Here is a 288,358-nt window from a genome sequence, read left to right on the forward strand (position 1 = left end):
ATATTGGCCTCCGGGCCTTGATGTAAAATGCAGATTTTCAACATTTGTTAATGAGTAGAAAATCATGATTTTAATAAAGGCACGGAGGCTAATATTATCCCTCCGCTCTTCCCTCCCATGGTTTGACGGTTTGTTTGATTTTGTTGTTTTTTCTGTATAGGTTAAAGAGAAGAAGTTACTCCTTGAGAAGGTGGAGGATTGAGAAAATGGATTCCTATAAGAAGAGTTGTTTGGTTCAGAAAAAGAGACTTTGGTTATGTTCGCACCGTCCAAAAGAGGAAGATGGCTGCAGGTTCTATGAGATTATACACGTTCAGAGTTCTGGAATGTGTTTTGGATTCTAATTCTATGTTTTTATTGTTGCTGCTGCCTGGGTGGTAATAAAAGTATAGTGCATAATATTAGCCTCCGTGCCTTTATTAAAATCATGATTTTCTACTCATTAACAAATGTTGAAAATCTGCATTTTTCCTAATTAACGGTGGCAACCCTAACTGACACTTAAAAAAAAAAAAAAAATAGGTTACTCAGTGTAAAGCGCCCTCGCCCATGTCAGAGCAGGCTTAACCACTCTTAGGATGACGTACCACGTAGAGTGTGATCTCGCTCTGAGCATGCGCTGTTGAAGGTATTATCGGCATAGAGCATGCGCGGTATAAAGTTTCCTTGTGCTCAACCCTGTGACTGAGAGTGTTCTTATTGTGCGCATGCGCACTACACCTCCTTTCTCCGCCGGGTAACCACGGAAGAGGTTGGTCTCGTTACTTTTGTTTCTTGGGGAGTGTGCTCGCTGTGAGCATGCGCGGTTGGGGTTTTCTCTTAAGATGCGAATAGAGCATGCGCAATAGAGGGTTTTATCACATTGCGCATTCTCAGTGAGAGTGTTCTTATTGTGCGCATGCGTATTATATTTGTTTCCATCGTTCTCCCGGAAAAGGCTGTGTTGCCTGGTTTTCTGCAGCTCTTCTCTTTCCGGGGGTGTTTCCAGGGAGAGTGGGGAGGCTGCTGCCAGGGTACGGAACCATGGCTGCATTTCCACAAGAGGACTCGCAAGGAAGCGCAGGGAGAAAGTCTCCCTCCAGGGATCAGATAATGGGTGAGTAACGGTTTGAACAACCTTTCGCGCTCTTACAACTTTATTGGAGCGTGTTGTACACATAAGGTAGAAATATACACAAGATGCAATCATTGCAGCAAGTAAAACGAAGTGCAATTCCGGATAATAGCTGAAAATAGTGTTTGCAAGGGCATTTTACCTCTCTTCGTAGAACCAGCCGCCAAGAACATTCTCCCCGACCTCTAGGCGACACTCATTTGATTTGCTTGGTATTGATAAAATGGTTATATTCGTATTTAACAGCTGTGTTTCATATTTCGATAAGATACTAAGGGAGACTGCAGATGCCTTAGTACAACAACACCGTTTGCATATATAAAATACACTCTCCTAGTAAGGTAATCTAAAGGCACAGCTCCCAGGGCTCCATAGAATCTTCACATCACCTTCCTACTTGCTTGCTAAACCACATCCTTTGATTTGTTTAATTTAGGGGGTGGAAAATTGGTGTTTTGTGCATGGTAACAGTGCAAGTTCTGGCGTGTGTTGTGTGCTTAGTGGGCGGAGTTTTACTCTGTAGAATTCTGCTGAGTTACATGAAAACTCCATGAGATTCCATGGAGTGGGGGGAGTCGGCACGGCACGCCTGGCTGATTTTTAGCAAAGGAAGCTTGTTCCATAGTGCAGAATCAGCCGGCGTAGCACCAGAAAATCACACTAGGTGGCGCCAATTCTTACGTGCAAACTTAGGGCTCCATTACGATGGCGGGCGGACTAACTGAATGCGGGACCACCCGCAAGGAATGCGGCGGTCCCGCACCTGAAATTAGGATGCGACGGCAAACCCTATCCCCATCATTGTAGCAGGCAGTACTCACAGCACCGCACGCCAAAATACTGGGAATGCACGTCGTGCATTTGCATGCACAACATGACAGGCACCGTGCGGTGCCTGCCACCTTGGGCATGCAAATGCAGGGGCGTACCATAGGTGCACCACCTGCCCCCGCATGAGAAAAAACTGCCCCAAGTGGCGGTTGGTGGAGTTTTGCTGAAATTCTGCATTCTACTTTAACATGGAGTGGCAAGACTCTGCAAACTCTGCCGGTGGAGCAGAATTTATTGCCCAAGCCTGGCTTAGGCTTGGCCTTTTGCGTAGTCAGTGCCAGCTTGTGGAGGAACAAATATAGAAACATTTTAAAAATGAAAAAGCTGTACTTCCAGTCAGCAAGGCCGTGCAATGCTGATTAAATATATTACGGACAGACACTCATTAGCTGGCACTCCTGCTTCTTTCATTTTTGATATCTAGAAGTTTTATATGATACATGTTTGAGAGATTTTATTACACAGATTGCATTGGTATGAAAAACGCATATTTCACAGGTAACAGAATTATGAAAAATATTTCAGAGTTCTCTGTGAAATATCGCTTTTAATTATAATCACAGCATGAAATCACTCTACAGATCTTTACTTTTGTCCGCGCTACTGTGATTATGTTGCATGAAGAATCAAAATATGCAGCAAGGTTATCGAAATTCTGTGACACAGAGCAAATGCGGGACATTATTTTGCAGTATTAATTTTAGCAGTTTGAGTCTAAACCAACTTATTTTTAAATCGGAAAAATTTGTTGGCAAATCTGTTATTACGCAGTGAATGCTGCAACTACACAGTTGCATAAAACCTTGTGGCCTCAGCATTGTCCTTTGTTTTATCAATAGTTTATCCACAAAAGGTTAGCAAAACATAAACATTGTAATGTCAATAAGTATCCACTGTTAGCTGCACTTTGAAGAAAATAGTTTTTCAACCTAACCCCCTTAAAATATACGGGCAATATAAAAACTACATATTGTTGTAGTTTGGTCGGGTATTGCCATTGAGAGAATCTGGTGACATCTTGAACCAAGAAGCTAAAAAAAGATACCATCTAGCATAACCTTTTTTTGTTTTTTCATGAAAATAATAATTTTTATGCGTAAAAATATTTTAAAATTGAATTACGTATGTAGGTCAGCCCCCCCCCCCCGTGCAGAGCCAAAGAACATGCACAGTGGGTTAGGCCACCTGTGATGATTTGGGCCAGATCCTATGTCCAACTCCTGCTGCGGACAGCCTTTTATTTCCCAACATGGTACTGCCCCCACCCCCACCCCCCTGGTGACAATGGTTGAAGACCATATACAGTTGTAATGGCGATCTTTTGCAGGTTTGGCGTGGGCCCTGTGAGCAAAATGCAGCACAAAGCTGAATGCTGCAAGCAGGAGAGTTTGACTGCCCGCCGAAGCTTAGGGGCTGGTCCTGGCTAGGTTTTTCAGCCAATCCAGGTCTATTTTATACGTACACATACCATCATATTATTGGTTGAGCTGTATGTGCCTGAAAATGCTTGAATTTTCCATGTATCATATGAAAAAGATGCAGAAATTGATGAGGCATGCAGGAGGTGAGAGAGATTCAGGACCCCGTTTGCAGCTCTTATGATTGATGGGCGGTGACACCACTCTTTCATATTTCTGTTACTACAGGGGAAGAGTTCACAACAGAAATGATCTCAGGTAGCATCAAAGAAGAAGAAGGTGTCTATCCAATGGCTGATCAGAACCAAGAGGAGTCTGCAAAATGTTACTCTCCAGACGGTAAGTTATCTCTTTCTATATATCATATTGTGGGAATATGGCTTCTATTGTGAAACTCAAACTGATGATTTTGCAGAAATTATGCCACTAGGATCATTAACAGGCCAATGTTACAGTCAAGCTGGCAGACACAGGATATAAATATCTTAACCAATATGATGACACAATAGGGTCTACTGTTCACAGTAAAAGAAACCTTTTTTTGTAAAAGAAACTGCAAACTCTAACGGCTTAAGACTAGCAAATAAAAACAGCCACAGAGCCCCACAGAGAACCAGATATTGTGACAAGGCCCAACGCAACCCAGAAGCAGATAAAGTAAAGGGTTGGACGGAAAACAAAAGTAGGATGGGAGTCCAACTACACAATGGTTTAAAGAAGTTCATCAAGATCACTGACCCTACCACAGCCCATATAAACTGGGTGTTTGGTTCTATAAATACTGTTGTTCTTAAGAGGTGTGTAATACACTAATCATCACAGTTGAAAGCGAGGTGAGGCCATGGTTCCTGAAAAGCAAATTATTCACTTTTGCTTGTACTGGTCAAAACTCAGTCTAGTCCACCATTGCTAGTCTAAAGTTTAGAAGCTGGCTGAACAGATCTTTAGTGTCAAAGATGGCCTTCAACCAAAGGATACAAGTCTAAGATTGCTTACCTTACATGAACCCTATCATCAAACACTGCTTTGAATTAATAATAGGAATAGCACTAAAATGTGTCACAACATGTTACACCCAAGCTTTGTATCTATTGTTCGAATCACGATGGAATTGGGTCTGCATCTCAATGGCACATCATACATTTCAACACACAACCCCAGTCTCTCATTAGAGATGCAGCAGAAGCAGACCCGTTTCAAATTTAAGTTGATAGGGTCAGTCACTCCTTCATTCTCCAATTATTTTGTTTGAGCATAATGTTTTTGACAGTCTGTTTACAAAGAGGCACTTTTGAAGCAGAGGTTAATATTGTTGTATCTTGATTACTTTGTTAATACATCTATCTTGCTTTTTATCTTCTGATATTTTAAAGTTTTTAGCGTCATTCTATTTTCTTCGCTAAAGTGTCCTCTCATAAGGTCTCTGTGTGATTATTGAGTTACAAGTGTTTTTTTTATAAAAAAGGAATTCAACAAATCAGACAACGTTTGAACCTCAGGGTCCTTGTGGGACTTGGCCCTTTTTGGCTAAAGTTCCCTAAACCTTTTGCTTTTCCCCTAGATCTTTTTTCTGACATGCGTTGCCAACTTAGATGCTTTGGACTCTTTGCCACTGCTAAACAGGATCAAAGTGCAAGTGCTTCCTGTGTACCGTGTAATGGTAATTGGTTGTCCATAATTGGTATGTTGTATTACTAGTGAAGTCCCTAGTAAAATGCACTATGTGTGCCAGGGCTAGTAATGCAAATGTTATTGTGCCACCCACTCATGTAGCCTTGAAAAGGGAACTCAGGCCTGCAATTGCAGGGCCTGCATTCAGTTTCCTAAACTGCCATGTTGTTCTGGTAAGTGCAAGCACTCACCAGACCCTGCCCTTCCCTTTCCATGCACATCCGGCACCCCTATGGTAGGTCTAGGGAATATATGATTTTACATCGCTGTCTTCACACTGCGATTCCTTTACAATGCAGGCATTACTACCCAAGCCGTTACAGTAGGGAAGGTGTTGGAATAGTAAATCTTACTATTTCTTAGCTTAGAGCGCCATCAGCGCAAGTCATTGTAATGACTTGCGTTGTAATGCCCGCGTTGTAAAGGTATTGCGATGTGAAGACCGCAATGTAACCGATGTTTCCCAGGTCTAGGGTACCCCCTGGACAGGGTGCAGTGCATTTGAAAGGTGGGACATGTACCAAGGTGTGTACCATGTCCTGGCAGTGAAATAATCTACATTTCGTTTTCACTGCTGAAATGCCATCTTACCCATTAGAATAGAATGGGAAGGCTGTGTAATATGTTTTCCAGCCTATCTTCCCAAAGGCTTAAGTTGGAAATGTGAAATTTAGTATGCCTGAACCCCCCCTGCAATAACACATCTTTTTATGAAAATGGTTTTTGCATTATGTGTTTGTAAGACACTCTTTCAGAAGTGGCTGGGTTTTTGTGCTTTAAACATTTTTGTGTGGCTCTGCCTGGTTGTGGATTGATTGGCTGGATTTGGAAGCAATAGGATCTGGGGAATGTCTTCACCCAGGGGCGGAGATGAGACAGCACAGGCTGGCCTGCATCTGGAGTGTAGGGGAAGGAGTAGCCCTAGAGATAAAAGAGGCCTGGAGTGGTGCTATAAAACAATTGTCCCATCTCCTGCTTGAGTGATTGAGAATCCAGACCCCCCTAATCAAAAGAAGAAGGTGTCACTGGTAGGGAGGCACCCAGAACTGGTTTAAGCAGGGGTCAGTGCCCCCTGTAACACTAAGACTTCAAAGCCTTTGAGGGGTATAACTATGCGAGCTGAAGGCCCTGAACTTTGTATAACGGCTTGATCAAGATTGAACAAGAGGGGAACTACTTTGTGGTTCAAGAGGAACCTTTGCCAAGGAAGAAACAACTGAATAGACTGAAGGGAAGGACAGTCCCTTACTGTGTTTCTGGGGGCTGGTCTGTAGTTTGTTGTTTTAACCAAGGAAAGGCTGTAGGGATTTTGCTGTGTGCTGTGTCCCTCCTGCTTGAAAGTGCTTTGCTGTGCTGTGTCCTGAAGTAACTGATCCCCAAGGGCCCCAGGTGAGCTGGCTCCCTGTTTGGAAACATAGGAACACAAACGTTTCCAAAGAAGACTCGATACGCTGTGTGCGTATGCTCTGTCTAGCCTGAGACCTTCATGAGTTGTGATCTTGGGCAGCTGGAGTTCCAGACGAGACTCAGCGAAGCTGTGGGCGTGTGTTTGGTGCAGCCTGAGTCCTTCGAGAGGATCGTCCTGTGAACGTGTGCACCAGGAAGCCAAGTAAGTCTCAGCGTCGCAGTATGCATGTGCTTGGTACAACCTGAGACTTTTGTGTGGATTGGTCTGTGATCGTGCACCCCAGAAGGGCAAGTGTGTCTCAGCGACGCTGTGTGCATGTGCTGTTTTGCAGCCTGAGACCCTTGACATAGGTGCTCTGTGATCGAGGGCAACAGAAGACCAAGTGTGTCTCAAGCTACGCTGTGTGCGTGTGCTTTCTACAGACTGAGACCGGCGCAAGTTGTGCCCTGTGTTCGGGGGCACCAAAAGATAAAGTGTGTCTCAGCGACGCGGAGTGCATGTGCTTTCTAGCACCGGAGACCTGGGCAAGTTATGCCCTGTGATCGTGAGCACCAGAAGATCCAGTGTGTTTCAGCGACGTGGTGTGCGGGTGTCGTGTGCAGCCTGAGACCCTCGTGAGGAGTTATCTGGTTATCGATCACCCGGAGTTCCCGTGAATCTCATTGACTCTAAGTGCGGGTGTACTGTGCAGCCTGGGATCTTCCCATTGCCCGGAAATTCAGAGAGATTGCATCGGAGGCCCAAGTCGCTGGACGAGGAGAGGAGAGTGGGTTCGCGCTGCCCAGGTAACGTGTGTCGACTCCTGGGGTGGGGCTCAGGCTCAGAGGGAAACGCTCTCGGCCTCTTTCTCCGTCCTGCAGGGCGAGCCTCTGCTTTGGCTCGGATTTCGGCCGTGTGCCAAGGATGTGGCAGTATCGGGGCTGGAGTGCGAAGCTGCATTTACTGTGGTATATCTTACACGTGTGGTGGGGGCAACTGTGACTGGAGACTAACCGCAAGCCAGTACGAGTGGCGGAGAGACTGCCGGAGGCGCGGTGAACGTTGCTGGAGTAAATTACATATTGCATTACTACTACATAACGGAGTATCTGATGATTGTATGACGCATTGCCTTATTTCTGCATGACAAACTGCCTGTTTGTTGTATTGCCCATTGCACTAGGTTTACATAACGAACTGCCTGATAGATGTGTTACGCCTTGTCTGAGTCCGGCATCACGAACTGCCGGATTGTCGTATTACACATTGCATTAGTGTTGCCTACCGAACTGCCTGATATATGTGTTTCGCATTGCATTAGTTTAGCATAACAAACTGCCTGATAACTGTATTACACAGTGCATTATTTTTTCCTAACAGAGTACCTGAAGGGGACCAGACGCATTGCATTACGGGGGCATAACAGTTTACAACTTTGTTGCATTACACACTGCATTAAAGTTCCAGTCCAAATTGCCAGATAGCAGTATTAGGATCTGCATTATTCGTATGTTGTGAAGTACCTGATTGTCGCATAACGAACTGCATATTACAACATTAGGATTGTTTAGTTTAGCTTAAATAATAATAGGCCAGGGGGAGCATTACCCTGGTGCATATGTTGGTTTAGTATTGTGGTCGCATCGTATATCTTTTTATGAACATATACTTGTTTTTCTATGAAGCTCGTGTTGAATGTATTTGTGGTGTAATCTTCGGGTTGCTGTGAGCTTAAATGCAAATACTTTACACGTTGGCTTTTAAGATAAGCCTGGCTGCTCGTGCCAAGCTACCAAGTGGGTGAGCGGGGGCTATCTCTAGAGGCGACCTTTCTTTCCCTAACTTTGGGGCTCGCGGGTCCCTGTTTGGCCTACGGTACCTACCTCAGCCAACCAGGGATCGTGGGATTCCAACATTGTGGTGACTGCGGTGTGGGATTCTAACACAGAGTCTAACATTTTTATTTATTTCATACCCAGTCATATATTTTTTTCATTTTTATTTATTTATTTCAAATTATGTGCATTACAATGACTGTGTGCTATTATAAACCTGTAAACAATTTTTTTTCAAATTAGCGCAAAAATTAGAAATGCTCCAATCATATTTCATCACTCATCCCAAGTTCATCTACTTGTCTAACAGCAAAATTGTATTTGTTTGTTTGGATTACTATGCCAAGTTAAGTAAAGCCTCTCCATATACCTTATCATGCCTGATGTCGAAACTTCGTGATTAAGCATCCTCTCAGCAGTCGGTCCTGTATATGTGGGTCTTATATACCTTTCTTTTGCATTGTGCGAGAAGGGGTCTGTTCATGCTAGGCTATTGTTTTGCAACACAAAATAGTGGACAATATATCTTGCTTAGAATTTAGGCAGTACATGGAAGCCCGCTATTACTTTCCCGCTCCTTCTTTCTAGGATGAAATTTGCAAGGTCATCTCTCCTTGTAGCTTCAGTTCAGCTGCTGTGTTTATGAAGGAGCATTGGAGAGAGGAAAGTTTCCTTCACCAACTTCTTAATGTGAGCTCCAGGAAACATGGCAAAATGGCACACATTTATTATTGCACAGTTTCCTCAGCTGTATTAAGAAATTCACTTTTTAGGTTCTGTATTTCACATGCTCATTTCAATGCACTCAGTTAACAAAGAGTGATTATGGTGGCATACAGCCCTTCCAAGGAGAGGTAAACTTGAGAGGGAATTTTTGTTAACTCCACTTGATCTGATGTCACAGCATACCACTAACATTTTGCCAAAGAGCTGCACTTTTTTTTATATTTCCAAGAACTATTTCAGCTACTGGTTCAATGATGCCTGTCACATGCACGCTCAGGTCTACTGCTGGAGAGGCTCCATCTCCTCATGCATTTGATTTAGACCCAATGCCTTGTGTAGTAGTATAAAGGATAGCTACATACTTCCCCATGCTTGCCACGGTTGTAGATTTGGCACATCCCATTGGAAGGCACAGATTCATAATTATGGGTTTATCCTTTGTGGTTAAATAAGGATAAGCTCATCAGACTCTAACTGAGATTGAATGTAGTTTAGCGGGGCATTGTGTTTACAGTTGGTGAATTAATGGCAGAGGTTTGTGCTCCTGTGATTTCAGTGTCAAGCTGCTGTGATACAAATTGTCTAAACTGTCGGTATATTGTTATCATCTCCCTCAACATATCTCTAGTCTTAGCTATTGGTAGTCGACCCTTGTCTGGGTGAGGCATGTATATAGTTAACGCAGCCACTATCTGTCTCGGCAGTGAGAAAAGTCTTTAATGAACCTTTTGGGTTACATGTAGTAATTTTATTGAACAAGGTCATATGTTTTATGTATGTTAACAGCACTTCAATAAATCTAAATGGATCATGGTATGCTGTGGAATCTATTATAGCTTATCTTGTGATCAGCCCTGCTGCATTTGCAGCTGCGCAACCAGTGAATAATATATGTAGGCTATCTGGTTTTAGGTTTAAACCTATGATAACTGATAAAACCCCACTGAAAGGACTATAGCCTTCACCGGTTTAAACATATAAACACATTAAAACACCTTTGCAACCACAAACTAAGTGCCATTCAAAGAAAGTAAAAGATGAGTGAAAGGAAAATTTAGATTTCTTCCTGAAGGGGCCAATACAATTTCATTTTGTTATGCAAGGTAGCATCAAGAAAGACTGGGCTAACATTACTCTGCTTGAGTTTTGTTATTTAGGGATGTCACTAAAACATTGTCTCTTCTTCTTCCTTCTGATTTTCAGTTTTGTGGTCTTTGGTCTAAAGATGCAGTGTTTAAATGCATGTTTTAGGTCTTATTTAGTTGTTTTATAAACTGTAGAGAATCGTGAAATATCAAAATCATATTTGTTATTTTGGCTACATTTGATTTCACTGATAGGTAAAATGGCTGGTTTCATAAGACATTTACCCACAGACAGATAATGGGTGAAATCCTTTGATACATCAGCCCCCTTTTCTAGTGGATCAGTATTGATTGTAACTGCATTGCCAAACACCCCATGCCTTAAACATTCAATGCAAGATGTAGGGACAGGTATATGTGAAAAAGAATGTTGTCAACAGACATCTGAGATAGTGGTGGAAACATGACGCCAGGGGCTAGATGTAGGTAATCACAAATTACCGATTCTTAAATACCGAATTTTACTGATTCGGTATTTAAGAATTGGTAAATGTGATGTAGGAAATAATTCGGTAAATGTTAACCGATTTGGTAATATTCCTTATTACCGAATAGGTAATACCGATTCGGTAATAAGGAATCACCTTCCCATTCATTCCTATGGGCCTGCAGGCCCATAGGAATGAATGGGAAGGCATTCACTATTACCGATTCGGTAAATACCGAAACGGTAATAGCGTATTCAAGGGTGGCAGGGTGTCACATTGACACCCTGTTGCACCCCTGAATGGTGCATATGTGCACATGTGGCGAACATACATGCCCTAAGAGCCTGTTTGTCTGCCACATGGCACTTTTAAAAATGCACAAAATTAAATTGCTTTTGAAAAAGTATTCGGTATTTACCATCAACTTGTAGTTGGCGGTAAATAACGAATCCTTAAACCAAAAATGCACTCACTTGAGTGCTCCCTACATAGGATTTAAGGATTCGGTAATTTACCGATTCCTTAAATTAAGGAATCGGTATTTTACAGATTCCTTAAATTAAGGAATCGGTATTTTACCGATTCCTTAATTTAAGGAATCGGTAAATTACTGAATCCTTAAATCCAGCCTCCTACATCGCAAAGGGCTCAATACTGGTTGGTAACGACAAATTTACCGATTTTCGGCCGTTACCGACCGGTATTAGCCCACCTACATCTAGCCCCAGATGTTTGGTAAACATGCTGTCACATGGAATGCTGCTGAAAAAAGTTCCTACCAAGTTCAACAAAGAATGGAGTGATATTGTTTGTATTTGCCGTAATTCAGCTACGTATATGAAAAAGTTGTATGATGGCCTGTCAAAGTCGATACCTGAGCTGAAGTGCTTCCCTGAAAGATATCCTTGTCACTTGCTAGATGGTATGCTGAAAGCATCTTTACAATCTTCAGAGATAATGAAGAATGCTATTTACTTTACAGTCCATTGTGATGAAGTAAAAATGTATTTGGACCTCATATGCCCTGTGCACACGCTATCTATACACATGCACTATTAGTGCAGAAGGCAAGCAATAATTAAAATTAAATTAAAATTCCATAAACACCGGAAAAACACTGGTTATGTTGATTTTTAATGGCTCGAAAATGTGTAACCACTGATAACTAGGAATTGAAAAAACTGAAAAAACCCCACCAGAATTTACTGAAAACAGGAAAGCCTAAATATATGTCAGCACTATATATGGATCCCCTCTGACCATCAGATTAATTTCACATCCTTATAATGGGAATCCTCTTGCCGTCAGCTGGGCAGTAATGCTGGGGCACGAATGAATGAATGCATGAATGAGGGAATTTCTAAAGTGCACAGCTATGCAAGAGAGTGTCCAGCGCCTCAAACGTACAGACAAACTTGCAGACCAGTTTATCAACTGAGAGAAAAAAAGGTACGTTTTGAGAGCATTACGAAATAAAGATTCTTGAGAAAAGGCACAAAGTGATTGCGGAAGGTGAGTCCATGCTTGGCTAGCAAGTACCGAGTAGGAACGCCCTTCTGTCTTGACCAAACTAAAACTGGGTACCTCTACAAGCCAGCAGAATAAAGAACAATGCCTGGAATACTCGCTGTTTATATTCTATCTCCACTGTCGGCTCGCTATTGTTCAGAAAGACTGAGAATTGGTATTAAGGATTAAAGCAGATCCTTTATAAGTGTTAGCCCCCCAACAAACCTCAGTAGGACAAGTAATTGGAATTTTACACTATACAAGTATTTATTTTGCACATACTAATAACGAGGATCATAAAATTTCACAGATTTGAGTGTGTGACTTATTTATGGGATTCTGGGCACGCAGGAGTCTGATTGGGCACCACATCATGTTAATGTGGCTACATTTCAACTACCATCTTTTTGAAAGCGTATCAGAGATAGGAATGTTTGCTAAGCCTGCTTTCTGTGCCCTGTATTTCACACAACCCTTTCAATGTGCTTGTGCTGCGTGCACAGACAGTGAGCATGTTAGCCGACATTACCAGAGGTTAACAAGTGTTATCCCGTACGCTTCTGTTAACAAGCATTTGCAATACAGTAGGTATTGCATTTACGAGAGTTTGAGCTATAGGCATTGTAAATGACAATGCCTTTTATTTATGTGTTGTTTTTAAAACAGATAAATAAAAGCAATTGTCATTTACAGTGCCAATAGCTTAAACTCTTGTAGATGCAGGACGTATTGCATTGCAAATGCATTTGGCATCCGTGCTATAAAAATGTAAAACAAACGTTAGGGGAGAGCGTGTCTTGCCTGCTGTTGCTATTTGAGTAAATAAAGGATGACTAGGGGTTAGGAATGAAAGATTTTGGATTTTCTATTCTAAGTTTATGGTTTTGTACGCCGGTATTTCTACTTGTATTAATTCTGTATAAGGATCTTGATTAATGTTTAATAACTTTTTATCAATGTATATATATATGTGCTTTTATGGTGTTTTTTAATCACCGAATAAAGATTCTTAATTAATTGAGTAAATAGTGCTTGGAGGCTGTAATTAAAGTCTACTTAGTACCAACACATATACACGGGGTGTCACCATGGGAGGTTACAAAATGAGACAAGGTGGTACTAAGTAGGGACAACTAAGACTTTTGACCAATGAACAGCCACAGTTTACAGTAGACAATGACACAAGCCAATAGAAAATATGGGCGGAGAGAGGGGGGAGCTTCAAATCCCTACCTGACTACGGCAAGCCTCGCAGAGCAGCACATGCGCTGCCCAAGCTCGACCTAAAAAGGAGGAAATAGCATAACTGCCAATAGATGGCATTTTGATTTCCTCTGAATAGGTTGTGGTTTCCTTTTAGGGCTTTGGAAATCTATTGGGTCTTTCCCCCAATGAGGTTAGGGCAACAAGTTAATCTTTGGTCATCCCGCCAATCTAGCCCCAGCTACACCCCTTATTCTTTGCTCCCTGGATCGTTCTCTTGCAGATTCAGCATATTAGAATCCTGCTAAGGCTGCTCGCCTGGGATGCAATTTATATTTTTAGGAATTTTATTTTTTACTTTACCTTGTGTTTCATGATGAAGTGAGTCATTCATATATTTTATCATTCTGTTTCAGATTTTGATAGATTTGATCCCACTGTTAGAAATCAAAATGCCATCTTTCTAGGTTTGAACACTCAGGTCTTGGCAGCAGGTCCTTGTGGGTATCTAAGGATTATTGGGCACAATAAAACAATAGATTTTGTTGGATAGTGTAGAGAATGGTGGCGGTGTAAAAATGAGGCACCTGCTATTTTACCCAGATGGCCACGCCCCCCTGGTCTCTAAATTGATGCGTCTACTCTTTTGAATCTATGCATAACATTGATCAGCAATATGTTTTCTGAAATGTTGCATTCTGGTGCCTGGTACATTGTCCAGAATAGCGCATGAGCTTTAGTCTGTGTGTCTCCTCTGAAATGTGGTTAATTTCCATAGTAATAAAGTATTATTAAGGACACACTCTTGACTTCTCTTAAGGTAATTTATGATTTTCACACTAAGCAGGCTGTTTGCTTATTGACTTTTTCCACAATTTCACTCCAGCCGAAAGTTCTTTTCGCACCTTATGTATTACCTTGAAAAGCCTTAACTTATCCATATGGGCAGATATCTCTGTGGTAATTACTATGTTGTGTACACAGGACTATCCTCCTCCAAATAGATTCTAGCAAGATGTATGGCCTCTTGTATTATTACTGCTATGTGGAGATTTTTAGATCATTGACAGATTAACCAGTGGCACACATTACAAAGGGGAAAGTAGTCACCGCTGCTCTGGTTAGTAATGTCCCACCATAGACATTTGTAAGTGTACTAAATGGTAAATTGTTCAAACCTTTGCTGTCCATTATGGTCTGGCTTCAGACGCCAGGCCTGATGCATGAGTGTGCCAGGCCTATCTCTACAACTTGTTTGCATTGTTTTTCTTTCTGTTGTCTAGGTCACAAATTCGAGCTTGGAGTAGCTTGCTACTCTGTTCTTCAGTTTATTAATATCTGTGAATGATTTAATAAGTTGTTAATACTAAATAAACTATGCACTGAGGCAAGCTGGGAGGTGAAAGAGGCCAAAGGAGCTCCATCTTCAGCCCCTGTCACTGACTGAAATCAATCGTTGTTGTTTCTCTTATTGCAGAAGAGTTTACCACAGTGATCATATCAGACAGCATCAAAGAAGAGGCCTATCCTACAGCTGATCAAGACACAACGGAATTTAAAAACGCCCTCTGCACAGCAGGTAAGCCCTCTTTCAACCTAGAATAACAGATATATGGAGTAAATCACAATAGTCGGAGACCAATGAGATTAGGTCTCAATTTGGAGTGACTCTGATTTTACATTAATAATGAATGGCTCACTGTTCCAGATGAGCTGACATAAATATAATAGTAAGTTCCATGAGGCAGAACAGCAGGGACTAGAGTCCCTTTAGCAGGTTCCATCTACCAGAAACCGTCAGCATCCCTCACTAACCCAGCAACATAACATAATGTAACATGTATTTGTAAAGTGCACGCTCACCCAGAAGGGTATCTTGGTGCTGAATAATAGATGTTTATTGTTACCCAACTCAGTGGTACAGCAACAAATAGAGAGTGCAGTTGGCAAATCAAAAGAAAGAGCACAAGATGGATATCTGACAACATGGATGAAGGTCTCGAGATCAGAGCCTGTCACTGCTCAAAAGATTGTATGAATTTGTGTACAAGATTTACATAAAGAATCAAGGACAGTCAACAAAATACAGTATATGAGTGTTAGAAGAATGAATAAATAAAGCAGCAATTGATTCTTTTCATGTAGAATTTTAAAAAGAGGATTATAGAGGTATAAAAACATCCCCATGAATGCAATCTATCTTTGAAGTTGCATCTTTTATGAAGGTACAAACATATTATCTAGTTCTGATTCTATAATATAAACAAAACAGTTTTTCTTTGGGCACAGGCCCTTCATGTATACTACACAGCTGCATATTGAGACACACGGAAACTAGTATTAGGGGACCTCTAACTACCCTATTGCCCTTTGAAAGGTCTATTGGTTTTATTAGAGGTTTCTGTGATGGTATAGGGGTGTATTACAATACAAAATGTTTTCAAGAGTCAAATCCTTTCACTTACAACATTGTAAAAGGCTTATGGCACTGTTTCTGTTATTTAAAAAAGTGGCAACCAGAGAAGCAGGGTCCTTAGCCACATGTGCATGTACACCTTTCTTGTGCCAGTAGGAAACAATATTTTAAGAAATAGTCCATGTCCCCAGTTCGTGCTAAATTGAAGTTTTTTCATGTGTATTTTGAAGTGTTCGCCTCTTCAGTGCAGAGCATCCACAGTTTTTCTAGTTAGATGTTTTCAAAATGGCTATGTAGACAAATGCCCCTGTTTGTGTTGTCCCCCTACTTTTGCAAGATAATTGCCCTTTGTGTCTTGCTCTGTTTCCTTTTTATGTTTCACATGTGTTAAGTAGGGCACAGGCTTGTGCCCCACTGTGAGAAGTTGGCCTGATGTGCAGTGCTCACTATTCTAGTGATCACTATATATCAGTCCAAACAACCCTTATTGATGATTGGTTGTAAGTCAACCTTATAGACCAGCTATCCTAGTAGCATGGATACGAGCAGTCTAAGGCTAAGACTCTAGAGGGCGTGTTAAGCCAGCTGTTTTACCATCACATTACCCCTTGAACACCCAGTGAAAGGACACCACACAAGTGTTATGAAAATAAACAGTGTATTTATTAGAATCACAACAACCCTGTACTCTTTATGAGGACAGGGTGCTAGGCACACAACAAAACTCTTACGAAAATACTTAAGTTAGCACAGTATATACAAATGCCCAAGGGGCACGAAAAGCCATATACTCTAAAAGTGGAATGCGAAATTACTAGCAGGTAAGTACAGTACTAATAGGCTTTGGAATCGCTAGGACTTGACTATAGAATCGTTAGATTACTTCTAGGAGGCCTAGGGGACTCGGGTGCAGAGTGTGCACTCTCACGCGGGATGCGGGACAAAGTCTATGATTGCTAGCAATGGCAAAGTTAGTGTTCACGGGCGAACCCGACCTGGTAGGGAGAAAACGACAGTGGATCCTGACCCTTGGATAGTGAGGCTATGCTGGGACACCGAAGTGCCGAAGTTACCTAGCCCAGGGGCTGCAGCTGCATAGGTCTCAAAAGACGTCGGGAATCCTCGTTGCCGGACCAGGAGCCTGGAAGAAAGATGCTGGCAGGCGACCAGTGAAGATGGTTCGAGTTGATCCAAGCCTGGATCTTGAAGATGGATGACACCTGAAAGCAGAGGGGACCAAGTTCGTGACTACTAGCCAGTAGTCAGTGGGCACCAGGAGGGCACCGGATGGTAGTCACCTCGACTAGGTGAGTGGGCGACGCTGGCTCTGCAGATCTCACGGACCAGGAGGCGTTGTCGGCGACCAGGATGGAGAGGCGAGCTGTCCCACGATGGATGAAGCTGTCGGCGTCGAAGTTACCCAGGATTGGGCAACAAGCCTTGGCTAATTCAAGCCCACGCGGTGGACTCAAAATGGCGTCTTGAGTGGACCAGGAGGGTCCGGGGTGCTCCTCTTCGGGAAGGGAGCAAGGGCCAGTCTGGAGCAACCAGACCAGCAGCAGTGATGTCGTCGGGCGTCGTGCAGAAGGCCACAAGCCAGCGGGCTAGTAGCCAAACAACGCGGTGAGCAGCAGAAAGCAGAAGGGCCCCACGCCGATCGTGGAGATGCTGGGGGGCTGCTCTTCGGTGCTGGAGCTGCTCAGGGTCGGGGCTTCTCGGACCCCAAAGCACTCACCAGGAAATTACTCGGCGGGCTTGCTGTGCAGAAGTCGTGCAGTCTTGCAGATGGCCGGTCCCTCGAGGTCTCGTGGCACCCACGGTTCTCAGCTGGGCTGTAGAGGTGGGTAGAGGTCAGAGGTGCCAGGGAAGCCGGTTCTCGTCGAGCTGGGCAGTCGGATTCCGGAGGAAGGACTTGCAGCAGACCGCAGTGTTCTTGCGATGGTGCCTGCGGATGCAGGGTGACTACTCCTTAGCCACAAGGGAGAAATCTTAGGAAGAAGTCTTGAGTTCCTTTCGTAGAAAGTAGTTTCAGGATTCAAAGATGATCTAATTTGGAAGGGGGCCAGTCCCTACCTTTATCTGGGAAAAGGGGGCTGGCACGCGACTAGGTCCTGCCCTATGGGTGGGACCAGGAGGGGGGTGGTTACACCCACTTCCTTGGCGGGCTTTTCCCCAGCACAGGGTCTGGAGTGTCCCTGGAACTGGTTTCAGCCGGCCTATGCACAGTGAGCACCGGGGTGCCACGTGCAGTCACCTTCCTCTGAAGCCCTGCCTACCTACAATACACAAAATCCTGTCTGGGACGGTGCTGGCACCGCCCCTGGCAGGAAACCCTTTGTCCTTGCCTCCTGGGCTGGGAGGACTCCCAGCAGCAGGAGGGCAGACTTGTGTCTCGGTGGCAGCATCCATTTTGTGGAGCTGAGGCTCTGTTTGACTTTAACCGGGGTTAGGGGTTACATACATGTCGTGTCCCTCTAGAAGGGTGGAATGCTAACCCCGTCGCCAGAATTGGCGAGGGGTTAGTATTCCAATTCGTATGACACCTTACTCGACATGTTTTGATAAAGCGATACCAGAGTTGGCATATAACCGCGAGGATTATAATGCACTTAAGAGTATATGGTATGCGATATCATGGAAACGGCTAAGGGGTGGATCCCGAAAGCCGCAGACAGGCTCAGCTCATGCCAGAGCACCATCTCACACGATTCCAAGCACTCTGCCTTCAGGATTGTTAAGGCCTGCCATAGGAGTGACTGATAGGAGATCTGTGTGTCCATTTTAGGGTTAGGTATACTATATCTACAGCAAAGGGTGAGTACACCACCTTGCCCCAGCTGTCGTGCAGCCAGTTGTGTCAGTTTAGTTAGTCAGCCCAGGGGTGGCATAATACATGCTTCAGCCCCTGGGAGACTTCTGGGTACACCTCAGCCCTGGGTACAGGGACTTGGAGAGGGCCCAGTGCCAATTCAGTACCTGAGTACAATTTGGATAGAGAGAACAGCTAGGCTGTGGGTCTGATTAGCAGGCCCACAGCCAGGGAAAGTCGTAAACCAGTGCAGCAAAAAGCAAAAATCTGGGTGATCATAGGATTGCAGACCCTACTCTCCTACACCCACCTTGTATATTGTTTGTAAAATTTGTCCCACATTGCCAAATAAGTAAAAATCCGACCCCTGTCCGGCTGGACATGTCAAATCAATTTAGAAACGATTGCGTCTATATTAATTAATTCTATTTTCGCGCTTGTAAGGGATCATTACGCATATGCTTCATCCTTCGCTGTGCTCCTACTTGGTTCTTTTGAGCAATATAAAAAAAAGGAACAATTAGAGATTTGTATGATCTCTAGTAAAACTGATTTGTCAAGTAGATGGAACAGAAACAACTTTATTAAATATATACACGGATTAACAACAGGCTTGCCCAGTTTCTGATAATGGATGTTTACTCATGTTTGTGTCTTCTTGCTGCCCTCAGTCTTCCATTTTGTACTGGGTTGAGCATGTACAACAGAACTAGTGCATTTGTTGATGGATTGGAGACATACTGTGTGACGAAATTAACTCCCCACCTAAATAGCTTCCATTGTTCAGCCCATGGCCGTATTGAGTGTTCAGTAGTGAGACTAGCAGGAAAATGACACATCAGGAGTAGAAGGTGGTGGTGGAAGGGGCCTGGAGGACTATGAGTTTGCCCAACTGCTAGCCCCTCCACAGTGAACCTGGACGAGGGCCCGTATGCTGTGACCTCATTTGAATTCAGGCCCCGATTTGACAGGATTTTTGAAGAATGAGTGCAGCATTTCACTTCAGACCATCTCATGAGTGACCCTAGTCCTTCCCAACCGTCCCCCGCCCTCTTTTGAGTTGTTGGTCTGCTAATTTATGACATATCCCAATGTGGACTTTCAGTCTCATTGCCACTGTTTTGTCAGCATTATTTCCCTTTCTTATAATGTTTCCTTCAATTTGAGGAACACTGGCTCAGGTCGGTTAGAGCACAGCATATTCATCAATGCCTTTACCTCTGCAGTCTGCCTACTGGTGGCTTGATTTTGCTCATATTCATTTTTCCATTGAAATTTAATGTTGCTTTGTCAGGCTATCCTCAAGTGACCTCCCCTCCCTGTTGACTTGTGTCACAATGGCCATCACCATCCCGCTTGTAGGGCGCATGCACATGTCCCAGGTGCTCACGCAGTTGGTGTCACCACGCTCTTAGTGCTCAAAGTGATGTTCTCTGTGAGTTCCATCCTGTGAGATGGATTTAGTTGAGTAAAACATTATGGAGCAGCCAGTGATTCTGTCTGCTGAAAGTAAAAACATTTTTGTGTTTAAGAAAATACATTTACAGATCCAAGGTCTGAACTGGCAGCTATCAGATATTCTAAGGTTGTAAATCCTGACTGTAGATGCACCTATGATGATCAGGTTTTCAATGTGAAAGAGTTATTTTGACTTGCTGTTACATGTTATGGTTATGTATCTAAACTGTGGGGTATTAATGTATGTATGAACCTCTGATAATATCATGTAAATAATGACCAGAGGGATGCTTATATACAGAAATCAATGGAGAACTGTAAGGACCTGAATAACTTTGACTCTTTGAGTACCAAGAACAAGTATTAGAGAGAAAAAAAAGAAAGCCTATTTTATGAGTTAACATTTACTCTACGCCTACATTACGCTCTGGGAATTGTTCCCTTTTGTGGGACATTCATTTGCTCTCACCCTAAAGTAGATCCAATGCCATGCCTAGCAGGAAATATGCAATGGATAAACACTATGCCCTATCCCCACAAACCACCTTAGTTTTGACATTCTTCTGATCAATAATAATATAAAAATAATAAACTCATGTAAAAGATACCCCGTTAAAGTCCGCAAACCACATGCTTTACTCCTTCTTTTCGCTAAACGCCTAGTTGCTGTACATTGGAGTAGAAAGTGGGTGCCTTCCATTAAGGAATGGATCAGGGACATTACGTATGGACACTCCCAGTTAACCACTTTTTGGGAACTAATGCCTCCCACATCAAAACCTCGAGACATATGGGAACCATTTCTCACCTGGGCCTGGAAGAGACAGGCGACAGAAGAGAACACACCGGTTGCTTAGGGGGTGGCGGGGTGGATTGAGGGGTGGGATGGGGTTTTCTTTTCTCTAATAATTTGCTTGTTGGGCCTACTGCATTCGTTATTGTCCTGGACTTCATAAATTGGACATCATATGTCCCACTCCCGGTTGGATTCGCCAATGGTAGCTCAAACGTTTAACTATGATTTCATCAGTGAGCTGCATTCAAACTATGTGCTTTCTATAACATGTTGGGGGCACGGGGGTGTGTGGGCAGAATGTAATCTGTATGGTATTGGAGATGCAGATTTAGCTTAAATTTTACAATGCTTAACTACTGGCTGTTTGTTACTGATGTTGCTTTCTTTTGAAAATGCAAATAAAAAGAAACATTAAAAAAAAGTCTAAAAAATATTCAGAACTTAAAATAAATTCTTGAGAACGTAGTGCTGTATTAAACAATAGAATATTGTTCCATCAGTGTAAAACGTTGGGCTATTAGTTGAGGCACATGAGTTGAGGTATTGCGCCCCAACAGTGACAAAGGCTGAATACTATATGCAGTGGCATTGGAAGTCTGTTGCAAGTTTGGCACAGAGCCTGTAGCACACAGCTGAAGGCTGTAATCAGCATAGTGCACAGCCTAAGGCTCGCACGGTGCAGGGGTGGGGTATAAAGTGTGTTAGAAAACCCTACAAATTCACTAAAAACTCAAATACTCACTGAGGTTTGTGGTAACGGCCATTAATCTTAAAGTTTCCACAAGCAGGGCTCAAAAATCATAAAATGTTACTAGACCTGCAGGTCTAGTAACTTGAATAATCTACTCGACCTAACATTAACGTAATTGACCGGTGAACTGGTCTCAAATTGTGTCCTAGGCAAATATTTTGTCTTATGGAGCTGCCATTTTCTTCTTGTCACCTTCAAATATGCAAGTTCAGTATTTCTGCTGTACAAAAACACTTTATTTACTAGACTAAATGTTTGTTCCATGTATAATAAGAATCAATACCACATATAGGGTACACATGCTCCCTGGCTTGCCTCTTCAATAATATTATTGTCATCTGGGCAGGAGCTGGAACTTTCCAAGTTTGTGTTTAAAAACTCTTTTTCATAAATGTATTACTAAATTATGATGTGGTAGTGCACTGTCATTTACAGATAGCACATTTTCCATTTAAATGGCCACAAAACTTTCCCACTAACACATAGTTTTTCTGATAAACCTATATAGCGCATAAACAATTGTGGAAATTTTGTTTCAGCAAAAATATTACAAATGTGCATATCACCAAGTAAAGTGTCCTTATTTATTTTGATCCTATAAGAATCTTTATTTCACCACAGAATTTAAAAAATGTGTCCTCATAACTAGTAAAATACATTTGAAATGTTTGAACAGTTTGTTTATTAGCCATTTCAGTGTTGTGTAAGAAAACAAAAGCCCGAACTCTTACAGCTTTTCATTTCCTTAGTTTTGCACAGCATGATTGTCACACAGTTCACTTTACAAAATCCTCTAACTTCAGTCGCAGAAAGAAAAGTAAATGTAGGAAGACAAACTGACTTTTGACCTCTGTCTCTGAAATGAAAACTGAGCAAATGTGACAAGAGAACAAGATTTAAAGGCACCTTGATTGCTCATTCACTCTTTGTGAGCAAGCAGAACACCTGTTGTCAACTCGCCGGAACATGCGAGTGGGCTCTAAAAATACCTCGTTCTGAATAAATCTGGCTTGCCATTGTGAGTGGATTTTTCTTGCCTTGACAAGATACTCCTTTGGGTTCTGTTCATTACATTCAAGGGCTTACTTGGGCTTGAACCCATGATCAGCTATTTATCAGCTTTGAGTATCTGCTCAAGCTAGTTACTAAGGCACTTGGATCATTCCACCCAGTGAAGGTGAAGCGTTCTAAGAATAAAATGTTTTTATCAGAAACAATAAATAATTTACAACACTCAGTGGCTTTTGGTTCTTTCTCCTTTTGTGAAAGACACTTGTATTGTAATTAAATGATTTACCATAGAGGTTATGCAGGGGACATGCACTTCAATTTAATAATTCAGACATCTTGAAATGCTAATTGATAAGCCAATGTAAACGCACTAGCCATGATAAAGTCACAACTATAGCCATTCTCATCATTTGTCATCCCCGGCTAATGTTTCCAAAATAATGCTTTCTAGTCATATCACAAATTATAAATGCAAAATCCGAGTGATCAATATTGTCACTAGGACGCTCTATGGTAACAGGTCAGTTCTTCCCTTACAACTGCCTTTGTATTATTGCTTGAACAGCAGCAATGCTCAAAGCCTCTCAAGGATTCTGGGCAGAACAATTAACATCACTTTTTAAGCACGGACTTGCCACTTCTATCGTTCCTTTGTCATGGGAAGGCTCAATACTTTTTCCCATTCATAAAAAAGGGGACCGTACGAAACCTGAAAACTACCGGCTTGTTGCCCTATTGGACATAGAAGCGAAGGCATATGCTAGAATTCTGTTGAAAGAACTAGAAACCTGGGTAAAGGATAACAACATCCTCCCCTTCTTCCAATCCGGCTTCAGGCCTCAAAGCTTTACGATAGATAACATCTTAGCACTGGGACACCTATAACTCCGAGCGACCCAGCCATCACAATTACCCCTATTTTGCTGTTTTGTTGATTAGAGCGCAGCCTTTGATCAAGTTGACTGCGGAAAGCTGTGGGAAAAACTGGACTCCTGGGGCGTTTCTCAAAAACTGCTAAGGGCAATAATCGCCCTTCATGAGGGGACCTGGGTTCGTATCAAAACCAGTCAAACGTCTGTAACAACTAAGGTTCCAACTAATAATGGTCTCAAACAAGGATACGTTCTCGCCCCTCTTCTTTTTAATCTTTATACAGCCGACCTTGGCAAAGCCCTGGAGGGGGCAAATCTACTAACACCAAGGCTAGGGAATGAGCGACTCCAAATCCTCCAATACGCAGACCACATAGTCATAATGGATCACACCAGGACAGGCCTACAGAAAGCCTTAGAAGCTCTGTATAGGTTTAACCAAAAGAACAATCTCTTGGTGAACCAAGAGAAGACCAAGATAATTATCTTTGGGAAGTACCACCGAAAGAAGACAGCACAATGGCGCCTAGGAGACCTGCAAATTAGAACATGCAGAAGTTATAACTACTTGGGTCTCAGGTTAACGGATGGGACCAAACCCACAGCCCATCTGAAACATCTAAGGAGCAAGGGGGCCAGCATCATATACAGCCTTAGAAATCTCAATAGACGCCTACAGAGTCCGACTGCCGAACCCATCTTGAAAGTGTTAAAAGCAAAATTAGGCCCCTCTCTTAACTACGGCCACCTAGCCTTCCCCGGAGCCTTCACTAAGTTTCTCATAAACCACCAAATATCTGCCTATAAGAAGGTTCTAGAACTTCTCCGACATGCCAGGAAAGCAAGAGTAAGGTTGGAGCTGGGTCTCACCCGTCCAGACATCAGCAGCTTAGGGGTTATTCTAAAATACTACATTAGCACACTGTGTGCTCCAGTAACGTCCCTGAAAAGGCTAATTAAAACAATCTTTGAAGAAGGACGATCTCCATGGCAGGTTCAGCTGGCAGAAGCCATAGAATCGCTCGAAATAGATGCTCAAAATGTGCACAATTTAAATATTCCAGTAACCGTATGGAAAAGAACAGTGAATACACAGGTAAAGAAAATATCCTACGAAAGAGATCTGGAAAGCTTACACCATCATACCAATCTCTCAGCACTGGATACTTCCTACACAGTGGGCAAACCACAGCCATATTTTGAGCAAGCACTGACAGTCCTGGTCCGGAAATAAATCACCTATATGAGACTTCTCGCACTTGGGCCCAGAAGGACAATTCAGCTGTATGTCATCTTTGTAGTTATCATCGTGAATCCTGGCTCCATCTGCTGTGCTGCTGCCCAAAGCTGGCTAGCGAGCGGCACCGGCTGGTTCTTCCCATCTGCAGGTCCTACGGCCTTGTACGATGCAGAGAAGCCTCAGACCTGTATTTCTCTGCCAAAACAGCTCAAACAGTTGGGCGGCTAAGGAAATTTATAGAATCAATCCGGGCAGCCCTGTCACAGAAAACAGAGTCACAAAAAAGAACCAGCTGGCCATCAAGCAAGAGAGACTTTAACAATACTTCCCACAAAGTTTTATGCACTTGCACTTTATTGCCAGTTTGGATAAACTGTTTTTAATGTTTTAAACTCTCCTATAGTTCGTAGCAAGTTGTGTGGGATCTTAACTCCTTTTTTCTTTTTTTTTTAAATTATTGTAATAATACTATATTGTAACGATTTTAAGTAATTGAACAATAAAGCTTAACTCACTTATTGCTTGAACTATATGTGCCAGTGCGTGTTTGAATTTCTCCTTAGATCATATGAAATAAATGCATACATTGATGAGGCATGCAGGAGGTGAGCGAGGTTCAGGACCCTATCTGCAGCTCTTATGATTGGCTGTGACACCTCTTTTTCATATTTCTGTTACTACAGGAGAAGAGTTCACAAAGGAAATTACATCAGACAGCATCAAAGAAGAAGAAGGGGCCTATGCGATGGCTGATCAGAACCAAGCGGAGTTAAAAAACTTCTATACTCCAGACGGTAAATCATTTATTTCTTTATAGATTATACTGTAGGGATATTTTATTTATTTAAAATTTATAGTGCGCAACAGCTACCCGCAGTGGGTTTCCCGGCGCAAGGGATAGACTAAAGAAGAAAAAAGCTGACATCAATCACGGCTATAAACATACTTTAAAAGAGTAAGGTTTTCAGTTTTTTACGAAAACTGAGCATATTAGTCTCAGTCTTCATGGCAATGGGCAAGGCATTCCAGAGTTTGGGGCCAAGATGGGAGAATGATCTTCCGCCCATCTTCACTAACTTAAATCTGGGGATGACATAGTCGCAGTTCGCCGATGATCTCAAGGTACGACAGGGCCTATAGGGTTGGACCAGGTTTTGAAGGTATAAAGGGGCAGAACCCTGCTTTATTTTGAAAATGTAGCATAAAGCTTTAAATTTAATTCGACTCGAGATCTTCAACCAGTGGAGATCTCGAAGGGCCTGCGCAGCTGAAGACCTCCTCGGGATGTTGCAGAGGAGACGGGCCGAAGAATTTTGTATAACCTGTAGTTTCCCCACAATGGCAGCATCTGCACCAAGATAGAGAACATTTCCGTAGTCCAGACGAGATGTTACTAAAGCCTGGACTACTGTTCTTCGCGTGGCAAGGGGCAACATCCAGAGAACTTTTTGGAGCCATCTTAAGGTGGTAAAACAGATGGCCGCCACCTTGGTGGCTTGTTGCCTCATGGACAGTCTGTCATCGATAAGAAAACCCAGGTTACGTACCACCTGGACTGGAAGAGGAGTAGGACCCATGGTACTAGGCCAATGTTGAGGGCCCCAAAGATCCTTCTGCTTCCCCAAGATGATGATCTCGGTTTTATCACCGTTAAGCTTGAGGAGATGCTTCTGCATCCACTCAGCCACAAGTGACAAACCAGTTTTCAGACCAGACACATTGCCATCTTCGGCACTGGAGAGGGAAAAAACGATTTGAGTATCATCGGCGTACGAAAAAATACTCAGCCCGGCTTCCTCTGCGATGGTAGCAAGAGGTTTGATGTAGATATTAAAAAGCAACGGGCTGAGAATGGACCGCTGGGGGACACCATACGCCGAAGAACAAATCGTAGATGCAGCATTCTGAGAAAAAACTTGGAATGTGCGCTCACTTAAAAAGGAGGCAAACCAAGCAAGTGCAGGGCCAGCTATTCCAAGGGAGCGGAGAGAGTTTAATAAGATGGAATGGGACACGGTATCGAACGCTGCGCTCAGATCCAGAAGGATGAGAGCAGAAGTTTCACCGCGATCGATACCGTGCCGAAGTCTCTCCGTCAGCCCTAGTAGTGCGGTCTCAGTTGAATAGTTGGCCCGAAAACCGGACTGGGATGGATGTAAAAAGCCCTGATTTTCAGTAAACACAGTAAGCTGCGTGTTGACATGCCTCTCCAGTATCTTTGAGAAGATGGGCAATAAAGAAATAGGTCTGAAATTGGAGAGGTTAGAAGTATCCGCACCAGCCTTTTTTAGAAGTGGGATCACCATCGCATGCTTCCAGTCTTGCGGCACACGAGACTCACTTAAGGAAGTATTCAGGAGTCTCATAAGAGGGCGCCGGCACTCAAGATCAAACAACTTTAGAATTTTTGCAGGCACCGGATCACGCGGTGAACCAGATCTCACACTGTTCAAGCAGGCAAAAAACGAGTCATCGTCAAACAGGAGCCAATTAGTTAACAGTGTCCTTGGGGACAGAGGGGCGGTCGTAATCACACACCCCGGTTGAGACTGAGTAGCTGTATTAGAGGTACTCATGGAGTTGTTAATACGCTCAACTTTAGCTATAAAGAATTCCGCAATGGAGTTACATTGGGCTTCTTAGAAGGCTGGAGGGGTCGGTAAAGTGTCAGCACCTGTCAGTTTTTTGACCACTGCAAAAAGGGTGCGAGGGCAATTCTGGGCTTGCGACACGATTTTTGTCGTGTAAGTAGCTCTCGCCTCTTTGCACCTAGAGTGGTAACCCTTCAATGCTTCTTTGTAAACGATCTTCCGAGAAGCAGAATAGGTGCGTCTCCATTTCCTTTCCAAGACCTTACAATTGGTCCTCAAAACCTTCAAATCGGGAGAGAACCATGGGGCCGGACACCCCCTAATATGGATATGGATATGGAATCTTTTGTAGAAATCAAATGGATCAATTTGGATTGATGTTGCCATTTCAGACCTACTGGCTTTACCTGTTTATTTTCATGTTTCCCATAATCTTATTGAAACTGGTTACAGTGATTTGCCATTATGAATATTTTTGGGAAATACTAGCATACATCAACACATTTTACTAAAGGATGCTGCAAAGAAATTATACCTAAACCTTTACAGTAGTTTAGCTAAACGTTTTTACATTTGTTGTGAACGTTTTATTTTAAAACCAAAGAATCACCAATCTTGCTTTCAAGCTTCTGCAAATATTTGCAACTAATCAGAGATCTGGGAGCATTATACATAGGCTCATATTGCTAAACTTTGAAAACATGTGTACACCTTTTTATCCTGGAACCACTGTCAGTAGTTAGGTCGGAGCTTACAACATTTACTTAGAGCACTCACCATAATAATAAAGACTTTGCATTAATAAACCATGAGTACAAGTTTGAACAGCATTAACACATGGAGACAAATATTACCTTAACTGCAGGCAATGCATTTCCCTGATCCATAATGTGGTACTGTAAAATGGCAGCCAAAGGGTTTGTGCTGCAGAGGTTTAGGCCTACTTGTCCCAAGGATAAAATACACATGAAAACGTGTTGCCCTTGACCCCAAACAATATGTCCCGGGCGTCAGGCTATAGGAATTCCACACCCCTGGTTGTAACAATATAAATGATTGTAATAAGAGTTGTCCATTAAGGTAATGCTAATAATACTTTCCAATCTGTGTTCAGGATGGTCCTCCAATTCTAGACTCAGACATGATGTAAAGGGTTTATGTTTGTGACTGAAAAATGATGTTAAAAAGATGTTAAAAAAAGCAGCATCATAACACCTATGGTACTTTGGTGCTGCAGGAATCAATTAAATCTTGACCTATATTTAAAAGTGACAGACTACAGGATCATAATGAAATGTTTGACAGGTTGCCAGACCCATAACATATGATGGATGGCATGCTTCATTGTAGGCGCCCTCTCACATTGAAGTAGGACATTGCCACTTCAGTGGACTCAACCAAACAACATTGGGTGTTCTTAGATATTTTTTACAGGTTACAGGACAAATTCACCGGTCCAGATCAAAAGCCTAAAATAACTAGGGGCATACCCAAAGGAGATTCCTTTAATGATCGGTACCCCTGGTTGAGGTTAAAATCTGAGTTGCGGTTTTAGGGTAGAACATAATGGTTCACCTAACCGCTCTAGAATACCAACATGTGTCGACGTAACAATAGTGCCACAACTGTTCAAAGGTCTTTGTCAGAATCAAAAGTACTCCCTATCTATATAGCACATGCATTACATGCAGAAAAACAGAGCCTATACAGCACTCTTGTGGTTTTGCTAGTCATTTTACTGCCTGGCAAAAAATGACTAAGGACGTGTGGTTACTAAATATTGTACAGGGTGGTACAAAATCACATTTATTTTGATAGTTCCAAGGCGATTAACTCTTGAAATGTTGTATTGGATGGTTCAAGAGGTTTTGCTGAGAAAGAAACCATTCAGACCAGTTCTCTTGCATCAGAGAACAATGGATTATATTCAGGTTAAGAAGAAGGAAACAAAGCACAGTGTATTCCAGTTTTCGATGTAAAAAAAATGCAAAGCAGTCAAAGAGGAATGTTCAGAAGTGTGGCGGATCTCCAGTTTACCCACATCAGGAAAAAAGAAACTGTGCAATGGATCTTCAGTTTTTTTTTTGTGTGAATCATACAATATGGTTGTGGCTACAAAGACTTATGCAAACAACAAATTTCATACATAATGGGGAAACATAAGAAAAATTATAGAATAGTGAAACGACATGAATGAAACGACCGCATTATACAAATTACCAGACTATTCGTAGAACAGACAAAAACAAGAGAGAAAATCCAAGGTGTTACTTTAACCATGCCTCAACCGGAGCCAAGATCTTACAGGCTAATTTCCGTCTTCGCCTACCCTTTAACTTAAACACAGAAGCTTCTAATTTATAAAAAGCCAGCAACCTTGCCCTCCAGTTAATAGATTTTGACAGAGATTGGACTGAAGACAGTGATGTGGGGGATTGGAGGTTGAATTAGGTCCTTTGCAATGAGGCCTTGTCACATAGTCCGACGACTGTAATGAAAGGCAAAAAATAAAAAAAACAGGAAATATTTAAAAATAAGGTCTCGGCGGCTTCTGGCTCCTTCTCCTGGGACAGCCCTCAGTCTGGGCTAGTTAGCTCAGGGGTGGATGCTGCAACAGCCCATAATCCCCCATCTAGTCAGCCTGAGCTACTGCCTGGAGAGATAACCCTTGCCGTTATATATCAGACAATGATGGCGCATCGTGAAGAATCCCGGCAGGAGAACGCACGAACGCAGGGGGCCTGCCGCAGAGTACAAAACTATTCGCAGAGTGGCCAAAACCTGCACCGACATAGCTGTTAGAATCGGAGAGGCTGAGGAGAGGATCTCCAACCTTGAGGATGCCTTAGCATCTCAGAAAACTACAATGGACAAGATCGGCGCCCAGAAGGATGATATTTTGTGGAAACTAACTGATTTAGAAAATCGGGCAAGGAGAAACAATCTTAGGATTTTAGGGGTACCTGAAGGTTACGAAGGAGGGGATGCTAGGCAGTTTGTGGTAGAGCTTTTTACAGAGGCATTTCCCGAAATAAAGCAATGGGACTGGGAGCTTGAAGTACAACGTGCTCATCGGTTCCCCTTCAAACAGAGGCAGAACTCTGGTGAATCTGGGGATAGACCCGAGCAATTCTGATTTGCCTCAACAATTTCCTTGCAAGAGAAAAGATCTATGCTCTAGCGAGACCTGATAGAAAAAGAGCTGGTAAAGGCTGTGAGCTCTTTGTTCGCCCTGATCTCCGTCCTGCAACAGTGGAGCGGAGGTGGCAGCTGCGTCAGCTGATATCTCCGTTCCAGCTAAAAAGGGCTCAAGCCTTTCTACTGTTCCCTTCTAAATTGAAAATAATTCATCAGGGTCAGACAAGATTCTTCCTCTCCGAAATTCAGGCTAGGGAATATCTTGGCACTATATAATAGTCTGGGTATTGGCTCGTGTGTTGTTTCACTCATACATTGCATTGCTCTAGTGGGATTCTATGAGTAGAGGGGTGTTGAGTCGATTACAAGGGAGGCTGTCTCCTTTTCTTGTTTTTTCCCCCTTTTTTGTAAAATGGGGGTCTTCCCCCTCTATTAAGTCTTCAGAAAATGTTTCAATTGTCTATTCTTTCTCAGCTATAGTTAGGAAGGGGTGGGCGGTCCAGGTAAGAACCGGCTGTAGGCTCATTCCATCATAAGGACCTAGGTCCTGCTGCCGGCCAAGGGGTATGTGAAGGGTAAGGGAGGGTGGATGGGGGGTGGGTTAGGGGGAAGGGGTGGGTTCTGGGCGGAGGGGGAGAGGGGGTATGGTCACTGTGGTTTTGGAGGTTGGTGTTGGTTGTGGCTTGAATTTCGATCAAAATTGTTATAAATTAATTCTCATGTTTTGCAAAGTTAAAAATACACAGTCTTGTGTAAAAAAAGTCTGTTTTGTTTTAATGGGGCTGGGTAAACTTATCTTTTGTTCATGGAACATCTGTGGACTTAATGACCCTAAAAAGCCAGCATTATTTGCTAAGGTAGTCAATGCCATGCAATTAGACATATTATGCATTCAGGAGACCCATATTCATTGGGGTAGGCACAGCTGTTTAAAACTGCCAGGCTATGACTTAATTGCCTGTTCTAAACAATCTTCTTTGATGTTTTAATGAATCGGGGAGTGGGCACTTGTAATAAGGTTCATGAGGATAGGATGGGCAGGTGGGTTATTGTTGAAATATTAATTGCCAATAGACCATTAACAATATGTACGATCTATGGGACAAATTTAGATGATCCAGAAGTGTTTAAATATTTAAATGTTGAATTAGCCACATGGAATCCCCCTTTGGTCATTTGTGGAGATTTGAATATCAATTTGCTCTGCAGTTTTAATTTACTAGGAAACTCCAAGTATACGGGTAGGAAACCTCGAGTATTTAAAGCTTTACAAACTCTAGTGCAAGAACATGGTTTAATGGATCTGTGGTACCGGCATAATCGTACCGATGACAGCTTTACATACTATTCCGCCCCTCCATACTATTCCGCCCCTCACAATAAAATGGTCCAACTCGATTATTTTTTTTTTTGTCTGAACAGACAGCTGAAATCGCATCAATATCTGTCCCTTCCAGAATTCTATCGGATCACAATCCATTGGTGGTAGAATGTCCCTGGTCTCGTCCAATAAGTGCTCCAAGTATCTGGACGTTTGAAAGAAAGCTTTTGTATGATGAGGCCTATCGGGGTCATATGAGGAGGTGGTTAGTCGAATTCCTAAATATTAACAGGGGGACAGCATCGTGACATATGGTCTGGGATGCGTTAAAGGTCGCAGTTCGTGGCGAGACTAAGAGCTTCGCAAAATATCGGCGGAAGGCAGGTCAGGAGCTTGTAAAGAACCAGATGGAGGAGCTTAGGATCGCTGAATTAGAACTAACTATGAGAATTAAGAATAAGTCTCTTATAGAGAATTCACAGCTAAAGGTTGCCATATTAAAGTCTAAACTTCTGGAAGCCTTTTGCCAAGATCTGGCTATTAAATATTTGCAATTTCGAACAACAATGTTTGAATTCGGAGAGAATACCGGTAGGGTCCTGGCTAAAAGGCTCCAACAGGAAAACGTGCAAGGATCTGTTAATAAAATCTTAGACGAAGCTGGGGTGGTGCAGGACATGCAGGAGGGTGTGGCTGAAGTGTTTCAGAAGTTTTATTCTGCATTGTATACGGAAAATCCTAGAAGCGCTCATTGGGAGGCTGATATTGAAGCTTTTTTGTTGTGTTTGGATACCTCAAAGATCCCTCCTGAGTGTAATGAATCAGCTCCCATCTCAGTGGAGGAAATCGAATTAGCTGTACAAACATTAGCTAATGGGAAGGCCTCCGGACCTGACGCCCTTCCCTTGGAATTTTACAAAATATTCCTCCGGGAGGTTTGTCCCGATTTACTCACAACGCTAAGGGCTGCGCAGAAAAGTCCCATTCCTGACTCTTGGCGCCAAACTACAATTATCTTATTTAAAAGAAAAAGGGGAAATCTGAGCTGTCTCTGTCATCCTACCGACCTATCTCCTTGATAAATAGTGATAGCAAGATTTACTCTAAAATCTTGGCAACCAGGATGCTAGAGGTGATAGTCCCACTGGTATCTCTGCGCCAACATGGTTTTATCCCCGGAAGGGACACAGCTGACCATGTTTGGCGTGTCATTGCTCTTCTGGACTGGGTTCAGGCCACGTACACCCCACTCGGGTTGATCCTGTTGGACGCCGAAAAGGCATTCGTCAGGGTCTCCTGGGGGTTTCTATGGGCTGTGCTTCGATGGAAGGGCTTTGGCAATGGGTTTATCCAGGCAATGCAGGCGCTCTATACCTCTCCGATAGCGGCGCTGCGTATCTCTGGTCAGGAGCAGGGGTATTTTGATATTAGTAGAGGCACTAGGCAAGGGTGCCCGTGTTCACCCTTGCTTTTTGCCCTATATATAGATCCGTTTCTGAGCAGAATAGAAGGACTTTTAGCGATCCAACCTATTAGTGTCAATGGTATAGAGTATCGTGCGTCAGCGTATGCTGACGACATTGTTGTTTTGACATCAGATGTCGCATCGGCATTCCCGGCGCTTAAGGCCGTTGCGGAGCTATTTGGATCAGTTTTGGGATACAAATTAAATGTATCTAAAATACAGGTAATACAGACACCCAATATGCCATCTTCTGACGCCCCTGTAGCTAGAGAAGCAGTCTACTTGGGAGTTAAAATTGCTGCAGCAGTAGAGACCATCCCGGAACTGAACATCTTACCGGTGATGGATGCCGTGAACACGAAGCTAGAACGGTTGGAACATCTACATCATTCTCTCTATGGCCGCTGCAATGTTTTTAAAATGTTGGTGCTCCCAAAATTTCTTTATCTCTTCCGGACAATACCTTTAGAGTTATCGCAAAAACGCCTTGTTAAGGCTAACAGGATTTGTTACAGGTTTCTCTGGGGCTTCAGCAGGTCCCGAAGAGCAGCAAAATGGATGCAGCTCCCGCGCGACCGGGGCGGTTGGGCAGTACCGGATTTGGTAGTACATTATCGGTCTGTGATACTCCAGTCATTAGGGGTACCATTGTTTGGGGACCGGGTGGAGGTCCAACTGTGTGATAGGCCTATAATTTATGAGCTGGGTCTCGGTTCAGGTGCCAATGGGGTTTTAACACAAATTTTGGAGCCTAGTTACTTAAGAAAAACAGGTTCAAGGTAGCTGTTACTATGTTCACAATTTGGCCAAATATTACACGGAAGTTATCTATTCCTAATGTAAATCTTTATACCTCATTTAAATCTGCAAGACTCCTACCCGGTATCTTCAAGATCAAACCATTTTTAGATGGCAGGCACTCGGAATTCAAACTATAGGGGACTTAGTCGGTGCTGGTCAAGTACTTTCTTATATGTCTCTCAGGGATAAATTTCAGCTGAATATCCATGATTTTTTTGAGTACTTACAGCTTAGAAGCTATATACTTAAACGTCCTAGGGTATCTCCCTCCATGCTTGATAAGTATCCCATTTTTGAGCTGATTCAGAAAAAGGCAAAAATAGGGATCATTTATCAATATCTGTTATCCAGTTCCCCTGATGATCTAGAGATCGTAAATCTTAAATGGGAAGGTAAACTGGGCAAGAGCGGTGTTGATGTGAGACCAGCATTAGAATTTGCCAGTAAGGTCTCTGGAAGTCTCCAAACGCAAAGTTACATGGCGGTATTTGATTTATACTACACACCTGCAAAATTAGCAAAATTGGGTTGTAGTAAGGGAGATCGTTGCGCAAGGTGTGGTATGCATGCAGCAGACTCAGTGCATATATTCTACTCTTGCCCGAGTCTTCGCGAGTTTTTATCTGAGGTTGAGCAATTTATCAACTCTACGCTCCATGTTCTGTATTTGTTGTCCCCAGAGATGGTGGTAATGGGGGTTGAAGACTTAGCAGTGACTAGAACCTCTTGGTATACGTCTGCATTTCTGTTCATAGCCATGTCACTGATCCGTCTCTCCATTACATCGCAATGGCTTAGTCCGGAAGCTCGCACTGGATCTTCAGGGTACATGTTTTCATATACCTGTTCATGCAGCGCATTAGAACATACTTCTTTTTAAAGGGTGTAAAAGATGCATTATCAGAGTTCTTCTTTGTATTCTCAAGATAAATGTTTTTATAAAAGCATAGCCAAGGTAGTCTTTGAAGGAGAGGAAAGTTTATACACTTTTGACCATGAAAGGATTATAGAAGAGTCTTCTTTTTAAAGTCTGTTGCAAAATTTAAAAATGACATTGAACTGCCTTCACAATTTGAATCTTCTAATCACTGAAAGAAAATAAACTTTGTACCTACACAGTATGCCTTCTTGACATCTAACATGCGGAAAGGAAACCTTAGCATCATTACTGTTCCAGCATACCAGCAAGGGTGATCTGCCCGACCACCAGAGCCTAAGGAGTAATAACAAATTCTGTGCAAATATTTAAATTGTTTCTGGTGGAGATGGATGGGTATCACCAGGGTCTTAAGCACCATTCAAGCCTCAGTCCATTTGTCATAGTGCTATGGACCCATGGTGTTGCATCCATCGTTCTCTAAGATTCAGAAATGCATTAGGGGAGTTAATACTTAACGACTTATAGATTTGGTATATACCGTTCTTACCTTGTTGCTTGTGCATTCGTTTCCCTTCAACTGATACTGCAGTAAGGTCTTAAGAATGACATGCCAGCGGATGCCTTAGTTGGAAATATTAGAAAAACAAACTCTTGTGGAGTGTATACTGCTTGGGTAGCTGCCCAAAGGTTTTCATTTGACTATTCACCCAGACATCCCCTACCATAAAAATGCAAATGAGGTCTCAATCTTGGAACTGTTATAGGCCAACCATGTCCAGACATTAGTCCTGAATCGAGATGGTCTGAGTCACATTAGACCTCTCCTGAGATTTGTGATGAGTACCGGAACAGCTGCTGTAAAGACAGGCATTGAGGATTTCTGTCAGTCACATGGTCTTGAACATAAGTGTCTGTAACCTCACTTCCTTACATTGAATCTTGTGAAGTGGTCATAGGATGACTGGTACATCCCCTGCATGTAGGCAGCTGGCGCTGTATATACTATACCAAAGTGACCCATAGTTTGCACAGAGTCCAATGGAACCCCAAAGGTAGGCCGAGATAAAGTGAGATAGCACCTCACTCTCTATTTGTGGTAGTGTGGTGGATAAGGCTTTATCAGAGGACAGTATTATGCATTTGTTGCACACACTCAGCAAATTAATTCACACACTCAAAGACTGAACTTCAGACCAATTGTTTTTGTATAAAAATATTCTTTTAGTTATTTTATTTCCTAGAACCAAGCAAGCCTGGCACATGTAAGTGATAAATACTTTGCAGTAAATATACAGTTTGTAACACAGTTTGGGCTGCAATTGTAAATGCACTTTGGTTTGACTTACAGTATTGTTTTTGAGAAATGCAATGCTTTGTAAATATAGTACATATACTTTGTATAGGATTTTCAGTAAGATTACAGGTAAGTTACTTTTAAGATTACTTTTCTTACACAGTCTAGTATACCTGGATACTACACTGGGGCATTCCCTGTAAACAGGTAAGTAAAATCGTTTTTTGTTAGTTAGTACAATTTTAAAGAATTTCTTTAGGTTTTCAAACTCCACACTTAGAATTTTTTTCCAAGAAAAACAGTCAGTGTTATCCTGTGGAGGAAAATAGTGTTATCGGTTTTAGGGTAAGTATTCGGTAGTGGGAGTTGGGGTTCTGGGGTAGACTCTGGGGTCTCCCAGGGTCAGGGATGCACTTTTGTTACAGCCTCAGCGGCACTAGGGCGGCCGAATGCAGAGTGCTGTGGCCCAATATTATCCAATGGGGGGCCTCCTGTTGGTGGCTGTGGACGAGCAGGCCACTTGATTGTGGGAGCAAAGCTCCTGGACTTTAGCTCAGGGCAAATGGGGAAACAAAGTAGCACCAAAAGTGCACCCTCAGCGGCACTAGGGTGGCCGGGTGCAGGATGCTGTTTCGACGTCGGGCGCCCTCTTGTTTGCAATGGGGAACCTCCAGTTTGCAAAGGCGCTGCAGTCTTTGGGACGAAGATCTTCTGGATGCGACCACCTCTTCTAGAGGTAAGTTGGGAAGTTGGAGGTTGTTTAGGCACCGTCAGTTCAGCCATCCAAGGCCGTGGGCGTTGGGTGCAGGGGTGCCTTTTAGAGTTGTATCTTCTTACCGGCTCCTAGTCATGGTTGGGGGGACCTTCCGGATTTAGGCTGCAGGCGTTGGCTGGAGGTTTGAGGTGGGTCAGGGGTCGCCGGATCCCGGGTTAAGATTGCCAGGGAGACCTCCTCCTGGTGTTTACCCACTCGACCTTGGACTGTGGATGGCGGGTGCAGAGTGTGGCGAATTTGCGGTGTCTGGGCGGAGCCAGAGGTTGGAGGTGAACAAATCTGGTGTTCACGGGAGACACAGTCTTTGTGGTTGAAGACAGGCAGGTCCTTCGGGGTTTTCAAGGTTGCTGGCTGCAGGACACACAGGGATTTCGCAGGAGTAGGTTCGAGACGAAGACAGGCTGGTAGGCCAAGGGCCAAGTCACTGGGCGTCTTCCTCTTGTTAGCTTCGGCACGGCTGTTCAGTTCTTCTTCTTCCTTTCTTGTAGTTTCTTCTGGTCTGAGGAAGAAAGGTTCAGTGTTGCCCCTAAATACTAGATTGAGAGGTGTTACAGGTAGGTAAAAAGGTTGGGACCAATGGGTCCCTTCCCTGGGGTGAGTACACCCCCTATTATGCCACCCTCCAGAGGGACTGGGGCATAAGCCTTTCCCTGGTTGGCTGGGTCCCCCAACTGCAAGATGACAGGGACTAAGAGTTGCGCTTCACCTCGTCTCCCCCACCTGAGGGTGGGCTGGAGTTGGCAGAGGTGGGCACACCTCTTCCTCACTTGTTTTTCCCGCCAGTTCTCCCACCCAAAATGGGGGTCAGAAACAGTGGAGACCAGTTGCTAAAATCAGCAAGTGGTCTGGGGAAGCTCACAAAGGTGGCATGCCTTTGAAGCTTCCCCTTCATGAACCCTGCCAATCCTGGAGGAAGAGGTGTGGCGCCGCGGCCAGGGCGACTGACTCCGGAATCTGGGGATCACAGTTCGATCCCCAGCACCGGCGGCAGATTAGCCCAGCACCTTGTGACTCTGGGCAATAGCTTGATTAATCTTCCTGACGGCCCCCAGCGCCTAGAGACCCTTACGGGTGATTGTGCGCTTTACAAATGTGGATTTACTTTACTTTACCTCACCCAGGATGTCCATTTTGTCCGGCCCCCGAGAGCAGCAGGCACACAACCCAGAGGTTCAGAACCATATCTGGTGGTGGATCTCTCTAAGAGGCCCTCTGTGTGTTTTTTTCATTAAATCCCACACTGGCATCAGTGTGGGTTTAATGTGCTGAGAAGTTTGATACCAATCTTCTCAGTTTTCAGTGTGGCCATTATGGTACTGTGGAGTTCATAATGACAAACGTCCAGCACCATATACTCTTAGTGGCAGCACTGCACTTACAATGTCTAAGAATGGACGTAGACACTGTAGGGGTACAGGACTCATGCACCTGTACACTCACAACTGGTATTGTGCACCCAGCTAGAGGGGTGGCTGATCTATGCCAGGGCAGTGGGTTGTAGGCATGGCACACAGGGATGTGTGCCATTTCGACTCTTCACTTTGTTCTGCACCAAGACACACAGCCTGCAAAGGGAGTGTGTGTGTAAAGGTACAGGGCCTCGAAGGGTAGCACAATAAGTGCTGCAGCCCTTAGAAGTCTTCCCTGGTCACAGTTGCCTGGGTAACTGTGGTGCCATTTACCAGGAGCTGACCTGTGGCCAGAGATGCCAATTGGGTTTGGGATAGTTTTGAGGAAAGAACACAGGCCCTGGGAACCTGAATGGCAGGGACCCAGGGCACTTCAAGTCAAAAGTGCATCAGTAGTCTGGCAAACAGTGGGAGGGGGGTTACTGCAACAGAAACCCAGCTTCTCACACTGCAGGATCGCTGTCCCTGTGCTTTGGGGGGCCCCAGAGACTCCACGGGCTCTAGAGCACCGGTCGGGTCTCTGGCCTTTTTAATTGAGATTTTAATGTTCTATTACCTAGTCCAAGCCTATGGCTTTCCCATTAAAGCTGACCCTCAATCTGGCCAGGAACATGAGTTCTTAGGGTAACGCCATTGCTTTTGATTTAGTTTTGACCTACAGAAAGGAGTGGTGTTGCTGCTGGACTGCACACATGTAGTCCCAAAAAAGCATGATCTTATCATTATGTACAGTGCCTGCAGTCCGAACAACTCAGCCGCAGTTGCCATGATTATGCATACAGGCTATAATGGGTGTGGGAGGGCCACCAGGCGAGATTGAGAGGTTGAGGGAGGGAGGTTCTGCTGCAGGACCCTATGTGCATGCTCTGTGATAAAACATAGGATTAAACCATTTCCCGGAACCCAAGAGTGCAGCCAGTTTGTAAGAAAGATGTCTATTACTTGGCCCTCGTCTCTTTTGTGGAGCGAGCCCTGCCCTCTGCTTCATAAACACTGCCCTCCAGGCTCTTGAGACAGTCGCCAGTTGTGTAAAAGCTTGAGTCTTTTCCTTTAATTCTGATCAGTGCCCCTTTACCTGTCCAACCCTCTCTGTTGTATTGCAGAGGTTGTGCTGCATCAGTGTCATATAAACATCGCCTCCATTTTCCCTTTTGTGCTGACCTTGTGTCTTTGATGGCCTGCAAGAAGACGTGTTGCCCACCAATGCATCCTCTGCCTCTTGCAAAGGGGTGGCCAGGGTCTTGGTCCATGTTGGTCTGTGCAGGGTTTATCCTTAACCATTACACCACATCGCTTCTTCTGGCTTTATTGGGTGTCAAATTGCCTCTTAATGTGAATTACCCTGAGGGGTGGTGGGGTAGGGAGGTTGTATGTGGGGGGATATTATACAGTATTTCTATGTATAGGGATACAAGGTTCATTTCTGTTAGTGTAACTGAGTTTCTGGCTCCTCCATTGTAAGGTAAATTTTGAAGACTGAGTGAGATCTGGGGAGAGATTAGGCAGAGCAGAGGACTCAAACCAGTTGTGGGCAGATGCATGACTCTGGCCCCCTCAATCTCATTATGGGGGTGGGTTGATTTCTTCAAACATTAATGCATCTCTTCTCCTAAACCCCCTTAAACTCCAGAAAGTTCTCATACATAGGTCACATGGTCACATGGCACTCAGGATTACCGGGGTGGGGGGGTTCCACAATTGGCCATCGATGGTCCATCACCAGTCCCTGAATATCTGCCGGGTGGGGAGCTCACCTGCAATTCCTTCTCACAGTCCCGCGGCCATTTGATGGCTCTTCTCCCACATTGGGCTGGGCCATATCTGCAACTCTGTGTTTGATTGCTGTCCATCCCACCAGACCAAAATAGTTGTGCCAAGTCATCTTGTTCATCCAGGCCAACCCTCAGTCAGACTGCTGCTGCCATACACGCAGTCACATCCGTTGTAGCTGTAGGAGTTTGGCAAGCTGGCACCTTCTTCGCGACTGAGACCCACCTAGGGCTCGCCTCACCATTTGAACCATCGGCGCTTGAATCTAACTGATCCTGCCAACACGAGTGATCGAGTGCTTCATGCCAACACTGCAGCACATTTTAATAGGAACCCACTCCCCGCTGCAGCTCTATGCATCACTGCCACTCTCTCTGTGTCCGTTCTTCCTGGGATCAAACGCTCAAGTCTTGTCAGCAGATATTTGTGGGTATCTGGGCAGGATAAAACATCTATACACTGCACTTGCCTTTCTAGCCTATGGCACTCCCCTCTGGTCTCTCTGAATTGATGGGTCTACACTTTTGTACCTTTACATAACATTGATCAGCAACATGTATTCTGTTGCCTGGTACATTAACCAGAGTAGTGAGTTAGCTCAGTGGCGTAGCTAGGGGGAGCAGGGCAAGCGGCGAGCACACAGTAAGTTTTCTGTTGATTGTTTGCCTGTCGTCACCAATTTACCCCCTCTGCCCCCCCTGTTGTTTTCTGTCACCTCCCCCCGCTCGTCGTCATCTGATCCCACCTGCACTCTTCGCCATCGGTTGCCAACACCCCCGCTCTTCGTAGTCTGTCGCCATCAACTTACCCCCCCCCCCTCAGCTCTTACCTCCACTGGCCACCCCTGGGCAGCAGACTCTGTGATCACCCCGCGCTAGCTACGCAACTCAGTGAGCGGCAGTCTGTGTGTCTCATCCAAAATGTAATCAATTTTCCATAGTAATAAAGTATTACTAAGGACTTACCCTTAGTTTCTCATAAGGTAATTTCTGATTTTCACATTAAGCAAGCTGTTTCCTTACTGACTTTTTTCCACAACTCTACTCCTGCGGAAAGTTCTTTTTGCACCTTATGTCACTACCTAGAAAAGTTTAAAGTCAACCACGGGGCAGACATCTCTGTATGAATTATGGGGTTGTGTACACAGGACTAGCCTCCTCCAAACAGATTCTAGCTATATGTATCGTCTCTTGTATTGTTATTGCTATGTGAAGACCTTTACATCATTACCAGATTAACCAGTGGTGGCCCACTTACAAAGGAGAAAGTAGTCACTGCTGCTCTGGTTAGCAATGTCCCCATCGTAGACATTTGTAAAGATACCACATGGAGATCTGTCCAAACCTTTGCTACCCATTATTGTCGGGATTCAGTTGCCAGGGCAGATGCATGAGTGTGCCAGGCACCTTTCTATCACTTGTTTGCATTGTTCTATTTGTTGACTATGTCACACATTTGAGCATGGAGTAACTTGCTCCTCTATTCTACTGTTTATGAATATCTGCGAATGATTAAATAAGTTGTTCACCATTAAAAATGAATGAAACACTGAGGCACGCTGGGAGGTGAAAGTAGTCAAAGGAGGTCCATCTTCAGACCCTCTTGCTGACTGAAATCAATCTTTGTTGTTACTCTTATTGCAGAAGAGTTTACCACAGTGATCATATCAGACTGCATCAAAGAAGAGGCCTACCCTACAGCTGATCAAGACATGAAGGAATTTAAAAACACCCTCTGCACAGCAGGTAAGTCCTCGTTCTACCTAGGATCACAGATATATGGGCTCAATCACAATAGCCAGAGACCATTGAGATTAGATCTCATTTTGGAGTGACTGATTTTACATTAATAATAGGTCACTGGTCTAGATGAGCGGACATAAATATAATAGTAAGAATCCCAGACCAACCTAGAAACAGATAGAGTGTGGTTGGCAGAAGAAAGAGCAATGTAGCTGTCTAACAACACAGAGGAAAGTCTCCAGTAATGCCTTGAGATCACAGAGCCTGTCACTGCTCATACGATTCTGTGAATTTGTATAAAATATTTACATGAAGAATCAAGGACAGTCAACAAAAGACCTCATATGATAGTTAGAAGAATAGATGAAACCTAAATGAAGCAGTGAATGAACTTTTCATATTGAACTTTAAAAATTGGATTTTCAGAGGTTTAAAATCGTCCCATTTCCATGGCTGCAATATATCATTAAGGTTGCATGTTTTACAAAGGTACAAACATATTTTCTAGTTTATTATTCTGGAATATGTAGACACAGGCTCTTCATGTATACCACACAGCTGCACCTCTAATGTCCTAATGCCTTTTGTAGGGTCTATTGGTTTTGTCAAAGTTTCTGTGAAGGTATAGGGGTGCATGTACAATGAAAATATTTTCAGTAGGTAAATTCTTTCACTTACAACATAGTGAAGGGATTGGAGGACTGTTTTCTGTTAATTTAAAAAGTGTCAACATAGAGGTAGGGTCCTTAGCCACATTTCAATATACACCTTTCTTGTGCCAGTGGGAAACATTCTATTAACCCCTTCGCTTCTAGGCCTTTTCCCCTCCTGTGCTAAGCCTTTTTTTGGCGATTTGGGGTACTGCGCTCTTAGGCCCCTGTAACTTTTTGACCACATAAGGTATCTACGCCAAATTTGCGTCCTTTTCTTCCAACATCATGTGGATTCTAAAGGTGCCCAGGGTTTGTGGATTCCCTTGGAGGGGTTCCAGAAATTAACCAAAATATAGTGAAATTTTTGTTGTTTTCAGAAAAATGGGAAAAACGGGCTGCAAATGAAAGCCTATGTGGTTTTCCCTGCAAATGTTATCAAAAAAAGGGTTTGTGGGGCTGAAATATCCATTTTCTCAGCTTTTAGGGAATGACAGTCTTTTGTCAGAGAACCAACATTTTTCACACAGTTTTGGCATTTTTCTGGGACATAGCCTATTTTTGCTATTTTTAGAGCTTTCCACCTCCTTCCAGTTAATGGTAGAAATGAGTTTGAAAGCAATAATGGATCCTGGAGAGCTATACATTTTCGAAAAGTAGACAACATTCTGAATTCAGAAAGGGGTCATTTGTCTAAATCCATGAAGGTTTCTTTATAGAAACTAACAGTTAAATATTGGAATAATTGAAAATTTGTTGAAAAAAACAGCCTTTTGTCTCAACGTTTTCACCTATAACTTCTTGTAATTTTGACAGCTCTTGGAAAGCAATATACCGTTACATCCGTTAGACCGTCCTGGTTGTGGGGATATATAGGACTTGTAGTTTCACCAAGAACCTGATGAACCCAGATCCAAAAACTGACCAGCAACTTGCAATGGTATTTTTTTATTTACTGGGTATAGTGCACTTTTCTTGGAAAATGTATACATGGAAAAATCTGTATGAAAGACACCTATGTATTTCTGAATTGGGTACAAATTATAGAGTTTAGAAACAGTATATAATTGCACATTTTCAAAATTGGGAATACTCATGCTAGCATGAGAATTATTGGTCATTTTTTAAAAAGATTTTTTTTTTACACAATGTCTTTCATTGGGAAGGGAGAAATGCATGAAAACTCAATTGGTAATAACAGTTGATTTACAAATCTGAATTACCCTAAGTCTCCCGATAACAACGGTACCTCATTTGTGTGGGTCGGCCTTGTGCCTGCGACAGGAAACGGCGCAAAATGCAACGTGGTCACACCTCAATTTTGCAGTTAAAAATGGACCCTTTTATGGCAAAGTGCCTAGCTGTAGTTTTTGTACCCTAGCTCTGCCAGCACCTAGGGAAACCTAGCAAACCTATACATTTTTGAAAACTAGACACCCAGGGGAATTCAGGATGGGGTGACTCGACTGCCTACCACCAGGTTCTGTTACATAGAATCCCTTGCAAATTTAAGAAATTGACAAAACAAAACGCATTTTCCTCACTTTTTTGTGGTGGAAAGTTCTGGAATCTGCGTGGATCAACAAATTTCCACGCACCCAGCGTTCCCCCGGGTCTCCCGAAATAAATGATACCTCACTTGCCTGGGTCTGCCTAGTGCCTGCGACAGGAAACAGCGCAAAACGCAACGTGGTCGCACCTCAATTTCGCAGTGAAATCGTGCCCTTTTTGGGCAAAGAGACTACCTTTTGTTTTTGAACCCTAGCTCTGCCGGCACCTAGGGAAACCTAGCAAACCTATACATTTTTGAAAACTAGACACCCAGGGGAATTCAGGATGGGGTGACTCGACTGCCTACCACCAGGTTCTGTTACCCAGAATCCCTTGCAAAGCTAAGAAATTGACCAAAATAACGCATTTTCCTCACATTTCTGTGGTGCAAAGTTCTGGAATCTGCGTGGATCAACAAATTTCCACCGACCCAGCGTTCCCCCGGGTCTCCTGAAAAAAATGGTACCTCACTTGCCAGGGTCTGCCTAGTGCCTGCGACAGGAAACAGCGCAAAACGCAACGTGGTCGCACCTCAATTTCACAGTGAAATTGTGCCCTTTTTAGGTTTCGACCTGGCGAGGGTACGAAGTGCCCCTCCCAGATCGAAAACTTTTGTCAACAGTATGGATGTTCGGCACCGCCTCTGTTTGCCATTGGCTAGCTCCATAAATGGACGCTAGCCATTGGCAAACAGAGGCGTCCGTCATCCTTCGAGGCGACTCGTGGGCGTTCCTTGGATGTTTTTCTCATCCAGCCCCTTTGGACACGTAATGCGGCTGGGGGCGTGTTGTGTGTTTGTTTTTTTTGGGCCGCCTTTCATTTTATCATTTGCCCCGACCTCTGGTCAGTGCTTGCTGCTGTCCTGCCTTCCTCCGTGTCCCTCCTCCCGCCGTCCCCCCTCCCGCTCTCCCCCCTCCCGTTCTCCGTGTGGTCCTGCCTTCCTCCGTGTCCCCCCTCCCGCCGTCCCCCCTCCCGCTCTCCGTGTGCCCGTCCCCCCCTCCCGCTCTCCGTGTGCCCGTCCCCCCCCCCCCCCCCCTCCCGCTCTCCGTCTTTTCACTGTGACAGTGTATTATCTCTCCTGATAGGAACATTCCATATAATTAAAATTTTCCATTGACGCTTGGAACATTGTGAATTGAGCCTTAAAGATGAACAATTCCCTGCAGCACCCAGAAGTGACGAGACGTTGGACAGTCTTATAATCAGTGCACTGCATCCTCCCCTCACGCTGCCCCATCCCCCACGTCATCAGCCTCTTAGAAGGGTGGTGGGCTGGGAGGGGGCTCTTACGTATTAAGTAAAGTTGGAAAGTGTGTACAGAAGAAGCCACGAGCCACGCGTTCAGACTGACCCCCTCCACCTCTATTAGCATAAAGTTGCACAGAATAACCCCTCCCTCCCCCACAGGGACACAAAGGACTCAAACGGCAGCCTTTAAGCTTTTCACTGCTAGCGACACCCCAATACTCCCTCCTCCCGTCCCCCCTCCCCCCTCCCGCTCTCCGTGTGCCCATCCGCCCTCCCGCTCTCCGTGTGCCCGTCCCCCTCCCCCCTCCCGCTCTCCGTGTGCCCGTCCCCCCTCCCCCCTCCCGCTCTCCGTGAGCCTGTCCCCCCTCCCCCCTCCTGCTCTCCGTGTGCCCCTCCCCCCTCCCCCCCTCCCGCTCTCCGTGTTTTCACTGTGACAGTGTATTATCTCTCCTGATAGGAACATTCCATATAATTAAAATTTTCCATTGACGCTTGGAACATTGTGAATTGAGCCTTAAAGATGAACAACTCCCTGCAGCACCCAGAAGTGACGAGACGTTGGACAGTCTTATAATCAGTGCACTGCATCCTCCCCTCAAGCTGCCCCATCCCCCACGTCATCAGCCTCTTAGAAGGGTGGTGGGCTGGGAGGGGGCTCTTACGTATTAAGTAAAGTTGGAAAGTGTGTACAGAAGAAGCCACGAGCCACGCGTTCAGACTGACCCCCTCCACCTCTATTAGCATAAAGCTGCACAGAATAACCCCTCCCTCCCCCACAGCGACACAAAGGACTCAAACGGCAGCCTTTAAGCTTTTCACTGCTAGCGACACCCCAATACTCCCTCCTCCTCCCTAGCCCAATCTCAGACTCCAGACATCGTCCATGAATAGAATATCATAGAGCGGCTCATTCTCTGTTAGGAGGGGGGAAAGGGTCAGAGATGGCAACAGACCCCTGCAGAAAATCTAATAATCGCAGGCCCTGCTACACTGGACGATTTTAATTGTTGCATAACAGCAGCAGTATCTTTCACTACCGCCTGACTGCGAGTGAATTTTACTGCACATTTGCTAAAAATCAAGCAAAGGCTGGACCATCTCAGCCACGAATGTGAATGCAAAGGTTGTTTGGACCCATTCGCAATAATGTTTATGTTCAGGTGCAGCAAGGCAAAATAGCCTTATTGAGTCATTAAGTAATGACTGCAGCCTATTGAGGGTAGAATGTTATAAATTAAAAGGGAGAAACAGAAAGACAAGTGTTGGAATGTTGGAGCAGAAGGCTTTTACCAGCCAATGTCAAAACCACCAGCTTTTGCAAGAGGGGTTACCTGGGTTTTTGGCCCCGTGCAAATGTAAGCCTTTCGAACAGCAGCATAAGGTTCCAACCTCTGATCAACACCACCCATGTACTTATTGTAAGCTAAAATGCACACAGGTTTGCGCACTTCAGCACCCTGACCCCAAACAGGCACAGGTTCAGTACTTTCATCATGGATAGTAGTCAGCATGTACACATCTCTCTTGTCTGAAAACTTCACAGCTAGAAACTCCCCACATCGCAATGCACTAGAATGTCCCCGCACAAGCCTTTTGCAAACAAGTTCCTTTGGGAAACCTTTACGGTTATTGCGCATTGTGCCACACGCTACAGTGCCCACTTTGGCCAACTCCTTGAACAACCGCACACCAGTGTAGAAGTTATCTACATATAAATGGTGGCCTTTGTTAAATAATCCTCTACCTAGTTCCCACACAATTTTTTCAGTCACTCCAAAAGTGGAAGGACAACCAGGAGGGTTAATGCTGGACTCCTTACCAGTGTACACCCTGAAATTGTAGACATATCCAGTCTCACTGTCACACAGCATATACAGTTTGATTCCATAGTGTGCCCTCTTACTAGGAATGTATTGCCTAAAAACCAAGCGGCCCTTGAACAATAGCAAAGACTCATCCACTGCAATTTCTTTACCAGGAGCAAATATCTCAGAATAACGATCAACAAAGTGATCAAGGACAGGCCGAATTTTAAACAGACGGTCACAATCAGGGTGATCGCGTGGCAAGGCTAAACCATTATTGAATCAAAGGAGAGAGTGAGGACTAGGTAAGCTAGTCCGGATCCCCACTTTTATATGTCAAAATCAAAGAGGACTAGCTAAGTTACAAAGGAAGGGACTCAATAGAGTACGTGTGTCAAGCAAACCAGTAGGTTTTTCAGAAAGCCCTCACCCACCAACCTAGTTGGTGGCATGCTTCATCATCGGGCCCACCACAGTGACACCTAGCGTGCCCCGGGTGTGCTTCGACGCCAGATTACTGCGGAGCTGGTATACTTGCTGAGTGTGCAGTGTAGTGAGTGTGAAGGTGAAAATTAAAAAACCATACAGATGGTCCCAGTACCCGAGGGTAAAACAATATTTTAATTTACTGGGCCTCTGTTGGTGTATTAAAAGGCAGACGGACGCGTTGGAGTATGGATTATGACCTCCAGTGTCCTGTGTGGTCTACATGTTTCACCCTGGCCTTTCTTAATTTAAAACAGGCTTTCCTCAGGACCAAGTGAGTATGTGTAAAAGGTGAATTAAATAAATAAACTAAATTATAGTGAGTGTGTTTATTTTGCTATGTGTAGCACTCCCTAAGGTGCTATATGGGTGAGAGGGGGGATCCCGGGCGCCGCAGAAGGACGACAGGTCCAAGGAGGAACCAGGCCGACAATTTCGGTCTTTTTCTCTGCCAGGCGACCCAAGGAGGCTTTGTACAGAAAAATACTGTCAAAGCGAGAGGGATCCCCCCTCTCACCCATATAGCACCTTAGGGAGTGCTACACATAGCAAAATAAACACACTCACTATAATTTAGTTTATTTATTTAATTAACCTTTTACACATACTCACTTGGTCCTGAGGAAAGCCTGTTTTAAATTAAGAAAGGCCAGGCTGAAACATGTAGACCACACAGGACACTGGAGGTCATAATCCATACTCCAACGCGTCCGTCTGCCTTTTAATACACCAACAGAGGCCCAGTAAATTAAAATATTGTTTTACCCTCGGGTACTGGGACCATCTGTATGGTTTTTTAATTTTCACCTTCACACTCACTACACTGCACACTCAGCAAGTATACCAGCTCCGCAGTAATCTGGCGTCGAAGCACACCCGGGGCACGCTAGGTGTCACTGTGGTGGGCCCGATGATGAAGCATGCCACCAACTAGGTTTGTGGGTGAGGGCTTTCTGAAAAACCTACTGGTTTGCTTGACACACGTACTCTATTGAGTCCCTTCCTTTGTAACTTAGCTAGTCCTCTTTGATTTTGACAAGGCTAAACCATTATCAACGAAATATCTCATCCGAAGAAGATGCAAATACCGATCACGACTTATGACTGCTGGAAATATAGCTGTTGCCATCAAGGGACTAGTGGACCAATATGAAGACATTGAGGGCTTCCTTAGCAAGCCCATCAAAAAAGTTAATCCCAAAAACTTCTTCATCTCTTCAACATTTGTGGAAGTCCACCAGGTAGCTCTAGAATGGGGCTTAAGGCTGGCACTGTTGTCCCTCAAAAACTGTTCTGCATACAAATTAGTTTGCTCAACAATCTCTTGCAAAAACCCATCGTCAAAAAACAACTGAAAAAAATGTATTGGCAGAAAATTCTCAGTATTCACTCTGCACCCAGGAACACCAGTGAACTCTGGCAATGCCGGCTGCACCATGCCAGGGGGAACCCAGAGGCCATCCCTATCAACGGGGGGAGCAGCCACCCCAGCCTGCAGCCCAGAAGCCTCTTGCTGCTGTACACCAACGGGAAGCCTAACAGCCACAGATACTTCTGGCTGCACAACACCAACAGAAAACATAGCATCCCCAGAGGGCTCTTGCTGCACTACACCAACGGGAAGCCTAGCAGCCTGAGATGCTTCTTGCTGCACTACACCACCGGGAAACCAAGCAGGCCCAGATGCCTCTTGCCGCTCTACAACAATGGGAAGCCTAACAGCCCCAGATGCCTCTTGCTGCACTACACCAACAGGAAGACTAACAGCACCAGATGCCTCTTTGCGCACCCCAGCAATGTGAAGCCTTTTGGGTGCAGGCTGCAGCCCACCTGCCTCTTGCCGACGTAAAAAGAAAGGAAACCTTGCAGCCCTAGGCAGCAGCACAGATGCCTCTTGGCCCACTACCGGCACATCAATGTCCTCCTCTACCATAGGCACTTCATCAGCACTAGAAGAAGATTCATCATCCGATGATGATTCCATGCGAAGAGGAAACTCACTGCCTGAATCTTCTGCCCCTACCTCTGGGTCCGAATCGGACTCAGTCTCTGAACCATGGTCAGAGGAAGACTCAAAAAGCAAACCAAGAACCCGCTGAGCAGTAATCCTGCGACTAGCCATTATCCTTATAAAGCAAGAAGACTGCACACACAAGTGAACAACAACCTACACTGTGCAAAGTAAGAAGTAAACAAGGTAAGGCTTTCACACAAAGATCAATACAATCCAAAACAATTTCACTCTTACCAAATATAGCTACACTCACCAGCACCTACTCTGCTGAGTCACAGCAAAAAGAAATGATATTCCACTAGAAAGAAAAAAAAATTACAGATTAGAAAACAAAATGCACATCAAGCACTAATGCTGAAAAAAAAAACACAAACAAAAAACACAGAGCCACACAAACTGCTATAAGTACACCTTTTTTCAAAAAGACAATCATCAAGGGAAAGTAGTACAAAATACATTCACTTACCAAGCACAAGCAACTACACAAGCTGCAAAACCAGCAGTAACAGACCCGTAACCTACAACAATCCAAACAGCAAAAGCCTGTAACAAGACAAAAATAGAGAAGAAAAAAAAATTACTACCACATTTCACAAAGAATATAACAATTAAAAAAACAACACACAAATTTGCCCAACAAATTTACATTCACCCAGATGGGCCATCACATAGGGCTTAGACCAATTGGGATTAGGTGAGGTTTACCATCAAGACACTGGTTAATTTTTTGACATTTTTTTACTGCCTGACCCCTTTGGTGCCAGTCGGTCTTTTGCTCCTACCAGTACCCCATCACACAGGGGCAGTAAGGACAAAAAAAGAGCAACTGGCACCAAGGGAGGCGGCCAGTAAAAAACAACCAAAAATATAACCACCATTGGAACCAAGCCTTGCCCAAGGGCTCGCTTCGACACACTACAAAATTCAAATCCTAGGGCCTAGTGGGCCAAAAAACAGAAAAGGGCCAATTCGCACCCAGGGGGGTGGGGGTGAAGCAGAAATACATTCCTAAAACAAGTTCCCTCTAAGAAGCAAACCTTGCCCAAGGGGTAGCCGCCATAACAAAAAAAACAATCCCTGGTGCCTAGTGGCATTTTCTGCCCCCCCGGGGGCAAAACGGGCAAAAAAACTGGCCTATTTGCCTCCAGGAAGTGACCATTGCCCAAGGGGTCAATACAAATCATGCAAAAAAAAATAACCCTGGTGCTAGCGGCAATTTTCTGCCCCCCCCAGGAGGCAAAACGTCAAAAAAAGGGCCGATTTGCCCCAGGGGGGGCAGAAATTCAAAAATATAATTACTTGCCACCAGGAAGAGACCCTTGCCCAAGGGGGTCACTTCCAAAACCTATACATTGCCCCAAAACAAATCCCTGGTGCTAGTGGGGAATTTCTGCCCCCCCTGGGGGCAAACGGCTGAAAAAATGGGCCGATTTGCCCCCAGGGGGGACAGAAAATCGAAGAGTATATGTCTGCCCACCTGGAAGTGACCCTTGCCCAAGGGGTCGCTTCCTAAAAGCTAAATTCAAAATCCCTGGTGCTAGTGGGCATTTTCTTCCCCCCCCCCTGGGGGCAAAACGGCAAAAACAACGGGCCGATTTGCCCCTAGGGGGGACAGAAAATCATAAACTCAAACTTGGCCACCTGGAAGCGACCCTTACCCAAGGGGTCGCTTCCCAAAACAAACACATTGCCCCAACAAAAATCCCTGGTGCTAGTGGGGAATTTCTGCCCCCCTGGAGGCAAAACGGCCGAAAAAGCGGTCCGATTTGCCCCCAGGGGGGGCAGAAAAACGAAAAGATAATTACATGTCACCTGGAAGCGACCCTTGCCCTCAGTGACCCAGGGGTCACTTCCTGTAAACAAAATTTAAATCCCTGGTGCTAGTGGAGGGCATTTCTGCCGCACGATCGCGACGCTGTGCGCGATCGTGAGGCAGAAATGCCCTGCAAAGAGACATCAGGGGAGAGGAAAATCTCTTTCCTCTCCCCTGATGCCTCTTTGCGGCCCCAAACCGCCCCAAGCACGAGAAACCTACCTTTCCCCTCGGCGCCCAGGAAGCAAATGGCTTCCCGAGCGCCTGGGAATCCCTGATGATGTCAGCCCGCGCTGTGCGCGCTGACGTCATCAGGGATTCCCATGTGGAGGGGCGGGGGGGGGGCAGCGGAAACTCTTCCGCTGCCATCGCCGTACTTGGCAATTAGATCGCAGACCCTCGGGGGGAGCGCCAGCGCTTCCCCCGAGGGTGGGGCTCATGAAGAGCTGGGCTCGTCATCAGCACACGACTGGTGTGCACCATGACGAGCCCAGCTCGTCATCAGCCCCGAAGGGGTTAAGAAATAGTCCATGTCCCCAGTTCCTTCTGATCAGTGGTGGCCGCAGCTCATCGAGCTTCACTATGTGGAATTCTGCGGAGTTGAATAAATACTCAGTGAAATTCCGCTCCGCCCCGCACCTTCCCTTAAATGCTTTTAGCGTGTCATAATCACGTATTTTAGCTGCAGCTCTCTGTGTTAGATATGTTATTTGTCTTCAAAACAAAGAACTCATTCCTATTTTCTTTCATAACTACTAATCTCATGCTGGTTCCCCCTTTTCATACTGGTAGTTATAGTCCTCAATTTTTAATGGCTCGAATGTACAATCATCAAACTACAATTAGAAAACACAACTGCCAGAACTACTTACACCTGACACAGTTCAACTTGACGATCTATGGCGGATCCTAAGCTTTCTCTCCAAAACCATAAAAGGTTCTCTCCAGAACTGCAGCCTCCCTAAATTGCTAAATTGATAGAGAAAAAGCAATGAAGAGCAGGAATCCAGGTCTTCAGAAAAGCTCCTGCAAGAAGTCGAATGACTTTTAATTCGGCTTTCAACAGCACATCATGTCTTTACTCCTGAGAGTAGAGGGCAGTAAAAAGAGGTGGAGCAGGGATGTGGGCAATGCCCCAAACATGACTGTAATAGCAACTCTACGGCCACAGGATTAATTGGTTTTCTCAAATATAAGTGGGGCGCACTCTGTGAAAAAGACACCCCCAGCACGTGGTTTAACTTAAGCCGCAAAATCCAGATAAAGAAGGCTAAGCATAGGGGGCCATTGCTGGGCACCGGTATGGGGTGATGTGTTATTGCTGCCTGAGGCTGAGTCGAGGTGCTTGGGGATTGTAGGAAGGTAGATCCCTGACTATGGTTGCCCCCAATTTTTTGCCTGGTGTTTTGCTGGTTTTCTGACTTAGTTGACCTGGGACCCTGCTATTCAGGGCCCCAGGCCTACTGCTCTCTCTGTAAAATGGATTCCATGTACCCTAGGTACATATTCAATTGGATACTGAGTCACCTTATCGGTCCCTGTACAGTGTACCTTAGGTACCCAGGGCATAGGTGTACCCAGGGCCTACCAGGGGCTGCAGCATGTATTATGCCACCCCTGGCTGGCCATCCAAATCTGACACAACTGGCTGCTTGACAGCTGGGGCAAGGTGGTGTAATCACCCTTTGCTTTAGATATAGTATACCTATATATAACCCTAAAATGGACACACAGATCTCCTATCAGTCACTCCTATGGCAGGCCTTGACAATCCTGAAGGCAGAGTGCTTGGAATCGTGTGAGATGGTGCTCTGGCATGAGCTGAGCCTGTCTGCGGCTTTCAGGATCTATCCCTTAGCCGTTTCCATGATATCGCATACCATATACTCTTAAGTGCATTATAATCCTCGCGGTTATATGCCAACTCTGGTATCGCTTTATCAAAACATGTCGAGTAAGGTGTCATACGAATTGGAATACTAACCCCTCGCCAATTCTGGCGACGGGGTTAGCATTCCACCCTTCTAGAGGGACACGACATGTATGTAACCCCTAACCCCGGTTAAAGTCAGACAGAGCCTCAGCTCCACAAAATGGATGCTGCCACCGAGACACAAGTCTGCCCTCCTGCTGCTGGGAGTCCTCCCAGAGCAGGAGGCAAGGACAAAGGGTTTCCTGCCAGGGGCGGTGCCAGCACCGTCCCAGACAGGATTTTGTGTATCCTAGGTAGGCAGAGCTTTAGAGGAAGGTGACTGCAAGTGGCACCCCGGTGCTCACTGTGCATAGGCCGGCTGAAACCAGTTCCAGGGGCACTCCAGCCCCTGGCCTGGGGAAAGCCCGCCAAAGGAGAGGGGTGTAACCACCCCCCTCCTAGTCCCACCCATAGGGCAGGACTTAGTCGCGTGCCAGCCCCCTTTTTCAGGATAAAGGTAGGAACTGGCCCCCTTCCAAATCAGATCATCTTTGGAATCAAGACACGACTTTCTACGAAAGGACATCAAGATTTCTTCTTCAAGATTCTCCCTTGTGACTAAGGAGTAGTCACCCTGCATCCGCAGGCACCATCTTAAGAACACTGCGGTCTGCTGCAAGTCCTTCCTCCGGAATCCGACTGCCCAGCTCAACGAGAACCGGCTTCCCTGGCACCTCTGACCTCTACCCACCTCTACAGCACAGCTGAGAACCGTGGGTGCGACGAGACCTTGAGGGACCGGCCATCTTCAAGACTGCACAACTTCTTTCCAGCACGACCGCCGAGGGATCCTCTGGTGAGTGCTTTGGGGTCCGAGAAGCCCCGACCCTGAGCAGCCCCAGCACCGAAGTCCAGCCTCCCAGCATCTCCACGATCTGCGTGGGGCCCTTCTGCTTGTTGCTGCTCACCGCGTTGTTTGGCTACTAGCCCGCTGGCTTGTGGCCTTCCTAACGACGCCCGACGACATCATTGCTGCTGGTCTGGTTGCTCCAGACTGGCCCTTGCTCCCTTCCAAAAGAGGAGCACCCCGGACCCTCCTGGTCCACTCCAGACGCCATTTTAGGTCCACCGCGGGGGCTTGAATTTGCCAAGACTTGTTGCCCCAATCCTGGGTCCAGCGACGTCGACAGCATCATCCATCGTGGGACAGCTCGTACCTCCATCCTGGTCGCCGACAACGCCTCCTGGTCCGTGAGACTACAGAGCACAGCGTCGCCCACTCACCTAGTCGAGGTGACTACCAATCGGTGCCCTCCTGGTGCCACCTGACTACTGGCTAGTAGTCACGAACTTGGTCCCCTCTGCTTTCAGGTGTCATCCATCTTCGATCCAGGCTTGGATCACTCGCACAATCTTCACTGGTCGCCTGCCAGCAACTTCTTTCCTTCAGGCTCCTGGTTCGTCAACGAAGAATCCCGACGTCTTTTCAGACCTATGCAGCTGCAGCCCCTGGGCTAGGTAACTTCGGCATTTCGGTGCCCCAGCATAGCCTCACTATCCAAGGGTCCAGATCCACTTTCGTTTTTGACCTACCTAGTCGGGTTCGCCCGAGAACACTAACTTTGTGAACACTAGCTTCCATAGGCTTTTTCCCTCCTTACGCGTGAGAGTTCCCACTCTGCACGTGGTGTCCCTAGGCCTCCTGCTCCTAACCTGAGTGTTCAGTATTGTAGGCCTAGCGTTCCTAAAGCCTCTGAGAATCGTTACTTACCTGCTAGTAATTCGCATTCCACTTTTAGAGTATAGGGTTTTTCGTGCCCCTCGGGCATTTGTGTAAATTGTGCGACTTGAAGTATTTTTATAAGAGTTTTGTTGTGTGCTTAGCTCCCTGTCTCATAAAGAGCCAGGGTAGTCTTGTTATAAAGAAATACACTGTTTATTTTCATAACAACTTGTGTGGTGTCCTTTTCACTGGGTGTTCAAGGGGTAATGTGATGGTAAAACAGCTGGCTTAACACGCCCTCTAGAGTCTTAGCCTTAGACTGCTCGTATCCATGCTACTAGGATAGCTGGTCTATAAGGTTGACTTACAACCAATCATCAATAAGGGTTGTTTGGACTGATACATAGTGATCACTAGAATAGTGAGCACTGCATATCAGGCCAACTTCTCACATTGGTGAGCAGCGGTTGGGATTTGAGCTTGCTGTTGTTTTACCACACATATCCTAAGAATATCTTGTGAAAGATCACATAAGTACTAAGGTACATATAACTTAGCTTAGAATACTCTGAGTTCTACTGAACCAGCTGTAGTAGCTCATAGGGCCTAGCACACCCTAAACTACAACTCTAGCAAGGGATCAGTAGGCAAACATATAGTGTAGGTAAGTGCACCACTTACACCTCACTAGAAAAGCATGTCTACCCAGGGAGAGTCTACTGAGACTCCCCTTGTGGATCTTGACCCTCCACAGGTCAAATCAAGATATGCAGCTCTCAGTTTCCAGGAGATGAGACAAGTGTGTACCTCCAGGAAACTGAAACAGGGGTCTAACCCCACCATTCCCTTTTTAATAGGTCTCTTAGAGACTTATGATGCGAGAAAGATTTCTCAGCTAGATGGGAATATGCCAGCCTTAGAGGGTACCTCTGGGGATCCAGACCTCCCCAACACTGCCAATGCAGTTGAGGAGGAGGATCAAGAGGAACTCTCTGGGGACGAGGTAGACAAAGGTCTTGAGGTAGTCAGAAGGCTAACTAGGGCCAACATAGACTTGCTTGGGCTAGGATCTGGGGGACCCCCAGTACTGACCCTAAGTAGGCCTAACCTTGGAGTTAGGAGAGATAGATCTCTTTCTAGGGACTCCAATAGATCTCTGCACTCTAATGCCTCTTCTCAGAGGAGAAGGAACTCTCCCCAGAGGAGATTGACTTCCCCTCAGAGAATGGAGCATGAAGCTAGGATGAGACAGGCTACTCTGAGGATTGAAAGGGAAGAATTTGCCCTGGCCAAAGAGAAGCTTGCCTTTGCTAGAGAGCAGCAGATGAGTGGGTTAGCTCCCACTGGTGGCAGCAATCTCCCAAGAGATAGAGAGAAGGGTTTAGATACTAAACACCTGACAAAAATAGTGCCCCCCTTTAAGCAAGGGGATGACATCCAGAAATGGATGGCTGCTCTGGAGAGGGCCTGCACTGTGCAGGGCATTCCCCAGAGTCAGTGGGCAGCTATACTGTGGCTCTCCTTTGATGGTAAAGGTCGAGATAAGCTCCTCACTACAAGAGTGGAGCATGCTAATGATTACCAGGTCCTGAAAAATACACTGGTTGATGGGTTTGGTTTAACCACTGAACAGTACAGGTTGCTGTTCAGAGACACCCAGAAAACTCAGTCTCAGGACTGGTCTGACTTTGTGGATAGTGCCACTAAGGCTTTGGAGGGCTGGTTGCTGGGTAGCAAGGTTACTGACTTCACAGGATTGTATAATCTTATTATGAGAGAGCAAGTCTTAAATAATTGTCAGAACCAGTTATTGCACCAGCACCTGGTAGACTCTGATCTGACCTCTCCACAAGAATTGGGTAAGAGGGCAGACAAATGGGTCAGAACCAGGATTAGGCCCAAGAACCAAGGTGGTGACCAGAAAAAGGAATCAACCAAGCCTCAAGAGAAGGGTGGGAATAAATCTACAGATCAAACCACATCAGGGCCCCAAAAATCCTCTGAGGGGGGTGGGTCCCAGAATCCTTCTAATAACCAGAAGAAACCTTATTGTTATCCCTGTAAACAGGTGGGTCATTTGAAAACTGACAGCAGTTGCCCAAAGAATAACAATAAGGAAAACATACCCCCAAGTAACATTCCCAAACCTCCTGTTACTACCAGTAGTAATCCCCCAGGTGGTGGGAGTGCCCCCAAGAATTTGGGTGCATTTACTTTGGGAGTTCCTGGGGACTCTGGCCTAACCAGGTCCCCTGACTTAGATACTCTTGTCTGTGAGACTGGCATGGGGTTTGCCAACTTCACAACTTGTCCCAACACTTTGGGCAAGTACAGACAGGAGCCCCTCATCAATGGTATAAAAGTTGAGGCCTATAGAGATACAGGGGCTAGCATCACTATGGTGACTGAGAGTCTAGTCCCCTCAAGGCAACTTTTACCTGGTGCCACATACCAGGTGACCAATATTGATGGAGTACAGAGAGATCATCCCATGGCAGTGGTCAATCTCAGCTGGGGAGGTGTCACTGGCCACAAGAGAGTGGCAGTGTCACCAAACTTGCCTGTAGATTGCCTACTGGGGAATGATTTAGAGCTCTCAGCCTGGGCTGAAGTAGAGCAAGAAACCCATTCAAAAATGGTAAACCTCCCTGGTAAGGTTAGTGGGGCAGTGATAGCCCCAGCCCCAGTCCAAGATATCCTCCCTGAACAGGTCAGGAGGGCTGTGCCAGTCACAGCCCAATCTCAGACAGCTTCCTTCCCAGAAAAGGTTAGCAGGGCTGTGATGGTCACAGCCCATACCCAAACTGAGTCCCCTCCTGAAAAGGTTGGTGGAGTTGTGATGGCCACAGCTCAAACTCAGACAGATAATAGTGTTGTGAAGCCTGAAACTATGGATCACTCCACTCAGACAGAGAGCATTGAGGAGGAAGAGAAATCTCCCCCCCACCAGACTTTAGGAAAGGATCAGCCTCCTCAGGGAACTGATCTGACCCCTTGCGAAGAAACTGCCCCAGAGGTAGTCAGGCCTAGCCTGGCAGAACCCCTGATGTCAGTGGATCCTTCCAAGGTGGGACCCAGTCTGGAGCAGGTAACCTGCCCCTCTCTACCCTGCCTCAGTCAGCCCAGGGCTGTAGAGGTCAGGGAGGCCAGTGTTGGACCCCAAAGGGCCCCCTGTCCAAAAGAATTCCCCAATCAGCAGATTAAGGGCACTGAAGCTAGTAGTCCTAGCCAAGTGAAAATAAAACACACTCCTGAGGGATCCCCCTTAAAATTAGTTAGGGACCTCCCCCAGATGGACACTGCTGGGCACAGCCAAACTTGGGACCTGAGGGCCCCAGACCTGACTTGTCCCTCCAATAAGCCAAACAGAGGGACCCAACCTCCAGCTGTAGGTAGCCAGAGGTTGACCCTGAGAGCCCAAAACAACTCAGTCTTGAAAAGAAAGGCCTCTATGGTGGATAATGATTGGAGGAAGCTGAGCCCAAAATTAGTGGAGCCTCACCACAGTACTCCATTTCAGCACTAGCCTTTTACTTTGCCAAAACACACCACAGGTAGAGATTCCCTATGGTGGAGACCCTCAGACACCCTTAGGGTGAGGGATTGCTTAGTGGACCATGAGATAGGGGGTAACCATGCCAGTGCTGGTACTTCCTTATATGGCCACTCAGGCAATATAGGCTTACCTGGCAAGGATAGCCTTATCTCCTTTCGTTTGGGGGGGGGGGGGGGGGTTATGTAGGAAGGTAGATCCCTGACTATGGTTGCCCCCAACTTTTTGCCTGGTGTTTTGCTGGTTTTCTGACTTAGTTGACCTGGGACCCTGCTATTCAGGGCCCCAGGCCTACTGCTCTCTCTGTAAAATGGATTCCATGTACCCTAGGTACATATTCAATTGGATACTGAGTCACCTTATCGGTCCCTGTACAGTGTACCTTAGGTACCCAGGGCATAGGTGTACCCAGGGCCTACCAGGGGCTGCAGCATGTATTATGCCACCCCTGGCTGGCCATCCAAATCTGACGCAACTGGCTGCTTGACAGCTGGGGCAAGGTGGTGTAATCACCCTTTGCTTTAGATATAGTATACCTATATCTAACCCTAAAATGGACACACAGATCTCCTATCAGTCACTCCTATGGCAGGCCTTGACAATCCTGAAGGCAGAGTGCTTGGAATCGTGTGAGATGGTGCTCTGGCATGAGCTGAGCCTGTCTGCGGCTTTCGGGATCTATCCCTTAGCCGTTTCCATGATATCGCATACCATATACTCTTAAGTGCATTATAATCCTCGCGGTTATATGCCAACTCTGGTATCGCTTTATCAAAACATGTCGAGTAAGGTGTCATACGAATTGGAATACTAACCCCTCGCCAATTCTGGCGACGGGGTTAGCATTCCACCCTTCTAGAGGGACACGACATGTATGTAACCTGTAACCCCGGTTAAAGTCAGACAGAGCCTTAGCTCCACAAAATGGATGCTGCCACCGAGACACAAGTCTGCCCTCCTGCTGCTGGGAGTCCTCCCAGAGCAGGAGGCAAGGACAAAGGGTTTCCTGCCAGGGGCGGTGCCAGCACCGTCCCAGACAGGATTTTGTGTATCCTAGGTAGGCAGAGCTTTAGAGGAAGGTGACTGCAAGTGGCACCCCGGTGCTCACTGTGCATAGGCCGGCTGAAACCAGTTCCAGGGGCACTCCAGCCCCTGGCCTGGGGAAAGCCCGCCAAAGGAGAGGGGTGTAACCACCCCCCTCCTAGTCCCACCCATAGGGCAGGACTTAGTCGCGTGCCAGCCCCCTTTTTCAGGATAAAGGTAGGAACTGGCCCCCTTCCAAATCAGATCATCTTTGGAATCAAGACACGACTTTCTACGAAAGGACATCAAGATTTCTTCTTCAAGATTCTCCCTTGTGACTAAGGAGTAGTCACCCTGCATCCGCAGGCACCATCTTAAGAACACTGCGGTCTGCTGCAAGTCCTTCCTCCGGAATCCGACTGCCCAGCTCGACGAGAACCGGCTTCCCTGGCACCTCTGACCTCTACCCACCTCTACAGCACAGCTGAGAACCGTGGGTGCGACGAGACCTCGAGGGACCGGCCATCTTCAAGACTGCACGACTTCTTTCCAGCACGACCGCCGAGGGATCCTCTGGTGAGTGCTTTGGGGTCCGAGAAGCCCCGACCCTGAGCAGCCCCAGCACCGAAGTCCAGCCTCCCAGCATCTCCACGATCTGCGTGGGGCCTTTCTGCTTGTTGCTGCTCACCGCGTTGTTTGGCTACTAGCCCGCTGGCTTGTGGCCTTCCTAACGACGCCCGACGACATCATTGCTGCTGGTCTGGTTGCTCCAGACTGGCCCTTGCTCCCTTCCAAAAGAGGAGCACCCCGGACCCTCCTGGTCCACTCCAGACGCCATTTTAGGTCCACCGCGTGGGCTTGAATTTGCCAAGACTTGTTGCCCCAATCCTGGGTCCAGCGACGTCGACAGCATCATCCATCGTGGGACAGCTCGTACCTCCATCCTGGTCGCCGACAACGCCTCCTGGTCCGTGAGACTACAGAGCACAGCGTCGCCCACTCACCTAGTCGAGGTGACTACCATCCGGTGCCCTCCTGGTGCCACCTGACTACTGGCTAGTAGTCACGAACTTGGTCCCCTCTGCTTTCAGGTGTCATCCATCTTCGATCCAGGCTTGGATCACTCGAACAATCTTCACTGGTCGCCTGCCAGCAACTTCTTTCCTTCAGGCTCCTGGTTCGTCAACGAAGAATCCCGACGTCTTTTCAGACCTATGCAGCTGCAGCCCCTGGGCTAGGTAACTTCGGCATTTCGGTGCCCCAGCATAGCCTCACTATCCAAGGGTCCAGATCCACTTTCGTTTTTGACCTACCTAGTCGGGTTCGCCCGAGAACACTAACTTTGTGAACACTAGCTTCCATAGGCTTTTTCCCGCCTTACGCGTGAGAGTTCCCACTCTGCACGTGGTGTCCCTAGGCCTCCTGCTCCTAACCTGAGTGTTCAGTATTGTAGGCCTAGCGTTCCTAAAGCCTCTGAGAATCGTTACTTACCTGCTAGTAATTTGCATTCCACTTTTAGAGTATATGGTTTTTCGTGCCCCTCGGGCATTTGTGTAAATTGTGCGACTTGAAGTATTTTTATAAGAGTTTTGTTGTGTGCTTAGCTCCCTGTCTCATAAAGAGCCAGGGTAGTCTTGTTATAAAGAAATACACTGTTTATTTTCATAACAACTTGTGTGGTGTCCTTTTCACTGGGTGTTCAAGGGGTAATGTGATGGTAAAACAGCTGGCTTAACACGCCCTCTAGAGTCTTAGCCTTAGACTGCTCGTATCCATGCTACTAGGATAGCTGGTCTATAAGGTTGACTTACAACCAATCATCAATAAGGGTTGTTTGGACTGATACATAGTGATCACTAGAATAGTGAGCACTGCATATCAGGCCAACTTCTCACATGGATGATGTCGGGAAACTCAGCCTAGGACTTCTGTGCATCCCACCTCCTAATGGTAAGCTATCGAGCAGAGGCTAGGACAAAAACAAACATCAGCAAAAGTCATCGCAAGGGGCCCCTTGCCCCCAGCACTCGCCACCTACCTCTCAGTTTCAGGACAGTAGAGCATCTCAAAGACCTTTTCCCTGGCTGCTGCTGCACCTCCTCGAGGTCAAAAATGTTCTCCCACAGCCTCCTGCATCCAGCCTCTGGAATGGATTGCCTTGGCCTGCCTGCTCTTGGGACTCTAAGTTGGCAGTGCCGGGGCACGCCCATCCCAGACTGGCAGTTCAGAACGGAAAGTGAACCCTGCAAAGTAGTCGCTTCGACTGTGAGCTCCTGCAACAGCTCTGCGCATTCACCCTGCAACTCGGCTCCTCCATTTCCTCTTATGCTGCTGTAACAACAACAAAGGACATAACTTTACCAGTTAAGGCAGCTGTGGGTGGACCGTCCACCCCTAGTTCTGATATGAAATACTTTCTTGAGTAATTTGGAATGTTTGCCTTTTCAGTGAAAGTCCCTGTTTGTGTGGTCCTTCACTTTTCGCCTGCTTTTCGTGCGGTGTACTTGACTGTGTGCACTTTAGCTCTGCCAACCAGGCCCCACTGCATGAGGTCTGACCCCATAAAACCTGTACAAATTGGTAAAACGCCTAATTGGCATATTTAACTTACCTACACATTTCCAGTATATGGTACCTTGTGTACCATTAGCCAGCATGGGGCATGTAAGTTAAATGCCTTTGGGCTGCAGCACCCATTCTGTTAGCCACTGCAGTAAAAGTTAGAACCGGATTGCAGGCCTACCACTGTAGCTGGCTATTCCATTTTTAAAACTGCAATTTTAGCCTGTCAAAATAAACCTATTTGACAGGCCTAAACCTTCCTTTTAAATATTATTAAGTCACTGGTGGAGAAGTGTGGCTCAATGGTTAGAGCGGCAGACCCTGATGCAGAAGTCTGGCCCGGGACCAGGGTTCAATTCCCGCCTCGGTGGGTCATGGGCTCAATTTCCTCGGACCTGATAATTCTCGCCTCGTTGCCTATTCTAATCATGAGTCCCACTCTGCAACTCTGGGCAATAGCTTGCTTATTCTCCACAACGGCCCCAACAACGCTAGGATGCCTGGCTTCACCTGGGGGGTGCCCAGGAGTGGGCACCTCACAGGGAAAGGCCAGGAAGGGTTCCTCAGCTGTATTCGTACAAGCGCCGAGATGCCTTTGGGTAGTCGCGCGCTATACAAGTGCGTAAATATTTTATTATTACTTAAGTAGGCCTTACTACCAACGTTAACATATTTGCTTCTCCTTCCCCCGCCTCAACACCAGTTGGTTCTCCTCCTCTATTCATATCACGACTCTGAACTTTCGCCTCACACTGCCATCTCCAGCCTAGTGGCGACACCAACAATGGGAGGACTGCACTCCACCACTCCTGCACCACCGCCAGCTTCCGCAAACCAGCCCTCCATAATCCCAGACACTCTGCTGCTGGAAGGCACATCTTCTGTTTCTATCTCAAACAAGCTGGACAAGGTGCTGGTGGCGATAGAGCACTCCAGAGTCTCCATGGAGATCAGGTTTGAATCCTTAGCTGCAGAATTGAGCTTCCTGCACAATGCCCACCATAAGCTCTCAGACAAAGTCTCTGACGGTTACAAAACACTTGCGACCCTACAACCTCTAGTGACCAACAACCAGTCCGCAATCTGTAACTTACAAGACCGGGTTCAGCATCTCAATGACAGGGTGGAAGACCTAAGGTATTGCTACCGCAGAGGCAACATTTGCATCCTGGGGCTCCCTCACCATCAGATCTCACCCATTTCTTTTTCCTGGAGCGAGCTCATCGCATCACAGCACCCACCACCAGAGGCCACCTGCCCCATGCTGGCTAAACTCTTGCAGTTTAGAGACCGTAATGCTATACTCCACGCTGCCTAGTAGGTGAGCCCAATCCAGGTAGTGGAAAAAACCATCATACTATTTCCCGATTACACCTGAGCAGTCCAGCGCTCTTCCTTCCTGGAAGAGACGTTTCCACATAGTGGGGTACAATATTCTTGGTTGTTTCCAGCCAGCCTCAAGATAATATCCGACTGCGCCACCGTCTTTTTTCACAGACCCTAAGGAAGCTTGGGATTGGACTGACCGACACCAAGGGGAGTCATACAGCCGGAGATTCGGGAGCCACGCACGGGGGCTGTACCTCAGGTCTCTCCAACGAATTCACGCAATTTGGATAGGATCATCCAAGACCGCATGCAAGCTCTACAGGCTGCAGCTAACCTGGTAACCAATGCCACAACCATTGATGATGAGAAAGGCCTGCATATCTTCACATCAGATGATGACACTCTAGTCCGATGACTCTCAAAGGGGCTCACAGACCCCCTCCCCCCATTTGTAACTCCACAGATTGTGGACAATCTTATTTGAAAACTGCTTCTTGTGTGTTCACATAGATGACTGTTTCACACAGTTGGTTCATATTGATCAGTAGGACAATGTACTCATTACCGCTGCAGCTGAGAACGCCATCACCTGCCCTTCCCGCTCTCCTCATGACCCCACCCCCCCCTGGAGATTTTGCATCTCTGCACCCTAAACCACACACACAGGTATTTGACGCCTGAGCCGCTGGCTGGACTTGCTTGGGTCGACATTACTCAGCTGTTGTTCTTTAAGAGCACCATGGTCACTCCACTATACCCTGATACCTAACCACACCCTCACGTTACTCTAAAGCTTACTGAACATGCCTTGTTTGGGAGTACTACTGGTTGTGGTAGGCCCTCAGTATTGGACTTTTAATTTGCCCAAGTTTACACAGTAGCCCTTATTAACCATATAAGGCCCGCCTGCCAAGATGAAGCATATGTGGCAGGCGGGCCTTATATGGTTTGTACGGCGCGGGACGGTTGATGCATTAGGTTGTCAGTTATACTGGATGGTCCACTTCTCACACACTACTCACTGCACCCCCACAGCGCCATGGCCCCCATGACTGATATTTGTTTCCTCACCCTGAATGTCCAGGAAATGCACTCTCCCAGAAAAAGAGATTCACCCCACAAAAGGAGAGCTAGACTGCCTGCACTGGTGTTGGAGGGGTATTGTTTGTACCACCACTTACTCTGCATGCGCACCAGGTGCCATGGTATGGGTTCACAACAGTCTCATTTCAGGAAACAAATACCAATCCTCTTTTGCTACAGTTATATGTTTTCCTCAAGGGCTGTTTTGATGACCCAGCCCTTACTTCTTGGGAGCATCTATGCACCCAGTACGGATCCGGGAGCCTTTTGGGACACCCTCTCCACCACACTTGCCCATTGAACTACTTTACCCTGGGTGTTAGGAGGTGATTACAATTGTGTGCTTGACCTTACTTTGGACAGATCCCACCCCATGTTGCCCTACTCTCCCCCGAATAGACAGGTTGCTCACTGATGCATGGCAGGCTGAAAACAATGAGTCCCTGCTCTATTCTTTTCACTCCATACCCCACAATTTACACTTGCGTCTTGACCGCTTCCTTTGTTCCACTTCCTTGGTGTCCCTTGTTCTGCACTTGGCTTACCTGGGGCTTGTTGTCTCCAACCATGATGCACCCTTAATGGATGTTACGTGGGCACACCCACTGACACCTACATGGAAGCTACTGCAATATTGCCTGGTGGACCGGGTATTCTAGGACGAGCATGGAGACAAAATCCAACATTATTTCTCCGATAACAATAACACAACTTCCACCAGGATGGTGATGAGAGAGATTTGTATCCAAAAGATAGTGGGAGTCCATCGAGCCTTGCAAAGGGACCTAGTGACCGCTGAGGAGAAACTTACTAGATTGGGTAAAGCAGCGGATAGCAAACCTGCACTCACCACACAACCTCGCGGAGGTGAAAACCTCCTACACAGTTCTCCTAGAACGCCTGCAACGCTAACATTTTACAGCTAATGCGGCCAAAGTCCATAGGAAAGGTGACAAATCTGGTAGACTCCTGGCAATGTCTGGCCAGACCGGAGTCCTCAGTCTGCCCTTTACTGAAGTGGTCACTCTCTTGGGCGTAACCACCCATGCACAGAATGACATTTTCCATGCCTTCCATAAATACTAATTCTCCATCCACTAGTGGCCACAGGAAACCCCGGAAGGTCACTCCAACGCATTCCTTGCAGACAATGCGGGCCCGATTCACGAAGGTAAAGTGAGACTAGAGTCTAACTTTGCGACATACACAAGACCAAGTTAGGGGATGGATCCCACTAGTGGCCTGTTTCATTTTATATCTGGAGAAGGCGTTCCATATTCTGACATGACACTATCCCCCAGATTTATCAAACCCAAATTCTGCGAATTCCAAATTGTGAGAAATACCGAATCGCAATTTAGAATTCGCAGAATGGGATTCATGAACAAATGCGAGTAAAATAAGCTAATCGCAATCGGCAGCAATTGCCGATTGCGATTTTGCAAAAATCGCATAAAATCGCAGATTCGGCCGTTTTTCATGTTGAAATTGCGATCTCGCAATTACTTAAATCGCAAACTGCGATCTCGCTAATTGCGAGATCGCAAAAACAGGAAGACGCATTTCGAGCACAGTGATGACATCACAACCAGGAAGCAGGCAGTTCCCTCCCTCATTCTGCATACTGAGCCTGAAGTGGAAGCAGCACTGTCCAGAGCTCCACTCCAGACCACCTCCAGCTCAAATTCAGGAGACACCCCACAGCACAAAATGTCCCAAGAAGCAGCAGGGAGCAGTTCCTCAGGAAGGAAACGAAAAATCAAATTCTCAGAGCAAGAATTGGAATACCTAATTGAGGGAGTGAGCAAAGACCATGACCGGCTCTTTGGGAAGGACTCAAGGAGGGTGCCTGAGGTGGACAAAAGACAAATTTGGATGCGCATCCGCGCCAAAGTAAATTCCGTGGGAGTGACCCAGCGCTCCATAGAAGAATTGAAGAAGAGGTGGTATGACCTCAGAGGGCGTGCCAAGGAGAAGATTGCAGAGAGGCTGGGGGAGCATGTCGCAACAGGAGGAGGAGAGCCCACTGTACCACCCAACACCCCACTGGAGGACCTTGTGGAGGACACCCTGCATCCCGAGGCATGCGTGGGGGTAGCCCGGCTGGACTCCTCCCGACTCACCCAAGAATCCCAAGGTAAGTGCCATGCAACTGGGACCCTGTCCCCTAACAATGGCCATGACCCCAGAGCTACCCATTAGAAACCCCAGTCATGCAGCCCGTGCACACCAGAAAAGCCCTATTGCATTGTGGGACATGTAGTCTGACCACAATGTCCATCTAGCCCCATACAGCCAGACCTGTCTAGTGAGAGTCAATCCTACAGCCAGTCAGGGAATGCTAGCCTGCATGCGTGTAGCAACCTTCCATGTGCAAGATACATGTCATTAATCAACGTCCACTTTACATCACAGGTGGCGCTGAGGAACCCAGCACGGATAGTGAGGCCCTGCAAATAGATGACAATCATGAGGACACCGAGGGAGACGTCCATCATTCCCCTAAACCCGGACCATCAGGGCAAGCACCAGCACCAGCAGTAGTACCACCACCTGCCCCTGTGGACAGGGCCACCTCAGCAACAACAGGCGCGCCACAACCGCACCGTGTGACACCCACGACAGTGGCACTGGCAACAACAGCTGCAGCACAGAAACAAACACGGCGCACAGCCACTGTGAGAACACAGTCCAGCGGACTTGTGAGGGAACCGCGCGACACAACACCACGCGCCGGCAGGGGGGTGAATGTGCGGGTACCTGGCCTGTCAATTGAGCGCCGTATGCTGCGCATACACCAGAAGCAGGCACGTCATCTTGCAGCCATTCACCTGCAGCTGCACAAGACTGCAAGGAATGTGGGACAGCTCTCTGAAAGAATGGAGAGGATGACCGCTGCAGTGGAGGAAAACACCCAGGCCATGTTGACCCAGCGGGACGTCGACCGCCGCCGCCACCACCAGCTGCTGACCCGCCTGTCTGCGTACACACGCTCGAACCACATCATAGCGAATGCCACCTCCCAACTCTCACGACGCTCGTTAGCCATGCAAATACAAATGGTGCAATGCTGCCAGGATGTCGCTAGGGCACTGGAGCAAGTCACCACTGCAGTGCAGGGTCTGCAGGCGACTGGCCATGGCCAGGCAGGTGGGGGGATGATGCAAGTGAGGGCAATTCAAGCCACAGCAGCCAATCGTTGCCACTGGTGACAGCACCCCGCCGCAGCACCAGGCCCACTGCTGCCTCACGGCAAATGCTGAGGAAGAGTTGGAAAGGCGACTGGGAGTGTCTGCCCGGAGGCGCCATTGACAATTTATTTCGTACCATGCAGGGCCATGCTGATGAGACAAGCATGCCCTCCTCACATACATGGGGATGTATGACTCAATACAGCTCTTATGTAACTTTGAAAAAAAATGCCACTTTATTGTGAAAAAAACAATAATATATATTCAGTACCAGTTAATCTGACTCATGTCATTATTTCTATTGTCATGCATGAGTGAAGTGTTGGGTGAGGGGAGTGGGTGCACTAGAAACAGTTCATCGTAATTTGGTTGAAGCGCCTGTGTCCTTCAGCAGGATTCTCCCCGCGTGCATGACGCACATGTGCAGGTTGACGGTTGGCCCCTTCCGACTCACTGCCAGAGATCTCTATAGGTATCCTGCGCTTGGTAGCAATGTTGTGGAGTATTGCACACACGGCCACAATTCGGCAGCAGACCTCAGGCTCGTATTTGAGGGCCCCACCAGTCTTGTGAAGTAGGCAGAATTGGCTCTTCAACAGCCCAAATGTCCTCTCAATGCAATTTCTTGTGCGTATGTGTGCAGCATTGTAACGCCGTTGCTGTGGTGTGGCAGGGTTGAGGTATGGGTTGAGCAGGTACTCACGGAGACCATAGGCACTGTCTGAATGAAAGGAGCAGAGGGTGAGTGCCTGTTATGCAAAGCTACATGGTCACAATGTACTATTTGGTGGCATGTGTACTTACCTAGTAGGTGTCCTTCGCCAAAGTCTCCCCTGGCCAGTCGTGTGTGCATGCCGCTGTGCCGGAATATGAAGGAGTCATGTGTGCTCCCCGGGTATTGTGCCACTATGTCCGTGATGATTGTCTTAGCGTTGCACACCATCTGGATATTGAGGGAGTAGTAGGACTTGCGGTTCCGGTACATGTATTCTGTTTGTGCAGGTGGGCAGATGTGGATGTGGGTACAGTCAATGCATCCTATTACATGTGGGAATTGCGCAATGTTGTAGAAATGAAGCTTGGTTTCATTCAAGTCCTGTTGGGTGGTCGGGAATTTGATGTAATGGTGTAGCCGGGTCAGCATTGCCTCCAGGAAACTCCTTAGGCAGCGGGACATGGTGCTCTGGGAGATCCCCCCTGCAACGGCAACTATCCCCTGGAATCTTCCGTAGGCCAGGTGGTGCAGGCTGCACAAGACCTGGACATGGGTGGGCACGGCATTGGTCCTCCTTTTTGGGTGCTGCATCAGGGGGTCTAGGTCCCGGATCAGCTCAGTGATCATTGCCCCATTCAGGCGGTACTTGGAGTAGATTTGCTCCGCAGTTTGGCCCAGAAGGGTGATCCGCTGGTGGAATATTCGCTCCTGGATCCTGCGTCTGTTCCTTGCTGCAGCCTGGAGCCTTCGTCGCCTGACCACCATGTAGAGTCCTGGCATTGTGAGAGTCCTCATGCTCCTACTGTGTCTCCTTAAGTGTGTTTGTTCAGGCCTGCACCTGTGGCTAGTTAATTTTTTTTTTTCTTCATGGTTACCACCTGGTGTGGGTTCTCCTTAATTTGCGCGTCGCAATTAGCGATTTTCAGATTTTTCGCAATTTGCGAGTTTTCATGAGTTGCGTTAGCGATTATTTTGCGAGTTCGCAAAATATTTCACAGAATCCATGGATTCTCGCTAAATCCGATTCGCTACAGGGGTTCCTCCTAGATTCTGCGAATTATTTTGCGATTTTGCAAACAAAATTTGCTAATTTGCTGATTTTTGACTTTTTCTAATCATGAATTGCTTTTCTTTTGAATGCGATCGCAATAGCTAATTTGCAGCTATTGCGATCGCAATTTTGGTTGATGAATCTGGCTGTAACTTTTCACAGTTCTCGCTCGTATGGGGATCAGGCCCAGGCTCCTTGCCTGCAACCCAACTACTGTACTCCAAACCAACCTCAGGGATCCGCCTTGGTCATCTCATCTTGGCCCCCTTCCCGGTCGACCATGGCATGAGACAGGGATGCCCGCATCCCCCACTGCTATTCGTGCTCGTGATGGAACCTCCTATCATACGATTGCATGGGGAGGGCCGAGAGTGGAGCATCGCACTTGCGGAACAGGATGCCTGATGTGTTGTTATATGCGGATGACCTGCTTTTATGTCCATGAGATGTAAACAACCGACCGTACACCACTCTGTGATAACGTAGCTGATTACTCTTCTGACATCTACCCACTCTGTCGCCACCAATAGCCTCAAGAAGTGCATCTAGGAGATACCTGCCTTCACTGGCATGCTCAAGCGACTCACAACCTAGAGGTCTATCTCTAACATACTCTCCTGGACCTATATGAGGGGAACCTCTGTAAGGCCTTAGTCGGAATCAAAACCCAAGTACAATTCTGGCAGTCCCTTCCCCTGGCCCCAATAGATAAAATTGCCTTGGCGAAAATGGTTATCCTTCCCCGCCTTCTGTATTACAAAGTCAAAGTCAAAAAGGCTTTATTTCGATAAAAAATTATCATAAAAGCAGCACAAGAATCACAATAGAGCAATTTTAAAAACGAACGTAAACATACAATAAAGATTTAACCTATTTAAAAAGGATTGACAAACAAGACAAAACAGTGCATTAAGCAATCAATTTAAAAAAGTTTAAGCAAACGATACTAGCCTTTTAGTTCATTAAGTTTTTACAAATTTACAAAACAGTTCATAAGGCAGTTCATTTGAACAATGAATTTAAAATAGAATTAAACAGTCAATTTTAGCCTTTTGGCTTGAATGGACCAAGCCCATGATAAAAATTTGGCTAAGGCACAAACGTAGGTCGCACGGCTGTCAGATATTAGTATCCTGATTGCTGCCGCATGGCTCCTAGTGCCCAGCTGCCGACATAAGTTTTTGAGCCAAGCCGTCCTGGGTATTGCGTACTCTCTGCACTCAAACATAAGATGTGCCAATGACTCTGGCTTATCAAGGCATGCTGGGCAAAGCTCTGTAGTTTGCACGTGAGATTTCCAGCGTGAGGTGAAAGAATTGAGGGGAAGGGTTCCTGTTCTAAATCTGAAGTACAAAGCCCTATCAAAAGGTTTTTCAATAATGTCAAGGTACAATTCCCGTTTGGGTTGATCTTTCAACTTCAGGAAGTCCTCCGTGAGTCTACCCATGGTGGTACTAGTGTTCCTCTGAGAAAGGATCCAGTCCCAATAGAGCTTTTTAAGAACTAACTTCGGGGGTGAAGTTCTGTTCGTCCATGCTTCATTCAAGCCCAAGTTTGTTAGCAGGATCTTCATATCCCTCAACCATTTAATTTTATGCCAGCCTGGTAGTGACATGATTTCTGCTAGGCCTTGGGCATATCTGCTGAGTTCCTCCACACGCCAGATGCGTGCCCATAACAATAATGGACGGAATTTTGCAACGTCATCAATTGGGCGGCAGCCTAAATCCAACATTAGTGGGACTGTATGGGGTGCCCTGCGGAAGAGACATAATCGCTCTGCAAAATTTTTTCTCTGATCTTGGCAAAGCGTCAGTAATGGATGAGCCCCAAAGTTCGGCCCCATAGAGAGCAGAACTAACACCTTTGGCTGAATAAATCTCAAGGACTGTAGCTATTGGTCTTATTGTACAGGAGCGTTGTTCTTTCAAAAGGGCTCCTGTGATCCTCTTATGAGTTAACAACATTTTGTCCAAGTGTGGGGTCCATTCCATTTTGTGTGAAAGACGTATCCCAAGATAGTCAACGACCTCTACCCTCTCCAAGAGTTCAGCATTCAGGGTAGGAGAGCGGGCTTGTTTTTGAGGAGGATTCAGCACAAGGTATTTAGTTTTGCTTGTGTTAATTACCAGACCTTGTTTAGTGCAAAAAGATTGAAAGTTGTCCAAGAGCCTTTGGAGGCCCATGGGGGTTTTAGAAATTAAAAGCGTATCATCCGCGAAGAGGAGGGTTGGTATACGTTCGCCAGCCAGGGATGGTTCGTCTGAAGGATGTTTCCGAAGGTGCTCAACCACCCCATTGATGTAAAGAGAAAAGAGGGTGGGAGCTAGGACACATCCCTGGCGGACACCTCTCTCAACCGGGATACTATTTGTTTTTTCCCCCCCAGGGCCCCACCTAACCTGGGCAAAACTATTGTGATGTAGCCTGACAAGTAGGGATAGCAAGTAGTGGGGCAGCCCCATGTCAGCCAATACACTCCATAAAGACTCCCTGGGTACGAGGTCAAAGGCAGTCTTTAAATCGATAAACGCGAGATAAAGACTGCCCTTGCCTATGACCACAACCTTCCAGTACACCATCATGAGTCTAAAAGCTTGCTCAATTGTCCCAGTACCCACTCTAAAGCCTGCCTGATAGTCAGAAAGAATTTTGTTTTCTTCTACCCAGTTTAAAATTCTGACCAGCAGGACCTTACCGACTACTTTTTGGCTAATGTCTAACAGGCTAATGGGCCTATAATTAGATGGATCATCTCTAGAGCCTTTTTTATGGATAGGGACCACCTCAGCCCCTTTCCACGAAGAGGGGATAGGGGCGCCTTTACAAAAAGCAACAAGTAGGGAATGGATCAGTTTCCCCCACTTCAAGGTATCAGATTTTAAAAGGTCACCAGAAATGCCGTCCGGGCCAGCCGCTTTTTGGGGAATAATAGTGCTTATTGCGTATTCCACTTCCTTGATTGTAAAATCAAAGTCGGTAGGCTGAATATCGCAAATTTGAGGGAGCAATGGTGGGACCACCTCCCCCCATCAGGATCGTCATGACGGGTGTAAAGCTTTGAAAAGTGTTTGACCCACGCCTGACTTGGGATATTACAGGTTATCAGGTCGCTATCTGGCCTATTGCGAGCTCTTATAGTATCCCAAAACCATTTCGAATCTTTCTTAGAGCTAGCTTCTTTAAGAGTAGACCAATAGGCCTCTTCCCACTCCCTTTTTGCTAACCCCAGTGTTCTCTTATGTTCTTTCCTGGCTATCTGTATTAGGGGTTGGGACTTGCCCTTAACGGCCTCAATTAGCCTTGTCTTAGCTTTCCTGCATGCTGCAGTGTACCAATCATGTATCCCTTTAGATTTATTCTGGGACATTGTCTTCCCTGCGGTACCCTTTACCCAAAAAACTTCCCCTATAGCTTTTATAGCTGCTTCAAAAATGGATGTTGCCCTGTCTGCTGCCATGAGTAGATCAATAGTACTAATCTCTACTTGTGAGGCTTTTAGGACCTCTTCTATGGTAGAGAGTTTGTCAACATTGCTGGAAACTTTGTTCCATTTTAGGCGTCTTCCACAGGAGGAAACAGTAACCCCATGTGTACAATTAGGTGGTGCTAATAATACTCCATCAGACCAGGGATTCGTGGTAGTTAGGGAAAGTGAATTATGGTCGCTCTCTACGGTCGGTATAATTACCATATCTATGACCGAACTCCAGAGCCCCAAGTCCAACAGAATATAGTTAATCCTCGAGGTATGACCAGCCCTGTTGAACGTTGGAGCACCCATCCGGTCAGAAGATGTGCGGCCATTGGTGGCTCTTAGCCCAAACTCCAGAGTCAGTGCATTTAACTGCACTGCACTACGAGTCCAGCGTTTGATAGGAGGGATGGAGAGTGTGGGAATACCCCATCTGCTATCTTCTTCACCTAGATCAGGTATTCCATCCAGGGGAAGTGGCTCGTATGTGCAATTAAAATCGCCTGCTATTAAGATGTGGTCAGGTTCTTTATAATCCCTAAGTTGCACCTCAAGATCAGATATTACAGGTGAGTTGCACCCATTTTTAGTGCCTCTAGCATAGACATTGTAAAGATCTAAAGTCAAACCTCTACGGTGATTAAACAGAGAGATACCAAGAATATCTGGGTTATCTATCTGCTTAAGGGTTATTCGGCAGTTGAGGGAGATGCTTACCCAAATAATGAGCCCCCCTGAGGGGCGCCCCTTCCCTTGCCTGGGTTTTTCTGCTGGAACAAAATAGGTGACAAACCCAACTCGGTAGAGTGGCTCAGTGCTCCAGGTCTCCTGAAATACACAGATCTTATGTGCTTCAACCAAATCGCTCCACTCGGGCAAACCTAATTTCCTATTGATCCCCGCAAGATTCCAACTAAGAATTTTTATTTCATCCTTGATGGTTTCTCCTCTAGTGTCGATAGTATCTCTAGAGTTAAGGGAATCTACACAATCCCTATCTAGGGCATAAGGTATTAGTTTAGTAACCGCCACAGTTGGAAGATTAGGGCAAAAGGGATTGGATATGACTGAAGAAACCTCCTCCTCACCCCTATTAATAGCAAGATGTATGGAGGAAGCTTCGTCGGAATTAAGTCAGTCAACCTCATCCAACGCACAGAATCTGTTCCAGTGGGCAAACTGTGAAACAAAGGGGTCAAATGGGGGAGGCAATCCTTGCCATGGTTGCTGCCACTGATGAGTAATGTGTTGTGGAGCGTGTGTATACCCTCTATTAGTTGGGAAGCTAAACCTAGGGGGATTTTGTCTTGGGGGCATGGGTAAGAAGTAAGACAAGGAAAGTGGATTAATTTGAGTAGCAGGTCCACTACTGGGTGTATTACATATATAATTCACTGCCCCTGTATCCCTGAAATTAACAGTAATAACATCTCCTGCTATGGTCTTAGTGTTCCTGCCCACCCAATCTCCTCTACGTACAGAAAGAATTTCACCGCTCATATGGATGGGTAGGGGTTTGTGCAACTGAAGCCACTGGGCACATTTGTTTCTCAGTTCAACGAAGGTTTCTCTTCTTCCCTCCTTCAATGGTGGTACACCCGTCAGAACAACCACAAAGGGAGAGACTTCCGGCGGCAAGTTAATTGTCTTAAAACGAGCCTGCCTTGTCTTTGGTTCCTGAGTCTTATTTAAGGAAGAAGTTGTTGTCGAATTGGTGACCAAACCATTGGAACCCTTGGCTGGTTGGTTACTCGCTTTGTTTAGGCCAGAAGGTGTTTGTATAGTCGGGATGGAACCAATCGCACTAGGAGTGGGTGCAGATTCAGCAAATTTACCCCCTATTTGAGTCAAGTGCTGTGTTGCTGTTCCCTTACTAACTGATAAAATATTGGCCTTAGTGGGAGGATCTCTCAAGGGCTTGGTACTAGGTGCATTTTCCAGAGGCACTTCTTTTGTTGCCCCGTGCGTCTGTATAGGCACATTCCCACTTGCCTTATTAGCCCATTTCGAGTTGATTAGCGACGTCAGTCTATCAATTTTAGATATTAAGGGCTTGATTTGAGCCGCTATTGTAGCTTCAAGATCCGATTTTAGGTCTATTACCATATTTTCAACCCAGCAGGGTATGCCTGATGCAGAGTTAGGGGTAGGTGAGACAAGGTTGTGGTTCCTAATTTTAATTTTAGGCTTTTCCTTGGTCTTAAGCGCATTCTTAGTAGTACCTCTATTCCCTGGATCAGGCAATACAGGGATCGTTCCTACATTTGATGCATGGGGATGTTTGTCTACACTCAGCTCTGACTTTTCAGATGGTTGACAGGCTTCTAAGTCTGGGGTGGCCTCAAGATCAACATATGACGGGTCAGAGTCTGATTGAGTTACTGATAGATCGACAGCGTTTGGAACTGTGTATGTACCAGCAGCAATTGAAGGTAGAGGGAGGGAACAATTAGTTAAAGGTTGCTGGACAGGTGAGCTTGCAGTTGCCAAAAGGCCCAAGGACGAGCGTTTGGCATTCATAAGATCCAAGGATACTCTTTTTTCCAACAGGATGATGCTATGGTCGATTGTTTCATTAACCCGTGAAATAAAGGGGTCTATAGGCCCAGTGACTTGTGCTACGGCCATTGCTTTTTTAGTATTACTTCTGGTTCTATTGCGCATGGTGGACATTTGTTGTGTGGAGCCCTATGCACTAGATGGTAAATAGCCCTCACAGTCAATATATAATGTTTCTTATGTCCAAACACTCTGAGCTGGGGAATGGGTTGAAGTTAACAAGTCCGCCTACCTTACATGTATCAAAAACGGTGCCGGGGTTATGGGCCAGGGCCGTCCTCTGCCGTCCTCGAACGGCCTCAAACGGCCCGCTCTTAGCCCGGGCTGCGCCCCGCGCGCGTCCCGCGATGCGCGTTGTTGGCCTCGCTTAAGACTCTGTAGAGTAGGAGGGGGGCGTGGCACTGGGAGGGGGCGCGGCTCACACGGGAAGAGGAAACAGCTGGTGGTATTGAACGCTGTACCTCGCAGTCCCGGGGCCGCGCCTCTCGCCTCCTCTGCGGCCTCGCAGATGATTTTCTCCTCCCTCCGTGGCACAAAGAGCTTGGAAACTGATAAGCTACTCCTGTAGCGCTGGTCAGAGTAGAACGCTGAAAACCTCAAGGCGAGCGGCTCCCGCGAAGCGGGGGCCGCGAGAGGTTATGAACACCTTGGTGGGGGCGGGCACTGGGAGGGGGCGCGGCTCACGCGGGAAGAGGAAACAGCTGGTAGTATTGAACGCTGTACCTCGCAGTCCCGGGGCCGCACCTCTCGCCACCTCTGCGGCCTCGCAGATGATTTTCTCCTCCCTCCGTGGCACAAAGAGCTTGGAAACTGATAAGCTACTCCTGTAGCGCTGGTCAGAGTAGAACGCTGAAAACCTCAAGGCGAGCGGCTCCCGCGAAGCGGGGGCCGCGAGAGGTTATGAACACCTTGGTGGGGGCGGGCACTGGGAGGGGGCGCGGCTCACGCGGGAAGAGGAAACAGCTGGTGGTATTGAACGCTGTACCTCGCAGTCCCGGGGCCGCGCCTCTCGCCTCCTCTGCGGCCTCGCAGATGATTTTCTCCTCCCTCCGTGGCACAAAGAGCTTGGAAACTGATAAGCTACTCCTGTAGCGCTGGTCAGAGTAGAACGCTGAAAACCTCAAGGCGAGCGGCACCCCGTATTACTTTACAAACCTCCCAGTCATCCTGCCACGCTCCTTCTTCAAGGAGCTTGACATCCTTCTATGCACACTCATTTTGGGCGCTAAGCGCCACCGAGTTGCCCTTGCAAAATTGCAGTTGCTGGTGGAATGAGGAAGCCTGGTCACCCCCTCCATCGAGGCATATTTTTTAGCAGCAGCAGCACAGCTGGTTATCCCGCTGGATCGCTGGGCTCTACCTGAGCGGAGTCTGTACCGAACAGGGGCCATTGTTGGTGACTACAATTCAGGGCTTCCTCCTTCCAAGAATTTTGTCTTTCTCCCCCCTGGCCCTTGCAAGTAGCGATGGGTCAGACATATATTGTCTGGATACATCTTCTTTCCCGCGGGGGCCCCACTGTACGCCCTGAGATTACCCCTGATCAGTCTCCTCCGCACCCTGGGTTTTTATACTGCCGGTGACATGCAGGTCTAGACAGAACACTCGGTGCTTACACTGGGAGAATCCTCCCATTTGACCTACTGGCTGCAGAGCACACAGATAGCTCAGTCATACCTGTCATACCCTTTGGGACGTCTCGGAGGGGAAACTCACCATGCATCCTGTTTTTTGCAGACTATCTTCACCATGGGTGATGGCCGTCACCTTATCACCTGGCTCTGTAAAGCCATTCGGAACTGGCGATCACCCCCTAGCTACACTGCACCAAAAATGGAAAGACAACTTTGGAAGGGTGCTGCATGATTAGGAATGGGAAATGGGCGATTGAATTTCCTCACTGGTCTCCCACAATTTCCGTTTTAGGAATATACAATTCTTTCTACTCCACAGGGCATATTTAACCCTGTCTCAAAGAAACCGTTATTTTCCTGAGACACAGGTCAGATACCCACGATGCCGAGGACCTCATGCACAATAGCCATGTTGTGGTCCTGTCCTGCCCTACAGAGTTATTGGCACTCGATCCACACCACCCTGTGCAAGGTCATAGAGTTACAAGATATTTACACATGGGAAGGAAGCATGCTCCCTAAGCATTTTTACATGTAAGTAACAAGAAAAGAAAAAGTATGCACTGGCCGCTCTAATACTCCTTCTTGTCAAGTGTGTCCTCATACTCCCCAAGCGCTCACCTACAGCCCCTCCGGTGGCCGCATGGCATGTACTGGTACGCAAATGTGACGCGGTGGGCGAAGACGCCCTCCGCTATGAGGACGTAGGTCTGCTGTGTAAACAACCCATCATCCCTCCACTGGGCTACCCTACTCATGCATTTCCAACAGGAGGTGGGAAAAGATGAACTTTCCCCCATGATCACACCATGTGCTCCCCATACATGCTATAAATGCTAACCCAGTTGGGGGCCCTACCTCAGCACTCACCAGTAATATCCACTCACCCACCTTCATGTGGTAAATACAGCCACATACGCCTGGCCACCCACCTTTGCCACTATTCCTACCCTGCTCTTCACACTTTGCTACCTTCACCAAGCCCGCCCATCTGCCTCTCGTCCAGTTTCTAAGTTTGTCCCCAGTTTGCACCATTGTGACCATATGCAGCTGATTCATTTCAATGTATAATAAGGACTCTTCAAATCTCTGTACCTTTACATACCCTACGCTCGTCTTTTTTAATACACATTTTGGTATTTGCTGTCCAGAGTTATTATCATTCGTAAACTATTGTCACATGCAAATGTTGCTTATATTGTACTACCTAATACAAATATATATATATATTTTTTTAAAGGAAATAGACCTTACTAGCCCTAATGCAGTGTGCATTGTATTTGAAAGGAGGAGGAAGTACTTTGAAACATGTCCTTATAATGTTTCATTACAGGTATGCGGTACAAAAGGGGGTGGTAATGGACGGAGCATCTGAACCAATCAAACACTCAAACCCAGTCAATAGATCTGGGTTTAATCCATCACCGTTCTTTAGCCCACTCTGCCACCCCAGTTCAGACATGGCTATATGCAAATCAGTCTGACCCTGTGCCTCATGGGAACAGTCCAGCCCAAACTGCCAAGCCATGCCTTCCCTGGACCGGAAACAAGCTTCCGAGGACCGGTTTCTGGCATTACAGCCGTCTTCAGCCCGGCTTGCTTGAATCCAGTGGAAAGTGAGCACGGGACTCACGTCTGAGCATACCCTGCCACACTTATGACGGCCAAAAGCGGTACAATCAGGGAGGATGCTGTGCCGAAGAGCTACTCAGAGTTGGGTATATTTCAACCATTGTGTTGCTGACATCTGATATTCTGTTTGGAAATGGGCAAATTGAACCACCCCATTAGCGTGCCCAACTTCTACCAGGGTTGATATGTCAATTTTGTCCGACCCCCTAAAAACCCTTCAAGGCTTTTACTTTTAGGAGCCTGGACCCCTTCTACAATGGTGTTCTCTGGCTCAGTCGAGCACCCCACCATATTTCCTCAGTTAACTTCCTCCAATTCTGAACCACCATTTCCATAGCTGGACACAGTACCAGGGTCATTTGTCCCCCATACAGCCCATGTAGATAACTTTTGTTTCCCCTAGGCTGGCGATCTACCCAGAATGCTGGGTCATCCCAGGGGGTATATGCCCAGTGGTTAACCACATCATTCCTGGGCAGCCTCATAATACTTATGAATATTCTGCAGCGCTATCCCCCTTTCATACTTAGACTGCTGAAAGATACGTAGGGCCACTCTTGGGTGTCCACCCGCCTTCAGCAAGGTGCGCACCAACGCATCAATTCAAAACAAATAAAGCATCTGGGATTTTGTATGGTCAGGTCTGAAGAATGTAGGGGAAATGGGGGAGAGCCAGCATTTTAAACATTGCTGCCTTCCTAATCAATGAAATTGGCAAAGACTGCCAGTGTAGAACGTCCCGGTCAAAGCGGTGCAGCAAGTGGGTGAGTTTTGCATTGTAATATCTTTCCAGATCATTAGTGATCCATATCCCCAGGTATTCAAATTTAATCGCCTCCACTCTAAATAGTAGGCCCAACAGCTGTCCCCAGTCCCAGTTGCTAATGGGAAACAGCAAGGATTTATCCCAATTCATGGCAAATCCAGAGACCTCTCCAAAAACACAGAAAATTTATTTCAGCCTCTGAAGTGTCATAGGCACACAGATCAAATATAGCAAAATATCATCTCCATACAGGGACATTCTTTCCTCCCTGCCCAAGCCACCCGCCCACCCCCAAATCTGTGCGTCCACTCTTTTCCATTTCGCCAGGCCCTCTATTGCCAGCACAAACGGCATCAGTGACAGAGGGCAGCCCTCTGTACAGCCGAAATTCTCAGGACGGTCATCCATTTTCCTTCACCCTTGCACTGGGTCTATCATAAAGCAGTTGGACCCATCTCCAGTATTTGGAACCAAAACCCATTTTTTCTAGAACACCCATGGAGTCAAAGGCCTTATTAGCATCCAGCAAAACAGTAGCCGAAGACCAGATGAAGAAGGAGCTCACCGAGGCCAAATTATAGTAGAGTCTGCAGAGATTCAGCCCTGTCGAGTGGCCAGGTATAAAACCATTCCGATCTAAATGCACCAGCCTCATCACCACCCTCCTCAATCTGTTAGCTAAAAGCCTGGCCAGAGTCATGAGATCTGCATTTAATAAAGATATTGGGCAGTAAGATTCACGTCTGTGTCTGAGCTTACCAGATTTACGGACTAGAATTATTGTTGCTGAATGTATATCCGCCAGGGGTTCCCCTGTCTTAAATGCCTCTTCAAAGGCTGCACACAGGTGGGGGCCTGTCTTCTTAGTAAATTTATAGAAGAACTCCACTGGAAACCTGTTAGAGCACTGGGCCTTCCTTGCTTGCATTTGGCCCATAGCCAAAGAGATACCCCCTTCTGATATGGCTGCTTCTTAATCAGTTATTATGTTTGAGCCTAGTCTGTTCACAGGGCAATCTGCTATGAAGCTTAAAATTTCCTGCTCAGGAACTATCAGCCGTGATTTGCAAAAGCAAGCAAGTTGTGATGGCAACTCTTCTGATATACACACAGTATCCCGCGCCGCTCCCCTGGTAAACATGCGCTGTTCTTGAATATACATGCTATCATGTTCCCTGCTCCCTATCCATTCAAGCAGCTTTTCGCCTTTTTGCCAGCCTCATATAGGTGTCTCTGTTTCGCGAGATACAATGTCTTGACCTCAACATTAGCCACCAAGCGGTACTCCTTTTTTGAGCTGCTGCTCTTCCCCTCAAGGGTCTGGGAGATCGCGTATGTCTTTTCTACTGTTAACAGTTTGCCTTCCAGTGTAATCAGCAGCTGTTGCTGCCTTCTCCGATCCCCGACCTCCCCTGCAATGAGGAGCCTTGTAATGGTGGTCTAATATACCTCTAATAGGACCATGCAGCTTCACACCTGCTCCCCATTTTCTGCAAAGTAAAGGTGGGAGACCTATTCCAGGCCCCCAGCAGTCTCTTTATTTGTGAGGCAACACGTACCCATCCTCCATCCACTCTGGGATGCTTGTCCCCCCAGGTTCAATCTTTAAGTGGTGAGTGGTCGCTAATGCCCGAGCGAAGTACTCTGCCACCTCAAATCTGGGCAGTAGCTCAGTTGTTGTAAGGAAGTATTCCAACCGGGAATAAACTTTGGTGGGAGCCAGGACAGAATGATTATCCCCTTTCCTGCCCATGTAGACCCTTCCACACATCACACAACCCGGCAATCTACCACTCGTCATTGTCCTTTCCACGTTTGCACTGGTCCTGTCTAGGTATGTGTGTCTAATGCTAAGTTGAGGTCCCCTCCTATTAGCCCGTGTGCATGTGGTGCGTTAGCCCAGACAACAAGTACTTGCTGAAGTGTTATTCTCTGGAGGTGCGTAAACATTAAATAGTAGCAAAGGTACACCGTCCTATTCACTCAGAATCACTAGATAGCACCCATGGGTATCAGCCCACATGCAGAGCGTATGAAGCAGGAGAGATCTACAGATAAGTACTAGGACCCCCCCAGACCCAGATGTGCAATTCAATTGTACATGGTCAAAACAAATCTTTCCGCTGCCTCACCTAACCTACTAGGAGTTCCACAAGGCTCTAGCCTATCCCCCACGCTTTTCAACCTTTATGTAGAACCACTTACTGATCTACTACAGCAGGCGAACATCTTCCACATGTACGCGGACGACACCCAACTGTACATCAAGATCTCCTCTATCGAAGAGATGAAGACAATGAATCTAGCTCTTGAAAAGACCGTCCAATTGCTAACAACCAACTTCCTAAAGCTTAACTCGCAAAAAACAGAATTTCCTCAGATCTCCCCAGCTAATAACTCCACGGTGACAAATGAGTGGATCAAAATGATCACTGCTCTGAACTACCCGCCGACTCTGGTGGACTCCACCATATCACTTGGAATCACACTGGATAAGAACCTTAACATGCAAAGGCATATCAACTTGTTGGCTAAAATCGCCCGCTTCCACCTCAGCTACCTCAGAAAAATGAAGCCATTCGTCGAAAACCCAGACCTCAAAACTGCAGTTCAGTTATCTCAAGGCTGGAATACGGATGTTCCACCATCTCAGGACTTGCCAAAATATCAACTGCCCCTCTAAAAGTCTGTCTCAATGCTTCAGCAAGACTCTTAACAGGATCCAGGAAATACGACCACATATCACCACACCTGAAGGTACTCAACTGGCTACCCTATGAAGCGCAAATCCACCTAAAGATGGCCTGTATCACTCACAAGGCGCTACACCACAACACCACCCAGTACCTAGCCCAAAAATGTACCTTATCGGGAGATAACAGACACTTTAGGAGCACAGATAGTCTACTTCTGAAACCCTTATGTTTCAACAAGACCAAAACCTCCAACAGAGTTTTGCTCCGGAGCAGCGCCAAGAATATGGAACTCGCTTCCGCCACACATCAGAAAAATCTCCTCTACGCCTCCTTTCAAAAAGGAGGCAAAATCATTCTTGATGAGAAAAATCCTACCTTAAATCTGCACAATCACGACCCCAACTATACAACCTCCTAATTACCTCTACTTTCGAGTTAATGAAAGTAAGCTAAGACCTATACGAACTTGAACTTGTTTTTATTGCTCAGAACAATGCTCAATGCTGCTATCCACCGAACGCTTTTACTATATGCTGTTACTTTTATGCTTTTCTTTGTTATACAATGTGTTTTCACTAATTGTAGTCACCTTGCTCAATATGTACAGCGCTCTGATACCCTACCCTGGGTCTGGTTCGTGCTATAGAAAACACTAAAAATAAGTAAATAAAATAAATAAACATGCCCAATTAATATATATTTGCCCTTTCCCATACTTCACTAGATGGGCCTCCTGTAGGTATACTATGTCAGGGTGGTAGTGCCCTCTGGACCAACCCCCTTTTGACCTTGTTACTCAATGCATTAACATTCCATTTCACTATTGACCGCTGTTTGGGTTGTACCATTGAATAACTCCTTCCTCTAGTCTCCCCCTGCCGCTAGGCCCAGTGAACGGCTAAACCGAGTACAAACATGCAAAAAACAAAAAGGGTAACATTAACCTTAAAACAACCCCCACTGTACTGTGTCATGATTGTAGAATAAACCACCCGCCAAACATATGGTATGTATAGACCCCAAACCTACTAAACAAACCAACAGTATGAGAGTCCATCGTCATTGTGCTGTTTCTGTAGGGATTCAAGTCCCCCAGGCTTGAGTGGGCAACAAATTCACCTTCCACCTGAGGCACTTTTAGTTCAAGGTCATCTGTGGTCTATCCGTTCACATGTTGACCCTACATAGCCTAGCTGGTCCCCTGTCATAGGTGTCACGACTGAAAACTGTTCGTCATCAGAGCCTCACTCTGTCCGGTATAGTCCAATCCATTACTACCTCCCTGTGGTGCCAGGGTATGCCACTTGTTGCTGCTCAAGATGTCTCTGTGTTGCTTAATTTCTAACACTGTCTTGACATGTGCGGCTTTCATCTATTCCTGAGTCAGACCAGCCCTGTTGCGTCTTCTGTTATTTCTTCATTTACTCACCTGCTTTTCCCAGCCATCTCCCATTTAATCATCCTGCAGGCGACCCTGGCGCAGTCCCGGCTTGTCATGTCAATCCTAGGGCTCTTGGGGCGTAGCCATGAAATGCGCTTTCCCATCATTCTCTGTCCTCAGTTTCATGGGGTATAAGTGTGCATATTTAAGGTCGAGCTGACGCAGAATCTTTTTCACCGGTACATACGCCCCTCTCTGTTATTGGACTAAGGTAGTATAATCTGCCTACAAATTGACCCCTTGGACGCCTGTCATCAATGGCTCGTGTTCCCTCTCTGCCTGGAGAATCATGTCTGTTAGACCTGGGATCACCAGACTACATAAGGTAGCTTGGCGCGAAGTGGGTAGGTCTATCCCAAAGGCAATAAGTATTAAGCTTGCGTCGCACCCTTACAGTAACACAGTGTCCATCCACTCAAAAATGACACTACACCGTAATTTTATAAAAGTAGAAAAGTTTATCTTTTCCTCTACAAGTGTGCTTTCAATCACGTTTTTCTTAGTAGCTTCTCAATTTGCATTTAATACTCTGTAGTTACAATTCAGCAATAAATCATGGAATACAAGGAGATGTTACTTAGTCCTAACCTTAATCACAAGATTCGGTACAGCACAGACTGTGTTCCAATGCTAGACTTTCTTTTGATCACATGTAAACATGACTATAGATAAGCCTTATAAATATCGATTCCAAATTATGATAGCAATAATTAGGCAGTGCATAAGCCAACAATTAGCTGAAGTCAAAATTACAAAAGGAAGTGATTTATCTCCTAGAACCTTTCACTCTCATTTGTAAATGTAATTGGATACCTTCTCATGTAACTTGAACATATAAGGAATAAAGAACAGGTCTTGTTTCATGTACTTTGAACAGAGGAGTTACATTACTGCCCTCATGAATGAAATGTCTTCCATTGGTTCTTCACAGTAAGCCCCCCCCCACCAACAATCAGGGGCTAGTCAGGCGGCCACGGCAAGCTCCGCTTCACGAGCTCCGCACCTCCACCGGCCACAGGCGCTCCTACGGCTCAGATGCAGCCCGATCAGGCTAACGCAGGCAGCCCAGGGAGACTAGGGATCTACTGACGGGACGCTGGTAAGTTCCTCTTTCTACTGAACTAACCCAGGCCGTCAGTTGTGAGAATCAGGCTGTGTCCAAGGAAAAGGGTGGGGGCAAGCAGCAAGGCAATGGCACGTCGTAAAAGCCTTGGCCACAGACCGAAGGCAGGCACGGACCCTCTCACCTCACTTTCCTCAACTTCTTGGTTAGAAGTGGTCTTCGTTCGTTCCAGCTAGGGCAGGTCAATGGTAGAGGGACAATATCTTGAGCGAGGACAGCAACCCCTCGAGGCAGTCAGATCCCCTCTCAGCGCACTGATCTCCTCACTCCACAGCCTCCACTCCAGCTATAGAACACTCCTCACCAACCTCTACAAAATGGCTGCCCAACATTCCACCTTTTATATGCTGACCCTAGAATGTCCAGGGAAGTCCAGAAGGTTCTGGAAAACCTCATACTGTTCTATGGCCCTGGTTTCTGAGGTAGCCAGGCAGGTGACAGTTGTAAGCCACCATTTTGTGTATCCCGTAGTTTCAGTCAGAAAAGGCACCTAAGGCAGGGGAAAAAGACTATGAGGGCAAGGAGCACCTAACCCCTAGGTCAACACCTGAAAAGTCCAGTGGACATAAAAACAAAGGTCAGGAGACAGAAAGGGGATAAAAGTAAATAAATAATGGGAGGGACTACCCAATGGCTGACAGGTCTAACACGCGTCCCCCCCCAGCTGAAAGTGGGGCGAGCTACCCAATCCCTTGGGAGTTCTCATCACTAAGGCGGAAATACCTGGAGAGACCGTCTGCATTGGCGTGGTCCACTCCTGTTCGATGTTCCACCCGGAAGTCCATTCCCTGTAGGGAGATGGACCATCTCAACAGCTTGGGATTCTCCCCCTTCATTTCCATCAGCCAACGAAGAGGTCGATGGTCGGTCTGAACCAGGAAGTGCGAGCCAAACAGGTATGGCTGCAACTTCTTCAGAGCCCATACCACTGCAAAGGCTTCCCGCTCAATTGCACTCCACTTCTGTTCCCGGGGAAGTAGTCTCCTAGACAGGAAGACTACAGGCTGATCCAGACCCTCTTCATTGAGTTACGATAACACTGCCCCAGTGCCATGCTCTGATGCGTCTGTCTGGACAATGAATTCCTTGGAAAAATCCAGGGCCCTCAGGACCGGTGCTGCACACATTGCTTGTTTCAGCTTCTCAAAGGCTTGCTGACAAGCCTCCGTCCAGACTACCCGTCGAGGTTGTTTCTTAGATGTGAGCTCAGTGAGGGGTGCCACAATAGTGCCATACCCCTTCACAAAGCGACGGTAGTAACCGGTGAGGCCCAGGAAAGCTCGGACCTCAGTTTGGGTCTTGGGGGGCTCCCAGGCCATGATTGCCTCAATCTTTGCCTGGAGGGGCTGCACCGCTCCCCTGCCCACCAAGTGGCCTAGGTACACAAACGACCCCTGCCCGATCTGACATTTACTGGCCTTGATTGTCAAGCCAGCTTGTTTCAGGGCCTGGAGAACAGCTTGTAAGTGACACAAATGGTCCTCCCAACTGCTGCTGAAGACAGCAATGTCATCCAGATAAGCAGCGGAGAAAGCCTCCATCCCAGAGAGGACCCGGTTCACCAGCCGCTGAAAAGTGGCAGGGGCGTTCTTGAGCCCAAAGGGAATTACACAGGACTGGTAGTGGCCCTCAGGCGTGGAGAAGGCTGACCTTTCCTTTGCTCCATCTGTAAGGGCGATCTGCCAGTACCCTGAAGTAAGGTCAAAGGTACTCAAGTATTGGGCAGCTCCCAGCCGGTCAATCAGTTCATCCGCCCTAGGGATCGGATGCGCATCAGTTTTGGTCACTGAATTCAGTCCCCGGTAATCCACACAGAACCTTAGTTCTGGAGTAGTGCCCGGTGGGGCAGCTTTTGGTACCAGAACCACCGGACTGGACCAGGGGCTACTAGAAGGTTCAATTACTCCTAGCTCCAGCATCTTTGTAACTTCACTGTGGATGCTGGCCTTCACCTTGTCTGACAGCCGGTAGGTCTTAGACTTCACTGGTGGGTCCTTCCAGGGACAAGGGAGAACAACGAGGAGTACTGCTCCAAGACCTGGCGGCAGTCCTCTCGCTGCTCAGGAGTTAGGGATGGGGAGAGAATAACTCCCTCCACCGACCCATCCTTTTCCTGAGACGAAAAGAGATCAGGGAGAGGCTCGCTTTCCGCTTCCTCTGCTCCATCAGTCACCATCATCAAGATGACCTCGGGCCTCTCATGGTGTGGTTTGAGGCAATTGGCATGCAGCACCCGTAGGGGCTGTCGAGGGGTCTTAAGATCCACCAGGTAGGTGGCCTTACCCTTCTTCTCCATCACCTCAAAGGGGCCTGTCCAGCGATCCTGGAGGGCACTAAGCTCTCCAGGTTCCATCACCCACACTTTCTGGCCAGGCTCCAACTCCACGAATGAGCGTTGTGGTCATACCACTCCTTCATCACTGCTTGGCTGGCTTCCAGGTTGTCAGAAGCTTGCTTCCACAACTTAGCCATTTGGCTCCGGAAGGCCAGCATATAGCTCACCACATCCTGGGGAAGCTTCCGGGGAGACTTTTCCCATTCCGTCTTTCACCAGGCTGAGAGGTCCATGCACAGGGTGCCCATACAGAAGCTCGAAGGGGCTGAAGCCCACTCCCTTCTGGGGCACTTCCCTGTAAGAAAACAACAAACAGGGTAGGAGGACGTCCCATTTCCTCCGCAGGCTCTCAGGCAGACTTCTTATCATGCCTTTCAAGGTCTTGTTGAACTTTTCCACCAGACCATTGGTCTGTGGGTGATAAGGAGTGGTAAACCGGTAGGTAACTCCACACTCCTTCCACATAGCCCGCATGTAGGCTGACATGAAGTTGGTCCCCCTGTCGGACACAACCTCCTTGGGGAAACCCACTCGGGTAAAGATCCCCATCAGGGCTCTAGCCAATGCAGGTGCAGTAATGGTCCTCAGAGGAATTGCCTCTGGGTACCGTGTGGCGTGATCCACCAGAACCAGGATAAACCTGTGACCAGCTGTCGTTGGTGGATCCAATGGCTCTACAATGTCGGTGCCCACCCTTTCAAAGGGGGTGCTAACGACAGGAAGTGGTTCCAGGGGAGCTTTCAGCTTCACCCCTGTTTTCCCACTGGCTTGGCAAGATACACATGTCCGACAGTATGTGTCGGATGCCACCCTCATCTGAGGCCAATAAAAGTGGGGGACAAGCCGGGGAAAGGTCTTGTCCTGTCCTAAGTGTCCTGCCAAAGGTATCTCATGAGCCAGTTCTAAAAGAAAGGCTCGGTAACGTTGAGGGACAACCAAGGCCCGTGATGAACCGTGCACGGGTGCCTTAGGTTCACTGTAGTGGAGTCCTTCCTCCCAGTAAATATGGTAACTCCCAGTAACGTTCCCTGCTGCCTGGGCTTCGGCCTGTCGCCTCAGTCCCTCAAGGGTAGGGCACTCCTTCTGGCCCTTACAAAACTCCTCCCTGGTAGGCCCTCCGTCCACATGCCACTCAGCAGGGATAGGTAAATCCTCCAGGGAGACAACATCCCCCTCCACGGACTCCTGGTCCACCACCGCAGGTGGCCTATCCGTCCCATGTTCCAGGTTCCAGCCCAAGCGAACTCCCCCTCCGGGTAGTCGCGGACCTTGTGCTAGCACAGGCCCAGTCAGTTGTACCCAGCATCTCAGAATGAGTCCGGTATTCCACCTCCTTCCAAGCATTGTGCTCCATATCATTCCCCAGCAGACAATCGACTGGCACGGCAGGGCTTACGGCAACTCGAAGTGAACCTGCAACCCCTTCCCACTCAAATGGAACCTCGGCCACAGGGTAGTGGCCTAATCTGCCGTCAGCCATCGTGGCGGGGTGGAGTACATGTGGAATCACCTGCTCTGGAGACACCAGTTGAATCCTTACCATAGTCATACTGGCTCCTGTGTCTCTCAGAGCCTCCCCTCTTTGGCCATTGATGGTGACCCACTGCCCATACTTTGTAGTATTGGAGGGCACCTGGATCTTAGGAACCATCTCCCGATCTCCCAGGGACACTAAAGTGACACCCGCCCACTCTCCCCCCTTATCCGAGGGCAACTCCTCCCCGATCACTACACTAGCTACTCCTGGGGCTTTCCCTCCAGTGGGAGGGGGTGGTCTCTTCGGGCACTTTACATCCCCCTTATAGTGTCCAACGCCACCACACTCCAAGCAGTGGACAACCCTTGGCTGCTGACTTTGGCCAGGATGAGGGTTTCTGGGCGGGTTAGCCTTAGGGGTGAAACCTGTTCCCTTTCCCTGGAAACTGTTTTGGGGGCCGTTTGAGAACTCCCTCTTTTTATCTCCCCCCTCTTTCTTCTGAGGGGTGCCCTGTCCGAATCCCCACCAGTCCCCTTTGAAGACACCCGGGTACTAGCCCAGATGTCCGCCTCCTCAGCAAGCTTCCGGGGGCTGGTCAGCTTGCTGTCCACCAGGTGTTGTCGCAGCTCGGGAAAACATTTCTCGAGTAGGTGCTCCTTGAGAATAAGGTCATACAACCCCTCATAGTCCCTCACCTCGCTGCCCTGTACCAAACCCTCTAATGCCTTCTTTGCATAGTCCCGGAAATCCACCCAATTATGTGTGCCTAATTTGTGACTGCCCCTAAACTTCTGCCGATACTTCTCTGGGGTCAGTCCAAACGTTTTGATCAGCGCCACTTTCATGGTGGGGTAGTGGGTCTGCTCCCCCTGCTCTAGGGCCAAGAGTGTATCCCTTCCTGTAGGAGGCATGTATTTATACAAACCCCCCCCCCAGTGTTTCTCCAGTATCCCATGGGCTCTTAAGGAGACCTCATAGGCAGCCAGCCACTTGGCGATGTCATCCCCTGCGCTGTAGCTGGCAACTACGTCCTTTGGTAAATAGGGTCTGGGTTCCCTGGTAAAGTCCTTATGTTCGCTGCCACCATTCGGAGAACTAGTAGTCCCTACCTGCAGGGCCTTAAAGTCCAATTCTCTGAGGCTCAACTCATGAGCTAGCCTACTCTCTTCTCTTGCCTTTTCCAATTTCGCCAACTCCCATTTTAACTGTCTCTCCTCCCTCCTGTCCGCTAGTTCGGCTTCAGTCATACTTCTCACGGAAACACTGCTGCCCTCTCTTGAGAGTGTTCTGGGACCTGGCAGTAGGTTCTCCCTCTCAGGTTGGTACAACACATCTACCCCGATGACAGTGTCCCGGTCTGCCTCCTCCTCCTCCTTCCCATCTGGGTGAGCTGCCACCCACGCCCTCAAGCTGGTTTGGAGTTCCCCCTTTTTAGCACTACGCTTGAAGAACACTCCCATGTTTTGACAAAATTCTCGGAGTTGAGCCACAGTATAGGTCTCTAATTCTTCCAGAGCAAATTCCATTTTGCCAATGAGAGTTCGGGACAGCCACTTGGAAGGAATCAGTTTAGAGGGTAATTAGAAGCTACCTCCATCCACCACCAGGAGTAAATTTGGAAAAACAAAAATATAATTAGGGAGTCCGCTAGGAGAAAACTCCAGGTGTAGGTCTGTGGAGTACACTACGTTACTATTGAGTGGATGCAGGCACAGTTCTCATCCCACCGCTAGACACCAATTATGTTAGACCTGGGATCACCAGACTACATAGGGTAGCTTGGCGCGAAGTGGGTAGGTCTATCCCAAAGGCAATAAGTATTAAGCTTGCATCGCACCCTTACAGTAACACAGTGTCCATCCACTCAAAAATGACACTACACCGTAATTTTATAAAAGTAGAAAAGTTTATCTTTTCCTCTACAAGTGTGCTTTCAATCACGTTTTTCTTAGTAGCTTCTCAATTTGCATTTAATACTCTGTAGTTACAATTCAGCAATAAATCATGGAATACAAGGAGATGTTACTTAGTCCTAACCTTAATCACAAGATTCGGTACAGCACAGACTGTGTTTCAATGCTAGACTTTCTTTTGATCACATGTAAACATGACTATAGATAAGCCTTATAAATATCGATTCCAAAATATGATAGCAATAATTAGGCAGTGCATAAGCCAACAATTAGCTAAAGTCAAAATTACAAAAGGAAGTGATTTATCTCCTAGAACCTTTCACTCTCATTTGTAAATGTAATTGGACACCTTCTCATGTAACTTGAACATATAAGGAATAAAGAACAGGTCTTGTTTCATGTACTTTGAACAGAGGAGTTACATTACTGCCCTCATGAATGAACTGTCTTCCATTGGTTCTTCACAGTAAGCCTGGTTGAGTAAGGAAAGAATAAACACTGTCCTTTAGTTCTCTGAACCCTATAAGCGATTTAAGGGAAATATCTTCTATCCGGTCTCTCTTAAAGGTCTCTCCGCCCAGCCAATTGGACTTTTTATTAGGGCTGAGGGAACCCACAAGATTAATCAGGCCAAGCCGAGGGGTCTATACACCCAATTTCCTCCTTTCAGCCCCCTCGCAGTGATCTTCCCAGCTTACTTTGTTTCTTGGCGCTGCTCTGTCCACACGGCCGATGTCAGTCGGCCGGGACGTTAAGGAACCTCCCCCGCAGGTCCTAGCCGGGGTACAAAGCCTGCAGGACTACGGAGGTGGGACCCGCCTTCCGCCAAGCGAGCGGCTCTCCGTTCGTCAGTAACCTCCCTTTCGCCACAGGAAATGCCGGCTCCTCCCTCAGTGCTCCTGTCACGCCGCGCTTCCTCCCCAGGCGCTCCTCAAAGCAGCGCCGAGGCGGGGCTACGATTCAACTTCCTCCGCCTCATGCTCCAGCCACCACGCAGAGCACACCTCTTCACAGGCTCTCCCACGGGTCCCGGTACTGGATTCAGCCTGCGCCTCACTCCCGCCACTCCCCCCTGCCCCCCCCCCCCCGCTCCCCGAACCAACAATCGGGGGCTAGTCAGGCAGCCACGGCAAGCTCCGCTTCACGAGCTCCGCACCTCCACCTCCACCGGCCACAGGCGCTCCTAAGTAGTCCCTAAATAATGGGAGGGACTACCCAAAGGCTGACAGGTCTAACAATGTCCCTATCTTTGAAGGTCATCATCCGTTCTAAAATTGGACGAGGGTTCACCTCGGGCAGAGTGGGGCTGAACAGGATTCTTTGAGCATGCTCCACAAAGAAGAATTTCAAGGAGGCGCCCAGTAAAATTGTTTCGCCAACCAGTCCTCCACAAAGAGTTCCAAAGAAGGATCCTCCACTTTTTCTGGAACCCCCATAAGGTGCACATTATGGCAAAGAGATCTGCCCTCAGTATCCTCAAGTTTATTAGCCAGAGACCTCAATTTAATTTTCATGACGAGACCCTCTGGTTGATGCTTTTCACCTGCGGCACCCCAGGGTGTCTTTTATTGCCTCCAAAATCGCAGCTGTGTGCTCGGCCAAAATCCTCGATTCCTCCCCCCTTCCCTGGGGGTCCCCGTTAGGCGCCATGGCTGTGGGGCCCTCCTTGGTTGCTTGTGGCTTAGGCAAGTGTCTCACAACAACGTAGCACAATACTGCCACTGGGTCTCTCACCAACCCCTCTATGACCTCCCTACTTAGCTCAGGTTTTTGCCTTATCGCTGCCCTCAAGGTTCCACTTTGTACTCGGTTGAGTGTGTACAGCCTAACTAGCGCCATTGTTAATGCATTGGAGATATACTCTCTGAAAACACTATGGGTCAGATTTAGATATCGGCAGACGGGTTACTCCGTTATAACTGTGACAGATATCCTGTCCGCCAAAATATAAATCCCATTGTATCCTATGAGATTTATATTTTGGCAGATGGGATATCCGTCACCGTTATGACAGAGTAACCTGTCCGCAAACATCTAAATCAGGCCCTAAATTCCCACGTTTAAATAAATACCTTCTGTTGTTCCGCCCATGGCTGTAATGAGTGCCAGGAACAGGACATTCCAGCGAGAGTGGCTGGAAAATGACACATCAGGAGTACAGGTAGGTGGTGGAGAGGGCCTTGAGGACTGTGAGTCAGTCCAACTGCTAGTTGGACTGAGTCCGGGCCCAGTCCGGGACTCCACAGGGAGCCCGGACTGGGCCTGGTATACTGTGTGCTTTTTTGGATTCCGGCTTCCAATTGTACTAGAATTTGAAGATTGAGTAAAGCATTTTATTTCAGACCGTCTCATCAGTGACTGCAACCCTTCTCAACCCCTTCTCCCCCACTTTGAGTTGTCGGTCTGGTTATATATGACTTCGCACTTTGGCCTTTCAGTCTTGTTGCCAAAAGTTAATCTGTGTAACTGCCCTTTCGTAAAATGTTTGCTTCAATTTGAGCAACACTGGCTCAGTCCTGTTAAAGTACAGCACAGTCATTGATCCCTTTACCTCTGAGATCTGTCTATAGTTGGCTACGTTATGCTCTAATGTATTTGCCCTTTCAAGTTCAGTCTGTTATCCAGCGGTCTCCCCTCCCTGTTGATTTGCGCTGCCATGGCTGTCACCATCCCTCTAGTAGGGCTATTGAACATGTCCCAAGTACTCCCACAGTTTGGGTCATTACTGTCTTTGCGCTCAATGGGATTCTCTCAGTGAGTTCCATCCTTTGAGATGGATTTGATTGAATAAGACATTATGGAGCAGCCATTGATTCTGTCTGCTGAAAACAAAAACATTTGTTCGAGGCATATGAGCTGTAGATCATATACTTGTGCCATCTAGTGTTGGGTCCGGATGTTTGCACTTTGTTTTTCTTCGGAGAAGTCTTTCCAGTCACGAGGTAGGTGACTCCTCCCCTAGGTGATAGTGTGCTTGGGCATCAACTCCATTGTTAGATTGTTTTTTTTTCGCCATCAGGTTCGGATGTGAATTGTTGAGCTCCAGCTCAGCACCGTTTTTCGGGCCCCCTTTGACGCACAATCCACTACCCTCGATGGTATTGTTAATCGACCTGCGGACAGAACATTCTTGGAAGGCTGTTGGACATACCCGCACCTGTATCGGTCGTAGCTGATGGAATGGACTCCCTTCAAGTTATGTCCAAGGTGTCGCGCTAAGTTCCCACACACCGACTTGCACGAGGTGTGAAACCTTTGCCTATCCCCGTAACGCGACGAGAAAGACTGACACGTGCCAGTCGTTCCATTCGAAGAAAATCCTCTGTGATCGTCGAGCTCGGCATCACATAATGTACCAGAAAAGCAGCCCCGCGCTGAACCTCCTCGCAGAAGAGTCCGATCAAGAAGAATCGCAATCGCAGGAAGCAGAGATGGACGAGGAGCCCGTCTCCGTATCCGACACTGACTCCAATGCCAAACTTGACCCCGGCACAACGGACCGTGAGTACAGAGACTTTGTTCCCATATTATCTCCTTTGCAAGAAAAAGGCTCCGGTCCCTCGTCTGCCTCCGGGCCAAGGTCGGCACCGAGAAAAAGCTTTGAGCACTTCGCCTGTGGGCTCGACGCCGAAGCACAAACAACAGCCTTCTGATTCGTGCTCGACCCGTTCCCATGCTGGTACTGACCCAAAACCTTTGCTGTTGAACCGAAACACCTTCTGGTTTCCATTCCGCCATTGCGGAAAGCGAAATCTTCAGAGCCGAAAGCTTCAGAGCTGAAATCGACATCCAAAGAAAGTACAGAGACTAAAGAGTCTCGGACTGAATTTGCACCGGATCCGTATCTAAAAGAAATCGTAATCCAGCCGTAAACTGGACACATTTATGCCAAACTTCCGGAGAAAAGGAAAATGGGATTATCAAAGGACTACCACATTCCTTTGAAAAAGAAAACTGTGGCTCTTTACATTTCTGAAAATCCTCTTATTAAACCTACACATTCCCCTACACCAGCATCACCTGACCCACACGATAAAGCAGATGATTATGATGACTTAGATGACTAAGCACCACAACATGTCCCACAGGATCCTGATACTAGGGATCATTATAATGTCCCTCAGCATGAAAATGACCCTGATTTGTATCCATTTAGACCTTCCCCTCCAGATGATAACATCGGGTACATTGAGCCCATCAATAGAGCTGCTCAATACCATGGGGTAGAGCTTCATAAAGAGAGTTTAGAAGAGGATTTTATATTAGAAACCCTTAGTTCATCTCAAAGGGCTACACAAACCTTACCAATGTTAAAGGCCCTTCTCAAACATACTGAAGATATCTTTAAAGACCCTGTCAAAGCCAGGATCATCACTCCCAGGCTAGAGAAAACATACCGGGCTGCACCTAGTGACCCAGTGTACATTAGGGGACAGTTACCTTTAGACTCTTTGGTCGTCTCTAATGCTTGTAAGAGGACTAACTCCCAAACCACAAGGGAGGCCTGACCTCTGGATAAAGAGTCCAAATTATTGAATGCTTCTGGTAAACGGATATCATCACAAGTGGCTAATAATTGGCGCATTGCCAATGCCCAGGCATTACTGGCAAGATATAATAGGGCTCATTATGATGAACTCCAAAAGCTCATTGAGTTCCTTCCTGACAAACATAAAGCTAAAGCCAGTGACCTTATTCAAGAGAGTAAATTAATGACTTAGTGGCAGATGTATCAAGATTCCGTTTGCGAATCTCAAATTGCGAGAATTTGCGATTCGCTGTTTCAGATTCGCAAAACGGGATGTACGTAAAGAATCGCTAAAGTTTTACAATTTCTTAAATATCACAAAAAAATCGAAGAATCCTATTTTGCGATTCCTTATTTGCAAAATTCGCAATTTAAGAAATCGCAAATCTGGGAATCTGCAATACAGGTGCAGCTTGATGACATCACAAGCAGGAAGCGGGAGTGATTAACTGCACCTGTTTGCCTGAGCCACACCCGGAGTCAGTTTGGAGTGTGTTTGGAGGCTGCACAGCATTTCAAGCTCTGCAATGGAGTCACAGAGGCCACAGGAGGGTATGGAGCCGGAAAAAAGAAAAAGAAAGCATACGTTTTATGAAAAAGAACAGGAGGTACTAATTGAAGAAATGGTCTGCAGCCATGAACTCCTGTTTGGAAAAAAAGCCCTGAAGGTACCAGAGGCAAGGAAAAGAAAGATATGGCTGGAAATCCAGGAAAAGGTGAATGCTGTGGGAGTGACCAACCGTACCATTGATAAGCTGCGAAAAAGATGGTATGACATGCACGAAAGATCAAAGGAGAGGGTGGCAGCCAGGTTAAAGGAGGCACACAAGACTGGTGGACGAACTTTAACAGCAGAACAGCTAAACACCCCATGAGGAGCTGGTAGAGTCCACTCTCCTGCCTGAGAGTGTGTGTGGAGTGGCTGACATTGACACCTCCGACCCTGCATCCAGTAGTCAAGGTAAGATGCAGGGCAAATAATCTTTAAACAGCTACACAGAGCATGCACACTGTTTAGAATGAGTGAAATGAATAAAACACTTTTGACTCCGGTCCACTCCTTACAACACACGTAGAAATGCATTATGGGAGTTGTAGTTGGATGAAGGATAGTTTGTGAATGAGACTGATAAAATCATGCCTTGAATGTGGGTTGAAGTGAAGGCAAAATGACAGTGTCAGGATTGAGACAACTTGAAAGTTGAAAACTTTATTCAGTCCAAAATGCATGACAAAACACAAACTCATATGTCCCCCTTTACATCCACAGCACAATCAAGGGCAACCGGGGACATTGCAGAGGGAGAGGACTCCCAAATTAATTTGGAACACACAAATGATGGGGAAAGCAGTGATGGATCCTACCAAACACCCATTATGCGCAGGAAGCATACATATGTGCCCCCACTGGATCCTTCGGAGGACGACATAGACGGCACTGGGGATGCAAGTGACAATAGATCTCAAATTCAGGAAGTATGTGACAGTCGTGCACAACTGCAACCACAGAAAAGGTCTCAAAGAAATGCAGCACGTAGGTCCTTGTCCAGGAGCAGCAGTGGCAATGTTGAGGAGCACACTCTGTTTGCAGGATTGGAGCAGAACGTGCTTCAAGTGCAGCGCCTGAAACACAAGGCACTGCGTTCAATAAACAGGCAGCTGAACACATTAAATAAAAATCAGAGGCACATGGGTGTGGGCATAATGGCCATGGCAGGTGCCATTGGGAAGCTATGCGCTAAACTTCAGCGCACTGAAAGTGCCAGGAACAGGGCTGCAGAACGTGCCAATGCACGTATGCACAATTACACCAAGGCTGTGAATCGGCTCTACGCAACCACCAGCAACCTAACTCGTCGCAGCATCACGATGCAGATGCAGATGACACACTGCTGCCAAGACATTGCCAGAGGGCTAGAACAAGTTACAAATGCTGTTGAACAGATGCAAACTGCTAACTCTGGTGGCAGCACACTAATGGTCTCTGGGGAGAGTGAAGAGACCTCCAGTAGGAGCAGCTTCACTCCTACATTGTCACTTACACCACGTCGCAGTGGCAGACATGGTGCTGCAGCTAGCCATACAACGGAGGGCACAGAGGCAGAACAGCGCCCTGCACCAAGCCGTCATCGGAGGAGGTGAAGTAGACGATTACACTATTGTCAAAAGTGGTGAAGCAACCAACCATAACTGATTTCCTGACATTAATCATCAGTGCTATCACTGTGTTGAAACATGTGGTACTGCTAACATTATTATGAGTGAAGTGTGAATAAACACATCACATGTTACAAAAATTATTCTTGATCATTATATTTATTTTTTACCTGAAAGTAGTTGTGTGTGATCTCAGACCGTCTCTGACGTCCAGAGGCTGCCCCTACTCCTGCTGCTGCCCTGCCAGGGGGAGGTGTGCAGTCATCATCCGATGTGTCTGAGTCGCTCATTCCAATTTCGGTGCCTTTCCTCATTGCCATGTTGTGGAGCATTGCGCAGCTTGTCACTATTTTACAACATGTTTTAGGGTTGTACTACAGTGCCCCTCCACTTTTATGTAGACATCTGAAACGGCTCTTCACGATGCCAAATGTGCGTTCTATGACGCTGCGCGTTGATCTGTAGGCCCTGTTATACCTCCTCTCACTTGCATTTGTTGGATTCAGATATGGCGTTAGGATAAAGTCTCGCACTGCGTAGGCACTGTCACCTGCATGGATGAAAAGGAAAGTTAAGTCAATGTTCCCCCCCAAAATGAGAAGTGGATGTATGTATGTGTGCTATTCATTTACCTAGCAGGTATCCCTCTCCAAACTCTCCAGCACTCAGACGTCTATGTATCCCACTATGTCGGAAGATGAAAGAGTCATGTGTGCTGCCAGGGTATTTTGCCACAATGTCATTGATAATGTATTTGGCATTGCACACAATCTGTATATTCAGAGAATGGTAGTATTTTCGGTTCCTGAACACATATTCTGTTGCTGCTGGCGGTGTGAGGGCGACATGGGTCCCATCAATGCAGCCAATGACATGGGGGAAACGTGCAATTTGATAGAAGTCAAGTTTTGTGTGCTGTAATGCCTTTGGGTGCTTGGGAAGTATATATGATGTGCTAACCTGTCCAGCATTGCATTAATAAATGCATGGAAAAAGCAAGATAGAGCACTCTGTGACACCCCACCAACCTCTGCTATGACTCCTTGAAAGGTGCCTGAGGCCAGAAGGTGCAGTGAGCACAATACCTGCACATGGGTGGGAATTGGTTGTGTCCTGCTTGTTGGGTGTTCCAAAAAGGGTTTCAGCTCCTCAATCAGGTCCAAGATGATGTGTTGGTGCAGCCTTTACTTCTCATGAATGTCCTCTTCAGTCTGCTGGAACAACGTGATGCGCAGTTTGAGTATGCGCTCCTGTCTCAGTCTCCTCTGTGCAAGAGCACGGATACGCAGCCTCCTGGCTATCACATATAGTGCTGCCATTGTGGAAGTTTCAGTTGCATTGTGGGCAGCTTTTTAGGTCGAGCAGACGTACTCTCAATGCGTGAGCATTGAGAGTGTCTGCTTCAGACCTAATGTTACCCGTCTGTCGTTTTGAGGACAGCAATCTGACACGAGCGTTTCCATCGCAGTTTTCACCGCGGGAGCGCGCGTCAGACCCGCGCATGCGCAGAGTACCCGCGCATGCGCAGAGTAACTCACTCACAGCCCTTGCTGACACAGACGCAGGCAGCCCCCACCCCTCTGCATGCACGCACGCACACACAGGCGAGCGCATGCACACACATACAGGCACACAGACACTCGCTCACACACACACACCCCCCTCCCCCACAGTCACACACACGCACTCCAAGACACATACACACACGCACGCACACACACATACACAGCCCGCCCCCACTCGCACGCGCACATGCTCCCCCCCCCCCCGCCCCGCTCAGCAACCCACTCACCGGCTTCCTTCGTGTGGCGGCTCTCAGCTGCAGGGGCCAGCAGCAGGACTCTTCTTCCCTCCTTCGGCACCGGGGCGCAGGGTAGGCTCCTGCCTGCTCCGGTGCACGGCTCCAATCGCGGCTCTTCCGTGGGAGGCGGGGTAGGCTCCGCCCTCCTACTTCCTGTTTCCTGTTGTCGCGCCGGCCTGCCTGACTTCCTGGTCGCAGGCCGGCAGAGTAACGAGGATGTTTTGCGGTATTTCTTTATTTATTTAATTATGCATTTTTATATAGCGCAGACTTTACCCGAAGGCGGTATTTATTTATGTATGTATTTATGCATTTTTATATAGCGCGGACTTTACCCGAAGGCGGTATTTATTTATTCATGTATTTATGCATTTTTCCTTGACAGCCTGCTTACTTGTTTTACACATGTTACCAGATATTACACTCATACACACACATCTGTCTGCCAGCAAGTGCAATTGTACCCTAATCATCTTGCCAGTGCCACGCCTTGAATCATGCAGAATAGATCCACATTTATGCAGCATCTGCCTTAATCCCCTACACTAGTTTAAAATGCTGTTTGTTCGCTACCAATAAAGAAACCGAGACCAGCTATCGTATAACATTTTCCCTATATTGCCTAAGTCTTCAGCGCGAGACTTCGTTAAATACGGCTGATACTGGCAGTCATTGACTCTGGTGCTCCTCATGACACCCACTCTACCTGCCGCCATTCGCCAACCCCAATGTGTTTGTCGGCAGAGGCTGGCAGTCATTGACTCTGGTGCCCCTCAGAACACCCACTCTACCTGCCGCCATTCGCCCACCCCAGTGTGTTTGTCGTCAGAGGCTGGCAGTCATTGACTGTGGTGCTCCTCATGACACCCACTCTACCTGCCGCCATTCGCCCACCCCAGTGTGTTTGTCGTCAGAGGCTGGCAGTCATTGACTCTGGTGCTCTTCATGACATGCCACTACCTGCCACCATTCGCCAACCACAGTGTGCTTGTTCCGCAAGTGATTTTTGTTTCCCTCCATTTCCAGCTGTATTACGAACGGTTAAAATTAGAAGCTCCACAGGCTACCTCTGATGTGATGTGGCCTGTAGCACACAAGGACTGTGTCCATCTGCTGCTCATCTAGGGCCTGGCTGCTGCTACTGTACAATGCTGGAGGTGCGGCATATTGATCGCACTGTGCTCTGGAAGTCCGTCCAAGACAGAAGAACTTCGGAGCGGGGTGTGGTGGTCTGTCAGGGTGAGTTCCAAGTGTTTGTGCATAGGTTTAAGATCACCCCATTAGTGTATCTTTTAGTACGACCAATTTTTTTTGTTTGTAAGTTCCCCGATTAAAATTATATATATATATATTCTCTCGATCTCTCTCTAATGCGCAAGTGTCTTCCAAGCTCTAGTTAGTGACTGCATGCTTAGATTGATCAGCCGTGTGCTCTGTCGAGCACAGCCTTCTGAGTCAGTCGAGCACAGCCTTCTGAGTCAGTGGTTGGCAAAGTGCCCAACAGTGCATAACAAACTACCTCGGGGAGCCGGGCCTTGAACTGGAGGAAATCGGTTTGTCTGTGGGTTTTAGCTGCACGAATACTTATGTATTCGGGGGGGGGGGGTTATTGCTGTTTGAATCCAGTGGCTGGAAGCCGATATGACGCACCCCTGTATTTAATTGGTGTTCCGTTGCTTTATGCGAACATGAATAGTTCGTTACCTTTCAGATGTGCTGCTGGTTTCCCTTAGACTAGGTTTCACAACACTTGCAGTCGCGAGTGCAGCAGGGCAAATCATTATTTCAAGAAGGCTAGTGACCGACCCAAGGGGATAATCTCAGTTTAAGAGTAAAGCTTGGAGACTCAGAAAATCTGTGACATTGCAGCAGCAACACGACGGGTTTGGTGATGAGCTCTGGCCTAGAAACTTGTTTAGTTGTTTCTCTAGGTTCATATATTCAAAATAAAACCTACACAGAGGAGGGTTTGGGTTAACCCTCTACATCCATTAGTCTGTTGGAGCATAATTCATATTTTGCTTCCTCTCATGACCACAAACATTATTAGCAGTGGATCAGCCCACTTCAGTCATTGGTTCGATTCTGCCGTGAGTGACTGTATTTGCACTTAACCTAAAAATGAGTGCACTTGAGTGCCATGGCTTTCCATTGTTTCCTTTCCCGTGTTCCCTTTTATTTCTTTACCCTGGTACCTTTTAATTTCTTTATTGATAAGTTGTCTTTGTTTTTAAGAGATAATTGCAGTGCCACCGTCAATGCTATAAGTAAATGAAAATTCAATTGAAACCAAAACCCTTTCATTGGAAACCGTTGAAGCTTTGTCACGCGTTACGTGACAAAGCTAGCTCGTCATGCACGTAGCGTAGGTAACGCCCATGACGAGCTGGCTTTGTCATGCGCGTCGAAGGGGTTATTCACGCCCTTACCTCACAATCTGTCTTCATGTATCTTTTCTCTCTACCTCACCAATCACAACATTCATGATCATCTCTTTACCTCGCTTCTCCGTTTCCCTTTCATTCTCTCTATCTATCTATCTATCTATCTATCGCCCTCACTCTATCTATAGCCCTCCCTCCCCCTATCGCCCTCCTTCTATCTATCGCCCTCCCTCTATCTATCTATCGCCCTCCCTCTATCTATCTATCGCACTCAGTCTATCGCATCACCACAGCATCACTCAGCACCACCACAGCATCAATCTGTGCAACCATTCAACAACAACTGGTTCAAATATGCTCTCTCAATGTTTCAAGCTTTATTACAAATGTCACAAAAATATGTTAATATTTCACTTCTGTTCTTGTATTTTCGTCACAATAAAATACACTGAACATAATCTTCACAAAAGTCATTTACAAAAGTTTAAGCTATTGCCATTATAAATTACAATAACTTTCATTTAAGTATTAATTATTAAAAAAAATTAAGTCATTGTTATTTGTAATATCAATACATCTAAGTCACGTAAATACAACACATATTGCATTACAAATGCTATAGGTGTCACAGTTGCGAAAGTTAAAACTATTGACATTGTAAATGACAAAGCTATTAATTTAGCTATTTTCAAAAGAAAACACATAAATAAAAACTTTGTCATTTACAATACCAATAGCTCAAACTTTCCTAATGCGAGACCTATTGCATTGCAAATGCTTGTTATACCCTCCACCTGGTTACCACCTGCATGCACTTGGTGGTAATTGCGATCTCTTAAATTGCAATTTTCTCAAATTCGCAATTTGTGAATTTTTGTTACATGTCACTGCGATTTCTTATTTTGCGATATACAGTTTGCGAATTTCGTAAACGGAGGACTTCGCGAATTAAGAAATCTCAAAAAAGCTTGCAGATTTCATGTTCTCGCAACGTAAGAAATCGCAATATTTGCGATTTCTTATTTTGCTGTGCGATTTGTGTCATACATACCTTTTTCCGATTTTTTTTTTTTTTGTCGTAAACGCAGTTTTTTCGTGAATCGCAGCGTTTGCGACAAAAAAAAACGGTTGATACATATGCCCCTAATACCTCAATCAATCAGAAGTGCCTTAGATCAGGCAGATAACACAGACATGCTTGGTTGAGGATTTCTGGGTTTAAACCTGAGGTACAAGCTTCTATCCTTAATCAACCTTTTGAGGCACAACATTTCTTTTGCCCAGCTGTGGATACATCTTTAGAAAAGATGAAAAAAGACACAGAGGTTGCTAAATCTATGGGGATCTTGCAAGCACCTTCTGGCAGAGGTTCCTTTTGTCACTCATTTTACAGGGGCGGTTCCAAAAACATTTCTGCAAGCATACTTCCTCCTCTTACAAGGGCAAAAATCAGTTGGCCTCTTCAAGAGGCACTAGAGAAGATAGAGGAAATAACGGCAGGGGAAGAGGCAGTGGTAGTTCTACATGCAACTCCCTCGCCAACAAGGATAAACAAGGACTTATTTCCCATACCACCCATCATTCCACTCCTGTCGGGGGACGTCTCTCACTATTTCTACTCATTTAGAACAAGATTACATCCGACAAATGGGTTCTACAAATTATCTAATCTGGTTATTGCCAGGAAGTTACAAGCACTCCACCCACTAGTCCTCCAAGGTCACACCTCATGTCACAAGAACACCTTACACTTCTAAAGCAAGAAGTTCTTTCATTGTTGCAAAAAGGTGCGATAGAACCAGTCCCTTTGCAATATCAAGGAACAGGAGTGTACTCCCTATACTTCCTCATTCCCAAAAAAGATGGCTCTCTCAGACCCCTATAGGGCCTCCGAGAACTTAAGCTATACATTCAGTCAGACCATTTTCACATGGTAACACTCCAGCAAGTGCTTCCTCTCCTTCAACACGGTGATTTTCTATCCACTCTGTATCTAAAGGACGCTTATTTCCACATACCAATACATCCTGCCCACCGCAAATACCTCCAGTTTGTGGTAGCAGGCCAACATTATCAATTCAAGGTCCTATTCTTCTTAGTCACAACCGCTCTAAGGGTTTTCACAAAATTCTTAGCAGTAGTCGCAGCCCACATGAGAAGACAACAGATTCACGTTTTCCCCTACTTAGACGACTCGCTTATAAAGGCCAGTTCATACAACAGTTGCCTGCGACACACAGAGAAAACTGTGCAACTCCTTCACCAACTAGGGTTCACAATAAACCAGGCCAAATCCCATCTCAAACCTTCAGTGTCTCAAGACTATCTAGGAGCTGCCATAAACACACACACAAAGCTGTAGCATATCTAACTCCAGCCAGACTCAGAACGTTTCAGAACGTACGTCTCAGTTTTAGCCTCAACACTCCTTACCAACTCATGCAACTACTAGGAATGATGGCGTCTTGCATTCTCAAAGTACTCTACGCAAGACGTCAAATCCGTCCTCTCCAGGAATGCTTAGCACGTCAGTGGAACCAGACTCCGGGACAGTTAAAGGGTCGGCCCTTGAGCGACCCGCTTCCTCAGACAGTCCTAACTACAGACGCATCACTAACAGGTTGAGAAACACATGTCCAAAACCACACAATTCAAGGCATGTGGAGCCCCCAGTAGATACAGCTTCACATCAATCACCTAGAGCTCCTTGCGATCTTTCTGGCTCTCAAAGCGTTTCAAGTTCAGTTAGTACGCAAAACCGTACTAATTCGTACAGCCAACATGACAGCCATGTACTACATTCAAAAACATGGGGGGGGAACAACACTGTGTCCCAGCTAGCACAGGAAATCTGGATCTCCAGTCCAGGCAAGCACTCTCCCCAGCAGCTCCACCTCACCACTGCAGACTCTAGTCCTCCGCTGTGCAGGGTTCGCGCCTGCAGCCCGGCAGTCTCTAGGAGACTCAACTGCTCTCCTTGTAACTTTACTGCGTAATAAATATATTTTATTGTGTTATGTTTTGATTGTTCCTCATTTTGGTTCTCCCCATTCTTGATTGTTTCCCACTTGATTGTTTTTCTCGTCCTGTTTCCCCGCCGCTGCTGCCCTTGCGGCCCCTCCCACACCGTCACAGCCCCCGCTCCAGCCTCCCTACCTACAGTCCCACCCCCCTCCCCTACTTATGTCGACCGCGGCGCGCCTCAGGCAAGCCCGCCTGCGCCCGTCCGCGACCTGGCCGCAACCAGCGCCAGGAACCCTAGTCCTCCCAGGCCTCTCCGCTATGACTCCAGCACCCTCCACGCACTCAATCCCAGAAGACACGCCGACTGCGCAAGATCCTCAGTGAACACCACCCATGGACAGTTCTCGCGCAGACCCTGCCAGAGATCCTTCGCCATAGACATAGCTCCCACTACCACCAAAAGGCCCACCTCATGCACGCACCGCCGTAACCCTCACATGAATCCTCCTCAAAGTGCGCTCCCTGCACCAAAACGCCGTAGAAATCTGGGACCTGATCAACGCCCTCTCGCCCGCAGTCTCATTCTTCACGGAAACCTGGACCAACGCCACTTCCAGCCCGACATCGCCACTGCCATCCCCGATGGCTACAAGATCCAGAGAAAATACTGCCTGCACCGCATAGGAGGAGGACTCGCCATCGCAGGCTCTCCACTTTCAGCACGAGTGACCCCCACTCCAACACAGTACACCTCCACTTCCAGAGCACCCACAGCACCAAGACCGCCCTCCTTGCCACCACTGACAACATCCATGACCAGGGACACACTGCGGCCCTCTCCGCAGCCTTCGACACCGTTTCACATCGCACGCTCGCAGCCAGACTTCATGACGCGGGGATACAAGGAGCCCCCCTCGACTGGATCCAATCCTTCTTCTCGGGCAGGACCCAGAGGATTCGACTCCCTCCCTTCCTGTCCGAACCCACGGAAATCAACTGCAGAGTACCCCAGGGATCTTCACTCAACCCCACGCTCTTCAACATCTACAAGGCCCACCTCGCCGCCATCGTCAGACAGCATGGGCTCAGCATCATATCCTACGCCGACGACACCCAGCTCAACCTCTCCCTCACAAAGAATCCCGTTGACACCAGACTCTGCTTCCAGGAAGGTATGCAGAACGGGACAGCATGGATGAAAGTCAGCTGCTTGAAGCTCAACTCAGACAAGACCGAGGACCTCATTCTCGATGCTGAACCTCTGCCTGGAACAACACCTGGTGGCTCCCTGCCCCGGAAACCCTCCCACCCTACAGACCATGCTCGGAACCTCTGCATCATCCTTGACTCCTCGCTCTCCATGAACCGCCCGGTCAACGCCGTCGCTTCGACTAGTTTCAACTGTCTTCGCACCCTCCATAAGACCTTCAAATGGACCCCCCCTAACTGCAGAAGGCCTGTCACCTCGCACTTATAACCAGTAGACTGGACCACGGCAACGCCCTTTACACCGGAATCAACAGAACTCTTCTACACAAACTCCAAACCATCCAGAACGCCGCAACCAGACTTGTCCTCGGGACACGGCGTCGCAAACAAATGACCCAACACTTTTGAGCCCTCCACTGGCTCCCCTTCAAACTCCTCACCCACGCTTACAAATCCCTCAACAACATTGGACCCAAATACCTCAATGAAAGAGTATCACTCCACGTACCCAAGAGGAACCTCCGCATCACCGACCTCGCCCTGGCAGAGGTCCCTCGCATCTGCAGAAACAGAACTGGCTGGAGAGCTTTCTCCTATATCGCAGCCAAGACCTGAAACGATCTCCCCTTGAACATCAGACGCTCCCACAACCTGCACATGTTCAGGAAGGACCTCAAGACCTGGCTCTTCGACTGAGCCGGAGCCGCCCACACCGCGCCTTGAGACCCCCACAAGTGAGTAGCACGCTATATAAACCCCCTGATTGATTGATTGATTGATTGATATCTCCTGGTGTAACACCTCCCGAATCGTATTTTGAGAATCGCAAAACCCAATGTAGATAAAATATGACAAAAAGTTTGCGATTTAAAAAAATTCGCAGAATAATAATGCGAATACCTAATTTGTGATTCCTAAATTCCGAATTCGCTAACAAGGAATCGCAAATTAGAGAATCGGGTGCAGCATGATGACATCACAACCAGGAAGTGTGACTGCCCATGCTGCACCTGATTGCCAGAAGCTGAGTGAGAGGCTGGGAAGAGAGTGAGAGAATTGTGCACTGCATCTGAGAGAAGGAGAAATGGATCCCCAGGAGGCAGAGAAGCAGCAGGAGGAGAATGTAAGAAAGAGGAATCAGAAATTTGGTGAGACGGAGCAGGAGGTTCTCATCCAGGAAATGGCCGTCCACCAGCGCTGCTTCCGTAGGCGAAGACACTGTGTTCTCCGGGCTTGAAGGCACCATGGTCAAAGTCCAGCGCCTACAAGCAAAAGCATTAAAGTCAATCCAGCGCCAGTTTTCCGCACACAATCACAACATGACTGAGATGAGGGGTGGTGTCATGGGCATGACAGGTGCACTGGAAGGACTGTGCACAGAGATAAGGAGAGACCGGGCAGCCAGGCGCAGGGAGAGACAGCGTCTCCACAGCCGGCTAGACTTATACACCAGAGCTGTGAACCGCCTGTCGACTGCCACGTACCTGCTGGCACGTCCGTGTGTGAGTATGCAGCATGAAATGGCTCACTGCTGCCAGGAGGTGGCCAGGGGCCTGGTGCAGGTCACAAATGCCGTGGACCAGATGCAGGCAGCTGACGTAGGTGGCACAGGACCCCTGAGCTCTATGGTGACTGATCAGTCCAGCAGGAGCAGCATCACTCCACCAATTCCCCAGGACAGACGGCGGAGTGCGCAGCAGGGGTGAACAGCCGATGACTCCAGGGAGCGCAGTGGGCACCCTGAGCGAGGGGCAACAGGCCGTGTCCGCTGAAGTGGCATCAGGGGCACATGGCAATGTGTGAGGCAACACATTGCATCTTGACTCATGGATGACGGACATCTTTGCACTGTGGCACTAACACGTGCAAGCAATTGTGATTAAGTCAGGCTGTGTGACAGATATGTTCCTGCCCCAAGGAAATAAATAATACAGTTTTGCACCAATCTGTAGCATTGTGTCCTCATTTCTCACTAGTTCTGTGTGATCTCATCTCGTCTCTGGTGCCCGGCAGCTGCCCGACACCACCTGCTGGTCTGCGCCGTGGAGCTGGTCCCTCCTCATTCGATGACTCGGAATCTGTGAGCTCCAATGGGGTGCCTTTCTTGGTTGCGATGTTGTGTAGCATGGCAGAGGTGGCCACGATTTTGCAGCATGTCTCGGGCTGTACTGTAGCGCTCCTCCACTCTTATGGAGGCAGCGGAACGGCTCTTAAGGATTCCAAATATTCTCTCAATGGTACAGCGTGTGGCTCTGTGGGCGCTGTTATACCTCCGCTCCCCTGCAGTGTCTAGATTCAGGTACGGAGTCAGGATGTAGTCACGTACAGCATAGGCAGTGTCACCTGCAGGGTGACAAGAATTAGGTTAAACACTGTCCAGCCACTTCAGGCCTTTACTGATTGTGTATTTGAAAGCCATGCATTAACCTAGCAGGTAGCCCTCACCAAACTCGTGAGTCGGTGGTTTATTCCACTGTGGTGAATGAGTCGTGTGTGCTGCCCGGGTATTTCGCAGCAATATCAGTGGTGACAGGTTTGGCATTGCACACTACCTGTATGTTCAGGGAATTATAGGACGTGCGGTTCCTGAACACATACTCATTTTGTAAGGGGGGATAGTGCGACATGGGTCCCATCTATGCAGCTAATTACGTGGGGGAATTAGGCTATATGGTAGAATTCCTGCTTGGTCTGGTCTAGTGCCTGTTGTGTGCTAGGGAATTGGATGTGGTGATGCTGCCTCTGTACCATTGCATCAAGGAAAGCGTGGAAGAAGCGCAACAGTGCACTCTGAGAGAACCCTCCTGCTGTGGCTATCCCCCCCCTAAAAACGCCCTGATGCCAGTAAGTACAGTGAGCACAGGACCTGTATATGGGTGGGAATGGTGTGTGCCATGTTTGTGGGGTGTTCTAGTATGGGTTTGAGCTCCTCTATTAACTCTAGGATGCTGTCTGCGTCCAGCCTGTAGTTCACATGGATCTCCTCCACAGTCCTCTGGAACAGGGTAATGCGCGCTCTGAAGATCCTTTCCTGGCGTCTTCTTCTCTGTGCAGCAGCTCTGAATTGCAGCCTCCTGGCTATCACATACAGCCCAGCCATTGTGGAACCCCTTGTAGCATTGTGGGCCTGTTTATACCACCTACTCAGAGTTGGTGGTAATTGCAATGTGCAAAATTACGATTTGCACAAATTCGCAACTTGCGATTTTTACATGCATTTCATTTTGCGAATTCGCTATTTGCGAGCAGGTTATTGGCGAATATCGCAAATAATGTGTCGCAGATAGCGAGTTCGCATATTTATTCGCAGATTCCCTGCCTCGCAAAATTGGTAATCGCTAAATGTACGATTCCCGTTTGTGCGCACCTGATCCCCTTCCTACAAAGGGACACTCTGTTTTGCGATCGCAAACACAGTTTTTTTGCGATCGCAAACACAGTTTTTTTGCGATTCGCAGTGTTTGCAATCGCAAAACATCTTCATACATATAGCCCCCAGATCCCAGCCAGCTCAATCTAGCGATCTGGCACTGAAGTCTGGCTACCTAAATCTACCGCCAGACTGTATAAACATTATCAAAGAAGCTAGACATCCTACCACAAGAGCCTGCTAAGCAGCCAAGTGGAAGCGGTTTGTGATTTACTGTAATAACAATCACATCAACCCGATAGATTGTTCAGTACAAAACATTATATGCTATTTGTTACATTTACAACGTTCCAACTTAGCATACACTTCTATCCGCTTACATCTTTCTGCAATAGCTGCATACCTCCAAAATAGGCAGCATCTGTCTCTTTTTTGAGTGCCTGTCATTAAGGCATTTATGGAGGCACTCAAAAGAGTTATTCCACCTAGACGTCCACCTGCCCAAGTGTGGAATATTGTTCTCACTAGACTAATTGGTCCACCCTTTGACCCATTGAACTACAATTTCTTACATGGAAAGTGGCTTTTCTAGTTACTATCACATCACTCAGAAGAGTCAGTGAGAACCAAGCATTAACCATAGAGGAACCTTTGTTGTAAATGCACCAAAACAAAGTGGGTTTTCGAACCAACCCTAAATTCCTTCCTAAGGTTGTTCTGCCTTTCACATTAATCAATCGATTGACTTACCTGTTTCTTTCCCTTAATCAGATTCAGTGGTAGAACGTGCTCTACACACGCTAGATGTCAAACGAGCACTGCTGTATTACATTGGAAGGACAAAGCCTTTCCATAACACTAATCAACTTTTTGTAGCATTTGTTCCACCAAACAAGGGCAATGCCATATCAAAATCAGGTATTGTAAGGTGGATTGTTAAGTGTATTCAAATATGCTATACAAAGACTAAAAGAACAACACCAGTTCCCCCTAGAGCACATTCTACACGTAAACTGGGGGCTTCTATGGCATTCCTAGGGAACATACCCATAGACATTTGCACAACTGCAACATGGTCTACTCTTCACACATTCACAAAGCATTACTCAGTGGATGTGTTAGCAACACAACAAGCTAGAGTGGGCCAGGCAGTTTTGCGGACACTATTTCAGACTACTGCAACAGCTACAGGTAACCCACCGCTTTGGAAGATAACTGCTGTATTGTCTATGCACAAGTATATGATCTACAGCTCATATGCCTCGAACGGAAAGTGCTACTTACCAGTATGCATCTGTTCTCAGCATGTAGAGTTGTAGATTCATATACGCCCACCCGCATCCTCGGGTACCTATACATGTTGCAGTTATATCTTACTTAGAAACATACATACATGGGCATTTCCTTTTAAGTACTCTTACTGGTTCCATTATCTCCCTCTGCCGGAAAACAATCTAACAATGGAGTTGATGCCCATGCGCACTATCACCTAAGGGAGGAGTCACCTCCCTCGTGACTGGAAAGACTTCTCCGAAGAAAAACAAAGTGCAAACATGCAGACCCAACACTAGATGGCGATCTATGCAGAAGTATATGAAACTACATCTCTACATGCTGAGAACAGATGCATACAGGTAAGTATCAATTTCATTATGTTTTTTAAAAAAGGAACAGTTTTTCAGATTCTGAGTTCTGAACTGACAGCTGTCAAATATACTTAGGTTCTAAATCTGGCAGCTGCCAAATATTCAACAGTTGTACATCTGGAGCAGATATCCCTCTGTGGAGATCTATTGTTGTAGGTAAGTAACTGTTCCCGCATACTTGATATAGCAAAAGAATATGACAATAATATTCAGAGATTAGGCACACATTTTAGTAACATATAAGAGTTGGATACATTTGCTGTAAAGATAACGGGCCATAAGTATCTTGCAAATTCGCATTGGCAAAGGCCGAAATTCACAGAATTTCGGCCTTTGCGAATGCGAATTTGCTACATGGTATGTATTAAGCAAAATCTGGTGCAAAATAAGGAATCGCAAAATTTGCGATTCCTTATTTTGCAATTGCATTTAAGGAATCACAAATTTTGAGAATTTTTGCAAAATGTCCTTAAGGAATCGCAAATTACCACCAACTTCTAGTTGGTGGTAAGTTGCGAATTCCTTGAAAAATGCAAATTTTTGAAATTTTCAAAGTGCCATGTGACGCACATACATGCCCTTGGGGCATGTATGTGCACTACATGTGCACCCATGCATATTTTAGGGGTGCAAAAGGGTGTCCTTTGGACACCCCTGCACCCTTGAAATTATTCTCAATTTGCCGAATAGCAAATTGCGAATCGCAAATTGAGAATCATTTCCCATTCATTCCTATGGGCCTCCTGGCCCATAGAAATGAATGGGAAAGTATTCCTTAATTGTGATTCGCAATTTGCTAATCGCAATTAATGAATTTTAAGAAATCGCAAAAAAAATGCGATTTTGTACATACATACCCATTTGCGATTCTCAAATAGCGATTTCTTAAAAATCGCTATTTAAGAATCGCAAATGGGTATCTTGATACATATGGCCCAACGTGATTATCTATGACCAATTTCAAAGGAGGGCTATGTATCTCAATCTGTCTTTAAGGCTTACTATGAAAATATTTTGGAATGGACTGTTCATTACATCTTAATACTATGAAATCTGGTTCTATTTTTCTACTGTTTTAGTGCAAGATATGTATTGTTAGGAACAGTAAGTAAATACGTAGGTATGACTAAAGGAAATATGAAGAGAAAGGGTGTAAAGGAGGTAACAACAATACAAAAAACACTGCTTATTCACTGTGTCAGATACCTTTTGGACCAACATACTGGGGTGGGGCAGGAGTAGTGCAGGATCTATATCTAAAACATATTACATCAAAACAAAGTTAAAAAAAATTCTGAACTTAAAATATGTTCTTGAGAATGTATTTCTGTTTTAAACATGAAGCATTGCTCCATCAATGTAGAAAATAGGGGTATATGTTGAGGGGCTGGAGTACCCATCTCAAATAATAACCACAACCCTTCTCAGCGTGACCATTTAAAGTCACAAAATAACCTGAGCTCAACCCCCATGGTAGCTACAGCACAGAGCAGACAGGCAATGTGTAAAGTATTTATGCAGTACCAAAACAGTAATAGGTAAAAACACAACACAGGAAATATCTGAAACAATTTAGAAAAATAAATAAATAAATAAAATGACTCCAAAACCATAAAAATTCAATACAAGACATTTTAGATGTAAATGTGTCCCTCTGGAGCCTATCAACGGCCTTTGACACGGTGTCACGCCCACCCTCATCACACGTCTCCAGGAGACCGGCATGCAGGGACCTGCTGTCCACTAAATATGCCCTTTCCTGACGGAATTGACCCAAATAGTCATGCTCAAACCATACACCTCTGAAGCACGTAAACGTATCTGTGGATTACCTCAAAGCTGATTCCTCATCCCTAACTTTGTTCAAGAAATATTTATGACTCCTCTAACCAACATCATCTGCTCTCAAGGCATCCACAATGCATCAGAATAAAATAAGAACAAAGAAAGTCTTGAAAGTATACAAGACAAATCATACACTGAGATCAATTCACACATGTGCGCCTAATAATCAGAACACTTCTGATATAGTTCATAACAGCAACACATATTTCTGTTGAGCCAAGTTGTTGTAAAAATATTAAAGCCAATGAATATTGCCTAATGTTCACAGACTTTAAGACATGGAGTAAGAATCGTTTTCAAGCATTTTCATACAGTGAATAGAATAACATAAAGTGCACCATGCTTTGTTGCATAAAGTTATCACAGGGGTATTTGGGAAGAGATTTTAACCAAGACCCCTGGACTAGAAAGGCACATAAAAAGTGAATAGTGCAAATTCAGAACCTCGTTAAATAAAACCTAGGCTATGAAATAAAACAAGATAAGACTCCAGACCCGTGAACGTAATCAGGTTTGAATGCACTACCACTGTTTGCATCTTTAAGGCTTTAAGGGCCATATGTATCTAGGTACCCATTTGCGATTCTGAATTTGCGATTTTTTGCAAATCGCAGATTCAGAATCGCGAATTGGTATGCATGTAACAAATCGCAATTCAATAGCGATTCGGTAAAAATCGCTATTTAATTGCGAGATTCCCAAATGCGATTCCTGAACCTTAAGAAATCGCAATTTTGCGATTTCTTAACGGAAAAAATCACAATTTTGCGAATTTCGCAAATCAGCCAATCGGAAACTCAGGTGCAGCTTGATGACATCACAACCAGGAAGTGACTGACTACCCATGCTGCACCTGAGTTGCGGAGTCAGATTTAAGGAGTGCTGGAGAGTGAACTGTGCTTTTTCATCAACATGGCTGAAACTGGAGACATGCCCAGCCAGGAAATGCAGCAGCAGGAGGGAGAATGTGCAAGGAAAAGGAAACATAAATTCTCTGAGGCTGAACTGGAGGCATTAATACAGGAAATGGTGGCAAATCATGAGTTACTGTTTGGCAAGAATTATTTGAAGGTGCCAGAGACCTGCAAAAGGCACATTTGGGCTGACATACAGCAGAAAGTGAACGCAGTGGGGGTGACACACCGGAGTGTAGATGAACTACGAAAGCGCAGGTCTGACCTGCGCCAGCGCTCCAAAGAGAAGTTAGCTGCCAGGCTGGAGCAGTCCAGGCACACCGGTGGAGGGACCTCAACAGTGTCTGACTCAACACCTCTGGAGGAACTGGTGGAGGGGACCCTGCAACCAGAAAGCGTAATGGGCGTGGCTGATCTAGACCGCTCCGATCAACCAGCATCTGAACCAGGTAAGAAGCATGCCATCACACCCCTAACACCATCGAAACACCCCCCAGCAGCGACCTAGGGGCAGGAAAAAAGATTTGTAGTCCAGAGCAGGTACACAGGCAGACACAGCAATGCATTATGGGAGATGTAGTCACATGAAATTCAAAGTTGTCCATTTTCAGCCAGCCAGTCCCAAATATCATGTGCAGGTCTGGAAAGGGAAATAATTAACAAATGTAATCCCAAACGGTGAAATTTATTATTTTCAAAGTGCAAGTGAGAACAGTTAATAAATGTGTGCTTTTCTGTCCACAGCACCATCTACAACACAGTCTACAGGCAGTGTAACATTGAATGATCGTCCAAACTTAGGAGACGCAGGGCATGAGGAGCACACAGATGGGGAGGACAGCCCTGTCATCCCTCAAAAGAAACAAAGGAGACACATAGTAAGACCACTATCACTAATGGAGGGCGAGGCAGAGGACAGCGATGAAAATGTGTACTCCGAAACCACACAGCCACAGCAAGAAGTCAGTGCACAAGACCACCAAGTCCCACAAGGCACAGCCAGGTGCAGACGTCGCACAACCAGCAATAATGAAGATCGGGGTGAGGAATCAGTGTTTGCCGGCCTGGAAATGAATATGTTGCAGGTGCAGCGCCTGCAAGCAAAAAACATAAAATCATTACAAAGAGAGGTGAGGGCAGGTTTCAGGGCAATAACAGTTGAACTGAGGGGTGCCATGCAGGTGCTTTGTGAAGAACTACGCGCAGACCGTGCTGCTAGGCGCCGAGAGCTGCAGCGCCTGGATCGATATACACGGGCCATTAACCGCTTGGCCTCTGCCACAAACATCCTGTCTAGGCGCAGCATACACATGCAGCGGGAATTTCCACATGGTAGCCAGGATATAGCTACTGCACTTGTGCAGGTAACATCTGCTGTTGACGAGCTGCGGGCAGTTCGTACTACAGGGCCTGGAGTACTAACTCCCAGTGAAGAGGACGCACAGTCAGGGCGGAGCAGCAACACCCCACCACCCATCATGGAGAGGCGCCGTAGTGGCAGAAACAATAGGCCTACAATGTCCAATGAGGATAACGCTGTGCAACAACCAACAGGGGCCTCAGCTAGGCTGCGCCGCATATGAGGTGTTTACTTTGATACCACTGGGAGAGGGGAGCTACAGACTTGACTTTACACTCACTCCTGTTTTCTATATTGCACTGTGAGGAAAACATGTGCATGACACATGGAGTGTGGCTAGTTGGCATTAAGGATGTGTGACATTATTTCTCCTGCAATTAAGGAATAAAAACGCAGTCATACACATGAGATATGGCATTATGTCATTTTTTCTTACCTAGAAATAGTTGCGCGTAATCTCATCATGCACCATCTGCCATACATCCTGGTCCAGGCCCCTCCACGTCAGAGGATTCTGATTCACTCAGCTCCACTGGTGTGCCTTTCCTGGTGGCGATGTTGTGCAGCATGGCACATGCTACCACTATCTTGCAACATGTTTTTGGGCTGTATTGTAATGCACCTCCACTTTTATGGAGGCAGCGGAATCTGCTCTTCAGTATCCCGAATGTGCGTTCAATGGTGCCTCTGGTTGATATGTGTGCTCTGTTGTATCGCCGCTCCCCAATATTGGCAGGATTCAGGTAGGGCGTCAAAATGAAATCCCGGACTGCATATGCACTGTCACCTGTGGGTTGAAATGTTAATGGTTAGTCACTGAACTGCACATGGTAGTCAGTACAAATGTGCCCTATGTTTAAATGCATTTACCTAGAAGATATCCCTCGCCAAGCTCCCCTCTTGAGAGTCTACGGTATACCCCACTGTGACGGAAGATGAAAGCGTCATGTGTGCTGCCTGGATATTTTGCTACTATGTCATTGATGATGTCTTTGGCATCACACACCACCTGTATGTTTAGTGAATGGTAGCATTTGCGGTTCCTGAACACATACTCATTGTTTGAGGGGGGATATTGCAACATGTGTCCCATCTATGCATCCTATCACGTGGGGGATTAGGGCAATTTGGTAAAAGTCCTGCTTGGTCTTGTCTAGTGCCTGTGGGGTTCTTGGGTGGTGTTTCATCCTCTGTACCATGGCATCACGGAACGCATGGAAAAAGCGCAAAAGTGCACTTTGTGACACCCCTCCTGCTGTGACTATCACCCCCTGAAAACTACCTGAGGCCAATAGGTGTAGTGAACACAGGACCTGGATGTGAGTGGGGATGGCATGTGTCCTGCATGTGGGGTGTTCAAGGAAGGGTCTGAGTTCTTCAATTAAATCAAGAATACTGTCTTCATCCAGTCTGTAGTGGGTGTAGATGTCCTCCTCAGTGCGCTGGTAGATGGTGATGCTCGCACGGAATATCCTCTCCTGGCATCTCCTCCTCTGTGCAGCAGCTCTGAGTCGCATCCTCCTGGCTATCAAGTAAAGCCCCGCCATTGTGGAAAAAAGTCTGTTGCATTCTGGTACTCCTTATATAGGTTGCACCTGGTTACCACCTGCTGCTACTTGGTGGTAATTGCGATTCTGTAAATTGCGAATTTCCGAAAATCGCAATTTGCGATTGTTTCATACATTCCATTGCGATTTCTTTTTTTGCGATTTTCCGTTTGCGAATTTCGCACACTGAGAAATCACAAAAATAGGAAATCGCAGGAAATTCGCACATTTTTCAATCTTGCAAATTAATGAATCGCATTGTCACCTTAGGGGTGTACAAGAAGAAACGGAGCCCAAACTGAAGGGAAGGTCTATGGTGTTTATTACTGAAACAAAGTCTGTGAATAGTACAAGGCACAATTCAACATCAGTAGCTTGTTGGGTTGTCTTCAAAACGGGTGGAACGTCTCCCAAGAGCGACGCCGTCGTCTTCTTCCTTCTCACGCTCACAAGCCCCAAAAACAAAGGAAAACAGGCGGCTGTTAGTTCACAGCTTAAACGCTATAAGCACCTTCAGGGAGGGGAGTGAGGGCAACACGCGTGAGGACAGAACAGAATACCGACACCTGGGAAGCTGACCAAACAAAGGGTGAACGTGAAGTGCTCAGGAGTCTCCGTGCCCCTTCCGACCTCCCTCCTCCCGCTGCTGCCCCTTCCCGACTCTCTTAAAAGGAAACAGGGTACGCAAACGCTCACGTACCTGGTAAAGCCACGCGTCTTCCTGCGTGTGGCTGGGCGGTGCGTGGGAACGGTGGCCTCCTGGCTTCTCCGGCGTCCTCGCGTCGTCTTCGTCCCCTTGGTCAGGAAGCCGATTGGTGGTGTCTGCGCCGTCTTCCTCCTTCGGCGCTCCGCGGCCTCGACTTCCTTCCGCCGTCCGGGTCTCTCGGTGGGTGATTTCTCTACGGGGCTTCGGTACCAAAGAGCTCCGCACCATCCACACCTCGGCGTCTTCCGGCTCTTCCTTTTCTCGTCCTGTTCCGCGCTCTGATTGGTTTGACGGTGTCCACGTCATAGGAGGGAAGTCCTCCTCGCAGGAATCCCAGTCGGTCTTAAAGGGCCCGTGCCCTTCCTGCAAGCGAGACGTAGAGTCCGTTACGGGGCAGGAGTGGACCCCGTGACACGCATTTAATGCGATTTCTTGTTTTGAAAGCCACTTTTGCTACATACATTCCGAATAGTGAATTTTCATTCGCAAACGCTTGTTTTTGCGAATCGCAACATTTGCGAATGAAAATTTGCTTCATAGGCCCCTACTGCCCTATTTTTAGACTGGTAGTCAAGATAAATGTTTTTTACCCTTAATTTAGACAGAAAAGTAGTCACTAGAGGATAAAATAAAATAAAGTAAATAACGCTAGGCAATCTTCCAAAACTGATCTAGAGAAGGCTGCTTCTTGAGAGGACCACATTTTGACCCACAAAAGTAACAGGGCAAGTTGGGCCATATGAGATAAATATTTAGGCCCAGTTTCTCATGACCAACATGCAAGGAAAGTGAGTTTGGGTAGATAAAATATGTTTTCCAAGATCTGTGGATGTTCTACGTTTACGTAACCCCCAAACCATATAGACCACTGGAATGCATTTGTAAATAAAAAGCATTTATTTTACCTATTTCGCAGCTAGCCTAGATGAGAAACAAAACAGTGCATCTACCGTGTAATGAAATTGTTGTGCTCTAATGTTAAAAAGGTGGGCCCAGCTTAAAGAGCTATCAAAGGGTATACCCAAATAGTAGATTTTTTTAGGCCCATGGACATCTAAAATGATTTTGAGAAGTTAACCCTCAAATCTAGGTTAAGTTTGAATGAGGCGGAGGATTCCAGCAATGATTGAAGCCCATTAGCTATTTGCGCGAGAAACACAGCATTGTCCGCATGTAGGAGACATGGGACCGGACGATCATCTATGAGGAATGCCTTACCCATTTTCAATCAAATGTTGGTCCAAACCATTTATATAAAGAAGAAAAAGGAATGAGGCCAAAATGTATTCTTGCCGTACCCCTCTTGTAGATTTAATTGGAGCAGTACTTTCCCCGAGTTGTTCATATCGCATTTTAACCGTGGTATTAGATTTTAATCGTTTGAGGAGGTCCACCATAGATTCTATCCTGAGCCACAATTTGGAGCGATTAAGATTATCACGGGCTCAGGAGAGGTCCATAAAAGCCAGATGTAAAGCAACTTCCCTCGCTTTGACCTATTTCCCAACTATAAGTGAAAGGTTGAGACACTGCTCCACCGTGCCAACACCAGGGTGGAAGCCAAATTGGACTGTAGAACCCCATCCTAGTATCTTAGAACTTAAATCCAGCAAAGAGATGGGTCTGTAACAACTTGGGTCACTTTTCTCCTTTTTTTTAAAGATCAGCACAGTAACTGCTTCCTTCCAGGAGGCCAATGACAGCAGCATGCAAGACATTTATAATGAGAGGAGCCCATAAGTCTAAATTTGCCTTGAATAAGTGTATAGGGACTCCATCTGGGCCTGGCGCTTTGCGTGCCCCACTTACTTCCATATTTCCTTCCTTTTAATACAATGCACCCTGCCTTATGGGAAGTAAGCCCTACTTAGGGGTGACTTATTAGGATTAAAAAGGAAAGTTTGGGACTGTCAAAAGGGTTTATTTTTTGACAGATCAAATATGCAGTTTTAAAACTGCACAGCCAGGCCCCAATGCTAAGCCTCCAGTCATGTTTGCACTGTCATTGTAGTTGGTGGCACAATGGGTGCTGTTGACCACAGCTGACTTTTAGCTTACAGACCCTGTGTACACTCGGTACCACATACTAGGGACTTGCAGGTAAGGTGAAAAGGCCAATTAGGGGTATTCCAATTTCATTGTGTTGAAAGGGAGAGCATAACCATTTTGTCATTGGATAGCTGGGTAAAGGGCACAGAGTTCTACATCCAGCGAAAACATTTGTGTCACATATCTGTAGGTCCACCATGCAAAAGATGGTCATTTCCAATAATCATCTCCGTGTGAAAATTGGTTAACTGCTTTGATAATAATGATATTATTGATTTTAACTTCATACATATTGACTGAATTTTTATTCAGGGGACACCGGCTCAGCGAACCCCAGCCAGGCCGCCGACAACCTCACGAAGTGGATCAGCAACTGCGCGGACGAACTCGCCCCGCTGAGGACCCCGCCCAGCAGACCCGGCAGCAGAAAAGCCCCATGGTTCACCGACTAACTCAAGAGCTCCAAGAAGAACTGCCGAGCCCTCGAGAAAGGATGGAGAAGGGAACCAACAACGGACAACATGAACACCCTCAAGCTCGCCACCCGGAAACACCACCAACTGATCCGCGCCACCAAGAAAAATGCATACAAGGACCGGCTGGACAACAACGCACACAACTGCAAGGAACTCTTCAACATCGTGAAAGAGCTCTCCAACCCCAACGCCGGAAACAACGACATCACCCCGTCGCAAGACCTCTGCAACTCCCTCGCCTCCTACTTCCACAACAAGATCGCGGACATACACAACAGCTTCAGCATCCAACCGACGCACGCCACAACCGCAGCAACGCCACCCACCACCACCCTCCGCGCCTGGACTCCGATCAGCACTGAAGACACCGTTCGCACAATGAACTCCATCCACTCCGGATCTCCGACCGACCCCTGCCCTCACCACGTCTTCAACAAGGCCGACGTTGTCATCGCACCCCACCTGCGGGACATCATCAACACCTCCTTCGACACCGCCACCTTCCCGGAGAGCTGGAAACACGCAGAACTCAGCGCCCTACTCTAGAAACCTACAGCGGACCCCACCGAACTCAAGAATTACCGTCCCATCTCGCTCCTCCCGTTCCCGGCCAAAGTCATCGAAAAGACCGTCAACAAACAGCTGGCCGCCTTCCTCGAGACGAATGGATCCCTCGACCCCTCACAGTCTGGCTTCCGAGCCAACCACAGCACCGAGACCGCTCTCATCGCTGCCACCGATGACATCCGAGCCATGATGGACAACGGAGAAACAGCGGCCCTCATCCTCCTGGACCTCTCCGCGGCATTCGATACTGTCTGCCACCGCACCCTAGTGCAGCGCCTCGGCAACATCGGAATCCAGGAGAAGGCACTGGAATGGATCACCTCCTTCTTCGACGGAAGAACACAGAGAGTCCGCCTACCACCGTACAAGTCAGAGGCCACCGAAGTCATCTGCGGCGTCCCTCAAGGGTCCTCGTTGAGTCCCACCCTCTTCAACATCTACATGAGCCCTCTCGCGGCCATTGCACGCCAACACAACCTCAACATAATCTCCTACGCGGACGACACCCAGCTAATCCTCTCCCTGACCAACGACCCCGCCGCCGCCAGAGCCAACCTTCACGAAGGGATGAAAGATGTAGCCGAGTGGATGACGACCAGCCGCCTGAAACTGAACTCAGACAAAACGGAGGTCCTCATCCTGGGCTCCTTGCCCTCCGCCTGGGACGACTCCTGGTGGCCCCCCGCCCTGGGCACCGCACCCAAACCGACGGACCACGCACGCAACCTGGGCTTCATCCTGGACTCCTCCATCTCCATGACCAGACAAGTCAACGCCGTCTCCTCGTCGTGCTTCAACATCCTGCGCATGCTACGGAAGATCTTCTGGTGGATCCCCACCGAGACCAGGAAGACTGTCACGAATGGCCCTCGTCACCAGCCGACTGGACTACGGCAACGCCCTCTACGCCGGAACCACCGCCAAGCTCCAGAAGAGACTCCAGCGGATCCAGAACGCCTCAGCCAGACTCATCCTCGACATCCCACGAAACAGCCACATCTCCGGACATCTGAGAGACCTGCACTGGCTGCCCGTCAACAAAAGAATCACCTTCCGTCTCCTCACCCACGCTCACAAAGCCCTACACGACCAAGGCCCGAACTACCTCAACAACCGAATCAACTTCTACGCTCCCAAGCGCCACCTCAGATCTACCAGCCACGCCCTCGCCGCCGTCCCCCGCATCCGAAGAGCGACAACAGGAGGTAGGTCCTTCTCCTACCTGGCCGCCAAGACCTGGAACTCCCTCCCAACCGACCTGCGCCTGACCCAAGACCACCTCTCCTTCAGGAAGAAGCTCAAGACCTGGCTGTTCGAGCAGTGACGGCACCCCCCCCTCCTAGCGCCTTGAGACCCTATGGGTGAGTAGTGCGCTATACAAATGTCTTGATTGATTGATTGACAATAGAAACGCAACTTGAATAGAAATGGAAATGTGCGGTATAGCAGAATCCACATGTATACTTTCAGTCAAAGTCTTTGTTGATCTGTACGTTTCCCATTTTAGCGAGATACAGTTTTTGAGGACTTTTATTCAAGCAGCGAACATGAAATATATTAAATAGTTGGTATATAGCACATGTAGTGATGCTCACACATGTTAATGAGATAAATGTGAGGATTGTCTTTGAGGTTGACTGAGTGCTTCTAGCCCAGGCGGGTTGAGAGTCTTCGTTTTACCAGAAACATAAGTGTAAAGAGGCACCTATCATTTAGTCTTTCAGAGGGATACAGTGTCTGCATTTCTACTTCCAGTCTCATTGCATTCAGAAATTATATTAATTCTTAAAACTACCCCGTGAGCTGCTCCTCATAACACTCATCCCCTTCCAGTCCAATAACTATTAAATTTGGAGAATAAGATCTTTGCTAAAGCTTTGGCACAAAGGAGCATGATTTTGTACTTCCAGGAAGGAGCTCTTGATTATGTACATTGTAGAAGCTTGGAGAGGTATATGATGTATAAAGTAAGGTAATAGGCAGCCAGTAGTTACAAGTGAGATTGCTAAATCATTCGATTCTGGCCAGTGGATTTATATCAGGAATGTGCCAGAGCCTATAGAATTTGGCCGACTGCACATTAATGCTGATTTGGGGCCATATGTATCAAGCTCCCCTTTTGCGATTCTCAATTTTTGATTTTTCGCGAATCGCAATTTGAGCATCGCAAAACGGTATGTACATAAAAAAAATCGCAAAAAATAGCGATTCAGTAATAATCGCTATTTTCATTGCGACGCCCCAAATAGCGATTTCTTAACGGAAAAAATCGCAATTTTGCGAAATTCACAAATCTGAGAATCGGAAACTCAGGTGCAGCTGGAGAGGGAGCTCTGCAGTGCTACAAAGAATGGAAGACACTGGTGACATGGCCAGCCAGGACACACAGCAGCAGCAGCAGGGGGAAACACAGAGGAAAAGAAAACAAAAGTTCTCTGAAGCTGAGTTGGAGGTCCTGATACAAGAAATGGTGATAAGCAATGAGCACCTATTTGGGAAGAAATCACTCAGGGTGCCTGAGACACGCAAGCGGCGTATATGGTCAGAAATCCAGTGCAAAGTGAACGCTGTAGTGTCACACACAGTGAGTGTGGAAGATTTAAGAAAGCGCTGGTATGATATGCGCCAGCGCTCCAAGGAGAAGGTGGCTGCCAGGTTGAAGCAGGCCAGGACGACTGGTGGAGGGACCTCTAGTGCAACTGACTCCACACCTCTGGAGGAACTGGTTGAGGGGTCCCTGCTTCCAGAAAGTGTAATGGGCGTGGCCAACCTTGACAGCTCTGACCCCCAGTACCAGGACAAGGTAAGAAGCACGCCCTCACACCCCTGATACCCCCCAACTACCCCCACACACCCAGCAGCGACCCAGGGGCAGGACAAAACTAGAAGTCCAGTGCAGGTACACAAGCACACACAGCAATGCATTATGGGAGACGTAGTCACATGCACATTACAGTGGTGCATTTACACCCAGCCAGTCCCCAATAGCATGTGCACAGCAGGAACGGCAAATACGAGACACATGTAATCCCAAACAGTGATATTTAATACATGACAAGTGCAAGTCAGAACAGTTAATAAATGTGTGCTTTTATGTCCACAGCACCATCTGGAACACAGGCAACAGGCAGTAGAAGACTGGACGATTCCCCTAACACACAAGCAGCAGGGCAAGAGGAGGATACAGAGGAGGAGGACAGCCAGTAAACCCTCCAAAACGCTGCAGGAGGAATGTAGTGGCACCACTGCCCCCATTGGAGGACGAGGGCCAGGACACAGATGGCGATGTCAAACCTGTCCCAACACAGCCAGAGCCACGACACCGTGCACGAGCTGATGAGATCCCAACAGTTCCAACCAGGCGCAGGTCTCATGCATCCAGCAGTGCTACAGACCCAGGAGGTCACACAGTGTTCGGCGGGCTGGAGATGCACATGTTGCAACTACAGCGCCTGCAGGCCAAAAACATAAAATTACTACTGAGGGAAGTCAGGGTAGGCTTCAGGGGCATGACGGGTGCCCTGGAGGCACTCTGTGCGGAACTTCAGGCTGACCGCGCTGCTAGGCACAGGGAGATGCAGCGCCTAGATCTGTACACACGGGCGGTGAACCGTCTGTCCTCTGCTACAAATGTGCTATCAAGGCGCAGCATCTGTATGCAGCGTGAGGTGGCACACAACAGCCAGGACGTTGCAAGGGCCCTGGTCCAATTCACATCTGCTGTAGATGAGCTGCGGGCAGTTCGCACTACTGGGCCAGGAGTCCTAACTCCCACAGATGAGGACGTACAATCCGTAAGGAGCAGCAACACCCCCCGCCCACCATGGATAGGCGCTGTAGTGGCCGTACCAGTAGGCATAGTGGGCCAAGTGAGGAGGGCACTGTGCAACCCCAAACAGGGGCTTCGTCCCGACGGCGCCGCATTTGTGGTGCACTGAATAGGACCACTGGATGGGTGCAGCTACCCAATTTACATGGGCACTGATCGCACAATTGCACTGTGACAGTAACATGTGCTGGACATTAGGAGATACATTGTGTGGCACTCAGGCTGTGTGCCATCATTCATCCTGATGTTAAGGAAATTAAACACAGTCTCACAAATGATATCTAGCATTGTGTCATATTTTCTTACCTAGAAATAGTTGGGTGTAATCTCATCTCGCCTCTGGCGCCCAGCAGCTGCGCCAACTACACCGGCTGGCATGCGTCCTGGAGCTTGCCCCTTCACATCTGATGAATCCGATTCACTGAGCTCCACCGGTGTGCCTTTCCTGGTGGCGATGTTGTGCAGCATGGCACATGCTACCACTATCTTGCAATAGTTCTGGGGGCTGTATTGTAGTGCCCCTCTACTCTTATGTAGGCATCTGAATCTGCTCTTGAGTATCCCGAAGGTCCGCTCAATTGTGCCTCTGGTTGCTATGTGGGCGTTGTTGTACCGCCGCTCCCCAGCGTTGGGGTTTGAGGTAAGTATGAAGTCATGGACCGTATACGCACTGTCACCTGTGGGGTGGGAAGAATATGGTTAAACACTGTCCTGCACATGCTATCCTTAACTAGTGTGGCCTCTGTACAAAAGCATTTACCTAGTAGATATCCCTCAGCAAACTCCCCACTTGTGAGTCGACGGTGCATCCCACTGTGGCGGAAGATGAAAGCGTTGTGCGTGCTGCCTGGGTATTTTGCGACAATGTCGGTGATGATGTGCTTGGCATCACACACCACCTGTATGTTCAGGGAATGGTAGGATTTGCGATTCCTGAACACGTACTCATTCTGGGAGGGGGGCGATATTGCGACCTGGGTCCCATCTATGTAGCCAATTACGTGGGGGAATTGGGCTGTTTAATTGAAATCCTGCTTGGTCTGGTCTAGTGCCTGTGGGGTGCTCGGGAAGTGAATGTGGTGATGCAGCCTTTGTACCATGGCATCAAGGAACGCGTGGAAAAAGCGCGACAATGCACTCTGTGACACCCCTCCTGCTGAGGCTATCACCCCCTGGAAACTACCTGATGCCAAGAGGTGCAGTGAGCACAGGACCTGGATGTGGGTGGGGATGGAGTGTGTCCTGCGTGTGGGGTGTTCAAGAATGGGTTGGGGTTCCTCAATTAACTCAAGGATGCTCGCTTCATCCAGTCTGTAGTGTGTATGGATGTCCTCAACAGCTCAACAGTCCGCTGGAACAGGGTAATGCGCGCACGGTATATCCTCTCGTGGCGTCTCCTCCTCTGTGCAGCAGCTCTGAGTCGCAGCCTCCTGGCTATCACGTACAGCCCAGCCATTGTGGAAAAAGTCTGTTGCATTGTGGGACTCCTTAAATAGCTTGCATCTGGTTACCACCTGCTCATACTTGGTGTCACTTGCGATTCTCTAAATTGCTAAATCCGTGAATTTGCTATTTGAGATTTTTTCATACATTGCATAGCGATTTCTTAATTTCCGATATCCCGTTTGTGAATTTCGCAAACTGAGAAAATCGCAAAATAAGAAATTGCTAGGGAATTCGCAGAATTATGGTTCTCGCAACGTAAGGAATCGCTATATTTGCGATTTCTCATTTTGCGATGCGATTATGCATTATACATAGGAAATAGCTAATTTTTTATCGTAAATGCTGTTTTTTGCGAATCACTTGATACATATGGCTCTTGGTCAATAAAACAGAGAGCCAACCCTTGCCTCTGTTGTTTTGCTCAATTTCTAATGGTGGGCTGTTGGACATCTAACTCCAAGAGGTAGGTAACGATTTGATATATAAAAATTAACTTACTGGTAGTGTGGTGCTTTGGTCTTTAGCTGTACTAGTTATTTGGATTAATACTGATCTGACTGTCTGCACTGAGGAGTAAGTGCAGTCAAAGGCATATAAAAAAAAAATTAATGCTATAGAAAAAATGTGTTGCTTTCAGCATGCACACACTACCCATATCTGACGAGCTACTGAACAACAGAATATCAAGATAGTGGCCATCTTGTAACTGTAAAACAATTACAGGGTATCAGACTAGAATACTGTTTCAAGATGGCTGCCATGATTATAACTGAGAGAGGCAGCGGTACGGGGGAGTGAGTACTGACAAAAACATCTGAACAACAAATAGTAAAATAGAGGTGGAAGGACACACCTAAACACAATAGAAAGCGATGTGACTAAAGTGCTTCTGTTGGCAGGAGTGACAAGTAATGTCTCAAGCCAATGGCTAAAGGTTCTAGTGCAAAATACACTAATGATTCGGGGTGTAGATTTTTTTTTTTAAAGATAAAATTGTCCTGGGTCAAAATGCTACCCACATGTAAATGTACTGCAAATCATTTAATTTGCTCCACCTATTCACTAACTGAGTGTGATGGGCTGGCACAGGTACATCATTCTAAAGTAAAACATACCTTTCTAACTGCAAACATATTTCAGGAGAGTTTGAGCTTGTCTTGGGTATGATAGTGATGTCTTCACTGAGACATTGGTGCATTTTATGGGCATTTCAACATTGATTTTCATGTCCGGTTTCTAATGATGTGGAGCTGCAGTGTTCAGTACAGTAATGGGAAGGAGCTAAATTGTTAAAAGTAGAACCTACAAAAGGTAATCTACATTTAAACTATAGTAGGACGTGCATTAACCCATTGATCCAACACTTTGTTTGGTAACTGTGGCCAATACATTGCAATGAATGTGTGCAGCAGGTGTATTAACCCACTGAGCTGTTCTATGCAGCAAGTGCATTTACTGGCAGTTTTCTCACTGGATTAGAACCTGTGATCTGCAGACAAAATGTTTATGTTTGCAGGAGAATTTAAACCAACCAAACTGAACTGCATATTACACAGAACTCTGCAATAGGAACATTCTGTGCAGCATTTTTTATTTGACTCTACAAAGTAATAAAAAGGATGTTTGTTTTTGACTTTTAAATATTTTATTATTTCCTTTCCTTCTTTGCCCCTCTGGTTACACTGTGGTTTACTGTAGTGAGACTCCTCTTTCATCTATTTTACCATTTTGTTTTATTTTGGATTGGTATCTTTTTCTTTTTGTTTATTCTTCACTTGAATTTCTGTACTCTTTAAATGTGCCCTCTTTCCCACCCCTTTATATGTTTGCTTCTCCTTTCCTATTCTTGTTTTTCTTGCTTTCCCTTGTTTATAAAACGCCTGAGAGCAGTACTCAAACCTATAGATGCTTTGTGGCGAGAAAGACACACACAGATTATAAACACAGCCTCCCTAGAGGGAGATAAACTGCACAGGCACAATTGACACAACCCTTCTGTAGCGTTACATGAAAAGAGACACCCCACCTGTAGATGGCCTTTCCCTACCAAAAACACACACACTCATGCAAGATGAAGCAATGTCCAGAATGCATAGGCTTCCAGCGGCCTGGGGCTATGGAGGATAAAGTGTCTCTACATGTGGATGACCTTCTCATTTATCTAGGTAACCCATATTGTCAGGAACGAGAGCTATGAATCTTCTCAATTAATTCAGTCTGCACTCCAAACTCAAAGTAAATTAAAATGCAACTTGATTATTCCACTGCTGTCCTGGAAGTTAGTTCTTGGACATGGTCCATTCTGGCAGGCACGCAGGTGAATACACAACCTATTAAGAACCTAGATATCTTAATAATCGAGAAGCAATTGTCTGACCTAAAAATATTTACAGCTAGATTCATCAACGTGAAATCGGCTCGCAAAGGGCCGGATTCTGAGAATCTGGCCCTTTGCGAGCACAATTTTTGCATTTGGAATTCATCATCCCAAATGCAAAAATCGCTATTATAGAATTCGCATTTTTGCGAGGAATTGCATTTAAGGAATCTCTATTTGAGATTCCTTAAATGCAATTCATTAACCATTTTTAAATTGCGAATTCGCAATTTTTGACCGCTATTTACCACGAAGTTACACTTCGTGGTAAATAGCGAAAACTTAGAAAAATGCACTTCAGTGCATTTTTCTAAGTTGCATGTTACACACACACATGTCCTTTGGACATGTGTGTGCGCAACACATGTGTACATTTTCATTTCAGGGGTGCTACAGGGTGTCCTTTGGACATCCCTGCACCCTTGAAATCGCATCCTTATTTGCGATTAGCAAATTGCTAATCGCAAATAAGGAAGGTGTAGGAATTGTATTTCTTTATGCAATTTCTACATGAATCCCGTTTTGCAAGTCCTTAATAGCGATTCCTTAATAATCACTATTAAGGACTCGCAAATCAGGACTATGATGAATCTAGCTGATTGTCCCTATTGGATCTGCTAAACACGCACCCTCCATAGTTCAGCTTGACCTTTTTGTAGTTTTTTTTAGAAGCCACACTTCCCTGTGATCATTTATTTGGCAGGGCGGACTTACCAGAGTAGTAATGGCCAAATGCTGTAAACATCATCTCCTATTCCAAGGCTGCCCATCTACAGATAATAAATGTCTCAATAGATGGCTCCACCTTTGAACCCACATATAAAACTGACTGGCCCTAACAGAAGTCTATCCCTTGCATTACTGCTGCTCACAACTAGAGTAATACTGGAAACACGTCTGCCTGGCAAAGACAATAAAATCAATACAGCGCCAAATGAAGGCGGGCTTCATGGACCTGATGGGTGCCCTGGAGGCACTGTGCACAGAGATGCAGGAAGACCGTGCAGCCATGCCTAAAGCAATCAGAGCCAGTGGGTCTTGTGTGTCCTTTAGCCCTCCAACCGTGTGTGTGTGTGTGTGCAGTCTTCAAAGATTGAACTGCATTACCTTACCTGCCATAATTCCTGCTTGATCTTCACATATTAGTAGAGAGATGACTTTGAGTAGACACAGTGCCAAGATCTTCTTCAGAATTGTAACCGCCAAGAAGGACAGTTATTCTTGAGATTCTCTTTCTTATGTACTACTATTCTTATTACATGGCAAAGATCTGGGGCCACCTCGCCAGTCTCTTTCGCCTCTAAAAGCATGCCCAGATTAAGAGGACTCAGCACCAAAGACAGTAGTTTATAGAATATTGTCACAGTTGCTGCTCTTCTCAGAGCATGCAAATGCAACCACGACCAAAAGATAGTCAATCACACAATATTTGGTCTAGTCCTTTGGACTGTGTCCAGTTGGGCCAGATCTCCATGCCCTTCCCAGAAGACCGGGGACCTTGCTAGCTATACAAAAAACGTTACTAGTGTTTACTTATCTTGCTGATAGTTACCTTCTGAATCCTGTCTTCTTGGTAATCTGTCTCGCTGACAGCACGACCTGGGCCTTGGGTGATTGATTGAATCATCCTGATCCCAGCCTGTCTCCTACTTCTTGGGGAGCCCTGGTGCTTGTCCATTTCTTCATGCTGCTTCACCGCTCCTTAGAATTAACTTGGGACCAGCAAAAGAAAGTAAAAACACATTACCAACAAAGAACTGTTGTTACAAATTTGTAAGGTGGATGCATATATTTGATATATACCGTACCCTAATGGATAACTGTCTTTATAATATTCGCCTTTACATTTTCTGAATTCCATGAAAAATGTATTTGAGCGATAGAAAAATCCTTATTTTACAAAACTGTGGTCCTAAAAACCGTTTTCTGTGTTCCTGTTGCGCCCTTAACCCCGTCACCCTATACTTCTGAACCAGACAAATCTGATTTCCTACTGAACAAAGAAAAACAACTAAACTAAGCACAAAACCAAACAGTGTGAGGTTTGTGTCTCTTCCACTTCTCCCTATATACAAAAGGGACACAAAGGGAACTTTTACCATTCCGGAGTCCGCAGCAGCTGATACTCGTTCATTCCTTTTGAACTTTAGGGAATAAAAAGGATCAAAGTCAAAGTGGATGTCTGTGTTTGCTCCGTTCTAGTATGCTCCATTATCGTTTATGGTCCTCGGCTCGATTTGGGGGGTGAAGGGTTAGGCAATGAGTTCCTGGGTTAGGAGCTGGCATTATCTCCTTTATCTTAGAATTGAGGCAGGTGCACAGCTTCCCTTCGTCGTTCCTTTATCACAGATTTAGAGTTGATTTATAGGTGCTCCACAAGTGGCGTCCGAACGCCCTATGACTCCTAAAATGAATCAAATTAACGTGCTCCTAATGGGTCATTAGTTTCATCCTTGCAGGCACACAATCACCCCTCAATAACGAATGAGGGTTCTGAACGCAGTATTCCTTCAATATTTCTTCATGTTTTATTTCACAAAATATCAATGCTTATAGTTTTACTTTCATTTGTTCCATTCATTAGCTGATCTCACTGTTATACATGCGGCATATATTGCGTCAACATCCAATGCATTTCGGGCATATATGGCTGCCCTTCATCAGGGTGCAATACTAAAGAAAATTAAAAAAAATGAAAATAATCAACATATAAACTATACCTCAGCAAATTATTCGTACATACGACTTGTGTGACTTCGTGTTCAATGTTAAAGTGTGATACTAGAGTGTAAATATCCTACATGTCACCGCACGACCACTACTCATCCCGTGGAGTCCAAACAATCCTTCTAAGTATCGAGTTTATAAAGCATGCCCACTGTTAAATTATTAGTGTATTTTACGTTCGAACCCTTATATCCTTATAACCTGTGGAAGTAACTTACAAAATTCAAAAAAACTCACATGCCGGTGTCACCGCGTATAGCAAGAACTCTTCTAAGAAAAACGGGGGAAACCAAATGATAACACCTGTACTCATGCGGATTAACGCATTCAGATTTTTCAAAAAATCCAATCGCCAACAACAAACAAACTGACCTGTTCTTAACTCACACCAAAGTTTCTTCGTAGTTCCCAAAAGTTCCAGCTTGTTTGGACTATCAGTTTGCTTTCAAAAATAATCTAATTTGCCTTCTCGTTGGCCATGAGACCGATCATGTGACAAAAACGAGCTAGACAACATACTCATGCGCTAAATAGTCTCCCTCCAGGAGTCTCACACTGTCTGTTGCAAAATAAAATTCCATAAAGTATCACCTTCTAGTACCTGAAATAACGCAAAAATAAATCTGCAAATACAAAAATTACAACTGCTCCTCCCAATGCAGATAGAGGGCGCGAACCCTGAATAGCAAAAAAACTGACTCCAACATCTGATGTCCTATGTGTAGAGCTATCTAGTGTGTCTGGGTGTATGTGCCTATTAACTAAAGCTATCAACAAGTCTAACCATAACATTCAATATACAAATATATAGTTCATACGAAGTAAAATTACACAAGAGTCATGCATTTGATCAAGAAGCATTACAGTCTTTATAGGTAACATGATAGTTTTGTGCGATCATTGAGACCATTAGGTTTTTGAGTAGATAATTTCTGAATCCAATGGTTTTCTCGCTGCAACATATGTTTAGTATTGTCTCTCCCTTCTTTTTTCTCCACAATCTCCAGAATCATAAATTTCAATTGCGATATATTGTGTTTTTCCTCTATGAAATGTGTAGCAACTGAGGACTTCATATTTTTCGTACGTATATTGGATTTGTGTTCCGTGAGACTTATTCTCATACGTCTTTCGGTTTTCCCAATATACAATTTTCATCAGGGACATTTAAGAGCATAGATGACATTTGCTGTTTCACATGTGGCATTGACTTTGAGTTTTATCTCATGGCCTTTCATAGGGTGATTGATCTTGTTACCCTTGATGATGCTATTACAATTTCCACAGTTCAAGCATGCTTTTGTGCCTTTATATACCTCAGCCTTCTGTGGTTTGTTTTTCAATATTTCTCCCAAATTACGGGCTCTAGTGTAAGCAAACAAAGGTGGTTTTTCGAAAATTCCATTGAAATCTGTTTCCAAGTTCAATATTGCCCAATTCTTTATTATAATTCTCCTGAAACGATCACTATGTGTGGAAAATTTAGAAACTGCCACTATTCTTGACTCATCCGTTTTAGTTTTTGTTTGGAGTAATTCTCTTCTTTCCATTGTAATCACCCATTTCCTAGATTCATCAATGATGTGATTCGGGTAACCTCTGTTCGAAAATCTTGTGGCCATCTCATCAATTCTATGTTTTAGTGTAATTTCATTGGAAGTGATTCTTTTTACTCTCGCCATTTGAGAGAACGGAAGATGTTTTTTGAGGCTTGGCTGGTGAAAACTTAGGTAATGGAGCATATTATTCCTGTCAGTACTTTTCCTGAAAATATCAGTCTCAAAACCTTTATCTGTAATTGTTACTTTTACATCCAAAAAGGTTACTTGTGTATCTGAAATGTCCCAGGTTAATTGTATGCGGTCATCCCTTTAATTGAACTCTGTAAGTACCTCCTGCAATTTTTCTTTTTTGTTTTTCTAAACGATGAATATATCGTCAATGTACCTCACGAGTAGTTTCAGATTATCCTGCCACTCTGTTTTTTTCAATATGTGTGTCTCCTCATAATCCTGCATGAAAATATTGGCATATACCGGTGCCGCCGAATTTCCCATGGCCGTACCAACCAGTTGCTGGTACCATTCATCTTTGTAATGCACAGTTAAGAACAGGTCAGTTTGTTTGTTGTTGGAGATTAGATTTTTTTAAAAATCTGAATGCGATAATCCGCATGAGTACAGGTGTTATAATTTGGTTTCCCCCATTTTTCTTAGAAGAGTTCTCGCTATACGCGGTGACACCGGCATGTGAGTTTTTTTAATTTTGTAAGTTACTTCCACAGGTTATAAGGATATAAGGGTTCGAACGTAAAATACACTAATAATTTAACAGTGTGCATGCTTTATAAACTCGATACTTAGAAGTAATTTTTGGACTCCACAGGATCAGTAGTGGTCGTGCGGTGACATGGTGGATATTTACACTCTAGTATCACACTAACATTGAACACGAAGTCACACAAGTCGTATGTACGAATAATTTGCCGAGGTATAGTTTATATGTTGATTATTTTCATTTTTTTCAATTTTCTTCAGTATTGTACCCTGATGAAGGGCAGCCATATATGCCCGAAATGCATTGGATGTTGACGCAATATATGCCGCATGTATAACAGTGAAATCAGCTAATGAATGGAACAAATGAAAGTAAAACGTATAAGCATTGATATTTTGTGAAATAAAACATGAAGAAATATTGAAGGAATACTGCGTTCAGAACCCTCATTTGTTATTGAGGGGTGATTGCGTGCCTGCAAGGATGCAACTAATGACCCATTAGGAGCACGTTAATTTGATTTTCTCCTTTATCTCTTTTTGAGCCATTTCCAGGCACCTCATCACTGGTGTTTGGAAATGTCTGCTTCTCTCCTTCCACTTCTCCTTCTGTCTTGACATGTCTGGTGGTCTGGAGCCTCTTTCAAACCTCCCCAGGTAGAACCGCCTTATCTCTTCTGCACCTTTTGCAGACATTCCTGTACCAGGTGTCCTCCGGTGTTTCAAAGAACAGCATTTTGTTTTGAAAACTAACCCTGAACTTGATCAGGAACTTGAGGACGTATTCCAGTTGCATATCAATAAGGCTTTGCTTAACAGCCAGAAATGAGCGGCATTGTTGTTGCATCAGCCATATATATAGCCTGGAAACAAAAACATGTTACTGTTGTCAAAACTTATGGAGGATCATGTCAACGTTTGAGAGATCTCGGGGGCCAAGGATTTAGTCTGCCCTTAAGGGCTTTGTGTGCTCATTTAATGATGAAACAAGGAGAATTTTTTTCCGCTAATATGCAGGATTTCATCCATGTAAACAAGAACTGACTTTGAATTTCCCTCTACTCCCTCTGTTATTCCTATGATTCATATGGTATTCCTGCACACCCTACCCTTGGCGTCCTCCACTCTGTCTGTCAGCTACCTTGAAGTCACCCTTATTTGGTCGAGCTCTGCTCGCATGTTATGAGACTCATCCTCTATTGACGATATCTTTTTCTCTACATCGGTGACTCTTTATGTCATTCTGTGCAAAACTTGGAGAATTAGAGAGACGTCCAGTTTCCCCTTCAATGTTGTCTTGGGGTCTTTAATAGTTTGTAGGATCGCATCCTCCGAGGTAGATGTTCATTTGGAATCTGCTGCTGCTGGAGATCCACGAGGTTCCATGCAGACTCCTCTGTTGCTTTGTCTTTCACCATATTTGGACTATTCTGATCTCAAAACGGTGCGTACATTTTCAGCCCAGCCAAACTGTGCACAGATTCACTCTGTCGATCTGTTTCTTTCCCCACATCGACTATCTGAGTTATGGGCAATGATGCTTTTGCGGCAAACCAACTGTTTTGGCAAGTGGAATACCCAGCCAACCGTGCTGACCTATTGAGTGAGCCCGGGAATATCACCTGTCAGGTGGCAGATCGGTCGGTGGAAACCATGCTTACCTCATCTGGCTGAGACCAGGCCTCATTCAGTTCATTGTCAACGGTATCAGCTCCAAGAGTTTAGGGCAGCCCCCCACCGCCTATTTGAGCTAGCCCAGCTCATCAATAAGTGACGCTCTCTTAGTTGTGCATAGATGGGTGTTAAGACCCACGTCACTGTCCAGGCCAGACCCCAGACCATGGGAGATCACATACCAGCAGCCTCACTCAGGCATGTTTCCCCGGGGTGAGGTGCAGCGCATCCTGCTCTATCTCTGTGGCTCCCTTATCCCATGTGGAGTCCAGCAGAGTAATTGTCTATAGGCCCAATGCTGGGCCAGGTCACACTGTCATCTTTTCTGCCATCCTCCCGTTCTGTTTCTCTGGCTTCCCCGGTCAGCTTCAGGTCAAACTAGGAGGCTTCAGTGCTCCAGGGCCCTCAGAAACAGCCCCGCTGGCAACCGGTTCCTTCAGTGCCGTAGATCACAAGGATTGGGGGCCTACACAGCCTTCTGGCCTCATAAACCCCTCACCTGCTCCTCACCATGGCCACCATCTTGTCTGTCTTTCACATTCAGGGACAGTGCGACAGGCCTCTTCTTCTAATTGGCATCTTCCTGACCAATAAATCCTACTGATCACAGTAAATAAAGGAGACAATCCTTCCCTAAACCCTCTCAAGATGTGGGAGAGTAGGATTAGGTAAAATGGGAGAAATGCAGTGGTCACACATGCCTCATTTGCTTAAATATGTGGTGCCTAGCTACATGGATAAATGAATAAATTGATAAATAGTTCATAACTTATGAGGGGGCATTGAAGATGCACAGAGTAAACAGGTAGAAGGGAGCATTCTTGTGGGGTTTAGTGCCAACAAAGGAGGGACAGGGCAGCCAACTCATACACCTAATTGAGGAATGCACTAGTGCAGACATTTGGACTCACTCTTAAGGACTATTGTAAGATGGTCTGTGACACATGCAACCTGTCACAATAATCTTAGGTCAACTTTGAAGAGGTGGGTTCCACTCCCAGTTTGAAGACCAGAGTCCAGGGGTTATCTGCTATAACAGGAGAGGACCCGCAATTGTGGCACTGGTGAGGCTGCTTCTGTCTAGAGTTGCTGCCTGTGCCGTCCTAGAGACAGGAGACATTAAACTGGCGAACCCCTGCCTGACACAAACAGCAAGTGTCCCCTTTGTGTAGGACTGTGTGTCCCTCCTAGAAGTCTTGGGCTACCAACTTCAGGGGGGCACCTATAAGGTGCTAGAATTTTGAGTGGAAAGAGTGTGTCTGCAGCCCGAGAGTGTAATCCACCCACTCTGAGAAACATAGGAAGCCAAGAGACCTCCAGAACAAATATGTGACTCCTTATCAGCCCACCAGCTGGAAGGGAGGCCAAGCCAAGACCCAGGATTCAAGCATCCACCTATCCGTTGATGGCCAGTAGCCTGGTTCTTGACACCGGCATCTGTCAGTGCCCTCTGTTGTTTGGTTGCCTTTTTTGGCAGAGCTTGTTTTAAGTTTGGGATAGAAATCCAAGACCTAGGGTGCAACATGGGTAACATCATCTTGTTGGCCATGATGCTAGTGTTTGCTTGCTGGGATGCATCGGTAGATGGGGTAGGAATAGTCCTGTCCCAGGTGGGATCTGCAGATGAGAAGGGATCCCATGAATCCGTTGGGTGGCTGGGTCTGAGGGTGTCAGTGTAGCAGTACTGTCAGTCAGACAATGGGGGAAAGCCCAGAACTGTTGAGATGGGCCCTCTCCCTGTATGTTATTAATAATCTCCTCAAGCTCTTGTAAGGTGAAAGGATTAACCACAAATGTAATACCTTTCTCAGCGATCACTGGAATTTGAATTTGTCCTAAAAAATAACTTAATTCATTCATGTCTACTATTGGAAAAACAGTGTAAATTCTATTATATTGATCTAAAAAAAATCAAATAAATGTTTTCCTCCGAAATTCTGTGGGCCACTGTCTTAGGGCATTTTACAGAACTAATAGTTCTATTGAATATCTTATTCCGATCTTTCCATGCCGTAAATCTGCCTGCATAGTACCAATGGTCATATATCTTTCGTAAGTAGGTAAAATTGTTTAAATAATTTTTGGGGCAAACTAATGCTAATGTAAAGCAAATTTTGCAATTTCAAGAGCCTTTCCTTCTGTATTATTTGCTGACAATCTCTTAAACGCTTTACTCCCTAGTTTAACCTTTTCTCCTTTCTTAGCTTTATTTCTGATTATTGGCCTGATTTATATCTCGGCGGACAGGTTAATTAGGCACAACAGTAAAAAATTCCTGTCTGCCGAAATATAAATCTCATAGGAGATAATAGGATTTATATTTCAGCGGACGGTATATCTTTTACTGATTATTTGAGTGTGTAGGGAGGCTTTAAGTGCATCCCAGAGATCATACTTATCGAAGCTGAGCGCTGAGTCCTTGAAAGAAATCTTATGTTTACACTGTAAACCCTGCTACCTCTTTTTTGGTCTTCCAAATAGATATTATTAAAAGTCCATCTGCTGTGTTTGAAAATTCTTTCACCTCCCATTATGAGGAGCTCAAATGCTGAGTGATCAGAGTACCCATTCGGCAGCATCATTAAACATTCAAACCTCCCTGTTGAAACCAATAAATTATCAATGCGGATAGCTGTTTTAAATACATGCTTATGCGGAAAAGCAATTCTCCATGGATCTACTCTTTTTGATACTCGCAAAAGACTCACAAAAAATCATAAATGCAATGTACATCAACTTCAACCCACAACCAGACCTGACGGACCTAGCCAAATACCTCCTGATCTTACCCAAATAGCATATACTAACCACATAACCGTCATTACCTCAGAAGAAATTTCCACCACCATCAAGTCCATCTACTCAGAGGCCCCATGAGACCTATTGAAAACAAGAAATATTCAGTGTGTAACCATTTCAAACCTAGCAGATGGTCAGGTAAATTCAGTCTTTTGTGGGAAGGCAATTCTCCAAGAATCTACTAACCTAAAGCATTTTTGATACAAGAATCCTAGCTGTCTGATGTAGGATGTGTCTCTTATTAATTGTGGTGTCAATTTCTGGATCTTGTAAAAATATTACATCTCCTAAAATCACTATTTCCCCAGGAATTGTAAAAACTGATTAAAATAGTTTAATAAATAGTCCTGGGTTCATTTCTACTTGAGCATACAAATTGACCACCATTAATCATTTAGAGCCTGTTGTAAAGTTACCCAGCACCAGCGGCCTTCCGCGTCACACAGCCAAATATGAGTTTCAGCATTATGGTTTTTAGGAAAGAAAGTGGCAACCTTTCTATGCGCTGCATTTCCAGAGGAAAAGCATTTAAAGTGTGGCCATGTTCTGAACATCTTAAATTTGGACCAATCGGTAGACATTATGTGAGTTTCCTTTGAAAAAACACTGTTGGACTGTGTCCCATAACCCGAGCTTCAACCAATTTTTTTCCTTCTATTATTTAAACCATTAACTTTGAATGAGAATATCTTCAACATTTCACTAAATTAAAAAGTAATTCCTGCTACATCCTAAACAAGCGGCCTATACCACGTAACCTAAACAGCATTAGGCAAAGCACATTATCACACATATCTAGAACATCATTCAATAAAGTGTGCAGAGTGCTACCTCACACATGATATATGACATATGCCCTTGTTTTAAAACACGTATCTCTAGTACAGAATCTGCATAACAGTACAACTTATATGAGTACATTAATCCTGTGCAAAAATTAAAATACCAAATAGAGAATGCTTTATCATCCTGTCCCTCCTTTTTTTCCTGCAACCCATTCATCCAATCATCCTCGCCCTCAAATCCATCCTTGAACCTGAGTGCTCCAGCTGAAGTTGCGTCAAACCTCCTACACCTGATTCGCACACTGGATGATCTTCACCACAGCTGTTATTGGTTGCAGCTTTTGTAGCAGACTTATGGAGTTAGAAAAATGCAAAAACTCGGGCTCGGTGGTCTGGCCCTTTTGTTAACCTTTCCGGAGATTCTTTGGATAGAGCAAATATTTCGTCCGTAGAAGCTACCTCAGAAGAAAGAACCTACTTATATCACTCTGGCCTATTGTTCATTGCTACTTTCAATTCCGTTTCTGGTAAAACTGTCTGGCGCTCGCAAGGGCTGCTATCCAACTGAGCCGATGAACTTGATGTAGAGCCTGCTAAGATAGCTCATTGTGGTGAGTCTGAGATTGTAGTAGAGATAGGAGCTAAAGAGCTGTTAAATGGAATACTTTGGTGTTATGTTGAAATGTTATAAAGAAATGTAATAAAATAGATTTGAACCATTGAGGGCTGCTGGTGTAAACCCCTTCTGCCAGATTTTCTCCTAAATTTAGTAAGTCTTCTAGTGGGAGGCATGCTCGTTGGTGAATCATACCTTTTTTGTTTACAATGGTGCTAGACTCCCATTGTCATAGGATTCAGAATGAGCTTCACTGACTTTTAATGTAACAAGATGTTGTTGCTGACATCTTCGGCTGTCATCAAAGGTTCCTACTTCTCAAGTTTATGGGGACTATTTATAACTTGTTTTTATCTAATTCAAGAAAATGGTTTCCTCACCATGTACCGGTGAATTTGATTATTAAAATGTTCTGTCTTTGAGGCTAGCAACTCCACCACAACCTGTGGTATTTTTTTGGGGGGATTTGTAAATTAAGGTTTAAGGCAATCCTTCTTTTTTTATGGAAACATTTCTAGTGTTTATATAATCCCCATTAAGAAACCTTTATCAAACTCAAGATACTCATATCTTTACTACAGATATATCTGTGAAGCTTTTCAGCTATAAAATGCTCTTGTTATTTTGACTCTCTTGCCCCCCACCTTTCGGCCACCTTTAGGAATTGATTAGGTTGCTTTTCTATTTATTGTTTGAACTGAAATTTCTTTTTGTTACCTTTAACACAAATTCTCTGCAAAGAGAAGTTTCATTAAATTCGTTGACAACTACTCCACCTCACTGGTGGAGGCATCCAAAAATAATCTTAATTTCACTTGAAATATTCTATTGACTCTCAAAATGAACTGAGGGGATAATTGTCGCTGTTTTACGGAGTGGAATCGCAGATACCTTGGGGTAGTTTTATAGCGGCAGAGCAGTTTTGTTTTTGTGTGCTATGTTCTATGCATTAGTGGTAATTTTCTTTTCATATTTATCACTGTTTAAAAAGTGGGGAAAAGGAGTACTATGGGCAGTAAACCTGTTCTATGCTTCTTAGACAATTTTAATTTGCTAAAGGAGTTTTAATAATTGTCAAAGATCTAGAGTTATTAAAAGTCAAATTGGCAAAACAAATGTTGACTGTTTTCTCTTCTTTTTTACTTTTCATGCAGATTTTTTTCTATTTCAAAAGTTGTTCTTTGATCTCATGACTGAGGACTGTTAACTCTCATGAATTTAATCAAGCATATCTTTGAAAAAGAACTATGTTATAGTTAACATTTTTGTCGTCCTTTATAAGATTGTTTACCTGTAAAATGTAACAATATAACTGTGTTTTAATTTTTTTTAGAATAATGTGCAATTTATATTTTCACTTTTCTCTTCATTCTGCAGGCAGCCAATCCGAGACAAGAGAGATGAATGTGAAACAGTCCCTTTCATGCTCCCCTGAAAAAAAACAAATTATGCACAAGATTGACAGACAATTGACCTGTACTCCGAATGAAAATATATTTAATAAGAAAGCATTTCTTGTGGCATATCAAGGAATTAATTCAGAGCAGATATCTTTTCCCTGCACAGATTGTGAAAAGAGTTTTTCTGAAATGCAAAGTCTTTTAAGACACCAGAGCGTACACAAAGAAGGGAGACTTTTTCAGTGCAACATATGTGAGCAGAGCTTTATTCAAAAGCGTCAACTTTCAGTTCACAAAAGAATCCACAAAGGAGAGAGACCTTTTCGGTGCACTGTATGTGAGAAGAGCTTTATTGAAAAGCATCAGCTTTCAGTTCACCAAAGGACCCACAAAGATGTCGGGCCCTATCCCTGCTCAGAGTGTGGGAAGCGCTTTACTCGAAGAAAACCTCCTTTAAATCACCTAAGAATTCACGCAGGTGTTAGACCTTTTCAATGCTCTGAGTGCAAGAAGAGCTTTACTAGAAAGGAGCATCTTTTAAACCACCAAAGAATCCACACTAAGGCGAGGCCTTTTCACTGTACTGAGTGTCAGAAAAGCTTTAGTTGCAAGCCAACTTTACAAAAGCACCTACGAACACACAGTGGAGTGAGGCCCTATCACTGCAGTAAGTGTGAAAAAAGCTTTACTCATTTGTCAAGTCGTTTAGACCATGAAAGAACCCACACTGGAGAAAGGCCCTATCACTGTACTGTGTGTAAGAAAAACTTCACTACAAATTCAAGTCTTCGAGGCCATGAAAGAACTCACACGGATATAAGGACCTTTGACTGCACCGAGTGTGAGAAGAGCTTTACTCAAAAGTCATATCTTCAGAAGCACCTTAGAGCACACCATGGCGAGAGGTCTTATCGTTGCACGATGTGTGGGAAAAGCTTCACTAAAGAGCTACAACTTCTAACTCATCAAAGAATTCACACAGGGGAGAAGCCATTTCACTGCACTATGTGTGAGAAGAGCTTTACGCAAAAGCAGGGTCTACAAAAGCACCTACAAACACACACTGGAGAGAGGCCCTATCACTGCAGTGAGTGTGAAAAAAGCTTTACTCAATTGGCAAGTCTTCTAGACCATAAAAGAACCCACACTGGAGAGCGGCCCTACCACTGCACAATGTGTGAGAAAAAGTTCACTAAAAAGTCAACTCTAATATGCCATAAAAGAACCCACACTGGAGAGAGGCCCTACCACTGCACATTGTGTAAGAAAAATTTCACTTCAAAATCAAATCTTCTAGGCCATCAAAGAACTCACACAGATGTAAGAGCCTTTGACTGCACAGAGTGTGAGAAGAGCTTTACTCAAAAGTCATACCTTCAGAAGCATCTTAAAGCGCATCATGGCGAGGGGTCCTATCACTGCACGATGTGTGAGAAAAGCTTCACTAAAGAGTCACAACTTCTAACTCATCAAAGAATTCACAGAGGGGGAGAAGCCCTTTCACTGTACTGAGTGTGAGAGGAGCTTTACTCGCAAGCTAGCTCTACAAAATCACCTACAAACATACACTAAAAAGAGGCCCTATCACTGCACTGACTGTGAGAAGAGCGTTACTCAAAAGTCATATCTTGGGACTCACCTTAGAATAAATACAGGAGAGAGGTCCTATCATTGTATAGATGGTGAGTAAAGGTATACTACAAGGATCCGTCTTTTAAGACATCAAAGAATCCACACAGGAGAGAAGCCCTTTCCCTTCAAATGTGTAAGAAAAGGCTCCCTAATTAGTCGCACCTTTTAACTCATCAAAGTATTCACACGGAGGAGAAGCCCTGTTACTGCCCTGAGTGTGAGAAGAGCTTTACTCACAAGTTTCATCTTCAAAATAACCTGATAACGTTCCACAGATTGTGAGAAAAGCTTTTCTACAAGCTGCTGTCTTTCAACACCTCAAAGATTGCACACAGGAGAGAGACCCGCTCATTCCAGGTCATGTGAAAAAAGTTTTACTCAGAAACAACATCTCCTAAGGCAACAAACAACACATACTAGAGTGAGCTCATTTAACTGCACTGATTGTGACAAGACCTTCACAAGAATTCAAGTCTTCAGGTGCACCAGTTAAAGCAAGAGAAAGAGGCCAATCATCGCAATTGCAGTACCCACCTTCTGTTGCCCACCTAGACCTCAACAAACGGGGAGGCATTTTCCACGTCTTAGGGTTAAAGTATCAAGGTATCTTTTGCAGTCATGTAGCTACATTGTAACAAAGATCACCTGAGGTGACAAAGCATGTATACTTTATATCAGACCCAATGAAAGTGGACTTTATGGCATGTAAAAGGGATAAGTCTTTATCAATAGTATTCTTGATGTTGCGAGGGTCATAAGTGAGCCCTGAGGAAGAAGCAGCACGCTACAAAACATGTGTTGGCTCCCTGTAAAAGACTCTGGCACCTTTATCTTGGCTCTTGACTATAGATCCTAAGATCCTGGCTCCTACATTTTGGCTCTTAATTATGGAGCTTGTATTGTCACATTAGTTGAAAGAGAAAGTGTCCAAAATCTGGAACTTCCAATTGAAAACTTTGGTCAAAATGTTGTGTTCTGATAGAATGTGGAAATGAGATCTAAGTCACCATGTGGAGTACCAGAAGGACAGAAAGAAGACTAACAAACAGAGTGAACTTGAAGGATTGTTACATAGAGTTCAGACGGTGTATGGATCAATTTTGGAATCAATTGAATGGTGGTTTTCGAATTTATGTAGCTTGATCTTTGTCTGATCTGAACCATCACCGTCCGTCAGTGCTTGCTTGATTCCGGATTACTGAGCTAGCACTATTTTAGTTGATTCTTGAACATTGCTCTTTCTGTACCTACCTTTTTTTGTCAAAACTGTCTTTATTAGTTTCCAGGTAGTCATACAGCATAATAAAACTAGTAGTACAATTCCTTCACAGAATTAGACAGCTATTAAGGAGTACTGCTTTTACATTGAGTGGAATTGACCAGTTTCCAACATCATATGAATCGCCCGCACTACGAACAAAAGGAAATATAATGTCCCATTGATTCCATATACCCACCCCCTCCCCTAAACCATAACCCACAAACTTACGGTAAATGTTAACATCTTTAATAATACAGGAAGGATCTTATAAGATGTATAGGAAGGACTATTACAGTAAGGTCGGGAGCCCCATTCTCCCCACAGCTTTGTAAAATAGTAAGATTTTGCAATTGAAAGAGATGCAGATCCCACATTTGGGTAGGACAAGCACTTAGCAGTAGGCCTATAGATAGGTAATTCACCAAGGGAACCCAGACATACTCAACATTTTTAGAGGTGTCTGATAAAATGTCCACCATGCGTTCCATCGTGACTGCCCGCCACAGCCTTGTGTGCTATTGAGTCAGTGGCTGCATTTCTTTACATTTTCATGCACCCGCCACTGCCATCTTTGCAGCGCCCAAACTGAACCACATCACCGACCTAACCCCAATCATCTGGTATTTTAGTGGGTTGATTCTCAACCCAAGAAGTATAAAGGCCAGGGTCACTAGGGGCTGGATATCCCAAAATCTCCTTGAATCTGGAACCAAAAAGCCCAAATGGTCAGGCAGTCCCACATATATTTTTTTAATTGCCTAACATTCTGCACCCTTTCCAGCATAAGTCAGACAAGTGGGGGACAATCTTTTTAAGTTTGGTGGAATAAATGTACCAGTCAAATAAAAGTTTTTAATGGGCCTCTCTCATACCCACAGGGTGGTTGAACTGGGAAATATCCCCCCATAGTTTGGACCAGCTGGCCTCTGAAATGGTATCACCTAGGATCTGTTCCCAGAGCTCCATATGTCGTGTCCGGAGAGTAAGTAGAGTATTTATTAGAAGTGCATCGAGAAAATAAATACACCCCTTAGTGCCACACTCCCTCTGTGTAAATATCTCAATAGGGGTGAGTTCTCTGGTTGCTTCCTCCCTCACCTCCGGTTGGAGCACCCAGTACATTCATTGATTATGACAGAAGTATTCTGTGGGTGGGAGGTGGTAGTCTCGCTAGAAATACTCAAATATCAGAATATTCCTGTTATGGAATAAATCAGCTATAGTAAGACAACCTCCCGGCCTCCATGCCTCAGAAGGACCCAACTGCAGTGGCGGATTAAATGCCATGTTAAAATGAATAGGAATGCAGGGAGAGGGAAAAGTAGTCCATGACGCCTGCCTGTTCACTTCATCCCAGACTGTAAGAATGACCCGTGTGGGAACAATAGGTGGTTGGTCCACCTTAGGCTTCCACAACAAATCCCAAATATACTTCCCAACTACTGCTCTATCCATGTTTATCTGACTCCTTAGCAAACCACTCCAGAATCGCCCTCAACTGGGCTGCTGCATAATAAAGATTAAAGAAGGGTATGGCTAGACCCCCTGAAGATATGGATAAACGCAACATTTTGTTTGGAAGACACACCCTGCGGTTTTGCCAAATAAAGAGGATCACCAAAGATCACAGAGCAGGAAGGTACCTGTGATCTAATTCGATAGGAAACCCTTCAAATAAGTAGAGCAACTTTGGTAATAAGGTCATTTTAGCAGCATGAATTCTCCCTAACCATCTTTTAAAGTCAGTCTTCAATTGTAATAGTGGGGTGAAATTAGCTCAAAGATATAAAAGGTTGGTGTAATCATGATACCCCCATATGTGATATCTTTCTTAGCCCATTGGAAGGGAGTGTATTTCCCTCTTGATTCTATTTCCGACATTGACAAAGTTAAATTCAGTAACAAGGATTTGGTTAAGTTAGTATGGAACTCCGCCACACGTTCCAACTCAACCAGGAGACCCTCCATGGAAGCTTGAGGCGTAGTCAGAGACAATAGTACGTCATCTGCAAATAACGAGATTTTGTTTTCTGTAGAGTCAAAGCTTATTCCTGGAATTTGAGGAGTTGACCATATTTTGGCTGCCAGCAGTTCAATGCTCCAATGAAATAAGGTTGACAGAGGGTACCCTTGTCTCGTTCCTCTACCTAGTTGAAAAAAGCTCAGAACTCACTCCAGTCACCAATACCGTAGCTCTGAGCATCGCATAATTAGCTACAATCATGGTGATGAACTGATCATAAAAGCTCAATTATTGCAGTGTGAAATAAAAAAGACCAGTCCACCTAAAATGGAAAAAATTGCTTCGCTCATAGAGGGAGTGACCGCTCCTGTGTCGGCCATGTGATTGAAAAGGGTCACCAAGTGGGGGATAAGGTCAGAGCTAAATGTCTTATGAAACTAGGCTGTCAGCCCATCAGACCCAGGTGATTTATTAAGTTTCAGAGTCTTGGTCGATTCGTGAACCTCCTCCTATGTAATCGGACTACCTAGGAAATCATTTTGTGCTTCTGTTACCGGGGGTATGGTTACTTCATCCAAATAGTCCAGTTGGGCCTGCCCGTCCATCCCCCCTACGGCTTAGAGAGTCTTGTAGAAATGTCCAAAAATATGTGCTTTCTCAGTGTCTGAAGTCACAACACCTCCTGTTTCACTCCATCTCCCTCTTAATCCTCAGTTGCCATGCTAAATGAGAACCCATTTTATTAACCTGTTCGTAGGTCATGCGTTGGAGTCTTAGGAGAGTGAGTTCTGCCCGATTGGTGTAAATGGCGTTAAGCTTCTCTCTAAGAACAGTCACCTTTCTTTGGTAGGGAAGACTTGAATTCTCTTTGTATAATTGTCCAGTAAACTGAATCTCCGCTTTGAGAGTCTTTCTCTCGTGGACCCGTTGTTTAGTTAATGACGAGCACAATGCAAGGCACTACCCCCATATCATAGCCTTAAAGGCATCCAAGTTATTGGAGGGTTTTTCACCTGAAAATATTCCTTCATTGTTTTTTGTAGATCATCTCGAAGGAGTCTCAAACTAGTGAGCTAGGGAAGAACCATCAGGCGGTATTTTGGGAGGAGGGGTCCTCCTATTCAAGAATCAAAGCCACCGGTGCATGATCCGACAAAGCAATAGAGTAAAATGTGACCGACTGTGAGATATGTCATGTGTCTAGTAGCACAACTCCCTAAACGTTCGTATTAAAGCCGTAGGTAAAAATGAGGCTTGATTGGTATTGGGTGCATAAATCGATGCAGATGTACACATACTACCATGAATGTGGCCCTTCACTATAACTATTTTCTCCTCTCTATCAGTTTTGCAGCACTGCAGTCTAAATTGTAATGTTAAATGCTGCACTCCCTGGTCCCCCCCTCAAGCTGATGCTACTACCCTCTCCCCCCCTTCGACCTCCAGCCTAAAAAATGGAGCTCCATGTACCAGAAAACTAAATAGTTGAACCCCCCCCCCAAATTAGAACAGATCAAATTAAACTTTCTTTCAAATACAACATTTTAGCAAGTGTTACCTCATCTCTGGCAGAATGGTTATAACCCGCTAAGGCATAAAAAAAAGTAGCATATATTAACCCCTTGTGTGCCCGTAACGGCCGGGAGCCATCGCGCATCACGTGGGCGGAAGACGGCTGTCCGAACCCCGGCCAACTCATTATTTTCCCAGCACTGCGGCAGAATTTGCGCCGCGGGCAAGTGGTTAAGCAAGGAACATTGCAATACTGTAAAGATGAGCGAAGTCATGTCATGAGTGAGTGTATTCTCCCCGGGTGAGCCTCACTGGCCGTGTTATACAAACCGTCGGCAGAACAGCAGGCCCAGGCAGCACCCCAGTGTGAGCTGCAGTACAGCAAATATCCCTGGCCCCCTAGAGATCCCAAACCAACCATAAAGCGGGACGTCCCATGTGCCACAAAAAAAATGATCAGGAAGAGCTCACCCCAGTTTCAATGTTTCTTCTAAGATTTTGGAAGAGTTTGGGTCAGCTCCGGAGGTGAGCCAGATGAGCTCTTGGCTCCCCCCTCAGTTGTCTGCTCTGTGGAAGTTGATAAACCCAGGAGATATACTGCCTCCTGGAGATCTGTAACATGATGTGGCTTATTGTGCAGTTCAAATGCCAGCCCAAAAGTATTTAATTCGATGATGCCGTAGTCTATAAGTTCCTCGGCGGAATTTCAGGCGACGCGCTAGTGTAACCAGTGCAATATCTTGAAATATGAAACAGGACACCTCCTGAAAGGAGACCTCCTCGGATTTACGTGCAGCTTGAAGAATTGCATCTTTTACCATGAAGGAATGAAGCTTGGCTAGCACATCTCTTTGACGTCTCTACTCACCAGATAGCAACAGGCCAACCCTGTCGACTTTCACTTTTATTCGTGTGTCTCACAGCAGCTTGGAGATAAGCCCCACAATGAAGGGCTCCAGGTTGTGCCCCTCTGCTCACTCAGCCAGATTTCAAATTCTTACATTGTCTTTTAGGGACCTGTTTTCAAATTCCTCGCATTTCAGGATAGAGTCTTGAAGTTGCATACTAAGGAGGCTTGTAGTGGCACCATCCGACCCATGCGGTTCCAACTTCTGCACTTTATATCCAAGGTCTAAGGTCCTTGTACCCATCGAGTCAACATCCTGTTAAGGGTAGTTAAGCGGCTATTGATATCCGATCTGAGTGTCTTGAGGGAGGAGGTCACATCCGCTTTTAGGTTTTAGCTTCTCGCAAACCTCATGTTTAAAGTCTCTCAAGGAGGCTAGTAGATCCTCCTTCGTCAAGGCCATGGCCATGGCACCGTCTGTGTGGGACTCTGAGGGGGTGTCGTGCGCCGTAGGAAAGTAGCTAGAGACCCTATTGTTTTGGGTTTTCTTAGGTGGCATAGAAGCTTCAGGTGTGAGATGCAATATCCACTGACTTCATAAGGCCCACTGTCTTCAGGGCGAGATGCTCTTTATACCGCCCTCCAGTTAGCAGTTTCTTGAGCGTTCCTCGGCATGGACAGCTGCCACCTCCGTTTAGGCATCAGTACTAGCAAGCCTTAATAACCCCCAGGGGTCCCATTGCATGGGGGTCATAAAAGAGTGGGCATTCACCCCAGGGGGTGCCAGCTATGTCTCCCTGGCGGTATACCCCTTTGCGGGTCCTTCTATATCTTCTGGACCATGAGCGCACAATTTGCCCTGCAACGGTGGGTCCAGCCCAATGTGTCTGAGAAACTCTTTAGTTCTTCTTGGGATCAGCCAGTGGCTGGTGTTGTAGGACCCCCAACTTCAAGGGATCCTACTCTTAGCCGTTCTCCCCAAGTATTTGTCCACTGTGGGGACACCTGTTAGCACTGTCCCAGGGGCTAGTCAAAGGGGGGTTCCCACCTCTGTGGAAGGATACAGACCAACACCACTGGTCATCGTTCAAGTAGTCTTGACAATTTGGGGCCTTCAAATCGCTTCTCCCTGAGCCTTTATCCGTTGCTATGCCTGCCGCTACACCCCCAGGGCCATCCTGACTAGCCAACTGCTCAGTGCACCCCCTACGCCGGCCTCTTGAAGTCAGGGAGGGTGCGGTCGCCGGTACTTGCTGCGACGGCCAAAAACATAAAACAGCTGCCCCATCGCCTTCTTTCCTCTTACTGGGCCCTCAGCATTGGTGTGAGCTGCACCTCAGAGCTGCCGGGCTCCCTCCCCCAAACGTGATAATGCCTCGTGCTGCTTGGGGGGTCCGCCATGTGGTTCCGTAACAGGCAGGGGCCACCATCTACCCGGTCAGAAGGTTTTGCAGCAATTGCTGAATGTCCCGCAGCCTCCCCTGCACCACCTATCAGGAGAACTTCGGGGCCCAAGTGGCACTCCCATCCCCGGTCTCACCCCTCCTACAGCGGCGTAGTTCAGTTGGGCCTATGGAAGGCCTGCTATTTCCCCCCCATTGCCCCAGGGCATCCGCAGTCCTCCAGCATCTGGGGGTTTGGCTGACCCTACTGCTCCTCTAGCAGGGTTGATCGCTCACACAGTGATTATGGCATATCTTTTGCTCTGCTGTTCCCTCTGAAAACTAGCAGATCCTCGATTACATGAAGCATGTGTACTCGGCCATCTTCTTTGGCCACCCCCACACACCACATACCCCCAACCCTGTAGCAACCATTTTTGCAAGCTAAATTTGTATTTATTTTATCTTAAAGAAGGACATTTTTATTTAAAAAAAATTACTAATGTTCATATATCTGAAAAGAACTCAAATGCATAATGTTTTTACAGGAAATATTCATGAAGATAGGGGATAATATAGCCAGATATGTTGTAGATACAGAAAGTGAAAATGGAAACTGCTGTTGTAATGGAGCCCACTTCACCAGTATCCCATTATGCCCTTACCACAACCAGGACGGATCACCAACTGAAAAATAGGCTTAATGGAGCCACAGGAAACAAATGCACACACTTCCTCCAATATACTACCAAACCATGGACACTGGAGAATGCTTTTTTTAAGGATTGGTTATGAAAACTTCTCTACATCTGTCCTCCAGTGCCTCAGATCATATTGGTCAAGAGCAACGTAACATATTATTGGGCCAGGATGGTTACGAGCATTCCAGATTCTTGTAATGCCTACAAAAAGGCCTCAATATTTCATTTGGAAATTCCAGGGAGTGAACCTGTATACTCTTACCATTGTTGGGCTTCACGACATAGCTTCCGAATTAATCTACTGAGAGTATCTAACTCTGCCTTACAACTGCATGGGTATTCTAAAAGAGCCTAAACGTATTTCTTCCGTAGCAAAAAACTGCGGAAGTACTCTCCTTGCAGGAATCTTAGATCCAGCTCTCAAGGCCTCTTAGTGATCCCTCGGGTCAGATTAGTCCGAACAGGAGGCAGAGCCTTTTCATTTCTTGCCCCGAAATACTGGAACCAACTTCCTCACGCCATACGAAAAATCACAAGTTATAATGTTTTTAGGAAACAACTGAAAACTTTTTTGTTTTAGTAATTTCTGTTTGTTCTTCTGTATTTCTCCTTTAGTGACATTCTGCCTAGCTAGCGCCGTGATGCCCCAGGGTGATTTGAGCGCTTTATAAACTTTTTAACAGAACATAACAATACTTCAGTTGGAATCGATTAAACATTAGGTATAGCTAAAATAACTCTGACCCTTAAAAACGCTAGGAAGGAAGGAATGGTTTCTTACCTGTATTCCTAGTTTTCTCTCAGGGGATCTCCACTGAAAACCTAAGGATTGAATAGTCCCAATCATGTGCGGCAATCCTGGAGCGATTCTATTAGCGTTATATTTTCACAGCATCTCCGCCTTACATTGGAAAGGCCAGGAAGTAAGTGAGAGAAAAATGTAGGACTTTGTTGCCTTAAGACCAGCTATGGTGCCAATTGCATTAAATGTACTTTACAAAATGGAAGAAAAGCATAAAAGGTTTGTGTTTTAAAATGTCCCTCAAAAATTATTTTTACTTTATTTTAAAGTGATTGATAGGGACATATGAGGCAATATAGCCTTCATATGCTGCAGCATTGAAATAATGTGAATAAAACAGTACGCCTTTAAGAACCTCTGACCCCAAGTGTCCCATTATGCCATGCAAGTCGTAGTTTACTCTGTTCTCTTTAATCCAGTGAAAAGCAGAAAATGGTTTAATCGAACTATCTCTTCCCTCGGGGAGGAGGGAGGTTTGCTTATGATTTCAATGGAGAGTTCTCTGAGAGAGAAATGGGATTGCGAGGAAACACCATTCCTTTTTTCCCCGGGGTTCGCCGTTGATAATCATAATCATTGAATAGATTAGTAAGTACATTATAGAGGAAATCCACAAGGGAAGGGATAAAAATGAAAAAGCACATTGTAGGCAAATAGATTTCTTAGAGGGGCTTGCCCAACCTGTGAATTTGCCCTTGTATCTGAATCATGAAAAGAAGAGTATTTTAAAGGTGTGAACGCATTTCCAAGTCGCAGTTTTGCAAATTTCAGAAATAGGAATGTTTCTAAGTAAAGCTGCAGAATGGGCTTCTCAGGCAATGCTTGGTAGGCTTTCTGGCAACCTAGTATTATGCCGGAGACAATTCACCTAGAGAAAGATTACTTTGAAGTGGCAGATCCTGTCCTTAAAAAAAACATAGATATATGAAAAACATATTTTGATTTCCTCTGAGACTTTGTCTTATCTAAATAAATATTCAAACCCCTTCTTACAGTGAGAGTATGGAGCGATCTTTCTGCAGGAGAAGAGGGGTTTTGAAACAATGTAGATAAAGACAGTCTGATTGACATGAAAATGTGACACTATTTTAGACAGGAATTTAGGATGTTTTCTCATCACTACCCTATTACTACGAATAATTGTACAGAGGTTATAGAGACTAAGAGGGAAGCCTTCCTAGATAGTTGTCGGAGATAAGCCTTATGAATAGGCCCAAGGAGAGGACCCATAATTAGAAAAAGGACAATATTTTATTCCCAAGAAGGAGAAGGAATTCTGAGAGGAAGATAGATTTTCTTAACACCCTCTTAGGAATCCTTGACTAGGGGCATTTCGAAAATGGATGTTTGTGAAATACTTTTTTGATAGGCTGTGATTGCTGTAAGAAGAACTCTAAATGATGAAAATTGCAATCACCTCTTAGCGTTTAAAGTAAAGTAAGTTGCCATCTCCAATACTAATTTGGGTTTTATGATTTTCGCTCTTGTACCTTACACCCACCTGCTGTGGTGGTGGTACTTGTTCCCCAAGATAATTTAAGGTCCACCCCACTTTATTTACAAATGGCTAAAGGAAAGCCACAGATGACCAGGAAGGGGACACCCAAGACTCCCAAAATTCCACACTTGACAATTTCCTAACTAAGGCTGCCCCCGCTATTGACAAGGAAATTATGGCAGTCGAACATCGGTTATCTGTAGGGGGGAGCTCTTGTCACAATGAATCAAGACCAATTGGCTAGTGGGGTGCTTGAGCCAATTGATCATGGAGTTCCGGGAAGTGTGTTGACTCAAGTTACCTCTCCAACTGAGTCATTGTCAGTCCCTGAGAATTCTGTCCCCACCCATTTAGATGCTATGGATCCCAGTCCTCCAGTAAAAAACAAGGAAGAAGTTGAAACATCTGGAACCCTCAGTTGGAGCCAACACAAGGGCTAAGAAAAAGCTCCAGGACTGAACGCATGGCGATTCTATCATTTGTCCAGTCCCAGCCCTTGTGCAAGAACTGGAACTAATCACCCTGCCTTGTTCTTCAAACAAAACAGACATTTTCTTAAATCAGTTGAAAGAACCCAGCAAAATCTTACGAAGGCACAGGTAGTAACAACTAACAACAAGAGAATTAAATGGCCAAGTGTGGTTGCTGATGGTAAGCTTCTCACTGGTATTTATAATGAGGTGTTGCAATTCCCAGCGAAGTTGTCTTATGCCTCCACAAATGACGATACTATTTAAGCCAGTAACCAAGATCTTCTAAATAATATCTCACCTTTTTTTAGAAGCCAGGGAGGGCCGCCCCTATGTAAACAGAAAAATTAAGCATGGTATAACAAGGAATGCAAAACAAGAGCTGAACTTATGGTGGCAGTAAAGGTGGGGATGGGGCTTAACATACTCAACACTAGACAAAATGATTGCCGTTTATTTTGGCATCTCCTCTCCAAGGCGGTAACCTTCCAGGTTACCGAAAATGACTTTCATATACAGCCGCACATTTGGGAAGGGTATTTTCAGGCACTATACTCTGTGGAGGCTGGTGAGTCTGTGGACGGCGTAGAAGCATCCAGGGGACGAAATGAAGAGTCTGACCAGAATGAGGAAGTCGGTTTTTACCTTATGGAAGTTTTTTTTGTTTTTTTTTTGCAGAGTTTTATATAGCGCGAACTAGAACCGAACCGAATCAGTTATCAGAGCGCTTTACATAGCACCAGTTACGTTACATGAGGACGGACACACATTCATTTTAGGCACGGGGAGATTAAGTGATTTGCCCAGAATCACAGGGGGTTTTTGGCGTCGTTACCGAGACTCGAACCGAGTTCCCCAGGTCCGAGGTCGAGCGCCTTAGCCGTTAGGCCAACCCCTCCCCCTATTAAGAATGTAATCACTTCCCTCCAATCCGGCAAAGCCCCTGGGCTTGACAGACCCCACCGGAGACTTATATAAGTCAGAACCCAATATCTGGGGCCCTCTGCTACTTTCTGTATTCAATGCCATTGTACGCGGAGGCACCTTCCCGGGCAAGTGGCAGAGTGCCGAAATAATCCCAATATATTAAAAAGGTGATAAAGGGGACCCTTGCAAATTAATCAATCAATCAATCAATCAATCATGCCATTTGTATAGCGCACTACTCACCCGGGAGGGTCTCAAGGCGCTTGGGGGGAGGGGTATGCTACTGCTCGAACAGCCAGGTCTTGAGTTGTTTCCTGAAGGCGAGATGGTCCTGGGTCAGCCGAAGGTGGATGGGGAGGGAGTTCCAAGTCTTGGCAGCCAGGTAAGAGAAGGATCTTCCTCCGGCGGTGGCTCTTCGGATGCGTGGTACGGCTGCGAGGGCGAGGCTGGTGGACCGTAGCTGGCAGGTGGGCGTGTAGAAGGTCAGGCGGTCGTTGAGGTACTTGGGGCCCAGGTCGTGGAGAGACTTGTGTGCGTGGGTGAGGAGCCGGAACGTGATCCTCTTGTCGACGGGGAGCCAGTGCAGGTTCCTCAGGTGGCTGGAGATGTGGCTGCGTCGGGCGAACATCCAGGATGAGTCGGCGGAGGTGTTCTGGATGCGCTGGAGTCTTTTCTGCAGCTTGGCTGTGGTTCCGGCGTAGAGGGCGTTTCCGTAATCCAGTCCGCTGGTGACGAGTGCCTGGGTGACAGTCTTCCTGGTCTCGGTCGGGATCCAGCGGAAGATCTTGCGAAGCATACGCAGGGTGTTGACTTGTCTGGTCATCGAGAGGGAGGGGTCCAGGATGAAGCCCAGGGTGCGTGCGTGGTCGGTTGGCTTGGATGCGGTGCCCAGGGCTGGGGGCCACCAGGAGTTGTCCCAGGCGGAGGGCGAAGATCCCAGGATGAGGACTTCCGTCTTGTCCGAGTTCAGTTTCAGGCGGCTGTCCTTCATCCACTCGGCGACGTCTTTCATCCCTTCGTGTAGGCAGGTTCTGGCGGTGTCGGGGTCTCTGGTGAGGGAGAGGATTAGCTGGGTGTCGTCGGCGTAAGAGATGATGTTGAGGTTGTGCTGGCGTGCGATGGCTGCGAGAGGTTTCATGTAGATGTTGAGAGGGTGGGTGTGAGAAGTTGGCCTGATGTGCAGTGCTCACTATTCTAGTGATCACTATATATCAGTCCAAACAACCCTTATTGATGATTGGTTGTAAGTCAACCTTATAGACCAGCTATCCTAGTAGCATGGATACGAGCAGTCTAAGGCTAAGACTCTAGAGGGCGTGTTAAGCCAGCTGTTTTACCATCACATTACCCCTTGAACACCCAGTGAAAGGACACCACACAAGTTGTTATGAAAATAAACAGTGTATTTATTTATAACAAGACTACCCTGGCTCTTTATGAGACAGGGAGCTAAGCACACAACAAAACTCTTACGAAAATACTTTTAAGTTAGCACGTTACACAAATGACCGAGGGGCACGAAAAACCATATACGCTAAAAGTGGAATGCGAATTACTAGCAGGTAAGTAACAGTTCTAATAGGCTTTGGAATCGCTAGGACTGGACTAGGGAATCGTTAGATTACTACTAGGAGGCCTAGGGGACTCGGGTGCAGAGTGTGCACTCTCACGCGGGATGCGGGACAAAGTCTATGGAAGCTAGAATTCACAAAGTTAGTGTTCACGGGCGAACCCGACCTGGTAGGGAGAAAACGACAGTGGATCCTGACCCTTGGATAGTGAGGCTATGCTGGGACACCGGAGTGCCGAAGTTACCTAGCCCAGGGGCTGCAGCTGCATAGGTCTGAAAAGACGTCGGGGATCTCGTTGCCGGACCAGGAGCCTGGAAGGAAGAAGTTGCTGGCAGGCGACCAGTGAAGGAAAGTTCGATGGATCCAAGCCTGGATCAAGGAAGAAGAAAACCTGAAAGCAGAGGGGACCAAGTTCTTGAATCACTAGCCAGTGATTAAGTGGGCACCAGGATGGCACCGGGCGAAGTCACCGCAGTCAGGTGAGTGGGCGCTGCTGGGCTCTGCAGTCTCTTGGACCAGGAGGCGTTGTCGGCGACCAGGATGGAGGTGCGAGCTGTCCCACGAAGGATGAAGTCGTTGGCGTCGAAGTTACCCAGGATTGGGCAACAAGCCTTGGCTAATTCAAGCCCACGCGGTGGACTCAAAATGGCGTCTTGAGTGGACCAGGAGGGTCCAGGGTGCTCCTCTTCGGGAAGGGAGCAAGGGCCAGTCTGGAGCAACCAGACCAGCAGCAGAAATGTCGTCGGGCGTCGTCAGGAAGGCCACAAGCCAACGGGCTAGTAGCCAAACAACGCGGTGAGCAGCGGAAAGCAGAAGGGCCCCACGCAGATCGTGGAGATGCTGGGGGGCTGCACTTCGGAGCTGGAGCTGCTCAGAGTCGGGGCTTCTCGGACCCCAAAGCACTCACCAGTAGATTACTCGGCGGGCTTGCTGGAAAGAAGTCGTGCAGTCTTGCAGATGGCCGGTCCCTTGAGGTCTCGTCGCACCCACGGTTCTCAGCTGGGCTGTAGAGGTGGGTAGAGGTCAGAGGTGCCAGGGAAGCCGGTTCTCGTCGAGCTGGGCAGTCGGATTCCGGAGGAAGGACTTGCAGCAGACCGCAGTGTTCTTAGATGGTGCCTGCGGATGCAGGGTGACTACTCCTTAGTCACAAGGGAGAAATCTTAGGAAGAAGTCTTGAGTTCCTTTCGCAGAAAGTAGTTTCAGGATTCAAAGATGATCTGATTTGGAAGGGGGCCAGTCTCTACCTTTATCCTGTAAAAAGGGGCTGGCACGCGACTAAGTCCTGCCCTATGGGTGGGACTAGGAGGGGGGTGGTTACACCCACTTCCTTGGCGGGCTTTTCCCCAGCACAGGGTCTGGAGTGACCCTGGAACTGGTTCCAGCCAGCCTATGCACAGTGAGCACCGGGGTGCCACGTGCAGTCACCTTCCTCTAAAGCCCTGCCTACCTACAATACACAAAACCCTGTCTGGGACGGTGCTGGCACCGCCCCTGGCAGGAAACCCTTTGTCCTTATCTCCTGCTCTGGGAGGACTCCCAGCAGCAGGAGGGCAGACTTGTGTCTCGGTGGCAGCATCCATGTGGATGCTAAGGCTCTGTCTGACTTTTAACCGGGTTATAGGTTACAGGCATGTCGTGTCCCTCTAGAAGGGTGGAATGCTAACCCCGTCGCCAGAATTGGCGAGGGGTTAGTATTCCAATTCGTATGACACCTTACTCGACATGTTTTGATAAAGCGATACCAGAGTTGGCACATAACCGCGAGGATTATAATGCACTTAAGAGTATATGGTATGCGATATCATGGAAACGGCTAAGGGATGGATCCCGAAAGCCGCAGACAGGCTCAGCTCATGCCAGAGCACTATCTCACACGATTCCAAGCACTCTGCCTTCAGGATTGTTAAGGCCTGCCATAGGAGTGACTGATAGGAGACCTGTGTGTCCATTTTAGGGTTAGATATAGGTATACTATATCTAAAGCAAAGGGTGAGTACACCACCTTGCCCCAGCTGTCGTGCAGCCAGTTGTGTCAGTTTTAGTTAGTCAATCCAGGGGTGGCACAATACATGCTTCAGCCCCTGGGAGACTTCTGGGTGCACCTCAGCCCTGGGTACAGGGACTTGGAGAGGGCCCAGTGCCAATTCAGTACCTGAGTACAATTTGGATAGAGAGAACAGCTAGGCTGTGGGTCTGATTAGCAGGCCCACAGCCAGGGAAAGTCGTAAACCAGTGCAGCAAAAAGCAAAAATCTGGGTGATCATAGGATTGCAGACCCTACTCTCCTACATGACCCCCCCCCAAACTTTGGGACAATAAGCTAACCTTGACCAGGTGAGTCTTCTTGCTCTAAGTGGAAATACCTGGAGAGCCCATCAGCATTGCTGTGATCAGTCCCAGGTCTATGCTCCACTGTAAAATCCATCCCCTGTAGGGAAATGGACCACCTAAGCAGTTTGGGGTTTTCACCCTTCATCTGATTTAGCCACAAGAGGGGCTTATGGTCTGTCTGAATGGTGAAGTGAGTGCCAAACAAGTAGGCCCTCAGCTTCTTCAGGGCCCAGACCACAGCAAAGGCCTCCCTCTCAATAGCTGACCAATTTTTCTCTCTGGGTGTCAACCTTCTACTAATGAAAGCAATAGGCTGATCATTACCATCAAAATTCAGTTGAGACAGAACAGCTCCCACACCCAACTCAGAAGCATCTGTTTGGACAATGAATGGCTTGGAGTAATCTGGACTCTTGAGGATAGGTGCTGTGCACATGGCCTGCTTTAGGTCATTGAATGCTTTCTGACAGCTTGCTGTCCACTGAACTTTCTTTGGCATCTTTTTGCTTGTCAGGTCATTAAGGGGGGTCACTATGGACCCATAATTTCTGACAAACTTCCTATAGTACCCAGTCAGGCCCAAGAAAGCTCGAACCTGAGTCTGGGTGATTGGAGGAGTCCAGTCCTTGATGGCCTGTATCTTACTCTCCAGTGGCTGAACCTGGCCTCCACCTACAAGGTGGCCCAGGTATACAACCTGTGACTGCCCTATCTGGCACTTGGTGGCCTTGATAGTGAGGCCTGCCTTTTGCAGGGCCTCTAACACTTTCCTCAGGTGGACCAGGTGATCCTCCCAGGTGGAGCTAAAGACAGCAATATCGTCAAGATAAGCTGCACAGAAGTCATCCAGCCCAGTGAGGACTTGATTCACCAACCTTTGGAAGGTGGCAGGTGCATTTTTCAGTCCAAAGGGCATTACCACAAATTGATAATGCCCTCCAGGGGTAGAAAATGCTGTCTTAGGTTTGGCTTCCTCAGCTAACCTGATTTGCCAATACCCAGCTGTCAAATCAAATGTGCTTAAGAAGTTGGCAGAAGCCAATCTATCTATAAGCTCATCTGCTCTTGGTATTGGGTGGGCATCAGTCTTAGTGACTGCATTGAGGCCTCTGTAGTCTACGCAAAACCTCATCTCTCTCTTACCACCCTGGGTGTGAGGCTTTGGCACTAGAACTACTGGGCTAGCCCAAGGGCTATCGGAGGGCTCAATGACTCCCAGTTCCAACATTTTCTGCACTTCAGTTTTGATGCAGTCTCTAACATGATCAGGCTGCCTGTAGATTTTACTCTTGACAGGCAGACTGTCTCCAGTGTCAACATCATGGGTACACCAATCAGTTTGGCTGGGTGTCAGAGAGAACATATGTCGAAAGGATTGCAGAACTTGCCTGCAATCCTGTTGCTGATGTTCAGTGAGGCTGCCACAAAAGACAACACCATCAACTGACCCATCATCAGGATTCTGAGTGAGCAGGTCTGGGAGAGGGTCACTCTCTTCCTCCTGTCCCTCATCTGTGGCCATGAGCAAGCTCATGTCCTTCCTGTCAACATATGCCTTGAGCCTGTTAACATGGAGCACTCTGAGAGGGCTCCTGGGAGTTCCAAGGTCCACCAAGTAGGTAACCTCTCCCTTTTGCTCAATGATGGTGTGGGGCCCAGACCATTTGTCTTTCAGAGCTGCTGGGGCCACTGGCTCCAGCACCCACACCTTCTGTCCTGGCTGGTACACAGTCAGTACAGCCTTTTGGTCATGCCAAGCTTTTTGAAGTTCCTGGCTGGCCTCAAGGTTTTTAGATGCCTTCTCCATATACTCAGCCATCCTGGAGCGGAGACCAAGTACATAGTCCACTATGTTGGTTGCAGGCTTTTTGAGAGGTCTCTCCCATCCTTCCTTCACCAAACACAGGGGTCCTCTTACAGGATGCCCATACAGAAGCTCAAAAGGGCTGTAGCCAACCCCCTTCTGTGGGACCTCTCTGTAAGCAAACAAGAGGCAGGGGATCAGGACATCCCATCTTCTCCTAAGAGGTTCAGGTAGTCCATGAATCATCCCTTTCAGGGTCCTGTTGAATCTCTCAACAAGCCCATTGCATTGTGGATGATAGGGTGTGGTGAACTTGTAGTTCACACCACACTCTTTCCACATGGCAGTCAGATATCCTGACATGAAGTTTGTACCTCTGTCAGAAACGACCTCCTTAGGGAAACCCACTCTGGAGAACACTCCAACTAGGGCTCTTGCCACTACAGGGGCTGTAGTGGTCCTAAGGGGAATAGCCTCAGGATACCTGGTGGCATGGTCCACCACCACCAGTATAAACTTGTGTCCTGATGCTGTCTGGGGTTCCATTGGACCAACAATGTCAATCCCCACTCTTTCAAAGGGAACCCCCACCACAGGTAGTGGTATGAGGGGGGCCTTTGTTGTGCTACCTGACTTACCACTGGCTTGGCAAGTGACACATGAGCGACAAAACTCCTTGGTATTCTCATTCATATGGGGCCAGTGAAAGTGTGAGACAAGCCTGTCCCAAGTCTTTGTCTGACCTAAATGACCTGCAAGGGGAATCTCATGGGCCAAGGTGAGAAGGAAACCTCTCAGAGACAAGGGGATGACCAGCCTCCTGGTTGCACCAGGCTTGGGGTCTCTTGACTCAGAGTACAGGAGTCCATCTTCCCAGTATACCCTGTGGGCACCTGTGGCATTCCCTGCAGCCTCAGCAGCAGCCTGCTGTCTGAGGGGTTCAAGGGAAGGGCAGCTCAACTGTTCCTTCCCCAGGTCTGCTCTGGAGGGTCCCCCTGAGCCCAGAAACTCAACTTGATCAAGTTCAAGCTCTTTAGGCTCAGTTTCCCTCAGCTCTTCTAGATCAGCCTCCTCAGAGACTTGATCCTCAACCTGGGGCAAGGGGGAAGGCAAAGCCTTACCCTTACTGCTCTTCTTCTTGGAAGGTGTCTGGTCCATAATTTCAGGATCCAGCACCTGTTCAGTGGGGCATCTTCTGGCCTGTGACCTAGTCACAGCAAGCACATGTGCTGGCAAGCCTAACATCTCCATGTGAGTCCTCTGCTCCACTTCTGACCATAGTGATGACTCCAAATCATTGCCCAACAAACAATCAACTGGGAGGTCTGAACTGACTACAACTTTCTTTTGTCCCTTCACTCCACCCCAGGAGAAAGCTACAATTGCCACACTATGACTAGTAGTGACATTGCTGGCATTGGTCACCAGGAAATCAGTACCTGGCATGATCTGTCCAGGGTCCACAAAGTTAGGTGTCACCATGGTGACACTGGCACAAGTGTCCCTATAGGCCTGAGCCATCTTGCCATTAATCAAAGGTGTCTGCCTGTATTTGCCCAAAGTATTGGGACTTATTTCAGGGGACATATCCATATCCCCTGTACAGACAAGGACAGCCTGAGTGAGTGTGCCAACTAAGTTGTCAGACCCCTCAGTACCCAAGGTTAACCCAACTAATGCCTTGGGAGTGACACTACCACTACTGACTGTACTAGGGGGTGCAGTTGCTTTAGGAGCTGTAGTGGCAGGAGTTTGTCCTCCTCCTCTTTTGGTGCACTCACTAAACCAGTGAGATTTACTTTTGCAGTACTGGCACCACCTTTTTGACTGGCCTTCTTGAGTCTTCTTTTTCTGGGAAGCCTGACCCCCACCCTCTTTGGTTTGTTGGGGACCTGGTGAAGACTTCTGGTCATTTTGCTCATTCTTAACATTACCCTTCTGGTCTGCTTTCTTCTGACCACCCTGGTTCTGGTTCTGGTTCTGCTTGATCCTTGTCCTGACCCATTTGTCTGCCTTCTTTCCCAATTCTTGGGGAGAGGTCAGATCTGAATCAACAAGGTGCTGGTGCAGCAACTGGTTCTGACAATTGTTCAAAATTTGTTCTCTCATCATTAGATTATACAATCCTGTGTAATCTGTAACCTTGCTACCCAGCAACCAGCCCTCCAAAGCCTTAGTGGCACAATCCACAAAATCAGACCAGTCCTGAGACTGAGTTTTCTGGGTGTCTCTGAACAGCAACCTGTACTGCTCAGTGGTTAAACCAAACCCATCAACCAGTGTATTCTTCAGGACCTGGTAATTGTTAGCATCCTCCACTCTTGTAGTGAGGAGCTTATCTCTACCTTTACCATCAAAGGAGAGCCACAGTATAGCTGCCCACTGACTCTGGGGAATGTTCTGCACAGTGCAGGCCCTCTCCAGAGCAGCCATCCATTTCTGGATGTCATCCCCTTGCTTAAAGGGGGGCACTATTTTAGTCAGGTGTTTAGTATCTAAACCCTTCTCTCTATCTCTTGGGAGATTGCTGCCACCAGTGGGAGCTAGCCCACTCATCTGCTGCTCTCTTGCCAGGGCAAGCTTCTCTTTGGCCAGGGCAATTTCTTCCCTTTCAATCCTCAGTTCAGCTTGTCTCATCCTAGCCTCATGCTCCTTTCTCTGAGGGGAAGTAAATCTCCTCTGTGGAGGATTCCTTCTCCCCTGAGAAGAGGCATTAGAGTGCAGAGATCTATTGGAGTCCCTAGAAAGAGATCTATCTCTCCTAACTCCAAGGTTAGGCCCACTTCGGGTTAGTACTGGGGGGCCCCCAGATCCTAGCCCAAGTAAGTCTAAGTTGGTCCTAGTTAGCCTTCTGACTACCTCAAGACCCTTGTCTACCTCATCCCCAGAGAGTACCTCCTGATCCTCCTCCTCAACTGCTGAATCAGTGTTGTGGAGATCTGGATCCCCAGAGGTTCCCTCTAAGGCTGGCATGTTCTCATGTAACTGAGAAAGCTTTCTGGCATCATATGTCTCTAAGAGACCTATCAGAAAGGAAGTGGTGGGGTTAGACCCCTGCTTCAGTTTCCTGGAGACACAGATCTGTCTCATCTCATGGAAACTGAGAGCTGCATATCTTGAAGTGACCTCTGGAGGGTCAACACTGACCAGGGGAGTCTCAGTAGAGTCCTCCTGAGTCGACATGCTTTTCTAGTGAGGTGTAAGTGGTGCACTTACCTACACTATATGTTTGCCTACTGATCCCTTGCTAGAGTTGTAGTTTAGGGTGTGCTAGGCCCTAGGAGCTACAACAGCTGGTTCAGTAGAACTCAGAGTATTCTAAGCTAAGTTATATGTACCTTTAGTACTTATGTGATCTTTCACAAGATATTCTTAGGATATGTGTGGTAAAACAACAGCAAGCTCAAATCCCAACCGCTGCTCACCAATGTGAGAAGTTGGCCTGATGTGCAGTGCTCACTATTCTAGTGATCACTATATATCAGTCCAAACAACCCTTATTGATGATTGGTTGTAAGTCAACCTTATAGACCAGCTATCCTAGTAGCATGGATACGAGCAGTCTAAGGCTAAGACTCTAGAGGGCGTGTTAAGCCAGCTGTTTTACCATCACATTACCCCTTGAACACCCAGTGAAAGGACACCACACAAGTTGTTATGAAAATAAACAGTGTATTTATTTATAACAAGACTACCCTGGCTCTTTATGAGACAGGGAGCTAAGCACACAACAAAACTCTTACGAAAATACTTTTAAGTTAGCACGTTACACAAATGCCCGAGGGGCACGAAAAACCATATACGCTAAAAGTGGAATGCGAATTACTAGCAGGTAAGTAACAGTTCTAATAGGCTTTGGAATCGCTAGGACTGGACTAGGGAATCGTTAGATTACTACTAGGAGGCCTAGGGGACTCGGGTGCAGAGTGTGCACTCTCACGCGGGATGCGGGACAAAGTCTATGGAAGCTAGAATTCACAAAGTTAGTGTTCACGGGCGAACCCGACCTGGTAGGGAGAAAACGACAGTGGATCCTGACCCTTGGATAGTGAGGCTATGCTGGGACACCGGAGTGCCGAAGTTACCTAGCCCAGGGCCTGCAGCTGCATAGGTCTGAAAAGACGTCGGGGATCTCGTTGCCGGACCAGGAGCCTGGAAGGAAGAAGTTGCTGGCAGGCGACCAGTGAAGGAAAGTTCGATGGATCCAAGCCTGGATCAAGGAAGAAGAAAACCTGAAAGCAGAGGGGACCAAGTTCTTGAATCACTAGCCAGTGATTAAGTGGGCACCAGGATGGCACCGGGCGAAGTCACCGCAGTCAGGTGAGTGGGCGCTACTGGGCTCTGCAGTCTCTTGGACCAGGAGGCGTTGTCGGCGACCAGGATGGAGGTGCGAGCTGTCCCACGAAGGATGAAGTCGTTGGCGTCGAAGTTACCCAGGATTGGGCAACAAGCCTTGGCTAATTCAAGCCCACGCGGTGGACTCAAAATGGCGTCTTGAGTGGACCAGGAGGGTCCAGGGTGCTCCTCTTCGGGAAGGGAGCAAGGGCCAGTCTGGAGCAACCAGACCAGCAGCAGAAATGTCGTCGGGCGTCGTCAGGAAGGCCACAAGCCAACGGGCTAGTAGCCAAACAACGCGGTGAGCAGCGGAAAGCAGAAGGGCCCCACGCAGATCGTGGAGATGCTGGGGGGCTGCACTTCGGAGCTGGAGCTGCTCAGAGTCGGGGCTTCTCGGACCCCAAAGCACTCACCAGTAGATTACTCGGCGGGCTTGCTGGAAAGAAGTCGTGCAGTCTTGCAGATGGCCGGTCCCTTGAGGTCTCGTCGCACCCACGGTTCTCAGCTGGGCTGTAGAGGTGGGTAGAGGTCAGAGGTGCCAGGGAAGCCGGTTCTCGTCGAGCTGGGCAGTCGGATTCCGGAGGAAGGACTTGCAGCAGACCGCAGTGTTCTTAGATGGTGCCTGCGGATGCAGGGTGACTACTCCTTAGTCACAAGGGAGAAATCTTAGGAAGAAGTCTTGAGTTCCTTTCGCAGAAAGTAGTTTCAGGATTCAAAGATGATCTGATTTGGAAGGGGGCCAGTCTCTACCTTTATCCTGTAAAAAGGGGCTGGCACGCGACTAAGTCCTGCCCTATGGGTGGGACTAGGAGGGGGGTGGTTACACCCACTTCCTTGGCGGGCTTTTCCCCAGCACAGGGTCTGGAGTGACCCTGGAACTGGTTCCAGCCAGCCTATGCACAGTGAGCACCGGGGTGCCACGTGCAGTCACCTTCCTCTAAAGCCCTGCCTACCTACAATACACAAAACCCTGTCTGGGACGGTGCTGGCACCGCCCCTGGCAGGAAACCCTTTGTCCTTATCTCCTGCTCTGGGAGGACTCCCAGCAGCAGGAGGGCAGACTTGTGTCTCGGTGGCAGCATCCATTTTGTGGATGCTAAGGCTCTGTCTGACTTTTAACCGGGTTATAGGTTACAGGCATGTCGTGTCCCTCTAGAAGGGTGGAATGCTAACCCCGTCGCCAGAATTGGCGAGGGGTTAGTATTCCAATTCGTATGACACCTTACTCGACATGTTTTGATAAAGCGATACCAGAGTTGGCACATAACCGCGAGGATTATAATGCACTTAAGAGTATATGGTATGCGATATCATGGAAACGGCTAAGGGATGGATCCCGAAAGCCGCAGACAGGCTCAGCTCATGCCAGAGCACTATCTCACACGATTCCAAGCACTCTGCCTTCAGGATTGTTAAGGCCTGCCATAGGAGTGACTGATAGGAGACCTGTGTGTCCATTTTAGGGTTAGATATAGGTATACTATATCTAAAGCAAAGGGTGAGTACACCACCTTGCCCCAGCTGTCGTGCAGCCAGTTGTGTCAGTTTTAGTTAGTCAATCCAGGGGTGGCACAATACATGCTTCAGCCCCTGGGAGACTTCTGGGTGCACCTCAGCCCTGGGTACAGGGACTTGGAGAGGGCCCAGTGCCAATTCAGTACCTGAGTACAATTTGGATAGAGAGAACAGCTAGGCTGTGGGTCTGATTAGCAGGCCCACAGCCAGGGAAAGTCGTAAACCAGTGCAGCAAAAAGCAAAAATCTGGGTGATCATAGGATTGCAGACCCTACTCTCCTACAGTGGGGCTGAGTGAAGATCCTTGTGGGAGGCCGCAGATGACTTCGGTGGCCTCGGAGCGAAACGGGGGGAGGCGGACTCTTTGTGTTCTTCCGGCGAGGAACGAGATGATCCACTCCAGTGCCTTCTCTTGGATACCGATGTTGCTGAGGCGCTGGACTAGGGTGCGGTGGCAGACCGTGTCGAACGCAGCGGAGAGGTCCAGGAGGATGAGGGCCACTGTTTCCCCCTTGTCGAGCAGGGTCCGGATGTCGTCGGTGGCTGCGATGAGGGCGGTCTCGGTGCTGTGGTTGGCTCTGAAGCTGGACTGCGAGGGGTCGAGGGATCCGTTCGTCTCGAGGAAGGCGGTCAGCTGTCTGTTGACGATCTTCTCGATGACTTTAGCAGGAAAAGGGAGGAGCGAGATGGGGCGGAAGTTTTTGAGATCGGTGGGGTCCGCTGTAGGTTTCTTCAGGAGGGCGCTGATCTCGGCGTGCTTCCAGCTCTCCGGGAAGGTGGCGGTGTTGAAGGAGGCGTTGATGATGTTCCGGAGTTGGGGTGCGATGGTGGAGTCGGCCTTGTTGAAGACGTGGTGTGGGCAGGGGTCGGTCGGTGATCCGGAGTGGATGGTGTTCATCGTGCGGGCTGTGTCTTCGGTGGTCCCCGTGGTCCAGGTGCGAAGGGTGGCGGTGGGGGGCGTTGGTTCGACGGTTGGGTGCGTGGGTGGGGCGCCGAAGCTGTTGTGGATTTCGGCGATCTTGCGGTGGAAGAACGAGGCAAGGGAGTCGCAGAGGTCTTGTGACGGAGTGATGTCGTTGGTGCCGGTGCTGGGGTTGGAGAACTCCTTGACGATAGTGAAGAGCTCTTTGCTGTCGTGGGCGTTGTTGTCCAGTCGTTCCTTCAGGGATTTCTTCTTGGTGGTGCGGATGAGCTGGTGGTGCTTGCGGGTAGCGTGTTTGAGGGCGGTCATGTTGTCGGTGGTCCGGTCGAGGAGCCAGGCTTTCTCGAGGGTGCGGCAGGTCTTCTTGGAGTCCTTGAGGTCGGTGGTGAACCAGGATGCCTTCTTGCTTCTGGGTCTGCTGGGAGGGTTCTTTAGTGGCGCGAGGTCGTCGGCGCAGGCGGTCAGCCACTGTGTGAAGTTGCGGGCTGCTTCGTTGGGGTCCGTTGTGTTGGCGGGTGGGCTCTGGCTGAGGGAGGTGGTGAGCTGGTCTGCGGTGATCTTGCTCCAATTCCTGTGAGGTACCTGTTGCGGGTGGTGGTGGGTCGTGGATCTTTTGAAGCTGAAGTGGACGCAGCTGTGGTCGGTCCAGTGGAGTCCGGTGGCGTGGCTGAAGGTGATGTACTTGCTGGAAGAGAAGACGGGATCAAGCGTGTGGCCGGCGTAGTGGGTGGGGGTGTTGACCAGTTGCTTGAGTCCGAGGTTGGCGAGGTTTTCCAGCAGGGCAGTGGTGTTGCGGTCCTTGTTGTTCTCCAGGTGGAAGTTGAGGTCCCCGAGGAGGATGTAGTCAGTGGAGGGGAGGGCGTGCGGGCTGATGAAGTCTGTGATGTCTTCGCTGAATTGTGTGCGTGGTCCCGGGGGTCTGTAGACGAGGGTGCCTCTGAGGGTCGTCTTAGGGTCGGTGTGAATCTGGCAGTGGAGATGTTCGGCTGCGGCGAGGGAGTCGTTGGCGTCGGTCGTGATGCGGATGGTGTTCCTGTGGACGATGGCGATGCCACCTCCGGTCTGGTTGATGCGGTCCCTCCTGATGATCCTGTACCCATCCGGGATGGCGATGGCGATGTCGGGTGCAGAGGAAGCGTTCATCCAGGTTTCTGTGAGGAAGGCACGTCCGGTGTTGTAGCGTCGAGGAGGTTCCAGAGTTCCACGGCGTGTCTGTGGACGGAGCGGGTGTTGATCAGGATGCACTTGAGGTGGTTGCTGCTGGTGTTTGTCTTGGCGGGTGCGGGGCAGGTTCGGAGGCAGGTGAACTTGCAGGTGCAGCAGGTGAAGGGTCCGTGGGTGCGTCTCGGGGTGGCTCGGCAGCAGGCGTGGGTCCGGCCGGCATTGAGTGCGTTGAGAGTGGCGGTGTCGTAGGTCAGTCGGGTGCTCTTGCCTCGGCGGGGAGGGCCAGGGGTCCTGGTGCTGGGCGCGGGCCAGGCGCGGACGGGCATAGACGGCCTTACCTTTGGCACTCCTTTGGCGCTCAATCGGTGCTCCCGCTGCGCGCGTCCGCTGCGCGGTCGCTCTGGGGGCGTCATAAGTAAGGAGCCGGGAGGGAGGAGCAGCTGGGTGGCGGGAGCGGGGCGGCGAATGGAATCACAGGGGGGCGGGGCCGCAGGGAGACAGCGGCGGGAAATTCCAAGAAGCAGCGGGCAGCGGGAAATTCCCAGGAGGAGCGGGAAATTCCCAGGAGCAGCGGGAAATTCCCAGGAGCAGCGGGCAGCGAGCGAAGGAATCTGCAGGCAGGAGGCGGCAAAGGCAGGCAGGAGCGGCAGCAGTGAGTGGGGCGACCAAGCCCTGTGGAGGGCTGAGCGGTCACCACCCATCAGCCTTATAGACGTGTCCCTAAACATTTTTTGTAAATTAATTTAAACTTGTATCGAAAATTGGGCCAAGGACAACAATATAATCTCGCACTTACAGGCGGGGTTTCGAGCTGCTACTTGCACCTTAGATCAAGTGTATTGATTTTTATTGCTCTAATGGAAAGAGGTCTCACTTAAGAAAGGTCACCTCTATGTAGTATTTGTTGACCGTAAAACCGCTTTTGATTCCATCGATTGCACCCGGCTCTGGACTACTCTGAGGGACATGGGATTCCCCCCCTTGCCTTACTTCAACTTTTAATCAGGTTACACCAGGATAATTTTGCCAGAGCCAGATGGAATCAAGACGGGAGGCTGTCTGACAAAATTTTAATTAGGAAAAATGTACGCCAAGGGTGCGTGTTAGCCCTAACAATGTTTACTTTATTAATGAATGAGCTCATAAATGAGCTATATGACTGTTAAAGTGATCCACCGAAATTGGAGGGCAAACAAATACCATCGCTTTTGTTTGCCGATGATATGTTATTAATATCCAAAACCCCATTGGGCATCCAAAATGTTTTAACCAAGTTTTCAAAAGTGTGCGAATCTCGGGGTTTGAAAATCAATTGCCTAAGAACCAAGGATATGGTTTTCAACCTCTATCGACTTACCAAGGGGAAAGTGCTGTTGGATGGTCAACTCCTAGAGCAGGTTAAAGCCTTGATTACCTAGGCATTAGAATCAGTGAAAACCTAGCATGGTCCCCGCAAATTTTGAAAAGCGTCTTGACGCTACAACAAGTGGATTGCGCAATAGTTAAAAGAGCTAAACGCTCACACTTTCGCCCTGCCTCACCTGCAATTGAGATTCACAGGGCTAAAGGCCTGGGTGCAGCACTATATGGGGCAGAGCTCTGGGGCCTTGAGGACACCAAACATCTAGAAGTTGCCGAAAACAAATTCCTAAGAACTCTTTTAAATATCCCAAAGAATACCCCCTTATTGCCACTACGCATTGGCCCGTGGTTAAAATCCATCTCCCACTGTGCTGCCCTTAAGGTGCTTCTGTTTTTGGTGAGACTGTGGACCTGCAAAACCCAACAAACCATAAGAGACAGGGTGCATGGCTTGGCCGGCTGCAAAATGGCCGCACTTTAGTGGGCTCTGCCGGGCAAGCTTCAACATCCGGCATCATCCTGCAGGCTTTCCCATCCTACCTGCTCTTTAACGCTGATCTCTGACTCTCCATGACAAGGGCGATCGACTGGTGCTGCTCCTGTCCTGCTGCTTTGCCGGGCGGCTGAGAAACGTCGTGCTGAGGTGGTGCCCGGCCTCTGTTCCGGCTCATGTATGGGCTGCGGTGACTTCCTTGGAGGACACGTGATCCTTTGGCACCTCCGCCCCTGAAACCCGAGATCCTGTGCAGCGTGTCCCCGGTGAGTGGCGCAGCATCGGGGGGTGCTTGTGTTGGCATGGTTGGGGGCCCGCTGGCCGTACCCCTGGGTCCGGTGTATCGCGGCCTTGCCCCTGTATTGCTCCTCCCCCTCTGGCTGTCGTTAATGGCTGCCACCCAAGTCTGGACCCGGTGACGGGGGTCACGGTCCCCCGTACATCTCCACCTGCCTTGCCCTCCCAAGTGCTGCGCGCCCCCCCTGCCTGTCTGCTGCTGCGGCCAGGCCGCGCCTGGGACCCTCCTTTCCCTTGCTGCTGTGCTGCGGCGTCTTCCTGGTGGCCCTTCTGGATCCTGCCTGCGGCTCACCTGCCATCTGAGCCCGGGTCTCCGCTGCTTCTGTGCCCCATCGTCTGGCACCTGCGGGGGGCGTTTGTGGCCTTGGACGTCTCCTGTTTGGGGGGGACCGAACCGCGCCTTGCCCCCTGCCTGAGTGGCCCACCTGTGCGTGCCCGGGGTGCCGGGTGGCTGGCGTTGGATTCTTCTAGCTACCATTTGCTGGGCCGTCTCCTCCTGGTCCTGGTGGCGGGGGCGGCGGTCGCCTGTGCTTCCTTGCCTGCATTACCCCTGGGGAGCTGCGCGCCCCCCTGTTCGTCTCTCCCGCAGGGGCCTGGCCAGACCTGGGATTTGCTTTGCTTCCGCTGCAGGGCCGTGACTTCTCCTTGGACTCTCCTGTTGGCCTCCCTATTCCCAAGGCCCGAGCCGGTTCTACTTCTGTGCCTTGTCGCCTGGCTTCTACGACTGCACTTAAACGCGAGGGAAGAATCAGACTCCTGCTTTGAAGATTTTAGGAGGCTTTTGCAAAATAAACAGTGCGCACGTTAAGAACAAGAACAATTAATCAAGCGCGTGGGAGCCCTTTAAATGAACAATTGATATGTTTTACCTTCCGACACGCGACTGCACAGTGAAGGCTTAACTGGAAGAACATTAGGAGAGTATGACGCTGTGATAAAATCTCGTGTGAGTAGAGTCAGATCTCGGGGCTGTGATTAGTGACTGAACAGTTAAAGGAACAGTACACCAGGAGCCAACATAAAACTGTGATTATTGGTTTAATAGTTCAAAAGAACAGTACACCACATAACTGAAACCAACAATATTTAACAACTACTTGAAGGAACTGTTATTCAATAAGATAACGGTGACTACTTTAATTATTTTAATTTCTTATATTTACTTGTATTGTGTATATATTTATTTATATGTACTGACAGTGATATATATGTTAACTTATTTTGTGCAAGTAATATAAAACAATTAGAACCTCTTGCTTTAAAATTTTGGTGTGCCTGCCAGCATGGATTTGTCATCTGTGGTAGCCCCACCAACATTTTTACAAAACCCAGGGGAACCCATAATGCCCTGGGAGGATTGGATTGGGTCTTTTGAGACCTATCTAGAGGCAATAGGTGGTGAAGATTTTGTATCATCCCGCAAAGTAGCATTGTTAAAGCACAATTTGGGGATTGAGGGTAGAAACGTGTTAAAAACATTACCTGTCTGCGTTAGACTAGATTCCAATAACCAAGCAGATGAAGAATCTAATGAAGGTGAAGAAACAGGAACTAACAATTTTGATGAGTATGTAGAGATAGTAAAAGCTCTAGAAGAGAATTTTGGGGAAAAAATCAACATTGTAGTTGAAAGACACAAGTTTTTCTCGAGAGCACAACAGTCTGGAGAATCAGTCGAGCAGTATATTTCGGTACTTAAAACATTTGCATCTACATGTAAATTTAAAGATCTAACAGAAGAAATAATAAGAGACCAATTTATTAATAGAACGAATAATATCGCAATTCAGGAAAAACTCTTAGACTTAAAAGATCCCTCTTTAAAAAAATCCATGGCGGTAGCAAGACGCTTGGAAAACACATCTAAGTACGTTAAGGAACTCAATTCAAATCAAGTTAAAGATAAGGGGGATCAGACCAAAGTGTGTGCTAGTGAAAAGAAAAAGGATAGCAAGCAGGCAAGTGACAAATTTGTTAAAAGTGCGCCTCAAATTAATAAGAACTTCCAACCTAAATATAATCACGCATGTTATAGATGTGGGAGCACCAGGCATACAGCTGATTCTGATAAGTGTATAGCGGTCAAGGAAAAGTGTTCTAAGTGTAAGAAAATGGGCATTTTGCTCGTATGTGCAAAACCAGTACATCAAACAAGTGGAGGCGTACTGTACATGCCATACAAGAGGACAGTGAAGAGTTCTCTGGTGAAAGAGAAACAGTAGAAGTGTGTAAGATTTATGATGATGAAATTGATGAAATTCGTGAAGGATACAACCCATTGTGGAAAATTAGTACGGTCTGGTAAACATTATCTGCGCCATCTTGCCTTTTTTCCCCTGATGCCACACTTTTTGTCGTGCGCACCCGCCATTTTAGGTGCCTCGATCAGAACAACCCTTTTGCATGCCACTGGCCCCAGCATAGCCCTTCACCCTCACAAAAGCCCGCACACTGACAACCCCCGCTCGCACATGCCTTGGGTCATAAACCCCCCCTTCAGCACAAGCTCTGCTTCAGAACCCCATCCTGCTCCCAGCGCGACACCTCCCTTCATTTCTTTCATGGTCCCAGGCCCTTTTGATACAAATCCCCTTTTCCTGTGTGCCCGTTTGTCTTCCTCGTTCCCAGGCCGACACCTAGCTCTGCCGATACTGTTCCTTGCCCCTCCCCGTACAGTAGAAAGTTTCCCTCATCAAAGGACCCCCGAGTTGATCAAAGCCCCCACCCTATGAGATCCGATCAAACCCCCACATTCCATGAATCGGCGGAATGTCCAGCTGCGCGGTAATCATCACCTGTTGTGACCGGGGTGGGGACTTCAACTGTAAATGTGTGTGGGAACGGGCCTGAAGGGGAGATTCGGAGGATATCCCTCCGTACATCAAAGCATTGCCAAGAATGTGTTGTATGTAATAAAGCAATAAACCTGTGTATAAGAGGCCAGGCCTCAGAGATGCGGTTAGAGCACCTCATGACGATACCTGCTGTCTGAACTGATGTGTTCTCCTCCGGAGAGAATAAACCTTGTTTCCTGCCTTCCCGTCTCCAGCGCCTGCCTCTTCATTGATTAATATTTCGTGGGTCAAAGAGGCGATACCGCCGGGCAAATATCGATTGTCCCCGACTTAGTTTCAACAATTGGCGCCCAACGTGGGGCCCATCAGCGACTCGTGGATCCAGTGGGAGAGGTCCTGACGACAGAGTGAACGACTGCAACGATCGGGAGAGCTCTTGCCCAATAGACCCTCGTCTGGCAGCCGATCATCCAAACTTCACTGGTTCCGAACAGACCTCTCCCGAGTGATCTACGGTCCTGACTGGGAACCATCAGGAGTGCTGCGAGGAATACAAAGAAAAGAGGACGATCGGGCGCTGGATTCGGAAGACAAGAAACTGTCCATACGGTCCGGGTAAGGTCGTGTAGACACGACGAATCACGAAATAATTGTTTAATTGTTCAGAAAATACTAGTATTACTCTTTGTTGACCTATTTGGAGATTCACTGTCTGCACACGAAGAAACAGTAGGCTCTTTCTCTTTGCAAACAGTGAAGGATAGGTAACGCAGCCGTCGCGCCTATCTTTCTCCCCCACTGAATTAATTATTTATTAACGGCCACTGATTAACTGTTTTTGACCCCGAGCTACTGTTCGCGGATTGTTTTCTGGAGATTCTCTGTCTACAAACAGGAAAGAACAGGTTCCCCTTTGCAGATAGTGAAAGGGTAGAGGACGCAGATCTTTTGCGAATCTACTTATTCTTCCCACTGGTCCTCTTTTTGTTCATTTGATATTGGTTCATGAGGTATTCACTGCCTGCAAACAACGTAGAATAGAAATATTCTGTCTAGTCTTTGCACACAGTGATAAGATAGGCAGTGCTGACTTTTGTCCCTCGTTGTGAGCTGTCATGTCTGTCTTCTCCCCACTGGTCGATAGCTGGTTCAGCCCGGACCGTTTATTAGAGGTGGATCATCTAGCTCCGCTGGAAGGCACCCCTAATAAAGACATGTTCATAAACTATGGATTAGTTACCATAGCCTATAGTAAACTATGGCACAGGTATACCAAAGAAAATCAAGAGCAACAGTGGCCACTGATAGGATCCTTTGATCTTGATAAAATAGAAACGTTAGAAATAGCCCTTCGTGATAATAAGACAACGCCTATTATGCTCGACTGCCTCGGTATGTGGCGCAAAGAAGCAATGCAACGAAAGAAAAGAGACGAGGACAGAGCAGGTAAAGGAATATATCGACAGGACGACCCCAGGACACAACGTCCCGAAAGTAATCCCCCGACACTACGCACAGGACGGCCAGACTTAGGGCAAAACCAATGTGCTTTTTGTAGATATGCCGGGCACTGGAAAGCCCAATGCCCGACTCTACTGAACGTGAGTAGGAGCAGAGGGCCGACAGGAATAACAGGCCGGCAGAAAGGGAAAAGGCGCGAGACAAAGATGAATCAGACTGACATGGACAGGCCAGATAGAACCACCACGTTCGATTATGCCCGAAGGCACAGATTTCGCCAGGCCGATTTCAGCGACATGTTCGAGTCCTCATAGATCAAACGACGCTAAGACGGGAAACCCAGTCCAGCTCTAAATTTACGGACGACAAACACCGAATAAAGCAAAAAGAATAATGTACACACGTGATCAAGCATTCTTACGTTTAGCCAAGTAGGGAAAAGTTTAGTGTATTTCGAGGTAAGGGTTACACAAGTATCCTTCGCCGAGAGGACTAGGGATATTGCCAATGTTTGAAAACCTACTACCTCCTTTTTCCGCATCCTTATAGGCATATAACTAAAAACTGCCCCATTGCTCTAGCGATAAGTATGCGCAGCATACAGAAAGAGATAATTATGGCCAATAACTGTTTTATGTTTGTCTTGGGTCTTTGTATATAATACTTGTACTGTCTCCCCGTCTGAGTTTGTGTGTACGTGATGCATGAATCTACGTCATCCCTCTGCCTGTGTTTCCGTGTTACTTAACTTCTGTTAACAGAAGCTTTAGCATGAAACAACCTGGAAAGAAAGGAATGGGAAAACGAAATCCGTAGGCCACTGATGAACTTGAACTTTTATTTAACATAACGAACAAGAAACAAATAACAATACGTAATAATAACACCTATTAATGCCCTAACAACAGAAAACGTTAGAAACAAGAACGGTAAACTGTAGAAAATGAAAGTCAGCAGAACATTCGCCCCCCCCCCCCCCACTCTGGAACCTTCCAAGGTAGGGCAGGGTTATGGCTACGCCCAGCCGGCAGCAACCCATATAAGGCGGGTCCTGCTGCCAACAGTCGGCCAGGAAATCGTAACATAGGGTGGAGCCGGAGGAGAGACAGGGGCCAGCGGGACCCAGCCAGGGGATCACCTTGACCACACCGGAGAGTTGTAGGGGGGGAATGTCTATGTCCTCGACCCCCCTCTCTCTCTCCCCCAGTCCGGCCGCGGTGGCACGCGGGAGTTTCAGGTAGTCCCGCCACATGTCTTCCCGGTCCGGCCACCAATGGCCAGGGACTGGGGCCAACTGGATCCGGCTGCAGCCGATAAACCAAGGAACCCGTTCAGGGGGGCAGAGCCAGGGGCGTCCGGCCGACATCCACCGGAAGCCCGGCCCAGAGAAGGACGAGACACTTCTTTCTTTTCTCCTCCGTAATGGCAGCAGCAACACGCCAGGCGCCACTTGAATAATGGCTGCGACAACTCTGGGGGGGAGGAATGTCTTGTACATACCTCCGCGAAAATTAGTCCAGGTCGGGCTGGGAGGGAGAGGCGACGCGGACGAGCCTCTCCCACCTCCACGGATAGGAGGTTTCCCAGCCCCCGGCCCGGCGCCGAACTCCTCCAGCCAGGCGGTGGTGCCAATACCTGCGTAGCACCGAACATACCATGGTGGCGCCCCAGTACTTGCGCAGCACCGAACATGCGCCGCAGGTGGCCATACTTCCGCAGCACTGGGCATGGGACTTGTGGAGCACAGGGTGTGGAGAGACCATCGTGCATGCCCATGAAAGAGAGCGGCATGGAGTGCACCGGGAGAGGGAGACGGCGCGAACGAGTCTCCCTCGCCCCCCCCCCCCAGGTGGGGGGCACCACAGCTGCACCCTAGCCGAATGTCCTGCTTCCACAACACGGAGTTCTATTTCCTTTTTGTCCCCAAAAGGGTCTCTTCCACTCTTGCAGACTCGACAAGGGGGGCTGCTGCAGGGCCTCAAAATGGCGTCTGGGTCCGCTGGAAGGCGGGTCTAGGCCGCTAGAGTAACTTTGACCAGCAATGTAACTCGGGCGCTTGCCCACCGGGCCACGAGCCCCCACCTCCGACAGCACCCCCACAGCCTTGAAGATTCTACAAAAGTCCCAGGAGCCCTCGGCACCTGCAGGTTTCCGGTGAGGGACAACTGCCTTGATCGCTAACGAAATAAGCATGACATAGCCACTCCTTCTGTTAGCATGAATTCTCGAACTGCCGAAAGGACTCTGGTCCAACCGCCGGTTGTAGGAAACATTTTTTCCTTGATACTACTTCCGGACTAACCCGGCCCCGCCCAAAATGGCGCCGGTAACAATAGGAACTTACGAACGCCTCGTGGTGTTTTCTTTTGCTAAAAAGACTCGATGTTCCGAGATATGTTATGATCCTTTGTACACTTGACGGAAAAGAGGGAGGATTCACTCGACGAACATGTAAAAGGACCCCGTGAAAAATGTTTTTCAATTTACGATTCATTATGATATTATCATGTCTGACATGTAACCTCGCTTATGACACAGGTTCATTCATTCATTTGCAGGGAACTCACATATGTAATGACCTATCAATTTACATTCCGAACGACTATAAGTAGCTATGAAATGTACTCAATGCTCTCACTACAGAATCATTTTTGTCTGTTATTGCATTACTATGACTTTCCTGCAAACGAGTTTTTATCGATAGACCCGCCTCCTAAGATGAAAGATTTTAAAATGTAATGTTTATAACTCCTTCACCTGGGTACCTACTTCTTTTCCTATGACCACCACAGTAGACATGAATAGGAAATAGGCCAGCAAGATGTCTTGGATATGTTAAAGGGAGGACTGTGGAAAATTAGTACGGTCTGGTAAACATTATCTGCGCCATCTTGCCTTTTTTCCTCTGATGCCACACTTTTTGTCGTGCGCACCCGCCATTTTAGGTGCCTCGATCAGAACAACCCTTTTGCATGCCACTGGCCCCAGCATAGCCCTTCACCCTCACAAAAGCCCGCACACTGACAACCCCCGCTCGCACATGCCTTGGGTCATAAACCCCCCCTTCAGCACAAGCTCTGCTTCAGAACCCCATCCTGCTCCCAGCGCGACACCTCCCTTCATTTCTTTCATGGTCCCAGGCCCTTTTGATACAAATCCCCTTTTCCTGTGTGCCCGTTTGTCTTCCTCGTTCCCAGGCCGACACCTAGCTCTGCCGATACTGTTCCTTGCCCCTCCCCATACAGTAGAAAGCTTCCCTCATCAAAGGACCCCCGAGTTGATCAAAGCCCCCACCCTATGAGATACGATCAAACCCCCACATTCCATGAATCGGCGGAATGTCCAGCTGCGCGGTAATCATCACCTGTTGTGACCGGGGTGGGGACTTCAACTGTAAATGTGTGTGGGAACGGGCCTGAAGGGGAGATTCGGAGGATATCCCTCCGTACATCAAAGAATTGCCAAGAATGTGTTGTATGTAATAAAGCAATAAACCTGTGTATAAGAGGCCAGGCCTCAGAGATGCGGTTAGAGCACCTCATGACGATACCTGCTGTCTGAACTGATGTGTTCTCCTCCGGAGAGAATAAACCTTGTTTCCTGCCTTCCCGTCTCCAGCGCCTGCCTCTTCATTGATTAATATTTCGTGGGTCAAAGAGGCGATACCGTCGGGCAAATATCGATTGTCCCCGACTTAGTTTCAACACCATCTCCCCAAGACAAGGAACGATAATGCTCGTTTCTTGGGTTGGCAGAATTTTATTCAAAATGTGTTAACCATTTCGCTGATAAAGTATATGTCCTGAGAGTGTTAATGAAAAAAGGTAATATGTTTGCATGGACGTACGAGTGTCAGAAAGCATTTGAAACGATTAAGGAACAGATCTTGAAGGCTGTGGCTTTAAGATCCTTTATTCCATTAGAGCCAAGCATTGTTGTAGTGGATACAAGCGCGTATGGTTTGGGGGCAGTACTTATGCAGAAACACCGGGGTCAAGAGCGGGTGGTGGCATTTGCGTCACGTACATTGAAGGGTGCAGAGTCAACATATTCAGTTATTGAGAAGGAAGCCCTTGCGTGCTGGTGGGTTGTTGATCACTTCAAAAATTACGTTTGGGGGACGCATTTCGAGGTCAGATCTGACCAAAGGCTGATCATTGATATTTTCACAACCAAGGGCGCAGGGAAGGCAACACCCATGATAGCCAAGTGGTTGTATAGACTGCAAGGATATGATTTCACTTTGAATTATGTGCCGGGTATAAGTAACATTAATGATGACTGTTTGTCTAAATGTAAATGTAAATGTAAATGTACAGGAATTTATATAGCGCAAATCACCGAGCGGTTTCTAAGCGCTTGCTTAGGGAACCCGTCCTGGTATTCCCCTGTGAGATAACCCCGGTAGGGTATCCGCAAGGTGAAAGCCAGGCATCCCGCCGCGAGGGGCCGTTGTGGAGATTAAGCAAGCTATTGCCCAGAGTCGCAGAGTGTGAACCCGTGAATCGAGTAGGCACCGGAGCGAGAATTGTCGTGTCCATGGACATTTTAGGACTCAAGACCCCGCCGAGCCGGGAATTGAACCCTGGTCCCGGGCTGACCTCTGCTTCCAGGTCTGCCTCCTCTAACCAGTGAGCCACACTTCTCCATTGTCTAGGTTACCTTTACAGTGTATAGATGATGATTATGATACTGGTGACGAATATGTGGTGGCTAATGTCTCTGAATCGTGTAATGGAGCCATCACGGAAAGTGAGTGGAAGGCTGCAGTGGAGGAAGATGCCATTCTAGTGGAACTCATGCAACATCTGAGTGTACCTACTAGTTCCAGTGTGGAATTGAGAAAAAGAAATTGTGAATATTGGACGGTTTGGTCAGAGTTATCTGTTGCGGACAAAATTATCCACAGAGATGGAAGATTGGTAGTTCCAAGCGGTTTACGTTCCAGATGACTTAATTTGTTGCATGAAGGACATAGTGGAATGTCAGGGATAAAAAGAAGAGCAAGAATGACATTTTGGTGGCCGGGTTTGCACAAGGATGTAGAGGGATGCGTACGTGACTGCCTGGAGTGCATGTGTAGCGATAAGTCCTATCGAGTTGAGGAGTCTCCTATTGTTCCTACCAAATTTCCTGACAAACCGTGGAAAAGAGTAGTGATGGATATTTGTGGGCCATTTAGTTCAAAAGGCATAATGAATAAGTTGGCACTTGTGATGATAGATTATCACTCTAAATGGCATGAGGTGGCTTTTTCTGACGAGATTAAGGTGTCTAATGTCATTGAATTTTGCAATCAAATTTTCCGCAGGGAAGGATCTCCAAACATACTTGTCACTGACAATGGACCACAATTCACGGCAGAAGTGTTTGAAAGGTATTTATCCAAGATGGGCATCGTACACCACACCAGTCTACAATCCTAGGGAGAATGGTTTAGTCAAAAGGTTTAACCGAGTTTTGAATGAGTGTGTTCAGTTGTGTGTGAGCAGTGGGGGTGATTGCAAGGAAGCCGTGAAGGAGATGGTATGGAGCTATAGGTCTACACCGCATTCGGTCACCAAGGATACTCCTTTCATGTTTTTACAGGGAAGGCAGGAAGGTACCAGAGTGTCTCCAGCGTGGATGCTTAGAGGAAGTACATATTGTCTAGACAAGAAGGGATTGATGGACAGGGTTCTTGAACATCAAGACAAATACACTAAGAGACATAATGACAAATTAAAAAAGGAAAGAAGGGAGTTCGCTGTTGGTGATTGGATAGGAACTAAGTTATTCAGCACCCATGGGTCTGAAATGTCAAAATGGTCAAAACCTAAAAGCATAGTCAGGGTGAAGGGAAGTAATATATGGTTATCGGATGGAAAGGAATGGAATGTTCGTAGTGTCACATTGTGCAATCCTGCGGAGAGACATATTTTGATAGGAAAACCAGATGGCACATCAAGTGAGGAAAATGAGAAAGTACCTGCAATTAACAGAGTGCCACGCATTAAGACACGTCCAAAGTAGCAAGATGACTATGAGTGTTAGTAGCTCATTCAGTATATATATATATATATATTTATATTCGTAGATAGGTATACAAAATGTTACGTTGTTTACAATCTATATTTCATGTGTTCATTAGTTAAAATGTTTTCTTTGAAATATGTGTATAAATTTTCTATACAAAACATGTGTTAAGTTTAAGAAGGGGAGATGTGTTGTATCCAGGCAACCATGTTGTGGATGTTAACTAGTGATAGTTACCATGCTATCTCGGAATGTTGGGAGAAACTGCTGAGTGGATGAAGGCAGTTGATGCAGACATGCCTTGGGGTTGCTCCATGTAACTTTAATAAATACATTATAATCCTAATCTACAAGTCTACTTTGTAATAATGAGCACATGGCAAAGTGGCATAAAGCAGGAGGGATGTTACCTATGGCACAGCTGCCGGCTCGAAGAACAGAGTTACAGAAGGGGTCATAACGTTGTGTCACTTAGTCTGAACATGGAGTGCATGGCACAGAAAACAATGAGAGAGCTGCCTCCCCTGACCCAATTAACTCTGACGAGTCAAGTTGAAAAGAGTAGAGCCGGTTAGAGCGGCAGACCCTGATGCAGAGGTCTGGCCCGGGACTAGGGTTCAATTCCCGCCTCGGCGGCTCTTGGACTCAATTTCTCCGGACCTGATAATTCTCGCCTCGGTGCCTTGTCTAATCATGGGTCCCACTCTGTGCCTCTGGGCAATAGCTTGCTTAATCTCCACAACGGCCCCAGCAGTGCTTGGATGCCTGGCTACACCTTGGGGGTGCCCAGGAGTGGACAGGGAAAGCCAGGAAGGGTTCCACAGCGGTATACGTACAGCGCCAGGAGACCCCAAAATGGGGTGACAGCTGCGATTTACAAGTACACACACATTTACATTTACATGGGCAGCTAATAAACAGCCTCACACTCGTAGCTTTTATTTATCAACACCCACTTCTGCAGATCGGTTTGTTGTAGCACTAGGCTATGCTTTGGCAGAGGCATGAAAATGCGGGCAGTTCAAACTGTTGGAGAAGCGGGCTTCTGCTTTGCTTGGAACTCTGGGCTCCGGCTGGTTGGATGCCTTCCAGAGCAATGGTGAGGTTTCTTCCAGTGCAGTGGCCTAGGTATTTTGGAAAGAGCATTTTTTCTAACCATAGCCAGTCACAATAGTGGGAAAGGTATCAGCAAAAATTCTTAGTCCGTTTATCAGTTTTAAACCGGTTTCTAGTCTGCCTCAGCTCTGCCTCGACAGTGAGCTCAGTCTCAAGGACGCCCTGCTGCTGTATCCTGCGATTATACCTGCTTACTTCACCTGGCTCACAACTTGGGCAGGTGCTGAACAGAAGCTAAAAATGCATTTTAATGGGGTGATGCGGACCACCACATTAAAATGCGTTAGCCTAACGTCTGATGCGTGGTACTTGACAAGGCTGCAGACTAAGTAAAAAACTCTTAGGCAGAAATGTAACGTGAATTATTTCTGCAGACATCCTAGGCATCTGAATGTTGGTGATTTAAGGGACTTTTCTATTATTCCTTCTTTGTCAGCCGTTCATTAGTTGGCGTTAATATAACACCCAGTCGATTTGATAGACGGAGGGCCAACTCGAGCGGCCCTCCGCAGGGCGGCATGGTAAACAGCATGTTATACAGCTGACTCCGGCTGCCCACTTCCTTTGATCAAATGAGATGAGTCATCCCTCACCTAGGATTCAGCAGAAGACAAAGATAAACCACCTTCTGAGCTCAGTGAATCACAGGAGTTTGTAGATGCAGAGAATGAGATCAACTTGAACAATGATGCCGGAGAAAAAAGAGTCAGAAGAGTCTCAAGAGTACTTAGATGCAGAGGATGACATCAACCAGAACATCGATGCTGAAATGGAGAGTCAGTTGGAGTGTGCGGAGCCTGCAGAAAGTCCGTCTCAAGAACAATTAAGAGGGGATCCCGATGAGAAAAAAGAACAGTGAGACGCTGAAAATCAAGGACCTTTCCCAGCGAAGACAGAAACAGCACCCAGGGGTGTACATCAGGGGAAAGGGTGGGGGAATGACAGCAAGGTCCTATATTGCATCTTTCGGTACAGATTTCAATATACTTGGTACCTCATCTCAGTTGTGCTTTTGACCTTTTGACAATTTTTTCTCACTGCTTCTCTTCAAACACTAAGCCTGATTTCTTGTTGATTTTTTGTTTTTGTCTTGCCAATAATGATGCATTTTAGGGGTTCTTATAGAATTTATTATGGGCCAAAGATATTTTCAAAATAACATTGTTTAGGGATTTGCAAGAATCAAATTATTTAAAAAAAACATTAACCGTCATGGAAGTGTCAGGCTCCGCCTCTATCTCTTTGGAACTGTGCTGAAAGACCCACACCTTCCCCCGAAGAACTACCCCAATGTCCGGATTAAAACACAGACCATCAAGGCAGTTCCACCGGGGAGGGAAAGGAAGGGAACAGCGGGGAGGGAGATCTGTAATGACAAATTAACAGGCAATTAGACTAAGTCCCCCCCGTACCCACTGCTTTCTAACACTCCTCCTACTTAAATACAAAGCAGTTGTATAACCTTTCCTTCATACCTGTAGAAGAAAATAATAAGGACTAATGCGAGGAGAAGAGACTTGAGGTGATACCAGGGATTCTGTTTCACTGTATAAGAGACAAAAAGAACCTGCATGAAACCCTGAGGTTGACAAAGACCACACTATTCACTCATACAGTTCCATGTATACCATCTCCGGACTGCTCACCTAACAGCACAGGACCCCTTACATTAGATACCCCTCTCTCGGTTCTCCTGCATGTGAAAACAAAACAAAACAAGGTTGTGGAAACAAACAAAAGACAGCAAACAGGGTTAATTCCTCCTTAACGTTGTTTGCCTGTTGAATTTCTCAATGTCTCTATACTCGTGTTGCTAATCCAGTAAATCCAACCTTGACTAATGCATCTATACGACGTGCAACACTGCGCCGGTACTTATGCACATTCAGAGTCCTCACTGATCCTTTTTTCACCCCTCTCAGCCGAGAGAGATACTGGAGCACTTTCACACACGCTACCTGCGTGTTCAGAACTGAGGCACAATAAAAGTCACTGGATGTCCATAACATACGCTACCTGCGTGTTCAGAACTGTAGTCCACAAAAGAGTATTGAGGGTCTCGAGAGTACCCGTAACAGAGACCAGAAAAGCTTACCGCTACCACTGCTTACCGCACCAACTCCTCCGGACTAAGCTGAATTATCGGCGCCACCGCTGGTTTCAGATGCGTCTTTATTTCCGGGTGAGCGCCTGACCCAGCGTCTCCTGTGCGACGCGATTCTTGGCATGCCGGGAATTGTAGTTTCACCTCCGGCCGTTGCGGGACTTAATGATGTTCGGTGCTGCTCCACACACGGGCGGAGTGTTGATTTCTTGTCATTTCGGGGGGGGGGGAGGTCGAGCTCTGACAGTACATCCCCCCTCTCAAAGGCCCCCGACTTACAAGGGCTTGTCCGGACAAGCTTTGTGGAACTTAGCCACCAGCCGAGGGGGCATGCACAGCCCCAGCAGGCTCCCACGAGTTCTCCTCCGGACCGTATCCCTTCCAGGATATCAAGTAGTACAAACGCCCCCTCACCCTCCTGGAGTCCAGTACCCTTTGCACCTCATACTACCGGTCCTGATGCACCCAGATGGGCACGGGCAACCGACGTCGCGGGCAATGTGATGGCTTCAAAAGGGAAATATGAAACACCGGATGGATCCGGAAATGTGCAGGTAGGCGCAATTGCACCGCCACCGGATTAATGTGCTTCACAACCCTGTAGGGCCCTATGAACCTCGGATTGAATACGCTGTGCCTTCTGAATCTGATGTGCTTCGTGGACAACCATACCAAATCACCACACTTATACACTGGGCTCGGCCTACGATGTTTATCGGCCTGTCTCTTGTAACTAGCCTTGGCCTGTACCAGGTTCTTGCGTGTGGCAAGGAGTAATTTGCGTAAGTGCAACAACCTCTCCCTGACGTCTGGCAGTTTACTGCACGTACTAGGCAGTAACAGAGGGGGTGAATCTGGGATGATGCCCATACGTAGAAAAGAAAGGAGTATGCTGTGTGGATGAATGTTGGGTGTTGTTATAGGCGATCTCTGCCACCCACAACCAATCCACCCAAGCATCTGAGTTGTCCCATACGTAACAACGCAAATACTGCTTCAGAGTCTGGTTTAGCCTCTCAGTCTGCCCATCGGTTTGCGGATGGAAACCGGTGGACAAAGAGGATGCTATTTGTAGCTCTGCGCACCAGGTCTTCCAGAAGCGGGCAGTAAACTGTGCCCCTCTGTCGGACACTATATCTCTAGGGAGACCGTGTAGCCTTACAACGTGAACCAAAAGGAGGTGAGCCAACTGACCAGCCGTAGGGACCTGCTTACATGCCACGAAGTGACCCATTTTGGTTAGGTAATCCACAACGATGATGATGGCGGTGTTTCCCTGATCTTTGGGGAGGCCGACTATGAAGTCCACTGAAAACCTCTCCCAAGGTTGTTCTGGCGTGGGCAGAGGTTGTAGGAGTCCCTGAGGTTGTTGTCGGTTGGATTTCATCTGGGCACATGTCGTACCCTCCATCACCCACTTCTGTACATCAGGCCGCACAGAAGGCCACCAAAATTGCCTCAACACCTTCTCCAACGTTTTTACGTATCCCATGTGTCCCGCACAAGGGGTGTCATGACACCAAGAGTACACGACAACATGATGGTCTAGGTATTCTCGTAAAACTTCATTTATGAAGAATTGAAATGCGGCCGGGGCATTACACAATCTAAAGGGCATCACAAGATACTCATAAAGCCCATACCGTGTCTTAAACGCTGTTTTCCACTCGTCACCGTGTCGTATTCGGACAAGGTGATATGCCCCTCTCAGGTCTAGCTTGGTGTACACGGTGGCTGATCGTACTTGCTCCAACAGGACCGGTATCAATGGTAACGGGTATTGGTTTTTTACCGTGATGGTATTCAAGGCTCTATAGTCAATACAGCATCTTTTCTCACCATTGGCTTTAGGAATAAAAAACAGTGGCGATGCCGCTGGGGACCTAGAAGGCCTGATATATCCAAGGGCCAAGTATTTATCTAGGTAGGCTCGTAGGATCTCATTTTCTGGTAGCGTGAGTGCGTATATCCTGCCATTGGGTACCACAGATCCTGGAATTAGGTCAATCCGGCAGTCATACGAGCGATGGGGAGGAAGCGTTTCAGCCGTCACGTCGCTGAACACCTCCTCGTATGCTTTATAACAAAGAGGAAGAGAGACCTCTTTTTCCGCGGCAGTGGCTACTTGTAGTACCGAAGCCAATGCCCCTGAAGGGTTAATCCTTTCGTGACTGCAGTGTTCTTTGCAGAATACGGATTGGAAAAGCACCTCGCCGGAGGTCCAATGAATTTGGGGTTCATGTTTCTTCAACCACGGGAGTCCCAAGATGACTCCATATTGAGGCGCCTCTATGATATTGAAGGATAAATCCTCATGGTGTATTCCTTTATAGGACAGAACATATTCCGGAGTGTGATACAGGATGGGTCCCGCATTCAATTCTTTACCATCTACTGCATAAACCGTTTCTGGATGTTCTTTGGTGATTAACAGTACCCCTAGACGCTCTGCTTCCGTAAAATACATGAAACACCCGGTAGCACCCGAGTCGACCATAGCTCTGATGTTCCTTTCCTTAGATGCGATTACTATAGACATGTGTAAAAACAAGTGAGTCTTTTCGGTGTCTTTTTCTGGGGTGATAGAAGGGATGGTTATTCTGCTTAATGGGTCCCCTCCGCTCACCTTCAAGCTTTGTAGTTTTCTTGTTCCGTTGCAGTGGTTCCTGCTGCTATTGGTCCGATCCTGCCCCTGCCCGGCTTGGGTTTTACCGGACATTCTCTCAGGAAATGTCCCTTCTTCCCACAAAATAAACAAAGACCTTGTTTCCAACGATAGTTCTTTTAGCTAAGCGTCAACGAGGCGCAAACCGCTCCGATATCCATCGCTTCCGGCACCCAGGCAGTTTTTTCCCCGTGCCCCGAGTGTTCATATGGTAAAACCGGCTTTTCCTTCGTCCGATGATCCTCTTTTCGTTCTTTCATCCTGTGATCCAGGCGCAAAGCGAGTTCAATGAGTGCGGAGCAGGTACGAGGCTGTGGATCGATTTGAGCCAGTACATCTTTTAAGTCATCATTCAGGCCTTGATAAAAAAGGGCGGATTGTTTGTCTTCAGGCCAATCCGTTTCAGCCATCAAATGGTGGAAGTTATTCAGATATGTCACCAAATCTGAACCGCCTTGTCTTAATTTCAGCAGGTCCCTATCAGCCGAAAAAGTTTCAGCCCTCCTGTCAAAGGTTTTCTCGAAAGCAGCACGAAAGTCATCCCATGCATATAGTAAAGGGTCATCTCTCCTTACAACAGGAACAGCCCATTGGGCAGCCTCACCCCCTAAATGTAAAATCAGAAAGGCTACTCTCGCTTGATTTGTGGCAAACATCTTTGGTTTGCACATAAAGTGCAATAACACCTGTGTTATGAACACTTGTACTTTACTGTTGTCACCGTAAAAGCATTCTGGTGGGGCTAAGGGAATTTGAGCGGGCTTCTCCACTGTAATTGTGGTAGAAGGAACCTGGCTCCCCCCTCCCAGGGCCTGGGGCGTTTAGGTTCTGTCCATTCTGGCTTTCAATTGGGCATTCTCTGCTCTGGCAGCCGCCACTTCTCTATTGGAGGCTGCAAGTTCGACTTGAACCTGCGCCAGAGCAGCCATTACATCGTCTAGCGTGGTCATGGTGTTTTCCAGCACAGCCGAGAAGAGAGAATATACTTGGGCCGATAATTCTGTCAGGCTCCGCCTCTATCTCTTCGGAACTGTGCTGAAAGACCCACACCTTCTCCCAAAGAACTACCCCAATGTCCGGATTAAAACACAGACCATCGAGGCAGTTCCACCGGGGAGGGAAAGGAGGGGAGGGAAAGGAAGGGAACAGCGGGGAGGGAGATCTGGAATGACAAATGAACAGGCAATTAGACTAAGTCCCCCCCGCCTTTTAGGCCTTTTAGAACGCCTCTATCTCTTCGGAACTGTGCTGAAAGACCCACACCTTCCCCCAAAGAACTACCCCAATGTCCGGATTAAAACACAGACCATCGAGGCAGTTCCACCGGGGAGGGAAAGGAGGGGAGGGAAAGGAAGGGAACAGCGGGAAGGGAGATCTGGAATGACAAATGAACAGGCAATTAGACTAAGTCCCCCCCGCCTTTTAGGCCTTTTAGAACGTAGCACTCCTTGCAATCCTGAATGGATTTCACTCTACTAAATCATTAAGGGGATACTGTGGAGGGAGTGTGCGGGAGTGTGCGGGTGTACTGTGGAGGGAGAAAACTTCTGGTTAGCAAGGTTAGGTGGCCAGAAAGCACCAACTATTACGGACAATTGAAGTAAATATACTATATGTATTGCTCCTGCTCCCTTTATCCACGAATACTAGACGTGAGAAGCAGATATTTGTCTCTGCAATCTGCCAGTAGTTGGGAAACAAAGAATCATTTTAAACCAGTTTTTCTCTTTGTTGCCTTTGGCTTTAATGGGTTCATTTGCACCCCTTCCCACACTGTTCTGATTGTCTACTCTATACGCATGATTTTAATTTGTTTTATTTAGCAGGCATTTGGTTACCGAAGATGTTTTCATATGCCCTTTATTATTTTACAGATGTTTTCATACTAACAGTTGTTGTTGTTTTCTCGACAAGGCATTGTATTGTAAACTATTGTAAATTGATATAGTATACAAAAGATGGAATTGTACAGCTGTTGTCAAAGGATGATGTTCTGTTAAACATTCCATATGAATGCTATTGAAAATTAACAATGGTTAATTTTACTGACTGCATTACTACTTGCACATCCATGTTCAATAAGAAGTATATTAATGCCCTCCCTCCTAAGACTTCCTATAGACTGTGATTGTCATGCAAACAGAATGGGAGCACTGTTCTTGAAATGTAAATGATACGTATGCTCCATAGTGACATGCCTTGCATTTCATGTTCTGACTTGTGTCTGCATTGTATTCAATTCTGTTTAGAATAAATATTGCGTTACATAGCTAAAAAAAAATATATATATATAACACCCAGTCATAAATTCCAAGTGAATAGGATGAAAGTGTACTACATTTTATACCACAGCTATGAGAAAGAGAACAAGTACACATGGGGAAACTTACACTTTGAGAAGTTGATTGCAGGGGTTAATGGAACCTTGACTGACTCGCTGGTCCGGTTATTCTGCAACTGAGAGAGTCTTCTGGCATAGGACGCCACTTCTCCAAAGTTCAGGAACAGGTTGGGAACAGACTGAAAGTGTGCTCTACACCTAAAGTAACCCAATGCGGCCTGGGTAAGGAGGGAGGTTGTGGCTTCACAGCCAGAGCTGCCGACTTTGGAGCTGGGGCACCAGGTTTGAGTCTCCGCGTCGGTTCAGCATCCTGTGATTCTGGGCAAACCACATAATCTCCCCGTGCTTGCCACATAATGAATGTGTCCCTGTGTAACTTAACTGGTGCTCATGTAAAGCGCTCCAATACCTTCAAGGCTAGTTTGTGCTATATAAATTTGCAAAATAAAAAAAACAAGCATTTGCAATGCAATAAGTCTCGCATTAGGAAAGTTTGAGCTAATGGTATTGTAAATGACAAATTTTTTATTTATGTGTTAGTTTTGAAAATAGCTTATATCAATAGCTTTATCATTTCCAATGCCAATAATTTTAACTTTCGCCAATGTGACACCTATAGCATTTGCAATGCAATGTGTGTTGTATTTACGTGACTTAGATGTATTGATATTACAAATAACAATCTTTTTTAATAATTAATACTTAAATAAAAGTTATTGTAATTTATAATGGCAATAGCTTAAACTTTTGTGAAGATTATGTTCAGTGTATTTTATTGTGACGAAATACAAGAACAGAAGTGAAATATTAACATCTTTTTGTGACATTTGTAATAAAGCTTGAAACATTGAGAGAACATATTTGAACCAGTTGTCGTTGAATGGTTGCACAGATTGATGTTGCGGTGGCGCTGAGAGATGTTGTGGTGGCGACGAGTGATGCTGTGGCGTTCAGTGATGCTGTGGTAGCATATAGTGATGTGGTGCCCCTGAGTGATGCTGTGGTGGTGCTGAGTGATGCTGTGGTGTTGCGATAGATAGATAGAGTGGGTGCAATAGATAGATAGAGTGAGGGCGATAGATAGATAAAGGGAGGGCGATAGAGAGATAGAGGGAGGGCGTTAGATAGATAGAGTGAGATAGATAGATAGATAGATAGATAGAGTGAGGGCGATCGATAGATACATAGATAGAGTGATGGCGAGAGATAGAGTGAGTGCAATAGATAGACAGATAGAGTGAGGGCGATAGATAGACAAATTGATAGAGTGAGGGCGATAGATAGAGGGCGATAGATAAATAGATAGATAGAGTGAGGGTGATAGATAGATAAATAGATAGATAGAGTGAGGGTGATAGATAGATAGATAGAGTGAGGGCGATAGATAGATAGAGTGAGGCGAGTGTGATAGATAGACAGATAGAGTGAGGGCGATAGATAGACAAATTGATAGAGTGAGGGCAATAGAGTAAGGGCGATAGAGGGCGATAGATAAATAGATAGATAGAGTGAGGGTGATAGATAGATAGATAAATAGATAGAGTAAGGGTGATGGATAGATAGATAGATAAATAGATAGAGTGAGGTCGATCTTTTTTGTTCTATCCTATGCTTCGCCACAGATTGAGTTTGAATCTATTTATGACCCCTACGTGTGATATGGCTTGTGATGTTGGTTTTTAAATTCGTAATAAAGAAACAAACTGACATAACAAAACATGTCTGTAACGGAACACAATCTCACCATTCTACTAACACAAAACATCAAAAAGATGTAACACACACCTTATGCCACATAAACCACGTGAACAATTGTCACTATGTTCAGAGACCAAGAACACACTGCCATGTGAGTGTTTTGGTCAATGTGTTTACATAGCACAAAGGAAGGAAAATGAAGAGAAGTCTGAAGGAACACAATAAGAGTGAACATTATTAAAAACCCTCACTCATGTCCCTGTTGGCTTAAGGTCACAGTTTTCAGACCTGGTTAGGTGCTTCTGGACACAACATACCAAGGTGGAGGTTGTATGAATGATCGGGGTCTGGCACTCTGTGGAGTTTATAGTGCAAATATGAACCAGGACTTACACCAATGGGGGAGGCGGGGGGGGGAGGGAGGGGTGAACCCCTCACATGAAAACAAACATTGGGAGTTAGACAAAGCCTCCAGTCCACGCTGATGCTAGCAGGAGGTCAGAATCATGAAAATGACTCTTGAAGATTAAACAAGACAAAGGGAAGTGGGATAAGGGAGGGGGTGACAAATGGTGAGCACTTTCGCGGCCGCTTTGATGTTCTCAGTGGCCACGCGGCTCACTGAGAAAATAAAGGGGGCCGCGAAAGTGCTCCCAAAGGCTGCAGCCTGACAAATTGTGCACGCGCCCGGCGCACATGCACTGTACCTCATCCGCCTGCAGCCTTTGGGAGCACTTTTGAAAGCCCCTTACTTAACTCTCGCAGAACAACGCATGCGCGTTGGCTCAGCGAGACCTAAAAATTACAGTTTTGCCAATGAGATTAGTCCTGTAGTGTGCACTGGGATTGACTGATGGCTTTCTGTCATTCCTAGGTAGCTTTATAGGCTCATCACACAACGACCTGGGCGACCATTGGAGGTTAAAACACACCCCTTCAATGGCTGTCACACGAAACAATGAAAATTACGGATAAACAGCGTCCGTTAACGGAATTTACGGAAGGTTGGTCACCGACCGTCACCCTAGTGCAGACTAGCCTTTCGAATCGCGCGCCAAATGGAATGAAGGCGCCATTTCGCTTTGCGCATGCGTAATTGTGAGTTTTAATTTCGGTAGGAATGAGCATGCGCCCGGGGAGATGTCTTGCCCAGCGCGCATGCTCAAAAGAGAGTGCCTGTTGTGCGCATGCGCATTGAACCCGAGTCCTTTTCCGCGTGGTTGCCCCGGAAGCAGTCGGTGCTCTTGTTTCCAGCGGTTCTTTTCGTCCTGGGCCTTTCCTGGGAGAGGGTCGCGGCTGTTGCCCGGGGACGGAGCCGTCGCTGCGCTCACACACGAGGAGTCCCAAGGAAGCGAAGGGTGGGGGTGGACCACCAGGGACCGGAAAAGGGCGAGTAATGTTTGAAACAGACTCTTGTCCTTTACAGTGTTATTGGAGCGCCTGGTAGACATAAGGGGGGAAAAACATACCTAAGGTTCAATTAATGCAGTACAAAGGTGAATAATTGCTAATAAAAAAAATAGCGGTATAAAAGAGTGTTTTACCGGTATTCGCAGAAACCCACCCTCATCGATTCTGCTCAAAACGGCGGCACGTACCTGATTTCCTTGTTGTTGACAAAATGGCTGTGTTGAACAGCGGCGTTCCATATTGAGATAACATACCAAAGGAGGCCGCAGGTAACTTTGTACAACAAACACGTTTACTCACACAAGAAGACAGCCTCCTAGTCAGGAAATCTGATGGCACAGGTTTCCATTGGTTCTACACACTACCTTCCTACCTGCTGAACCACATCCTTTGGCCATACTGTGGGGGTTGGCAAATTGGTGTTCAGATCATACGTTAAGGTGTGTGTTGCCTTAGTCCAAACCTTCTGTGGAGTCAGTGCCAGCCTGTTGGGAATCAACAGTCCCCAGACAAATGCAGAAATATTCCACAATTCCAAAAATGGAAGAATCTGTACTTCGAGCCTACAAGGTCCGTGCAATGCTGATGAAATACATTGCATACAAACACTCGCGTACAATGCTTCTTTTATTCTTCAATTATAGAAGTTTTATGTAATACTTGTCTGAGGGCTTTTATTACACACAGTGCATGGGCGATTAACAACCTATATTCACTGGTAACTGAAAAATCGAAAATATTTCACAGTTCTTTGTGAAATATTGCTTTCATTATTATAATCCAAGCATGAAATCACTCTACAAACCTTTGCAGACATTTACTATTGTCAGAACTACTGTGGTTATGGTGCATAAAGAACAAAATTATGCAGCGAGGTTATCGAAATTCTGTGACCAAGGGAGGAAATGTTGGACATTATTTGGCAGTATGATTTTCATCAACTTGAGTCTGAACCATCTTATTTTTAAATCTGCGAATTTTGTTGCCAATCAGTTAATAAGCAGTAAATGCTGCAGCTACACCGTTGCGTAAATGACTGGGCCCTCTAATAAGCAGTAAATGCTGCAGCTACACTGTTGCGTAAATGCCTGGGCCCTCACCATTGTCCTTTGTTTTATCAACAGTTTATTCATGAAAGGTAAATAAAACGTAACTATTATAATGCCAATCAGTACCCACTGTTAGCTCTTTGAAGAAAATATTTTTTCATCATAGCTCCCCTAAAGTACACGTGTAATATAAAAACTACATAACTTTGCAGTTTGGTCCAGTATTGCCATTGAGGGATTCTGTTGATATCATAAGCCAAGTATCTAAAAATACACTTTTGGGGGTAGAACATTGTGATTTCATGAAAATAATAGTTTTTACATAAAAAAAATTGAATTAAGAAAGTAACCCCACTGCGCATACCCAAAGAACGTGCACAGTGGGGTAGGCCACCTGTGTAGGGTGGTGTGAGGCTCGTGTCCAACCCATGCTACGCACAGCCTTTGGCTTGCCCAACATGGTAGTGCCCTCCAGTATTGACAAAGGCAGAAGACCATGTTCAGTTGTGTTGGCGATCTCCTACAGGTTTGCTGCAGCAGGCAATGTGGACAGAACTGCAGCACGCAGCTGAAGGCTGTAAGCAGTGGATGTTGACTGCCCGCTGAAGGTCAGGAGCTGGTCCTGGGTAGGCCTTTCAGCCTACCCCTATTGTGCAAGGCGTGAGGCATTACACGGTGGGGGTAGGAAATAAAGTGTGTCACTTACCCTAGAAAAATAAATGTGGTTGCGCACACCTCTCTGAAATCCTGTATTCCGGTAAATAGAACAGACTTAACTTGTATGCAGGCACTCTAGGGAGAGGTTGTCTGCCCCTTAAATTGCAGAATGTGAATGAGTGACAGGTAGCGTTGATTTTTGGGTGTCAAATAATTTTGTAATCAAGAATATTGTTTTGTTTATGTTGTATACATTTTTGTAACAGATTGTTAAAAGAGTCTACGACGATTTAATTTCAATTTTTGATTGGTCAAATAAATGTCTGAGGACATGCAATAATGAGTAATTTACAATAGCATAAATGTGATTCATTGTTTATTTTGATGTATGACTGATAATGTGATGAGTTAAATTTACGCTGAACTTACCCTAGATAGTCACTGAAAAAGCAAATACACTCAGTGAGGTTTATGGTAACAGCTGTTGATCTTAAAGTTTTAACAAGGCAATCCTTTGGATTTATTCATTACATGCCAGTGCCCGCTTGGGCCATGATCAGTTATTTATCAACAAGAGTTACCCCGGGGGTTATACAGGGGCCATGTACTTAAATGTAATAATTCAGACAACTTAACATACTAATTGATAAGCCACACTAACCATGATTAAATCACAACTGTAGCCCATTCTCACCATTTGTTCTCTCCAGGGAATGTGCCTGATAAACAAATTCTAGTCATGTCACAAATTATGAACGTGCAACATAAGTGATCAAAACTGTCATCAAGATACTAGATGGAAACAGGTCTGTTTTCCAATTACAACCACAATCATATTATTGCTTGAAATGTATGTGCTTGTGAATGCGTGAATTTATTTCCCATATATCATATTAAAAAAAAGTGCAGAAATTGATAATGCATGTGGTAGGTGACGGAGGTTCAGGGTCCCATCTGCAGCTCTTCTGACTGGCTGTGACACCACCCTTTCATATTTCTGTTACTGCAGGAGAAGAGCTCACAACAGAAATGTTCTCAGGCAGCATCAAAGAAGAGGAAGGGGCCTATACGATTGCTGATCAGACCCAAGAGGAGTTTACAAACTTTTACACTCCAGCCAGTAAGTCCTCTAATTCTATATATCATATTGTGGGAATATAGAACCTATTATGAAACTCAAATGGATCAATTTGGAGTGATGATGCAATTATGATTATTGAAAGGTCACTTCTACAGTCAAGCTGGCAGATACAGGATGTCAATATGTTAACCAAAATTATGACACAGTAGCGCCTAAAGTTCACAGTAAGAGAAACCTTTTTGCAGTAAAAGAAACTGCAATCTTTAGCTGTGTAAGACTAGCAAATATAAATGGTCGGAGTGCCACAGTTATCTAGCTATTGAGACCAGGCCCAATGCAACCTAGGAAAAGATAAAGTAAGGAGTTGGCAGGAAAATATTAATCCTTAGTACCAGCTCCAGGATGTTGTGCTGGCTTGCAGTTTCAACAATTCAGCAGCTCTTTAAGCAATTATAAAAGTAACAGTAACCCAAGGGCGACCCATATTGCCAGAGCTCCCAAGCAGATTTCATTGTTTATCACAACATTAACTTCCAAGATAAAACGCCATTGTGCTTCTGTGACCTCAGTTTATCAGCAATATGCCGGGAAGCTGGAATGTGCAACAAGAGCAAAATGGCAGCCTTTGCTATGTGTCCTTCGTTTCATAGCTGACTTTTGTTTTGTTTACACTCCTAAAAATCCGCAAGGACGCTGTTGCGGGCACTCTCATACACCCACAGTGACTGCTTTCCCTTTCCGCGTACATTATTTGGCTTAACTGCTAGAAGTGCAATATATCATAAAGAGTCGGTGCGGGAGCACACTGCTTCACCTCCCAGCAGAGTCGCCCCTGAGCATCATGGTAGATGCAGTTCAGATCGACAAGCGAGTACACTTGGAAAGTCTTGAGTGTTTCACCAGGTGGGTGCAGATTAGTGCTGGCCATCTCTGGACACGTGTTTCTGAATTATTATTCGTCATCAGCAGAGATTAGGCAAAATTAATCGGGGTTGCTGAGCAGGCTGCCGTATCCTTGGAACGTAGTATCTCTCCAGGCGCGCAGGTGCCTCTCCACGAGCTCGTCAGCCCACAGCGGCTCGAGGGAGCCTTTAAGTAAAGAGTCGGTGTGGGAGCACACTGCTTCACCTCCCAGCAGAGTCGCCCCTGAGCATCATGGTAGATGCAGTTCAGATTGACAAGCGAGTACACTTGGAAAGTCTTGAGTGTTTCACCAGGTGGGTGCAGATTAGTGCTGGCCATCTCTGGACACGTGTTTCTGAATTATTATTCGTCATCAGCAGAGATTAGGCAAAATTAATCGGGGTTGCTGAGCAGGCTGCCGTATCCTTGGAACGTAGTATCTCTCCAGGCGCGCAGGTGCCTCTCCACGAGCTCGTCAGCCCACAGCGGCTCGAGGGAGCCTTTAAGTAAAGAGTCGGTGCGGGAGCACACTGCTTCACCTCCCAGCAGAGTCGCCCCTGAGCATCATGGTAGATGCAGTTCAGATTGACAAGCGAGTACACTTGGAAAGTCTTGAGTGTTTCACCAGGTGGGTGCAGATTAGTGCTGGCCATCTCTGGACACGTGTTTCTGAATTATTATTCGTCATCAGCAGAGATTAGGCAAAATTAATCGGGGTTGCTGAGCAGGCTGCCGTATCCTTGGAACGTAGTATCTCTCCAGGCGCGCAGGTGCCTCTCCACGAGCTCGTCAGCCCACAGCGGCTCGAGGGAGCCTTTAAGTAAAGAGTCGGTGCGGGAGCACACTGCTTCACCTCCCAGCAGAGTCGCCCCTGAGCATCATGGTAGATGCAGTTCAGATCGACAAGCGAGTACACTTGGAAAGTCTTGAGTGTTTCACCAGGTGGGTGCAGATTAGTGCTGGCCATCTCTGGACACGTGTTTCTGAATTATTATTCGTCATCAGCAGAGATTAGGCAAAATTAATCGGGGTTGCTGAGCAGGCTGCCGTATCCTTGGAACGTAGTATCTCTCCAGGCGCGCAGGTGCCTCTCCACGAGCTCGTCAGCCCACAGCGGCTCGAGGGAGCCTTTAAGTAAAGAGTCGGTGCGGGAGCACACTGCTTCACCTCCCAGCAGAGTCGCCCCTGAGCATCATGGTAGATGCAGTTCAGATCGACAAGCGAGTACACTTGGAAAGTCTTGAGTGTTTCACCAGGTGGGTGCAGATTAGTGCTGGCCACTCTGCTGACGAGGAACAACTATTCCGAAACACCGGTGTCCAGAGTTGGTGCTGCAACCTTGCTACAAACACACTTTTCATCGATATAGCGCACACGCTATCTAAAGACTGCATCTACCATGATGCTCCTGGGGCACACCTGCTGGTGGGTGGAGTCGGAGTGCGACCCATTCTGTACATGCAATATATCATGATACATTTATATTACACCTCAAATTCAAGCAATTGGTCAGATCACAAGGACTTGGAGACACACACAATGGTCTCCCAGATAAAAAACAATGGTGGGGAGGAGCAGCCATTTTTGCTCGGCTGATCTCTGTAAGACAGCGAAGAGGGACACTGGAGGATAGCAAAGTGATGAACAAAACTATCCACTCTGGCCAGCTATACTGGAGTCCTTGATACAATGTCTAACACTGATAAATATTGTCCCGAAAAGAGGGGAAAGAGTAACTTCTGAAAGCTCTTTTTCTGTTGGTCACATAAGGTTTTGCAACCGTTGTGCTGATAAGCCAGACCTAACAAGCATTGGCAAAGCCAATAGATCTCACCGCTGGGACCTTATAAGTGCTTAGCCATGCAACAGTTGATGTTGTTGCACCAATGATATTGTGCTTGATAACCAAACACCCATTGTCCCAAAGGCGAGACCTACTGGCTATGCCAATGCTAGTTGGTATTTGCCACGAAGCATGGAACCACTATCACTGTGTGCCATTTCTCAAGAATCATTCCCACCGTTCATAGAATGGCCTGCGAATTTGCCTGTACACGTCTAGCGCTGGGACACACTTTTGAGTAGCTGTGTTCTTTAGACATTTCCTCATTCCCTCTTTCATGTGCGCCCCAGTTTTATTGCCCTTCTGACGGCAAGAGGATTTTCTTAAGGAGGTGAATTTACTCTGGTGATGAGAACCGATCTATACATGGTGCTGAAATATATTATTTCATTCATTGCTATAGATGTTGCAGATGCAGCAGGGCTGTTCGCAAGGTAAGCCATAATAGATTCTCCGACATACTATGATCCATTAGATTAATTAAAGTGCTGTTAACATACATAAAAGTAATGATCTTGTTTTTTACACAGTTTTATATAGCGTGAACTTGACCCGAAGGTATGTGTCACAGCACTTTACGTGAGCACCAGTTGCGTTACACAAAGACACATTAATTTTTGTTAGGCAGAGGGAGATTAAATGATTTGCCCAGAATCACAGGATGGTTCCTCCGATTTGAGATCGACCTCACTTGCCACATCCTCTCCCAATTAAGGACTCTTCTCATTTTCGCAACAGACAGTGCGTGCGTTAACTGCGTACGTGCCTCACCTAGACAGGAGTTGATTACCAATACCAAAGACTAGGGAGATGTTGTCGGAGGGAATAACCATATACAGATAGCGGAGACAGTTTGTATTACAGCAGCTTGGCACTGAAGTCACAGGTGCACAAATCTCCACTATTAACACAGAAATTGTAAACGCAATAATAGGGCATTACCCAGCTAAGCTAAATGAGATCTTATCTAGAGGCTGATGGGATGCTCCATACTCAACCCCACAGGATGAACCCAGAATTAGGATTCTGTAGTAGGGGATCTCTGTGTATAGTCATAATCTAGTGAATAGTCCCGCCCATGTGCGTGGACCCCGGAGCAATCAAAAATAATCTCTTACAGTGTCAAAAAATGCAGAAATGCATAGACACTTAAGAGAGAATTTAAAGACAGATAATGCAGCCTAAAAAGGCTACACTGTCCAGTACTTCAACTAGAAATTCCACCATAAAATCCACAAAACAGCAAAGCCTGTACAGATTTCCCTTGCCTTACCAGCAAAATCCCTCAGGAATGATAGAGAGAAGAACCTGGACAGACAAGCCCCATAGGCTGCCATTATGTGGCTCAAATAGGATACTGTGCCTTTAAGGAACCTTCCAGAACCTTCTCCAAGTATCCCAGAATGCACAGCAGGTCCAACTTAGTTTCAGTTCTTTTTTCCGGCTCCTGCAAGCAGGTCCCTGGAGCATTGAGCTCTCCCTTTTCAAGGGTTTTTGTTGGTGTTTTTTCACTAAATTCGATTTTTTTGTACTGTTAAAGTACTTTGGTGACTTTCTTCTTGGGTTTCTGCACTCTTTGGTTGTCCATAATGCCAGCATTATTTGACAAGTGCCCGGAGTGCTCCAGGAAGAAGGCCAAGTCAGACCCCCATGAGGTCTGTATCCTCTGCCTTCCCTCTTCCCACATCCCTGAGGATTGTGTGATCTGTAGAGGCTTCTCTGGCAGGACCCTGAAGGACAGGAGGAAGTTCAGACTTCAGGGACTTGAAGAAAAAAGATTGAAGCCTCGAGGTGGGTCTGGAAGGGCTTCTGCTGCCCATGCTGAGGCCTCTGGGGGGCTCCCCAGGGGCAGGAAGTCCAGCTCACGTCCGAGATCTCCGTCTGGGTCAGTTGCTATGACCACGACGTCGAGAGGAAGGTCCACGGCCAGTTCCCGGTCTCCCCAGGGCTCTGGGTTGAGAAAACGTCGCCCGTCGACGTCGAGGGACGTTTTCAGGCCGCCGTCGAAGCCGGTGTCGATTTCCTCGTCGTCGGCATCGAGTGGACGACATCGGAGGTCCCGGCGTCGGCGCTCGCCGTCGAGGCGACACCGCCGTTCGCCGTCGAAGACGTCGTCGTCGAGGGGATCCTCGTCGTCATGGTCGCCGTCGAGACGGGAGAGGTCTCCGGCGCCGAAGAAGTCGACGTCGAGGCGATCAAAGAGGTCGACGTCGAGAAGGACGAAGAGGTCGAGGTCGCCGTCGAGGCGCCATCGCCCGTCTTCGAGGTTCATCCATCTGGTCGGGGTCGACGTTGAGGCATAGACACCGCTCGACGTCGAGGAGTGTGAAACGGTCGACGCCCAAGGGCCGATCGACGTCGAAGGACCCACGGTCGACGTCTGAGCACCGTTCTTCAGCGTCAGGAGGTCGTAAGGACAGGCCCAGGACTGTGGGGGGCTCCCCACAGTCTGGACAGGGTGATGGCTCGCCGGGAACGGCGTATTCCGAGGTGTATACCCCGAAGAAGCCTACTGTTCCTTCTCCTCTGCCTCCTTTACCTAGGGGTCCACCTCCGAGGGCTCCGACCCCTCCTCCATTGCCGGCTCCGCAGGCCCCGGTTCCGGTTACCCCTCCTCCCCCGGTTCCACCGAGGTCGGTGTCGATGCCCAAGTACCCGACGCCTCCGAAGAAGACTCCTAAGTCGAAGGTTCTTCCGAAGCCTAGGGCGTCCGAACCAAGGAGGCCGACGGAGCGTCCCAGACCCAAGAGATCGAGGTCTCGCTCTGGGAGAAGAGACAGATCTAGGAGCGGACACGGATCTTCCTCGAGATCCAGGCATCGCCATAGGAGACATAGGTCCAGGTCCCGTTCTGCCTTCGGGACCCGTTCCTACTCACCTACGTTGTCAGATTCACCGGAGACTAGGGTGTCCCCGATAGATGACATTGACACGTTCCAGGAGGTTCTCCTGCGTGGGGCGGCGAAGTTGGGGATCAAGGTTACTGCCCCTACGCCTTCGACTTCTGTGATCTTTGAGACATTGCATAAGAAACACCTGTCTCGCCCCCTACTGCCTTTGGTGCCAGGACTCCTTGAGCCGGCTGAACAGCTCTTCCTTACGCCGGCGGTGGTGAAGTCTGCACCTTCCAGGCTCGTCAAGAAATACAGAGCTCCTGAGTCGGACCCGGCTTTCTTGAGAAAGGACCCGGCACCGGATTCGGTGATTGTGACGGCGGCTCGGAAGCTCCATGCCACCTCCCCTGCATCCACCGTGCCTCCGGATAAGGAGTGCCGCTGGATTGACTCTGCTGGACGGAAGGCGTGTGGGACGTCCTCCACAACGATGAAGGCCTCCAGTGACTCGGCGTTGTTGGGTCGATACGACCGGGCACTGTGGGACTCCATGGAACAGTTTGCGGACCTCGTTCCGCACGACCGCAGAGAGGACTTCATGGAGATCGTCCAGGAAGGGATGCTGGTCTCTAACCAGGCCATCAGTGCCGCGGCAGATATCTCCCTGCTGGCCGCGCATGGATACTGCCACGGTATTAACCAGAGACGCCATGCTTGGCTCCGGTTGACGTCGCTTAAGCCTGAAGCGCAACAACGTGTGGCGAATCTGCCGTTTTCCGGAGACACTCTCTTCGGGAAACACGCGGATGACGAAATGGCCAGGATGAAGGCCGAGGCTGAGATCCTGACGGCGGTGGGCTTGGAGAAGCCCAAGGAGAAGAAACCCTACCGCCAGTTCCAGCGACGGTTCGGGTCGCAGGGTCGAGGAAGGGGACAGACTTCTGGGCAACATCAGCAGCAGCCACAACAGCAGCAGCAGTACAGAAGGCCCTTCCAGAAACGCCAGGGGGGTAGAGGTAGACAGCAGTCCTCTACCGCGACCAAGGGCCCGGCCGGGTCTCGACCCTGAGCGGTTACTTCCCCTTCGTCCGTTACCCGCTCCGGTGGGGGGAAGCGTTCAATTTTTTCTGGCAGAGTGGAGAAAAATTACTCAGGACAAGTGGGTGCTGAATATTGTTTGCAATGGATACAGTCTTCGGTTCATCAGCCCGCCTCCATCGATCCCTCCGGTCAGCTCACAGTACCAACTGCGCGAGCTCCAGGCGGAGGCAGACATCCTGCTAAGGAAAATGGCGATAGAAGACGTACCTCTGTCTCAAAGAGGAAGAGGTCTGTACTCCCGGTTCTTTCTGGTCCGCAAGAAGGACAAGAACGAGTTCAGGCCCATTCTGGACTTGCGACAGGCAAACAAGTGGATTCGCAGAGAAAAGTTTCGCATGCTGTCGTTGCATCAGATCTATCCTCAGCTGCAACGAGGAGATTGGATGTGTGCCATAGATCTACAGGACGCATACTTCCATGTGCCAATTGCATGCAAACACAGGAAGTTTCTGCGCTTTCAAGTTGGCACCAATCACTATCAGTACACGGTGCTTCCCTTCGGGCTGAAGTCTGCACCCAGGACATTCTCGAAATGCATGGCAGTGGTAGCGGCACACCTGAGGAAGAACAAGGTGTTTGTCTACCCGTACCTGGACGATTGGTTGATCAAGGCCTCCTCCTTCTCGGAAGCTCAAGCACACTTCCAGAAGACGTGCGTTCTCTTGAACAAGCTGGGGTTGCACATCAACATGTCCAAGTCTGTCCCGACTCCGGTCCAGTGCATCCAGTACTTGGGAGCCTCCATCGATACGCTGTCAGCAAGCGTGTCTCCTTCGGAAGAGCGACGTTTATCACTCCTTCGGAAGGCTCAGGCTCTCATGTCCACTCCATCCACGACAGTGAGGACGGTGTCTTCTCTGCTGGGATCGATGGCCTCGTGTATCTTCCTGACGCCACATGCGCGGCTGCACATGAGGCCGCTACAGGAGTGTTTGGAGGATCAATGGGACCAGAGGAGAGGATCTTGGGACGACAAGATACGGCTGTCTCTACATGCTCTTCAGTCTCTGAAGTGGTGGTGCTCGAAGGAGAATCTCCTCAGAGGGGTTCCCTTCCACAAGGACATTCCCACACAGACTATCGTGACGGATGCGTCTCTCCAGGGCTGGGGAGCGCACTCCGGAGACCTGCAGATTCAAGGGACGTGGTCCCCGACGGAGTCCACGTACCACATCAATTTCCTGGAACTCAGAGCTGTTCACTTGGCACTGAAGGCCTTTCACCCGTCCTTTCAGACCAACTCTCTGCTTGTTCAGACGGACAACACAACAACGATGTATTACCTCAACAAGCAGGGGGGCTCGAGATCGCGCACTCTGTCGCAGGAGGCGCAAGCGATCTGGCACTGGCTTCTGGCTCGAGGACTGTCGATTACGGCCACCCATCTGCCAGGTGTGCAGAATGTTCAGGCAGACGAACTGAGCAGACTGATTCAGGAAAACCACGAATGGGTCATAAATGACGAAGTACTAGGAGAAGTCTTCGCAAGGTGGGGGACTCCAGACGTAGATCTGTTCGCCACTGCCGAAAACAGCAGAGACTTCGCCTCCAGGTACTACCAGCCAGGGACGCTGGGGAACGCGTTATGGATCAACTGGTCGAACAGCTTTCTGTACGCTTTTCCACCCATTCCCCTGATTCCGACGGTTCTCATCAAGCTGTCCCAGTCCAGGGCACGGATGATACTGATTGCCCCGGAATGGCCCAGACAGTGGTGGTTCACGGACCTTCTTCACCGGTCTCTCCTTCCTCACGTGAAGCTGCCGTGCAGGCCGGACCTTCTCACGAAGTTCGGGGGGCGGATGGTGCACCCCAACCTCTCGTCTTTGAGTTTGGCGGCATGGCTCCTGAAGTAGTGCAATATGGCCATCTGAATCTCCCTGAGGATTGTATGGACATACTGAAGGAGGCTAAGCGACCTTCCACTAGGACTTCTTATGCTTACAAGTGGAAGAGGTTTTGCATCTGGTGCACGTCTAAGAACCATGACCCTACTACATGCAAGGAGGATGTCATCCTTCCATATCTACTGCATCTGGCACAGTCTGGCCTTAATGTTCATTCCATTAAAGTTCATCTGGCTGCTTTGACTGCCTACAGGAAATGCCCTTCACAGACTTCCTTCTTCCAGATCCCTGTGATCAAAGATTTTCTGGAAGGCTTGAAGAAAGTATTCCCTCCTGTCAGGCTTCCTTCGCCTTCGTGGGACTTGAATGTGGTGCTGTCCAGATTGATGAAGGAGCCTTTTGAACCCATTCATAAGGCTTCGTTGCAGCACTTGTCCTGGAAGGCGGCGTTCCTCGTGGCCATTACATCGGCCCGCAGGGTGAGTGAAATTCAGGCATTGTGTTGCCAAGAACCTTATACTGTATTTCATGCTGCTAAGGTTGTTATGCGTACTCACCCTAAGTTTCTTCCCAAGGTTGTTTCTGATTTTCATATCAATCAGACTATCACTTTACCTACGTTTTTTCAGGACCCTTCATCTCCAGCGGAAAGATCTTTGCATTCCCTGGATGTTAGGAGGGTACTGAAATTTTATCTGGATAAAACCAAAGATATGTGGAGAAGTGTGGCTCACTGGTTAGAGGAGGCAGACCTGGAAGCAGAGGTCAGTCTGGGACTAGGGTTCAATTCCCGGCTCGGCGGGGTCTTGAGTCCTAAAATGTCCATGGACTCGACAATTCTCGCTCTGGTGCCTACTTGATTCACGGGTTCACACTCTGCGACTCTGGGCAATAGCTTGCTTAATCTCCACAACGGCCCCTCGCGGCGGGATGCCTGGCTTTCACCTTGTGGATACCCTGTTGGGGTTATCTCACAGGGGAATACCAGGACGGGTTTCCTAAGCAAGCGCTTAGAAACCGCTTGGTGATTTGCGCTATATAAATTCCTGTACATTTACATTTACATATTCGTAGGTCAGACCAATTGTTCATCAACTATGGATCGGTCAGGACAGGTCTTGCTACCTCTAAACAGTCCATCTCTAGGTGGATTGTGTCCTGCATACAATTGTGTTACTGCAAAGCTAATAAGACCATAGGGGGCAAACCTAAGGCTCATTCCACCAGGGGCAAGGCTGCCACGACAGCGTTGCTCCGTAATGTTCCCATTGCAGAAATCTGCAAGGCGGCCACTTGGAAGTCGGTCCATACCTTTGCTAAGCATTACTGCCTGGACTCTGATGCCAGGGCAGACGCTCAGGTTGGGCAGGCTTCGCTGCGGAATCTGTTCGCACAATAGTGGCGTAATTTTTTGTTCTCCACCGCCGCTTGGTGTGGGGATGGGCTTGCCATTCTATTCACTAGATTATGACTATACACAGAGATCCCCTACTACAGAAGGAGTAGTTTCTGTCCTGTAACTCCAGTTCTGTAGTAGGGGTATCTCTGTTATAGTCATAAGCGCCCTCCCGCCTCCCCGGTGGAGACTCTTTTATGTACGTAATGCTACAGGTCTGGCGTTTTTACGCCTTCAAAAAGAACTGAAACTAAGTTGGACCTGCTGTGCATTCTGGGATACTTGGAGAAGGTTCTGGAAGGTTCCTTAAAGGCACAGTATCCTATTTGAGCCACATAATGGCAGCCTATGGGGCTTGTCTGTCCAGGTTCTTCTCTCTATCATTCCTGAGGGATTTTGCTGGTAAAGCAAGGGAAATCTGTACAGGCTTTGCTGTTTTGTGGATTTTATGGTGGAATTTCTAGTTGAAGTACTGGACAGTGTAGCCTTTTTAGGCTGCATTATCTGTCTTTAAATTCTCTCTTAATTGTCTATGCATTTCTGCATTCTTTGACAGTGTAAGAGATTATTTTTGATTGCTCCGGGTCCACGCACATGGGCGGGACTATTCACTAGATTATGACTATAACAGAGATACCCCTACTACAGAACTGGAGTTACAGGACAGAAACTACTCCATCTGTGCCTTCCAATGGGATGTTGCCAAATCCACAACAGTGACAATCTCTGGAAACTATTTTGCAATCCTGTATACTGCTTCACTCGTTCGTTCGTTCGTTCGTTCGCTCACATAGTATTCCATATACAGCAGGGTCTAAATATAATACAGGAGGAGCATGGATCTTCTCCAGAAGTAGACCTAAGTATGCATGTGATGGGCATCATTGAGTCAGTAGCTAAAACTGTTCTTGGAAATATCAAGAATGGTGCAGCTCTTTTGGTCATACGTCAGTGGTATTTAGACCGGGGCCAGGCAGGGTTGCGTACTAACTCCAGCTCCATGTAAAATCTACTTCAACAGCCCGAACTCAAGGCAAGGTTCCTACAAACTCTGATGGCTGCTCCTTACATGGTATAAAAAGAGGGGTCCCAGTTGGAACAAGATAAAACACACAAATTCAAAAATACAAAATTTGAACAATGACAAAACACCTCATCAAAATAAACTCAAGGGAATGTTATTTAATATACATCCTCATTTGAAAATTAATTACCATGTCTTTGAAGACATGGTAATTAATTTTCAAATTTTCAAATTTATTTAATATACATCCTCATTTGAAAATTAATTACCATGTCTTTGAAGACATGGTAATTAATTTTCAAATGAGGATGTATATTAAATAACATTCCCTTGAGTTTGTTTTGATGAGGTGTTTTGTCATTGTTCAAATTTTGTATTTTTGAATTTGTGTGTTTTATCTTGTTCCAACTGGGACCCCTCTTCATATACCATTGACTACCCAGGTCCCAGTACCAGTGGGTTGACCCATATATTGTAACATGCTCCTTACATGTACACACGGCCCATGTCGGGCTGGGGTAATAAATAAGCCTGTGCACCAAAACAAAACTGCATCATCTGCAAACATTAAGAATGGGGATGCTTTTTCCCCAGCTTGGGTACATTGAGGCTAAGATCAGTCCGAGATTTCACTGTGCTGTTGATGTAGATAATAAGTAGAGCTGGGGATACAAGGATTCACCCTGCTGCGCTACAAGGATTATTCATTCAACCTGCTGTCATCCTGCAATATGTTTAACCCCTTGCGTGCTCGTGACGGAACCATTCCGTCACGAGCTACGGTGGGGCTGTGCTGGTGACGGAATGGTTCCGTCATGGCCCTGCCGCCGCGCCTGCGCGGCGCTGATTCCGTGCCTGCGCTGGGCGTTCCATTGAGCGGGTGGGGTCGTGACGGAACCATTCCGTCACAAGCACAGCGCCACCGCGGCTTGTGACGGAGTGGTTCCGTCACGAGCATGGCGGTGCCGCGCGGCCCCTCCTCCCCCCTAGCGCCGCGGCGTAATTACCGCCGCGGCCAAGGGGCTAAACACTTATTCTCTTTCATTGTTTATTTATTTAGTTCTCTGTTTATTTTTCTTGCGATGTCCTGAGCAATCTGTATGTACATGACTGCAAGTTTCTCTTACAATCTGTTGTTATTTCTGGGGAACCTTTCTTTACGTAATTGTATTGCTCTGGTAGTTTCTATCCTCTGCTTTTGCTGCGTATTGTACTGGGTGGTGCCTGCCCACACCATTCCTGGGTTTGGAGTAGTTTTACAGTTCTTATTAGTACTGTGTGGTTATTTCCCCGCCTCCACTTGCAAAGTTTTGCTGTACGTTGTGCCGTGTAGCGTGCTCCACACCTAGTTTTACAGTACCATCATTTTACATTATTACAAGTGGAATTTTATACCATACCATGTGTTTTTACCAGCCGCGGCCGGCAGTGGGAGTAAATGCAGGGCAGTGACGTGGGGAGGGGCAGGGTGGGGGGTAGTAATGTATGGATTACGGAGTTTTACAGGTAAGTAAACATTTAACTAAAGAAAACAAATTTCGTTGCGCACACTGCATCGCATTTTGGGATGCAGTGTACTCCACGAAATTCGTTTGTTATTTAAATGTTTACTTACCTTTAAAAACACTGTAATCCATACATTACTACCCCCCCACCCTGCCCCTCCCCCTCCCCATGTAACCGCACTGCATTTACTCCCACTGCCGGCCGCGGCTGGTTTTTATTGTATGAGCATTTTACACCATACCATGTGTTAATGTGATATTTTACGTCACACTAATATTACGTTTCTGTATGGCAATGTACTGTGTGGTTTTTCCCGCACCTATTTCTGTTTTTTGCATTTACATTTTGCATGGCTCACATCCTTTAACACTGGATCCTCAGAGGAAACGCAAAACTTGATGAGGGCAGAGTGCCCTAGACCCTTCCAAGATAATAAAGCTTGGATGACGCTGAATTTTTGGATCTGGAACTGATGACCTTTTTATTTAAGAATGGCAAGGACCCTAGGAAAGGCATCGAGCGTTGCCTCAAACAATGCCAAGAGAAGGTCTTGGATATTTTGGGACCCCTCGCAAGAATTATTGATCTGGCAGAAGAAGATTCTCTAAAGGGCACACATGTAGATGTTGACCTACTATGTGGCTGGAGCAACAAGCACTATGTCTCTTGGGCAACGCTAACACTGGCCTTTTGGCTGAGCATACTTATGAGGATTAACCCTTAAATGTCAGACTTGGCCAATAAAGACCCTAAGGGCAACTCCAGTGGTTTACTCTTCCAAGAAGACTTTATGAAAACCCTATGAAAGTATGTTTCAACTTTCTCAACCTTCAGCAGGGCTCAATCTAATACGAGGCGCATGTTTAGAGGTAGAGTTTTCAGCAGGGCTGGCAGGATGGGACTGGCTGCCAGCCACGGACAACAGAGGTCCCAATTTTACCAAAATAACACGAGGCTTCGAAAGACAATACTGTGGCAATAATAGCTTCTTCCCCCAAAGAGGCCGAGGTACATGAACCTGTGGTGGCAGAGGCAGATTCCAGGGAGGTGGAGTCCCAATCCCTCTTGGTTCTTCCCCTGTAAAGGTAAGGAGAAGATTATGACAGTTTCAGGAAAAACTGGCATTTAATAACAAACGAACCATGGATACTCAATACTGTAAGAGGTTTCAAGATAGATTTTACCCACACACCCACCAAGAGAGTTGATCCTAGAACAAGATCAGTTAAAGTAGGTAGAACTGGAAGTCATCCCAATGTTACAGAAAGATGCCATACGCAAAGTCAGAAACTCAAGGGATGGTTTCACGAGTACAATCTTTTTAGTACAGAAAAAGGACAAGGGGTGGAGGCCAGTTATAAACTGCTGTATTAAAACTTCTCAGGCTCCCATAGACTATCCTCCCTTCTCTTCACCACTCAGTTTTGTGGCCTCTTACATGCATACATCTAAATATGTTTACGAATCAAAAGACCTCAGAAAAAAGAGGCCCCAGGCCCGTCAGGCATTGCAGTGCCGGCTTGACAAGGAGCACCTTATGATGAAGCATGGCACCCTACTGGGTGTGTGAGGGCTCTATGATCTGACCACTAGGATCCCTCGAGATCCTGACGATCAGACCACTTATTCCACACTGTATATGGTCGAATGAGTCCCATACGAGGAACCCCATTTGATTGTTCTGTTATAGTATCCCGGGAGGTGTGTGGGTGTAGGACCTCATTGAATATCTTTCCTCGTCCCTCCATTGTTTTTCATTTGAAATAAATGCAGAAATTGATGAGGCATGCTGGGGCGATGGAGGTTCAGGACCCTTTCCGCTGCTTTTATGACTCGCTGTGACACCACTCTTTCATATTCCCGTTACCACAGGACAAGAATTCTCAATAGAAATGTCAAACAGCATCAAAGAAGAGGAAGGGGCCTATCCGATTTCTGATCAGAACCAAGAGGGATTTAAAAAAGTCTATACTCCAGACGGTAAGTCAACTATTTCTATACATATTGTACTGTAGGAATATGGAATCTATTGTGTGAATCAAATGGATCAATATGAAGTGATATTGTCATTGGGCCTGTTTTCCTGTCCCCTGTTCCCTCGTGCTTGCTTTCCTGCCACCTGTTCACTCGTTGTGCTTGCTTTCCTGCCCCGTTTCCTCGTTGTGCTTGCTTTCCTGCCCCCTGTTCCCTCGTTGTGCTTGCTTTTCTGTTCCCTCGTTGTGCTTGCTTTTCTGTTCCCTCGTTGTGCTTGCTTTCCTGCCCCCTCGTTGTGCTTGCTTTACTGCCCCCTGTTGCATCGTTGTGCTTGCTTTCCTGCCCCCTGTTCCCTCGTTGTGCTTGCTTTCCTGCCCTCTGTTCCCTCGTTGTGCTTGCTTTCCTGCCCTCTGTTCCCTCGTTGTGCTTGCTATCCTGCCCCCTGTTTCCTCGTTGTGCTTGCTTTCCTGCCCCCTGTTCCCTCGTTGTGCTTGCTTTTCTGTTCCCTTGTTGTGCTTGCTTTCCTGCCCCCTGTTCCATCGTTGTGCTTGCTTTCCTGCCCCTGTGTTCCCTCGTTGTGCTTGCTTTCCTGCCCCCTCGTTGTGCTTGCTTTCCTGCCCCCTCGTTGTGCTTGCTTTCCTGCCCCCTGTTCCATTGTTGTGCTTGCTTTCCTGCCCCCTGATCCCTCTTTGTGAGCGTTTTTTCTGGCCTCTGTTCCCTGTGTGTGTGGCTCTGTGTGTGTGTGTGTGTGTGTGTGTGTGTGGCTCTCTGTGTTTGTGCGTGGGGCTCTCTGTGTTTGTGCGTGGGGCTCTCTGTGTGCGTGGGGCTCTCTGTGTGTGCGTGGGGCTCTCTGTGTGTGCGTGGGGCTCTCTGTGTGTGCGTGGGGCTCTGTGTGTGCGTGGGGCTCTCTGTGTATGCGTGGGCTCTCTGTGTGTGCGTGGGGCTCTGTGTGTGCGCGGGGCTCTGTGTGTGCGCGGGGCTCTGTGTATGCGTGGGGGCTCTGTGTGTGCGTGGGGCTCTCTGTGTGTGCGTGGGGCTCTCTGTGTGTGCGTGGGGCTCTCTGTGTGTGCGTGGGGCTCTCTGTGTGTGCGTGGGGCTCTCTGTGTGTGCGTGGGGCTCTCTGTGTGTGCGTGGGGCTCTCTGTGTGTGCGTGGGGCTCTGTGTGTGTGTGGCTGGCTCTTTGTGTGCGTGGGGCTCTGTGTGTGTGTGGCTGGCTCTTTGTGTGCGTGGGGCTCTGTGTGTGTGTGGCTGGCTCTTTGTGTGCGTGGGGCTCTGTGTGTGTGTGGCTGGCTCTTTGTGTGTGTGGGGCTGTGTGTGTGTGTGTGTGTGGAGCTATGTGTGTGTGTGCGGGGGGGGCTCTGTGTGTGTGTGGGGGGCTCTGTGTGTGTGTGGGGGGCTCTGTGTGTGTGTGGGGGGGCTCTGTGTGTGAGTGGGGCTCTGTGTGTGAGGCTCTGTGTGGGGCTCTGTGTGTGTGTGTGGCTCTGTGTGTGTGTGGGGGGCTCTGTGTGTGAGTGGGGCTCTGTGTGTGAGGCTCTGTGTGGGGCTCTGTGTGTGTGTGGGGCTCTGTGTGTGTGTGTGTGGGGCTCTGTGTGTGTGGGGCTGTGTGTGGGGTTCTGTGTGTGTAGGGGGGCTCTGTGTGTGTGTGTAGGGGGGCTCTGTGTGTGTGTGGGGCTCTGTCTGTGTGGGTGTGTGTGGCTCTGTCTGTGTGGGTGCGTGTGGCTCAGTCTGGCTCTGTGTGTGGGTGCGTATGGCTCTGTGTGGGGCTGTGTGTGGCGCTGTGTGTGGCGCTGTGTGTGTGGGTGCAAATGCAATAGGTCTCCCATTTGCGAGAGATTAAGCTATTGACATTGAAAGTAACAATGCCATTTATTTCTATTTTTTTAAAGCTAAAATAATGTCATGAGCAATACCAATAGCTCTAACTTTAACAAGGAGGAGACCATTGCATTGTAAATGCTTGTTAATAAAGCAGCTTTTTTTTCAATGTAGCCCGTTTTCCTTAAAGGAAAACGGGATGCATTTAAAAAAGAAAAATTAAACTTTTCAGTTTCCTTTTTTTAAGCGCAGGCAGTGCTCACTGGGACCACTGCCTCCTCTTAAGAATATTTTCCAACATACTCACCTTTACCTAACTTGAAGTAGGTGGTAAACTGCAAGTGTTTTGCAGCCGCAAATGCGGTCGCAAAACTCTAGTACATAGCATGTTCACTCGCTATTAGGAAGGGACGCCCCTTCCTGATAGCGAGAGTCGCAAATGCTATTTTGCGAGTCAGGGACTTGCAAAATAGCAATAGGTTTTGCTATGGTTCTCCCATTTGCGGCCGCAAAAAGGGTCATACATCTGGCCCTATATGTTCTGTGTTATAAGTATAGTTAAAGGATGTATTTGCTTTTCTTTTTTTTCTTTTTCTACATCTCTTTGATGTATTTATCTTAATTTATTAGTTTGTGACATTTGAAAGAAGGTTTTCTTCCTGTAAATCATCAATATTGTTTGTTAAGAAGTCCAAGAATGAAGGAAGGTGTCGAATAATATGTTAATATCTTTTCCAACAAAATGAACAATCCAGAAACAAATTAATTACGTTGGTCGGCAGGATCAAACATAATTCCTTCACAAGCATTGGTATGGTTTTGATAGGAATGAGATGTATGTACATGTAGAAGGTAGTGAGTGTAAAAACAGAGAACCAATTTGGATCCAAATGTCCATTGGCAGTCAGATGTTTAAGTGTTAGCTGTGCATTTATTGGGCTTAAGAAAGTGAAATAAAAGAGGGAGACTCTTCAACACTCTTGAAAAAAGGAATACTAATTTGGTATTGAATGAAGAATCTTGTATTGAAAGAGCACATTATTCTAGAATGCCATAAGTATGTGCATATGTTTTCCACTTTCTTCTCCTCTTACCTAACATGCTTGGTAATTATGTTCCATAGTAAACTCCCTTCATAGTAGAGAGTTGTATGGTGGATGAACCCAGCAAATGTGTGCTATTAAAGAACAGAATATTAAGAAACTTATAATTCATAGTTATGCTCACAGTAGAATCATTTCTGAATTGTTCTTGGAAATGTATAGCATTCTCCGGAGAGCTTGTGTATTTCTGGCTAATCATTGTTTAATCGAGAAAGCAGTTCTACCTATCACCCCTTTTTGATTCTCATACAATAATGGATTACTGTCCTGTCACCTCTGATCATGTTTAGTGTTTCATGTGTTAGGTTTAAACTTATAAACAACAACCTTGCACACACACAAAATGCAAATTACCTTTATGAGTGTAATCAGCTTTTTTATTTTATATTCTAAGAGCCTTTTACAATTCAGGGTTATAAAACACTGCAGCAGCAAAGAATACTGATGTAAGATCAGCTTGCTTGCATTTTAATATTTAGGTGTGTTGCAAAAAAAAGTTTAATGTTTCCTTTTGTTTCTCTTAGTGTGTTTGTTTGCTAGGGATTAAAAGCAAGTTTGCGCATTTATTTCCAAATGTGTTTTCTTCGTAGCATATTAGGGTGAATAAAAACCACAATGAACTGTTGGCAGTGCTTTTAGTCTATCAGTAATAGGCAAAATGGCCAGATCACCAATAATCCTCGTTCCAAACTCCTGTCTGTAGCAGGTCCCATGACAAGAATCCCATGTTTCAGTGAGAGGTGCTTAAGAGAGAGGTGAAAGTCCAACAGAAGAGTTGCCGCTCACTAGAACTTCTCAATATTGATATTCACAGCTGCCATGTGTGACCTCATTGGCTCTGGCTTTTTAATTTGTATTTTTTTTTAAACCATGCCTCCAATGCTAAAAGCAAAACTACAAGTCTCCAAATGCAATTTGTTGGTTAAATGACAGAACTGCTAGAACATTTGGCATGGAACCACTTGGCAGTATATACACACTTTAGCTGTACAACCTCCATGTAGGAATGCAAAGACTTCCGAAATGTATACAAGTAAAGATGCCAATGGGCTCCAAATGGGTGCAGGCAATGGTTTCATATTCAATATTTGAAATATAACGAAGTCTTGAGACATTAATAGTCCTTTAATCCGACTAGATTCATGAGTGTCAGAGGCAGCAAGGATATTGAGAAAGCGGCCTGAGCAAAAGAGTGGGAGCAATGAGCGTGAGGGAGGAGTAGTTTGACTCCATAAGATATATAGATCCATGCTAAACACAGAACAACAGTACTAATGTCAGTTACACATACTGCCAATGGGTAGAACACTGCAGCATTCCTCCTTTACATTTTAATATGCATTTTCTAAATTGCATTAAAATAAAAGCTACATGTTTTGCACACATAAGAACACCACCAGGGGCCCAGCTGGGTAAACATTGATGCCCAGACATCAGGACACCTGCAAAGAACAGCATCAGAATCTCCACTAAGTAAACACTGATGACAGGAAACCCTTAGTGCATAGGAAAGTCACTTAAATAGAGTAGCTCATAACGTTCCTGGTAGAGCACTTTCTGGTGTCATGTGCAATAGATTAAAAAAAATCGAGAACAGAGTATTCTCATTGACTTCCTTGATTTTTAAGCCAGCAATTATTAAGATTGAAATAAAGTGGACATGCACCACTCATTCATTGTGCCAGATAGCTTTTAAGGTAAAATACTTGGTTTGGGCAGGAGCAGTGTATTACCTGGATCTGAAACATATTAAACCAAATCAAAGTTTAAAAAAAATATTCAGAACGTAAAGTAAGTTCTTGACTATGCAGTGCTACATAAGATAAAATAAAAAATAGGGTATTAGTTGAAAGATGTGAGGTGAGGTATTTCCCCCCACCACCCACAAGTGGCAAAGGTTGAAGACCATATGCAGCATTATTGGCGATCTTCTGCAGGTTTGGTGCAAACCCTGTGGACAAAACTGCAGAACACAACCAAAGGAGGGGGTTGACTACCAGGGGCAGGTTGGAGATTTATTCCCCACTGCTGGTTAGGCCCTGCAGCCAACCACCACAGTGCACAGCCTAAGGCCGGGCACAGTGTGGGGGTGTGGTATTTATTTATTTATTCAAAGTTTTATATAGCGCGAACAGGATCCTTACAGATATCAGAGCGCTTCACAAAGACAGGGTAGGGGCAGTAGGAGTCAACAGAGATAATGGGAACAGTATAATAGTCAATAACATGGTAATAACATGGATAATAAAAACATACATAAAACCAATCCATATACAATCAAGTAAGGAAGTAATATAGGACAGCACAAGTCATTGATCCCACTACAGAGGTGTTCAGGTGGATCAATAAACCAACGTGTATCATATCTTGGTCGGTGGTAAGAGAGTAGCGTAGTAGTGCCCCCAACAAGTAGAGAATAGTGTCAAGGGATAGGGTGAGCAGTGATACAAAGCAATGCAGAGTCTCTGAACCAACATCTATAACGATCAGGAGATCTTGGCCAGAAGGATTGTTTTCACCTCTTTCTTGAAGAGTGCAGTGGAGGAGATCAGCCTGGTTTCAGGAGGGAGCGCATTCCAGATCCTGGGTGCCATTCCTGAGAAGGAGCGCTTGTAAGTTTTCACTTTCCGGAATCTACGAGGTTTCAGGAGTAGATTTTTTGTACTCCTATTGGATCTCGAACCTCCTGATATAGACAGCTTTTGAGCGAGGTAGTTGGGTGCCTTGTGGTGCACGGCCGCGTGTGTCATAACTGCAATTTTTAGCTGTATTCTGGCTTCAAAAGGCAGCCATTTTAGAGACTTTAAGTCTGGGGATATGTGCGAATGCTTTCTAGAGCCAGTAATGAGTCTCGCGGCAGCGTTCAGGGAGGCTCTTAAGGGTGCTGTTGTGGATAGCGGGAGACCGCTGAGGGCCGCAATTCCGTAGTCTATTCGAGGGATGACTAAAGCTTGTACAGCAGTTTGGAAGTCTTTGGCCGGGAGGAAGGGTTTAATTTTCCTCAGCGTGTTAATTTGGAAATTAGCTGCTTTTGTGGCTTTGCTGACGTGCTGCTGCATGTTGAGCTTGGCGTCGAGTGTGATGCCTAGGGATTTCGCCGAGTCCACGATGGTAGGTTGGACATTGAGTGCTGTTAGGTTGTTGAGCCAGGTTTGGGTGGTGGAGATTTTCGCCGGGGGTGTGATGAGTAGGAACTCAGTTTTCAGGGCATTTAGTTTGAGGTGATTATCGGCCAGCCAAGATTGGGTGTTGATAAGCGTGGAATTCAGATGTTTGATATCTTCCGGGGATTGTAACTTTATATAGAGTTGTGTGTCATCGGCGTACATATGGAATTGAACATTGGATGCTTGAAGCAAGGTGGCGAGCGGTTCCATAACGAGGTTGAACAGTGTAGGGGAGAGGGTGGATCCTTGTGGGACACCTAGATCTGCAGGCACAGGTGTAGATAGCACATTGTCGATCTTGAACCTCTGAGACCGATTGTGAAGGAAGGACGAAAACCACTTGAGAACAGTTCCCGATAGCCCCATTCTAGTGCTTAGCAGCTCCAGCAAGTTCTCATGTTTGACCGTGTCAAATGCTGACGAGAGGTCAAGAAGGATGAGGAGGCAGGACTCATTGCGATCCAGAATTTGGAGGGCATCATCAATTATGTGTGTCATAGCTGTTTCCGTGCTATGTTTCGCTCTGAAGCCTGATTGATGAGGGTTGAGGAGGTCAAATTGATCAATGTGTTTTGTTAGTTGGAGTTGGACACATTTCTCCAGCAGTTTGGCCAGGGTGGGGATATTGGTGATGGGCCGATAGTTGTTTAGGTCAGACGGATCAGCTGTAGGTTTCTTGAGTATAGGCGTGACTTGCCCCACCTTAAGGGAGTCTGGAATGTGGCCTTGTTGCAAAGAGCTGTTGATGATCTTGGTCCAGAGAGGGAGGAGCAAGGGGATAAAGTCCTTTACAGCAGTGGTTCCCAAACTTTTGACTCCTGAGGACCCCCACTGAATCACTACTGGAAGCCGGGGACCCCCAAGCAATTTGTCCAATTTAAATTTCAAAAATTTAAAACAGTAATCACCACACTAAAATGCATAGACATACATTAGCACCCCTTCCACATGACCAGCTTGCTGCCTGATGGAGCCAGCCGGGAGGCTCGATGGACGATACTGAGTGAAAGCCAGTGAAAATAGCAGCGCAGTGACTGTGGGCTTAATCTAATGGCCTGGCGACTAATAAAAAGCAGCCTGTAAATGACAGCTACTGGCTCTATTCTAATAAACTGGAAAGGGGTTTTTAGGAAATTCAGATCTCTCGGGCGCACTGCCTCAGTTTTTACGTTACAGTGTGTGATGTGGATGGTTGGTGTGTAGTGCGTGAAGAGCAGGCGGAAAAACACCCTTAACCGTCTAAAATAGTCAGGAGACTAAACATATATACACAGCTATGCTCTCGCAACTACAATAAGGTATCACATATACAGTACAATGACTGATGAGTATCAAAGAAACAGAAGCAGATTCTTTAGTGTGTTCCTTGTCACAGCAAGAAGATGGTTTATTTTCTCCAGACTTGAGGAATGTCAAACAGAGCCAACAGAGCCTGTTTTTTATATTTTTTTTTTTTTTTTTTTTAATTTAATTTATTTACAATCAATAACATTGGGTGAGGTCAAGCGCATTGAGAAAAGTTTTGAGACTATTCACCACGGTGTCTTTCTGATCGTTCCAGTGGAGATTGAAGTCACCCAGGTAGACTTGAGTGGTCTGCCGACCGGCATTGGAAGTGATCAGGTCCATGAATTGTTGGGTGAATATGAGATTGTCACCAGGCGGGTGATAGATGAGATGTAAAGCACAGACTTGTTTGCCCTCACTGGTGATGTCGAGGCAGAGGAGTTCACAGGAGGAAAGGGAGGGGGAGGTGACTTGAGTAACGGAGAGGTTGCTCCTAAAAATGCATGCAATTCCCCCGCCCGTCTTGCCAGGAGACCTGTCCAGCCTAATGATGTGATAATTGGGGGAGACTAGTATGTCCATAATCGGGGTAGAGGCTTCAGTGAGCCACGTTTCCGTTAGAATGGCTAGGTCCAGATCCCTCTCTGAGACGAGATCCGCGATGTCGGAAGAATGTCTCTGGGCCGATCTGCAGTTTAGTAGGATGCATTTGAGTTTGGGAGAGAGAAGGGTGGTCGAGCTTTCTAGTGTGAGGGGAACTTTTCTGAGGTTGTTAGGGACGGAACCTCTGTTGTTGAGTGTTGGGGGCCTTAGAGGGTTTGTAAGAATTGTGGGTATGGGGATGTGTGAGTTGGAAAAGTCTTTTACCGGACCTGGGCCATAAGAGCGTAGGAGAGAGCATAGGTCGCGGTCCGACAAGGGGTTGAGAACACGACGGGGGCGGTGGGAATTATTGCGAACGGGGATAGTAGGCCATTGCTGGTGTCGTCGGGGGCGAGGGTATGCAGGGAGGGTGCGTCGTTTGTAGGGTAGTGGGATGGTGGGAGGTAGACTGGGCTGTGAGGAGAGAAGGTCTTTGATTGCGTGGATGTCTTTTTTGATTTGTAAGATTTCCTCTTTGACTTGTTGGAGGGTGGATAAAGTCAGGTCAGGAGGGTCATTAGGGAAGGTGTTGGTGGAGAGAGCCGTTGGTGAGTGGTTGAGTAGTGAGCTGGAGAGCAGGCAGGGTATCGGGGGGGTATACTAGCGTTGTTGAGGGGTTCCGCGGTGCTAATGAGTGGGATGGTATTCAAGGTGTGGACGTTTTTGTGGGCGAGGGGTGTGGGTGATGTAGGGGAGACAGGCGGTGGGTGGGAAGCATATGTAGTGACTTCAGTGGGAGACGGTGCCGGTGAGTAGAATAGTGAGTGAAGGCTGAGGACAGTGGGGGAGACAGGAGGGTAGTGAGGGCTGAGAATAGGAGGTGGGAGAGAGGGGGATGCTAAGGTAAGGGAGGAGGTATGTTCTGTATCTTTTGTTGGGAGGGAGATAGAGTTGTGAGTGGGAGTGGGGAGGGAGCAGGGAAGGGAGAGGTGTCTGCCGTGGGGGGGATGGGGGGATGGGTGGATAAACTCCGAGTGATGGTGTGTGCAGATGTAGGCGTGTTGTGGTATAAAGCGTGCCACAAAACCCAGAGGTTTGTGGTAACAGCCATTGATCTCAAAGTTTCCACAAGACAGATCTTTGGGTTCTGTTCATTACATTCAAGTGCTTACTTGTGCTTGAGCCCATGATCAGCTACTTATCAGCCACGAGTATCTGTACAAGCGGGTTACTAAGGCATTTCTAACATTCCACCCAAGGAAGGTGAAGCATTCTAAGAATAAAATGCTTTCAGGAACATCAAATAATTTACAACACGCAGGCTTTTGGTTCTTATCTTTTGTGGAGCATACCTGTATTGTAATTTAATGAGTTACTGCAGGAGTTGTACAGGGGACATACACTTCATTTTAGTTATTCACACAGCTTGACATGCTAATTAATGAGGTAATGTGAATTCAATAGCCATGATAATATTCCAACAATAATCCATTCTCACCGTGTGCCATCTCTGGGGAATGTTTCTGATAGAGATTATTCTGGTTGTGTCACAAATTATAAATGCAAAATCTGAGTGATCAGTGTTTTCATCAGGACGCTGGATGGAAACAGGTCTGTTTTCCACTTACAACTGCCTGAACATGCTTGAATTTTCCATTCATCATATGAAATAGATGCAGAAAATAAGGCATGCGGGAGGGGATGGAGGTTCAGGACCTGTTCTGCAGCTCTAATGACTCCCTGTGACACCACTCTTTCATATTCCTCTTACCACAGGACAAGAGTTCACAATAGAAATGATCTCTGGCAGTATCAAAGATGAGGGAGGGGCCTATCCGATGGCTGAACAGACCCAAGAGGAATCTAAAAATGTCTGCACTCCAGCCGGTAAGTCATCTGTTTCTATATATTTATATTATATTGTAGGAATATTTTATCTATTGTGGGAACCAAACTGATCAATTTAGAGCACCGATACTCAAAGTACTTCCTTGGGGCCATATGCAGCCCTCCTGACCTTTACATGCGGCCCCCTGGTCAACAGCAGCACTGGGCTTCTATTTACCCAACTCAGCACTAAGATTAAAATTATGTTAAATATACATATAAGCATGTAGTTAATGGTTCATTGAAGTTAAAGAAAGGAAATAACTGGTGTCTTGCACCACTTAGCTTAAGAAACACCTTCATTTTTAAGACATCTTGCTGCAAAAGTGTAAAGATATTACATCTGAACAAAATTCATCAAGTATAGTTTGTTATAGTATATTAAACAAGCACAGGAGAAGGTTTTGTAAACACACATCCTAAAGTCATGTATTTTGAGGTCCTCATATGTGGTAAGGAAGAAATAGGAGGGAAAGTAAAATAAAATAATTGCCTAGGATCTCAAGGTTTGTTTAACTGGAGAAGCCAGGATTAATCCCAAGTTTTTGGTTTCACATTGTGCAGTTTAGACACTAGATGAATATGGTTTACTTCCAATACATCCAACTTACCACCTGACCCACCTGCCTGCTGGCATCAATGCAGCCCTCGTTCACATCACTGACCAAACTTTGTGGCCCTTGGCAAAATATTTGTGAGTACTCCTGGTTTAGATTGATTATGCCATTAGGGTTATTAACGGAACACTGGTACAGTCAAAGTGGCAGACACAGGAAATAAATATATTTGCTCATATTATGACGCAGTAGGTCCTACTGGAAATAAATATATTTGCTCATATTATGACGCAGTAGGTCCTACTGTTCATGGTAAAAGAAGCCTATTCTCAGTAAAACAAACTGGGCACTTAAATAAGCTTAAGACTAGCAAATATAAATGGTCATGGATCCCCAAGGCCCAATGCAACCCAAGAGCGGATAAAGACGGAAGTTGGCAGGAAAAGAAAGGTCAGGTGGGAGTCCGACAACATGGATGGTTTCCACCAGTACATCAAGATTACTACGCTTGCCTCAGCTCCTATAAACTGGGTGCTTCATTCTATAAATTCTATTGACCATTGGAGGTGTGTAATGCGTTCGTCATCCCCTTTTAAGGTGAGGAACGTTCATGGTTCATGAAAAGCAAATAATTCTCTTTTGCGTGTACTGATCAAGTGCGAGTCCAGGCCTCCAGTTCTAGTCGACGGTCTAGAAGCTGGTCGAAACCTCTTTAGTATCAAAGATGGCTTTCAGCCAAGGTTCCCAGTCATCAAACGCTCACCTTACAGGAACCCTATCATCTGCTTTGAAGTACTAAAAGGGATAGCACTAAAAAGTATCACTGCATGATGAAGCCAAGATTGGTACCTATTCTACAAATCATGTAGGCACATTAAGTTAGTCACTAATAAACTCAGCCACTCCTTCATTCTCCCAAAATTCTTGTTTTGGGCATCCTTTCTTAGACAATCTGTTTACAGAGAGGCTCTTTTAGAACGGGGGATGATTTATGGGTAAGGTTATTACCCATGGAAATTGCAGTATCTTTTTTATCACATTTATCTTGATTTGTATCTTTTGATATTTTATAGTTTTAAGTGTCATTTTGTTTTCTTCTCTAAAGTGTCTACTCATTATGTCACTGTGTGGTTACTGATTTAAATATATCTTCATGAAAAATTTATTTAAAAGCTCTAACACCTGTTTGAACCTCAATGATCTCCAGAACCCGTTCCATTTTATGCAGTTTTAATATTTCATACAATGCAGGCTAATATGCTTGCTGTTTGTGCCTTCAGGATGTTGAATGGGTTGTGTGGAATATAGGGCCTTGAAAGCAGCCTTGCTTGTTTCTTTATACAGTGGACATAATTGAAGAACTAATAAATGTTTGCTCTATTACTATGTTTGTTGTTGCTCTTTAAAGTAGACGATTAAATATCCCTGTTTCCCATTTTCTTTCATAAAGACGACAGCCAAAATTTAGATTTATAAACATGACATGGTGCCCCATCGGACACCCGCGGGCCGATCAGAACCACATAAATAAGGGGCACACTCAAATCTGTCCATGACGTTCTGTGAAATCTTTTGATCCATCTCAGTATTAGTATAATAAATACTCACATAGTGTATAGTTCTAATGACTTCTCCTGCTAAGGTTTGTTGGGGGCTTGACACTTACAAAGGGTCCGCTTTAATCCTTAATACAAATACTCAGTCTTTCTAAACAACATAGAGCAGACAGAGGGGATAGAAGCCTACACAGTGGGTATTCCAGACAATTTACTCTGTGGCGCTGCTTGTAGAGGTACCCAGATTTCGTTTGGCCAGGACCGACTGGAATTAATTCTCGGTACTTGCCAGCCTAGCATAGAACCAGGCCCGCTAGCAATTTGTGCCATTTCTCAAGAATCGTTATTTAGGAATGCTCTCAAACATTCCCCCTTTCTCTCAGTTCATAGGCGTGTTTGCCTTACATGTGTAGTTCTGGGACACTCTATTGAGTAGCTGTAGGAATTAGAAATTCCCTCCATTAATAAATACATTAATTAATAAATTAAGTAATTCATGTATGTGCACCCTAGCTTTACTGCCCAGCTGACAGCAAGGGGATTCCCATTAGAAGGGCGTGACATTACTCTTGAGGTCAGCGGGGATCAATATAAAGCTCTGAAATATATTGCTCATAAATTGATATAGAAGCTGCAGCGTCAGCAAGCCTGTTCACAAGATAAGCTACAATAGATTCTCCAGCGCACTGTGATCCATTTAGATTAATTGAAGTGCCTTTAACATACATCAAACATAAGACCTTGTTCATGAGAGTTACTACTTGCAACAGAAAATTTGCATTAAGAACTCTTCTCATTGCAAGGACAGACATGGCCTGTGTTAACTATGTACATGTCTCACCCAGACAGGGGCGACTACCAATAGCTAAGACTAGAGATATGTAAAGGGAGATGATAACAATATCAAGTAAAGAAGAATGTTTTCCCTGTGGGAGATCCAAATAATCTCAAATCCAAACGGAATTCAGAGACCTATCTTACTCAATTCACAACACTCATTCAACAGTCAACATTAAGCTCGGGGAACACTCACCAGAAGGAAGAAACAATATTCATATAAAAATATACATTTTATTTAAGAAATAAAAAACATGAATTCCTATGCAGTACTAATTAAAAACACATTCAATTTACAATAAAAAAACACCTAATGTGGGACTGGAGAAAAAGGGGGAAAGACATTGGTATTTGTCTTAATCTTGTCAATTTGGACCCTTGTTTGACAACACTGGGAAGGAACTTCTTTCCTTATAACCAATACATTTGTTGACAACACCAAATTTGACACTTTCTGATTGCGTCAAATTTGGGTTCTCTGAAAAGGTTGCACTTTTCTTTTAGGGCTGGCTTTGGAAATCTGTTGGGTCTGACCCCAAATAATATTGGGGCAACAAGTTAATTTTTGGGCATCACACCAATCTAACTCCAGCTACACCCTTGATTCTATTCTCCTTGGGTCTTACTGTTGCAGATATTGCATATAATATTTTTGGGAATTGTATTTTCACAGTATCTGGTGTTTCCTGATGAAATGTGTTGTTCACGTTTTCATCATTGTTTCAGAATTTGATAGATTAGATGATCCCTCTGTAAAGAAATAAAATCACCATCTATAGGCAGTATTGTTATTTTCTCCTTTTTAACAGAAGTGTACGGGTTAACGCTTGTTAACCTCTGGTAAAAGGGATAATGAGTTAAACCTAATTTCGAGTACACTGAACATGGTATTACTCCTGAATAGTTATAGAATTTCCTATTCCCGGATTTCCTTTTCTCACATCTTACCCTGGAGTGAATTTTCATGATCGCTTTGAAGTTGTGGAGCAGTAATGCTGTGTTGTCCTGCTTCTGATTTCATCTTTAATAACCAACTAGGTGTTTGAAATTGACTTTTTTTGTTAAACATCCTTTAATCTGTTTTATGTAAAACGTAACATTAAACAGGCACAGTTGACATTTAGCAATCAATATAGTGAGCAGATCAATACAATTGTCCTCTACATTTGCAGTAGTCTGCAGACTTATACTTCCCAAAACAAGGAGTTTATTTCACCATATTCCATCTTCTTCTCAGGCCCATATCCTATTTTCACCGTAGCCGAATTCTCTTGGTGCATGTCCTCCCTTCATAAATATGTTTTGCCACCACCATGCAGCATCCTAGCTTCTTTTCAGAAGTTGATAAAACTCGAGCAGTACTTGCTCCCCAGCGTGGTGCAATATATATTGTCTCGCAATCATAAGGGCTAACTAGCCAAAAATGTGTGAATGTTTTGGGTGCATTTCTTCATCCCTAATATCCACTAATGATACTTTTTGCACAGGGCTGCATAGAGAAGACCCCGAGAGGTTGTGTCACGCGCACTACCTTCAGAGGGTGCCCGGTAGAGGGCACAACCATATAAGTTGTAGAAGAGGGCCTGACTCTCCATATCCTGTGCTACATTGGTCTGACCCCTCCCTCCTATCGTAGCTAGGTGCTGTCTTCCATAATTGGATCAATGAAGGATCTTCAGTTGTACTAGCCTCAGTCCGGACCCGGTTGAGACTTACCTTGAGGCCTGGAGCGACTTCTAAGTTCTTGTAGTTCACCCAGGTGTGCAGTCCACTGCTCTCTGTTTACTGAGGAGGGTTGAAATGGACATTTTTTTTTAAAATATATTTTTATTAATTATAACACAAGAGGAAAAATATACATATCGGGCATCATTCGGAGGAACATATCGTAATGGTGGACGGGCAAATCAATTAAGAAAATACACAACAATTACAGGCATTTGAAAGACGTCAATAGCGGTGTGGGGCAGAGGTAAAACAATACGTTACCGTGAACTTAAGCAAACATCGCCGAATCCCGCCCACCCAGAATACAGGATATGAAGACCAGACATTCGATACCCGAATACGATGAAGAAAGGTCAGGAGAATACGCCACAGTATCTCCCCCGAGTATCCTTCCCTGCACTTGGTCTGATCACTTTCTCATCTTCTTTACTATTAATCTTGGTTCCCCTCACAAATCCTCTCGCCCCAAGAATATCTTTGCACGCAGCTGGAACCATGTGGACCTTCCTTCTCTCTCCCTTTCTTTGGCCTCTTCCCTTCCTGACCTCAACGGCCTCTCTCTTGATCTTCAGGCCGACGCAGTCAGCAATTGGCTATCTCTTGGGTGTGATCTTGTTGCGCCTCTTAAAATAGTTAAGTCTGTTCGCCCACATGAGGCCCATAGGTGGTTCAATTCTGAACTCAAGGCCCTCAAACTGGAACTTAGACGCTCTGAGCGTCTGTGGCGCCGCAGCTATTGCCCTGATCTTAAGGCTAAATATAAATGCCTCCTTAAGGATTATAAGAAAGCTATCCTTGCGTCCAAGACCAAGTATTTCTCTGAGCAGGTAGTTCTCTGAGCAGGTAGTTCTATCTGCTAATAAATCTAAAGAGATTTTTTCCTTGGTCACCAATTTGGCCACCTCTGACCGTGTCTGCCCCAAGCTCATCCCTTCCCAGGCCCTCTGCTCTTCTTTAAACGACTTCTTTATCGAGAAGATCGTTAAAATTAAATCCAATATCCCTCCCACTCCCTCCGCTTCCCTTCATTCTGTCCCTCCTGTACCTAATTCTTTTTTCACTTCCTTCCCGCCCATTTCCTTGGATTCTTTTTTAGCTCTACTTATCAAAGTTAAGTCTGGCTCTCCTGCCGACTGTGCCCCTGCTCATGTGCTCAGAACTCTTTTCACTTCTTGCCCTACCACTCCTCTTTCTCTTCTTAATGCTTCCCTTTCAACCGGTTTGGTCCCCTCTTTATTTAAATCTGCGATTGTTTTTCCCATCCTCAAAAAACCTGGCCTTGACTCTTCCCTCCCTTCTAATTTCAGACCCATTTCTCTTCTCCCCTATCTTGCCAAAATTCTTGAAAGCTATGTCACTTCCTGTCTTTCCTCTTATATTGAGCAGAACAACCTCCTCGCTTCCCACCAAGCTGGCTTCCGCTCGGGCCACTCGACCGAGTCAGTGGTGCTCGCGGTCCTTGACGAGCTGAAGGCCAAGGCTGATACCAACTCCCCTCAAGCCTTGGTTCTTCTGGATCTGTCTGCTGCGTTTGACACGGTCGATCATTCAATCCTCCTTGACCGCGTCAGCGCAGCGGGCATTCGGGGCCCTGCTCTTTCTTGGATCACGTCCTTTCTTCTTGGACGCTCACAAGCTGTTCACCTCTCTGGTTTTTCTGCTTCTCCCTTCCCGGTGTCATGTGGGGTTCCCCAAGGTTCCTCTCTTTCCCCTCTTCTCTTTAATCTTTACATCCGTCCCCTTATTGTTTCTCTCCTCGATCTGGGGGTCTCTGTGTACAATTACGCCGATGACCTCCAGCTCGTTTTTGATCTTTCTTCCCCCCACTCCCTATCTTTCTTTCGTTCCACTCTGGTTTTTATTTCCGGGTGGATGGGCGCCAATCATCTCAAGCTCAACCCAGACAAGACTGAGCTTGTTTTGACTGGTGGCTCATCCAGCCCTTGGTCCTCTGCTTTTTGGCCCCCTATCTTTGGTCCCCCCCCTATTCCTGTTCCCTCTGTCAAAACGCTGGGCATTAGGGTCAGTCACGACCTTTCAATGCACGGCCAGGTTAGTTCTGTAGTGTCTTCCTGTTTTCTTTCCCTCCGTTTGATTCGTAAGATCTCCCGTTTTTTTCCCCTTGACTCCCTTAAAATTATCATTTCGGCCCTCATTACCTCCCGCCTCGATTATGGAAACAGCTTGTTCATGGGCATTCCTGCCTACGAAACCCGTCGCCTTCAAGCAATCCAAAACCAGGCTGCCCGACTCATTTTTCACTTTCCCAAATCCCATCATATCACCCCTGTTCTCAAATCTCTCCACTGGCTCCCCGTTTTACAGAGATCCCTGTTCAAACTTGGATGCCTAGTCTTCCGGGCTGTTGATCACTTTGCTCCAGCGTTCATCAATTCCTTGATCTCTACTCACACCCCTGTCCGTACCCTCCGTTCATCTTCCTCTGCCCTCCTCACTATTCCTCGTTTTCGTAAATCCCGCACTGGTGGTACCAGATTCTCTGTCCTTGCCCCCCGGTTTTGGAATTCTCTCCCTCTTTCCATGCGTTCTATCCCTATTTTTTCACACTTCCGCAAAGCTCTTAAAACATTCTTGTTTGCCCAGGCCTACCCCTGCTAGATTCCTTGGCCCGTCTGTTCTGTTCAGTAGAGCTCTCAGCGCCAGGAAGCCGCTTGGCCACCGTGCGCTCTATAAATACTTTATTTCATTTCATTTCATTTCATTTCACATCTCTAGTGAAGAAGGGAAAAGGGAAAAAGAAGGTCATAGAACAAAAGAAAGGAAATATAACAAACCCCCCCTCAACCCCCCACCCTGCACCCCTGCGGATGGCTACGACCTAACCCACTAGCAGCGTGCCCGTCGCCCACTAAACTAACCTAAGGAAGGGAAAGGATGGAGGAGGAAATGTCGTAGAAGCAAACACCCCTCCCATACCCCCCGCCAGCAGTGACCACCCCGAGACATAATCGAACCAACATTTAGCAAAATATACAAACCAATCGGGGGAGGTATAACCAAGCACCACCCCACTCCCAGCACATAACATGTGACAATCCCGGCATTAAGTCAAGCCATATTATCAAGTCCAAGCCCTCCAGTTCAACCCTGACCAGTACGGAATATCGGAAGAGTCTCTTTCACTCGAACCACCATCACAAAGAAAAAGGCAGAATGTTCATTAAAGTCCACAGCAGTGTTGCAGGATCGACAAAAGGATGGAAGGTCACGATAGCCACAAAACGAGTGAGGTAACGTGTCCAGAAATAGCAAATCTCCCCGACAGTCACTTTGGAACTTGTTACAGCACAGAAGACTGTCCATATCTGTACGAGGCGGCAGCTTGATCGAGCAGGGAACGATAGCGACAATCACGGGCGCGCGGAGTGTGAATTGGGGGCCAACAAAGCACATTGATTCCAGGTTCTGCCCGGGGACCTCGATCTCAGGCGTACGTTGCACCGCTGGCACCACAGTTGTATTAGAAATAAACGGAGAGTCATGTGTCTGTCCCAAAATACCGTCTTGCACGATCAGTGTCCGGTATACAGCGGTGGATTGGGAGTGGAGCGCCTCAATGGCGGCCATGACGGCCTGCAGTGATGGCGTACTTTCCGTCCGCTCCATCTCCTCTCACGAAGAGGCAGAGCAGGATTTGAACCCCGGAGGCCGGCTTCTCCGGGGTAACAGGCGACGCAAATCCGATGACAATAAAGGGCGCTCGCCGTCGTGCCAGATCGATACCTTCGCCAGCAGCGAGGGCCCCAGCCCGTCAACCCCGGGAAGGGCAGGGTCTCCGGGCGTCGGACCCCCGAACACGGCAATCGGTGCGGTACGCTGTTGTCTCCACGGTGTAGACCACTCACAATGTCCGCATCAAACAAGCAGTTTACGATGCACTCCGGGGGACTGGGCTCAGTCCAGGTCCAGCGGCCGTTGTTGATCAACTCCAACCCGGATAGGCTAGAAATCGAGGCCCCGGCTTCCACACGATGTTAGGCCGAGAATGGGAACACGGCGTAACTTCGGCATCCGACAAGACAAAAAGCTCGGGATTGCACCTTTAGAAGCAGGAATACTTCACGAACCCGGGAGACTGAAAAATTGCCATGGGCTCTGCATAGCCTCCTGATGAATAAAAGTGCATTGAAAAATAACCATGGGCTCTGCAGAGCCTCTTGAGCCACCTTTTAGTCAACCAAATTACCTCCTGCCCTAAGTATTTTAGGGTAGTGCAAGAAATCTGACCCCAATAATGCTGCTCCCTCTACTGAACTATTCAGAAAAGGGGGTGGTGATGGACAGAGTATCTGAATTAAGCAGAACACTCCTACCCAGTCAAAAGATCAGGGCTTGATCCATCACCGTTTTTTTTAGCTCACTGCACCATCCCAGTTCAGAACCTGGCTACATGCAAATTAGTCTGGCCCTGGCCCAGTGCATCATGGGAACAGGGCAGACCAAACTACCAAGCCAATTCTTTACTGGAAAGGAAACAAGCTTCCGGGGACCGGTTTCTGGCCTCTACTGAACTGTCCCACTGTCAGTCTGAATAAGTCATGCTTTTCTTTGTTAAAAAAATGGAGGACATTCAACTTTCCCTAAAAGTGGACGAGCCTTGCGCTAACTTGATGCCTTTGATCACAGAGGCCCTCACCATCCCAGACATAATTACCACTCACATGTTGAATCTACTGCTATTCATTAGGTCAATCCATACAATCTATTTCCAGCACAGATCTTCTTTACCAGCATAGCTTAATTCCCTGGACCCTTACATTTTGAGGTTGCTGGTGGGCCTTCTCAATTCCTCCTTACAGGCAGGGTACATTCCTCAGCCTTGGAAACATGTCATGGTCTTGTCCCTTCTGAAGAAACCCAATCTGGATCCCTTGACTTGGCCCAGCTACTGACCGATATCCATGCTTCCCATTATGGCCAAAATCATGTAAAAGCATGTTAACAGACATCTCTCTTTTTTGGAGACTCATAGTCTGCTTCACCCCTCTCAATCTAGGTTTAGAGCGGATCACAGGACTGAAGCTGGCCATCTAGGAGTCACAGAATATCTTAGATGGCTCCTGGATGATGGTGAGACATCAGCACTGATTCTACTCTTCCTCCTTGCCGCTTCCGATTCGTGGTCACACGCCGTGCTTTTGGGGAGACTGGTCAGCCGAGTTATACATGAAATGTCCTTATCCTCAATGACATTTTACCTGAGTGACCAACATTTCCAGGTCTCCTCAGCGGATGCCTCCTCCACATGACATGCCCTTACATCAGGGGTTCCTAAAGACTCAACCTTAAGTCCGGCCTTATTTAATATCAACGTTCGACCTCTGGCTGACCTGGTCGAACGCTTCAGCCTGGTCTTGTTTCCCTTCACAGATGACACTTAAATCATCTTCTCTTTGTCTGATGTCCTGAATCCCTGTCTGGCTGGGGTTGCCTCATGGATGAACATGAATTCTTTGAAACTTAACGGGGTAAAGATTGAGGTGCTAGAAAAGACCCCGTCCCTATGGGGCCCACAGCACTGGCCTTCAAACCTGGATGCTCTTCCCGTGCCGGCCCAAAAGGCTTTTTGCTAGACAATAAAATGGCCATGAAGCCCAGGTTATGAAGGTGGCTGCTACCTGTTTGCTGTCCTGAAATGGCTGCAGAAAAATCCTTTGGATTATTCCATCTACAGCCCAAAGGACAGGCACTCATCCTGTCTAGATTAGAGCAATGCCCTCCATTTGGGAGTGGATAAGGATAAGTTACTTACCTGTAATCCTAGTTCTCTTCCAGGGGATACTCATCAAAGTCATAAGCACTGAATTATCTCCGCCCATAAGGGGGAACCCGAACACATAGCCTAATACAGATATATGTGTAAAATATATAAAAAGAGTACATAGTACTAAAAAATTATACACATATACATGTATAACCAATCATATGCAGCCCTATACATATCCAATAGGCTAAGCAAGCCACAATTACATGTCTTTCTGTAGTATGAAAATAACTCATAAAATATACAGTAAGAAAAAGACATGAACATTAGTTACATTCTGCAGAAAACACCTTTTATTTTCATCAAAGAAAGTAGGTAATGAAAGGCAATTAACTTATCAGGCTGCATAAGCAAATAACATCCCTGTACACAAAAGGGAACTGGCACCTCGCCTTTAAGGCCTCAGAGAATCTGAACACTTTGCCTTTAAGGCCTCTAGGAGAACCCCCCAGGTGACAGTTAGGTCAGTTCTTTTGTACGGTATAAGAAACTTGTAGGTACCTGCATATCTGCATATCAAATGCAACAGCAACTCATCCAACAACTGCTACTGCTCGACCGGGGAGGTGGGCGGGTGCTTATGACTTTGATGAGTATACCACTGGAAGAGAACTAGGATTACAGGTAAGTAACTTACCCTTCTCTTCCAGGGGATACTCATCAATAGACCTAAGCACTGAATAGAGTAGCAAGCTCATACCCACTTCCAAGCGGCCGAGCAGAAAACAGAAAACCACTTTGAAACATACCTATCAGCTAGTATTAGCAAACAAGTTTCTCAAGGAGGCTTGCCCAACCTGAGCATCAGCCTGTGTCCGAATCAAGACCGTAATGGCGAGTAAAAGTATGAACTGAACGCCATGTAGCTGCTTTACAAATTTCCGCCATGGGAACATTCCTTAGGAGAGCTGTGGTAGAAGCTTTACCCCTAGTAGAATGGCCTTTGGCCTCCCTGACAAAGATCTGTTGGCTAACTGGTAGGCCAGTAGAATACAAGAAACAATCCATCTAGAAATTGATCTTTTGGAAGCTGCAGACCCCGTATTAATAGGACCATAGTTAACAAACAAACGGTCTGACTTCCTCAATGTCTTTGTTCTGTCCAAATAAAACTTGAGAACCCTCTTAAGATCTAAAGAATGGAGAGATCTTTCTGGAGGATTCGCAGTATTGGGAAAGAAAGTTGGTAAAGTTATAGTCTGATTAATGTGAAAATCCGATATTACTTTAGGCAGAAAACTAAGCATGGGCGGATTTTGCGGATTCGCAATCCGCGAATTTGCGGATTGCGAAAATCCGCAAATTTTGCGGATTTTTTGGGGGGTTTGTGTTCGCACGGGTTTCTGCAAGTTCGCGAGGGTTTTGTACAATTTCGCAAATTGCGAACTTACTTGTCGGGTCGCCAGTTTTGCGAACTTGTTGTTTCTACGTGCCCAGCCTGTTTGCAAGGCTTTCTTCATCACTGCCACCCTCTGTCACCACTAGCACTCTCTTTGTTTACCCATGCCACCCTCTGGCTCACCCATGTCACCCTCTGTGTCATCACAGCACCCTCTGCTGTAATTACCATATTGTAATTTGTCACTGGGCCAGCACTGGATCGACCTGCGATCCAGGGGGGGGGCAATCGCGCCCTCTCTTGCCCCTCCCTGCGGACGCCCATGAAACTGGCCTGAATAGTTTCTTTTGTACTGCGCTGGCTAGTTGCTAGTTGTACTGTGACACAACTTCCTGCTGAATCATTTTGTGTTAATCATATTCTTAAAGAGCATTGGTTACAGATGATGTCTTTCTTTCTTCATATAGTTGGTCATACTAAAACAACAAAACCAACAAGGAGTATGCAGGCTGTACTGGCCCGGCAACGGAGGCTGGATGCAACTGTTGCCCAATATCGGCGGCTGGTGGAACTGGAGGGGGACGACACGCAGTCCAATACATCGAATGTGACATCTGCATCCTCCTCCGTGACCCCACGTTCTGCCGGTCAGCGCAGTGCTCCGGCGAAACGGAGCCGTGCTGGCAGACGCCACCGCCGAGCAGCAAAGGCTGCACCTCACAGTACTGTAAAGGCTCGCTTGCGCCGTGCAATCCGCAGAGTGTCGGACCTGGAGACGGAGGTCCGGAAATGGAAAGAATATCAGAATTTGTTGGAGGGCCTCCGTTTAGATCACGCCACCCTCCGGGAGCAGTATGATGCCCTGGCCCTAAGGCATGATGCCCTGGAGGCCAAAGTCAACACCATGCATCCCTAGAGTGTCCCTTGCCCCTTTTTTAGAGACTTTTGGGGGGTGGGAATTGGGAGTTGGGTTTTTTGGGGACTTTTGAGGGACTATTTATTTGTTGGGGTTAGGGAGGGTCTTGCGGGAGATTATTTTGTTAGGGATATAAAAATGTACTTTTTCAAACTTTATCTGAGCATACCTGTTTTTTTACTACTTTTGAGCCTGGTGGGTGGTGGTTTTGCAGTAAGTTCGTTTTACTGAACACTGTCATCGTGTTGGTTCACGTGTAATTGGCCAAATGTTTTCCAAAGTAAATGCCTGTCACAGAGTTTGTTAATTGAAGAGTCCTAGGACTTTACTACTAGTACCACTGTCACTCTCTCGCCTCTCCTAATACTCCATTATACTACCTCCCATCTAAACGCTTATCTTACCTGTAATTTGTGTTTGAGGGCTGGCTCCACCTGGAATTCACAGTGTCCTAAAGCGTTCTGCAGCAGGGCCCCAACTGGAGTTTCCCGGCGTGGATTTTCTGCAAAACAAAAGCAATCAACATTAGAAATGTGGCAGCGGTGCTCACAGACCCCAAAAACCTAGAAGCCCCACAGACAGCACCCCTAAGACAGGCAAGCAAGCAATAATAACGCCTAAACGTTCACTTGTAATTGGCCAAATGTTTTCCAAAGTAAATGCCTGTCACAGAGTTTGTTAATTGAAGAGTCCTAGGACTTTACTACTAGTACCACTGTCACTCTCTCGCCTCTCCTAATACTCCATTATACTACCTCCCATCCAAACGCTTATCTTACCTGTAATTTGTGTTTGAGGGCTGGCTCCACCTGGAATTCACAGTGTCCTAAAGCGTTCTGCAGCAGGGCCCCAACTGGAGTTTCCCGGCGTGGATTTTCTGCAAAACAAAAGCAATCAACATTAGAAATGTGGCAGCGGTGCTCACAGACCCCAAAATCCTAGAAGCCCCACAGACAGCACCCCTAAGACAGGCAAGCGAGCAATAATAACGCCTAAACGTTCACTTGTAATTGGCCAAATGTTTTCCAAAGTAAATGCCTAACCAATTTCATCCCTTAATAGACCTTGCCAGCAAATGGCCCAGCCAAGACCCGTAAACCCAAACGCAAAAAAGTCACACTTAGCAAAATGTATTTAAATGAGGACTCACTACTTCCAGACAGTCCCTCTTTAGGGGACTCGTCAACGTAAGTTTCTTCATTGTGCAGAATCCAGGCATCAGCATTATGGGAAATGGATAGGGTGAGTCTGGAGGAGGAGGATAGACGACCAGGACTGAGTTCTTGTCAACTAACTGTTGTGAACCTGAGGAATGCTGCGGCATCAAAATCAAGACAGTTCTGTAGATGGGCTTGTTGTTTGATTGGGTGATTACAGTTTTGTTGTGAATGTGATGAAGCACTTGCTAAACAAAGAAAGACAGACACACAGGAATAAAAGTGAATAAGGACTAAAATTAATGTTAATGAATCATTGACTCATTTTCAGAACTCGCTGTCAGGGAAGCAGAGCTCGTCCTCAAACTCTGCAAATTGAGTCGGTAGTACTTCTGGTAACTGAGGAGAACTTTCCTCAGGTAGGTCGGTGTCCTCTTTTTCCTGCGTGCATTCTCGTACTTTGTAATCTGGTGGTATGAAGTGCTGGTTCATCTTTATCATGGTGAGCCGCTCCACATTTGCGGGCAAGAGGCGGGACCTTTTGCAAGTCACAATGCCACTAGCAGAACTAAAAACACGTTCTGAAGACACGCTTGCGAGTGGGCAAGACAAGTAATTGATAGCCAGGTTGGTGAGCTCTCGCCATATGTTTCTTTTCCCATGCCAATACGCCAATGGGTCCTCAGTAATATTGACCGCTGTTGAGTCATCCAGATAGGCCTGCACCATTGAAAGAATGTCCTCCCGGATTCCTGTACTTTGCACTTCTGTGTCCTTTCTGGGACAAGGAAACCCTAGCTCACTTAGCCAATCCGCTTCAGACATATCGCCTGGGCCTGGTGCAGATGATACGGTTGCTGGTGTGGTTAACGGCTCAGAGGAAAAGTCACTCACTTCTGCCACAGGCACAGATGCAGAAGTGTTTTTTGGGACGCCTGATGGCCTGCTGATTCACTAGTAGTACTGTCTTCTCCTACAGTTTCCTTCCGCTCTCTTTCAAAACGAATGGCCGACTGAGCTAGCCAACCTTTGTACTCTGTAACATCTGATGTTTCAAAAGGAATTATTACTTTGCCAAACAATGGCTTTTTGTAATGTGGATCCAGAATAGTAGCACAAATGTAGTGCTGTTGTTTCTTGATATTTACAAGCCGTTTATTGCTAACTAGGCGTTGTAATAATCTCTGCGCCAACTCATATGCTTCATTCTTTCCAGCATCTTTTAATTCTGAAGATACCACCTTGACTTGGTGCTCGAGCTTCAGCAACAATGGGATAGCTTTGCTCAAAGAACAGTCCTCCCTGCTGACGTCACGCGTGAAGACCTCAAAAGGACGAAGCATGTCTGTCAGGCTTTTAACTAGCTGCCATTGCTCCACCGCTAGCATCATTTCTGTCGTATCACCACCCAGGTTGTAGAAATACTCATTGACTACTGGAAACAGCTCATGCAGATGCTCAAGCATGTAGAAGGTTGAGTTCCAACGTGTTGCCACCTCCTGGATAAGTGCTTTCACTGGCATTCTACGTACATTTTGGTGGCGCCTCAGCTCCTTCCGGGCCTTAAAAGAATGGTTGAAATGTGTGCATATTCTTCTGCAGATGGTCAGTATTTTGTCGACTGCAAGTTCTTTTTTCAAGAACTTTTGCACGACAAGGTTCATACAGTGCGCCAAACACGGCACTCTGAAATAGTAACCGTTCTCCATGGCCTCAACTACATTGCTGCCATTATCAGTAGAAACATAACCAACCTTGCAATTTCTTGGGGGCAGTTATTGCGAGACCTTTTTGTTAAAGTCATCCAAAATGTTGGCTGCAGTATGACTTTTCTCCATGCCAAACATGGCTAATGTTGCATGTTTACGAGCACCCTCAAAAATCTCGACCAAGTCACCACCTGCATTTATCTGTTTTGCAACCCCTGAAAAGGAGACCCAGTGTGCAGTGATGCACATGTAATCAAGGGCTTGGCAACTGGTCCACATGTCTGTTGTCAGGTGTATAGTGTGAACAGCACTCTTCTGCAAAGCTGCCCCAACCAACTCAAGCACCTCTTTATGTAGTGCCGGAACAGCAACCCTGGCAAAATAGAACCGGCTAGGAACATTCCATTTTGGGGCCAGTGTTGCCACGAGTTCAAGAAAACCCACACCTTCGACAAACGAAAAAGGGAGAAGGTCCACCGCTAGCATTTTAGCCAGCTTAGTGTTATACAGGCGTACAATTGGGTGGTTGCGTTGAAATTGCGCATCTGAGGATAACATGTTTGTAATGGTGCGCTGGACAAATTTACTGGATAATGCGGATGCCTTCTTCGACCCACTTCTGCTCTGTGTTCCAAACTGGGGACTGGAAACTTCTGGTTTTGCTGCACGAGATGATACTGCCAATGCCAGATGAAGCAGTGGTGGATGAGCCTTGCAGACATCTACTGGGTTGTGCAATTATTGCAGCAACCCTACTTGGGAGTCGAGCTGGATGGAGTCCCCCTCTGGGGAGAAAATATGGAAGCTGTAGGTTTTGTTGAACTTGTTGTACTACTTGACTGCGTTGGTGGTGCTACCAGTGCCACGTCGCCAGGGTCACGCTCAGCATGACGTCGGGATAGGGTATAAATGTCTGTCTGCTGCATGGCCGGTGTGGCTGGAATGACGTGTGTGATGACTAGGTCATTGCGGTCATCCTGTTCAACAACATCAGAATGCACCACTTCATCAAGTCCGACGTTCGAATCCATAAATATGAGCTTTCCGGGGCCCTTCCTTTTAACATTTGATACCTTTCGCAGCTCATGGTGTGCCTCCCTCTCAGGCGTCGGAGATGGTTGCCAATCTAGATCCAGATCATCATCTGATGTAGCGCGGGCTTGAAGAGGAACTTCTACACACACTCCTTGATCTTTTCCTTGGTGGGGAGCTGGGAGAAAATGAATCATCAGGAGGAGTGCCTTCGTCTTCCTGACATGATACCCCGGCTCCAAAGTCAATTTCCTCCTGTGCCCCTACTTCTGGAAGAACAACCATTGTGGGCACTTGCACCGCTCCATGCGCCGCTACATGGGCCTCTTCACTGACCTCTACTTGCAACTCTCCATGGACCTCTCCTTCTCGGCCTTCTCCTTCTCTGCCAGCTCCTTCTCGGCCAGCTCCTTCTCGGCCAGCTCCTTGCGCATGTACTTGTGCTTGTACTAGTAGCCCATGCAGTTGTTGTTGCGGCTTTGGTTGTTGAATAGTACTTGTGAGAGGAGTTACAACCTGTGTTGATGGTGTGCTGCTACTTTCTTGCGATGAGCCAACATCACTGGTCGTTGGTGATTGAACCACTAAACAGGCTACCTGTGCAGCACTCATGGTGGGCCTTTCTTTTTTCCACAAAAATTTAGTGGTCGAGCCACCAGTCTCCTTGGTAAGTGGTGCCACTTGCTTCTTCTTCTCCTTAGTAGAGACATCGTTCTCGCAAGAGGAGCTACGGGCACCTCTTTTTGGAGCCATCTTCTTCAGATGTCGGAACAACAGGCCGCAGCAGGACTTCTTCCTAGCACTGATGCTCAACGATGATGCGGAGTTATTGACTTTGTGCACCTAAAAGCAAACGAAGACAGAGGAACATCAGTAAATATATCTTGCATATGTAGCGCTTCAATAAATAGGTTGCAAGTAGGCATTTATGAATACACACGTGCACACCACACAATATGGAAATTTCAAAATTAAGAATTGCTAAATTTTTGGGAAACAGGAATTTAACATTGATCCAAGAGAGCACACACAGAGAGGGTTATAGTTTCATGTACCACTGACTCCCCCTGGGCACAATGGGTGAAAGCAAGGCAAAATGGGTGCAGGCCTACGGCACAAAGCTCACTGCCTGCCTTCAAAATGGCTGCTTGACCCCCATCCACATGGCCAGGACCATGCCTCAAAATGGCCCCCACCAACATAGCCAGCCCCCAACCCCTACTCCAAAAAGTCAAAAAACACAACACCAATCAAATCACCACAATCCAATGCCATCCATCAAGTTTCAGAAGGTTTAGGCTGCCTGCCGGTGGTTTTCTGGTGCAGAATTGCAATTTTTGCAATTTCGCGAGTGCGAGATTGTTGCTTCACGACGCGAACGTGGCGAAAAACCAGCAAAATCCGCGAACAGACCGATTCTGGGCCCCCTGGGCATGATAAAATCACAGCACACTGGGTGCAGGCCTATGGCACAAAGCACACAAACTGGCTTAAAAATGGCGCCTAGACCCCCACCCACACGGGACCAGGCAATAAAATGGCCCCCACCCACATAGCAAGCCCCCAACACCACCCCAAAAATTCGTAAAACACACAAAAATCACAACAATCCAATGCCATCCATGCTCTGGCCAGAATAATGTTAAAATTAAAGAAAACAGTTGTATCATGCATGCACCCATAACTGAGCCTGGTAGTTTTCAATTCATGTGCAGAATTGTAATTTTTACAATTTCGCGAGTGCGAGATTGTTGCTGCGCGGGCGAGCAGTGCGAACACAGGCAAAAACATTTTTTACAAATCCGATTTTCGGGTAATCCGCGGGAGTTCTAGGCCCCCTGGGCATAATGAAAGCAATCAGAGCAGACTGGGTGGGCCTAGGGCACAAAGCACACTGCCTGACTTCAAAATGGCCGATTGACCCCATCCACATGGCCAGGACCTGCAGGACCTTGCCTCAAAATGGCCTCCCACCAACATAGCCAGCCCCCAAACCCACCCCAAAAAGTCAAAAAACACACACAAAAATCACCACAAACAAACAACATCAACTTATCAACTTACTTGTGAAATTAAATTTCGAATCAAAAAGTAATCCAAAAGGCCTCAAAGCCAAATCTCCAGCAGCATCCACAAAAAGTAATCCTTCCCAGTCAAGATCGAATTCAAAGTGGCCAGGAAATGGACTAAGCAATGGGAGGAGCTTGCTGGACAGGAACAGGAAGTTGGAGACTGGGTCACTTCCTTCACCCCTCCCCAATTGTAATTTTTGTAATTTCACGAGTGCGAGATTGTTGCTGCCCGCGCCGCGGACCGCGAGCAGTGCGAACACAAGCAAAAAATCCGCTGCGCGCGGATTTGGGTATTTTCGCCACATCCGCGAGAGTTCGCGGATTGCGTATTTACCGAAAATCCGAAAAATCCGCGAGCGGAACGGATTTTACGCCCATGCTTACAGAAAACCAGGATGCGTTCTGAGAACCACCCTGTTAGCATGGAACACAGTGAAAGGTTCCTTACAACAAAGAGCCTGGATTTCACTCCCCCTGCGAGCGGAGGTAATGGCCACCAGGAATGCAACCTTCCAAGTTAAATGTTGTAAGGCAGCTTTATGAATAGGCTCAAAAGGAGCTCCCATTAATTTAGTCAACACAATGTTAAGCTCCCATGGAGGAAAAGGAGTTCTGATTGGAGGGTACACCTTTCTTAAGCCTTCCAGAAAGTCTTTCACTACCGGAATTCTAAAGAAAGAAGTCTGGTTAGGTGACTTTCTAGAGGCGGTGATAGCTGCAAGATGAACTTTAATAGAATTAAACTGAAGGCCAGACTTCGCCAAATGCAACAAATAGGGTAAAATCACCTGCTCTTGACCTTGGATGGGATCATGTCCATTGTCCACACACCATATGAAGAATTGCTTCCACTTGAAAGCATATGACTTCCTTGTGGAAGGACGTTTAGCCTCTTTAAGAATATCCATACAGTCTGAATTCAATTGTAAGTGACCATATTCGATGACTTCAGGTGCCATGCTGCCACCCGAAGGGAGGACAAGTTGGGGTGGAATACTTTCCCCGCCTGCTTGAACAGAAGATCCGGGCGACATGGCAATCTCCTGTGTGGCACTTCCGATAACTGAAGGAGGTCCGGAAACCACCATTGGCCGGGGCTATTAAAATCATCCTGGAGTTGGCCCTGTACATCTTGTTGATCACTGCTGGTATTAATGGGATCGGTGGAAAAGCGTACAGTAAGTTCTGACACCATTCTATCAAAAAGGCATTCCCTTGAGATCCTTTCTGGGGAAACCTGGATGCGAAGACGGGGCATTTTGTGTTTCCCGCGTCTGCAAACAGGTCGATGTCTGGAGTTCCCCATGCCTGAAAGATGTTGCCTGCGACCTCGTCATTGAGAACCCAATCGTGGGCTTCGATGAAGTCTCTGCAGAGAAAATCCACCTGAGAATTGAGAGAGCCCAGCAGATGTACAGCTACTATTGACAAGTCCCATGCCAGAAGCCAGTTCCATATGGCTTGGGCCTCAATGGAGAGAGTCCTTCACCGGGTACCTCCCTGTTTGTTTAAATAATACATTGTTGTCGTATTGTCTGTCTGAATCAGGAGGGATCTAGACTTGAACGACGGAAACGGGGACTTGAGAGCCAGGTGTACAACTCTTAACTCTAGCAGATTGATGTGGTAACCCCTCTCGGAGTCGGACCAATGACCTTGTACTTGCAAAGGGCCCATATGAGCACCCCAACCCTGGAGAGAGGCGTCTGTGACCAGAGTCTGTTTTGGAGGATCCCGATGAAACGGCACTCCTTTCATTAGGTACGATCTCTTTATCCACCATTGGATGGAATCCTTGGCTGCCTGATGAAGACTTATCTGATCCTCCCAGCACCCTGATATCGGCATCCATTGATCTTCTAGACATTGTTGCAGAGGACGCATGTGCAATCTTGCGTTTGGTACTATAAAGATGCACGAAGCCATGGACCCCAGCAGAGATGACACTTGACGAACTGTCGGGAATTTTGCATGAAGAAGTATCTGGCATTTTGTTTGGATTGATAACCACCTCTCCTCCGAAGGACACACGTTTACTTTTTCTGTGTCTAGGAAGGAACCCAGATAATGAATCCTTTGCGTAGGGTTTAGTATGGACTTTTTGAAATTGACCTGAGGTCCCAGTTTGTGTAGCAGTTGAAGCCATCTTGAGAGATGATCCTGCAGTAGAGATGGAGACAAGCTCTTCAGGAGCCAGTCGTCTAAGTAAGGGTAAATGAAAATCCTCTGCTTCCGAAGGAAGGCGGCTACCACCGCCATACACTTGGAGAATGTTCGGGGAGCTGACTTCAGCCCGAAAGGAAGAACTGCATATTGGTAATGCTGAACAGACACTCGAAACCTCAGAAACTTGCGATGTCTCTTTGAAATTGGCACATGAAAGTATGCGTCTTTCAGATCGATGGAACACTGCCAATCCCCTTGGTGAAGTTGAGGGAAGATTTGATGAAGTGCCAACATTCAAAATTATTCTCTTAAAATTAATCAACACCAGTATAGGTCTGTACTCTGCAGTGGGACCTTTCTTTCGTATAAGGAAAAAACGAGAATAAAACCCCTGATTTCTTTGTGGCTTTGGAACTCTCTCTATGGCTTTTTTGCTCAATAAGGTATTCACTTCTTTTTGCAGCAAACTTTTGTTCTGGGGACAAACAATTTTTGGAACTATGGAAGGAGAAGTTTTCTTGAATTTGAGAAGATATCCGTTCTGAACGATGTCGATGACCCACCTGTCCTTTGTTAAATGCCTCCACTCGTCCAGATATAATGTAAATGTAAATTGTAAAATCTAAATTGATAACTGTATAGCGCACTACTCACCCGCAAGGGACTCAAGGCGCTTGTACGAATACAGCTGTAAAACCCATCCTGGCTTTCCCTGTGAGGTGTCCACTCCTGGGCACCCCCAAGGTGGAGGCCAGGCATCCTTAGCGTTGTGGAGGCCATTGTGGAGATTAAGCAAGCTATTGCCCAGAGTTGCAGAGTGGGACTCCATGATTGGAATAGGCACCGAGAATTATCAGGTCCGTAGAATTTTTTAGCCCAAGACCCGCCGAGGCGGGGAATTGAACCCTGGTCCCGGGCTAGACCTCTGCATCAGGGTCTGCCGCTCCAACCATTGAGAAAAGGGGGTTCAGAAAAGGGGGGTGGTGATGAACAGAGTGTCTGAATTGAGCAGACCACTCTTACCCAGTCCAAAGATCAGGGCTTGATCCATCACCGTTATTTAGCTCACTGCCCCATTCCCAGCTCAGAACCTGGCTATATGCAAATTAGTCTGTCCCTGGCCCAGTGCATCATGGGAACAGGGCAGACCAAACTACCAAGCCAATTCTTCACCAGAAAGGAGACAGGCTTCCATCACCACCCCCTTTTATGAATCGTTTTGGCCACCATAAGTGTGGTAGGGTATACTCAGATGTGAGTCCCTTGCTCACTGCACCATCAGGATTCAAGCAAGCCGGGCCGAAGACGGCTGCAATGCCAGAAACCGGTCCCCGGAAGCTTGTTTCCTTTCCAGTAAAGAATTGGCTTGGTAGTTTGGTCTGCCCTGTTCCCATGATGCACTGGGCCAGGGCCAGACTAATTTGCATGTAGCCAGGTTCTGAACTGGGATGGTGCAGTGAGCTAAAAAACGGTGATGGATCAAGCCCTGATCTTTTGACTGGGTAGGAGTGTTCTGCTTAATTCAGATACTCTGTCCATCACCACCCCCTTTTATGAATCGCTCCAACCATTGAGCCACACTTCTCCATTGCAATGCTTCCTCCTACCGGAGTGGACAAGGGTTTTGGAGGAAGGCACATCTCATGGTTTTTGTGGCTGTTTTGAAGCTGTCGACTGCTGTCTGTTTCCGCCTCTGCCATGTCCAAGTCTGCGTTGCTGAAACTGCGACCTCTGTTGAGATTGTCCCTGGTTTTGTAAGGACCAGTTCGATGTTTGTCCTCGCTGTTGAAAAGACCGCTTGTCATAGGAACAAAAGCGATAACAAAACTTTCTTTTCCTCCGGGCCAACAGCCTTAAGAGTATCTAGTTCAGTTTTCATTTTAGCAATCTCGTCGTCTGCATGCGATCCAAACAGCGTTGATCGATTAAAAGGCAAATTAACAATTTTCGTCTGAGCATCAGGCTTGAGGCCCGTGAGGCGGAGCCAGGCTGATTCTGGAACAGATGCCATGGGCATATCCATGCGCTGTTAGATCAGCAGAGTCAGCCGCCGTACCAATAGTCTGATTGGCCACCAAACCTCCTCCTTGTACAATTTCCAAGAAATCTTTTTGATCCTCTATGGGTAATTTTTCAACAAATCTTGTTAAGGAATCCCATAACAGTCGGTCGTAACGCCCCAGTAAAGCAGCTGCACTTGCCACTCTCATTATGGAGCCTGCCGTATTACACATTCTCCGCCCCAAGGAGTCCATGTTCTTGCTATCCTTTTCTGGTGGGGCAGATGAGATGGACGTAGCAGAATGTGTCTTCCTAGCAGCGGCAACTATAAGAGAATCCGGTGGTGGATCTGTACATAAAAATAAAGGATCCTGATCTGGGGCCTTATATTTCTTTGCAATCCTCAAGGGCCCCGAGCCCACTGTGGCAGGTGTTAAGAAAGTCTTCATTGCCGGTTCCAGTAATCCTGGCACTAAAGGCAATAGAGGTCTCGCCAAAGACTTTTGATGTAATGTCTCAAAAATAACCGATGATTTAACTTGAGGTACAGTCATAGTTATGTTAAACGTGCTGGCACCCCGACATAACACCACTGAAAGTCCCCAGATCATCCACAGGCGATACCCTGGAAGGTGGTGTTGAAGGAATCGTAGGAGAATAGTCCCTATAGGATGACCTCGTAGATGTGGTCGCTGTAGGAGTCCTCTGCCTTCTCCTTGGAGTAGGAGACCGATGCGATCTGGTACGTTCTCTTGAGCGTGAACGTTGCTTCAGTGGAGATCTGGAACGTCTTGGGGACCTACTAGCAGGAGGTCTTGAGCATTCCAAGGCAAGAGGCCTTTCGCCCGCTCTGGCTGCGTCTTCCAATGGCGAACGCTTTCCAGCCATCTAGGGGACACATTGGCAGGAGGTGACTTGTGTACCGGAGAGCCCTCCGGTGTAACCTGAATAATCTGTATCCCCATTGAAGATGAAGAAGAACTCCTTGACCTCGATCGTGTAGATCTAGACGCAGGTCTATTCACATCTTCCACAGGTATCAATTGCCTGTCCATCGCCGTCGTACGCTTCGACGTCGAACCAGAATTAGCCACCATCGACGACGACTGAAGAGGAGAGGCTCAGGTAGATGGAGATCTATGTGAAGACGCCCACGACGTCGGACCCTTTGACATCGACCGCTGATGGCCAGTCGGTGTCCTCGATGTCGGCTCTGACCTCGACAAAGACCTATGACGGGTCCGAGAGGTAGATCTCGAGTGCCTCGACGCCGACCTCGAAACAGGTGGCGGAGATCTCGACGTCGACTTTCTGGATGTCGGTAACTTCTTCGACGTCGATCGAGATTTCTCATGCCTCGAGCCCGAAGCCTCGACGGCGATCTTGCTCTTGCCCTCTTACGCTTCTCTGGTCGCGACGTCGATCCACTCCTCACCTTCGACGTTGATCTACTTCTCACCGTCGATGTCGATTCTACTGCCGTTTACGTCACTGGTCTCGACGACGATATCGTTCTCGACGTCGACTTACTTCTTAAAGGTGTTGTCTTCGGCGAGGATTTTCCTTTTTCTACTGGCCTTGACATCGACAGCGCCGACGGTGATCTAGACTCCGACGTCGATCTTACACTTTCGACTGGTCTCGACGTCGAGGGTACATCATGACGTTTTTTCTTACTCCTACCATCAGGAGAAGCAGATCTTCGACGTTTTCTGGGAGAGGAAGGCCTTCCAGATGAAAGATGACTTCCTGGGCCCTTTTTATGATGTTTCTCTCTCTCCATAAGACCAAGAAGTCGGATCTTCTCGCTCTCCTTCAAAGTCCTTCTGGAAAGTTGAAGGCAGTGGTAACATGTCTCTGTGTCGTGAGAAGAAGGTAAACACACCACACAAACCGAATGAGGATCGGTTGTAGACATTTTCTTCCCACAGGAAGGACAATTGTAGAATAAAGGTGGCATATCTGACTAAAAAATAGCAACCAATTAGTTAGAAAAGATGTAAAAAGTACCACCAAATATCAGAAATATCGAAAAAAAGTAGGTAATAACCAAATTCTGACTGAAAGGAGTCAAATTCCAGGTTCCTCTCAGAAAGAGCCGGAAAAAAGAACTGACCTAACTGTCACCTGTGGGGCATGATGGTTATACATGTATATGTGTATAATTTTTTAGTACTATGTACTCTTTTTATATATTTTACACATATATATGTATTAGGCTATATGTTCCGGGGTCCCGCTTATGGGCGGAGGTAATTCAGTGCTTTTGACTATTGATCAGTATCCCCTGGAAGAGAAAGTGTCTATAAGAAGGATGCAAGTAGTCCAAAACTCAGTGGTCTGGCTGCTCTTAAGACTCACAAAAAATGCATCTGCCTCCTCTCTTCTGAGGGAGTTGCACTGGCTTAAGGTGTAGAAAAGCCCATTACCTCCACAGGATGGTGAGACCTTACCTACTGGCTTGCGGCCTATGCTCCAGTGTTCTCTCCTTATGCACGGTTCTGAGAGTCAAACGGACTCACATGGGAGGCCCGGCTTTTGCCTACCAGAACTCTAAGCAATGGAACTACCTTCCGCAAACCTTGAGAAGTTGTACATCGCTGACTTCTTTTAGGAAACAGTTGAAGACCTGGATGTTTTCAGTTAGTGGGCTCTGATTGCTCCCTAACTGTCTCCAAGCACTGGGAACCCCCGTGAGGGTAGCTGCTCGTGCTATACAAGCTAAAAAAAATAGATGAATTTGCAATACATTTAATGCTAAATTGTTCTACAGAATCAACACATTTGATCAAGAGATTTGTTACTTTACCATGAGTATCCATTTTGGGCAGTAGGAGAAAAACAGTTGTGACCCATGTGGCCTGTTATATTGAAACATACATGATAAGATATCAAAGGTAAATGCTAATAATGTCTTGTATCCATACAATTAATAATTTAGATTTATGACCAGTGGAAGAATATGTATTGTGTCTCTACTACTGGTGGTTTATTGCAGCTGATAACTAATCTTGGGCTTCAGGCCTTTTTACTTAAGCTCTAGGTTTTGTCTTGATGTGTGCAGGCCTTTACTCTAGTAAATCGATTTTGAGTACCACTAATGTTGCCAGTTACTTCCTCGCATGTGCTGGATGTATTCCTCTTGCGTGAATATGGTGTACATTGGAGGATGTCAACCACTGAGTGAAGACAAGGTCTAATAATTGGCCTTCTTAATTCCCCAAAGAAAGGGTGACTTACTTCTTAGTTGTCCTGTGCCACCCTGCACAGAATTCCATGCATGAAAGGTGTCATGTGACTCCTTAAAAGAGTCACAATTAGGAGAAGAAACAAACAAAGCTCAAAACCCCTCCATGGCAATCTAATAGCTCTTGATTGAAGATGGGGATAGCATTGCTTGGTCTGTAAAATTAACAAATTGCCCTTGACATTGCCTGAAGGCACAGAGTATTGTGCACATAGTCTTTTTCTGCAAATTCTTTAGCAACTTGAGAAAACGCTACATTTTACCTATTTTAAGACAACTTCATTTGACACAATGTGGTCCTGCTTATCTTTATTTACTGTCATCTACCATGAAGATTTGTTGTATTTCAAGTATTCTGTGGGCTGTTTTTGACACTAGAAAGAAAAGTTTACATTGTTCTTGCATAGCTGACAGAGACTAAGGAAAAGAATACCCAGTGCCCGGAGTTGAAGTGGTGCCCCGATACAGCAGAGCGACTGTGCCGGCTCTCCTGGACCACAGTAGCAGAGGAGGTATGCCGCATGGTCGGTGCCACTGAGGCAAAACACACAAGATGATGGACGGAATGTTGTACAATGGCAAAACATTCACCCCCATTCACAGATCTGGGTTTAATCCATCGTTATTTTGCTCACCAAGCCACCCCAGTTCAGACATGGCCATATGCAAATCAGTCTTGACCCTGTGCCTCATGGGAACAGGCCAGACCGAACTGCCAAGCCATGTCTTCCCTGGACCGGAATCAAGCATCCTAGGACCGGTCTCTGGCCACAGAGGCAGCCAGTGAGAGGGAAGTGTGCCCAGAGCTGGGGAGATAGTGATAGTTAACCATATCACCAATGGCGCTGCAGATAAAAAGTAGAAACACACAGTAATAGTGCTAGGTTGGGGATTTCCCTTCAGAATCTTTGGAGCCGAGTGTGGCTCAATAATAGAGAGAGAACAATGATAATCCTTTGATTCCTGGAGGCGCAGTAGGTGTCCCCCTGCTGGTTGTGCCTTCTGCTGTCCGTCATTTCACGTGTACCTCGGTCCAGATATAAGTCACACACCTAACTCTGGTGCGGCTCACATCTAGGGGCGGCCTTCCCTTGATGTGGTGGATGTTGACAAATAGGAGAAGCCGACATCTGTACTTGCCAGCATTAGTATACAGCCGTTTGCTGATGACCTGTGACATGGTGCAGCCAGACGAAACAGCAGCCAACTGCAAAAATGGGCAAAAACCGGAAATAGGCAGTCCAAGTTAACTTTCAGTCCAATAAAATTCCCCAAAATGAGGACACAAGTCACACACATGAGAAAGATGATGGGAACGTATCAGACTCTAGCACTGACAAAAGTGTAAACAAATTGCAAAAAAGCTTGAAATCCATTGACCCTAAAATTGATTCCTTTGTGATGTGTGTTGACCAAGCGGGAGACCACCTAATAAACAAGCCACCAGAATAGCTATGGCAGAATGTTGTATGTAAAATTGGGAAGACCAGGGCTCAAAGAACCTGGATAAGCTGTGCAAATGAGAACAATTCTGGATATTAAATAAATACAAGGACGTAGAGGCACCCTTCAGGCATAACATTTTTAGGTCGAGCCTAGCGCAGTGAGTATGTGCTGCTCTATAGGAGGCTTCTTGTGAGCACGCCAAACTTCCCCGAGACTTCTCTGTGTGGGTCTGGCAACTCCCACACATTCCATTGGCCTTTTCGTGTGGCTTCTAATAATGAAAGCGCGCATTTACCAAAGACGGGTGCATGTCCTGCCTTTTCTCTAAATGTTTACTCCCACGACGTTTGGGTCTCGGGAGCGAGCAGCGGCACACAGTCTGGCAGCTGCATTCCTCCCTTGTTGTTGTGTATCATGTTACTAATTAAACACAGCACGGTCGCATTCTGTTTTTTATGGTATCCTGCCCGTCAACATTCTGTATTCATTATTCTACATACATTTAATTTATCGTTCTGAGATTTGTTCCTGAGCCCGTTTGGGATTAGATTGCATGATGCTGCTGTGAGTGCTGTGTTGAAGCTTGTTATATGTGTTGCCACCAAGCTTATTATGAGTCTGTTTGATCAGAAATTGGCAATAGCCTTCATTTTATTCATAATAGCACTTCATTAATTTCTATTTGTTTAACGCTGTTCCGCGTGCCTCCTCTTCCACGTCCTGATTCTTGGGCTTCTCCTCTCTCCATACTGTGGACCAGTATGGGTACTGTTTGGTTACAGCTTACTTCCACCGTAACAATTAAAAATGGGTTCGCCCTGTCACACTGTGAGTGGTGGGGCGACATGCAGCAGCCAGGTGACCTGTAGTGACCAAAACGTTCCACAGCGAGGAGTGCAGAAAAGCCCATGGTGATGACGTCATTGATGTCGCATAACGTTCCCTTTCCAGTATCTAGGGAACATCCAGTGTGCAGTGCCACTGGGATCAGGTTTGTCACCGGGGTCTGGAGTTGGAAACAAAGCCCTTTTCACACAAGCTAGGGGCAGAGGCATTGTTGCCCTTTAGAGTTTACTCCTCTGAATACAGCTCGGTGTCAGCTCCTCAGTGGCACAATTGGCTGGAGTGTCCGGCTCCTTGTCTCTGAGAACGCCCCACAGCCCTTTAGATAACAAACAGGCTCCACATTCAGCAGGCTTCACCTTTGACCCTCCGCCTGCTTAAAATGTCAGAGTGACAGGGGGCGATGAAATCAACATTGTGACTCAAGTGGCGAGTAGCCGCTCAGCTGCTCCGAGGCAGGGAAAGTCTTTGTTAGCCCGTGAGGGCGGCAAGCGTTCAGAGGCAGGCCACAGTTTTGACTCTTTCTCTCCCCCTAACAATGCTATGTGTGTGCATTAGCAGCTACACCCCTTGTGGGGGTGAGCCTTTTCAGAGGTTCACCGGTGCAGGGATTCACCAATTTGTGCATTGGTCCTTTAGACTGACATGGTAGAGATTGGCATGGAAGCTGTAATATTAAAGAAATAGTTTATTAGCACTCTTGAGTAGAACTACATTGTAGGAAGGTAGATCCCTGACTATGGTTGCCCCCAACTTTTTGCCTGGTGTTTTGCTGGTTTTCTGACTTAGTTGACCTGGGGCCCTGCTATTCAGGACCCCAGGCCTCCTGCTCTCCCTGTAAAATGGATTCCATGTACCTTAGGTACATATCTAATTGGATACTGAGTCACCTTATCAGTCCCTGTACAGTGTACCTTAGGTACCCAGGGCATAGGTGTACCCAGGGCCTACCAGGGGCTGCAGCATGTATTATGCCACCCCTGGATGGCCATCCAAATCTGACACAACTGGCTGCACGACAGCTGGGGCAAGGTGGTGTAATCACCCTTTGCTTTAGATATAGTATACCTATATCTAAACCTAAATGGACACACAGATCTCCTATCAGTCACTCCTATGGCAGGCCTTAACAATCCTGAAGGCAGAGTGCTTGGAATCGTGTGAGATGGTGCTCTGGCATGAGCTGAGCCTGTCTGCGGCTTTCGGGATCTATCCCTTAGCCGTTTCCATGATATCGCATACCATATACTCTTAAGTGCATTATAATCCTCGCGGTTATATGCCAACTCTGGTATCGCTTTATCAAAACATGTCGAGTAAGGTGTCATACGAATTGGAATACTAACCCCTCGCCAATTCTGGCGACGGGGTTAGCATTCCACCCTTCTAGAGGGACACGACATGTATGTAACCTATAACCCCGGGTAAAGTCAGACAGAGCCTTAGCATCCACAAAATGGATGCTGCCACCGAGACACAAGTCTGCCCTCCTGCTGCTGGGAGTCCTCCCAGAGCAGAAGGCAAGGACAAAGGGTTTCCTGCCAGGGGCGGTGCCAGCACCGTCCCAGACAGGGTTTTGTGTATTCCAGGTAGGCAGGGCTACAGAGGAAGGTGACTGCAAGTGGCACCCCGGTGCTCACTGTGCATAGGCCGGCCTGAACCAGTTCCAGGGGCACACCAGCCCCTGAGCTGGGGAAAGCCCGCCAAAGGAGAGGGGTGTAACCACCCCCCTCCTGGTCCCACCCATAGGGCAGGACTTAGTCGCGTGCCAGCCCCCTTTTGCAGGATAAAGGTAGGAGCAGGCCCCCTTCCAAATTAGATCATCTTTGGAATCAAGACACGACTTTCTACGAAAGGACTTCAAGATTTCTTCTTCAAGATTCTCCCTTGTGACTAAGGAGTAGTCCCCCTGCATCCGCAGGCACCATCTTAAGAACACTGCGGTCTGCTGCAAGTCCTTCCTCAGGAATCCGACTGCCCAGCTCGACGAGAACCGGCTTCCCTGGCACCTCTGACCTCTACCCCCCTCTGCAGCTAAGCTGAGAACCGTGGGTGCGACGAGACCTCGAGGGACCGGCCATCTTCAAGACTGCACGACTTCTTTCCAGCACGACCGCCGAGGGATCCTCTGGTGAGTGCTTTGGGGTCCGAGAAGCCCCGACCCTGAGCAGCCCCAGCACCGAAGTTCAGCCTCCCAGCATCTCCACGATCTGCGTGGGGCCCTTCTGCTTTTTGCTGCTCACCGCGTTGTTTGGCTACTAGCCCGCTGGCTTGTGGCCTTCTTAACGACGCCCGACGACATCACTGCTGCTGGTCTGGTTGCTCCAGACTGGCCCTTGCTCCCTTCCAAGAGAGGAGCACCCCGGACCCTCCTGGTCCACTCCAGACGCCATTTTAGGTCCACCGCGTGGGCTTAAATTTGCCAAGACTTGTTGCCCCAATCCTGGGTCCAGCGACGTCGACAGCATCATCCATCGTGGGACAGCTCGCACCTCCATCCTGGTCGCCGACAACGCCTCCTGGTCCGTGAGACTGCAGAGCCCAGCGTCGCCCACTCACCTAGTCGAGGTGACTACCATCCGGTGCCCTCCTGGTGCCACCTGACTACTGGCTAGTAGTCACGAACTTGGTCCCCTCTGCTTTCAGGTGTCATCCATCTTCGATCCAGGCTTGGATCACCCGAACAATCTTCACTGGTCGCCTGCCAGCAACTCCTTTTCTTCAGGCTCCTGGTTCGTCAACGAAGAATCCCGACGTCTTTTCAGACCTATGCAGCCGCAGCCCCTGGGCTAGGTAACTTCGGCATTTCGGTGCCCCAGCATAGCATCACTATCCAAGGGTCCAGATCCACTGTCGTTTTTGACCTACCTAGTCGGGTTCGCCCGAGAACACTAACTTTGCCTTTACTAGCCTCCATAGACTTTGTCCCGCTTCCCGCGTGAGAGTGCACACTCTGCACCCGAGTCCCCTAGGCCTCCTATTCGTAATCTAAGGGTTCAGTAGTCAAGTCCTAGCGATTCCAAAGCCTATTAGTCCAGTACTTACCTGCTAGTAATTTCGAATTCCACTTTTAGAGTATATGGTTTTTCGTGCCCCTCGGGCATTTGTGTAAATTGTGCAACTTAAAGTATTTTCGTAAGAGTTTTGTTGTGTGCTTAGCTCCCTGTCTCATAAAGAGCCAGGGTAGTCTTGTTATAAATAAATACACTGTTTATTTTCATAACAACTTGTGTGGTGTCCTTTCACTTGGTGTTCAAGGGGTAATGTGATGGTAAAACAGCCGGCTTAACACGCCCTCTAGAGTCTTAGCCTTAGACTGCTCGTATCCATGCTACTAGGATAGCTGGTCTATAAGGTTGACTTACAACCAATCATCAATAAGGGTTGTTTGGACTGATATATAGTGATCACTAGAATAGTGAGCACTGCACATCAGGCCAACTTCTCACATACATCAATACATAACCCTCAGGCAATGTATGAGGCAGCACATGGAGTACAGAAACCATGGTGCTTATATACACATTTTACTGCAGAGTAACCATGGAGGTTCAAAAAGAAGCAGTACAAGTGTGCACACAAATAGGCTTTTACATACAAGGGTATATGAGAATCACTTAGTTAACAGTGTGGGAGGAGTTACAATATTGCTGACATTAGTTAAAATAGCCTGACAGCAAAGTGTGTAACAGGTGCATCCCAGCAACTAAGGCCTCTGAGCATGCGCAGTGCTCAGGCTCAGTGCTAAATATAGATGATGACTCAGGCGTGACTTCAGCTCATGCAAGCAGTGATCTCTGCCAAGTTTCCACCCCCCACTAATGCACTTGGCATGGCATCTGCAGTAGTGTTCCACTTGTGTGTTTTAATGTCACCATTAGAAACGTCTTGTAACGTCACACCTACCCTGCCTGTAGCGCTGAGTACTTTTGATTTACAGGTTGAGGGTAGCTGGTACTGTGTTCTCCGGCGGCCGCCATGGGCTCAGACCCGGTTCGGTAGTAATCGGAGCTGCCAGGTCAGTGCCTCCATATTGCCCACACAGTTGTCACTTCTCGCTGATCAAGAACACACGCCAATCGCTTGGATGTTTCCCCACAAGTAAGACGCCTTCATGATTATCCAGGCACTCCTCTATTCCTGGTCCAAGGGAGTTGTCACTTTCACCATGCAAACCCGCTGACCTCCACTTTTATTTACAATTTCCTTTCCGACTGCTTTGCCCATGTGCTATTCCTTGCAATTTCTGCTGAGCTGCAGGCTTCAGAACTGAGCCGTGCGAACTGCTGTTAGATATCCGTGATGGTTTGCTTCTAAGCGCTGGCCAGTTTATGACGGGTGTACCTAAGCGCACTGTTTGTTTCCTAATTTCCTGTTGTTTTACTTTGCTCCTGCCCCCTTCCCGCCGTGTTCATTATGCTCACGCCCCCTTCCCGCCGTGTTCACCATGCTCCCACCCCCTCCCATTGTCTGCATTTCCCTTGCTCCACACCGTGACTGATCGCTATTTCTGCAGAGCGCCAGAGCACCCAGGATAATGTGCTGCATGACCAACCACTTATAAGGTCCCAAAGGCGAGACCAATGCTTGTTTTAAATGTGGGTTTTCCCGAGTCAACATAAACTTGCCACATTTAACTTTTGTAGAAAAACTACTTGCATATTTCTTTGAGAAATAGAGTAAGGGCAAGGCAAGGAGGGACCAAAACAGCTTTAGTGCAGCAGAGTACAGCAAGGAAGTAACTAAAGTAGACTTTGCCTGTTGTGTTTCTATCTAGGACCCTAATTCGATATTTCCAATTTATGCCCTTATATGGTTATAACAAACAATATCCTTATAAAGGCATAAGAATCATATCCATATTTAGTAATAGCCCATGCAGTCCAAATACGGCAAGGCTACTCCCATAGACTCCTAGAAAGTACAACGCATTCTTTAAACAAACCAAGCCTCCAGCAGCCCGGGAATTCCCCCTGCTTTTGTTTTGATTTGAACAAGAACTCCTGGAGTCCCGAAAGAACTGTTAGTTCTTAGTGACGTCTTATGTCCAACCTTACGTCAAACCCGGCACCTTCCAGGTATAAATATACCAATATTGCCTTAAGCAAACACACGGTGGTTTGGAGCAGAGCTGCTATCTACTTGCCCGACGCCCAGCTGATGCGAGAGCCGAAGGAAGCCGACCCTCCCATTTGACGCACTGAGAGAGACGCTGTCTTTTCTCCTGCCGAGAAATCCAGCTCTGGTGTTTCCAGTCACCCTTGCGGGTTGCTGGGAGATCGAGTCCTGAGAGAGAGATACAAGACCTCCATTCTAGAACTGTGAGAAGTTGGCCTGATATGCAGTGCTCACTATTCTAGTGATCACTATGTATCAGTCCAAACAACCCTTATTGATGATTGGTTGTAAGTCAACCTTATAGACCAGCTATCCTAGTAGCATGGAGACGAGCAGTCTAAGGCTAAGACTCTAGAGGGCGTGTTAAGCCAGCTGTTTTACCATCACATTACCCCTTGAACACCATGTGAAAGGACACCACACAAGTTGTTATGAAAATAAACATATATTTATTTCTAACAAGACTACCCTGGCTCTTTATGAGACAGGGAGCTAAGCACACAACAAAACTCTTACGAAAATACTTTAAGTCGCACAATTTACACGAATGCCCGAGGGGCACGAAAAACCATATACACAAGAAGTGGAATGCGAACTAGCTAGCAGGTAAGTAATACTTTTCTAGACTGTAGAAACGCTAGGCCTACAATGCTGAACCCTTAGATTAGAAGCAGGAGGCCTAGGGACGCCACGTGCAGAGTGGGAACTCTCACGCGTAATGCGGGAACAAGTCTATGGATGCGTAGCAGTTGCAAAGTTACTGTTCTCGGGCGAACCCGACTAGGTGGGTCGAAAATGGGAGTGGATCCGAACACTTAGGGTGTTGGACTATGCTGGAGCACCGGAGTACTCAGTTTACCTAGCCCAGGGGCTGCGGCTGCATAGGGCTGAAGTTGCGTCGGAAACCCACGTTGAAGAACCAGGAGCCTGAAGAGAGAAGTTGCTGGCATGCGGCCAGTGAAGAAAGTTCGGGTGGATCCAAGCCTGGATCAGGGAAGAAGAAGACCTGAAAGCAGAGGGGACCAAGTTCTGAATCACTAGCCAGTGATTTGGGTGGGCACCAGAGTGGCACCGGACGAAGTCACCTCGACCAGGTGAGTGGGCGCTGCTGGGCTCTGCAGTCTCTCGGACCAGGAGGCGTTGTCGGCGACCAGGATGGAGGTGCGAGCTGTCCCACGAAGGTACCTGCTTCGGACGTCGCTGGACCCAGGATTGGGCAACAAGTCTTGGCAAATGCAAGGCCCACGCGGTGGACCTAAAATGGCGTCTTGAGTGGACCAGGAGGGTCCAGGGTGCTTCTCTGATGGAGGGAAGCAAGGGCCAGTCTGGAGCAACCAGACCAGCGGTGTTTGTCGTCAAAGTTCGTCGTCAGAGGGCCACTAGCCAACGGGCAAGTGACCGGGACAACGCGGTGAGCAGCAAAGAGCAGAAGGGCCCCACGCAGATCTCGTGGATGCAAGGGGGCTGTACTTAGGTGCTGGAGCTGCTCAGGGTCGGGGCTTCTCTTACCCCAAAGCACTCGGTCGAGGGTCACTCGGTGGTCGTGCTGGACAAGCGTCGTGCAGTTCTGAAGATGGCCGGTCCCTCGAGGTCTCGTCGCACCCACGGATCACAGCTGGGCTGATGATGTAGGTTGAGGTCAGAGGTGCCAGGGAAGCCGGTTCTCGTCGTGCTGAAGCAGTCTTGATCCGAAGGAGAGACTGGCAACAAACCGCGAAGCTTGGTTGGTGCCTGCTGCTGCAGGGTGACTACTCCTTAGTCACAAGGGAGAAAATCTTGAGAAGAGTCTTGAGTTCTTCGGGTAGAAGGTCGGTTCAGGATTCAAAGATTGATCTAATTTGGAAGGGGGCCAGTTCCTACCTTTATCCTGAAAAAGGGGGCTGGCACGCGACTAAGTCCTGCCCTATGGGTGGGACTAGGAGGGGGGTGGTTACACCCCTCTCCTTTGGCGGGCTTTCCCCAGCTCAGGGTCTGGCGTGCCCCTGGAACTGGTTCAAGCCGGCCTATGCACAGTGAGCACCGGGGTGCCACTTGCAGTCACCTTCCTCTAAAGCCCTGCCTACCTAGGATACACAAAATCCTGTCTGGGACGGTGCTGGCACCGCCCCTGACAGGAAACCCTTTGTCCTTATCTCCTGCGCTGGGAGGACTCCCAGCAACAGGAGGGCAGACTTGTGTCTCGGTGGCAGCATCCATTTTGTGGATGCCAAGGCTCTGTCTGACTTTAACCGGGGTTATAGGTTACCAACATGTCGTGTCCCTCTAGAAGGGTGGAATGCTAACCCCGTCGCCAGAATTGGCGAGGGGTTAGTATTCCAATTCGTATGACACCTTACTCGACCTGTTTTGATAAAGCGATACCAGAGTTGGCATATAACCGCGAGGATTATAATGCACTTAAGAGTATATGGTATGCGATATCATGGAAACGGCTACGGGATGGATCCCGAAAGCCGCAGACAGGCTCAGCTCATGCCAGAGCACCATCTCACACGATTCCAAGCACTCTGCCTTCAGGATTGTTAAGGCCTGCCATAGGAGTGACTGATAGGAGATCTGTGTGTCCATATAGGTTTAGATATAGGTATACTATATCTAAAGCAAAGGGTGAATACACCACCTTGCCCCAGCTGTCGTGCAGCCAGTTGTGTCAGATTTGGATGGCCAGCCAGGGGTGGCATAATGCATGCTGCAGCCCCTGGTAGGCCCTGGGTACACCTATGCCGTGGGTACCTAAGGTACACTGTACAGGGACTGATAAGGTGACTCAGTATCCAATTTAGATATGCACCTAAGGTACATGGAATCCATTTTACAGAGAGAGCAGTAGGCCTGGGGTCCTGAATAGCAGGGCCCCAGGTCAACTAAGTCAGAAAACCAGCAAAACACCAGGCAAAAAGTTGGGGGCAACCATAGTCAGGGATCTACCTTCCTACAAGAACCAAGGTACGGAGCTGACTAAACCCTTGAAAGAATTCTTGAATCAGATTCTTGGCAAAAACCAACTTAACTTAAACTGCAACTTATTTGCTCCGTCCCACGAATTAGGCTTAGGTCAGGTACACCGGGATAGGCGTATCTTAGAAGCACCAGTTGAGTACGTTAGTCAATGTTTTTATGTATGTATATATTTTATACGTTTAAAAGTATCATATGGCTAAGAAACCATATCAATGCTTTTACAGTATTATTTCATAATACTACTTTTACTGTACGCACTTTTCTTCATGATAAGTATTGCAATTGTGGCAACTCATTTCTCTTGCATGAGAAAGAAGACTGCTCAATAAATAACAAACTTTTATTGAAAACGCCCGTCTCACTGCACTCTGGTGAAATTAAGCATGCACGATTGACTGAGTGAAATAGCTGTCTATTGTTTTCACACGACTCTAGAGATACACTCTTTATTCTGAGGGAGCAAAGTTGTCATGTTTATGCGGTTGTCAGAAACGAATCCCTTCTTGTCTAAATCAGGACGGTTAACTCTTTCCTGAACATTCAAGAAAGTTTCTAGTGACCTCTGAGCTAGCTGGCAAAACTAATTAAGTTTAACATAGTCAGTAGAGACCTAGATGACCTCAGTCCTACGTCTACACTGCTGTTTATGTTATTCCAATGCGCAGAGCCTATTGGGAATATAGGAACTACACTACAGTCCATAACAGAAGTACATTTATTAGACATTTGCATACGCTATGTCACAAACATGTGCACCAAAAAATAACAGAATTTTTTAAAATCATAGATGCAGCTGCACAGGAGAGTGACATGGCTGACATCCACGAGTCAGAGGGACCAGTGAAACAGTCTGAGGAGGAACCAGCATCCTCACCCATACTTGCTCCCACTCGACCCAGGCGAAAAGTCCCACCACTGCCTTCTTCGGACAGTGATGAAGAGAGTCACAGAGGAACTCACACACATCAGGTGGGCAATAAACCACCAACAGAGGTACCAGCGCGGCGCAGGTCCATCCCTTTCCGCAGGCAAAGGCCCTGGGCAATCCTGACGTCTGAAGAGGACAGTGAGACAGATGCCTGGTGTGAGCTGGAGGGCAGAATTCTGAGGGTTCAGCGCCAGCAAGGAAGGAACATAAGGATTATGCAGGGCCAACTGGGGACAATGCCAGCACACACGAGTGACATACGTGACTGCCTGCGAGAGCTCACCACTGCTGTAGTTGAAGGGCACAGGGCAAATACGGAAAACCTAGCCAGTGTCGCAACAGCTATGCACGACTTGTGCAGGGTCATCCAGGGTGAGCATGCCTCCCATGGTAGGAGGCATCGCAATTTGATGCGGCGCCTGGGCAGTTACACCAGGACAATCAATCGGCTGAACACAACTGCAGCTCAGCTTTCCGATCGTGCTGTCAGCATGCAAGTGGAGATGAGCCACTGCTGCCGGGATGTGGCTAGGCGCCTCATGCAGGTCACTACTGCAGTGGAACAACTCCAGACTGCTGCAGCTGGAGGCAGCAATGTACTTGCAGTGGTGGATAATGAGGAGGCCTCCAGCCTCAGTAGCCTACTGGCACCTGTCACAAATCCCAGGAGGCGCAGTACCAGGAGCAACACTGGCACGGAAGGCTCAAACAGGGATGAGGCTGATCCTACTGAGAGGCCCACGGGAGTGCGTGGTAGGAAAAAATAGTGACCTGGACAGGTTCTAATCTGGTGAGGTAACCAGCAGCATGTACATTGTTCATACTGATGTGTAAGTGCCAAGGCAATGTCATTTCATTGTCTGTATTCACACTACACTTTTCTGCACCTGGTATGTGTGCATTAACACTACCAAAATCTTGTTATAGTAAACCAGTGAGCCCCTGCTGTGTTATCTCAGGATTACCCACCTTGGAAATAATGTTGAGTGATTTCTGCAGGTCTCCGTCTACCCTCTGCTGCATTTGGACCACCTGCCGCTTGTGGTGGTTGTCTTGGCTGGATGTCTACCCCTGGCTCGCTGTCAGTCTTCCAGGGGATGCCTCTATTAGTGGCTATGTTGTACAACATGGCACATGTGGCGACTATTTTGCAGCAAGTCGCCGGCCTATACTGTAATGCACCCCCAGTTTTGTGGAGGCAGCGAAACCGAGATTTTAGTAACCCAAATGTCCTCTCAAACATGTTGCGTGTGGAGATGTGTGCCTCATTGTATCGCTGCTCACTTGGTGTAGTAGGATTTAGATATGGAGTCCTGATGAATGAGTGCACTGCGTATGCGCGATCAACTACAGGATGTAAAAAAGAAAATACATTAGTCACTGCAATGTGTCACCGTGACAGACAGGTGTGCAAGTCAGTATAACATCTGTTTACCAATCAAATATCCTTCTCCAAATTCACCTGCAAGTAGACGTCTGTGTATGCCACTGTCTCTGAAGATATGAGTCATGAGCACTGCCAGGGTAACTAGCCACAATGTCTGTGATTATGTTTTTAGAATTGCAGATGACTTTAATGTTCAATGAATGGTAAGATTTGCAGTTTCGGTAAATATACTCCTCTCCTGAGGGGGGACAAATGGCTGCATGCGTCCCATCAATGCAACCTTTGCAGTGGAAAATGGGCTACATGATAAAAATCCAATTTAGTTTGCAGCAATTCCTGTGGTGTTGTGGGGAACCTAATGTGGTGGTGCATCCTCTGCAACATGGCATCAAGGAATGCATTAAAAAAATCTTGAAAGGGCACTTTGGGAGACACCTCCAGCAGCAGCAATTACTTCCTGTAAGCTACTTGACGCTAGGAGGTGCAGAGAACAGAGAACGTGCACATTAGTGAGGTTGGCATGTGTCCTGCAAGTCTGACGCTGCAGTATTGGATCCAGTTCAGCTATGAGCTCATAGATTGTGTCAGCATTCAGCCTATATTTATCATAAATCTCTTGCTCCGTCTGCCCTAGCAAAGTAACGCGCAGTCTGAATATGCGCTCCTGTATTCTCCTTCTTGTCTGTGTTGCTGCTCTTAGCCTCATCCTCCTCGCCATGACGTTGAGCCCTGCCATTGTGAAACATTCTGATGCCTCCTGGGACTGTTTGCTGGTGATTTGCACCTGATTTGTTCAATTTGAAATTGTTACCACCTGATAGAACTTGTTCTTATTTAAGAAATGCTAATTGTGATTTTTTTGTGGATTCACAATTTGCGATTTTTTTTCATGCATAGGTTTTGTGAATCTGTAATTGCGATTACCTATTACATAATCGCTAATTCCGAGTCGGTATTTAGGTAATTGCAATTTTTAGCGAATTTGCTTCATGCATTGCATTACGCTATTTTGCAATCGCAAACAACCTTTTTTTCGTGAGTCGCAACGTTTGCGATCGCAAAATAGCTTGATCTATGTGCCCCTAAGTGTTTTAAGGAATTCTCAATGCTAGCTTTTTAGAGGAGTAGACCTCACAGTAGTAAACAATTAATTTAGCTGCCTGCACTACCAGAACATATAAAACTTAAAGGTACATGCCCTACCTTTTAGTTATACAGCACCCTGCCCTTATGGCTTGCCTTAGGGGTTACCTATGCGTAATAAAAGGGAGGTTTAAGGCTTGGCAAGTAATTTTAAATGCCAGGTCGAAGTGGCAGCAAACACTCACACATGCCCTGCAATGGCAGGCCTGAGACCGGTTTGAAAGTCTACTTGTGTGGGTAGCACAATCAATGCTGCTGGCCCAGTAGTAGCATTTAATTTACAGGCCCTGGGTATATAGTATACCAGTTCACAAGGGGCTTACAAGTAAAGTAAATATGCCAATTGAGTATACACCAATGCCTCCATGTTTATGGAAGAGAGCAGGCCCTGGGTATAAAGTATATCACTTTACACGGGGCTTACAAGTAAAGTAAATGTGATTTGAGTATACACCAATGTAACCATGATTAGAGAAGCGAGCCCATGCGCTTTAGTACTGATCAGTAGTGGTAAAGTACTCAGTGTCCTAATACCAGCAAAAAGAAGGTCAGAAAAAGAGGAGGAGGAAGGCAGAAAGTTTGGGATGACCCTTCAGAGAGGGCCATTTTCCAACAGATCCCTTTTCCCCTTTCAGAGGATGCCTTCAGGGGTAGCCCAATGACTGTTATGTTATGTTATTTATTGTTTTGTATAGCGCAACGGTTACTCAAAAAGAGTGTCCCGGCGCTTTAGGTAAGGGGAAGTAATACAGAATAACACAACACAGTTTAAAAGAAATGAACAATACGCAGACCATAAAAGAGGAACTACCTAGAGGCCTACTGGGAGAACAACCAGGTTTTGAGCCCTTTCCTAAACTCAAGAAGAGTAGTAGCCCCCCGAAGTGGGAGCGGCAACGAATTCCACATCTGTGGGGCCAATAGACTAAAAGAACGGCCACCCAGGCGGGCCCTCTGGATCATGTCTTTGAGACGTACAGTCGGTGCACTTCCAGAAGGTCAATCAGTTGTGCGCTTGCTTTCATAATATGGTGTGGGCTAGTGACAAAGGGTCTGGTTTAGAGTTTAGCGGATGGGTACTCTGTTACAAACTTGATGGATATCCCAACTGTCTAATTAAGAGTGCATGGCATCCTGTGTCATTTGTCACAAGGTGGACGGGGTATGCGTAACATTTGTGACGAAGTAACTTGCCCACAAACCTCTCGATGAAGCCCAAAGTGTTCCCTCTGTTGCATAGGGTCATGCCACAGGGTAAATGAGGAAATGCTGCCATAATATAGAGCTTGTGCAATAGGTGCCCTGATAGTATATGTATTACAGAGGGGGCAGAAAAAACACTTTCTGTAATACGAAAATGCGCAGGGGGTACAGATTCTATCTTTTTGCCTACAATGAACAGCATCCCTGGAGTGTCAACTCCTTCAGATATCTTGCTGTTGCGGTGATGGTCTCTGAAGCTAGGGAGTTGGAGGTAAATCCCCAGACGCTACTAACAGACATAAATGTTAATTATTGGCCGAAATTCCCACCATCAATGGGAGGCAGGATAGCAAATACAAATATGTTGATACTCTTGCGATGTATGCTCCTCTTTCAGTGCAGCATGTATCCTGTCTTAAGCGCCCTCCTAAAAACAATGGTGATAATTATTTGAGTCCAGAAAAGAAGTAGAGGAAGCATGGAAGCTCTGCAATGCGCATATGAACTGGGTTGTTTGAGGGTGACAGGATTGAAGTTGTATTGCCAAGCAGCCCAACTACTATTAGCAGCAGCATGATATAATGTAGCAAATAGTATTGATTGGGGCATTAGAAGGCTCTGCGGTGCACAGTGAAGGGCAATTTTTACAATACAGTACGAAGGATACCAAGAATAATGAGGCCTACAATAGCAGAGAGGATCCCCTCCTCCGTACGTGCTGGATTTGATATTGCATAGAGATCAGTGTAGGTGAGTCATAATGAGGCTCTACGTAGAACAGATATTCACAAGCCACTATTGAAAGTAAGAGGAAAATGGGACGCAGACTGCGGAGTTGAACTCACGAATAATCAATGTAAAGAGGCACTCAGACTTACGGACACCAGAAATGCTAGGTTCCGGTTGATACAAGTTCACTCTGCACTGAACCTACGTCAAACCTGAAATTTTACAACCAATAGATCCAGACTTCTCTAAATGTCACTATTTGGGTCTCACATATCTACAGCTAATTTGGATTGCCTGAAAATATGCACATACTAGAAACAAGTGTTAGATATACAATTTCGCTCACAGACATGCCTTCTGCGAACTGTTGCTAGGAGATCCAAGCATAAACTAAAAGGAAATCCATACAATAAACATTGTTGATGCCACATAGGTGTCTAGCAATCCACTGGCTAAGTCCTAACTCCTCAAGTGTGAATTACTGGAGGAAGGGTGTTGGTGAATGTTGTGTAGTTGAAGCAATCAGCATGAAAATGATTACAAGGGATGAGAAACTACCCAAGAATCTCAAACTGTGGCAATGTATGACATGGACCCTTCAATTTCCGCCAGACGAATGTCCTTCTTGAGCATTTTTGTCCGAGAGCAGATGCATAGTGGGTTCAATTTCCCCTGGAATTGAAGTACAGAATTAAGCGATGTTTGTAACAATATAAATGATAGTGAGTAACGTTGTGCATTGTTGTAATGTTAATGTCCTCTGAGTCTAGACTATGATGACGTAAGTGTTTTATGTTTGTAACTTAGAAAATGTAATAAAAATGTTTTTAAAGCAACAATATAACACTTAATGTACTAGGGTGCTGTGGGAAGCAAGTCAATCTAGTCCTATATTTAAAAGTACTATGAAAATATGTCTCTGCACCCGCACAATTTTTATTTAGTTAGTAAGAGCAGTAATTGGACAGCAAGATGCACAGACTCCCAGAATCTTTTTTTCTTGATAAAGAGAAATTCCTTATTCTTCAACTGTTTCATTTAAAACATTTAATTTTCTTCTTGAATTATTGCTGTGGCCAACGTGTTTCATCCAATAGGACTTCTTCAGAGCTTATTTTATGTATATCCTTGAAATATTAACTGATAGTTCTCCATTCAGAAGTCAAGAGTGCTGAATAATGCAGTGTTTAAACAATCTGTATGTATAAGGTTCCTAGAAATCGATCCAAGAGTGGAAGAAACTGGATGACCAGAGATTAACCAGACATCAACTTCTAAGTTCCCAAATCAACTTTTAAACAAATCCATTCAAGATATCTAGTGGTTTTTATTTTTCACGCACTATGTTATTCATGAGTGCTGCACTGTGTGCGTTTTGTGCTGCAAATGTGCGAACAGCTGTGTTTAAGTGTCTGTACTCTAATACTAGAGGATATGAATGGTCTGGTTTCAACACAGGAATCCTGAGATTATTAATTGAAGAGGTGCAACTCTCTATTACACCCTGGTTTTCAAGCTGTGTGAGCAACCACAACTTAATCCTTTACAAAGATTAATTTACTCACCCTGCTTCATGTTTATCATGGCGTCCTCTGCTAATCAGTTGGTAACTGACATGCCATCTTCCAAAAGTCATAAAGACCAATTGATGGACAGAATGCAGAACAATGTAATAAGAGTTTTCAATTGTATTATCTTGCTGACAAGCAGTTCCTCTGGGAGACTGTCCAGCAGAACACCGGGAACGCCGTGCAGTTTGAAAAGTCTTGCATGTTCAAGACTCATTTTGTATGAGGATATTTTAAAGATGGCGAAGCAAAGGAAACATAATTGATGTACGGAATGTAGAACAAATCAAAACATTCACCCGCAGTCAAGAGATTTGGGTTAAATCCATCGGTTTTTTGCTCCCAATGCCATTCCAGTTTGAACCCGGCCATATGCAAATCAGTCTTGACCCTGCGCAGTACAGGAACAGTCCAGCCCGAACTGCCAGGCCAGGGCCTGCCTGGACTGGAAACGAGCATCTTTGGGAGAAACAGACGGTTGCATTGGTATTTGTCAAACCCCAACATTCGCAACAGGCTCATAAGAAAAAAGTAAAGGAACACAAATTCAGTGTTATTAGACCAGTCTTATTTGTAGCAACCAAGCCACCGCCTGCACTACTATAGTAAAGTCAGGCACACACCCGCCAACCTTTTTGAAAGGTTTTTAATTGACACAAACCGCACACCTCACCATCCCAGCCTTGGTACTGCAACTTCTTTAACTTTCCAGGGACACATTTGCATATAATCATTCTCAATGACTCATTTACATAATGAATGGCTGTCAGGATCCAGCCATGAACCAGCCCTGCTTCAAACCCTGTGAAGCAGGCACGCTCAGTAATGCTTAGTTACATGTGCACCTGTCCCTATACCATAACCTTATGCACGGAGGGGGCGGGCGCAGAGCACCACAGTGGTCGAGTGGAGGGGGGAGTTTCTGCGCTCTGATTGGAGGCCAGGTTGGGCTCGAGGTGGAGTCCGTGTGACTGTCCATCTGCCCACAGCGCTCTTTCTCTGAAGCTCCGACCCCTCCCTGTGCCCCGGACGAAGCCCACCAGCCCTGAACATCTGGATAGGAGGGAGACCACCGAAGAAGGCCCACATGAAGGTATGGTTGTGGTACCTCTCGGCCTCTGACTCTGTTCAGGTGACCGGGTGTCACCACGCGCAAGAAAAAGTAGCATTGGTTATCCAGTATTAGGGTATCTTTCATAGATTCACATGCCTGAATCATTCCCCGTCGTCGAGGCGGGAGTCCCACGGTAAATAAAATATATATAATAGCAGTGCCTAAAATTTCTTGTAGTAGGCTGGAAAAGCCTAAAGGCCTAACTAGGCCTCAAAACTTAGCAGCCTATCTACATCATTATGTAAAAAGACCTGAAATAGTAGCCTCAGCCAATCAGCTGTCCTCACCCTCTAGAACCTTCCCAGCTCAGGCAGTTCTCCTCAGATTTTCACCGCACTTCGTGTGTAAGGGAGTCTCCCTGAGTGCCTACTCAGTTTTTTGGATTTTCAAGCTTATAATGTCTGAAAGGAAAGCTCTTTTCAAACCTTGTGGAACCTGCTTCAAGAAGAGAGTCCATGTGGATGACAAGCACTCGGATTGTATTTATTGCCTGCACCCTTCACATGTGGTGAAGGACTGTAGAATTTGCCGTACCTTCCCCCAGAAAACCATCAGGGATAGGGAGGCAAGGGTTCTTTTGTGGCTAAAGTCTTCATCCACTGATGAGGAGGACAAAGCCTCAACTTCTAGCAAGAGAGCTAGATCCACGGACAATGCTTCTCCTGAGAGAAAGAAAATGTTGAAAACCTCTCAGAAAGCTTCAGAACCCTCTAAGAGTGCATCGGCTTCTTCACATGTGAGTACTACCCAGGCCAAAACTATATCTCTGGTGTCTGTACCTACTACTACTTGGACTTCTACCTCCTCTTCTACTTCTGTGGTTACCACTTCAGCTATCACGTCACCTTTGATGTCTGTACCACCTTTGATATCAAAAACCAAGTCACAGTCTTTGAAATCCTTCTCTACGAAGGCTCCATCGACTAAACCGTCTGCTCCGTCGACGACCGCAAGGCCGTCGTCGACGAAGACATTGTCTCCAAAGGACTCGTCGTCAAAGCCGCCATCGACGGCCTCCTCGTCAACGAAGACATCATCGACGACCTCGTCGACGAAAATTCGTCGACGAAGACACCAACATCGGACACGTCGACGAAGGCATCGTCGACGAAAGCACCATCGACGACCCCGACGACGAAGGGCTCGTCGACGAAGACACCATCGACGGTCCCGTCGACGAAGGACTCGTCGACGAAGACACCATCGACGGTCCCGTCGACGAGGGACTCGTCGACGAAGACGCCGGCGACGGTCTCGACGACGAGGGACCCGCCGAGGACGGCCTCGTCGACGACTGCATTATCGACGGTCTCAACGCCGAAGGACTCGTCAACGACAATACCTTTGACGACCTCGTCGACGGCAAGATCTTTAGCATTGGCAGCGCCGTCGACGGAGAATCCGTTTACTGGGACTTCTGCTCATCGGCTGCACGGTTCCCCGCCAGCAAAGATACAATTCACTCATTTTCAAATGAAAACTTATAAAAGGCAGGATTATTCACATATTTCTCCGCTTTTGCCATCGCACATTTTGGAGACATACATGCAAGGAGAGTCAGATGAAGGGGAAGAGGATGATGACCCCTTTGGGATTGCCTGTCACCCTTCTCAATTGCATATTAAACTTCAAGAGGATGATGAAGAGGAGGTTCAGGAGCAATATACGCATGACGTCTATTCCACACCATATCAGTCACCTCATTCTAGACTTCCTCGGTCTGAGGACACAGCACATTTACCAACTTCCTTAATACAGGATTTGCAAGCTATGCCGGCGTCCATTTCCAATTCAAAGTCCTCCCGTTCGGCCTCAAATCGGCCCCCAGAATCTTCACGAAATGCCTGGCTCCAGTGGCTGCAATGTTGAGGTCCCTGGGACTCCAGGTGTTCCCATACCTCGACGACTGGCTGTTAAAGGGTCCAACCAGTCACTCGACCATGGAGGCAGTCAACAGAACACTTTCACTGTTCTCGAATCTAGGACTGACCCTCAATTCTCAAAAATCTCAGCTCCAACCTCGTCAACGATTGACTTTTCTGGGTGCAGTCTTGGACACATGCCAGTGCAAGGCATACTTGACACAGGAGCGCCAAATCAAGCTCGTCAAACTGGCAAAACAAATATCCGCAAAAAAGTCACTTTCAGTTCGGATATATGCTTCCCTTCTGGGGATGTGTTCATCTGCGATCAATCTCATTCCTATGGCAAGACTCAGAATGAGACCGTTGCAGGAGGAGTTGCTTCGTCAGTGGAAGCAGGTCGAGGGATCATTCGACGACCGCATCAAAGTCACTGTCAAAATGAAACAGGCTCTTCTCTGGTGGTCGAAGGCGCACAACTTATCGCTGGGCCTCACCTTCCTCCAGGAGATTCCGGACTTCACTCTGACTACGGATGCGTCCATGGAAGGTTGGGGAGGTCACCTTCAGGACCTTCAGATCCAGGGAAGATGGTCTCATCAGTACCAACAGATGCACATCAACATATTGGAACTCAGGGCCATTTTTCTTTCCCTGCAAGCTTTTCTACCAAGGATCGTGAATTCGTCCGTCCTGGTGCGCACGGACAATACCACCAGCATGTTCTACATAAACAAACAGGGAGGAACGAAATCTCTTACCCTGTCACTGCAAGCTCAGGAGATGTGGGAATGGGCCTTAAGTCACAGCATATCCCTCAAAGCAGAGCATGTTCAAGGAGTTCGAAACTCTCTAGCAGACAGTCTCAGCAGAACTTTTGTGGACTGTCACGAATGGGAACTCGAACAACATCAAGTAGACACAATTTTTCGACTTTGGGGGAGACCTACGCTGGATTTGTTTGCCACGCAGCAAAACAGCAAGTGCCTGTTTTATGCCAGCAGGTTCCCAGGACGGGGGTCAAGAGGAAACGCCCTCCTCATGAGATGGACCGGAATGTTTGCGTACGCTTATCCTCCGATTCCGCTCATTCCGAAAGTCCTGCAAAAGATGAAGAGGGAACACTGCACTCTCATCCTCATTGCTCCACGTTGGCCAAGACAATATTGGTTTCAAGAACTTCTACTGCTGTCTCAACAGCCTCCGTTTCGGCTCAAACCGACAATGTCGATGCTGACAAGAGAGGGCGGTCAGATCCAACATCCAGATCCTCAATCGCTGCACTTGCACGCTTGGCTCCTGATTTCCTAGAGTTCAAAGACTTAAACATCCCCTCGGAATGCAGGAAGATATTGTCGCAAGCACGTGCGCAAAGTACCATCAAAACATATCGTTTCAAGTGGAAGAGGTTTTGTTCATGGTGTGGAGATAATGACGTTCATCCACTGCAGGCTCCTCCTGAAGCCATCCTTCCATACCTGCTTTCTCTGGCTAAATCAGGTCTAGCCTTTTCTTCTATTAAAGTACATCTGGCAGCAATATCCAGATTCAGGAAGAACTCCAGCAAACCATCCTTATGTTCTTCCTCCTTGATCAAACAATTCCTTAAAGGATTATTCAGAGCTTTTCCTCCAGTTCGTCCCCCTCCTCCGGAATGGGATCTTAACGTAGTCCTTTCCCAACTTCTTAAAAGGCCCTTTGAACCAATCCATAAAGCGGAACTTAAGTTTCTGACTTGGAAAGTTGCAATCCTGTTGGCTCTTACTTCTGCTCGCAGAGTTAGTGAAATACAGGCGTTCACTATTACTCCCCCTTTTCTGCAAGGACTTTGTTACACTTAGGACCAACCCTAAATTCATTCCTAAAGTGCCAACTCAATTCTACATTAATCAACCGGTCAAACTCAGAACCTTTTTCCCGGATCCAAAAACTCCTGCAGAGAGGGTTTTACATTCTCTAGATGTCAAAAGGTGTCTGAAATTCTATCTGCAAAAAACGAAAGACATACGTAAATCTACACAACTGTTTGTTGCCTATGGAAGACCCACCTTCGGTCAAGCTGTCACAAAAGCAACTATTGCCAGGTGGTTGTCTTTCACAATTACCTTCTGTCATGACAAGGCCAATAGACCTTTATCAAAGAAGGTCAAAGCTCATTCCACAAGAACAGTGTCGACATCTACGGCCCTTTTTGCTGGAGTGACTCTAGAGAACATTTGCCGAGCTGCTACTTGGAAAAGTGTGCACACTTTTACCGAACATTACTGTCTGCAGTCGGCAGTTCAAGATGACACAGCTGTTGGTGATGCAGTGCTGCAGCATCTTCTTCACTAAGGTTGGAAAGATTATATATTTTAAACTTTACATATTTATAATTCTGTCCTATCTGCTATATTTGAAGGTTTTGATGCATATGTTATGTTAACATGTTTTGTACTCTATTACCTTCCTGGTTGTGTGGGGATTGATTTATGTTTTCTTTGTCTCCCACCTTCCTCTATCGACAGACATGATGTTACTGCTTGCTATTCTGATTCAGGCATGTGAATCTATGAAAGATACCCTAATACTGGATAAGAAAACGAGTTACTTACCTGTAACTACGGTTATCCAGTATTGGTATCTTTCATAGATTCACATGCACCCACCCTCCTCCCCGGTAGGGCAGTTCTGGCTATGGATACTAATTCTCACTTGTGCTGGGAAAATCTGAGGAGAACTGCCTGAGCTGGGAAGGTTCTAGAGGGTGAGGACAGCTGATTGGCTGAGGCTACTATTTCAGGTCTTTTTACATAATGATGTAGATAGGCTGCTAAGTTTTGAGGCCTAGTTAGGCCTTTAGGCTTTTCCAGCCTACTACAAGAAATTTTAGGCACTGCTATTATATATATTTTATTTACCGTGGGACTCCCGCCTCGACGACGGGGAATGATTCAGGCATGTGAATCTATGAAAGATACCAATACTGGATAACCGTAGTTACAGGTAAGTAACTCGTTTTCTTATTTTTTTATTACTTACTGCGGTCAGTTACTGCTTGTGGCACTACCTTTATTAAGAGGCCTGCTGCGCTGCTGCTACAAAGTGCCATCCTCGATGTCGTGCTAACTGGTGCTACTCGCCCAAGTGCAGTGTGTTTGCGGGGTGTGGTCCACAGTCTGTGGAAGGAAAACGTTTATACACCGCACACGCTGCCCCCTACTCTCCTAGAACTAAATGCAGCCCAATTAGTGGCCTGCCCAATGGCAACACTGAAACTGAAAGCAAATTGATGTGCATACTTCATATGGATTTATCATCTGGCTCGCTATGCTCTCTTCTGCACTGCAAATAATAATAATAATAATCCACATTTGTAAAGCGCACAATCACCCGTAAGGGTCTCTAGGCGCTGGGGGCCGTTGGGAAGATTAAGCGAGCTATTGCCCAGAGTCACATGGTGCTGGGCTAATCTACCGCCGGAGCCGGGGATCGAACCGTGATCCCCAGATTCCGGAGTCAGTCGCCCTGGCCGCGGCGCCACACCTCTTCTTCACCGAATGACTCTGGAGACTGTCTGAGGCTGAAACGGAGTGTGAACAACACTGCAGTAAGCCAGCAATTATATTTAATTTACTATGACCCATGATGTGTGTTATAATCCATAAGTATTTATATGCATATTATAGGTTGTTAAATGTGTTATAATCCTTATGTATTTATATGCATATTATAGGTGGCTAAAAATCCTATTAAGGTTTGGCTATGCGCCAGCTCTACACAGGTTAAGATATGTGTTTTAGACAATGTTATCTAGTACTTGGTATCTTCCTCCACCCCTCCCTCTCTTTCCCCTTTGAAACGTTCCTTTCCCCTGGAGGCTGCTTTAGAATGTTGAGAGTGAGTAGACTGATCTTGAAGAGAGTGATGTACTGAAGTGTCTTGTTCCCTGGTGGCACTGTGGGGGCTGTGAATAAAGAAGAAGTTTACTCCGATCTTGTCTGGTATACTTTTTAACAATGTGCAATGATGTAAGTTGGCAGTGTAGACCCGGCCCTGATAAAAAGGTGCCGGTGCTAAGCACCGGAAACCATAGGCACAAATTAATCACTGGTTCAATGAAAACGAGAGCAACAGAAAAATATGAAAAAAAACGGAATGACTTGAATTTGAGATGTTTTTAAGTCAGATTTCATGTGATGAATCTATTCAAACCGATAAGCCTGATTAATCCATTTGATAATTGCTAGTGATTTAACACAAAATAAACAACCCTAGCACAGCCATCTCTTTATGGTTTACATATGTTCCGTCTGTTCAATAATGAGACACAAAAATACATTTCAAGGAATGTGTTAGCTAAATATTCAATTATGGAATGTGAGGGACTAGTGTAAAACCTAAAAAAAAAACCCCTGCAAAACATCTTATAAATTCTTGTATGGATTCCGTTTGTCAATACTCTTGATGAATCTCTTAATTACATAAATTCATTAAACTTAACTCCACTCAACACCACTCTGCTTTACTCCACGCCACTCTGCTTTACTCTACTCCACTTTACTCCACTCTGCTCAACGTGCTTTACTCCCCTCAATGCCAATTTGCTTTACTCTACTCTGCTTTAGTCCACTCCACTATGTATTACTCCACTCAACACCACTCTGCTTTACTCCACTCAGCTCTGATCTGCTTTACTCCACTCAACACCACTCTGCTTTTCTCCACTCTGTTTTACTCTTCTCAACTCCACACCACTCTGCTTTACTCCGCCCCACTCTGCTTTACTCCACTCCATGCCTCTGCTTTACTCCACTCCATGCCTCTGCTTTACTCCACTCCATGCCTCTGCTTTACTCCACTCCATGCCTCTGCTTTACTCCACTCCATGCCTCTGCTTTACTCCACACCACTCTGCTTTAATCCACTCCATGCCTCTGCTTTACTCCACACCACTCTGCTTTACTCCACTCCATGCCTCTCTGCTTTACTCCACTCCATGCCTCTCTGCTTTACTCCACTCAACGACACTCTGCTTTCCTCTACTCAACTCCGCTTTACTCCACTCCACTTTAATGCACTCCTCTTTATTCCACTCCACTTTACTCCACTCCACTCCACTCCGCTTTACTCCACTCCGCTTTACTCCAATCTGCTTTACTCCAATCTGCCTTACTCCACTCAGCTTTACTTCATGCCATTCTACTTTACTGCGCTCCGCTTAAGCTCAACGCCACTCTGCTTTACCCCACTCTACTCTGCTTTACTCCATGCCACTCTGCTTTACTCCACCCCACACCTACCTATTTCTTCTTTTTCGTCACCAAAACAGGTAAAGCTGTGAACACAGTTCCGCACCACACAGTTCAACTCCACACATTTGCAATCCACACCACATAATTCGACACCAAACCACATAATACAATTCAACAACACAATTACATACTACATACGTCTAATCACACCCCACAATACCACATTGTGCGACAAAATTCAACAGCACACCATATAGTTAAAATCCACTACATATCACTCTACAACACAAAATATCATTCCACATAATTACACTACATAACACACAAACTCACTCCACATAATTTCAGTACACTCAATACCACATATTCACTATCAATATAATTCCACAGCACACCATGCCACATAATTCCACAACGCAAATGTAATCCACAGTACACAATTACATAACTAACTCATCCAATCCAACACACATAATTCTATTAGACACCACATACGTACATTTCATAACATATAGGTAAAAGACATTGCCGTTTACAATGCCAACAGCTCTAACTCAAACAAATATGAGACTGATTGCATTTTCAATGCTTGTTCTCTCTGCTCTCGATTTCACCCTCTGCTTCCATACCTGTTGTGGCGCTCTTGTGTTTTTGTCCGCTGCTGTACACTGTTGTAGCCTTGGTTTGTCTCTATTTCCATACCATTCTGCTGTTTGTGTGGTCCCTTGTTTTCTTTACACTGTTGTAGCCTTGGTGTGTTTTTCCAATCTTTTCTGCTGTTGTCTCACTCGAGCTAATTTTTCCCACCTTGCTGATGTTTTTTTCCCACCTGCCTCCTGCTTTATGCTAACCCCGCTCAGCGCCCCTCCCAGGACCTACTTAATGGAGACCGCAGCGTAGATGTGCGAAGTGGGTTCGCTGACGGCATGTTAAAGGCACACCAAAGGCACGACAGTCTGCATCCGTCGGTGCTTGGACTGCACTCAGCGCCAGGAACCCTGGACCTCCCGCCACCTACACCTTCACCAGTGCCGAGGTCATAGTCTTGGACCCCAGACCCAGCAACAATAACTGCTGCTGCACCTTGCCACGCTCAACAGCAGGACTTTTCTCTTGCCACCACTGTGTCTTCTCCTGCAACACTAGCGCACCCGCATACGCAACCTCCACCACCACGCCAAGTACGACTGCGCCTAGACAACTCCAGTGCCTTCTGCTCAACGCCCGATCACTCTTCAAATATGCCACTGAGATCTGGAACTTAATCACCTCCCTCACCCCAATGTGGCTCAACCTGGCATTCACATCTGACATCACCACAATGATACTCAATGGCTACAAGATAGCACACTGGGACCGCGCCAACAAACAGAGGTAGAATCACCATCATCCACAAAGAAACCAAGATTTCAAGATTGTTGTGCAATCTCTTGTCTTCTTCAAATTGGACTATGGTAAGGCCATCCTCACATCGATCCCGAAAACTCACCTCGCCCACACCCCCCTTAGATCACTTCTAAACATGGCAGCCTGGCTCATAACAGATATTAAACAGTTTGAACACGTCACTCCTGCCCTCAAGAACCTCAACTGGCTGCCCATCGAAGCAAGATGTACTGAAAAGACTGCCGGCATCACCCACAAAGCCCTCCACTCACATAACCTCAACTACTTAATGTTAATGTTTTTTTTTTTTTCTTTTCAAAAACCTTTATTGAAATACGCGTATCAGTACAAGCGCAGGCCTACAACCACAGGGGCCGGCCGCAAAATCAGGAGAGCCAAAAACGAGCAACAGCAATGTGTACGGCAAAGTGAATACAGTATAGACGTGGAATAAAGTTGCTACACCACAAGCGCCAGGATAATAAAGGTTTCATTTTATGATTTATAGAGGAGGCAGCAGCCATATCTACCAGGGCGTCATGCAACATATACAGAAAAAAAGGGGGGGGGGACGGGAGGGATAAAGCCCCCCACGCAATCAGGTAACCATAGTAGGGATTAATGTTAATGTTGATCGGCATTTGTAAAGCACACTTTCACCGGGTGGCTTCATGGCGCTAGATAGACTAAGTATACTACCAAAAGTTTAATTATATGCTTGCACAAACAGCCAGGTCTTAAGGCCTCTGAACTTCAGAATATCAGTGCAGGACCGAATTTCCTGGGGGAATGAGTTCCAGAGTTTAGGAGCAAGGACCGCAAATCTGCGGCCTCCCTGTCTAACTCGTTTGAAAGTTGGGGTGGTAAGTAGTGAGAGATGGGCAGAACGGAGATTTCATATTGGAGTATGTCTGAGAATCAGTCTGTTGATAAATGCAGGGCTTTTGCCCTGCAAGACTTTAAATACAAGGTAGCCCGTTTTAAAAGCACAGCGCTGAAGGATAGGAAGCCAATGTAGTTTCCTTAACACAGGCGTAACTGGTTGCCATCTTGGTTGTCGAGAAATCAGCTGTGCTGCCTGGTTCTGAACCAGCTGCAGCCGTTTGAAAAGATAGAGCGGCATTCCTAAGAATACCGAGTTAGCATAATCTACATGTGACATAAAAGTGGCAATTATGATCTGGATTAGGGCATCATGGGTGAAGAAACGGTGTATCTTCCTAATCTTTCGCAACTGGAAAAAACATTTAGAAATCACATTGCCGACCTGTGATTTTAATGTGAGTTCGTTATTCAGGGAGACTCCCAAGGTTTTAGCCGAGGTAGAAGGGGAAGGTGAAGGACCCAACGCTGGAGGCCAATAATGTGGGCTTCAGAATTTATGGCTGTCCCCAGTCAAAACAATCTCTGTTTTTCCTGGGTTTAATTTAAGATGGTTATGGTCCATCCACTGTTGTATATGTAGCATGGTAGCCTGAAAGTCCAACACAGAACTATGGGAACCATCTATCTTAAAGACCAGCTGTAGATCATCAGCGTAATTAAATACTGTCACATTTCTATCTATAAGAGATTTAATCAGGGGAGAAATGTAAATATTAAACAAGTGAGGGGAAAGTGCCGAGCCCTGTGGAACTCCACAAGTGATTTTGCACGGGGGGGCCAGAAAGGGCCATTGGCGGATCGCCTGAAACCTGTCATCCAGAAATGAAGTAAGCCAGCAAGCAGCCACGCCTCCAATGCCCGCAAGTCTGACACGGTCGACCAAGATAGTATGGTCGACCGTGTTAAACGCTGCGGATAGATCCAGTAGTACCAGAGCATGGGGGGAGGCCATATCAGCACGATCCCGGAGAGTATCCAGGACTGCCAATATGACAGTTTCAGTGGAATGGGCCGGCGGACACCCTGCCTGATGAGGATCGAGGTATTTGGATTCTTCCATATAATTGGAAAGGCTGCTTGCTATGTGGGCCTCCAGTATCTTGGCAAGAATGGAAGTAAAGAAATTGGACGATAGGTGGATAGGAACGTGGGATCAGCCCCTAGTTTCTTTAGTAGGGGTACCACTATGGCTTTCTTAAAAGCCATGGGAACTTGGCCAGAAGTTAAGGAGTCATTCAAAAGGGTAAGTGCAGGGCCAGGAAGAGCTGTAAGACCGTCTTTAAGTATATGGGGCGGGCAGCAGTCAGAGGGAGCACCTGATTTAACCTTTTGCTAGGAGTTTCTGGAAGGTTTCAGTATTAATACTACGAAAGTGACTGATCGTTTTATTATTAGTGGGCGGAGCAGGGGAGCTAGTAATGAGATAATGCTTGGGTATGTTGTTCTTTATAGCGGTGATTTTATCAATAAAGTAGTCATTGAGGGAGTCGCATACTGTCTGGGATGGTGGAGCCTTCAGTAGGATTCTCTCTGGATTGGAGAGCTCATTAACTATATTGAATATTTCTTTAGAATTTTTATTGGAATTGATGATACGTGAGAAGTAACTGGCTTTAGCAGTCAGTATACATTTCTTATATTCTTTCCTAACAGCAATGTAAATAAGTTTTTTGTCCGGGCAGTATTTTGAGCGCCACTGTCCCTCTAGTTGACGTAACTACAGTTTCTGTTTTTTAAGCTCAGAGGAAAACCACCTTGGTGCGTCAATCGGACGAGCTGATTTTAGCCTAGTCAGGGGAGCATGCTTATTGCTGGCGTTCAGTAGCCATTCGGATACATTTGCTTCTGTGGCCTCGATGTCATTTCCCTGAGACGGAGCAGTATGAGAGAGCATAGAGAGGAAATCTTCTTTATTTATAGATTTCCATTTCCTAACAAAGCCACCTTTGGGCATGCTAGGTTTCTCAATAGGCGAAGAACTGAGTGTGAATTTCCATTTCCGTAGATGATGATCGGACCAACAACAAGGCGCAATGATAGGAGTGGAAGTAGTCATGCCGTTAGTCCAGACTTGATCCAGAATGTGCCCTTTCTGGTGAGTGGGAGAAAGTACCTGTTGAGTGAAGTTTAAGTTCGTAAGAAGGTCCGTCATTTCGATCGAATGTGGACCTTCATGAGGGTCATTGAACCAATAATTAAAATCACCCACAAGTATAACTTAAGCATAGTCAGTTAATAGTAAATGTAAATGTAGTTAATTTATATAGCGCTGTATCACCGACCGGTTTGTAAGCGCTTGCTTTGGGAACCCGTGCTGGTTTTCCCCTGTGAGATAACCCATTACTGGGCATCCCCAAGGTGAAAGCCAGGCATCCCGCTGCGAGGTGCCGTCGTGGAGATTAAGCAAGCTATTGCCCAGAGTTGCAGAGTGGGACTCCATGATTGGAATAGGCACCGAGGCGAGAATGGTCAGGTCCGGGGAAATTTGAGCCCAAGACCCGCCGAGGCGGGGAATTGAACCCTGGTCCGGGCCAGACCTCTGCATTAGGGTCTGCCGCTCCAAACCACCATTTTGCCATCTGATCACTAAGTGCTAAAGGAAAAGAAGGCATCTTATTAGAAGGCCTATAAAGTAACACACAGACAAAACAATCATGGGGGGATTCAAGCTTTATTACAACGTTTTCAGTGTCTTTAAGAGAATGACTAGGTAAAGAGCAAAACCTAAAATCGGTGTGGATAATGGCTGCCACTCCCCCACCTTGTTGGTCTGAGAGGCGATTAGCGTGAATAATATAATAGTTGTTAGGAATGGCCGCTAACATATCAGGGCCAGAGTCATCAGTAAACCATGTCTCAGTTAACAGAAGAACACTGGGTTTATCTGAGATCAGCAGGGAAAGGATATCTAACCTATGTTTAGCAAGAGACCGGGTGTCAAGTTAATAGACAGTTAGAAGCGTGGTTCCTAGACCTAGACTGTTTCTGTAAGGGTCTCTGATAAGCAGTGAGCGTCTGTATTTCTGGTAAAGTCAGTTAGTCAGGATTTCAAATTTGGAGAGAAGTGACAAGGTGTCATTAGTGGAGTATGAATCGACAGAATGCAAGCCTTTAAGCGTTTCCGAGGTGTAGGTGGTAGAAAGAGCATTATAACTGGCCCCTGGGCGTGGACGGGCGCAGACGGGCTTGCCTTTGGTGCGCCGTCGGCGCGCCCGCTGCGCTCCCGCTTGGCACACTGCATTTGAAGTCGTTTCCCCGCCCTCAGCTCCGCCCTCGCGCAGCATGATTGGCTGCTGCTAGGGGAGTCTCCAGGAGCAACAAGGGACCCGGAGCCCGGAGCAATAAAACTTCAATTTTAGGCAGGTAAAAACATTTGCATTACATTCCCCGATTTAAAAACGATTCAGTGTGTGCAAGCGAAGGTTTTAGCAGCAACTAGCATAAGGAGCGATTCCCGGCGAATCAAGCAGCCTTTATCACTGGTTTCCCGCCCTCAGCTCCGCCCTCTTGCAGCGTGATTGGCTGCTGCTAGGGGAGTCTCCAGGAGCAACAAGGGACCCGGAGCCTGGCAAACTATCGTGTGCTACAGTTAGAGTGCAATAAAACTTCAATTTTAAGCAGGTAAAAACATTCCCATTATATTCCCCGATTTAAAAACGATTCAGTGTGTGCAAACGAAGGTTTTAGCAGCAACTAGCCTAGCCTAAGGCTTAGACAACAAGCTCACAAAAGCAGGGAGTACTAGATCTTTGAGAAGCTCCAGCGCACATTTTCTCCCACCTCCCAAACTAAAAAAGACGTCAACCAAGACGTTTTTCTGGAAAAGTGCTAAGCATATGGAACTCTACCTAGCGATCTATGATGCAATGCCCCTTGACTGCTTTAAAAGAGATCTGAAACTCCTCCTCCTCATCAAATACTTTAACTCTTAGCTTACTGAACTTGGTTCATTATCTCTCATACAGAACTAGACCCTCTGTCATAGTCGGTTGTTTGTTTGCTTCTGCTGTCTATTAGATCCTCTCTCCCTTAACGCGTACTATTATTTTGACCTCTTTCGGTTCCCACGCTCACAGACTAATACATTTTCTTTATTTTTCTTTGGTGTGTACTGGAATCTATTGAGTATTGCTTCATATGGCATTACGTTTTTGATTAACTGTACTCTGGACGATCATGTAAAGCGCTGTGATACCTTCGGGTCTAGCTGGCGCTATATAAAACCTATAAATAAAATAAATACAGCATCCACTGCACCCCAGCCGCAGCATGAAAACCACTGGCCTCTCCCAACTAGTCACCAACCCTATGCACAACGCAGGGCTCATGCTCAACCCTATCTTCACAGCCAGTGACTGAGTCAAGTAGAGCCGCATCACATGGCTCACCTAGACGGACCACTCAATCATCCACTTGACCGTCACAGGAGCCCCCCAGCACCCAACACCGCAGCTGGAACAAAGCATCCGAAAACCAACGGACCAACGCCCTCAACACCTCCCACCCTGACATCACATCCAACCTTGAACAGGCTGTCAGGAACTTCATGGCTTGGATCACAGCCTGCACCGACAGTCGCCCCCATCAAACCCACCAGCTCAAGAGATCCACCAAACATGCCAGTGGGTACATCTCGGAACTGAGAACCACCAAATGCAACTGTAAAACAACAGGTGCTGGTGCACGAGACATCGCTCAACCACTACCACCAACTCCTGAAAGGGCCAAAAATGAATGCACTACCCGTCCCTCATCAAAGCCAACTCCAACCACAGCAGCAACATCATGGAGTTCTCCAACCCCTCAGCAACTGAAAACATCATCACCCCTTCCTAAGAACTCTGTGACACCCTGGCAGTCTTCTTCCATGACAAGATCTCCACCATCTACCCCAACCTTCCGCCTTGGACATCCTCAGCCTCCTCGCTCCCACAGATTTTAACTCCAACCACGGTGACCAGCTCACCACACAGAGCACCACAGCCATCATGCAATTTGTCCAATCAGGAGCACCCACGGACCCCTGTCCCCACCACATGTTCAACCTCAGAACCAGAACAATCAGCAACGAGCTCACCGCCATCTTCAACACGTCCATCACCTCCACCACCTTCCCAGAAGAATAGAAACAAGCGAAAGTCAAACCCCTCATCAATAAATCGTCCGCCAAGCCCAAAGAACTAAAGAACTACCAGCCCATTTCTCTGCTTCTCTTCCCTGCCAAATTCCTTGGAAAGGCCGCCAACTTATAAAATGCATACAGAGCGCAATCTGCTGGACTCCTCTTAATCAGGATTCGGTACAAACCACAGCTCCGAAACTGCCCTGATATCAAAACCCTCCTAGACTGGGGAGAAATGTCGGCCTTGATCCTCCTCGATCTCTTAGAAGCCTTCAACACCATGTACCACCACACCTTGATCAAAAGGCTTCATCAGATCAGAATTCAAGAAAACTCCCTCAAATGGATCGCTTCCTTCCTCACTGGAAGAACCCAGAGAATTCACCTATCACCTCGAATTTATCCCCATTATTGGATACTGTGTCTCATCCCAAATTGACACAAAGGCTTCAGGAAATTGGAATCCAGGGCTTAGGGTTACAGTGGTTCGAGAATGTATTTACCAGCAGAACCCAAACTATCATGTTGGACTCTTCTAAATCCTGCACCATGTTACTTGACAAGGGGGTGCATTGGGCTCCTGTCTTAGCTCCACACTTTTTAACACGTATATGGCCCCCCTTGCTAAGATCATTAAAGCCTATGGATTCAGGGTAATATCTTATGCTGAGGACACAAAGCTAATAATCTCCTTTTATGTAGTCCTGGCCAAAGCCAATGAATGCTTTCCAGCTGGAATGAAAGCAATTGCCAACTGGATGACCGTTCATTGCCTAAAGTTGAATGTATGCAAATCTGAGATCATGCTGTTTGGCGAGGCATAACAGCTCTGGGCCCCTGACTGGCGGCCTTTAGAACTTGCTGCTGCTCCGAGTCCCAAACTAGTGGTCAAGACCAAACTCTTTCTATGAAAGAGCAGGTCTGGTCTACTATTGGCATTTGCTTTTATATGATGCTCCTCTTGAAGAGAGCTTTCAACTTCCTCCCTCTTTCAGTGAGAAAAACACTGGTACAGGCACTGTTTATTAGTCATTTGGATCCACAAATGAGACGTTATCAAAACTTCAAGTTGTGAAAAAATTCCTGCGCATCTCATCTGCAATCTTCCATCCGAAGCGGCATTGTCTCCCCTCCTGCGTTGAATCATTGGTTACCGTCCAAAATAATAATTTTTTTAAACCTGCTGCTTAACATACAAATCACTGATAAGGAGGGTCCCAGCTACCTATCTTCCAAGATCAGCTTTTATCGCCCACCTTGGTTACTTAGCTCCAGTGATAAAGCTTTGCTGACGGTCCCATTGGTCAGAAGGACCCGCTAAGGACGCTGGGCTTTTTTCTCAAACTCAAGTACTCATCTTCTGGAGCAACACCTTGTGTGGAAGGACTCCTGGTGGCCTGCTAAACTAGGACCCTGACCCACCCCACAGGCCATGCCCGGAACCTCCACATCCTCCTGGACAGCAAACTCACCATGAAGAACCAGATCAGTGCAGTCTCTTCCGCCTGCTTTCGCACTCTTCGTCTGCTCCGAAAAAAATTATGATGAGACTAAAGTGCTCCTGTGGGCAGATTGAAGATGTGAGTGACAATGTCTTAAGCCAATGGCTAAAGGTTCTAGTGCAAAAAAAAACTAATGGTTCAGGGTGTCAGAATTTCTTTTATTTTAATAGATCAAATTGCCCTGGGGCAAAATAATAATAAAAAGGATTTGTATTGCAAAGAATTACCTTTGCTCCAACTATTCACAGAGTATGATGGGCTGGCAAAGGTTCATCATTGTAAACTAAAGCATACCTATCTAACTGCAGAAATATGTCAGGAGAGTTTGAGCTTGTCTTGGGTATGATAGTGATGTTTTCACTGTGACATTGGTGTATTGTGGCGTTTCAACACTGATTTTCATGTTCATTATTCTAATGATGTAGAGCTGCAACTGTCAGTGCATTTATGGGAGGGAGCTAATTTATTAGAATTAGGACCTTCAAAAGCAGGCTACATGTTAACTATAGTAGTATGTGCATTAACTAATTTATCCAACACTTTGATTGGAAGCTGTGACCAATATATTGTAAACAATGTGTGCAGCAATGTGTGCAGCAAGCCCACTGAACCGTTATCTATAGTATGAATTTACTGGCAATTTTCTCCCTGAATTAGAACCTGTGATCTGCAAGCGAGGTAGGAGCCTTTGAAGATGAAAAGTGGACATTCTCCATTATGCACCTAAAGAATCACCACAATCTAATAGATACTGTATAATCCATTTTAAGTATCTACTAAACTGTTTAACAACTATGGAGAATGAGGCGTAGTCTAAACTCAACCTGTCGCCCACCGACCCAAGTCGGGTAGTTTCTCCATACAGTTTGGTCTTGCAGTAACATTAGCTCTTGTAGGAAAAACATCTCCCATACACCATAGGAGTTCCCAGGACACACAATAGAATATAATCTTAAACTAGCCTTGGTATATTCTAGTAGAGCAAAGATACCCAAGAGTTGAAAAAAAAATTGCCTGATATTGGAGCTGGCATTATCCAAAAGAGATTTTGCCCAGAACTGGATAAATCTGACCGCTCTAAATGTGTAGAAGTAGAAAGCAGGGCTAGATCTGTGTGGTATCCTTGAACGCTGAGTTTAGTAGGATAGAGGCTGCCCTCACAAACACCAGAAGATCTGAGAAAAATGAAATGTGCCCAATAATGGTATAAAGTTAATACATGTTTGGATACTTGAATAGTGTATCAATAACATGCCAATAAAATAACATTAAAAACAGACACATCTTTCAATTCCACCCCTCTCCCCCGCCCATCCACAGTCGTCCTCTGCTGACACAGTCACCCTGCACAGACTGACACAGCCAGACACCCACACCAACATATTACAGAGAGCCTTCATAGTCCTGCAAATAATCCAGTACAGCCATGTGTATCTAGAAATACACATACCCCAACACATGTACACACACCTAAACAGTCTCACATACAGACACTCACACCTATGAACAGGGACCTCTTGCACGCAGACTCATGCACAGACGCATGCCTTCTCTGATATATCCCCTGTGTAGTATTGTCCCTGCTTAGAGACACCCACAAGCTGTGCCTCAGATTCATGTTTCCTGCAGACCTATGTCCACCATTAAACCCACTACCACAGTGGTCAGGACTTCCTAATGGCTGTAATAGCGGTGTGCAGGGTAGTAGCAGAGAGGAGAGTGGGTCATTGAGTGGCAGGAAAGATCAGTCTGTCAGTGTAGAGTAGATGCTAAGGATTTAAGAGCAGTGCATTGCAGAAGCTGCATCCAAAGGAGAAGAGAACAAATTCAGGGCTGATGAATCGCCTAGACAGTCAAAGGGTAAGGCATACGCTGTGGCAGTTTAATCAGTTAGGAGCATCATGCTGCATTTGCCTGTGGCTGAAGATTTGGGGAAAAGGGATGCACTGATTTACAGATTGATAACTGTCACAATCTGGGGTTCTTAGCATCTGGGCAGATTTGTAGGCTTTTATTCTGTTTGTGGAGTTCAAATCACTGCAGCTGTTCACACTCTTCCTCAATAGCATCTTTAAAGAACAATAACATGCATTTAAAGGTGCGTTTCAAAAGCACACCTTTTGTGCTGCAGCCCCAACCTTCTACACCCCCTCCTCCTCAAATAACAGATCTGTCTCAGTTTGCTATAATGTCTAGTTGTCCCTTGGACAAAATAGGCCATAAGCTCAAACAAAGCCTCCTAGCGCAAGTATACCCTTATTCTTTTTTAGTTTGTATGTATGTACCTCCAAACTGATAAGTGATTTTCCCCAGACCTAAAGCATTTGAAATTAAAACTTAGTATACATCCATTCATATGTAGGACAGACAGGATCACCCCCTTGCCATAGATTTAGAAGAGCTCAGTCACAATTTGATGGAACAAGTGCAAAAAGGCCAGTCTGGATACAACATTTTTTTTTAAATTCTCAAATATAATTAAGCTGACTGGCAATTCCACTAAAGTGTTATTCAGGACTTAAAAAGAACAACAGATCCCAAACCCGCTAACATCCACATCACCTCAAACATTAGACTAACATTCTTACATAATCAGACTGAATATTTGCCTCCCCTGGCTACCCTACTTTCCCCTTTGCATTTTCTTGCCATCTCTGCTCTGTCTTTTCAAATAGCTCGCTACCTCTGTACTATCCTCTCTTACAGTCCATTACCTGAATAATAAACACAGCTATGCATTTTTGTATAACCATTATATTGTTTCAAAATCTGTTTCTCTAAACTTTCTGCCCAAATCTGTAACTTATCACTCATAGTGCTATAAGGTGACCAAGTTTGTTTTGTAAAAACTCTAATAAAAACGTATTGAACATTTTAAAAAACTAATAGATTCTACACACATGTTGGCACATAATATTAAGTTGAAGGAATGGTGTATAACCTTACACATCTATTTTCATCATAAAGTTGAACTGAAGACGCTGAGGGCGAGGGAGAAGCAGAGACAGACACACTACGCCATGCAGGGACAGAGACCAACAGCATCCCTGCAAGACCTGGGATTGTCAAGCGACGAGGAGGAAAACGTCACAGAAGGGGAAACATCCAACCTGAGAATCGTTGAAATTGAGGGAGAGGTGACCAAGAAAGACAAGAGGCCGCAGGTAACACAGAAAAAATTGCCTGAGTCTCGAAAATCCGACTCAAGGGCATCAAAGGGCATCTCATTGTCGAAAATATCACTGACCGAAGGTAGGCCTGGAGACAGAGAACCCCTTGGATCCCTCGAAAGGGACACCAAAGGAGGAAAGTCTTCAGAGAAGACTCACTCGTCGAAAGACAAACGATGGCGAGCCGCTTCAAATTCAAAGTGGGAAAGGTCTCGGCACAACACAAGAAACTCAGCGACCAATACGTCGGAGAAATCTTCTCTGACAAAACAAAAATCAACGTTGAAACGAAAATCAGCATTGCCCCTCAATCCGGAAAAATTCTTGGTGGAGATCGAGAGGAAGAGGAGGCGCATCGAGGCCAAAATGGCTGACTTAACACAGAAAAAGAAAGATTTCGACACATCCTTAACAAAATATCAAAATCCTCAAAAAACTTCGCTGCCAAAAGACCAGGGCGAGAAGGAAGTCAAAGACATCGGACCTCTTATGACAACTGAACCTCGGGTAGAGGAAGAAGAAACATATGAGGAGGACGAGGAACAAGAAAGACTGGGTAAATTCCAGGGGTCGGAAGACTCTGAGTTCTCAGAACCTCAATGGCCTGAGGAAGGGGTAGACTGCTATCCGTCGAGGCCTTCTCCGGCGGATGACATTCGAATGTATAATCATGTCATTAAAAAGGCTGCAGACAAATATGGAGTGCAGCTTGAGGAGGAAAAGTCACAGTCATGTTTCCTGCTGGAAACTCTTGTATCATCCCAAGCAAGGAATACATTCCTACCAATGTTGCCTAGTGTCTTGGACCAAGGAAGAGAGGCTTTTAAAGAGCCCGCTACTTGTAGAGCAGTGACTCCAAACGTGGGGAAAAAATACAAATACTCCTCAAAAGACCCGGCATACATCAAAGGTACAGTGCCTGCTGATTCTATTATCACCTCCACAGCAAGGAAGAGGGCCAATATCCCATCAACATCTGGGCCACCTCCTGAGAAGGAGAGTATGATGATGGACCGCATGGCTAGGAAATTTGAAAGAAGCGCAGCTAATCAATGGCAAATTTCAAACTCAAACGCCCTCCTAAATAGGCATGCCTACCAGCACTGGGAGGAAATGGAGGAGCTCATAAAACACCTGCCAAAGCAATACAAAAAAAAAGCTGCTAACCTTGCTGAGGCAGGAAAAAATATTGCTAATACATGCCTGAAATCATCATTAGAGGCAGCAGACACAGCAAGTCGGCAAATGATGGCAGGGATAACACTACGCCGTTTTTCATGGCTAAGAATCTCGGGGTTCAAGCCAGAGGTACAGGCCAATATAATCAATACCCCCTTCAACGGAGAGCAGTTGTTTGGGAGTACTGTTGATGACACACTAAATCAACTTAAAAAGGACAATGAGACTGCTAAGTCCATGGGGGCGTTGCAGTTTAGGGGTAACTTACGTAGAGGCGCCACATCAACCCGCAGGCCTACAGGAAGAGGCAGCTTCCATAGTGGGACATCACATCAGGTATTCCAAGAAAACAGCCAGTCTTCAGCACCACAGCAGTACTGGCAGTACCAACAGCAAGGGCGCCAGTCCTTTTGAGGAAGAACATGGGGTAGGGGATAGTCTCACAAGGGAGGCCCGACCCCAGCTAACAAGAGCAGTTCCCAAAGAGAGACAGCCTCTCACACTCAACACCAGTGGGAGGCAGAATAAAGAACTTCTTTCAGGAGTAGAGGAAGATAACATCGAAAAATTTATTTTAAATGCCATAGAGTATGGATATTGCATAGAATTGGACTAAATACCTCTAGCAAGGGGACCAAAAAGAAGGTTCATTCAAGGAAAGAAACATCATATCTTCTGTGAATATATTTCTTTATCCCAAACTAAAATGGATCCCTACACCTAATACTCGACCTCCGATTCACAAACACTAAGATTCAAGATGACAACATTACAAGACTTGTTGTCAGTGAAAGACGGAAGGGTGCTACACCTAGAACGTGAGTCTTTGAGCTTGGCTCCTGGAGACTTAAAATTCAGTCATCTAAAACTACTAGAGAACATAATGGCTGCTCTTTCGGAAGCAAGAAAGCCATTAACAAAGAAGGAATTGCTACATCGCTAAATGGAAAAGATACTCTTTATGGTGTCTGACCAAAGGCTTATTAAGGAAAAACACCAAGGATGCAGCGGTGCTAATATATCTAACAAACATACTAGACTGCAGTTTAACATAATCATTTTTAAAAGTACACCTAACTCCAATCGTGGCCTGCACATAAGGTTACATAAGAAGCATCTTCACAACTCCAGCAATAAATCGGTTCTTGGACGGATCAAAGAGAATTGCACCACCAAGGAAAACACCCACATGGAATCTAAATGTGATACTCCTACAATTACTGAAGGCACCCATTATACCTTTGCACAAGGCCACAGCAAAGATGCTCACTCTAAAAACAGCATTCCTGGTGGCAATAACCTCTTTTAGCAGGGTGATTGAAATACAAGCACTCACAATTCAGAAGCCACATTTACAGGTTCACAAGGACAGAATCATAATGAGGACAGATCCACAGTCTTACCTTACCTAAGGTGGTTTCAAACTTCCACATAAATCAAACAATACAAATTCCAAGTTTTTTTCCAACAGCCAAAAAATCAAGCAGAGAGAGCGTTACACAATATGGACGCAATGCACACCACAATGTACTATATTGAAAAGACAAGCAGGAAGACAAAGCAACTAGTTGTCTCATTTGCAGCAACAATATGGAAAACATGTAACTAAGGGCACAATTGTCAGATGTATCACACATACCATACAACAGAGGCACACAAATGCAGGAGAAAAACAAAAATCAACCCCAAAGACACACTCAACAAGGAAAGAAATTGAGGGCCATTGCCTTTCTAGAACATATATCTTTACAGGATATATGTATAGCAGCAACATGGTCATTTGTACACACCACTGTATAGACTTTAAAATGAACAAGAAAGCTCAACTGGGACAAAAGGTGTTAAAACATCTGTTTACAAATCTAAGCTCATCTTCAACCTAGCCACCACAAAACTAACAAAACCGCTAGATGAAGGCACAGCATGTGAATGCAGAAAAGATGGGAGAGAACAGACTAGGGGGGGGGGAAAAAACTGAAGATGGTGACCAAGAGTGGGAGCTTCCGGTGGGGGACGTACGACGTCACCGGAAACACCAAATTGTGATCCGGTTGATGCCCAACAAGAAAAAACAAAAATAGGACTACAAAGAAAAGTGGAGAATTCTGGGCCCAACCACTGGATGGTGGACTAATGTACAGCATGTAAACCCAGAAAATTCTTCAAGCTGCTAAACAACACCGACAGGTAAGAAACTATTTGTTTTCCTGTGTATTCACCCCCCCCCCCCTCCATTTCCTCGAAAGTGTAAAGTGATTATTTCTTCCTGTCCTTCTGCCAGCAAAACTAAGCCATTTTCTCTGGCCTTGGAACCTCTTCACACCTCATCAAAGGGTTTATCGCTGACAGGAGGGAAGAGCCCAACAGAACTAAATTAGATAATCTGAGAAAATTACATTTCCATAAACTCAACCTAACAAACTACATTTTGTAATAATGTTATTAGTCTTACTATACTAGTACTAACATAGGACAAAATGCTGTTAACAAACCTGTGTGCAGATGTTTTACCTTTCCTATTATTTTTTGGGGTGTGGAAATCTCTGCCAAACTACAGTCCCCAGACACCTAAGTACACGTCTTAGTCATAAATGTTGATTGACCGGGATAAGTGGATGGAAAATATGGATTCGTTACTTATATAGGGGAGGGATTAAGGGAGCACTAAGGAGGAGTTTTGGGAAGATTAGGGGGTGGTTTAGGGAGCAACGTGCATCCTCCTTCAAAATACCTTCGGGTCAATTCACAAACTGCACCTCTAAAATTGATACAGCTGAAAAGAACCAACACAGTAGTAAGTGTAGCACCACATATAGCCAACTACCTGCACTGCAAAACCCTCCTGTAGTTAGGGACTTAAAATAAAAACCCCATAGGAAATAATGTAAAATTAAACTATTAAAATAGTTACAAATATCAAGAAATTTAAATGAATGCTAAAATAATGATCTAAAAATTAAACCTCTTTATTTTAACGTAATGTAGTCTTTTTCGAGTTTAAATATTAATGTAACATTAACTTTCATTAAATTCAATTGCTTTTATATAAATCACTTTTAATAGTTTATATGCATACTAAGACATTCCTCTACTTTAAAGGAAATTTAAAAATGTAAATTTGTTTTTTAATTTAATATTTTATATTTAAAATGTAATTGTTATTAATGCTGGAGCGTTGTTTAGTTTTACATTTTTAACTACATATAAAAATAGTTTGTGGCCTTATTCCTTGTGGTGGACTGACATCTACACCAATTAATAACCCACTTTCTTTTTATTGGTGTTCAGCAGTGGAATCCAGAACTTGTGTTTGATAGTGGCAGTGCTTAATTACAGTCAGTGGCTGCCAGTGTTCCCACCAGCACTCACCTTTGGCAGCTGGCGCTTATTTTTCTTCATCAGACATTAAACAGCAGCAAGAAAGGGAAAAACAAGCAGAGAGGAAAGAGGAAAGAAAAGACTGAAAGACCATCACAAAGGTAGGAAGCTGGAGGAGAGATAACGGGTAGAGGGTATCTGGGGGTGATTAAAGAGGCATGAGGTGGATTGAACTCTACGCATTTGGCGAGCCAACTTTTAAGAGGCACCATCACAGGTCTCTGAACACAGCTTTAGGCTACCATCAGTCATGTAAGTACAAATTAAGCACCGGAAGTACCATTTTCTAGGTTGAAATTAAAAACCGTACACGAAATAGAAAGCAAACATTTATTTTTGATTAATTTGAAACTGTTTTTATTGTGTTTTAATATCAATAACATCCAACAATTCACTATGCCTTTGTACACTATCAATATTGGTAATAAGATCAGCACTTGTATAAGTAAACATTTCACATTATACAGCTCTCGATACCCCCGCAACCAACCCTCTCCACTTTTGCTCTTTCCTTGCATATTGATTCAACTCAATAAGTTTCTGCAGTCTCCTGTGTCTCCCAATTAAGACCATCGAATGCTCTCCAGTTTCCCCATGCTTTCTCAAAAGTTTTAGGGCAGTCCCATCCTTCATACACTGCTCTTTCCACTTACATGCAGATATTCATCCCTGCTAGCCACATTACCCTTTTTGGAGCAGTTTTTCTCTGTCACTGTCACATTATATCACGTTTTGCGAGCAAAAGAATCCATGTACAGAACAGCTGTTTAGCCATGGATATACCAACAGGGAATACCCAATATTGCAAAGTGAGGGTGGGGTCCCCGAAAAAGGGAACTCCCAATACTGCTGAGATTGCCCACTATATCCCTCCAGTGTCTCTGAATCAAAGGACTGTTCACAATCGTGTGGAAGAAGGATCCCCTCGTACCTTAGAGAATTTGGTGATTGTGCTCTAACCATTTTCAGTATTTCTCTTGTATATTATGTACAGTACTTTCAATTGTATCAGTCGGTCTTGCATAAATGACTATTTCTCATGGGTGTATGAGGGCTGCCTCCCAATCTATGTCATCTATTTAACCAAGATGAGCTTCCCATGTGGTCATTAGTCATTGGATCATCTGTTTTATTCATCCTGCATGTCTTCAAAAGTTTTAGCACCATCTCCCTAAACTCTATTTTCCAGTTGGCAGCTACCGGTAAGTCCCCATTCTTTTATTTTTAAAATAACCCAATTTTTTTTTTTTTTTGTCTTGTGCAAGAAGGGACAGTACAGGGCAAGTGATACATTACGTGTCAAAGGATGAGCGCACAGTAGAAGTCATCATGACAATTATTCCAGGTTGTAGTTTTTCCCACCTTTTGCCTCAGATTTTCTTCTGTTTTGGGAGCAAGGTCCTACTTTAACCTTGACATCTGCTCTTCTTTTTGATCATGTTGACCTTCCTTAAAGGGGTTTCCCCCGAGAGTCTACCCTACTTTCATTCCCGTACACTTTCCCAATAACCCAGTCCTAAACTGTTTCCTATATGATGTATGTGCGCATATATATATATATATATATATATATATATATATATATATATATATATATATATATATATACATATATATATATAACATACATATATATATATAACATACTGGCGGTCGCCAGCAGGTATATATAGTTAGGACCTAGTTACCCTAGGAAATTTAAAACATTCTATTGGGAATAACTTTGGCGCCGATTGAGGGATCTGCCTGTAATTTTCCTTAAATTTGCCTCGCTGCGCTCCGCTTCTTCCCTGAAAGTTTCGGGGGGATTCGTCAAGCGGGGGCCGAGAAAAAAGGGGGGTCCCAAAACGTGCTTTCCCCATGTTAATTTCCATAGGGACATTCTGACAAGGCCACAGCTTGAACAGCTGAACGGATTATACCAGATTTGGCAAAATGGTAGGGACTGGTATGCAGCAGTGCCTTTTGTATGTTTGGTGTAAATCCTTCCAGTAGTTCTTGAGAAAATTGAATTTGAAATCTTTCAAATGGCATTTTCTATGAGACCTTTAGACATGGCTACAGCCCGAACGGCTGAACGGAATTACGCCAAACTTGGCAAAATGGTAGGGAAATGTATGCAGTAGTGCCTTTTCTATATTTGGTGAAAATCCCTCCAGTAGTTGTTGAGAAAATGAATTTGAGTAAATTATATATCTAAATGCGCTCAACATTATATTGGGAATAACTTTGGTGCCGATTGAGGAATCTGTGTGTAATTTTCCAGAATTTTGGCCAGCTCCGCTCACCTCCTTCGTCAAGCAGGGGCCAAAAGGGGGGTCACACAACGTGTTTTTCCCCATGTTAATTTCCATAGGGACCTTTAGACACGGCTACAGCCTGAACGGCTGAATGGAATTACACCAAACTTGGCAAAATGGTAGGGCCTGGTAAGCAGATGTGCCTTTGCTATGTTTGGTGAAAATCCATCCAGTAGTTCTTGAGAAAATTGAATTTGACATTTTTCAAATGGCATTTTCTATGGGACCTTTAGACACGGCTACAGCCCGAACGGCTGAACGGAATTACACCAAACTTGGCAAAATGGTAGAGACAGGTATGCAGTAGTGCCTTTTCTATATTTGGTGAAA

At 46.4% G+C, this 288,358-nt stretch overlaps 2 protein-coding genes across 10 annotated transcripts in view; both read left to right on the forward strand.

The window, feature by feature from the left end:
* Positions 1-921: 921 nt before the first annotated feature.
* Positions 922-143,170, forward strand: LOC144772344 (uncharacterized). Of its 3 annotated transcripts, none has more exons than XM_078656599.1 (6): positions 922-1,096; positions 3,592-3,702; positions 14,745-14,846; positions 25,304-25,414; positions 41,708-41,809; positions 139,996-143,170. In XM_078656599.1, exons 1-6 carry the CDS (start codon positions 1,024-1,026, stop codon positions 141,528-141,530), a joined length of 2,034 nt encoding a protein of 677 aa, XP_078512725.1. In that variant the 5' UTR covers positions 922-1,023; the 3' UTR covers positions 141,531-143,170. The 3 variants fall into 3 exon arrangements, with proteins under 3 accessions (XP_078512725.1, XP_078512727.1, XP_078512726.1); XM_078656601.1 differs by lacking the exon at positions 139,996-143,170 and adding an exon at positions 114,129-115,121 and having other exon boundaries at positions 954-1,096; XM_078656600.1 differs by lacking the exon at positions 139,996-143,170 and adding an exon at positions 96,365-97,360 and having other exon boundaries at positions 954-1,096.
* Positions 143,171-190,224: 47,054 nt separating this feature from the next.
* Positions 190,225-288,358, forward strand: part of LOC144772342 (uncharacterized) — a 148,332-nt gene continuing 50,198 nt past the window's right edge. The window contains exons 1-6 of one of the 7 annotated variants that reach the window (XM_078656591.1): positions 190,415-190,681; positions 192,829-192,924; positions 193,128-193,238; positions 207,526-207,633; positions 217,358-217,468; positions 280,969-284,428. In XM_078656591.1, the coding sequence (XP_078512717.1) occupies positions 192,915-192,924; positions 193,128-193,238; positions 207,526-207,633; positions 217,358-217,468; positions 280,969-282,764 (2,136 nt within the window). In that variant the 5' untranslated portion in view covers positions 190,415-190,681; positions 192,829-192,914 and the 3' untranslated portion in view covers positions 282,765-284,428. Of the gene's footprint in view, positions 190,392-190,414; positions 190,682-192,828; positions 192,925-193,127; positions 193,239-207,525; positions 207,634-217,357; positions 217,469-232,622; positions 232,687-280,968; positions 284,538-285,638; positions 285,830-288,358 lie in introns of those variants that run through there. The other 6 variants (XM_078656592.1, XM_078656594.1, XM_078656593.1 and 3 more) reach the window with 6 other exon arrangements.

The sequence above is a fragment of the Lissotriton helveticus genome, chromosome 8 (assembly GCF_964261635.1).
Source record: "Lissotriton helveticus chromosome 8, aLisHel1.1, whole genome shotgun sequence".
Lineage (NCBI taxonomy): Eukaryota > Metazoa > Chordata > Amphibia > Caudata > Salamandridae > Lissotriton > Lissotriton helveticus.

What these genes read in the sequence shown, in the direction of transcription:
- LOC144772344 (XM_078656599.1), top strand. Translation starts at nt 1,024, where the DNA reads ATGGCTGCATTTCCACAAGAGGACTCGCAAGGAAGCGCAGGGAGAAAG. An exon ending in CTCCAGGGATCAGATAATGG is followed by an intron (nt 1,097 to 3,591) that starts GTGAGTAACGGT and finishes CTGTTACTACAG; the next exon opens with GGGAAGAGTTCACAACAGAA. An exon ending in AAACGCCCTCTGCACAGCAG is followed by an intron (nt 14,847 to 25,303) that starts GTAAGCCCTCTT and finishes CTGTTACTACAG; the next exon opens with GAGAAGAGTTCACAAAGGAA.